Here is a 232500-nt window from a genome sequence, read left to right on the forward strand (position 1 = left end):
ATCAATATAGCGTAGAAACTATTCTAAAACACTACTTACAAAGGGAATCTAGAATGTTGCCACCCCATTGAAAAAGTCAGATTCATCAAACAATTCTACGAAAACCATAAGTACACCTGTAGGAGATCACCATTGATGAGTATCAATTGTTTTCGACGTACATCCATGCCTGAGGACGTCGGGAGATGACGTGGAAACTGGCCACTTGGGGTAACAGGGAGCGATGTCACGTTCCAGTAGGTGTTGGTTTTGCCAGGGCGTTGTGGACAGGGTTAATGGATGTGCGTAAGCATCTGCGTCTGATTCCAAACGTTGAATCCAGTGATAGAAAGTTGTTTTAGAGATTTTTGTTTTAAGCATATCACAAACCTTAAACCCTTACCTTAACCAATCAGAGTTCATGCCTAACCTTAACCCTTACCTTAACCAATCAGAGTTCATGCCTAACCTTAACCCTTACCTTAACCAATCCGAGTTCATGCCTAACCTTAACCCTTACCTTAACCAATCAGAGTTCATGCCTAACCTTAACCCTAACCTTAACCATTCGGAGTTAATGCCTAACCTTAACCCTTCTGAGTTAATGCCTAACCTTAACCCTTACCTTAACCAATCAAACTTAATGCCTAACCTTAACCCTTCTGAGTTAATGCCTAACCTTAACCCTAACCTTAAAAAGTTTAAATTTCAAAATTGTACCTTAGCAAAAACTGGATGTGGTCAAATGACAGTGTATGATCTAGCCTGTCGAGATATGCTGCAATAATTCACCATGGAAATACAAGTATTAAAGTATTTAAAAAAATATTAAATTATTACTCTCACAATTTCACACATTTTAAGGATATATTTTCTCCATGGGGAGGCAGGTAGCCTAGTGGTTAGAGCGTTGGACTAGTAACCGAACATCCCTCGTTCTGTCGTTCTGCCCCTGAACAAGGCAGTTAACCCCACTGTTCCTAGGCCATCATTGTACATTTTAAATTGTTCTTAACTGACTTGCCTAGTTATATATAAAACAACATCTATGTGTGGCAAGCAGTTCTCTTATTCCACCGCTTGAAACTGTGCCACGCCAGGCCATGGCCATGCGCAAATTTGCACACACTCTCAAGCAAGCATTCATATGGCTAAATCTCACACTTTGCATGGAAAAGATCCCACGCAGGGTTTAAACACGGATTTGTGCCTACACATGATGGTAAATGAGACCGCAGTTTTTTTTTCACCCAGTTTGTTAAGAAGTTTGTTAAGAACTTGTAGAACACTTCAGCCAACCTACCACCCGCACGCACGCACATACGCACACACACAAGCACACACACAAGCACACACCTCATCTCAAGGGTGTCCAGAAGAGCACACAGACTTGTAACCACTAACAACACAACTCAATCTATAGAGGCCCCCCAACCCCACACACACATCTATTCTAATAAAGACAAATCACAGCTTTCTTTGTCTCCTGCGCTTGGTAAGACCCCAGACACGCCAACACACAAACAAACAAACAGACAGACAAACTACGCAGCCTTCCCATGGCGCGACCCCTCTCTCTGCACCCAAACTTTATCACAACTCCTTTTTTAATGGAAAAGCCAATGACAAGCTCAAGGACTGCAGAGAATACGGCCCCATTGAAGAAGAACAGAACATTTTACGATCTCAAAGTACAAAAGAGAGAAGAAGTGAGAAGGGGGGAAAGGGAAGGAAATCAATTAAGAGGGAAGAGGAGAGAAAGGGAAGGAAATAAAAGAAAAGAGAAGGGGAAGGAAATAAAAGGAGAGAAGAAGAGAGAAGGGTAAGGAATTAAAAGAAGAGAGAAGAAGAGAGAAGGGGAAGGAAATAAAAGGAGCGAAGAAGAGAGAAGGGTAAGGAATTAAAAGAAGAGCGAAGAAGAGAGAAGGGGAAGGAAATAAAAGGAGAGAAGAAGAGAGAAGGGTAAGGAATTAAAAGAAGAGAGAAGAAGAGAGAAGGGGAAGGAAATAAAATAAGAGAGAAGAAGAGAGAAGGGGAAGGAAATAAAATAAGAGAGAAGAAGAGAGAAGGGTAAGGAATTAAAAGAAGAGCGAAGAAGAGAGAAGGGGAAGGAAATAAAATAAGAGAGAAGAAGAGAGAAGGGTAAGGAATTAAAAGAAGAGAGAAGAAGAGAGAAGGGGAAGGAAATAAAATAAGAGAGAAGAAGAGAGAAGGAAATAAAAGAAGAGAGAAGGAAATAAAAGAAGAGAAGAAGAGAGAAGGGGAGGAAATATATGGAGAGAAGAAGAGAGAATGGGAGGGAAAAAATGGAGAGAAGAAGAGAGAAGAGGAAGGAAATAAAAGAAGAGATAAGAAAAGAGAAGAGGAAGGAAATAAAACAAAGAAAGAGAAAGAGTTGTTAAAGTGTTGGCAGGGCCTGACATCATTGTAAATGGTTAGTGATAGTTGTATTTCTGTCAGGCTGGACCAAGGTAACCGTGGGTGAAGTGGAGGGAGGGAGAGCTAAATTACACTAGGGTGGGTGAACGTCCTAAATTCCCTATGGGCCCAGGTCAAAAGCAGTGCACTATAGAGGGGAACAGGTTGCCATTTGGGCTGTACTCTGGGATGAGGAGGAGGGACAGGCAACAAGGAACAAGAATTCAGCCTCACTTTCTTTCTAGTTCTTCTCTGTTCAACACTACATACAGTACGGCTGAGTACAGCATGAACGTATGCTCTCTCCCTCGCGCTCTCTCACACACACACACACACACACGTACTTGCGCACCCACGCACGCACAAACACACACACACCTCATCTCAAGGGTGTCCAGAAGAGGGGAGTGAGAACACCAGTTAGCCTGCAGGGCTGTGACCTCCTGCCAAGTTGACCTCCCGCCAAAATGACCTCCTGCCAAAATGACCTCCTGCCAAATTGACCTCCTGCCAAAGGGACCTCCTGCCAAAGGGACCTCCAGCCAAAGTTGCTCCTGTTTGCTGTTTCTTTCCGCCTCTGTTTTCATCCCCCTCTCCTGCCCTTCACTCTGGCCTCTCCCTCAAAATCTCTCTGGTGGTCGATTGGAGTTTGTGTTTCATCGCTTCACCTGTCAAAGAGGAGGGATAGGAGCCAAATTACACACACACACACACATACACACACACACACACACACACACACACACACACACACACACACACACACACACACACACACAGCTTTAATATTATATTAATATAGCTCCCTCTTCATCAGAAAAGAAAACAGTAATTCTCATCACCCTCCATCAGCAGGCATCCTCATTTGTCACATTTCACGAGTCAAAAACTTCAACTGGATTTAAACAAATAGCACCCCCCCCACCAATCCTTATTCTCATCAGTCCCCGATCCTGATCAATCACAACCCTCTTATTAATTTATATTTCAGCGATGCCTTCATTTTTATACACACCAATGTTTATGAATGACTACGGTTAACACATCCATACATCACATCCATACATCACATCACATCACATCCATACATCACATCACATCACATCCATACATCACATCACATCACATCCATACATCACATCCATACATCACATCCATACATCACATCCATACATCACATCACATCACATCCATACATCACATCACATCACATCCATACATCACATCCATACATCACATCCATACATCACATCACATCACATCACATCCATACATCACATCACATCCATACATCACATCCATACATCACATCACATCCATACATCACATCCATACATCACATCACATCCATACATCACATCACATCACATCCATACATCACATCCATACATCACATCACATCCATACATCACATCACATCCATACATCACATCACATCACATCCATACATCACATCACATCCATACATCACATCCATACATCACATCCATCACATCACATCCATACATCACATCCATACATCACATCCATACATCACATCACATCCATACATCACATCCATACATCACATCACATCACATCCATACATCACACCCATACATCACATCACATCACATCCATACATCACATCCATACATCACATCACATCCATACATCACATCACATCCATACATCACACCCATACATCACATCACATCACATCCATACATCACATCCATACATCACATCACATCCGTACATCACATCCATACATCACATCACATCCATACATCACATCCATACATCACATCACATCACATCCATACATCACACCCATACATCACATCACATCACATCCATACATCACATCCATACATCACATCACATCCGTACATCACATCCATACATCACATCACATCCATACATCACATCACATCACATCCATACATCACATCACATCCATACATCACATCACATCACATCACATCCATACATCACATCACATCCGTACATCACATCACATCCATACATCACATCCGTACATCACATCACATCACATCACATCCATACATCACATCCATACATCACATCACATCACATCCGTACATCACATCCGTACATCACATCACATCCGTACATCACATCCGTACATCACATCCGTACATCACATCCGTACATCACATCACATCCGTACATCACATCACATCCGTACATCACATCCGTACATCACATCCGTACATCACATCCGTACATCACATCCGTACATCACATCACATCACATCACATCCGTACATCACATCACATCCGTACATCACATCCGTACATCACATCCGTACATCACATCCGTACATCACATCACATCCGTACATCACATCCGTACATCACATCCATACATCACATCCATACATCACATCACATCACATCCATACATCACATCACATCCATACATCACATCACATCCATACATCACATCACATCACATCACATCTATACATCACATCACATCCATACATCACATCACATCCGTACATCACATCACATCACATCCGTACATCACATCACATCACATCACATCCATACATCACATCACATCACATCACATCTATACATCACATCACATCCATACATCACATCACATCCATACATCACACCCATACATCACATCACATCACATCCATACATCACATCCATACATCACATCACATCCGTACATCACATCCATACATCACATCACATCCATACATCACATCACATCACATCCATACATCACATCACATCCATACATCACATCACATCACATCCATACATCACATCACATCACATCCGTACATCACATCACATCCATACATCACATCCGTACATCACATCACATCCATACATCACATCACATCCATACATCACATCCATACATCACATCACATCACATCCGTACATCACATCACATCCGTACATCACATCCGTACATCACATCCGTACATCACATCCGTACATCACATCACATCCGTACATCACATCACATCCGTACATCACATCCGTACATCACATCCGTACATCACATCCGTACATCACATCCGTACATCACATCACATCACATCCGTACATCACATCACATCCGTACATCACATCCGTACATCACATCCGTACATCACATCCGTACATCACATCACATCCGTACATCACATCCGTACATCACATCCATACATCACATCCATACATCACATCCATACATCACATCACATCACATCCATACATCACATCACATCCATACATCACATCACATCCATACATCACATCACATCACATCACATCTATACATCACATCACATCCATACATCACATCACATCCGTACATCACATCACATCACATCCGTACATCACATCACATCACATCCATACATCACATCACATCACATCACATCTATACATCACATCACATCCATACATCACATCACATCCGTACATCACATCACATCATATCACATCCGTACATCACATCCGTACATCACATCACATCCATCCGTACATCACATCCATACATCACATCCATACATCACATCCGTGAAACTGCTTGTCAGTCAAATGATGAAAAATGTGTTGAGTTCCTGGTTGAATTCTTTCTGTTCCTGTAGCCTGAGGTATAGATCAAATGTGTTCAGCATGACACATGGGGTGAGGTTGCTATGATTAATTATGGGATGGATGACTCCGCCAAGGTCAGAACATCATATATGGAACCATGACCAAGAACATAAATGTTTACACACACACACGCACGCACGCACGCACGCACGCATACACGCACACACACACACACACACACACACACACACACACACACACACACACACACACACACACACACACACACACACAAGCCCTATAATACGAATCAGGTTGGAGGAGTTAGCGAGGTAACTGAGGTCAACTCTTGAGTGAAACTCGGGATAACCAGCACCACGACAGTGGCTCACCTTTTAGCCAAGTAGGTTCCTATAGCAACAAATCCTTCAGAACTAACCTGCTCCAAGGCAGGCTAACTCCATTAATCCTAAATGAAGTGTCTGAGGCACGAGTTGAGGACCAATAAAGTCAGATTCCCCCCCACCCCTCTTACAAAGAATGTCTCGTCATCCCCTTCATTTGAGGAAAGACTGAAGACGACCAATTAAATGTTTTATTAATCAAATGTTTTTTTTGTGTGTTAAAAAATAGTCATGTTATGTTGATAATTATGGCGATAGGAGTGGTGAAAAAAAGGTTATTGTGGGTTGTTAACCAAAGCACACCAAAGCACACCAAAGCACACCAAAGCACACCAAAGACAGCATTAACAATTAGTAACAAAATAAAGATGGATTTTCTAAAAGCCCATTTCACACCACAGACTGCTGAATTTTGAAAGATAACTTTTCTTTCATTTTTAATTTTGGCACAAATGGAAACGTGACACTGACTCGTCCATGGATTGATGTTTCAGCATTGTCTCAATAAAGATTTCAGCGTTCGACTAGCCATGTGCGACATGCACACGCAGATACAAGTCTGCTAGAGTTAGCGGCAGGCGGAGGAGCAATATCCACCGTCGTAGTACGGATGAAGCCTGAGCTGGAATGTGAAGCTAACTGAAGCTGGCTAGCTTTAGAGAAGCCCGAGTAGATCTGTCTTGCTTCGTAGGATACCACTCTGGAATGTGAAACTGGCTAGCATTAGAAAACCATGAGCATTTATAGCTTGCTTCGTAGGATACCACTCTGGAATGTGAAACTGGCTAGCATTAGAAAACCATGAGCATTTATAGCTTGCTTCGTAGGATACCACTCTGGAATGTGAAACTGGCTAGCATTAGAAAACCATGAGCATTTATAACTTGCTTTGTAGGATACCACTCTAGGATGACTCTCCCTGGGTTTGTGCCAATCGGTAGGGTTCTGTTCTGTCCTTCAGTCTGCGTTTCAGTCTGCGTTTAAGTCTGTCCTTCAGTCTGTCCTTCAGCCCTTCTATAGGTCTACCATTAAAGTAATGGTACTTGCCTAAGGAGCAGCAAGAGGTACTGCCGCTCCCTACCTTCAGGCTATGCTCAAACCTTACCAAGATGGCATAGCAGTCAGACGTCCTTTGTCCTCGTCTTGTCGTGTCCCGTGTATATATATATATTTACATCTTTCTTCGCTTATCTTTTCTATATTTTCTTTTCCAAAAACTCAGCTTCAAAACACACTCCTGCAACCCGCCTCACCAATATATTATTATTATTATTATTTACCTAAAATCTGAAATCCACAATAGAAGCTAGCCAGAAACTAGCCAGAAGCTAACCAGAAGCTAGCCAGAAGCTAACCAGAAGCTAACCAGAAGCTCCCCGGATTTCAACCACAAGCTCTGGACATTTACACCTGGATCTCGCAGCTAGCTAGCTGCTATCCGTGTTACTATTGGCTTACGTCGATCCCGGAGCAAGCCCATTAATGCTTTTTAGGTTAGCAGTAAAAACTTGAAATCAGCAATGCCTTGGCCAGCAGGCCAGTGTAGGGAGGCTAGCACTGGAGTAATATGATCAAATTTTTGGGTTCTAGTCAGGATTCTAGCAGCCGTATTTAGCACTAACTGAAGTATATTTAGTGCTCTATCCGGGTAGCCGGAAAGTAGAGTATTGCAGTAGCCTAACCTAAAAGTAACAAAAGCATGGATTAATTTTTCTGCATCATTTTTGGACAGAAAGTTTCTGATTTTTGCAATGTGACGTAGATGAAAAAAAAATCTGTCCTTGAAACAGTCTTGATATGTTCATCAAAAGAGAGATCAGGTTCCAGAGTAACTCTCTGTTCCGGATGTTCTAGACGACCAATTCGCATAGCCTTTAGCGGTAACCTGATCCTACTCCTCCTCTTTTGATGTAGAGGTGAATCGAGGCCCTGCAGTGCCTAGCTCCACTCCTATTCCCCAGGCGCTCTCTTTTGATGACTTCTGCAACCTTAATAGCCTTGGTTTCATGCATGTTAACATTAGAAGCCTCCTCCCTAAGTTTGTTTTATTCACTGCTTTAGCACACTCCGCCAAGCCGGATGTTCTAGCCGTGCCTGAATCCTGTCTTAGGAAGACCACCAAAAATTCTGAAATCTTCATCCCTAACTACAACATTTTCAGACAAGATAGAACTGCCAAAGGGGGCGGTGTTGCAATCTACTGCAAAGATAACCTGCTGATTTTTGTCCTATTATCCAGGTCTGTACCCAAACAATTTGAACTTCTACTTTTAAAAATCAACCTTTCTAAAAACAAGTCTCTCACCGTTGCCGCCTGCTATAGACCACCAGCTATGCTCTGGACACCGTATGTGAACTGATTGCCCCCCATCTATCTTCAGAGCTCGTGCTGCTAGGCGACCTAAACTGGAACATGCTTAACACCACAGCCATCCTACAATCTAAGCCTAATGCCCTCAATGTCACACAAATTATCAATGAACCTTCCAGGTACCACCCCAAAGCCGCAAACACAGGCACCCTCATAGATATCATCCTAACCAACTTGCCCTCTAAACACACCTCTGCTGTTTTCAACCAAGATCTCAGCAATCACTGCCTCATTGCCTGTATCCGTAAAGGGTCAGCGGTCAAACGACCACCCCTCATCACTGTCAAACGCTTCCTGAAACACTTCAGCGAGCAGGCCTTTCTAATCGACCTGAACGGGGTATCCTGGAAGGATATTGAACTCATCCCATCAGTAGAGGATGCCTGGTTATTTTTTTTAAATGCCTTCCCCACCATTTTTTATTTACCTTTATTTAACTAGGCAAGTCAGTTAAGAAAAAATTAAATGACGGCCTAGGAACAGTGGGTTAACTGCCTGTTCAGGGGCAGAATGACAGATTTGTACCTTGACAGCTCAGCAACACTCTAACCACTAGGCTACCCTGCCGCACCATCTTAAATAAGCATGCCCCATTCAAGAAATTTAGAACCAGGAACAGATATAGCCCTTGGTTCTCTCCAGACCTGACTGCCCTTAACCAACACAAAAACATTCTATGGCGTTCTGCATTAGCATCGAACAGCCCCTGTGATGTGCAACTTTTCAGGGAAGCTAGAAATCAATATACACAGGCAGTTGAAAAAGCTAGCATTGGCTTTCCTAAGCAGAAATTTGCTTCCTGCAACACAAACTCAAAAAAGTTCTGGGACACTGTGAAGTCCATGGTGAGTAAGAACACCTCCTCCCAGCTGCCCATTGCACTGAGGATAGGAAACACTTTCACCACCAATAAATCCACTATAAATGAGAATTTCAATAAGCATTTTTCTACGGCTGGCCATGCTTTCCACCTGGCTACCCCTACCCCAGTCAACAGCACTGCACCCCCCACAGGAACTCAACCAAGCCTTCCCCATTTCTCCTTCTCCCAAATCCAGTCTGCTGATGTTCTGAAAGAGCTGCAAAATCTGGACCCCTACAAATCAGCCGGGCTAGACAATCTGGACCCTTTCTTTCTAAAATGATCTGCCGAAATTGTTGCAACCCCTATTATTAGCCTGTTCAACCTCTCCTTCGTGTCGTCTGAGATTCCCAAAGATTGGAAAGCAGCTGCGGTCATCCCCCTCTTCAAAGGGGGACACACTCTTGACCCAAACTGCTACAGACCTATATCTATCCTACCCTGCCTTTCTAAGGTCTTCGAAAGCCAAGTCAACAAACAGATTACTGACCATTTCGAATCCCACCGTACCTTCCCCGCTACGCAATCTGGTTTCAGAGATGGTCATGGGTGCACCTCAGCAACGCTCAAGGTCCTAAACGATATCTTAACCGCCATCGATAATAAACAATACTGTGCAGCCGTATTCATTGACCTGGCCAAGGCTTTCAACTCTGTCAATCACCACATCCTCATCGGCAGACTCGATAGCCTTGGTTTCTCAAATGATTGCCTGGTTCACCAACTGCTTCTCTGATAGAGTTCAGTGTGTGAAATCGGAGGGTCTGTTGTCCGGGCCTCTGGCAGTCTTTATGGGGGTGCCACAGGGTTCAATTCTTGGACCGAGGGTTCTGGTCTGTCCTTCAGTCTTTCTACCATTAGAGGACTGAAGGGTATAGCTCTTTAAGCAACCAAATATGATAAAGTAAAGTGGTGAGATTTAGCATTGGTTTAATTAGTTCTGCTAAATCTACACTCCACTCCGCCTGTGAAGACACTCACAGCACACACACACACACACACACACACACACACACACACACACACACACACACAGACCTTCAGATCCTGGTGGAAAACGCAGCCAACCGATGAGCCAACGCTGAAGCAGCGCTTTCTAAAACCCTACATGACAGGTCTGTGCCTGAGGCTACAAGCTAGCCTTCTCCACTCCTCCCCTATACACTCCACTTCTCCTCCCTCCCTCCATCCATCCACCCCTTCATCAAAGCCCTCCTCTCACACTGACCCTGAGAGGGGGTGGCCATATATAATTGGCCCCCTGGAAGAAGAGGAGAATGGAGGGAGAACGGGGAAGGGGTGAGAGGAGGAGGGGGAAAAGTTAGAGGGTGGAGGAAGAGGGGGAAGGGGGAGAATGAAGGAGGAGGGTGAAGGAGGGAGAGGATGGAGGGGGGAGAGGATGGAGTGGGGAGAGTAGCGGGAAGGGGGGAGAGGGGTAGGGGGATGGGGGAGAGGATGGAGGGTGGAGGGTAGAGGGGTAGGGGAGAGGATGGAGGGGGGAGAGTAGCGGGAAGGGGGGAGAGGGAAGAGGGGTAGGGGGATGGGAGAGAGTATGGAGGGGGGAGAGTAGCGGGAAGGTGGTGAGAGGGTGGAGGGTGGAGCAGGGAGGGTGATGGGGATGAGAGAGGAGAGAAGCGTGTGAAATCTCACTGTCTGCTTTAATATTCCTGCAGAGTGAGAAACAGACGGAAAATCGATCACGTCATTTTTACTCCAATATGAAAAACTTCAGGGGAAAGAAGGGTGAAACCCCCCCCCCCCCCCCCCCCCCCCCCCCCCCCTTTTCGGTCAATCATGTTTAGTCTTTCTTGCTTTCGGTAAAACTACAAAATAAAAAAATGTGATTACGTGAATCAAAACTATAGCTCATGCCATGTCTATTGAACGAGATCCAAGAGGTAAGGAAGCTCTCTGCCTCCGCTCCAATTCCCACGCCAACAGAACCAGTCAAAAATATTAGGCAATGTATTAGACATGCATTCTGGGTATATATTCTAAATCTACCACCCAAATGGCACCCTATTCCCTATATAGTACACTACTGTTGACCAGCGTAGTACACTATATAGGGAATAGGGTGCTATTTAGGAAGCATCCACGGTATTGGGTTTTTCTAAGGGAGTGAGACCCTAGAAAAGTGAGTGAGACCCTTGCAAAGTGAGTGAGACTCTAGAAAAGTGAGTGAGACCCTAGAAAAGTGAGTGAGACCCGAGAAAAGTAGGCAGCTCCAACTGGGTTGAAGGTCTGATGTTTTTGTCTTTGAGACCTTGACAATGAGCCAGACAGAGACAGATATCTGACATCAGGGTCAGCTAACAGAATAGTCTGACAGCCTGTCTGTCTGTCTCTTATCACCTATCAGGTTTAATGGTGCCACACTGCCCCAGTGGACTAGAGCAACCTGCACAGGCTCTAAATCAACCCTTACACACAGACACAACCACACACACAACCACACACACACACACACACACACACACACACACACACACACACACACAACTACACACACAGACACAACCACACACACAACCACACACACAGATACAACCACACACACAGACACACACACAGATACAACCACACACACAGACACAACCACACAGACACACCCATACACACACACAGACACAACCATACACACAGACACAACCATGCACAGACACAACTACACACAGACACAACCACACACAGAAACAACTGCACACACACAGACACAACTACACACACACACACACACACACAACTACACACACACAGACACAACCACACACAGACACACACAACTACACACACACACACACACACAACTACACACAGACACAACCACACACACACAACTACACACACAAAGAGAGAGAGAGAGAGAAAGACAGACAGACATACAGAGAGAGAGACAGACAGACAGACAGAGAGACAGACAGAGACAGAGAGAGACAGACAGAGAGACAGACAGAGAGACACAGAGAGACAGACAGAGAGAGAGAGGGAGGGAGACAGAGAGACAGACAGAGAGAGAGAGAGAGAGAGAGAGAGACAGAGAGACAGAGAGAGAGAGAGAGGGAGGGAGACAGAGAGACAGACAGAGAGAGAGAGAGAGAGAGAGAGACAGAGAGACAGAGAGAGAGAGAGAGAGAGAGAGAGAGAGAGAGAGACAGAGAGACAGAGAGAGAGAGAGAGAGAGAGAGAGAGAGAGAGAGAGAGAGACAGAGAGAGAGAGAGAGAGACAGAGAGACAGAGAGAGAGAGAGAAAAAAAGGTGGTTTATTTCACTTTTGTTTATTATCGATTTCACTTGCTTTGGCAATGTTAACATATCTTTCCCATGCCAATAAAGCCCTTTGAATGTAATTGAATTGAGAGAGAGCGTGAGTTAGGGGAACACAGTTGTGGTCTTTCCCAGGTGCTGCTGGGAAATGGTGTTCAGGTTTTTTTTTGTCTCTGCTTTGTTGATCAACAATGTCATGGCCTACAATTCATCAATGTCAACTATACTCATCTGACCAGATAATTTATGTTATTATTGTATTACATCACAGGCACGGGTAGGTGGTGTTTGACCCCCTCCCCCCCAACACACACACACACACTCACACAATGCCCCCCCAAGACACACACACACACACACACACACAATGCCCCCCAAGACACACACACACACACTCACACAATGCCCCCCCAAGACACACACACACACACACACACACACACACACACACACACACACACACACACACACACACACACTGCCCCCCAAGACACACACAAGCACGCACGCACACACTCAGACAATGACCCCCAAGACACACACAAGCACACACGCATGCACACAGACACACACACTGCCCCCCAAAACGCATACAAACACACACAAGACCACACACACCCCTCCCTTTGTGAGATTGTGCTTATAAATGAAAAGAGACTTAACCATGAGTTGGCCCCTCAATCTGTGCTCTGCTCTGCTGCTCACTCTTGATTCATGGAGAGCAACCTTTACTGACATCAAGCATGACTGATAGCCAATACACACACACACACACACACACACACTTGAATAAACATGCACAGTACTTAAACAAACACACACACACACACACACACACACACACACACACACACACACACACACACACACACACACACACACACACACACACACACACACACACACACACACACTTGAATAAACATGCACAGTACTTAAACAAACACACACACACACACACACATACCTAAACACATACATTCTCATTTACATGTACCCCTCTCCACCCCGCTCTGCCTAGGGCCCTTTCATGTAAAGACTAAAGAGGACTGTTTTGTGTGTGTGTGTGTGTTTGCGTGTCCTATCTCTGCTCTGACATTCTTATCTCCCCAGACTCCTGAGAGAGAAGAGGTTAGAAAAAGGAGAAGAGGGGTGAGGTAATGGTCACTGTACAGTGATTACACATACTCCTCCTCCATCACAGTCTTACCATGAGGAAACCCCTGCTGATTACCACTCACCTTCTGTCCTTACTGACAGAGAGAAGAACAGAAGGTGGGAGAGAGAAGGAGATAGACAAAAAAGAGAGAGAGAGAGAGATGGAAGGAGGTAGAGCGAGAGCAGGAAGAGAGTGAAGGACGGCGGAAGGATGGAAAGAGAGAGAGATGGGAGAGGAAATGAGAGATGAGGACAGAAAGAGGGACAGCAACAGAGAGAGTAAGATACGGAAAGAGAAAGAGATGGAGGGAGGAAGAGTGAGAGCGACTGAGAGAAAGGCTGCGTATCTGTCCTGTGTGTGTAAAACAGGGTTATAGGTTGTCAATCTATCAGAGATCAGTATAGGCCCCTGGCCCAGCCCAGCCAGTAGGTCTGGAGAACAAGTCACCTGCCGCCATCTCTACCCCTCTGATCACATCCCTCACTGAGACACAGAGACAGGAGGGAGGGAGCCCTGAGACATGACCCTCTACTCTGTCTTCCTCTCTCATACCTTCAGCCTCTTTTGTCTCTTTTGTCTCTTTCTCTCTTTTCATTCCCTCAGGTATTCCCCTGTAATGTCCTAGGACCATAGGACAGCTCCTCACAGTAAAACAAATACAGGGCTTCCATGATGACATCACCCCTGACGCCTGACCTCTGACCCACTCTTCAGATCTAATGTTATGTGTCACGTGCTTTGTAAACAAGAGGTGTAAACTAAGAGTTAAATGCTTGCTTGCCAACAATGCATGAGAGAAAAAAATGGAAATAACAGAAAAATAATAACTCAAGGAATAAATACACAATGAGTAACAATAACTTGGCTATATACACGGGGTACGAGGTAATTGAGGTAGATATGTACATATACAGGATAGATAAAGTGACTAGGCAACAGGATAGATAAACTGTAACAGCAGGATAGATAATAAACTGTAACATGATAGATAATAAACTGTAACAGGATAGATAATAAACTGTAACAGCAGGATAGATAATAAACTGTAACAGCAGGATAGATAATAAACTGTAACAGCAGGATAGATAATAAACTGTAACAGCAGGATAGATAATAAACTGTAACAGCAGGATAGATAATAAACTGTAACAGCAGGATAGATAATAAACTGTAACAGCAGGATAGATAATAAACTGTAACAGGATAGATAATAAACTGTAACAGCAGGATAGATAATAAACTGTAACAGCAGGATAGATAATAAACTGTAACAGCAGGATAGATAATAAACTGTAACAGGATAGATAATAAACTGTAACAGCAGGATAGATAATAAACTGTAACAGCAGGATAGATAATAAACTGTAACAGCAGGATAGATAATAAACTGTAACAGCAGGATAGATAATAAACTGTAACAGCAGGATAGATAATAAACTGTAACAGCAGGATATATAATAAACTGTAACAGCAGGATAGATAATAAACTGTAACAGCAGGATAGATAATAAACTGTAACAGCAGGATAGATAATAAACTGTAACAGGATAGATAATAAACTGTAACAGCAGGATAGATAATAAACTGTAACAGGATGGATAATAAACTGTAACAGCAGGATAGATAATAAACTGTAACAGCAGGATAGATAATAAACTGTAACAGCAGGATAGATAATAAACTGTAACAGCAGGATAGATAATAAACTGTAACAGCAGGATAGATGTCACGAATATTACCGAAGGTGACTCCCCTTCTTGTTCGGGCGGCGCTCGGCGGTCGTCGTCGCCGCCGGTCTACTAGCTGCCACCGATCCTTTGTTCTGTGTTCGTTTGGTTTTGTCTATTTGGTTTCACCTGTTCCTTGTTTGGTTGTTAGGGTGGGGTTATTTAAGTTCGTTCAGCCCGCTTCTGTTTGTGTGGGCATTCTGTATGTGTTAGAGTGGTTAGTGTTTTCATTTGGGTTTCTCGCTGTCCTTGCATTTTCACGACAGGGTACTTTTAGGGTACTGTAGTTATACCTGGTTTGGTATACTATTTTTGTTCCTGTGATTATTTTTGGACATTAAAGCGTGTTTTTTCCCACATCCTTTGCTCTCTGCGCCTGACTCCACACCTATTCACTCATTGAGCGTTACAATAGATAATAAACTGTAACAGCAGTGTACTGTAGGTAGAGGTAAAGGATAGATAATAAACTGTAACAGCAGTGTACTGTAGGTAGGGGTAAAGGATAGATAATAAACTGTAACAGCAGTGTACTGTAGGTAGGGGTAAAGGATAGATAATAGACAGTAACAGCAGGATAGATAATAAACTGTAACAGCAGGATAGATAATAAACTGTAACAGCAGTGTACTGTAGGTAGGGGTAAAGGATAGATAATAAACTGTAACAGGATAGATAATAAACTGTAACAGCAGTGTACTGTAGGTAGGGGTAAAGGATAGATAATAAACTGTAACAGCAGTGTACTGTAGGTAGGGGTAAAGGATAGATAATAGACAGTAACAGCAGGATAGATAATAAACTGTAACAGCAGTGTACTGTAGGTAGGGGTAAAGGATAGATAATAAACTGTAACAGCAGTATACTGTAGGTAGGGGTAAAGGATAGATAATAAACTGTAACAGGATAGATAAACTGTAACAGGATAGATAATAAACTGTAACAGCAGTGTACTGTAGGTAGGGGTAAAGGATAGATAATAAACTGTAACAGGATAGATAAACTGTAACAGGATAGATAATAAACTGTAACAGCAGTATACTGTAGGTAGGGGTAAAGGATAGATAATAAACTGTAACAGCAGTGTACTGTAGGTAGGGGTAAAGGATAGATAATAAACTGTAACAGCAGTGTACTGTAGGTAGGGGTAAAGGATAGATAATAGACAGTAACAGCAGGATAGATAATAAACTGTAACAGCAGTGTACTGTAGGTAGGGGTAAAGGATAGATAATAAACTGTAGCAGCAGTGTATTTTGTGAGTCAAAAGAGTTGGTACAAAAAGGGTCAATGCAGATAATCAATATCTACCTGGATTAACAGTTTTACGGCTTGGGAGTAGAAGCTGTTCGGGGTCCTGTTGGTTCCAGACCTGGTCCATCTGTACCGCCTGCCGTGTGGTAGCAGAGAGAACAGTCTATGACTTGGGTGGCTGGAGTCCTTCCTCTGACCCCGTCTGGTATAGAGGTCCTGGATGGCAGGGAGATCGGCCCCGGTGATGTACTGGGCCGTACACAGTATTCTCTGTAGCGCTTTGTGTTCGGATGCAGTTGCCATACCAAGTGTTGATGTCGTGCAAGGCCGTGCAGTAGTAGGTGAACAGGGAGTGATGGGGGGGGGGGGGGGGGGGGGGGGGGGGGGGACTAAGCATGAGGGGCCACCGTGTTAAGGGTCAGCGTGGCGGATGTGTTGTTGCCTACCCTCACCACCTGGGGGCGACCCGCTAGGAAATCTAAGATCCAGTTGGTAGAGGGAGGTGTTTAATCCCAAAGCCCTTAGTGATGATGTTAATCTAAAGAATTAATCAAATGGCCATCGAACTATTTACATTGACCCCTCCCCCCCATTTGTTTTGTAGACTCCTGCTACTCACTGTTTATTATCTATGCATCGTCACTTCACCCCCACCTACATGTACAAATTACCTCAACTAACCTGTACCCCCCGCACACTGACTCGGTACTGGTACTGTAAATCTTTGTTATTGTTGTGTTACTGTTACTTGTTATAATTTTGGGGTATTTTTTTACTTTAGTTTATTTGGTAAATATTTTCTTCTTGAACTGCACTGTTGGTTAAGGGCTTGTAAAGAAAGCATTTCAAAGTAAGGTCCACACTTGTATTCGGCCCATGTGAAAAATCAAATTTGATTTGATCTTGGAGGTGCTTCTTCTGTCCAGGTGGGAAACTGCACTGTGGAGTGCAATATAGATTGTGTCATCTGTGGATCTGTTGGGGAAGTATGCAAATTGGAGTGTGTCCAGGGTGTCTGGGATGATGGTGTTGATGTGAGCCATGACCAGCCTTTCAAAGCATTTCATGGCTACAGATGTGAGTGCTACGGTGCGGTAGTCATTTCGACAGGTTACCTTGGCGTTTTTGGGCACAGGGACTGTAGCGGTCTGCTTGAAACATGTAGGTATTACAGACTGGGTCAGAAAGAGGTTGAAAATGTCAGTGAAGACACTCCTGGTAATCCATCTGGCCCTGCATCCTTGTGAATGTTAAACCGTTTAAAGGACTTACTCACATCAGCTACGGAGAGCGTGATCACACAGCGGGAGATCTCATGTGTGGTTCAGTGTTGCTAGTCTCGAAGGGAGCATAAAAAGGTATTTAGCTCGTCTGGTAGGCTTGCGTCACTGGGCAGCTCATGGCTGTTTTTCCCTTTGTAATCCGTGATAGTTTGCAAGCCCTACACCACATCCGACGAGCGTCAGAGCCGGTGTAATATTATTCAATCTTGGTCCTGTATTGATGCTTTGCCTTTTTTTGATGGTTCGTCAGAGAGCAAAATGCTTTGAAAGGCTGGTCATTTCTTATAATCGTGCTGATTAGTGTCCCACTCCTTGAAAGCAGCAGCTTTAGCCTTCAGCTCAGTGCAGATGTTGTCTGTAATCCATGGCGTCTTGTTGACATGCTGGTAGAAATTAGGTCAAATGTTTACCTCTGTGTGAAAATGTTCTTGTTTGCTTATAGGCCCTATACAAACGGTCTTAGTGCCAGCATTGGTTGTGGTGATAAATAGACAGCTATTAAAAATATAGATGAAAGCTCTCTTGGTAAATAGTGTGGTCTACAGCTCATCTCAGGCGACCAAAACCTGAAGACTTATTTTATATTAGAGATCACACACACACACACACCCGAGTTTCCCGAACGCCATCGTTCTGTCCAGCTGATTTTAAAGATTTATATTTATCAGGTTCAGCCACGACTCGGAGAAACATAGGATATTACAGTTATTCAGATCACAGTGATAGGATAGTCTCGGACGGAGCTCATCCAGTTTACTCTCCAGTGGTCTCACGTTCACCAATAGAACGGAGGGTATTTGCGATTTATCCGACGCAGTCTCATCAGGAGCTTATCCTTATGGTGGTTAGTCAAAATAAACTATACTGTGTGGTATGGTTGGAATACGGTGTGTGTGGGTGTAAGAGTGTGTGTGAAGAGGGGGGGGGGGACATAGTGCTAGAATGTGTGTGTGTGTTGTACAGTTCTCTTTTATTCTCTTGAAAATGTATTGAACTTTTTATTTGATTTATTAAATATTTAGGAACAGTAGCATAATGATTTGCTGAAACAAGATGGTCAAACAATAGCCTAAATTGACATCATATTTTAGTAAAAAAAAAAAAAGAGAATAAATCACACATTTCACGTGCTTTACCCTTTAATTTACTAAAAAAATGACGTTTTTCTTGAGCATTTAGACCTGTTCATTTGAAAAGGCTTATTGAACAGTACTTGTAAAGAAACAAAATGTGAAACGGTAAATGGACATGGTGTAGGCCGACTGCGAGTGTGGGCTACCACCCTACAATTCTACCGGCATATGAATTCATTACAAAATTAAATGAAATACAAAACAGGCTTAGAAAATAAATAGGCTATAACACAGCACAGTTTTGGAAGCAAAGATCCCACTGTCCATTTATGAGACTTTAATTAACATACTTTGTCTTCATTTCTTTTATAACACTGTTAAGTAACAGAACAGAATGTGCCAGGTTTCAGTCGGCGCAGAGTTAGTACTGCGTAGAGTTAGTACTGCGTAGAGTTAGTACTACGGTGTAGTTAGTACTGCGTAGAGTTAGTACTACGGTGTAGTTAGTACTGCGTAGAGTTAGTACTGCGTAGAGTTAGTATGGTGTAGTTAGTACTGCGTAGTTAGTATGGCGTAGTTAGTACTGCGTAGAGTTAGTACTGCGTAGAGTCAGTACTGCATAGAGTCAGTACTGCGTAGAGTTAGTACTACGTAGAGTTAGTACTGCGTAGAGTTAGTACTGTGTAGAGTTAGTACTGTGTAGAGTTAGTACTACGTGTAGTTAGTACTGTGTAGGGTTAGTACTGTGTAGAGTTAGTACTGTGTAGTTAGTACTGTGTAGAGTTAGTACTGTGTAGTTAGTACTACGTAGAGTTAGTACTGTGTAGAGTTAGTACTGTGTAGAGTTAGTACTACGTAGAGTTAGTACTGTGTAGGGTTAGTACTGTGTAGAGTTAGTACTGTGTAGAGTTAGTACTGTGTAGAGTTAGTACTGTGTAGAGTTAGTACTGTGTAGTTAGTGCTACGTAGAGTTAGTACTGTGTAGTTAGTGCTACGTAGAGTTAGTACTGCGTAGAGTTAGGCCCTAAAGCTAATACGTAAGCACTAATGCAACATAAAAATAATGACAGAATGTACCCTATAGATATGAACTGCACAGGAATTCTACACCTATGTATTTTTTATGCCCGCCACCCACCCGCCCTTCATCCTCACATTTTTCATGACCTTAAACCCACCCGCCCCACACATATAACCATGGGGGCTGCAGGTTGAGTCAACCTAGTGTGAGTGTGTGTGGGGTATCATGTAGTGTGTGTGTGTGTGTGTATCATGTCATGTGTGTGTGTGGCGTATCATGTAGTGTGTGTGTGTGTCTCATGTGTGTGTGGTGTATCATGTAGTGTGTGTGTGTGTGTGTGTGTACTGTGTATGTGTGTGTGTGTGTGTGTGTGTGGTATCATGTAGTGTGTGTGTGTGGTGTACCATGTAGTGTGTGTGGTGTACCATATATTGTGTGTGTGTGTGGTGTACCATATTGTGTGTGTGTGTGTGTGTATCATGTAGTGTGTGTGTGTGTGTGTGTGTGTGTGTGGTGTATCATGTAGTGTGTGTGTGTGGTGTACCATGTGTGTGTCTGGTGTATCATATAGTGTGTGTGTGTGGTGTATCATGTAGTGTGAGTGTGTGGTGTATCATGTAGTGTGAGTGTGTGTTAGATGTAGATGAGGTTTCTCTGCTGTAGGGGGAATGGGCTGCGGTTGGCTGGGCTGCCAGAAGACGGCTCCATGGAAAAGAACGACTTTTTAAATGACCCATACATCACTGTCAGACACTGCTGCACAGCAGAGCTACAGAGTCCACGTGAACACACACATGTATACACACACACACACACACACATATGCAGAGACATATAAATACAAAAGAATGTGGACCCCCTGCTCGTCGAACATCTCATTCCAAAATCATGGACATTAATATGGAGTCGGTCTCCCCCCTTTGCTGCTAGAACAGCCTCCACTCTTCTGGGAAGGCTTTCTACTGGATGTTGGAACATTTCTGTGGGGACTTGCTTCCATTCAGCCACAAGAGCATTAGTGGGGTCCGGCACTGATGTTGGGCGATTAGACCTGGCTCACAGTCGGCATTCCAATTCATCCCAAAGGTGTTCGGTGTGGTTGAGTGCAGGGCTCTGTGCAGGCCAGTTAAGTTCTTCTACGTAGATCTCGACAAACTACCTCCTCCACCAAACTGTACAGTTGGCACTATGCATTGGGGCAGGTAGTGTTCTCCTGGCATCCGCTAAACCCAGAATCATCCGTTGGACTGTCAGATGGTGAAGCATGATTTCCTCCTCATGCAAATCATTCCTCAAGAAGCTGGTTGAGAGAATACCATGAGTGTGCAAAGCTGTCATCAAGGCAAAGGGTGGCTACTTTGCAGAATATCAAATATAACATGTGAGGATATTTGTATGAACATAACAAGATTCAACAACTGAGACATAAACTGAACAAGTTCCACAGACATGTGACTAACAGAAATGGAGTAATATGTCCCTGAACAAAGGGGGGGGGGGGGTCAAAATCAAAAGTAACAGTCAGTATCTGGTGTGGCCACCAGCTGCATTAAGTACTGCAGTGCATCTCCTCCTCATGGACTGCACCAGATTTGCCAGTTCTTGCTGTGAGATGTTACCCCACTCTTCCACCAAGGCACCTGCAAATTCCCAGACATTTCTGTGGAGAATGACCCTAGCCCTCACCCTCCGATCCAGCAGGTCCCAAACGTGCTCAATGGGATTGAGATCCAGGCTCTTCGCTGGCCATGGCAATACACTGACATTCATGTCTTGCAGGAAATCACACACAGAACGAGCAGTATGGCTGGTGGCACTGTCATGCTGGAGGGTCATGTCAGGATGAGCCTGCAGGAAGGGTACCACATGAGGGAGGAGGATGTCTTCCCTGTAATGCACAGGGTTGAGATGGCCTGCAATGACAACAAGTTCAGTCCGATGATGCTGTGACCATGACAGACCCTCCACCTCCAAATCGATCCCGCTCCAGAGTACAGGCCTCGATGTAACGTTCATTCCTTCGACGATAAACGCGAATCAGACCATCACCCCTGGTGAGACAAAACCGCAACTCGTCAGTGAAGAGCACTTTTTGCCAGTCATGTCTGGTTCAGCGACGGAGGGTTTGTGCCCATAAGCGACATTGTTGACGGTGATGTCTGGTGAGGACCTGCCTAGTCAGCCTATTGCGGACACTCTGAGCACGGATGGAGGGATTGTGCATTCCTGGTGTAACTCGTGCAGTTGGTGTTGCCATCCTGTACCTGTCCTGCAGGTGTGATGTTCGGATGTACCGATCCTGTGTAGGTGTTGTTACACGTGGTCTGCCACTGCGTGAACAATCAGCTGTCCGTCCTGTCTCCCTGTAGTGCTGTCTTAGGCGTCTCACAGTACGGACATTGCAATTTATTGCCCTGGCTACATCTGCAGTCCTCATGCCTCCTTGCAGCATGCCTAAGGCACATTCACGCAGATGAGCAGGGACACAGGGCATCTTTCTTTTGGTGTTTTTCAGAGTCAGTAGAAAGACCTCTTTAGTGTCCTACGTTTTCATAACTGTGACTTTAAGACACTAACAGCTTACAGACGGTAGGCAATTATCGACCGTTCCACAGGTGCATGTTCATTAATTGTTTATGGTTCATTGAAAGTGTTTAAACCTTTTACAATGAAGATCTGTGAAGTTATTTGGATTTTTACAAATTATCTTTGAAAGACTGAAAAAGGAACGTTTCTTTTTTTTGCTGAGTTTACAAAAATATACAAAACACACAAATCCACTACACAAAAGACTTACAAACTTCACCACACTTAGACACAACAATGGATATACAAGAACACATATACACATCTCATACTACACCCCAAGCATGCCACTACACACACACACCAATTGCTCATAGATTTACATAAACAACGTATACACACACACCTCAGCCATAACGCTCAGCGAAATTTCCCACCGTGTTTACTATAACATAACCTGGGCCAGCCGTTTGAGTGTTGCTGCCTGTCTTCCTGCCTATAGCTTTCTCTATGACCGGCATCCCAAATGGCACCCTATACCCTAAGAGCAGGGCACTGGTCAAAAGTAACGCGCTACATCAGGGATATGGTGTCATTTGGCATGCAGTTTCTCTCTCTAATGACCTGACTGTTAATTGCAGGTTCGTAAAGTGCTTGTGTCTTTTAGTGAGCCAGAGAAGAAGTATTGTAATATTTGTATTATCATTAGCCAAGGCAGCAGCTACTCTTCCTGGAGGTCCAAACACATTAATGCACAAAATAATTACTACTAAAACAGCACATCAAATAACATTACTACATCACTGTTCCATAATGTGTAGATTTAAATCAGATTTCTCTGCTTTTATAACTTACTTGATGTGGAATACACTTTTGGAATACACTTCCATGTAGTGATGTGTAGTACTGTGTATTTCTATAAGTCTGTTCTGGACTTGGGGACTGTGAAGAGACCCCTGGTGGCATGTCTTGTGGGTAACGCATGGGTGTCTGTGCTGTGTGCTCGTTGTTTGAACAAACAAGCTTGGTGGTGTCAACATGTCAATAACTGTCACAAAGATCAGTAGTAGTGATGCAGTCACTCTCCTCTCTTTTTTTGAGCCAGGAGAGATTTACATGAATGTCATTGATGTTAGCTCTCTGTGTACATTTAAGGGCCAGCTGTGTTTCTCTGTTCAGGGCCACTGTAATTTGTCCTTCTTTGTGGCACTTGACCATTTGACTGGGCAGTAGTCCAGGTGTAACAAAACTAGAGCCTGTAGGACTTGTTTTGTTGATGGCAAGAGAGCAGAACAGTGCTTTATTATGGACAGACCTCTACCTCTCTTAGCTACCGATGCATAAATATGTTTAAACCATGACAGTTTACAATACAGGGTTACACCAAGCAGTTTAGCCTCTTCATCTCGCTCTATTTCCACAATTATTATAATATTTAGTTGAGGTTTAGGGTTTAGTTAATGGTTTGTCTCAAATACAATGCTTTTAGTTTATGTTTTTTGTACTAGCTTAATACTTGCCACCCATTCTAAAACAGACTGCAGCTCTATGTGAAGTGTTGCAGTGATTTCACTTGCTGTGGTAGCTGACGTGTATAATTTTGAGTCATCGACACACAGGCTTTAAATCAGTGCCAGTTGCAAGTCATTAGTAAAGATTGAAAGAAAAAATAAAAGGGGCCTAAACAACTGCCCTGGGGAATGCCAGACTCTACCTGGATTATTTTGGAGATGATTCCTTTAAAGAAAACCCTCTGTGTTCTGTTAGACAGGCAACTCTTGATCCACGATATAGCAGTGGACGTAAAGCCATAAAAACATACGTTTTTCCAGCAGTAGATTTTGATTGACAATGTCAAACGCTGCACTGAAGTCTAACAAAACAGCTCCCACAAGCTTCTTAATATAAATTTATTTCAGCCAATCATTAGACGTTTGTGTAAGTGCCATACATTTTGAGTGACCTTCCATATAAGAATGCTGAAAGTCAATTAATTGGTTAACTGTGAAATTGTCACGTTCTTCAAAATGAACGGACTAAGGCGCAGCGTGCATTGAGTTCCACATCTTTTTAATACAAAGTGAAACTAGAAACAAAACATATAAAGAACGTGACGACGTAGTGCCCAAACACACTAACAATATCCCACAAAGCAGGTGGGAGATTGGGGATCATATTTAGGATATTTCATATTTCCCCCCTGTTAGAGGCAACGATTACCAGCTACCTCTAATTGGGAACCATACAAAACCACCAACATAGAAATACACATTCTAGAACACCCCCCCCCCCCCCCTAGTCACACCCTGCCCTAAACCACTATATTACTGATTGGTCGGCTGCTTGAGACAGAAAAGGGTGCTTTGCTATTCTTGGGTATCGGAATGACTTTCGCTTCCCTAAAGGCCTGTTTAGTCACATGATTTCTACAGTACGTTTGACTATCAGCTGTGCAGCCAGACGTCTTTGCCATTCTTTTTGACTTGTTTCTCTCAACCGTAAATGCTTTTAATTTCTCATCAATCCATTGGGGATTTAACAGTTTAACATGGGTGCATGCTTATTAGTAATTGGAATAAGCAATTTCATAAATATGTAAAGTGTAGCGTCTGGTTGCTAACACACCACAGACCAGAAGATATTCTTTACATCGTCAACATAGGAGTCACTACAAAACCTCTTGTATGACCTCTTATACACTATACTTGTAATGAACACGATGGAGACATAGAGCTGGTTTCAAGAGCAGGGCGCAACAGGTGTCTAATGTAAAGGACCACAGGAGGAGGCAGGCAGCTGGGTCCAGGGGCAGGCAGAAGGTTATACACAGGAGGAGGCAGGCAGCTGGGTCCAGGGGCAGGCAGAAGGTTATACACAGGAGGAGGCAGGCAGCTGGGTCCAGGGGCAGGCAGCAGGTTATACACAGGAGGAGGCAGGTAGCTGGGTCCAGGGGCAGGCAGAAGGTTATACACAGGAGGAGGCAGGTAGCTGGGTCCAGGGGCAGGCAGAAGGTTATACACAGGAGGAGGCAGGTAGCTGGGTCCAGGGGCAGGCAGCAGGTGTTTAATGTGAAGGACCACAGGAGGAGGCAGGTATCTGGGTCCAGGGGCAGGCAGAAGGTTATACACAGGAGGAGGCAGGTAGCTGGGTCCAGGGGCAGGCAGCAGGTGTTTAATGTAAAGCACCACAGGAGGAGGCAGGCAGCTGGGTCCAGGGGCAGGCAGAAGGTTATACACAGGAGGAGGCAGGGAGCTGGGTCCAGGGGCAGGCAGCAGATGTTTAATGTAAAGGACCACAGGAGGAGGCAGGCAGCTGGGTCCAGGGGCAGGCAGAAGGTTATACACAGGAGGCAGGCAGGCAGCTGGGTCCAGGGGCAGGCAGAAGGTTATACACAGGAGGAGGCAGGTAGCTGGGTCCAGGGGCAGGCAGAAAGTTATACACAGGAGGAGGCAGGTAGCTGGGTCCAGGGGCAGGCAGAAGGTTATACACAGGAGGAGGCAGGCAGCAGGTTTCACACAGGAGGAGGTAGGCAGCAGGGTCCAGGGGCAGGCAGCAGGTTATACACAGGAGGAGGCAGGTAGCTGGGTCCAGGGGCAGGCAGCAGATGTTTAATGTAAAGGACCACAGGAGGAGGCAGTTAGCTGGGTCCTTTGGCAGGCAGAAGGTTATACACAGGAGGAGGCAGGTAGCTGGGTCCAGGGGCAGGCAGAAAGTTATACACAGGAGGAGGCAGGTAGCTGGGTCCAGGGGCAGGCAGAAGGTTATACACAGGAGGAGGCAGGTAGCTGGGTCCAGGGGCAGGCAGAAAGTTATACACAGGAGGAGGCAGGTAGCTGGGTCCAGGGGCAGGCAGAAAGTTATACACAGGAGGAGGCAGGTAGCTGGGTCCAGGGGCAGGCAGAAAGTTATACACAGGAGGAGGCAGGTAGCTGGGTCCAGGGGCAAGCAGAAAGTTATACACAGGAGGAGGCAGGCAGCTGTTCATACAGAGGGTCCAAAAGGCAACAGTACAGGCAAAGAAAAGGCTGGTAACGTCGTCCGGGAGATCAGGCAATAGGTGAACAACAGGGAATCCGATAGGCTAAAGTACAGGCAGGGAATAGGCAAAAGGCGTTAGTTTTTGCCTGCCTCACTAACTATTATACTCAGGAGGAGTAAATGACAGGGAAACCCAGAGCTCCGAAGGGAAGTGTGTCACAAACAAACAATACCTCACGAAGATGGGGTGCAAAGAACTGAACTAAATAGTGTGTGATAATGACATACAGGTGTGTGAACAGGTGATCAGAATTCAGGTGATTGGGATCTGGAGAATGAGCTGGGGGCCCCCCAGATAGCTTATGAAAGCAAAATATGTAGAATTGCAGGACATTTGATTTAAAAAAAATGCAATACTCACTCAGCATCATGGCATGGGGCAGCAGGTAGCTTAGTGGTTAGAGTGTTGGGCCAGTAACCGAAAGGTTGCTAGAACAAATCCCCGAGCTGACAAGGTACAAATCTGACATTCTGGCCCTGAACAAGGCAGTTAACCCACTGTAGGCTGTCATTGTAAATAAGAATTTGTTCTTAACTGACTTGCCTAGTTAAATAAAGGTTAGTTTTTTTTTTTTTTTTTTGTAAAAACAGCAGGAAATTTACTATAAAAGAGAAACAGTTTATGTTAGCCTCATGGCAAAATGTGTAGAATAGCATTTTAAAACAGCACACGTTTCTCTCTGCAACATGGCAAAAGGTGTTGAAATGCAGTAAGTTAGTTGATTTCATTAAAATGTGGTAGTCCAGCCCTGCACACACACACACACTTCATCCAATTAGTTGTGTAAATAAAGAGACACCATCATCTCAGTGTAGACTAGATACACGCATATAGTTAGACGTGACTGTGTTGCTGTTACAGCACATAAACAGCAGAGGGCGGTTCAGGACTCTTGTCTCAGTCAGTTTTACAGCTCAACTACAGTTCCTGTCCTGGCCAGTCTAGTGAGATACTGTAGATCCAGCTAATGTATTGATTACTCTCTCACTCTGTTCAGTCAGGTGTGGGTGTACCTGCATGTGAAAAGATCTCAGGCCTCAGCCTATTTTCAGTCCCCCTCTTTCCTTTCCTCACTTTTATCCATAGCGACTTGCGTGCGTGCATACATTTTACGTATAGCTAGGATTCAAACACAGTATCGTGGCGTTGTAAGCACCATTCTCTACCAACTGAGCTACAGAGGACCATGTATCTGCTCCTAGATAGATAGAGGCAGAGAACAAATCAAGGTGCCTGCAGTCAGGCATGGTTGATGGACAGTTAACAGAAGCATCATAAATAATACAGCTGTATCTCAATACTCTTACCTGGCTTCATTATACTACGGTCAAATCTCAATACTCTTACCTGGCTTCATTATACTACGGCCGTATCTCAATACTCTTACCTGGCTTCGTTATACTACGGCCGTGTCTCAATACTCTTACCTGGCTTCATTATACTACGGCTGTATCTCAATACTCTTACCTGGCTTCGTTATACTACGGCCGTATCTCAATACTCTTACCTGGCTTCGTTATACTACGGCCGTATCTCAATACTCTTACCTGGCTTCGTTATACTACGGCCGTATCTCAATACTCTTACCTGGCTTCGTTATACTACGGCCGTATCTCAATACTCTTACCTGGCTTCGTTATACTACGGCCGTATCTCAATACTCTTACCTGGCTTCGTTATACTACGGCTGTATCTCAATACTCTTACCTGGTTTCGTTATACTACGGCCGTATCTCAATACTCTTACCTGGCTTCGTTATACTACGGCCGTATCTCAATACTCTTACCTGGCTTCGTTATACTACGGCCGTATCTCAATACTCTTACCTGGCTTCGTTATACTACGGCCGTATCTCAATACTCTTACCTGTCTTCATTATACTACGGCCGTATCTCAATACTCTTACCTGGCTTCATTATACTACGGCTGTATCTCAATACTCTTACCTGGCTTCGTTATACTACGGCCGTATCTCAATACTCTTACCTGGCTTCGTTATACTACGGCCGTATCTCAATACTCTTACCTGTCTTCATTATACTACGGCCGTATCTCAATACTCTTACCTGGCTTCGTGATACTACGGCCGTATCTCAATACTCTTACCTGGCTTCGTTATACTACGGCTGTATCTCAATACTCTTACCTGGCTACATTATACTACGGCTGTATCTCAAAATTACTATGGTTGCAAATCTTACCTGGTATCCTTCCCTCATCTCCTCTCCTTCATTTGTTTCCTTTCCTTCACAGAGCTGAAAACACAGAATAGGAGTAAATGTTTTTCAAGCCCAACTGTAAGCAACCAGGTTACAGTTGGTGGTGAATATAAAACTTTTAAAAGGACAGCAAGGAATCTTCGGGAACGTAAAAGTGAACAACCAAAATGTACTGTAGGAAAATAACTTGCATCAACATTCTCGATTACTAGATCAACTGGGAGAGACTATTCAGACTACCAGCTACTAAACCAGGAGGGTTTGGCCAATCCCTTATTAACCTGTATATGACACACACACACACACACACTAGAAATACACGTTAGTACACAGAAGTTGACACAGCAAATCCATAAATACCGAACAACTTAACTTTTAAATCCTGAAATGAACTTTAGCTCACACTGGTTTCCACTTATAAGCCGGCTATGGCAGATTAAAATAATACAAATTATAATTTAAATCATATTTTATTTATTATTTCTCTCTCCATGGGTACAGACATGTTATTCCATTACATATACATTAAGTTTCAGTACATAAATAATAAATAATAAATAAATATATGAAAATATATTTGCCAAATCAAGCATGACCAGAAAGAGGGAATGAGAAGTAAAGGCCGTGATTTTGGAGTCCCATAGGGCGGCGCACAATTGGCCCAACGTCGTTCGGGATAGAGTTTGGCAGGGGTAGGCCGACATTATAAATAAGAATTTGTTCTTAACTGACTTGCCTAGTTAAATAAAGTTTTTTTTAAATATACATATATAACTAAAATTATGAGTTCAGAGATGAAGGAAAAGAGGCGGAATGAGTTGGGAATGACCTGATGAGATGTTCAACAGCAGTTCCACACTTCCCACGTCTCTTCAATGAAGTACTGTCACCACCTGGTGGGCAATAGAGGTGATTAGCAAAGTAATTTACTTTTGGTAAAATGAAGACTTATTCATACATAAAAGACTATAATGACTAAACATTACACAGAAACAGAAACACGACAGTACAAAAACACACAACTCTTTCCTCAGAGGAATTCAGCTGAACCTCATACAGTACCAGTGAAAGATTTGGACAGGCCTACTCATGCCGTTGTTTTTCTTTATTTTGACAATTTTCCACATTGTATAATAATAGTGAAGACATCAAAACTATGAAATAACACATATGGAATCATGTAGTAACCAAAAAAAAGTGTAAAACAAATCAAAATATATTTTATATTTGAGATTCTTCAAGTAGCCACCCTTTGCCTTGATGATAGCTTTGTTGATGAGAAGATAAAATAGGTCCTGTTCTACTGCCTCCTATCTGCCTGTGTAATAAACCTTAAGAGGTGGATATAAGCTCTGATACAGACAAGGTGACAGATACGCAGTGTTTTATCTTATCTCTCTTAGCATGCGGAGTGTGTGTGTTCACTCTTTATCGCGACAGTTAGGAAGTGTATCAGAGAGTATGTAGTGTGCCCTGTCTAGTGTTCAGCGATAAGTGACAGGAGAGAGTATCTGGAGGTCTAGATTGTACACAGTCAGTTAAAGGGCAGGAAGCTGGAGGTTAGAGTCGGTCAGTCGTGCAGATAGACACTGAGACACAGGTACCCAGGGTCAGGGTTGGGTAGGTTACTACCCACTTCTAAATGTAATCCAGTACAGTTACTAGTTACCTGTAAAAAAAAATATATATATATATAATGTATCAGTAATGTAACTTTTGGATTAATGTGATTACATTCAGTTACATTTAGATTACTTTCCCCTTAAAAGACATTAGAAGACAAAAATGTAAGTTACCAATTGAACGACATCTATCACAGGATCAATCAATGTTAAAGTTTAGATAGCTGGCCATACATGGATGTTAAATTTTTACTTTATGGATTATGTAGGCTTCTTCTAGCTACATTTAATACGATAAAATAATTAATTTATAAATCCAAAAATGGATGTAGCAACTACAGATTGCCGCTTTAAGTCTATCAAAATTGTGTGAGTTTGAGAATGTGTTCATTAGGCCTATGGATGTGGTTGTTTTTTTTATCAGTATAAGGGCACAAGGCGAGACCCAGATACAGACACGAGGCAGATGGTTAGAGTCCAAGATGTTTATTAACAATCCAAAAGGGGTAGGCAAGAGGTCAAAACCAGTTCAGAGGTACAGAATGGCAGGCAGGCTCGAGGTCAGGTCAGGCAGGAATGGAGTCCAGAAAAACAGGCTAAGGTCAAAACCGGGAGGACTAATAATAGAGAATAGAAACGCAGGCGCACCAAAAACAAACAAGCTGGTTGACTTGAACATATAAGACAAAACAGCACAGAGAGACAGGAAACACAGGGTTAAATAGACCAAGGAAAATAAGTGACACCAGGAGGGGGTGGAGACAATCACAAGGACAGGTGAAACAGATCAGGGTGTGACAATGAGTTAGATTGAGCAATAAAAGTCCCACTTTTATTCCATAGGCTGGGATCTGCACTATGCAGCTGTTGTTCCATAGGCTGGGATCTGCACTATGCAGTTGTTGTTCCATAGGCTGGGATCTGCACTATGCAGTTGTTGTTCCATAGGCTGGGATCTGCACTATGCAGCTGTTTCCAAGAGTGGTCCTCCACCTTTCAATTACTGTTAACTGGTTTCAAAAACAATGATTGATAGGCAGCTTAAACTTCTTGAATTCAAACATTATTGGGTTCAAAGATTTTTAAACAGCCATCCACAAACTGTAAGGCACAAATAGCTAAATGAGAGAGCAGCAGTGTGAATCACATCAAAGAGCTATGTAGATATCAATAATAAGTGATGTCCATATCGCCGTAGACAACACCACTGCTGTCATCCTCACCTCCAAGCGTTTATTCAAGTTGGATAATGTCTGGATGCCGACAGCAGTCGCCCCATTGGAAGACATATCTTGGACTGTAGCCTACAAAAGCCCATTCCTGCTCTTTCCCCGCGATCCATCAAACACATTTGTTTTGTCATCACAGTGGTCTCTGACATCACAGTGGTCTCTGACATCACAGTGGTCTCTGACATCACAGTGGTCTCTGACTTGTGGTCAGACTCGCTGAAGTGGAACTTGTGCCTTTTTCAATGCTGATTTGAATGTCATTGAGAAAACAGAGAAGTGTCAAAGATTTTTTCCACAAACATACTTTCTGAATTTCAAAGTAATCCTTGAAGTAATTATCTAGTTTTTCAAAAGGATCTGTAATCTGATTAGAATATTTTTTGCTTGTAAACGGATTAGTTACTGGTTTTGTACTCCGTTACTCCACAACTCTGCCCAGGGTAGTGAGCTAGAGGTTAGAGTCAGACGATTTAGGAGTTTTGGTTGGGCTCTGGTGTGACTCCCAAGTGTTTTGGACATATCGGGGGTTATTGTGGGACCTGCGATCTGAAGCATCAGTCATGATGCTAAGACTGGATCTGCCTACTGGCCCTGTCTCCTTCTCTGGCTGCCCCACACCGAGGCTCCCTCCCTGGGGTGAATTCTCCCCACAGTTGGCCCCACTCCAGGAGTTCCAGGAACAAGCTGCTACTAATCTTGTTCGATGGGGTCCGTTGGGACTATGACAGGGAAACCCCTCACCAGGACAAGATGGGCCCAGGACCAGGTCAAGGCAGCCTAGGTCCCCCCCACCATCACCAGCCCCACACACACGTCATTCCTCCTGCTCACTGGTAAGCTACTGCTACACACACACACACACACACCGGTAGGATACACACTGTTACACACAGCTAACTACATAATCGACTTCACCCTAATCACAGAACGACACATACACATCCCGTCTCCTACTGCTTCTAAAGAATGTAGCGTACTGCCAGGGCATGCACTAAAATACATGCACTAAAACTATCTTACTACAATTCCCTTTGCTCGGGTCCTTATCCAGCATACCCGGAAGCTACAGAGATAGAGAGGAACAGAACAAACAAAACGCTCATCCACAACATAGATAAGTATAATACATATTGCTTGTATTAAATATGAACACTGACATAAGTGTGAAATGTATGTACTAAGACAGAGAAGTTAACTTGTGGGTCGACACACATTGTTACCTTATCTTATAACGGAGCAGGGAGTCGACCCACATTGTTAACTTATCTGATAATGGAGCAGGGAGTCGACCCACATTGTTAACTTATCTGATAACGGAGCAGGGAGTCGACCCACATTGTTAACTTATCTGATAACGGAGCAGGGAGTCGACCCACATTGTTACCTTATCTGATAACGGAGCAGGGCGTCGACCCACATTGTTACCTTATCTGATAACGGAACAGGGAGTCGACCCACATTGTTAGCTTATCTGATAACGGAGCAGGGAGTCGACCCACATTGTTAACTTATCTGATAATGGAGCAGGGAGTCGACCCACATTGTTACCTTATCTGATAACGGAGCAGGGAGTCGACCCACATTGTTAACTTATCTGATAACGGAGCAGGGAGTCGACCCACATTGTTACCTTATCTGATAACGGAGCAGGGAGTCGACCCACATTGTTAACTTATCTGATAATGGAGCAGGGAGTCGACCCACATTGTTACCTTATCTGATAACGGAGCAGGGAGTCGACCCACATTGTTAACTTATCTGATAATGGAGCAGGGAGTCGACCCACATTGTTAACTTATCTGATAACGGAGCAGGGAGTCGACCCACATTGTTAGCTTATCTGATAACGGAGCAGGGAGTCGACCCACATTGTTAACTTATCTGATAACGGAGCAGGGAGTCGACCCACATTGTTACCTTATCTGATAACGGAGCAGGGAGTCGACCCACATTGTTAACTTATCTGATAACGGAGCAGGGAGTCGACCCACATTGTTACCTTATCTGATAACGGAGCAGGGAGTCGACCCACATTGTTAACTTATCTGATAACGGAGCAGGGAGTCGACCCACATTGTTAACTTATCTGATAACGGAACAGGGAGGAGTGATGAATGCGTGCGTGTGTTAAAGAACCAAATGCTGCCCGCGGCCAGTTGCTGGACTTCTACGTCACAGGTTTACAGTATTATACTGTAAAACTAGCAATAAAGTACCATATTAATTACTTACGGTACATTTCCGTAAAATGGCAACACACTGATTTTAGGCATAAAGTCAATTATACTTTAAATTCCAAAGATACCCTGATGTAACAGTACATTACTGTAACCGCACAGCATTGTGGGATTGGCAACTGACAACTTTTGAACAATTTTGTAAATGATGGTGCATTGTGGGAAACTGTTGTGGACAGGGAAATAATTGCTGCATATCAAGTGGTACTCTAATTCCACCCCACAGAATACAGTACCTGTCACGTTCATCATAATGATGATTGGACCAAGGCGCAGCGTGCCAAATATTTTACTTAACAGAAACTCACCAAACGAACCACTACAGGTGTACACACAGGCAACTATCTGTAGACAAGATCCCATAAAGTACAATGCGGAAATGGCTGCCTAAATATGATCCCCAATCAGAGACAACGATAAACAGCTGTCTCTGATTGGGAACCATACCAAGCCAACATAAACCATTAATCACCTAGATGACCCACCCTAGTCACGATCACGCCCCAACCAACAGAGAATAAACAGTTCTCTATGGTCAGGGCGTGATACCGTACCATATTATTGAAGCGCCAAAAACCTTTTGACCAATGGTGGTTGCGTGGTATTGTTGTTTTTGGTTCATTAACATATTTTGAGGCCTGCCTTGTAAGAGGCTACGTTGTGCAACCCGTTAGAGTGATGTACCAAATTATTATTATTTGTATTCTATTTTAAGACGTAGATCAGCTTTAATATTGCAGATAGATTGTGGCTTCTATCAATTGAATTATCAGCATAATTTCCAATCCCCTTCATATATTTTTGGGAAATATATAAATACTTTTTAAAATCTATTTTCCTTCTTCCTGATTATTTTCCCCTAACCCTACCAACCCTACCATCCTTCCCCTAATTGGAGTATACTAATGTACAATAATACTTTGGCTTCTACTGCCAGCCCATACTGTACATACTATATACATTTTAAAGACACAGTATAATTTACATTAGTTTTTGTTTTTTTATTGGTTTTTAGTCCCATCCTTCAGCTCCCCTCAACCCCTCCCATCTTTCTCTGAACACCATCCAGTCCCATCCTTCAGCTCCCCTCAACCCCTCCCATCTTTCTTTGAACACCATCCAGTCCCACCCTTCAGCTCCCCTCAACCCCTTCCATCTATCGCTGAACACCATCCAGGCACACTCTTCAGCTCCCCTCAACCCCTCCCATCTTTCTCTGAACACCATCCAGTCCCACCCTTTAGCTCCCCTCAACCCCTCCCATCTTTCTCTGAACACCATCCAGTCCCACCCTTCAGCTCCCCTCAACCCCTCCCATCTATCTCTGAACACCATCCAGTCCCACCCTTCAGCTCCCCTCAACCCCTCCCATCTATCTCTGAACACCATCCAGTCCCACCCTTCAGCTCCCCTCAACCCCTCCCATCTTTCTCTGAAGACCATCCAGTTTTGATTTCTATTTGCCATGTATTTTTTAACTGTGCTGTGATGTTTGACAAAAGTTCTGAACCTTTCTATTCTCATAGTTTCTACAGATTGTGCATTTTCTAAGAGTGTTATTATATTATTGATCGATTGACTATGACTTTTCAAACCCAGCAGTGATATTTGCAGTTAGGTCCAGGTACATGTTGCAATTCTTCAACCATTCCTGAACCTGCGACCAAAAAATAACCTACTGTACGTATGGGCCATACCAAAACAAGTGATCTAATGAATCTGTCTCTTCGCCAGTTTGGAAGCCTTTAAGGCCTCTGGAGAGAAAGTGATATTAAACATGTACAATTGGTATTTTATATCACTTGCGCTAGAAGCCCTAGCAAAGGCTTCCAAACTGGCATTCATTGATATGTTGTAATATGTAAATATTACCTAGCAACCAACCTGCTTACACCAATCCCATACAATTACAGTTAAATACTGTAAAATATAAACCCCATTTCCCCTCAATGAATTGAATTCATTCATTACAATTACTGGACTAATAATACAGTCATGCACTGTACTTTAACTTACAGGCAGCCAGTTACAGTAAAAACAACAGCAAAAAAGGTAAGTCCTGGGTACTGTAAAATCCCTTACAGTAACATACTGTACTTTATTTATGGTAACGTACAGGCAACTAGCAGCCTGTATATTGTAAAAACAACAGGAAATGTTTTACGGTGTGTCATTCAATTAGATAGAATTTGCCACCTACCCCACTTTTTCAAACCACGTTACAGGAAGTTGCCCAGATTTGTACTAACACACACCAAAACTCTGACCCTGACCACTCAATATGTTCCTCCCAACGTAAATGCTGCAACTGAAAGTTATCCAAATAGATAGACCACCCAGGTTAATTAAATTCTCTGCTATAAGAGAGTTCACTATTAACAAGTGTAGGAAGCCCAGCCTTGAGACCATTTAGTTGATAATCATAATGTTCCTCTCTACGGAAATCTTTAGTAAAAGGTCAAAGATGAATTACATGTTGACATTTATAATCAAATGAGGTACAAACTTCAAAGTAATAAACAATTCAAACAAGAAATAATCAATCCAACTTAAGTTAATAAAACACAATAATAAAATTTTAAAAAACGAATGCATTCGATCAAATGACATGTAACCATCATCAGTCTGTCAATTTGTTAGTCAGTCAGTCATGGTTGGTCTGTTGGACTGGTTGATGGTGTATTTGTGTTGGGGAGGGGATGGGATGGGATGGGAAGGGGCGGGTTTTGAGCTGGGAGTTACTGAATGAAGGTGGCAGTTGTGGGTTGGTCAGTGCTGTGTCTAAGGTTGGTGCTGGGGCTGGAACTGGGACAACCAAGGTGAAAGGTGTATGCGATCTGAAGAGGAACCAGAGTGTACTACCAATGGAAGAAAACGGTTCCCTTCCGGGTCTCTGCTATTCACAGTCGCGGCTAAAGGAAAATCAAAACAATACCACTGATACAACACAAACACACATTACAGTACCACTGATACAACACAAACACACATTACAGTCCACTGATACAACACAAACACACATTACAGTACCACTGATACAACACAAACACACATTACAGTACCACTGATACAACACAAACACACATTACAGTACCACTGATACAACACAAACACACATTACAGTACCACTGATACAACACAAACACACATTACAGTACCACTGATACAACACAAACACACATTACAGTACCACTGATACAAATGAAGAGAGACGTTTCAAAACGTTATTTCGTTCATTCTTCACGCGAATGAAATGCACGTATTATACAGATCAATTCCTGTCCCATTCAGTCCTAAAAAGTCTCATCTGCAAAGCCGGTGTAATGTCACCAAAAAGGAGAATGATGTTGGCGTAACAGTTACCATCAAAAGTCTACTACTAAAATTGGAAAAGATGTTCAATTTGTACAATTTGCAGACGGGAGGCAATACAACGAATCTACATGGAGCTTGCGTTGAGACCCTAGCAACTTCTTCACAAGCCAGGCGTGAGAAGGGACGAAGGGTAGCAAAACATTATATTCAAATTGGTAACACGTAACCGCTGGGTTTTATACATGTAACCAATGTATTTAAACAGAAACACACAATTATTTTCTGTGACAATACCTCTCGCTGAATGACTTCTTCTTGGGGTCAAATAGGCCTTGTGACGATGTGCCTGCCTGTGAACTACCTCCTTCTGTTTCTACTCCCAAACACATCGTTTGCTACAAACATTTGCTATTTACAGTTGAAGTAGGACGTTTACATACACCTTAGCCAAATACATTTAAAATCAGTTTTTTCACAATTCCTGACATTTAATCCTGGTAAAAATGTCTGTCTTAGGTCAGTTATGAGCACCACTTTATTTCAAGAATGTGAAATGTCAGAATAATAGTAGGGAGAATGATTTATTTCAGCTTTTATTTATTTCATCACATCCACAGTGGGTCAGAAGTTTACATACACTCAATTAGTATTTGGTAGCATTGCCTTTAAATTGTTTAACTTGGGTCAAACGTTTAGGGTAGCCTTCCAACGCTTCCCACAATAAGTAATTCTGGCCCATTCCTCCTGACAGAGCTGGTGTAACTGAGTCAGGTTTGTAGACCTCCTTGCTCGCACACACATTTTCAGTTCTGCCCACAAATTTTCTATAGGATTGAGGTCAGGGCATTGTGATGGTCACTCCAATACCTTGACTTTGTTGTCCTTAAGCCATTTTGCCACGACTTTGGAAGTATGCTTGGGGTCATTGTCCATTTGGAAGACCCATTTGCGACCAAGCTTTAACTTCCTGACTGATGTCTTGAAATGTTGCTTCAATATATCAACATCTTTTTCCTCCCTCATGAAGCCATCTATTTTGTGTAGTGCACCAGTCCCTCCTCCAGCAAAGCACCCCCACAACATGATGTTGCCACCCCCGTGCTTCATGGTTGGGATGGTGTTGTCTTCGGCTTGCAAGCATTCTCGTTTTTCCTCCAAACATAACGATGGTCATTATGGCCAAACAGTTCTATTTTTGTTTCATCAAACCAGAGGACATTTCTCCAAAAAGTACGATATTTGTCCCCATGTGGAGTTGCAAACAGTAGTCTGGCTTTTTTATGGCGGTTTTGGAGCAGTGGCTTCTTCCTTGCTGAGCGACCTTTCAGGTTATGTTTGTATAGGACTTGTTTTACTGGGATATAGATGCTTTTGTACCTGTTTCCTCCAGCATTTTCACAAGGTCCTTTGCTGTTGTTCTGGAATTGATTTGCACTTTTCACACCAAAGTACGTTCATCTCTCGGAGACAGAACGCATCTCCTTCCTGAGCGGTGTGATGGCTGCGTGGTCCCGTGGTGTTTTTGCTTGCGTACTATTATTTGTACAAATGAACGTGGTACCTTCAGGCATTTGGAAATTGCTCCCAAGGATGGACCAGACTTGTGGAGGTCTACAATTTTTTTGTATGTTGTCTTGGCTAATTTCTTTTGATTTTCCCATGATGTCAAGCAGAGAGGCACTGAGTTTGAAGGTAGGCCTTGAAATACATCCACAAGTACACCTCCAATTGACTCAAATTATGTAAAGTAATCTATCAGAAGCTTCTAAAGCCATGACATCATTCTCTGGAATTTTCCAAGCTGTTTAAAGTCAACTTAGTGTACGTAAACTTCTGACCCACTGGAATTGTGATACAGCGAATTATAAGTGAAATAATCTGTCTGTAAACAATTGTTGGAAAAATGACTTGTGTCATGCACAAAGTAGATGTCCGACTTGCCAAAACTATAGTTTGTTAACAAGAAATTTGTGGAGTGGTTGAAAAACAAGTTTTAATGAGTTTTAATGTAAACTTCCGATTTCAACTGTATAATATCACAAGATAACAAAATCATTTGGAAAACACATTATAACAAACAATAGGTATTTATTTTTCCATGTTTACCTTTCGTAGCCTATTTCGTTGGTTTGGTATCGTCAACCTGCTCTCTACTCTCTCACCACCACTGGTACGGCACCTACAGTTGAAGTCGGACGTTTACATACACTTAGGTTCGAGTCACAAGTCACGCCTCTCATTATTGGTTTTCAAAGTTATCAGAGTCTGTGATAGCACTGTTCATTAAGAATGTACCTGTTTAAAGGAGTGAATGGTTTATTACAAGTTAGGGTATGTCTTTTAAGATGCCTGTTCTCCATGTAGTTGTTTAATAAATTATTATGTTGTTGGTTATTTACTCCCATCCAAACGTAAGCCTTAAGCAATTCATCAAATCATGGACTCTAATTAAGTTATAATGCCCTCGAAGCCGGTGTTTGGAGTATATATTGGCATGGGTGTTGTCCATTGAGGGCCGGTAAACAGTACCAATATATCCTCCAAACACCGTCTTCGAGGGCATTAACAATTTATACAACGGGTTACCAACATATTACAATAATGATTGTCATATTTTCATTAACATTATTTTGATGAATTTCCTCAAACTATTTCATCCTTCCACAAGATATAGTCCTGACACAAATCTAGGGTCGCTACCCAAGCTGGCTGGTCGTTCGTTCTATCGGGTCGGTTGCCAGAGACTCGACCCAGTCGCTCAGTCTTTTTTATTCTGCATCTATAGAAGCTGCCCAGTCGTTAGTTCTAAATGTTCCATTGCCATACTGGCTGGCAACGTTCTTATCCCTTGCTTGCTAGCTATCCAACTACGGGTAATTTACAGTCACGTCAAAAAGTGCAGCCAGAAAAACAACAAAGTAGCGCATTTGTTAAAGCTGTTTTCTAGTGCCATTTATTTGGATTCATCCACAACAATGAGCTAATGAGGTGTGATTTTGCCTGGCATAGAAAACAGGCTCACTAGACAGGACACTTGTCCAGAGGAGCCAGCCAACAACAAGCTAACGCAATAAGCTAACACAATAACTTCAAACTGAAGCTAGAAAAACTGCAAACTAGCTGTACTTTGTTTAGTTTGTCCTTTTTTCAATTGACATAACTTTGAATATATCCAATAAAATGATGCCAGCTTGTCAGGACCCGGTTACTAACTCGGGTCTCCGGTGTGAGAAACAGTCACTTAGTAAACTGAGGCACTAATAGTCGGCAGAACCCAGAAGATGAGGCAGACACAGCAGTACTAGAGACGGTGATTTAATAAAGAAAAAAGGAAAAGATCTTCAGGCAAAAATATAAATCCACAACGTCAAAAGTAATTCCAAGAGAAAAAATGTATATAAGGACGAGAGGGAACTCGGAACAGGAGATCAGATGAAAGTCCATCACTTCCTGGTGTTGGGAAACTGAAAGTCGCAAGGGGGTAGTGACACGAGTGACAAGTCCAGATCCCAGATCCCGAGTGACAAGTCCAGATCCATCCAACATAGTAACCCTCATGGGGTCACTTAGAGGTTCAGAGGGAACGCCATTCTCCTTCGCCCAGACACCATCCATGAAGTTACCTGCGGCTCCAGAGTCTACCAAGGCTTGAAGGGGAAGCTCGTGGTTGTCCCAGGAAAGGATGACTGGAATGAGCAGGCGGGAGTTGGATGGATGGGAGGAGGTCATGTTTCCCGTTACAGTCCTCCTAGGTCTGCACGGGACAGTGCGTTTCCCTGGAGCCTGGGACACGTGGAGCGGAAATGGCCCGGTTTGGGCAGCACGCTTCAGTGCTTCGAAAGTGGAAGAGTAAGTCAACTAGCAAGGCATGTGGTCATTTTATAAGCAGAAATAAGGGAGTACTATCTATCACAGTAGTAGATGTGCGTGTTGTAAAACACATTCTGGAAGCTATATAAATTAATTTATTAATGTCTACATTTGTTTTTACCACATTATTATATTACAGACACCTTAATGTATACTTTTAAATTATATTATGTGAGCTAAACATAACTAAAAAAAAAAATGTTTAAACATATATATAAAATAATAATCCTTAGTCAATTTTTTGGAAGATTACTAATGCTACTGTCACCACTACAACAACTAAATACATGTAATTTTGTTCTTGAAACGTTTAATTGAAATACTGTAGAATTCCATTCATTTCTAAGGAGGACTGCACCTACCGGGGAGTACCAATATGGACGACCGTATCCTCTCAATGGCCAATATATAATGACTGCGAACCAGGGTTTATACACATTATTGGTCGTATCCCATCTATGGTTTATCGTTTTTTTGTCATTGTGACAAGTGAATTGTCCCTATCTGAATGCCGTACTTCCTGTTAGGCGTGTGTTTTGTTGTTGCATTAGCTGGCTAGCTTATTTGAAGTAAACGGTCATCAGTAGTTACCTCAGCCACCAAGTCAGAAACCCCGCCTATTTCTACAATTTATATTCTTAAAATTTGATTTTAAAACCCTACTTTAACCTCACTGCTAACCCTGACCTTAAATTAACACCAAAAAAAAGCACCAACAATATAATAATCATGAATATTTACGATATAGAACAATTTGGACATTGTGGGTGTGGTAACCGAAGTAAACTAGCTAGCATGCAAAGTCATCAGATGTTTAGTTAGTCAACCGATCCACAAACTATTGGAATGTACGCAATGTTCTTCTGAGAAATAGACTTGTTGACAAGTCAATTCAATAGCTGCACAGAGTGGCGGGGATGTTGAATCAAAATGGGAAACATTTTCACCAGAAAGAGACGCACACGAATCACAGAGCAGGACAGGGCAGTTTTGGTAAGTAGCCTAGCTACTGTAGCTAGCTAACGTTAGCCAACTAGCTAACAAGTCAACCTTCTAACATACTATAACTACATTTGATAATGTCTACGTTAGGCCTAATGTTAGTAAGTTAGCTAGGAGGGCGGATTTGGGCAGTCTGACAACCCATAACGTTACTAGCCAGGGCTAACGCACTGTTCTTTACAGGAAAGCTAGACAGCAAACTGAAGCGATTTAGTGTTGAAACAAGTGGTCTTCCAAGAATTGCATTAAAATGTCTGTCATCTCAATTACAGCAACTGAAACAGCAGAGAGATAAGTTAAAGCAGTATCAGAAGAGAATCACCCTGCAGCTGGAGAAGGAGAGGAATCTAGCCAAGCAGCTGCTGAAAGATGGCAAGAAAGAGTAAGGACTGGCTTCTCACCAGAAATGCTATGTGATCCTGATCTGCCTAAAGTGAAGGTTGTCACTTTAAAGCACTTGAGATTGAAAGCTGTCATGTGCATAGACCATATATAATACATATAATTACGAAATTTGGACATTATATTGGCTGTCATTGTATTGAAAATTCTCACATTTCTGTATTTTGTTTTCAAACAGGAAGGCCCTCCTCTTGCTCAAAAAGAAGAGATACCAGGACCAGCTCCTGGACAAGACAGAAAACCAGATAAGCAACCTGGAGCGAATGGTAAATACCTGACATTTGTCAACCATTCACTCACTAGCACCACCAGGAATATAGAAAATGATACTCGTGAGGTGTATAGGCTAATTTCCTGGCCGCGTCATGAAAAGTTGCACGTGCAGTTCCTCATCAGAAGCAGTGTTGTTTACGTATGACGCGTTCACAATAACTGGGATCTCGAAAATCTCCGACTTCAGTGCGTTCAAGACAGGTGGGAACTCGGGAACTCCGACTGGGAGAATTAATTTTGAACGGTCATTCAAATTGGAATTCCAAGTCGGGAATTTGGACATCTTTCTAGAGCGCCATCTTTCCGACTTGAAGATCACTGACGTCATGATTTGACCTCGTCCCCCCCAGAGTTCCCAGTTGTCTTAAAAGCACCACCATACGATCACATGCAACTTCAAATGCAGCTCTTGCAACTTAACCAACACGTAATCAGATGGTTATCGTCTACAAAATGACAGATGTCATCAGAGCACAGGAGGTTGATGGCATCTTAATTGTGGAGGACGGGTTCGGTTCGTGGTAATGGCTGGACTGGAATAAGTGACACGGAATCAAACACGTGTTTGATTCCATTCGCTCCGTTCCTATACCATTTATTATGAACCATCCTCCTGTCCTGCATCAGAGGGTCGATTACCTATGCAGGCCAGCGATGGCAAGGTGAAATGTAACAAATAGAGCTAGTTAAAGCCAGAAGAATAATATGCGTGTTGATCATAGCTATAGCCGTCAGTCTTTTGTGTTTTCATGGTCATCACTCACTAACTGTTTAAAAAAAAAATGTGCGGTCCCAACGCATCACTCAGAAGAGACGTTTGATGATGAACAGAAAATGTCTCTATTCATTAGTCGGACACCGTTTCAGAAATGTTTTCCACCGTAGCCAAATGTTTTGCTTCAAACGGAAAACACTTTGCATCAAACAAGAGTTTCTATTGGACACGTTTAAGTCCCTCCCCGTTTTGTTCCATTTGCTTCCACATGGTTGGGTTGTTTGGTTCCTAGTAAATACACCCCTGTACTGAACTAATGCCTTCTGATCTTATTGTTTTCTTTATAGTGTCAAGACATTGAATTTGCCCAGATTGAGATGAAGGTCGTTGAAGGCCTTAAAGTTGGAAACGACTGCCTGAAGTCATTGCATGAGGTACTCTATGTGAGGGTATCAGAGAGCTATGTTTGACCTCTATGTTTGACCTCTATGCTTGACCTCTATGTTTGACCTCTATGCTTGAAACCTCTATGTTTGACCTCTATGTTTGACCTCTATGCTTGAAACCTCTATGTTTGACCTCTATGTTTGACCTCTATGCAACTTCCCTATGACCTGACAAGTAGCATACTGTATATGTCTGTCTTTTCCATAAGCCAATTAGTAAGATAAATAGGTTGCTACCTTCAGTGCATCTGCAATTCAAATAATATAGCATTCCGCATGGATATGCAGTGAATAAACACTGGCTTTCCTGTACTTACTGTTTGTTATTTAATATCAGGCGATGTCCATCGAGGATGTGGAGAGAATTATGGATGAGACCCAAGAAGGCATTGAATACCAGAGGGTAAGGTCCCCACTTTCTTTTTACAGAAGCATTGAAATCTTATTGAAATTACTGTATTTTGTTAATATTTATTTTTACCTTTTTATCTCTGTACAGGAAATAGATGAGATGCTGGCAGGTTCTCTGACACAGGAGGATGAAGATGCTGTACTGGCTGAACTGGAGGCCATCACTCAGGTCTGTCTGTATTACTCAACAACACTGGATGGCCAGCAACTATCATCATGTAACTCTGTTGACCTGAGACATGGCTGCAGACTCCTAACATATAATTGGTATATACGGTTTCTCCTATGGCGTCTATTCGTTGAACACAAGTAGGGATTTTATCACACAGTGACTGACTAGCCTCAAATCACCCATTGTGTTCAGCTGTTAGACGCCTTATCAGAGTCTACAGACATTTGTCAAGGCAAAGGACTGTGTCAATCTGGATAGTATCACTTCTCTGGTTCCTTACCTGACTTCTCCCCGCCTAACAGCAATAGATGAGAGACAGTCCCTTTTGAGTCTTGTTTTTCCTTTACTTCCCTTTCTGTCTGTCTGTTTTGTGTGTTTAGGGAGAGCTTGACCTACCCGAGGTACCTGATGAGTCCCTGCCAGACGTCCCAGAGGCAGCTGATGAAGAACCAGAGCCAGGTCAAGGTAGGTCTCCTCAGATGTGGCGTCATACTGAATTACAAATATTCATGTTGAGAGAATATGAATTCAGATGTAGGTTAAAGACTCCAGCAGTGGAAATAGACATTACATGAACACTAAGTGTCATTCAGAGTCCGTCTGGTTTTCTTCATTTCAGAGAGGGAGAGGCCAAGGAAGAAGCAGGAACGAGGGATGTTGGCTGTCTAGGGACCTGTCTGTTCGCCAGGTGACTCTGTGGGTCTTGGTACACCGGCCACTATATCCCCCTCATAGGGGTCTCATGCCCCCCTCCACACACACAAAACAACAAAAAGATTATCTTCACCATCTCTTCCAGTCCCTCGCCTCCAATACTGAACTTCCTGGTGCCCTGCTAAGCCTTGGCTTTGTGAGCCCCAATACTGCTTTATAATCCTCTTCTGGATTCAACCACCCCATCACTCCAACCAGGGTCATGGACTTTATTTTTCACATCATTGCCTGTAGGTTCTCCCATGTTTTGTTGTTGTTCATGTTTAGGGCCTATTTAGACACATAACGAAGAAATTAGTGGTTTGATTTTAGATAATATTGTGCCTATTGCCTAAGTCCCGTGACGGGTATGTTTTTTTTTAAATCTTCTGTGAACGAACAAACTATGTGATTAACAGACAAATTAATTCATGTGTCTCTTTTTTTTCTTACTTTTCAACCTTTTGTGGCTCAGGCCTACTATCTGACCACAGAACACGTTCTCTTCGGGAGGAATAGACATGCAGACTGTCTTTCAAAATCATTACTGTTGGGATGGCTTTCAGAATCTTGCCTTGTCTTAGTTAAGAATGTCTTGATTGCTGCCAAACTGTCAATAATGGATATGACTTTGGCTTTGGTTTCATCTTGTTGACTGCGGAGTAAAATCCTTAATAGTACTGACCTATTTGCTAAAGCCTCCATTTCATTTAAATTCTATGTTCTTCCTCGTTGTGCAACAGTTTAACTAATCTAATGCTCCAGTAGCGTTGGCTTGGTAATTAGTTCAGTGTCATTGGGGGGAAAGGAAGGGCTAATTGTATTGTCAGCGGGCTTACTAACTTAACTCTGACCGAGCCTGGTGTCCTAGCTATCCATTGACTGTTATGGTATCATATTGGGTCTGTTTCACTATGAAGTGTGATTTTGGGTTGTTATCTGTCTGGATCTGTAATAAATTACTGGCATATCATATTTATCTGAAATGGAGGGCCTACATATAACAGATAAGCACTAGCCATATTTCATAGAATATGTAAGTGGCTTATGAACCACTTATATATAGTGTAAAGTAAGTCTCTCTGAGACAGTGACACTCTTGATAATGACCGTGGTGACCATTTCCCAGTGGTATCATATTGACAGACCTGTGGCGTGTCTATACGAAATGTACCATGTTGTTATTCTGGAACAATACAAAGTATTTTTTAAAGGTTGCTGTTTGGCCAGCGTGTTGTTAGTAACAACCACTAGCTGGCAGCAAATAGCAGTTTATGATTTTACCTGTTGATAAGCAATACCTTTGCATACATTGGTTAGTAAACGTATTGTGTGGATTCGGGATGCTGTTTCAAATCAAATGTTATTTGTGACATGCGCCCAGGTATTGATTACAGTGAAACACAACAGGTATTGATTACAGTGAAACACTTAAGTGTTTCAAAAAAATGTACAAAAAAATAAATTGTAAATGTTTTGTGCAACTATATGGGACAGTGAAAAGAACTGCTTAGCTATAATGAGGGGAATCATATAAGACTATATGTTATTCATTAGCATTTTAGTCATTTAGCAGACGCTCTACTCCAGAGCGATCTACAATTAATGCATTCGGTCTTAAGTTATCTAGGTGAGACGACCACACATCACAATCGTAGTAGGTACTTTTTTTTTACCACAAAATAAAGTAGTTATCAGAAAAGTTGGTGCCGGTAGGCTGCTTTTGCAAGTCATTGGAATTCTTCCTTTCTTCATGTGATGATTTTATATATGTATTGATAGAGCATCCTTGGACTATACAGAGGTCCTCTAAAATCAGTCCATAGTAGGTCACGGAGTATTATAACACAGCAGCCTGTGACTAAAGATTCCAAGCGATGAGTAAGTGGTAGGCCTTATCTCCTTCATGTCCCTACCATGTCTGTTATCTGTGAAATGCTTGGAACAATTAGTATATTTCTGGGAAAAGTACTGAAAAGTACAATGTAGATGTATTTTTTTTTATCTCAATGCCAAATCATTTTTGGGTTAACTATGAAGTACCTTACCGTGATTGTTTTCAATTCAAATGGTAAATATAACAAAATAGCTTCTTAGCAAAGAGGCATTTCTTATGCAATAATTTAGCTAAGACTGTCTGGGAGTAGTCTGAGTGGGGAGTGGGAAAACTGAAAGCTAGCTGTTATTGCCAGAGAGGTTAGGAACGCTCTTATTGGTCTATTAACTCATTTACTGCATGGTGATGTCATGATGGAAGGCCAAAACTCCATCCCACCTTTTCAAACAGCTCTTACACTAAAAGAGCATAATCATAATCTTCACAGTATTATTCCAACCTCATTGTGTGGAAATATATATAAAGAACACAGGAAAATCAAGTTTTGACTGCACAGTGAACTCCGATGTGCCGTTGAATGAATCTGCTGCAATACAGTGTGTCGCTGATTGTCCCCTTCAAGCCAATGACAGCGTGGGAGACAGAGTGGGTGGGAAAAGGGAACATGAATGACAGTGCGAATCGCTGTGCTCTATGATTCATAAAATATATCTGAACCTGGGGGACAATTACAGGCAGGGAAAATGGAGTGAGTGGGAGGCTGTTTTCAAGTGCTCCTGAAAAAACAGCCTGGTCTCAGACTTGACGTAACATAGTAAAAGAAAATTCGGTGATGGGACATCCACAAGTACAAGCCATACGAAACGTAACATATCATACTAAATGGAGTGTCTTGAAAAATGAAGAAACCCGCACACTGCTATTGATAGTTTCACTGCTTTTTATAAAGCTTTACGTATCGTCCTTCGTCGGAGCTTATTAAAGAGCAGTGATACTATCAAGAGCAGTGTGCAGGTTTTTCTTTTCATTTTATTCAACTGTTACCATGCACCTGCAAAAAAAAAAAGATAGCTCAGATGTGCAAGTGCATTTTGAATTTTGAACATACAGAATAATACGAAATGCTCTGAGACTAGGTTGGAGAAAGAGCCAGCTCTACAAAGGAAGGCCAGGTAATGATGACCTGGGGGATGTGGGTGGGAGGGTGTGTGTCTGTCTGTCCCCTCATTGCCAAGGACACACACACACCGGTTGCTGGTCCAGGTGACTACAGAGTGTCCTGGCTCTGCTACTAAATAATGGGGCTCCCCTCTCTGTCTCTGTTCAAGCCTCCTCATAGGCCTAACCAGAGCTGAGGGGAATACTTAATTGCTTGCTCTAATGCCTTTCCCTGTGACGCAGAACAGCAGTGCTAAAACCAGCATGTATCACGCCCCCTGGCCTATATTAGTGCCTTATTGCTTAAATATTTTGTACTAGTGTATTATTGCTTTAATGACTAGCCTCAACCACCCCGGCAGTGTTCAGGTGGCCGTTGTTACCTCCAGTTCCTGCTACGCTACATGTCACTAGGGACAGATATTGATTGATTCACTAGCTGTCTCAAATGAATTAGGAAGCAGTATCATTGTTGAATTTTTTAATTATGGAAACCACCTGTGTGAGGGCCAACTAGATTGTTCATCACACAAGCAAATCAATGGCAATGTTGAGAAATGCCCTTTAAAACACAACTTAATTCAGCTTTTCAGATAGATTTTTACTGTTGTGTTTATGAAGTTGAATTATAAGCTCATTTTAATGAAGGAGGGTTGTCAAAAGAGCAAGTTAAACCCAGTTTTAACTCTGTGGAGTGGTCAAGCAGGGGGTTAAGTGACCTGTGTCTCTCAACACTATAAGGTGCTGTACTTTTCCTCCTGAGTTATTATAATGCTAATACGTTTCTGGAAAATTGGAGACATCAGCAGCATAGAAATCACTTATTGTCCACATCCAATGAAGAATAAAGCCTTGACACTTTAGAGATTTTCCAACAGGCTCTTGTGGTGCAGATCGTGACTTGCTGAATGAGTTGTGGAGGATTCCCCTGTTCCCACATATTGTAGCATACTGTACGAGCAAGGTGACGCCGTCCTACACCGCTACATTCCAGACACTAAGTCTGGATAGCAATGCACAGCTGTAACAGGTAGCTGCTAGCTGCTATTCAATCATAATGGTTGGTACAATGTTCGATAAATACACTCTGTTCTACGTCATTATTTATACCATACGTTATCGGTTTACGTTATTTGTTTTGCCTAAAATGTGTTTGCTTCAAAATGTGTTCATTTACTTAGATCACAATCTGTTGAAATCGTATTGTTGGGTATAGAGATGTGTGTGTGTGTGCATAGCTGTACTCTAGTCATTCAGGCATGCGGGTATTATGAATGATTTTTACGCAGAGGCAGAGCAGAGGCAGTGGTGTGGGCAGTGATCGAGAGAGGAGGCGGATCCCTTTAAAATGGCAAGCAGCTATGATCAGGCTGCCTGCGTTCTCTGTCAGCGGGTGGTATAGCCTCCAGACTGTGTGGGCGCAGTTGAAAAGTTTCTTATAAAAGCGATGATTCCGGAGTCTCGTATTACGCGCGTCCCCCCCCTCTGTAACAATTGTTTCTTACTACGATTCCTTCCACCTACTCCGTTTCTCCTTCGTAGTATTTCTTCGAAAAGCTCCCGTCACTAAAGGAAATCTGGTCTATGGTTTTGGCTGAAGAAGGTTCCACGATGTCTCGGACTGACGAAGTACACCGTATAACGGAGAATGTCTATAAGGTAAGAGGCAGACAGCGGTCCATTCGCTCCAGCTTCAATAATGAATACATTGATTATTGCTTTGATTTAAATGGCTTGATGAGTGGTGCCTCGTCAGCTGATGAGGTCTGATAACGTGGTTGCTTTTTGGATTCGTTTCGAACTTTGTTTTACGCAGAGGTCAAGATAAGCCTACTCTCTATTCAATTAGAACAAATGCAATATCCTATTTAATGAACATTGATAACGACTTTGGCTTCTATGGTGTACCTGGGGAATTTACAATCGCACCCCGTCAATAGGTCTCATCATTGCTCTAAAAGTAGAGTTTTTTTTTTTTTTTTTTTTTTCTCCCCCTCTGCAGTGAGGGACACTGCGTTCACTAACGGCAACAGCCATAGGCTCACATGGGACAAAACAATGAATACAAAATTCCCCAGACAAAGTTTAAGTTGAATTCGGGGATGTGTATTGAAGTGACAGTTTGCATCGAGGTAGACGGGGGCAGCCTATGACAGTTTGCATCGAGGTAGACGGGGGCAGCCTGTGACAGTTTGCATCGAGGTAGACGGGGGCAGCCTATGACAGTTTGCATCGAGGTAGACGGGGGCAGCCTATGACAGTTTGCATCGAGGTAGACGGGGGCAGCCTATGACAGTTTGCATGGAGGTAGACGGGAAAACAGCCTAATTTGCATGTCATGACATATTGGTTTAAGGAGTTCTGTCAGACCACGGGAGGATTTTCCGCTGAAACCAGTTGAGCTAAATGGCTTTAGAAGTAGTGTACATCTGCCCACTGTCTGGTACCTCACCTGAATTTCGACTGTCCAGTCCTCCTTTATATCAACGTATATTCATTCATATGTTGCAGCCTATAGGCCATGTAGTACTTAAAATGAGATATATTAAAATAAACTAACAGCTAGCACAGTAGGTGGTTCAACCAATGACGCCTAGCTGTTGGGAGACATCTGTTAGTGGTGTTCTAGGAGTCTCCTGTGTTGAGAGAGAGAGAGAGGGATGGCACTCTTTCTGTAATTACCTTGTGAGGGGGTTGTTTGTCTCAGTGGAGAAGCACTTGGCTAACTAAGCAAATATAATAAGGCTAATTTTTTATTTTTTTAAACATTTTTGCAGTTGGGGTTAAATTGACAGATTTTTCACCTAATTGGCTCGATAATTCCAACCAGAGACCTTTTGGTTGGTTACTGGCCCAACGCTCTTCACCGCTAGACTACCTGCCACCCTCTATCTTTAGCAAGGTGGTTTGTTAGCATTGCTTTACTGGGGCAGAAGTTCACCTGAGCTGAGTACCTAACCTCATATTTTCTACTGTTTACGTTCCTGCACCTCTTATAGAATATTAGCTCAAAAGTATTGAGGAGTTCCTGAACCTAAATATAAATGGTACCGCCGCACAATGAGTGTCGACACCTATTTTAGTCCTTTCCGTCTCTCTTTCACCAAGCTAGAGGAGTTGATTGAGGGAATAAGGGACCGTCCTAAACCTGTTGAAACTGCCCTGTAGTCTAAAGCATTTCGGCAGGTCCTTCCCTCCTGCTATTTCCACAACAAAGCCCTGCTTTAGCAGAGCCAAGGGCGGAGGTGCTACTCTTCAGTTTCACTGCACTGTGATATGTTGACTGTGTCCCAAATGGCACCCTAGTCCCTTTTTTATAGTGCACTACTTTGGATATAGTGCACTACTTTGGAATAGGGTTCTGGTAGAAGGTAGTGCACACTTTGGAATAGGGTTCTGGTAGAAGGTAGTGCACTACTTTGGAATAGGGCTCTGGTAGAAGGTAGTGCACTACAGAGGTAATAGGATTCCATTTGGAACTGACTGGTTGTGCCATCCAAACAGGCTAGATTTCAGGAAGGGAAGAGAAATGTGCAGCGGTACACGAGTTTGAATAACCTGTGAAAGCTGGTCCATATGGTAACCATAGCCTAGTGACTGTTATGATCTGAGTGGTCTATACTTGACCCTATCATAGCCAGCCACTCATGCGTATTCTCCCTCTGAGCTTCATGTCTAACACCTAGACCCTACCCTAAACATACCCCTCTAGGTCGACTTTCAAGGTTCAGTGGTGGTAGAGCAGCCTGATGCTGAGGCCTGTGGAAGATGTTGGGGTCCTTAATGACCTGTGGAAGATTTGGGGGTTCTTAATGACCCGTGGAAGATGGTGGGGGTCCTTAATGACCGACCAGGGAGAGGAGGAACAGGTGCTCGTCTAATTAGAGCCAGAGAGCATTGCTGATGGGAAGGCCACTGGAGGTGTCGCTGACATGAAAGGCAAACACCCTACGCATTGCTCCAATGGAGTTCACTCATTTGGTGGGATTTGTAGGGTTCATATTGTGAGGATCGCTACAATATGAATATGTAGAATGACAGTCAGTCAGTCAGTGTGGAGATATTTTCCTGACCAGCAGGTTGCATCATTACAGAGCCCAGCAGAGGGAGAGGAGAGAGGGAGTGGTGGAGCGATGCAGAGGGAGAGAGATGGAGAGTAGCAGCCGACCTGGTAATCTGACCCACGGCTGGGGGCCTATTGTGGGGCGACTGATGCTGACTGGCGGGGGCTCTGTGTTTGTGTGCATGCGGCTCTTAGGCATGTAGAGTGGTGTTTGCCTCAGTGAGTCTCTGAGTATGTTCACATGCACACAAATAATTCTACACTGCTCCAAAAAATAAAGGGAACACTAAAATAACACATCCTAGATCTGAATGATATATTCTTATTAAATACATTTTTCTTTACATAGTTGAATGTGCTGACAACAAAATCACACAAATTATCAATGGAAATCAAATTTATCAACCCATGGAGGTCTGGATTTGGAGTCACACTCAAAATTAAAGTGGAAAACCACACTACAGGCTGATCCAACTTTGATGTAATGTCCTTAAAACAAGTCAAAATGAGGCTCAGTAGTGTGTGTGTGGCCTCCATGTGCCTGTATGACCTCCCTACAACGCCTGGGCACGCTCCTGATGAGGTGGCGGATGGTCCCCTGAGGGATCTCCTCCCAGACCTGACCTAAAGCGTCCGCCAACTCCTGGACAGTCTGTGGTGCAACGTGGCGTTGGTGGATGGAGCGAGACATGATGTCCCAGATGTGCTCAATTGGATTCAGGTCTGGGGAACGGGCGGTCCATAGCATCAATGCCTTCCTCTTGCAGGAACTGTTGACACACTCCAGCCACATGAGGTCTAGCATTGTCTTGCATTAGGAGGAACCCAGGGCCAACCGCACCAGCATATGGTCTCACAAGGGGTCTGAGGATCTCATCTCGGTACCTAATGGCAGTCAGGCTACTTCTGGCGAGCACATGGAGGGCTGTGCGGCCCCCCCCAAAGAAATGCCACCCCACACCATGACTGACCCATCTCCAAACCGGTCATGCTGGAGGATGTTGCAGGCAGCAGAACGTTCTCCACGGCGTCTCCAGACTCAGTGTGAACCTGCTTTCATCTGTGAAGAGCACAGGGCGCCAGTGGCGAATTTGCCAATCTTGCACGGTGTTGGGTTGTAAGCACAACCCCCACCTGTGGACGTCGGGCCCTCATACCACCCTCATGGAGTCTGTTTCTGTTTGAGCAGACACTTGCACATTTGTGGCCTGCTGGAGGTCATTTTGCAGGGCTCTGGCAGTGCTCCTCCTGCTCCTCCTTGTACAAAGGCGGAGGTAGCGGTCCTGCTGCTGGGTTGTTGCCCTCCTACGGCCTCCTCCACATCTCCTGATGTACTGGCCTATTTCCTGGTAGCGCCTCCATGCTCTGGACACTACGCATTGATGTGCCATCCTGGATGAGCTGCACTACCTGAACCACTTGTGTGGGTTGTAGACTCCGTCTCATGCTACCACTAGAGTGAAAGCACCGCCAGCATTCAAAAGTGACCAAAACATCAGCCAGGAAGCATAGGAACTGAGAAGTGGTCTGTGGTCACCACCTGCAGAACCACTCCTTTATTGGGGGTGTCTTGCTAATTGCCTATAATTTCCACCTGTTGTCTATTCCATTTGCACAACAGCATGTGAAATGTATTGTCAATCAGTGTTGCTTCCTAAGTGGACAGTTTGATTTCAGTGTGATTGACTTGGAGTTACATTGTGGTGTTTAAGTGTTTATTTTTTTGAGCAGTGTATATTAAACTGATTATGGCAGTATGGAAATGGTCATGTCAACTCTTATCTTAATTGGCCTAAAGGTCAAAATCAAAGTAAGCATATGTCAATTAAAACACCTTGTTTTCTGAGCAACATTTTCAAAGACCTGACCAGACGAGGCCCTGAGGTGCCAGCTTCCATCTGATACCATACAACCATAGACTGGCATGTTACTGAGGAGGTGGATAGCTGTATGCAATCAGATGGTACAGTATTAACAAAATTATTTCATCAAGGCAAGGTGTGAACATCACTCTGTTTGTGAGCTTTGGGGACTGATGTTTAAGAGGTAGACATGGGAGTTGATTGTCTCCGTTATCTCCTGAGAAAGGGTGTACTTGCAGGCAGTGTGGTGCGGTGCAGTCTCTCTGAAGACGTTGCTATTGCTTGGCAGCTCCTTGCTGACTGCGGAATCTTCAAGCTCGCTCAGGTTCCAAGAATACAAGACACCGTCTGCAACATTGTGCAATGACTCACACGTGTGTGTGTGTGTGCCTCAGCCTATATACTTGGCTTTGCCCTGAAAGGAGGACATCCTCACCTCCAGACAATCTGCTGTGACCAACCATCACAACCTCTGCTGTGTCTCACACACACACACACACTTCAACATTTTGTGGGTATGTCAAAGCTTAATCATCCTGTCTAGTTTGTTCAATTGGTAATCCACGAGAGAGTTAATCCATTAAATTAGATTTCTCCATTTGCCGCAGATGATCTGTTAAATGCATTTTGGCCTTGTGTTGAGATAATTGCTATCATTTCAATAGCGCTATTGGCTGCTCCATCTCAGTGAGGTATGCTGAAATGCATCACCAAATATGATGAAAGCAGACATCTGAATATGAAAGATAATCACAATCATTCACAGGTGTGCATATATATATATATATATTTTTTTTTTTTTACAGTGCATTCAGAAAGTATGCAGCCTTATTCTAAAATGGATTCATCTACACACAACACCCCATAATGACAATGCCAGAACAGGTTTTTTGAAATGTTTGCAAAAAAAGATACCTAATACACATAAGTATTCAGACCCTTTGCTTTGAGACTCAATTGAGCTCAGGTGCATCCTATTTCCATTGATCATCCTTGAGATGTTTCTACAAATTGATTGGAGTCCACCTGTGGGAAATTCAATTGATTGGACATGATTTGGAAAGGCACACACCTGTCTGTATAAGGTCCCAAAAACCAAGCCATGAGGTCGAAGGAATTGTCCATAGCATAGGAATTGTCCATAGTAGGTCGACCGATTTATGATTTTTCAACACCAATACCGATTATTGGAGGACCAAAAAAAGCCGATACCAATTAATCGGACAATTTCTTTTTTTTACATTTATTTGTAATAATGACCATTACAACAATACTGAATGAACACTTATTTTAACTTAATATAAATCATAAATGAAATCCATTTAGCCTCAAATAAATAATGAAACATGTTCAATTTGGTTTAAATAATGCAATAACAAAGTGTTGGAGAAGAAAGTAAAAGTGCAGTATGGCCATGTAAGAAAGCTAACATTTTAAGTTCCTTGCTCAGAACATGAGAACATATATGAAAGCTGGTGGTTCCTTTTAACATGAGTCTTCAATATTCCCAGTTAAGAAGTTGTAGTTATTATAGGAATTATAGGACTATTTCTCTCTATACCATTTGTATTTTATTAACCTTTGACTATTGGATGTTCTTATTGGCACTTTAGTATTGCCAGTGTAACAGTATAGCTTCCGTCCCTCTCCTCGCCCCTACCTGGGCTCGAACCAGGAACACATCGACAACAGCCACCCTTGACGCAGCGTTACCCATGCAGAGCAAGGGGAATAACTAGTCTCAGAGCGAGTGACGTTTGTAACGCTATTAGCGCGCACCCTGCTAATTAGCTAGCCATTTCACATCGGTTACACCAGCCTAATCTTGGGAGTTGATGGGCTTGAAGTCATAAACGGCGCAATGCTTGAAGCACAGCAAAGAGCTGCAGGCAAAACTCACGAAAGTGCTGTTTGAATGAATGCTTACGAGTCTGATGGTGCCTACCATCGCTCAGTCAGACTGCTCTATCAAATCATAGACTTAATTATAACATAATAACACACAGAAATATGAGCCTTTGGTCATTAATATGGTAAAATCCAGAACCTATCATCTCAAAAAAAACATTTATTCTTTCAGTGAAATACGGAACCTTTACATATTTTATCTAAGGGGTGGCATCCATTAGTTTAAATATTCCTGTTACATTGCACAACCTTCAATGGAATGTCATAATTACGTAAAATTCTAGCAAATTAGTTTGCAACGAGCCAGGCAGCTCAAACTGTTTAATATATACCCTGACTCAACGTGCAAGGAACGCAAGAGAAGTGACACAATTTCGCCTAAGTTAATATTGCCTGCTAACCTGGATTTCTATTAACTAAATATGCAGGTTTAAAAATATGTACTTCTGTGTATTGATTTTAAGAAAGACATTGATGTTTATGGTTAGGTTCACGTTGGAGCAATGACAGTCCTTTTTCGCGAATGCGCACCGCATTGATTATATGCAACGCAGGACACGCTAGATAAACTAAACATGGTTGATGATATTACTAGTTTAACTAGTGAATATGATTGTTTTTTTTATAAGATAAGTTTAATGCTAGCTAGCAACTTACCTTGGCTTACTGCATTTGCGTAACAGGCAGGCTCCTCGAGGAGTGCAATGTAATCAGGTGGTTCGAGCGTTGGACTAGTTAACTGTAAGGTAGCAAGATTGTCAACTCGGGGATTCAATGTAAAAATCTGTCGTTCTGTCCCTGAACAAGGCAGTTAACCCACCGTTCCTAGGCCGTCATTGAAAATATGAATGTGTTCTTAACTGACTTGCCTTGTTAAATAAAGGTGTAAAAAAAAAAAAAAAAAACGGCCAAATCGGTCTTCCGATTGTTATGAAAACTTGAAATCGGCCATTCCAATTTAATATGTCGACCTCTAGTCCTTAGAGCTCCGAGACAGGATTGTTTCGAGTCACAGATCTGAGGAAGGGTACCAAAACATTTTCTACAAGAACACACTGGTCTCCATCATTCTTAAATGGTAGAAGTTTGGAACCACCAAGACTCTTCCTAGAGCTGGCCAAACTGAGCAATCAGGGGAGAAGGGCCTTGGTCAGGGAGGTGACCAAGAACCCCAACGGTCACACTGACAGAGGTCTAGAGTTCCTCTGTTGAGATGGGAGAACCTTCCAGAAGAACAACCATCTCTGCAACACCACCAATCAGGCCTTTATGGTAGAGTGGCCAGACGGAATCCACTCCTCAGTAAAAGGCAAATGACAGCCTGCTTGGAGTTTGCCAAAAGGACTCTCAGGCCATGATAAACTCTTTAGCCTGAATGCGAAGCGTTACGTCTGGAGGAAACCTGGCACCATCCCTACAGTGAAGCATTGTGGTGGCGGCATCATGCTGTGGGAATGTTTTCAGGGACTAGGAAACTAGTCCGGCTTGAGGGAAAGATGAACGGAGCAAAGTACAGAGGGATCCTTGACGAAAACCTGCCCCAGAGCGCTCAGGACCTCCGACTGGGGCGACGTTTCACCTTCCAACAGGATGATGACCCTACGCACACAGCCAAGACAAGGTGTAACGGATGTGAAACGGCTAGCTTAGTTAGCGGTGCGCGCTAAATAGCGTTTCAATCGGTGACGTCACTTGCTCTGAGACCTTGAAGTAGTGGTTCCCCTTGCTCTGCAAGGTCCGCGGCTTCGTGGGTGACTGTTGTTGATGTGTGCAGAGGGTCCCTGGTTCATGCCCGGGTATGGGCGAGGGGACGGTCTAAAGTTATACTGTTACAAAGGCAGGAGTGGCATCAGTACAAGCCCCTGAATGTCCTTGAGTGGCCCAGCCAGAGCCTGGACTTGAACCCGATCAAACATCTCTGGAGAGACCTGAAAATGGGGTATTGTGTTATTAGATTGAGGGGGGTGAAACGATTTCATCCATTTTAAAGTAAGGCTGTAACGTAACAATGTGGGGGGGGGGGGGAATCAAGGGGTCTGAATACCTTCAGAATGCACTGTATATTAAACAAATATACTGATTTATTCTATTAGAGTAAGAAACAGTCTCTGGTTGTGTCGCGAATTGAACCCTATTCATTACATAGTGGGGGCGCAGGTAGCCTAGTGGATAGAGCATTGTGCCAGTAACCAAAAGGTTGCTGGATCAAATCCCAGAGCTGACAAGGTAAAAATCTGTCGCTCTGGATGGATTGTCCCGGGCTTGTGGCTGTCTTGATTCCTACTGATCCATCTTCCCTGCGACCTGCCCAGTCTTGTACTGTACAGCGTAGCCTACGTTGCTACCATGGTGAAGACCAAAGCTGGTGGGAGTACCATTGAGGACAGTGGTATCTCTCTATTACAGGTGAAGGATGTTTTTAAAATAAGAAAAAGTGTTCTAAAGCAGTTGGTACAATAAAATAGCTTCAACTAATAAAATAATGGAAGACCTGACCAGCGAGGTCCAAGACCTGAAGAACAGTTTGCAGTTCTACCAGGGTGAGCTCATTGAGTTCAAACAGGAGAACTGCAAGACGACAGTAAATCATTGAGGGCACATCCGTTCTGTATGTGAATCCATGATAATCTGATTTCTCTATCATTGTTATATCAGGGAACAATCAAGGCTGAACAACGTTGTTGTGGAGGGAATTGCAGAATCTCCACATGAGACCTGGATGGAGTCTGAGGATAAGGTGAGGGAATGATCTCTGAGAAACTGAAGATGGACCACAGGAAGATTTGAGGTGGAGCACGCCCACCGGACTGAAAACTCACCACCGGCCCAGGTGACAGGCCCATGCCAATAGTTGAGAGGAACGTACATCTTTCCTCAACGAGGTCTATCCTGTACACCAGTAGAACAAATAAATTATCACAGCCGTGAAAGCTGCCAGAGCGAGTGGGGACATTACTTCCATCCACTGTGACAGGCTCATTGTCCACCCTCCCTCTCAAAAGCCTGGAAGGGATGAGGGAGAGCTGAAGGGAGAGATGAAGGGATGAGGGAGCCTATGAGTTTCGTAGCTTACACACCCGTACTGATTTAACAGACTGGTAAATGTTTTTGTCTCTTGCTTTGTTTGCTCTTTTCCATATTATGTTTATCTCTGATAAGCTACTCAGGAAAGGGCTGAAAATAGCCCATATTAATATATGTAGCCTTCGAAATAAGGTTCATGAAATCAATAACTTGCTAACATCAGATAACATTCATATATTAACCATGTCTGAGACTGACTTCGATAATTCCTTTGATACAGCAGTTGCAATACAAGGATAGAAGAGACAGGAATGCCCATGGGGGAGGTGTTGCTGTATATATTCTGAGCCATGTCCCTGTAATGCTTAGAGAAGATTGTTTGTCAAGCGTTATTGTAGTGTTGTGGTTGCAGGTTCACCTGCCTCACCTAAAGCCTATTCTTTTGCGATGTTGCTATTGGCCACCAAGTTCAAACAGTCAGTTTCTAAATAATATGTGTGAAATGCTTGATGTAAACTGAGAGGACTACTTTCTTGGGGACCTGAATATTGAATAGTGACTGGTTTTCATAAAGCTGTCTGCTTAAAAAGAAGCTTCTCACTGTAATCTGGTTCATGTTATTAATCAGAAATCTATCAAATATTCTGGACCCTCGGTTTCCCATGCTAGCGATCTCCGGACACAGCTGTGGGCTATTTGCGCAAAGGGATGAAATAGGTCTACCTACCTACTACTCTATTACTTATGAGCTTTCCACCGAATCAGAGCATGACATTTATTTTCCCTTTCATGAGGAAATCTTTTTCAAATAGACTACATTGAGGAACTATTGTCACTTTTTTTTTTTATGGATGTAAAAAAAATATACTTTTTTTGTTTACTTGCTGTTTTGAAGTGAGAAAATTACTTTGAGATGCTCCACAGCTCATTAGTGGTGGCGAGTTAAGACGTTCAGAAATACTATCATATTCCCAAATGGGCACATTTTTATAAGCCTACAGTACATTAGCCTAGGCCTGCTATGTGTAGTCGGGTGCGTGTCCTTACTCAACATTGACAGGAGCGCTCCAAACAAAATACAATTAATACATTGACAACTCGTAAATGGAATTACATAAACCATAAGTGTAGCCTAGGTTGTGATGTTGAGGAGACTAAGTTACTTGGTGTTACCTTTGATTTGTAAACTGTCATAGTCAAAACATACAGTACCAGTCAAAAGTTTGGACACACCTACTCATTGGAGGTTTTTCTTTATTTGTACTATTTTCTACATTGTAGAATAATAGTGACGACATCGATACTATGAAATAGCACACATGGAGTCATGTAGTAACCAAAAAAGGGTTCAACAAATCAAAATATATTTGAGATTATTCAAAGTAGACACTCTTTGCCTTTGACAGCTTTGCGCACTCTTGGCATTCTCTCAACCAGCTTCATGAGGTAGTCACCTGGAATGCATTTCAATTAACAAGTGTGCCTTGTTAAATTCATTTGTGGAATTTCTTTCCTTAATGCGTTTGAGACAATCAGTTGTTTGAAACAATCAGGGGTGGTATACAGAAGATGGCCCTATTTTGGTAAAATATCATGTTCGTATTATGGCAAGAACAGCTGAAATAAGCAAAGAGATGGCTCTGATGAAGACCACCACCGGAAAGGAAGACCCAGAGTTACCTCTGCTGCAGAGGATACATTCATTAGAGCTACCAGCCTCAGAAATTGTAGCCCAAATAAATGTTTTCTAGAGTTCAAGTAACAGACGCATCTCAACATCAACTGCGTGAATCAGGCCTTCATGGTCGAATTGCTGCAAAGAAACCACTACTAAAGGAAACCAACAATAAGAATACTTTCTTGGGACAAGAAACACAAGCAATGGACATTAGACCGGTGGCAATCTGTCCAAATTCCAACCTCCGTGTCTGTGTGAGATGCAGAGTAGGTGAACGGCTGATCTCTGCATGTGTGGTTCCCACCGTAAAGCATGAAGCAATTTGGAACTCTGTAGTGAGTGTTGCAACTGAGGACAGACGATTTTTTTTTTACACGCTTCAGCACTCAGCGGTCCGGTTCTGCGAGCTTGTGTGGCCTTCCACTTCGCAGCTGAGCCGTTGTTGCTCCTAAACTTTTCTACTTCACAACATCAGCACTTAGTTGACCGGGGCAGCTCGAACTGACTTGTTGAAAAAGGTAGCAATCCTATGACGGTGCCACGTTGAATGTCACTGAGCTCTTCAGTAAGGCCATTCTACTGCCAATGTTTGCATGGCTCTGTGCTTGAATTATTTGTATATACATTTTGTAAATATATACACCTGTCAGCAATAGGTGTGGCTGAAATGCCGAATCCACTGATTTGAAGGGGTGTCCACATACTTTTGTACATAGTGTGTGCATATGCTGAACAAAAATATATAAACGCATATGTCAGCAATTTACTGAGCTACAGTTCATATAAGGCATTCAGTAAATTTAAATCAATTAATTTTCCGTAATCTATGGATTTCACGTGACTGGACAGGGGTGCAGCCATGGGCCCAGCCAGTCAGAATTAGTTTTTTTTCTCCACAAAATGGCTTTTTTTACAGACAGAAAAAACTCCTCAGTTCCATCTGTTGTCCAGGTGTTTGGTTTTAGGCGATCCCGCAGGTGAAGAAGCCAGATGTGGAGGTCCTGAGCGGGTGTGGTTATATGTGGTCTGAGGTTGTGTGGCCAGTTGGCCGTACTGCCAAAACCTGTAAAACAACATTGTAGGCGGCTTATGGTAGAGAATTTAACATTAAATTACCTGCCAACCGCTCTGGTGTACATTCCTGCAGTCAGCATGTCAGTTGCACGCTCCCTCAACTTGAGACAACTGTGGCATTGTATTGTGTGACACACCTGCACATTTTAGTTGCCTTTTAGTGTTGCCAGCACAAGGTGCACCTGTGTAATGATCATGCGGTTTTAATCAGCTTCTTGACATGCCACACCTGTCAGGTGGATGGATTATCTTGGCCAAGGAGAAATGCTCACTAACAGGGATGTAAACACACGTGTGTGCATAAAATGTGCGAGGAATACGCTTTTTGTTCACGTGGAACATTTTCTGGGATCTTTCATTTCAGCTCATGAAACATGGGACCAACACTTTGGAGTTTTGTTTTCCTATTCAATAGAACTGTGTGTGTGGCTGTAATATTTAACACTCCCCAGAGAACTCTCCTCTGTCTTTTGTAGACCGTACATTCCACTGTAAATATTGTTTGGTAATAAGCAAGGACGAGTTTTACATCTTAAAGACACACAAGGCTTCACCGCACGCAACAGCACTTGTTGATAACAACTCTGGTAGAGATTTTGTTTTCGGAAAAGGATACTGTCATAAATCGGTGGAGCGACTTATACAGACACTCCCTACTGTCACAGCCGTAGGCTACATGCTGGTCTCTCGGTCTCCCCTCTCCCTGTTTTACTGAGATATTCACACTTCAACAAAGCGGTTTAAATACCTATTTCCTGTTGACATGTGCTTGTCCTCAAAAACATATACATTACTCACTACCCGTCATTGATGTCTATATATATATATATATATATATAGATAGACATCAATATATATAGACATCAATGTTTTTCAGAAGTAATTATATATATATATATATATATAATTACTTCTGAAAAACAAGGTGGTAGCTTCCATTGTGAAATGTTGTTCCATATTCTTTGGAGTGTTCACTGTAAACCTTTTTGTTGGTTAAATTGAATTCTAGGGTGCTCAAATGCTCCATTGTGGTTTTTAGACATTGTAGGCAGGTGTGAGTTATTACCTATATGTTACAATGCAGAAGCACAAGGCAATTCTAAACCACTACTCTAAATGATGGCTGGTCTGTTAACATGCTCCTGGCTGTGTGTCTCAGCCCAGACGTCGGTTGAAACAGCTGGTGTGTCAGTCCTCTACGGGTGACACACAGGACAGCTGGGGTGTCAGTCCTCTACGGGTGACACACAGGACAGCTGGTGCCCCAGTCCTCTACGGGTGACACACAGGACAGCTGGTGCCCCAGTCCTCTACGGGTGACACACAGGACAGCTGGTGCCCCAGTCCTCTACGGGTGACACACAGGACAGTCGTTAGGGTGTGGATGCAGAGGATATAGGGATGAAAGGAGGATAGAATGCCTGATCCCTCTCTCTCTTGTCAATCTCTGCAGATTAATGTCCTGTCCCGTGAAAGTAACACCGTTCAATCAGATTTAACCCAGACATAATTACTTAAACACAAACTCTCTACAGTCCGCGCCCTAGGATGACATATCATATTTCTACCACAGCAGCAATCAGTACATCAGCCTGTGCTATTTGTCCCAAGTGGCACCCTATTCCCTGTGTAGTGCACTACTTTAGACCTATTGGGCCCTGGTCAAAAGTAGTTAACTGTTTTGGGAATAGGCTTCCATTTGGGACATGGACAGTGACTCAGCAGCAGAGGTGCCACAGCGGCCATATGAATTGTTCTTAGGTCATTCTGGGTGAATTCTCTGATCCAATGTGGATGGAAGACAACAGTATTTAACAGACCACCCACCAGAGTGCACCAGTCAGGTTAGGATAGAGGATTGGCTCCATGCAGTGGGATCGTTTCAAATAGAGGTCGACCGATTTATGATTTTTCAACGCCAATACCGATTTAATGGAGGACCAAAAAAAAGCCGATACCGATTAATCGGACTTATTTTTTTAATGTAATAATGACAATTACAACAATACTGAATTAACACTTATTTTAACTTAATATAATACATCAATAAAATCAATTTAGTCTCAAATAAATAATGAAACATGTTCAATTTGGTTTAAATAATGCAAAAACAAAGTGTTGGAGAAGAAAGTAAAAGTGCAGTATGTGCCATGTAAGAAAGCTAACGTTTCAGTTCCTTGCTCAGAACATGAGAACATATGAAAGCTGGTGGTTCCTTTTAACATGAGTCTTCAACATTACCAGGTAATAAGTTTTAGGTTGTAGTTATTATAGGACTATTTCTCTCTATACCATTTGTATTTCATTAACCTTTGACTATTGAATGTTCTAATAGGTACTTTAGTATTGCCAGCCTAATCTCGGGAGTTGATAGGCTTGAAGTCATAAACAGCGCAATGCTTGATGCACAGCGAAGAGCTGCTGGCAAATGCAGGAAAGTGCTAGATGAACAAGTAATACCATCAACCATGTGTAGTTAATCAATCAAAACATAATCACTAGTTTTCATAAGTTTAATGCTAGCTAGCACCTTAACTTGGCTCCTTGTTGCACTTGCATTACAGGTAATCGGCCTGCCACGCAGTCTCCTCGTGGAGTGCAATGTAATCGGCCATGATCTCCTCGTGGAGTGCAATGTAATCGGCCATGATCGGTGTGCAAAAGTGCTGATTACCGAAACTTGAAATCGGCCCTAATTAATCGGTCAATCTCTCGTTTCAAACCAGTGATTTTCTTTTCAAATTAGTCAGTGCTGCACGTCTTTTGTATCCTTCTGCAGCTGTAGTTGAGACAGAGGGCTACAGAGCTTTGGCTGAACCACTGTGGTAGCTAGCTACAGAGCTTTGTCTGAACCAGAGTAGTAGTAGTAGTAGCTAGCTACAGAACTGTCTGTGCACTCTTACAAATAAGGTGCTAAGCATAACCATACAGGGTTCTTCGGTATGTCCCCATAGGGAACCATTTTTGGTACTAGGTTGAACACTTTACAGAGGGTTCTCCCTAGAACCCTCTATGTAGTGTTCTTCATAGAACACCCTGTATATGTTTCTACCTAGAAACCTCTATGAAGGGTTCTACCAATAGAACATTTTAGATGATAAAATGGCTTTCTAGAACCCTATGAACAGTTATATCAGCCTTTAAAATTATTATTTACAGTGCCATGATAAATCATTTTTCCTCTTTCAGATTTATTTTAATACAGAATGTTATCAGATCTTCAACCAAAACCTAATATTAGATAAGGGGAACCTGAGTTTATTAATTTCTGCAACACCCAATTCCTCTGAAGAAAGTAATTTCCCCCTTACCACCCCCTACCACTGTCAGTTATTGAGTGTAAGGGTAGGTAACAACACATCCACAGCGCTGATCCGCAACATGGGGGCCCTTCAGGGGTGCGTGCTCAGTACTCCCTGTTCACTCATGACTGCATGGCCAGGCATGACTCCAACACCATCATTACGTTTGCTGATGACACAACAGTGGTAGGCCTGATCACTGACAACGATGAGACAGCCTATAGGGAGGAGGTCAGAGACCTGGCAGTGTGGTGCCAGGACAACAACCTCTTCCTTAATGTGATCAAGTCAAAGGAGATGATTGTGGACTACAGGAAAAGGACCGAGCACGTCCCCATTCTCATCGACGGGGCTGTAGTGGAGCAGTTTGAGAGCTTCAAGTTCCTTGGAGTCCACATCACCAAAACAATCGTGTAGAGTGCACGACAACCTATTCCCCCTCAGGAGACTAGAAATATTTGGCATGGGTCCTCAGATCCTCAAAAGGTAGGACAGCTGCACCATCGAGAGCATCCTAATGGGTTGAATCACTGCCTGGTATGGCAACTGCTCAGCCTCCAACGCAAGGCACTACAGAGGGTGGTGCGTACGGCCCAGTACATCACTGGGGCCAAGCTTCCTGCCATCCAGGACCTCCATACCAGGCGGTGTCAGAGGAAGGCCCTAAAAAATGTCAAAGACCCCAGCCACCCCAGTCATAGACTGTTCTCTCTGCTACCTCACGGCAAGCTGTACTGGACTGCCAAGTCTAGGTCTAAGAAGCTTCTGTCGTGTCTTTGGGTATGCCGGATTAAGTGATATGACATGCTATTCTATAAAATAATTTCTCCGTAATTAATATTACCTGATTGAGCTAATCATGTAATTAACTAGAGTCGGGCACCACTAAATAATATTTATAGAGCTGTTATCTCCAGAATAAACTCTTAAAGACCTAGTAATATTTTACATCAATAGCAGTCAATATTAATCGTCATCTTAATTCCGTCTCAACCAAGAATTTACAACTTTCAGATATCTGCACGAACCCTGGCTCACAAGTTCAATCAGCAATACAAAATTGGGTTAAATTATTTATTTACTAAAAACCTAACTAATTAAACATAATTACATAACTTGATTACAAATTACGTCATAAAGGAAAACATCCCTAGCGGGCGGAACAGATATGACAGCTTGTTACACAAGAAAAGGGGTGGGGTTTGAGTGAAAGGGCGGGAAGACTGAGGAACAAAGGGAAGAAGCTGTACTATCGTAAATACAGTATCTTATGCATTCTAAATTACCAACCATTTGGAAAAGGAAAATGCAATACATATTTACTCTGAGCTGCACTTCGGTAGGTTAGTGGTAGATGGAAGGCCGTGTTGCCCAACCGAGTCCTTTTGTAGAATGTCTCTGGTTGTTAATTGGATACGTTGTTGTAACGTTGTTGGGTGATAGAGGGATACTCTCTGTTCCTTCCTAACCCTCATTTGCATCTGCTGTTGCTAACTCAACGGCTAGGAGGTATCACATCTGTAGTGAATAAGAGTTCAAAGTTCATACCATTCGCAACCAAAGCTCACACTGATGTTGGCTTCGTTCTGTAGTTATCTGAACCATTCTTACATAGGACCGTCGTCCTCGGAACAGGAGGTTATATTGTCCTCAAGGGCTTATATAAGAAGGGAGAGGAGGGCGTGTTTGAAAGGTTTTATAGCTCATGTCCCTTCACAGGGGCGGGCCACTGATTTGAGCAGTGCCCTACCTTATGAAAACCCAAATCTCACATTTTAGAAGCTAAAATCACATTTCATCCCATCACGAATAATTTTATATTCAAACATTTTAAATTGAACAACAATTCCATGTGAATCCGATAACTCTGTGTAGACTTTCCACTGTAGAGTTTGTCATCTTATCATTGATGAGAATGTCTCATGACAACCAAACTGACATATTCATTAAGTACCACCGCATATGTTCAATTGGTCGGATTACCAGAATATAGTTAATTTCCCCCCCACCTTCTGATGTTCCCAGAATCTCTATGTTAACAACCAAGGGTTTTCCAACTGTAACCTCAGTAGGGTAGCGAGAGGAGGAGAAAGTGGGGAAGAGTTATTTGACTGTCATAAACTTACCCCCCCAGGCCAACGTCATGACACTTCTAAACAGCTTCTAACCCCCCAAGCCAAAAGACTCCTGAATATCTAATCAAATGGCTACCCAGACTCTTTGCATCCCCCCCCCCCCCCCCCCCCCCCCCCCCTACGCTGATGCTACTCTGTTATCTATGCATAGTCACTTTAATAACGCTACCTACATGTACATATTACCTCAACACCGGTGCCCCCACACATTGACTCTGTACCGTTGGTTAAGGGCTTGTAAAGGAAGCATTTCACCTGTTGTATTCGGCGCATGTGACAAACACGATTTGATCATTTGATTTGAACTGATTGTGCCACATCTTTAGCTGCAATTTACTGCAACCAAATGCTTCCTGTAGTTGTTGATCAGCCTCTCGCGTCGGCCCATTCTTGTATGCAAAACTGCTTTAACTCGGCGACATTTGTGGGATTTCAAGCATGAACTGCTCGTTTCAAGTCCTGCCACAACATCTCAACTGGGATTAGGTCTGGACTTTGACTAGGCCGTTCCAAAACTTCAAATGTGTTGCTTTTTTAACCATTTTTCATGTAGTCTTGTGTGCTTTGGATTGTCTGTGTTTTCATGACTCAGCTGTGCTTCAGCTCACAGACGGCCTGACATTCTCCTGGAGAATTCTCTGATACAGAGCAGAATTCGTGTTCTATGGACAGCCGAGTCAAAAGTATACCTTTTTAGGACGACATGGGTCCCATTTAGGGGTCAAAATTCCACAGTGAAGTGTGAGACTGTTCAACAACTACAGGAAGCCTTTTGTTATGTCATTGTTGTTATTCACTCAGGTTCCTTTTATCTAATATTAGGTTTTGGTTGAAGATATGATAACATTCAGTAGAGAATTTGAAAGTGGGCAAATAATTGTTCACACCACTGTGTATCATACGGCTTTTGAGGGCCTGGTTATACCCTAACACTGTGGTGTTGGGAAACTCCTAGTTTACAGGCTACATCATGGCCTGAAATTCACATTATACTGGCTTGCAGGGTGATATTTAATTCCTATTGGAATCCAGCCGGAGATGGGATATCCAACAAGTGGACATTTTTTTTATCACCCGCAACCTGCATTCAGAATGACTGCCAGTGTAGGGAAAATTAAATACTGAGACTACCTCAATCATCTAAACTGGAACAAGTCCAACTGCTAACAGATTGGTTTAGTTTAGGAAAATGTGCTGTATGCTATTTCTTTGTAACATAACATTTATCAATCAATGTACATGCAAAAACAGACATTAAAATAAACAATTCTGAAAATCACCCTGCAATAGAGCATGCTGGGAAATATGACATGGTTCTATGTAGAACCCTTATTGCCTTCCAAAGAGTCATCAAAGAACACTCTCTTCCAAAAACGATATTAAAAGTTATACGTATAACTATAGGTATAACCCTTTAGCCAGAGTTGACTAGGGGAGAAGGTTGGAGAGGTGGTGGTTTATCGGGGGGGATGTACCAGAAGAGACATATTTTCTATCCCTCCGTCCTGAAATTGCTGTGTGGGTTCTGGTTGTAATTAGATGATGAGAGAAACAGAACTGTGGAATAATGTGTGTGTGTGTGGAACTGCCTCCCTCCCGCAGGTAGCTTTTAGACTGACATTTAATCTCCGATTTGAGAGAGAAGAGATGAGGAGGGAGAAGGGGAGAGCGACTGAGAGGAGGGGGTTATTTCTGTGTGCAGGAACGGCCTGAACTTTCTCTCTCACATGATGAGTTAATGGTGATTCCACCCCATTTCAGCTTCCTAATGAGACATTGACCTTGGGCGTAGCTTCAGGTCTCTAGTGGTACGAGCCACACTGTGTGGAATAGAGATGAGGTGCCAGGTTGCAGGGGGATTTCCCACATTTCCAAATATGGCTACGGAAGTGCCTCCTCTCCCTGGCTCCAGTGGGTTGCACCACTGTGTGAGTCTGCACACAGATAACAGCTCATCTGAAAGGCAAATGGGCCACACACACGCACTGAATTGCCCTCCCTTGAGGACACTCGGGCATGGCAGTTTTGACCCAATAATTGACAGAGGCTTAGCGGAGGCATGTAATGCAGTGCCATACCGCAGTTTCACAGGGCCCCCCCTACCATATATGTAAGCAAGCCACCCCCCCCAAAAAAAAAAATATATATTATTATTATTATTATTATTTATTATTATTATTATTTATTATTTATTATTATTTATTTATTATTATTATATATTATTATTTTTTGGTGGTGGGGGGGGGGGGGGGGTGTGTCAATGGCTTGCTTCCTACAATTACCCACATTTTACCATGGGGCAAAGATGACAAAAATGTGTAGTTTTTATAGGTAATTTCATGCCATTCTAAACATTTTACAATGAGGTTGAGGTTTTTGTATTTTTAAGTCAAATTTCCTTCAGTTCTACACTGCCATAGAACGGAGAGGGGAATTAGCAGCTGATCTCGTGCTTATTTTGCAATGAGGCTGAGGAGAATTTATCATTTTGAAAGCACATTTCCAGCTTTTCTACACATTTTTCCAGGAGGCTGCTTGACCATGTTTGTTTACAGCAAATGTTGTCATTCTAAAATGTTTTTTTGCCATAGCATATGAACATATGTAATGTCCACTTAGAAGAGATGGAAGGGGGGAATAACATCAGAGATGCACCATGGGAATGGAAGAATAGCTGGACTTCTGCATGAGTGGATTTCTAATGCAGTCTTTAGCATTTGGCAATCATGGTCAACATCCGTGCTCATTCAAATTCTTCAGAGCTGCCGTTGTAACGTGTGTGTGTGTGTGTTTTTTCAGCTGGAGGCTTCCTTGCAGTCTGATGGAACAAGACCCGTGGGTACTGGGTCGTAAATTGCTTTTGTATGTGTGAGAAATGTGTTTGTGGTAGCTGACTTATTTTCTTGTCTACGGTGCATTCAGAAAGTATTCAGACCCCTTGGCGTTGTCCACATGTTATGTTACAGCCTTATTCTAAAATTGATTTTAAAATATTTTATGAAATTTTATGAAAACAAATACCTTACTTACATAAGTATTCAGACCCTTTGTGATACGACTCGGTGGAAGGAATTGTCCGTAGAGCTCTAGGACAGGATTGTGTCGAGGCACAGATCTGGGGGTAGGGTACCAAAACATTTCTGCAGCATTGGCGGTACCCAAGAACGCAGTGGCCTCCATCATTCTTAAATGGAAGAAGTTTAGAACCACCAAGACTCTTCCTAGAGCTTGCCGCCCGGCCAAACTGAGCAATCGGAGGAGAAGGGCCTTAGGTGATCAAGAGCCCGATGGTCACTCTGAAAGGGCTTCCTTTTGTGGAGATGGGACAACCTTCCAGAAGGACAACCAACTCTACCAATCAGGCCTTTATGGTAGAGTGGCCAGACGAAAGCCACTCTTCAGTAAAAGCCCGCTTGGAGTTTGCCAAAAGGCTCCTCAAGGACTCTCAGACCATGAGAAACAAGATTCTCTGGTCTGATGAAACCAAGATAGAACTCTTTACCCTGAATGCCAAGCGTCACGTCTGGAGGATACCTGGCATCATCCCTATGCTAAAGCATGGTAGTGGCAGCATTGTGGGGATGTTTTTCAGCGGCAGGGACTGGGATACTAGTCTGTTGAGGGAACGATGAACGGAGCAAAGTACAGAGATCCTTGATGAAAACCTGCTCCAGGGCCCTCAGGATCTCAGCCTGGGGCGACAGTTCACCTTCCAACAGGACAACGACCCTAAGCACACAGCCAAGACAACACAGGAGTGGCTTCGGGAGAAGTCTCAATGTCCTTGAGTGGCCCAGCCACAGAGCCCGGATTTGAACCCGATCAAACATCTCTGGAGAGACCTGAAAATTGCTGTGCAGCGACGCTGTCAGGTTGGATGGGGAGCGCTTGAGAGGATTTGCAGAGAAGAATGGTAGAAACTCTCCAAATACAGGTGTGCCAAGCTTGTAGCGTCATACCCAAGAAGACTCGAGGCTGTAATCTCTGACAAAGGTGTTTCAACAAAGTACTGAGTGAAGGGCCTGAATACTTATGTAAAAGTGATATTTATTTTTTTTATACATTTGCAAACATTTATATATAAAAAACGTCATTATGGGGTATTTAGTGCAGATTTGATGAGGGGGAAAACAATTGAATCAATTTTAGAATAAGACTGTAATGTAACAAATTTGAAGAAGTCAAGGGGACTGAATACTTTCAGTATGCACTGTATATTCTACTACTGGACTGCTATATACAGGGATGGTGTTGGTGGAGGCATATAGGATGTTGGGTGACTGATATTAAGTATGATACAAAAAGAGGACATTGAGAACCATGGGACAGACTGGGTCACCTTGATAGCTGGCAGCAGGGTAGTACAATCCATACTCCATCCGAGTTAGACCCTCTTAGTTGGCATGGAGACCAGATGACCACAGACGTCCTGCCATTCCATATCCCTCCACACCTGAATACTGTAATCAGGTGTAACCTTGACATTTTCAGGTGTGTGTACATACACAAATACTTATCTTTTCCAAATAGCAGCCCAGCACAAAGAGAACATTAGAGGACGTATGAAGTTGACCCAATAATTCAACTTCTAATTCAACCTGTGAATGTCATGGTTTCTGCTCTCATGTGTGATCACTCACCCACAACTGAACTAAAGGGTCATGCTCTCTGTTTCTCTCTGTTTCTCTGTGTCTCTCTCTCTCTCTGTCTCTCTCTCTGTGTCTCTGTCTCTCTGTCTCTCTCTCTCTCTGTGTCTCTGTCTCTCTCTCTCTCTGTGTCTCTCTCTCTCTCTGTGTCTCTCTCTCTCTCTGTGTCTCTCTCTCTCTCTCTGTGTCTCTCTCTCTCTCTGTGTCTCTCTCTCTCTGTGTCTCTCTCTCTCTGTGTCTCTCTCTCTCTCTGTGTCTCTGTCTCTCTCTCTCTCTCTCTCTGTGTCTCTCTCTCTCTCTCTGTGTCTCTCTCTCTCTCTCTCTCTGTGTCTCTCTCTCTCTCTGTGTCTTTCTCTCTCTCTCTCTCTCTGTGTCTCTCTCTCTCTCTGTGTCTCTCTCTCTCTCTGTGTCTCTCTCTCTCTCTGTGTCTCTCTCTCTCTCTCTCTGTGTGTCTCTCTTTCTCTCTGTGTGTCTCTCTTTCTCTCTGTGTGTCTCTCTCTCTATGTGTGTCTCTCTCTCTATGTGTGTCTCTCTCTCTATGTGTGTCTCTCTCTCTCTCTGTGTCTCTCTCTCTGTGTCTCTCTCTCTCTCTGTGTCTCTCTCTCTCTCTGTGTCTCTCTCTCTCTCTGTGTCTCTCTCTCTCTCTGTGTCTCTCTCTGTGTCTCTCTCTCTCTCTGTGTGTCTCTCTCTCTCTCTGTGTGTCTCTCTCTCTCTCTGTGTGTCTCTCTCTCTCTCTGTGTGTCTCTCTCTCTCTCTGTGTGTCTCTCTCTCTCTCTGTGTGTCTCTCTCTCTCTCTGTGTGTCTCTCTCTCTCTCTGTGTGTCTCTCTCTCTCTCTGTGTGTCTCTCTCTCTCTCTCTCTCTGTGTGTCTCTCTCTCTGTGTGTCTCTCTCTCTGTGTGTCTCTCTGTGTCTCTGTTTCTCTGTGTCTCTGTTTCTCTGTGTCTCTGTTTCTCTGTGTCTCTCTCTCTCTGTGTCTCTCTCTCTCTGTGTCTCTCTCTCTCTGTGTCTCTCTCTCTCTGTCTCTCTCTCTCTGTGTCTCTCTGTGTCTCTGTCTCTGTTTCTCTCTGTGTCTCTCTCTGTGTGTCTCTGTCTCTCTCTGTGTGTCTCTGTCTCTCTCTGTGTGTCTCTGTCTCTCTGTGTCTCTCTCTTTTATATTTATATATGCTGCCAGTCTCTCTAGCTAGCTACTGTAGTTTGTTTGGCAGGGTATGACACAGCAGGGCTAAATGAGCCACATGGCCACGTTGACTTTTTAATTTGCACCCCCTCCACGAGATGACACTGGTGGTGTTAATGTAGGCACGACCGATGGCGAGTCACGGCACACTCACCGATGCGCACACTTACACCCCTCATCCCTCATGTCTTTTAAAAGGACAGGTCACAGTGTTCCCAGAAAGGATATTGTTATTAGCATTATTTCAACCAGAGCTGGATCCCTCAGGTATGTGTCTGCGTGGCCCCTGAGGTGTATATGTGACTTGATATTGACCTTTTCAATTACACTTGTCATACTGTAATTGCTCCAGTCGGATAAAACAATGTTGTTTTTCTCCCCCTCCTCTCTATCCCTGCTACGGTAGCATTCCCTTATTATCCCCCTTCACAATATTTGACCAGGGGTTAGATTTTTGGAAAAATCCACTGAGATCACTGGGAATTCAGCCCCAGACAACAGTTTCCAGTCAGCCCCTTATTTAATAAAAGACACAGCAATAACACACACACACACCTTGAACTTAATTTCACATTTGCTCGTCCCCTCACTTTCCCAGAACGTTGCCTTGGGGTCAGTCAGGCTAGGGAGATGTTCCAACTCCACACATTTTGTAGATAAATATTTCACATACTGGCATTGCTGCACCAACAAGCATGTCTATGTGACCGAAACGAACATCGTACTGGATGTTCCAGCGTACTATCGGTGTATCCCAAATGGCACCCTGTGGGCCCTGGACAAAAGTAGAGCACTATATAGAGAATGGGGTTCCATGTGGGACACAGCCCATGTTTGAGTGTTCATGGGTCTCCATCCTGTTCCCAGCTGAAATGCTGTTGCAGGGAAACCGGCTTTGCTCATCTCCTTGGAGCAGCTTTGAAGCACTGATGCTTCGCCAAGCAGACTGGAACGTGTGCGTGTGTGTGTGTGTGTGTGAGAATCTCTGAAATGTAAGATGTGACTGAGGCATTTGTTGAAAACCATGTTGTGCACTCTTTGAATTGCAATTTAATTAAACCTATTTAAATGAGCATGGATTCATGTCTTATCAATGAAAGCAATATAACAGTAGAAATATGAACCTCATGGGCAGTAATGTTTACCCTGTCCAGAGTGTCCCGGGCAGTAATGTTTACCCCATAATCGCATTAGTCTGCTGCACTACTTTATATTCTCTCTCTCTCTCACACACACACACACACACACACACACACACACACACACATGCGTACTCATGCATGCAGACCCACACAGTGACATGGGGTGTTTTATCTCTGGTCCTGTGTGAAGCCTCTGGGTATCTCCTTCCCTCTTAACCCCTCTCTTGATTTAAGCTGGAACAGAATCTCTCTTCCATTTCCTTTGATGAAAATGGGAACATTTCCTACTGAACAATTTCGAGTATTATGAGGGACAAGATGAGTATATGTTGGTAATCATTTTAAGAATCCATTTCCGTTTTTCATTAGGCTCGATGGATCTATGTTCGCTCTGTATTTGAATTAGCTTGATTGATTTTAAAGACGAGGCCACATTAAGTACATGGTTACAGCAGACGAGTCCAAGGAGCCACCTGCGAACATCCTCTCCCTAAAAAGCTTTGTGTCACTGTGTACATTCATCTCTTCCTTTTCCCAATTCACCTGTCAAATATTGACTTGCTGAATGGGAGTGTGTGTGTGTGTGTAGTTACATCTGTTTGAGTCCTGCTAAATGAACGACTTGTGTTGCTGATTTTGAGACGACTTGTGTTGCTGATTTTGAGACGACTTGTGTTGCTGATTTTGAGACGACTTGTGTTGCTGATTTTGAGACTTGTGTTGCTGATTTTGAGACTTGTGTTGCTGATTTTGAGACTTGTGTTGCTGATTTTGAGACTTGTGTTGCTGATTTTGAGACTTGTGTTGCTGATTTTGAGACGACTTGTGTTGCTGATTTTGAGACTTGTGTTGCTGATTTTGAGGAGACTTGTGTTGCTGATTTTGAGACTTGTGTTGCTGATTTTGTGTATGAATTAAGATCAGACAATGTGACATGTTAATCATTTACCTAGTCCTTAACCCTGTGTGTGTGTGTCACCGGTGATCGGGAAACTCCTTCCTCCATTAGCAAGGTCCCTTATTACCATATTCGAGGGCCACTGATGATGATTAGCGGTTGCCGAGGCGGAAGCCTGCAATTTTTATTGGTGTGGGACTGGAGATAATCAGGTGAGGCTGGCTCTCTGGGCTAATGATGTGATTTTTGAGTGTGTGTGTGAAGACTCTGCAGTAGAGAGGTGGGTAGAGGAGTGGTTAATGAACGTTCCTACTTCTGGAGATCTTTTACACAAGGTTTATTTTTTAATTTTTTTTATACATAGATGAATCAACAAACCATTTAACCGTTTAACTAGGCAGACTTTGGTGCCAGTTGATTGCAGCCTGTGTAAGCGCGTACGGAGTGTTTTGTCCATGTTTGCATGTCTACATAAGGGAATTTGTGTGTGTGTCACCCTACTACTTTAGAAACCTGCTGGCTCCGGCAGCAGCATCTTCTCAATGAGACTAGACCTGTCTGATGGTAGTTGCATATCTCACACACACATCGTAGTGATCGTCATCTGACGGCTGTTTTATTCAGCGTGTATAAATACATGGGTCTCTCTCATTTATGTATCTGTCTCCCTGGTGTATTCAGGATGATTACAATGGCTGGATAGGTTCCAGTGAATGAGTTTGTTTTGTAGTTTATGCTGCCTTATATAACGACACATACACAGAGGGGTAGGCGGAAGCTAGGGGGAGGGGAGTGGGGGAGAGACAGACAGACAGGGCTATAAATAGGTTGGTCCCAAGGAAACCCTAAAAGCAAACTCGAGCCCATTTCTCTCTTTTGTGTGTGTGTACATGTGTGGATTTCTTCTCTGACTAAGGGTGTAGAGACAAAGAATCAGTGCATCTGCGACAGAAAAACGCTCATAAAATATGTATTTTCTGTGCTTATTTGTTTCTATAAACAACTTATGCTTACTTGTCCTCATCATATTAAATCAAATCTAGCATTTTTTTTATACATTTAAATTAAACATAAGTGATGCACATCAATGCATTTCACAACTTCCTCTCTTTAAACATTGATATATCCTGTATATACATCCTCCCTCCTCTCTTTAAACATTTCTCTCACAGCAGATATATCCTGTATTTACTCCCTCCCTCCCTGTCCTTCCTGCAGATGGTATATCCTGTATTTACGTCCTCCCTCCCTTCCTGCAGATGGTATATCCTGTATTTACGTCCTCCCTCCCTCCCTGTCCTTCCTGCAGATGGTATATCCTGTATTTACGTCCTCCCTCCTTCCCTGTCCTTCCTGCAGATGGTATATCCTGGATTTACGTCCTCCCTCCTTCCCTGTCCTTCCTGCAGATGGTATATCCTGTATTTACGTCCTCCCTCCTTCCCTGTCCTTCCTGCAGATGGTATATCCTGGATTTACGTCCTCCCTCCTTCCCTGTCCTTCCTGCAGATGGTATATCCTGTATTTACGTCCTCCCTCCCTCCCTGTCCTTCCTGCAGATGGTATATCCTGTATTTACGTCCTCCCTCCTTCCCTGTCCTTCCTGCAGATGGTATATCCTGGATTTACGTCTGTCAAGTTGTCTAGGTGTTATAATTATTTCAGCTCTGCCCAAACTTGAAAACGGCTTGCTCAACACGTGAAGGATGCAAAGGGACAAATCAATTCCTTTTTAGTGTTTTATTATGGTTTTGATGCCATTTGTTGAATATGTTGAAACAGTTGATTTGTTGAATAGACTAGTTGAATGACAGGTTCTTGAACCCAAGGAGGTCACATGAACCTCGGTGTTGGGGCAGGTTCGATTTCAGGTTTTTCCTTCTTCAACAGGAAGTAAAACAATGATGCGTCTGACATCCCTATGAAGAACTGTAGCAGGTATTTTAGTTGAGAGTTTCTTTGACTTCTCTTGAGGAGGCTTCACAGTTGGGACTGGGTAGCTGGGAAAAGTTCTGACATGCACATCTCTGACGATGCCCTTCTTGTCAATGTTGACACTGATGACTCTGGCTAGTTTGTAGTGACCCCTCCAGATATTTTGGTCAGCCAGCCAGACAACCTAGCCAGACATTCCTATGTGTTGTGTGCCATTTACTCCTCACGAATAGATTGGGCCCAGCTAACTGACTCCACTTCCTCCAGAACCGGTCAACTTCTGTTTGGATAGCTCTCAATCTTTTGTATGGGTAGCTTTCAAAATCAAAGCGTCCAAGCAGAAGGGAATTTGGGCTGACGTATTCTATGCAGTCCTCCCGGCTTTGCGTTCTTGCATCTATGGGCCTCTCATTGGCAAGGTGTTAGCAGCTGTGTAGAGAAATGTTTGAAACTCACTCCATGTGAAGAGTCCTTCTCCTCCCAGGTTGTGCAAAGCCCGCTTCACAGTACGAACAGCTGCTTCTGCAGCTCCATTCCTGTGAGGGGAGTCTGCTGGGTGGATTTTCCAGCTCCATTCTGTCCCATGCTTGGAAGCTTCATTTTCAAGCTCAGATTTACTTAGTTGATCCAAGAAGAGGTAGAGTTCTTTGAGGGCAGGTCTGGCGCCCACAAAGTTCTTTCCATGATCTGACCGCAATTTCTTTGGGTGCCCTCTGTGCCGTGAATCTTTGGTAAGCCAGTAGGAAGCCTTCAGTCGAATGGTCACTGACATCTGTGTGTATAGCTCTGGATACCATGCAACAGAAGACAATACCACACACCTTGAGCTTGGTTTTCTTTTTCACCTCGTCCTTGACTTCATACTAGTCTGGCTGGTGTTATCCGCTCGGATGGAAGGTCACTCATGATCTGTTGGCACTTTCTGGCCCTGGCCTTTCTGCACACCACACAGTTGTCAACTCTCTTGTTAGCCAGCTTCTGGTCTTTAATCACCCAGGCTTTGTTCCTCATCCGTGGGAGTGTGCCTGCTATTTCTTCATGGTTTGCACCATTGGCCTCTTGAGCTAGGAGAGTGGATATCCATGCCTCATATGGTAGAATTGGTACGGCAGTTTCGTCCTCATCAAAGATCTGGAACCTTCCTCCACAAACTAAGAGCCCAGTCTCTTTATCTCTGTAAACAGTGAGTCTGTTGAGAGTGGTGTCTTGAAAGGTTATACCTTCTTGAGCTGCAAGGAACAAGTATCTTAGTGCATCTTCACACTCCCCGACAGTGAGTACAGCTTGTTTGGCTCTGGACCTCCAGTTTGTTGAAAGAGCGTCCTCCCACTTTGGTTTATCTGAGGCTGAATTCTTGGTCAACATTTATTTCCATCTCGTTGCGGCTCTCCAAACCCAGGCAATGACTCGGATCAGCCTGGTCAGACTGCTGAATTTCCTGATGTCAATCAGTTTGGTTACCGCAGAGCCGGCTGGTGATCTTCGGATCCGAGTCTTGGGTTCATCTGGGTTATTTTGCTGTGCATCACTCTGGTTTCTCTTGACCTGCGCTCTGGTCAGTGCTGCCGAGAAAGCTTTCCTTCGAAGTTTGTTTATGCCTTCCTTGGCATACGCAGCGATTTCTTTGGCTGACTTATGTGGCCACTCTTCCACAGGTTGCCTCAGGAATGCTGGTCCATCCTGCCACATGGAATCTTCCTGGAGGTCTTCTGGGGCTGCCCCTCTTGTTATGTCAGCACTGTTCAGGCCTCCTGGGATCCACCACCAGTCTTCTACGGATGTGGGTTTCTGGATCTCTCCAACTCTATTCGCAAAGAAAGTTTGATATCCATAGCTGTCTCTCTGGATTGCTCCCAACACAGTTTGACTGTCCAGTAGATGGAGCCATCATTCAATTTCTATTTGACTGTGCTTTTCAACGTACTTTCGAAGTTGTGCTGCATAGACAGAACTGCAGATTTCAGCTTTTACTGGTTCTCCCTTTTGGTCCAATGGTGTTTTGCTTTGGATTCAACCAGTCTGACTTTGATGCCTTGCTGGGTCTCCCATCTTAAGTACACTACGGCTCCATAGCTCTTGTCACTTCCATCAGAGAATGTTATTCCCCAAGGTTTTCCAATCCAAGAACTCTGCAAGAAACTGTGCCTTTTGGTTTCAGATGTGAACAGCTTAGCTGTTTCTTGATACTTGACAGTGGTTGCTCTCATAGATCGAGCAAAGTGTGTTTCAGACCTGTGCGCGGCTATATCCACTTCTTCAAACAGATCTGGATGTTTGTGGAGCACAGTCTTTCCTAGCGGGCCTTCCCACAAGACAAGGTCTCCAATCACCCTCACTCTTTGCGGAGCAAGTCTTCCTTCGCGGTGGCTTATCAGTAGCTCAATACTCTGATCTCCTAGATTGACTTCCGGTGAAGAACTTCTTGAGTTGCTCAGGTTTGATGACTTTGTGGATGTTGGCAATTTCATTCAAACCATAGCAGATAAGCTCATGAGCTCTTTCTGTGCCTATGGGTGTTTTGACCCTCACTCTGAGGAGATATCTTCTGGTTCTAACCTTCATGGCCATTCCTCCAACTCCACGAACGACTAAAGTGATGTTTTCACTTCGAAATTGTAATCTTCTGGCAGCTCTGTGAGTGATGTAGTTTGTCCGATGCCAAGTCGATCAGGGTTCCAATTTTTTGTCCTGCATTGGCAGTTACCTTGAGCAGCATTAGAATAACTGGCAATTCTTCTACTGCACTTGACTCAGTCACTCCCAGCTGATTCTTTGACACAGTTTGTTTTCGCAGTGATGTTGGTGAATGCTTTCTTGAATTTCTCTGCCATCTCTGGGGCGAGCTTAGATACAAATTCCTCCTGCTCCTCTGTGAGCGTATACCTTCTCACATTGGATTGTCTGTCTGAGTCACTCCTCTTAATTTCTTTCTTTGTCTGAAGGGAGATTATGGTCTTTCTTAGTCTCTTTTCCTGCACAGGTGTCTTTGCATTCATCTTCTCAATGACAGACCAAGCACCTCTTGCAGGCCCCCAGCTTTTCTACAGCATCCAACTTTTCCACAGGCTTCAGTTCTTTGAAATGCTTACAAAAGATATTTTCTCTATGCTTTTCATCTCCACAGACAACACAGCCGCCTTTCCTTGTGGAACGTGTGGACGCTTATTTTCTCTCCACACAAGCATATTTATTTGCTGGCTTTTCACTCACTCCCAGATGCTATAATTTTTTGAGAATTTCCTCCTGTGTTTTCAGGAATTTTAAGAAGGTTCTCAGTGATTGTCTGGCGTGACATTATTCCTCGGGTTAACCGTGAAGACAAGCCAATCTCGCTTGATGTTGTCAGGTAACTTGCTTTCTATGGATTTGATCACTAGAGGGTTGTTGATGGTTCCTGTGCCTCAAAGCTCTGTGAGATCACCCAGTGCCTTCTCTATAGTTTTGGATTATGTCTAACTTTCCTTGGCTGATTTGCTCTTAAAGCAGGAATTTTCTCCAGATCCTCAATTATCTCCAAGGCAATTGTAGACTTGTTTCCATACCTGTTCTCAAGCACCCTGAACATGTCCTCAGCAGTATTGTAAGTAGACAAACGGAGGTCTCTGCAAATTCTCTCATCTACACTGTCAAGGAGTTGGATCTTCTTTACTTCGACTGAGCCTGCTGGTTCCCTCTGCTTCTGTAGACTCTGCCAGTCTCTCCTCCATCGATGGAAATTCCTTTTATACCCACAACCTGGGTAAACAGGTTGGTTTTATTCTCAGTGTCGGCTGTGGAGCTGGCATGGGCATCTGCGGCACTCTCCCTCTGTCTTTATCCTCTTCTGCAATTCTTTGCGCTGTGAGAAATCCTGCCCTCCTTGCTTCAAGGTTGTTTCTGAATGCTTTGAGATCCTTTACTCTGGCTTCCAGCCATTCTTTTTCTGCTACTGGAATCCACATCTCCCACTCTGCTAGGCTTGTGATTGCATCTTGGACTTGTGCCTTCGCACCATCCCACCGTAGCTCGAAGCCATCTCTAGTTACAGCAATAACAGGTATTTGAGCAACTCCATCACAGGCGGTCTCAGCTTCTTTGATTGCAGACTTCACCTCGTCCTCCCCGTATCTAGGCCATAGGTTGGACTGGATCATCCCCCTGACCTCATCCAATCGTACTTCGCATTCTTGGAATGTCTTCTCAGGTTCAGTCTGCTGCTGCTTGCTCAGGTCAGCTTCTTCACCCTCATCGGTTTCAGCTTCAATGTCTGCCAGAAGTCCATAATTTGTCTCACTGACCTTCCTTGCCTCTGACGTGAGCTTCTTGAACTCCTCGCGCAGTTCGCTCTTAGTCATGTGTTTTGCACCTCTGCTAAGGAAGTTTGCTTGCTTGGTAAAAGCACTCTTAGCCAAAGTTCTTTCTTGCTTCAGCTCCTTCACTGTTTTCCCAAGAGTTTCCTCTGCTATTTTGAGATGTAAGCCAATCCTCCTCTCTGCGACGACAGCTTTCCTGACTTCAGTCCGTTAATCCTTTTGTCTTCACTGCCACGCTGGTTATCAACTGTCAAGTTGTCTAGGTGTTATAATTATTTCAGCTCTGCCCAAACTTGAAAACGGCTTGCACAACACGTGAAGGATGCAAAGGGACAAATCAATTCCTGTTTTAGTGTTTTTTTTATTATGGTTTTGATGCCATTTGTTGAATATGTTGAAACAGCTGATTTGTTGAATAGAGTAGTTGAATGACAGAGGAATAGGAAATAGGTTGATAACCTTAAACAGAGAATAAAAATGCATTATTTTACACAATAAACAATGCATGACACAGCAACAAAGCATGGCTTTGAATAAAGTAAACGTTTAAACAATTTAATCTAGCACTTGAAACAATTACTTCTGCAGTCAGAAAATATCCACAAAAAAGAAGTCACCACTCGTACCAAAGTTAAACATGTAAATTGTGCTAAGCACTGGATGCAACATAATAAATCATTACATACCAGTTGCGTCTTTAGGGTTGAACAATGAGCTGTTTGTATGTTGAGGAGCCAAGCAAAGCTAAGCCCAAACATTTTATACCCATGCTTATCAACCAGGTGCTCATGTAAAAGTAGTCCCTCCTGAAATTCTGGCTCAATTTTTTTTAGTTCCACCCGTGTTTTTGGGTTATCTGCCCTCGAGGCCTGGAGTTCTTTAAAGGAAGAGCTGTGTGCTCATGTTGAGTGTTCTGTTTTTTGACGCAACAACGTCCTCCCTCCCTGTCCTTCCTGTAGATGGTATATCCTGGATTTACGTCCTCCCTCCCTCCCTGCCCTTCCTGCAGATGGTATATCCTGGATTTACATCCTCCCTCGTCCCTGTCCTTCCTGCAGATTGTATATCCTGGATTTACATCCTCCCTCCGTCCCTGTCCTTCCTGCAGATTGTATATCCTGGATTTACATCCTCCCTCCCTCCCTCCCTCCCTGTCCTTCCCCTGCCTTGTTGCACTTCTGTTTTGAAGTAATCTTAAAGTTAAAAGCGTCAAGGTGACCTAGCGCCAGCCAGTTGGTACAGACATTAGTAGGCATCCCTCATGCCATGTCTCTCAACATCATAAAGCACACCATTACCAAGAGACTAGAGATGACCTCCATCACTTCAGTGTCTGACAGCTCTGTCAGGAAAAGGTTAGAAGGACAAAGTAGAAGAGAGGAACTATGTGTGTGGGAGGAGTGAGAGTTCCAGGATATAGAGGTTGGCTGGACACCTGGTTGGAATTGGAGGGTGGTTTTATGACCTGGGGCAGAGTGATTTTGGTTACCGTATCGACCCTGTTCTCTCACTCTCTATCTGCACCTGGGCAGTACACAGATGAGCACCTGGGCAGTACACAGATGAGCACCTGGGCAGTACACAGATGAGCACCTGGGCAGTACACAGATGTACATGCTTGTGCACTTGTCAATTATTCCCTGGCTTGCACATTTCACCCCCTCCTTCACTCTGCCCCTCCTTCACTCTGTCCCTCCTTCGCTCTGCCCTACTTCATTCTCCCCATCCATGCTTTAATTTTGTATATTTATTTATATACACAGTACCAGTCAAAAGTTTGGACACACTTACTAAATCATGGGCTACAATCATTCTACATTGTAGAATAATATTGAAGACATCAAAACTAGGAAATAATACATGGAATCATGTAGTAACCAAAAGTGTTATACAAATCCAAATATTTGAGATTCTTCAAAGTAGTCACCCTTTGCCTTGACAGCTTTGCACACACTTGACATTCTCTAAACCAGCTTCATGAGGTTTATGCATTTCAATTAAAACAGGCGTGCCTTGTTAATTTGTGGAATTTCTTTCCTTCTTAATACGTTTTGGCCAAACAGTTGTGTTGTGACAAGGTTGGGTTGGTATACACAAGATAGCCGTATTTGGTAAAAGGGTTAGTCCATAATATGGCAAGAACTGCTCAAATAAGAAAAGAGAAATGACAGTGCATCATTATTTTAAGACATTAAATTATCTGGATTGACCGACATTCAAGTACTTTGAAAGTTTCAAGTGCAGTCGCAAAAAACATCAAGCGTAATGATGACACTGGCTGTCATGAAGACTGCCACACAAAAGGAAGACCCAAAGTTAACAGACAATTCTTAACATCAACTGTTCAGAGGAGACTGCGTGAATCAGGCCTTCATGGTGGAATTGTTGCAAAGAAACCACTACTAAAGGACACCAATGGTTACAACTTCTGTGTCTTTGTGAGATGCAGAGTAGGTGAATGGATGATCTCTGCATTTGTTGTTCCCACTGTGAAGCATGGAGGAGGTGGGATGGTGTTTGGGTGCTTTGCTGGTGACACTGTGATTTATTTAGAATTCAAGGTCACACTTAACCAGCATGTCTACCACAGCATTCTGCAGCGATACGTCATCCTATCTGATTTGTGCTTAGTCCCACTATCATTTGTTTATATACACCTCCAGGCTGTGTAAGGGCTATTTGACCAAGAAGGAGAGTGATGGAGTGCTGCATCAGATGACCTGGCCTCCACAATCACCTGACCTCAACACAATAATTTTACAATCGTTTATGTATGCCTCAGGGTTTCCGTTGGGAAAATATGGCGCTGTTCAACATGACCGGTAGAGAGTAGTCCTAGGCTACTAAGTGAAGAGTTAAATAATCCTAACATTTCCACAACCTAATTTGTAGGTAAACCAATACCCCAAAAATACAAACCTGATTTAATTTATCAAGATCAGTCCCCATGCTTGTCTCAGAGAAGTGTGAAACGGTGCTGAAATAGTAGACCACACGCGGGTAGTCTATTGCTTCAAATCCTATTATAACAATTGGATGTGTTTCAGTAAGCAACCATTTGTTGCTTTCGTTAGCCTACTTTATTCCAATATTTCTGTCATTTAGTGATGTGTTTTCCCATAGTAATTCATTATGGATCCATCCAGATGTGGTTGGAAAAGAGTGCATTTTGGTGGGCTATGCAATAGAAATGGGAGAAGTGACACGCCTCGCAAACAACTATTAATACGTTTTAAAGTCCCTAAACTCGGCAAGTGTCCTGCTGATGGCCCATCAAGGGTGGATGGCTTCTTTAGTATTCTTAACAACTCCAGCACACAGAAGAGAAAGGAACCTTGAATAATTCAACAATGTGTGTTTATTTTTATTTGACCTTTTTTTATTTAACTAGGCAAATCAGTTAAGAACACATTTTTATTTACAATGACGACCTAGGAACAGTGGGGTTAACTGCCTTGTTCAGGGGCAGAACGACAGATTTTGACCTTGTCAGCTCGGGGATTCGATCTAGCAACCTTTCGGTTACTGACCCAACCACTAGGCTGCCTGCCGCCCAATAAATAAATAAATAAATTGCAACGTGTTCGGCTAAAGCGATTTGAATGCATTTTGACTGTTTTTAATATTGTCCATCAACCTAAGACCGCATCTACCGTGTTAGAAATGTTATTGAATTCGATAACAATGCATATGTTTATTAGGCTACTGTGTGTAGTGTCTTTAAATTACAACCCTCCTTGAGCTCCTTCTCGGCATTAGTCTATTGTCCGGCTAATTGCTCATGTGCGAATTTCTTCTTTTGTATTCCAATCTATTGGAATTACTGTATTAATTACAGTAATTTACCGTTCTCGGAGTGGAAACGTTGCTTGCAGAGTTCACAACCTGCTACACTTGTGAAAAGTGTAGCATCTACAGTGGTACAAAATATATTATTGAATAAGATTTTTTTTAAACTTTTTATTTTTTTATTAGGCTACTGTGCAGTTTGACAAAAACCAACAGGACAATGAGATGTTTACTGTAGCCTACATAGTAAAGTGTAACATCCTTATTTAAGGGAGAGCCATGTCCAGATTTTCTCAATGACATCAAGCACTCATTAACTCTGGACATAAACTTTTGAGCCTGAGTATTAATGATGTACACTTGGAGGTTCACAGGTGAAGTGCAACTAAGATGTAGTTGAAATAAACAAGCGTATTAATTAACGAAAGCATAAAGATGTTGTGGAACAAATATTGTATATGCGTGTTACAGCGTCTTCTGACAAAGTATGAAGAAAAGTGAGTGTGAAATTGCTTTGACATTTTGCGGTTGCGTGAGGTTTGGCGATCACAGAATCCGTAGGATATTAAACACTCAAATAGGCAACAGAAGCAGGAACAGCATAGGGGGTGAGTGACTCACTCATTCCTGGCTTATGTTAAAAATAAGTTATATTAATTAAAACGGAGTCTGGTGCTCTCTAATGTGTGGGTAGGTCACTAGGAGTAAACGGATACTGGACTGCAGTCTGGAGTTTAATGATGAAGCAGAGTATACATGTGGTCTGAGTATACAGGGAAACCTTGTCTCTGAGTTTCACAAAATTGTACCAAACGGACCAGTTCGTTGCTGGCTACTTCACCGACCTTTTTTTACATTCTCCAGAACATGAATATTGTTCAGTTCTCAAGTTCTGTGAGGTGGAAGAAATTCCTTGTTCTCTCAATGAAAACTCACTATCTCTCTATACTGTCTGGCCATGAGAAAGAATCTCCTCCAGGTATTAATGACCTACCTAACAGCAACCTGGGTGTAAGAGGGAGAGAGAGAGAGGTGGGGGGTGCTCGCTGTACCAAAAGAGGGCAACATCATGACAACTGCCAGCTAATTGTTTTATTGCTTGATGCAGGACTCTAGTGGCAGAGAGGAGAGACTGTCGGACTGAAACGCTCACACCTCCATTAATTAACGGAAATATAGTCATACCCCATAATGACAAAGCAAAAATAGGTTTTTAGAAATGTTTGCTAATTTATCAAACATTTTTAAACAAATTCCTTGTTTACATAAGTATTCAGACCCTTTGCTATGAGACTTAAAATTGAGCTGAGGTGCATCCTGATTCCATTGATCATCCTTGAAGTTTCTACAACTTGATTGGAGTCCACCTGTGGTAAAGTCAATTGATTGGACAGGATTTGGAAAGGCCCACACTTGTCTATATACTGTCCCACAGTTGACAGTGCATGTCAAAGCAAAAACTAAGCCATGAGGTCAAAGGCATTGTCCTTAGAGCTCCGAGACAGGATTGTTTTGTGGCACAGATCTTGGGAAGGGTACCAAAACATTTCTGCAGTGGCCTCCATTCTTAAATGGAAGAAGTTTGGAACCACTAAGACTCTTCCTAGAGCTGGCCGCCTGGCCAAACTGAGCAATCGGGAGAAGGGCCTTGGTCAGGGAGGTGAGATGGGAGAACCTTCCAGAAAGACTACCATCTCTATAGTGCTCCACCAATCAGGCCTTTTTGTGGTAGAGTGGCCAGATGGAAGCCACTCCTCAAAAGACACAAGATAGCCTGCTTTGGGTTTGCCTAAAGGAACTAGATTGATCTGATGAAACCAAGATTGAACTCTTTGGCCTGAATTCCAAGTGTCACGTCTGGATGAAACCTGACACCATCCCTACAGTGAAGCATGGTGGTGGCAGCATCATGCTGTGGGGATGTTTTTCAGCGGCAGGTACTGGGAGACTAGTCAGGGTTGAGGGAAAGATGAATGGAGCAAATGATGAAAACCTGCAACGGTTCACCTTCCAACAGGACAATGACCCTAAGCACACAGCCAAGACCATGCAGGAGTGGCTTCAGGACAAGTCTCTGAATGTCCTTGAGTGGCCCAGCCAGAGCCCGATCGAACATCTCTGGGGATGCCTGAAAATGGCTGTGCATCAACACTCCCAATCCGACCTAACAGAGCTTGAGAGGATCTGCAGAGAAGAATGGTAGAAACTCCCGAACTACAGGTGTGCCAAGCTTGTAGCATCATACCCAAGAAGACTCGAGGCTAATCGCTGCCAAAGGTGCTTCATCTAAGTACTGAGTAAAATACCTATGAAAACTTACTGAGTACTTATGTAAATGTGATATTCCTTTAAAAAAAAAAATTGTAATACATTTGCAAAACGAACTGTTTTTGCTTTGTCATTATGGGTTATTGTTTGGCGAGGGGGGGGGGGAACTGTTGAATACAGTTTAGAATAAGGCTGTAACGCAACAAAATGTCGAGGGGTCTGAATACTTTCTGTGTGTGTGTGTGTGTGTGTGTGGATGGATAGCAGAAACTTCTAGAAGCAATATTGGCTCAGCCGCTAAGTGGACAGACCTGGTCCGCCGAGTGCTGAAGCATGTAGTGTGTAAATATCGTCTGTCCTCGGTTGCCACACTAACTACCGAGTTCCAATCTGCGTCTGGAAGCAACGTCAGCACGAGAACTGTTAGTCAGCAGCTTCATGAAATGGGTTTCCATGGCAGCACACAAGCCTACGATCACCATGTGAAATGCCCAAGCATCCGCTTGAGTGGTGTAAAGCCGCAATTGCATTCTGGTGCAGTGGAAATGCGTTCTCTGGAGTGATGAATCACACTTCACCATCTGTCAGTCTGACAGACGAATCTGAGTTTGACGGATGCCAGGAGAACGCTACCTGCCCGATTGCATAGTGCCAACTGTATTGTTGGTTGGAGGAGGAATAATGGTCTGGGACTGTTTTTCATGGTTCAGGCTAGGCCCCTTAGTTCCAGTGAAAGGAAATCTTAACACTACAGAATACAATGACATTCTAGATGATTCTGTGCTTCCAACTTTGTGGCAACAGTTTGGGGAAGGCCCTTTCCTGTTTCAGCATGACAATGCTCCTGTGCACAAAGTGAGGTCCATACAGAATTTTTTTTCCAAAATCGGTGTGGAAGAACTTGACTGGCCTGCACAGAGCCCTGACCTCAACCCAATCGAACACCTTTGGGATGAATTGGACTGGCGACTGCGAGCCAGGCCTAATCGCCCAACACCAGTGCCTGACATCGCTAATGCTCTTGTGGCTGAATGGAAGCAAGTCCCCCCCCCCCCTCCCAAGCATGTGGATGAGATGTTCAACGAGCAGGTGTCACGTACATACTTTTGTAAATATATGTATAATCCTATTTTCTCACGATTGTCTCATCATACTTCAGTTCTAGTAATGATGATATTGTAATGTAGTACTATTTTTCAGTGAGCGTATATGCAGAAGATAATGCTGGATCCCACCCAACCAAGCCACCTGAATCCCCTCCAGCAGACATTATACCCACAGTTAGATGCATTATATTAATTATCAACCCCCTGCTGTGGCCAGGTAGCACCACGCTCAAGCCAACTAAGCTAGCTGAATCTCCTCTCCTCTTCTTTCCTGTTTTCGTGTCATCCTATTTTATTCCCCGTCCTTGTTCCCTCATGTCTCTGCATAACCGAAAAAGTAATTAGCACAAACAACATGACCTGAGAGAGACCGAGAGTGAGTGAGTGAGAGAGACTGCCTCTTGAGCTGGGCTGCCCGGGCATCAACACCCACATACCTCTCGCTCCTTCTCTCCTTCGCCTGGGTGTGACTGATTCCCATCTACACTCTTGTACCTGATTGGCTAAGCCAAACTAGTCGTGTGAGTGAGCTGGTAGGAGTCGCGTACTTGCAGTGTGTGAGCGCCGGTGTGTGTGTGTGTGTGAATGCACACCCCGATTACAGAGTAGACCTCTGCCTCTGCTATGGTTATAGCTGCTCAGTCCGACTAAACTGTTTTTATTTCTCTTTTCAGTCCATTATGGAGCAATTCAACCCGTGCTTGCGGAACTTCGTGGCCATGGGGAAGAGTTACGAGAAGGCCCTATCCAGTGAGTACATCCTCTTCTTCATCTCATCCCCCCCTCTCCCTTCTTGTCCAGAGGACCAGGCACTGGCCTGACACTGTCTTGCTGTTGCTTTTTAGACTCCTGATTTACCTGAACAAGAGATGAGCTCAGATGCTGGTGAAGTAGTCTGTTTCCTCTTGCAGCCCTTCTGATCTCTTGTAGGACTTCGCTATGAAAGATTCTGCTGGGTGTCCCTACAGAAAAACCACATGATGTTTCACGTGATCACGTGAAGTGTTCCCAAAAACACGTGATTTTTTTTTTTTTTGCCCCCACATGTGAAATCGTGTGCTTTTTTTCTGTAAGAGATGCTTTCAGTTACATGGACTGATTTTGATATTTTGTTGCGAGGCTCAGGCTGCCTTCCTCACCTTAGTCTGTTCCATGTCCACATCGTGGCCTCCACTTCACCTGCATCCCTCCATGCCGTCTACTTCTTTTAATGTTTTTTATTTGGTTGTTCACAAGTCGGTGTGTGTGTGTGTGTGTGTGTGTGTGTGTGTGTGTGATACGGTTGAAGGGTGCAGGAGAACAACAATTTTGAGAGGGGGGGGTCAGGTGGAGCTAAGAGAATAAAAATGGCCCCATTTTAAAAGAACAAGCGAACTGGTATTGAGGACGGAGATGGAGAGAAAAAGACATTGGAGATACAGACTCTTGTTTCTTCTACCAATGGTAAAGGAGCAGCAGTGTAAACCTATTCTTTTCATCAGTGTCACATGGTCTTACATGAGGTTCAGACGGAACCCGGAATGCTTCTAAGCAGAATGCACGGAATATTGTAATAGATCGGTCTTACATGAGGTTCAGACGGAACCCGGAATGCTTCTAAGCAGAATGCACGGAATATTGTAATAGATCGGTCTTACATGAGGTTCAGACGGAACCCGGAATGCTTCTAAGCAGAATGCACGGAATATTGTAATAGATCGGTCTTACATGAGGTTCAGACGGAACCCGGAATGCTTCTAAGCAGAATGCAGGGAATATTGTAATAGATCGGTCTTACATGAGGTTCAGACGGAACCCGGAATGCTTCTAAGCAGAATGCACGGAATATTGTAATAGATCGGTCTTACATGAGGTTCAGACGGAACCCGGAATGCTTCTAAGCAGAATGCAGGGAATATTGTAATAGATCGGTCTTACATGAGGTTCAGACGGAACCCGGAATGCTTCTAAGCAGAATGCACGGAATATTGTAATAGATCGGTCTTACATGAGGTTCAGACGGAACCCGGAATGCTTCTATTACAATATTCAGTGCATTCTGCTTAGATCGGACATTTCAATTGACTTTTTTTCCTTACCACCGTTTTGCTTTATGAACCATGTTCTCTGAGACTGACTCCCTGTCATATGTGGTATGCATACCACCCTGCATACCACCCTGCATACCACTGCTGTCTTGCTTCTGAAGCTAAGCAGCGTTGGTCCGGGTGAGTCCCTGGATGGGAGACCAGATGCTGCTGGAAGTGGTGTTGGAGGGCCAGTAGGAGGCACTCTTTCCTCTGGTCTAAAAAATATCCTAATGCCCCAGAGCAGTGATAGGGGACACTGCCCTGTGCAGGGTGCCGTCTTTCGGCTGGGCCGTTAAACGGGTGTCCTGACTCTCCGAGGTCATTAAAGATCCCATGGCACTTATCGTAAGAGTAGGGGTGTTAACCCCGGTGTCCTGGCTAAATTCCCAATCTGGCCCTCAAACCATCACGGTCACCTAATAATCCCCAGTTTACAATTGTCTCTTTCATCCCCCTGCTCTCCCCTGTAACTATTCCCCAGGTCGTTGCTGTAAATGAGAACGTGTTCTCAGTCAACTTACCTGGTAAAATAACGGATAAATAAATAAATGTGTTGACCTAATAAATATCCAGCACTGTGAATATTGTCCAGCACTGTGAAGGTATAGGAGAACGCGTATACTACTGTATGTGGCAGTCCATCGGGGTGTTTGGCCAGAAACCGAAAGGTTGCTAGTTCGAATCCGAGCCAATTCGTTTTTTTTTTTTTAAATGGTCGAGCTGCCATTGAGCAAGGCACTTAACCCTAATTGCTCCCAGGTCACCGTCAATAATGGCGGATCCCTGGTCGTGACCCCACTCTCCGACGGATCCCTGGTCGTGACCCCACTCTCCGACGGTGTCTCGTGGGGAGTGGGATATGCAAAACTGACATTTTCATTTCACACCACACAGATGTAAAAACAAAAAATGTTTAACTGCCCCCCCAACCCATGTTTTCTGAGCAAATTGTTGAAGACTGTAAAAAAAAAAAAAACAGCAAATCAGAGCCAAGTGATTACACATTTTAGAAATAAGCCCAAGTATTGCCATGCCTAATATTGAGTTGGACCTCCTTTTGCCCTACGAACAGCCTCAGTTCGTCGGGGCATGAACTACAGGGTGTCAAAAGCATTCCACAGGGATTTCGGTCCATGTTATCTCCAACTTCGCACAGTTGTGTCAAGTTGCCTGAATGTCCTTTGGGGGGTGGACAATTTTTTTTTTTGGTACACACGGGGAAACTGTTGAGCTTGAAAAACCTAGCAGCTTTGTAGTTCTTGACACAAACCGGTGTGCCTGGCATCTACTACCATAAAATGTTCAAAGGCTCTTAAATCTATTGTCTTGTCCATTCAACCGCTGAATAACAGACATACACAATCGATGTCTCAAGGCTAAAAAAATATATTTTTAACCTGTCTCTTCCCCTTCATCTACACTGATTGAAGTGGATTTAACATGTGACATCAATCAAGGGATCCATAGTTTTCACCTGGATTCACTTGGTCAGTCTGTCATGGAAAGAGCAGGTGCTCCTATTGTTTCGTATAGGCAGCGTATGCGATTGTATACAAATGTAAGCAAGGTTTGAAATTATTGTTTTTGGTCAAATATTGTATCCGTTTAGGCTTCTTGCAGTCAATTATGTTCCAGGTCCCTGACCATCGGTTCGAGAGAGAAAAATCACCCCGAGGCTGAACCTAGTTGATGCTCCATGCTGTACAGGGTTCACACTTGTACATCTGTGAAATAGGACACTTGTGAGCACCCCCTATTTGATCTTTTTATGAACATCCATTTTTTAATAAGGATTTCTTGTTGAAATACAGTTTTCAGTTGAATAGAATGGTGGGGAATTGGACATGCTGCACTATGAATCTATGGTAGGCTGTAGACTGGGAAAGCAAGTCCTACACAGATAGTGTCTCCTCAGCCATGCCTCTAGTGTAGTCTCCAGCTGTAGGTTACTGGTCTCTAATGTAGTGTTGTCTCCAGCTGTAGGTTACTAGTCTCTAATGTAGGAGCAGGCAAAGAGGGTGAGAGAGAGAAAGGACTGGAGAGGGAGAGAGATAGATGCAGGAAATATGAAGCTCTAAGGACCAATAAAGGAGGACTCAGTGTTGTCTGATAAGAATAAAAATAGCTACACAGCTCCAGGATGGAAAATTAAACTTCTTCATTGCAGATAAGGCGTAGAACTGAGGTTCTGGCTTAGGCTGCGGTTGCAAAGGCAAAGGGCACAGCCAGCATTCAAATCACCACAGGGTGCCTCGTGGGCCTCCATACAATAACTGGAATTGTAAATATGCCAGTTCTGCCTCTGCTCTTAGGAGAAGAAAGGGAGCCCATAAATCGCAACAGGGAACAAGGAGTGGTGCTTGGCTGGACTTGAGGTCCCTGGAGCTTGGTTGACTAACATCATGATTCGGTCTAGGGAGAGAGCTGCCTGCTTCTACAGTACCAGTCAAAAGTTTGGACACTAATCATTTCAAGGGGTTTTCTTTGTTTTTACTATTTTCTACATTTGTAGAATCATAGTGAAGACATCAAAACTATGAAATAACACTTATGGAATCATGTAGTAACCCAAAAAGGGTTAAACAAATCAAAATGTATTTTATATTTGAGATTCTTCAAAGTAGCCACCCTTTGCCTTGATGACAGCTTTGCACGCTCTTGGCATTCTCTCAACCAGTTTCACGAGGAATGCTTTTCCTTGGAGATGCTGTTTGTTCGATTTTGGAGGATAGGAGAGTGTGTAGTGGATGCAATGCTTAGACTGGTATTTAGCCAGCTGTTCTGTTTAGTTTTGGGACTGGAGAAGGTGGGGCAATTTCACACAGCACACAACCGCACTGGCATCATGTTGAATGTAGGGCAATTTCACACAACCCACAAGGGTATCATGTTGAAGGTGGGGCGGAGAGACATTTCTCAACAGGGACAAGTTGTGTTGTAGAGATGGAGGAGATTCGGAAGGGTGAGGGCTGAATGGATTTTGTAGAGGGGAAGGAGGGAGAGGAAGAGAAATGGGGTGAATTTGGAAGAGGAGTTGAAGATGGATGGAGTACTAAACGCATCAAGCGGCGCAGCTGATCTGGTTTACATGGGTTTTACTCCTCAAGAGTGTTTAATGTACTTTGGAATAGGTGGGAAGAATGGATGTCTTGTCACCACCTCCTTTCTGTAGACCTATCTGCTTCATATCGGAGGTGTAATCCTCTTTACTGAACACACACACACACACACACACACAATCCCCCCCGACAGCAGAGCTCTAACGTCTTGTCCCAGTTAATACAGCTTTACCTGACCTGCCACACTTCACCGCCCCTCGCTCTATCCCCCTTGGCTGGGATTTCTGTGGACATCGCTAAATAGCCCATCCATCCACGCACGGGTTTACCACACCGCACTCTACAATCCACCTGTACCCTCTCACCCACACTCTCCTATCGCACCTAGACTCAACCAAAGCTGGGCTCAGGAAGATCCGAGTGAGGGTCTCTCTTCCGGGAAGTAATCAGTCTGGGTCAGATTGAACCCCAGCTACAGGGCAGTAGGCTTTAGGTCCTTTGTTCTGGAGGCAAGGGCTGTTTTCAGTTCAGTGACCTCAAGACAAAGATTCTGATAAAGGTAGAGAAAGGAAATAATTGATAAAGGAAGGATTACGGGAGGAATTTGGTGCAGACTGAGGCTTGAGAAACAATCCTCAGAGGAGAGGTGGATAGATGGACAGAGACAGGTTCCTCAGAGGAGAGGTGGATAGATGGAAGGACAGAGATGGGATCCTCAGAGGAGAGGTGGAATCAATTTTGTCTCTTAACTTTGAAGTGGGAAGGAATATTGCCCATTATTTTTTTACCTTTATTTTACTAGGCAAGTCAGTTAAGAACAAATTCTTATTTTCAATGACGGCCTAGGAACAGTAGGTGAACTGTCTGTTCAGGGGCAGAACAACATATTTTGTACCTTGTCAGCTCGGGGATTTGAACTTGCAACCTTTCGGGTTACTAGTCCAATGCTCTAACCCTGCCGCCCCAGGGTAGCCTAGTGGTTAATGATACAGCAGTAGCTGTTGGGTAGTATTCCCATATGACACTAGCACTCTATATCACAGGAGGCTGCTGAGAGGAGGATGTCTCATAATAATGACTGGAATGGAATCAATGGAATGGTATCAAACACATGGAAAACAGGTTTGATACCGTTCCGTTGATTCCATTCCAGCCGTTACTATGAGCACGTCCTCTCCAATTAAGGTGCATGGGGACGCCAGTGCTCCATAAAGACTGGTAACCTTTTTAGAACATATTTAAATGGTTTACCATGCAGTGAATCCATATTCAGGATGCATTTTGGGTAACACTTTATTTAACAGCCCGGTTTACCTAATATTTTAATGTTACGAACTAAGAAACTGTGCAGTAACCGTCCATGTTTAGTATGACTCTGCTTGGTCACATGGTTTAGTAAAGCTGTGACGCTCCTTATCAATATGGATAAGCTCAAGGTCATACTCGGTCAGCTTCTCGGCCTTCCTCTCTCTTTCCTCTCGTTGTGACCACCACTCCCTAAACGACTTACCCTTGACCTGGTCTTATTCACCATGACTTCCCATTCACTGCTTCTAGCTGCCTGCGGCAGGACTGTGTGGGTGAGCCATGCTTGCTGTGTGTGTAAATTCCCTGGACGGAGACCTGAGTCGCAGAGGTCGTAGGCAGAACGGTCTATTTTGCCTTCCCTGGTCTTCCCTTGCTTTCCTTTCTCTGGCCTCTGTTTCATGTAGTTCTTCTTTTCATTCAGCATCTGCTCTGTCCACCAGTAGTTACTGCACTTTCCTCTCGAGCCACCATTGTTGTTATTTGTAGCATTAGCTCTTTTCATTGTAGCTGCTTGTAGCATTAGCTCTTTTCATTGTAGCTGCTTGTAGCATTAGCGCTTTTCATTGTAGCATTAGCGCTTTTCATTGTAGCATTAGCGCTTTTCATTGTAGCATTAGCGCTTTTCATTGTCGCCAGTGGTAGCTTGTAGCCTTTTCCATTGTAACTTGAAGTAGCCTTTTACGTAGTAGCCTGTTGTAGCCTTGCTATAGAACTTTGCTTTGTACTTTGTACTAGCCTAGCTCTTTCCATTGTAGCAATTACTATTTTCATTGCAGCCTTTAGCCCTTTCCCTAATTGACTGGGACTATAGCTATAGGGGAGGGATGCTGGGGTGAAGATTACGTTAATGTCCAATATTTCCACTCCGCCCCTGATCTGACGCCCAATGCTTCCATGTTTCCAGGTGTCACATTTGCTGCAAAGGGCTACTTCGAGGCACTGGTGAGGATGGGAGAGATGGCCAGCGAAAGTCAAGGCTCTAAGGATCTTGGTGAGTCCTAGTTGTGGCAATAGGGGGTTGCAGCACCCCTAGTGGGGTAGAGGGGGGGTTGCATGGAGACATGCCAGACAGGGCTGGATGGTTGTGGGTGTGAATGGGAATTGATGGTTTGAAAGGGAAAAGGACAAGCAGCCGATGCACCGCCTGAAACCGGATCTACACACAGACACACGCGTGCACAGCACGTTGACACACGCGTGCACAGCACGTTGAAACGCACTCAAGCAAATCCTGTTTGTAGTCGTTTTTTAGTTTTGTAGTCAGTTATTTTAATACCATGCAATTGGGAAGGAGAGCTTACAGTGTTCTTGCATTCACCACTGAGGCAATCACGTCCCCTTACAGTTCATCTCTGATGTTTGATATGGAAATGTTGTTTTTGTTGGGTTCTAGCTTGATATATATGTATTCCTGTTACCAGCTCGTTCATAGGCTTCCTCTCTCACCCTTATGGAAACATTCTGTCTCTGAGACGGGCCCCTTTTGTACTTTGCCTCCGGTCACACACATACATTTGAACGTTGATCAACCCACGATACGTTAATCACTACGGCTAGGCCACTTGCATAGTTATAAATGTACTAAAACCTGTTCCAGTCAATCAGTCAGTTTCCAACAGTTTACCTCTTGTTTTGCCTCAACTTTCTCTGAATTATGCTGTGTAGCGTTTTTGATTTTGTATTGTAGCCCAGAGTAAGTAAATATTCAATTGATTTTCAAAACATTATCATGCTGCTGATTTTCTTTTCGTTCATAACATTCAATAGGGATTATTGGTAATGTTTCTTAATTGGACTGTAAAGACACTGTTTTGGGGCTGTTGACTTCTCTCTTGTCCTTTTACTGTCAGTCAGAACAGTTTTCACACTGGAACAGCTACAACCTGTGAATGGACCAGTTTGGGTTGTAATGGTCTGTTAGGCTGACGCACACTTAGAGGTGGAGAAAGACGAAGGATGGTGCTGTGGCTGGGGATAGGGTGTGGACTGTGGTGATGGTGGGAGGGCAAGGGTCAGATTGGAGGCAAGATAGGGAGGGGAAACTGGTAGGATGGTGATGGCAGCAAGTGGTCTCTTCCAATGACATCTGTAAGAAATTACTACATTAAGACTCCAGCATGCTCCACTGCAGTTATTTCTTCAACAGCTTTATGTTTTTATCGATACCTATTGGTTTTTATGGTTGCAGTCATATACATCGGTAAGAAAAAGTATGTGAACCCTTTGGAATTACCTGGATTTCTGCATAAATTTGTCATAAAATGTGATCTTATCTTCATTGAAGTCACAACAATAGAGAAACACAGTCTGCTCAAACTAATAAAACACAAACAATTCTGTTTTCATGTCTTTATTGAACACACCGTGTAAACATTCACAGTGCAGGGTGGGAAAAGTATTTTAACCCTTGGATTTATTTAACATTTTGTATTTTACCTTTATTTAACTAGGCAAGTCAGTTAAGAACAAATTCTAATTTTCAATGACGGCATAGGAACAGCGGGGCAGAACGACAGATTTGTACCTTGTCAGCTCGGGGGTTTGAACTTGCAACCTTTTGGTTACTAGTCTAACATTCTAACCACTAGGCTACCCTAACTGGTTGACCGTCATTTGGCAGCAATAATCTCAACCAAACGTTTTCTGTAGTTGCGGATCAGACCTGCACAACGGTCAGGAGGAATTTTGGACCATTCATCTTTACAAAACTGTTTCAGTTCAGCAATATTCTTGATATGTCTGGCGTGAACCGCTCTCGAGGTCATGCCACAGCATCTCAATCTCTAACCAACATCTCCAATCTCGTCTCATTGATTGGACTCCAGGTTAGCTGACTCCTGACTCCAATTAGCTTTTGGAGAAGTTATTAGTCTAGGGGGTCACATACTTTTTACAACCTACACTGTGAATGTTTAAATTATGTATTCAATATAGACAAGAAAAATACAATAATTTGTGTGTTATTTTTTGTGTGTTTGATGACCAATTTATGCAGAAATCCAGGTAATTCCAAAGGGTTCACATACTTTCCTTGCCTATATAGATTCAGCTTCATGTTTTCAGTCAGACCGAGTCACATGTTCGAAGAATGGGACTGTCTCGCCTCCTGAATCTGAGCACTGTGTAGTTAAGACTCACTCACTCACTCACTCCGAGGGGAATTTGGATAGCAGACAGCTGTGGCTTGGAGGGAAGAGGTGAGAGGTCATAGGTGAGATAGGAAAATAGAAAAGAAAAGCTCTCAGCATTCATTATTCAGACTTTGTCTTTTTTTTAATTTTTTTTGGCCTTTCACATTTTGTCTGATGGTTTCATCTCTTCATTCCTCCACTTAGTCTCTCTCTCTCTCTCTCTCTCTCTCTCTCTCTCTCTCTCTCTCTCTCTCTCTCTCTCTCTCTCTCTCTCTCTCTCTCTCTCTCTCTCTCTCTCTCTCTCTCTCTCTCTCTCTCTCTCTCTCTCTCTCTCTACTGATTGAACTGCGTTTGATTTCCTACTTCAATCTGAACCTTTTTACCTTTTTATAGTCTGTATTCAGTGACAGTATCTGTGCCGTGATCGGATTCCAACACAGCACTCGGTATTAGTAGCGAAGCCATTCGTTCAGAGGAGGATTTCTTGTTACAGAAAATAGTATGCTAGAGCAGAAGAACCCATTAATGAGGCTGCTGGTTTAATTAATGCTACATCCCAGTGACCTCATCTTAAACTGTCCACAAACACGTGTTCATCCATCTCCATATTGGTTCTGTCCTCTCTATTGTCCCTCATCTACTGTGTGTGTGTGTTATATGAGGTCCTTTGGTTGTTTTTGCATCCCTAGCTATGACTCAGCACAATTAACCCTCCTCCCTCTAATCCCTCTGCAGTCAGTGACAGGCAGGGCTGAAGCGAGGCGACTGATGCTGTCTCTGGACATCAGTGTGCCTAAAGGGGTGTGTGTGTGTGTGTCTTCTGACAGTACTTGCAAGTATGATGTTCAAAACATCACAAGATGATGTTTTTACGTGTTTGTTCCTTGTAGTTTAATGGCAACTCAGGCTAGCCTGCAGTGATTTGCATGATCAGCCATTCCCTCTTCACACGGTAATGACAGAGGTGAACATTCCGTGTACATTCCAGTTAACTACAGTCTGTTTGTATTCGACAGCTGACTGTTTGTAAGACGAGAGGGACGCAGAAAGGCATTACTATAGCCTGCGGGATAAACATTGAATAGGCTACAACATGACAGCCATTATTCACACAATGTTCCTAACGCCAGCCCATTACATTGTTGGTCAGCCCCAGTGTAGTCTGGTCAGCCCCAGTGTAGTCTGGTCAGCCCCAGTGTAGTCTGGTCAGCCCCAGTGTAGTCTGGTCAGCCCCAGTGTAGTCTGGTCAGCCCCAGTGTAGTCTGGTCAGCCCCAGTGTAGTCTGGTCAGCCCCAGTGTAGTCTGGTCAGCCCCAGTGTAGTCTGGTCAGCCCCAGTGTAGTCTGGTCAGCCCCAGTGTAGTCTGGTCAGCCCCAGTGTAGTCTGGTCAGCCCCAGTGTAGTCTGGTCAGCCCCAGTGTAGTCTGGTCAGCCCCAGTGTAGTCTGGTCAGCCCCAGTGTAGTCTGGTCAGCCCCAGTGTAGTCTGGTCAGCCCCAGTGTAGTCTGGTCAGCCCCAGTGTAGTCTGGTCAGCCCCAGTGTAGTCTGGTCAGCCCCAGTGTAGTCTGGTCAGCCCCAGTGTAGTCTGGTCAGCCCCAGTGTAGTCTGGTCAGCCCCAGTGTAGTCTGGTCAGCCCCAGTGTAGTCTGGTCAGCCCCAGTGTAGTCTGGTCAGCCCCAGTGTAGTCTGGTCAGCCCCAGTGTAGTCTGGTCAGCCCCAGTGTAGTCTAGTCTGGTCAGCCCCAGTGTAGTCTAGTCTGGTCAGCCCCAGTGTAGTCTAGTCTGGTCAGCCCCAGTGTAGTCTAGTCTGGTCAGCCCCAGTGTAGTCTAGTCTGGTCAGCCCCAGTGTAGTCTAGTCTGGTCAGCCCCAGTGTAGTCTAGTGTGGTCAGCCCCAGTGTAGTCTAGTGTGGTCAGCCCCAGTGTAGTCTAGTGTGGTCAGCCCCAGTGTAGTCTAGTGTGGTCAGCCCCAGTGTAGTCTAGTGTGGTCAGCCCCAGTGTAGTCTAGTGTGGTCAGCCCCAGTGTAGTGTAGTCTGGTCAGCCCCAGTGTAGTGTAGTGTAGTCTGGTCAGCCCCAGTGTAGTGTAGTGTAGTCTGGCCAGCCCCAGTGTAGTGTAGTGTAGTCTGGCCAGCCCCAGTGTAGTGTAGTGTAGTGTAGTCTGGTCAGCCCCAGTGTAGTGTAGTGTAGTGTAGTCTGGTCAGCCCCAGTGTAGTCTAGTCTGGTCAGCCCCTGTGTAGTGTAGTGTAGTGTAGTGTAGTCTGGTCAGCCCCAGGGAGGAATGGATGGGCAGAGGAGTGTTGGGATGGAGGGATAGGAGGGACGTCAGCGCTCTGCTGCGGCATGAAGCAGAAACGCTTTTCCAGCCTGTTCACTTTCATTATCCACAGGCCCCATGATTCTATCTCTCTGTCTCCTTGTGTCAGTTGGCTTTTCATAGCCAAGCATTGAGGTCGAGAGACGAAACCTAAGATCACACAGGACACTAGATAAGACAGGAGAATTAGACCAGATATGACAGACTGACCCTGTCTTTGGGGGTTCCAGTCAAGATTCTAGCATTCGTATTTATCGCTAGCTGTGATAAAGTTTTAGTGTCTTATCCGGAGAGTAGAGCGTTGCAGTAGTCTAATCTTGAAGTGACAAAAACATGGATTTAGTTATTCTGCATCATTTTTTGATAAACATTTTCAGATTTTGGTAATGTTACAAGGATCGAAAAAGGCTGCTCTTGAAATATTTTATGTCCGTCGAGAGATCAGGGTCCAGAGTTCAGTTTAATTTGAGACGGCTGTACATCAATCGAGATACATTGTCCGATCCAAGAACAGAGATCTTTGTTTTTTGGGACCTAGAACTAGCATCTCTTTGTCCTAGTTTAAAAGTAAAACATTTGCCGCCTTCCACTTCCTTATGTCTGAAACACAGGCTTCCAGGGTAGGCTATTTTCGGGCTTCACCATGTTTTCATTGAAATGTACAGCTGTCAGTGGTCTGCATAGCAGTGAAAGTTGACATTGTTTTTCTGAATGATGTCACCAAGAGGTAGCATATATAGTGAAAACAGTGGTGGTCCTAGAACAGAATCTTGAGGAACACCAAACCTTACCATTGAATTGTCAGAGGACAAACCATCCACGGAGACTGATATCTTTCTGACAGATAAGATCTAAACCAGGCAAGAACTTGTCCGCGTAGACCAATTAGGGTTTTTAATCTTTCCAAAAGAATGGTGATTGATGGGGTCGAAAGTGGCACTAAGGTCTAGGATCACAAGGACAGGAGCAGAGCCTTGGTCTGACACCAATTACAGCTGTGGTCTATGATAGGGTCTAAAACCAGACTGGAGTATTTCCTATACATGGGCAACTGCTTTAAAAGAAATGTTGAGACAAATGGGAGATTTGGAATAGGCCAATGTATTTATATTATTTTTTTGTTTCAAGGTTTGGCTTTTTCAGGAGAGGCTTTATAACTGCCACTTTTAGTGAGTTTGGCACACATCCAGTGGATAGGGAGCCATTTCTTATGTTGAACATAGGAGAGCCAAGCACTGACAGTAGTGCTTTCAGTAGTTTAGTTGGAATAGGGTCCAGTAGACAGTTGGAAGAGCTCAGTGACTTTCAACGTGGCATCGAATGCCACCTTTCCAACAAGTCAGTTCAACAAATATCTGCCCTGCTAGAGCTGCCCTGGTAAACTATAAGTGCTGTTATTGTGAAGTGGAAACGTCTAGGAGCAACAACGGCTCAGCCGCTAGGTGGGTAGGCCACACAAGCTCACAAAACTTGGACCGCCAAGTGCTGAAGCGTGTAGCGCGTAACAATCGTCTGTGCTCGGGTGCAACATTCATTACCGAGTTCCAAACTGCCTCTGGAAGCAACGTCGGCACAATAACTGTTCGCCGGGAGCTTCATGAAATGTGTTTCCATGGCCGAGCAGCCGCACACAAGCCTAAGATCACTATGCACAATGCCAAGTGTCGGCTGGAGTGACGTAAAGCTCGCCGCCATTTGACTCTGGAGCAGTGGGAACACGTTCTCTGGAGTGATGAATCACACTTCACCTTCTGGAAGTCCGACGGATGTATCTGGGTTTGGCGGATGCCAGACGAATGCGTAGTGGCAGCTGTAAAGTTTGGGGGAGGAGGAATAACTGTCTGGGACTGGTTTTCATGGTTCGGGCTAGGTCCCTTAGTTCCAGTGAAGGGAAAGCTTAACACTACAGCAAACAATGACATTCTAGATGATTCTGTGCTTCCAAAATTGTGGCAACAGTTTGGGGAAGGCCTTTTCCTGTTTCTGCATGACAATGCTCCTGTGCACAAAGTGAGGTCCATACAGAAATGGTTTGTTGAGATCGGTGTGGAAGAACTTGACTGGCCTGCACAGATCCCTGACCCCAACCCCATTGAACACCTTTTGAGATTAATTTGAACTCTGACTGCGAGCCCGACCTCACTAATGCTCTTGTGGCTGAATGAAAGCAAGTCCCTGCAGAAATGTTCCAACATCTAGTGGAAATCCTTCCCAGAAGAGTGTAGGCTGTTATAGCAGCAAGGGGGGGGGTGGCACTCCACATTAATGCCCATGATTTTGGAATGAGATGTTCGACAAGCAGGTGTCAAGTAGTGTGTATATACTTGATCATTACAATAAATGATTATTAAATGACGAGTGATTGAAGAGCGTGAAAAGCAATTTATGCAGTTGCAATTGATGTCCTTAGTCAGCTACCTAAATGGACCAGTCCAGATGATTCCTCCATAACTTTTGCCTGTGAGACATTTACATAATTTAAGTCAAACCAGAAGTGATAATCCAACAAGTCAGTAGCTACATCAATTCAATCTACCCAGGGGAAAAACACTCCCTGTTCTCCAAATCACATTTTCTAAGCCATTTGGCTTTTCTCTCAAACTGAACTCCTAGGAGACATCCCCAAATGTCACCCTATACCCGATGGACCCTGGTCAGAAGTAGTGCATTGTGTGTATAAATAGGGAATAGGATTTGATTTGGGATGCTTCCCTGTTCTAGGTTATATAAAGGGAGGGTATTTTTTTTAAGGTGAGGGGCTCCGCTAGAGATCACGTGGGGATAAATAATGTAGATGTCTCTAACGTGCGGCAGTGTCAGAGGAATGGAACTGCACTGCACACACAGGACTGAATAATGATACAACTTTACCCCTGAGGTGTATATGCAGTAGCTACAATACTGCAGTGATGCATCATTTTTTTTTCTCCTCCCTTTTTGGGGCGCCCTTCGTTATATCATAAATCAGTGTGATTACCTACAAAAGACAGAGCCCAAGTGCACACTAATAAGGAACACTTCCTCATAGAACATGACATGTTGAACATGAGGTACTTGTAGCCTTTTGGCTTGTGAATACAGAGACCGCTTCTTCCTGCCATGTTATAGGCTGTGGGCAGTTGTTATAAGATTTGTCATATTTTGTTTTCCTGTACTGAAGAGAAACTAACACGAGTGTCATGCATGTGAGGTTTTAAACATGCGTGACCTGTCATACACATCTGGAGTACATGTGTGGTGTTATGTTGCAGCTGTTTTCCAGTCGGCTATTTACGATGCTGTGTGCTTCCAGAGACGAGCGCCACAGGGTCTCAGCTTAATAATGGTACAGTCAAGCTGTTCTCCTCCCACACCAGAAATCAGACTGGTGGCCTACACACACACACACACTAGTACACTCACTCATCTACGTACACACACACTATAATGTACACACACACACCTGGGTTTCACTTAGCCTCTCACATTTAACTGTTTCAGCCCTGTTGTTATTCCTAAAGCATTATTCCATTATTATTAGCCCCTATTCCACCACTAGACCGATTCCATTAATGACCCCCTATTCCACTACTAGCCCCTATTCCAATACTAGCCCCACTGCTAGCCCCTATTCCGCTGCTAGCCCCTATTCCAATGCTAGCCCCACTACTAACACCCGTTCCATTAATAGCCCCCGTTCCATTAATAGCCCCCGTTCCATTAATAGCCCCTGTTCCATTAATAGCCCCCGTTCCATTAATAGCCCCTGTTCCGCCGCTAGCCCCAATACGCAATTACTGACTCATAAAATATCCATTCACACAAGCGAGGACACCTTTCTATTCTGTGTGGCATGGTCTGTCTCTCTCACACAGCATCGTACTAAGAACACAAATTAAATAGGCAGTCACTTTAGTCAGAGTTGATTCACAAGTTATTCTGAGCACAAGTGGAGGCTTTTTAAAAATTCAACAACTTTTCATCCGTCTCTTTGAGAAGGAAAGGATGGATGCTCAGTGATTTTGTTACACTGCAGCAGAGGTCAGAGTCAGACTACCCCCACCAGCGCTCTCCATCCCTCCCTCTCTCAATCTGGACGCCCACGCAATGATGTAGGAGCCTACGCAGGCAGGCAGGAAGCCCTAGGAAAACTCACTGCCACCTCACACCGAAAGTAACAAATAGATGAAATGCATTCCGGGAGCGATTCAGAAAAAGCAAGAGGAGAGGGGAGACCAACGCACAGACTGCCCAAAAATGGCTTGTTGGTGATGTCACACTGCTGAAGTTGGCATAGTCTGGCTTCCATTGTCGTAGAGGAAGGATTCTCTGGCATTACCGGTTGTCCTGTTATGGGCAGGGAGGATATCAGGAAGGATTCTCTGGTATTACCCAACTATCCTCTCTACCCATAACAGGACATTGTTCATCGTACTTGTCGTTCTGATAGACAATTAAATTCTACATTTCTGCTTCTATTTAATGAATTCCTCTCCTGCTGTCAGCGGTGGCAGTGTTCTCTGTATCCGCCCGTAGAGGATGCGGGCACATTTGGAGCGGTGGTCGCCCTCATTAAAACGCTTTAAAGTTAAACGGCCGAATCTGAGGTTCAGGAAATAATTATCCTTTCGCTAATGAATTGAGATGACGCGGTTTGAACCATGCTGGGCTGTGTGTGTGTGTGTGTGTGCCTGCGGTGGTGCGTGCCAGTAGAGGCTGGTGACTTGGAAAAATTGAGCAGGATGGGAGACCTCCGATATAGGCGCGGAACACACGGGGACAACGGCGTGTTTCAAAAAATTGTCAGACTAATTATTTGACCCTTTTAAATAAAGACACTTTTATAATACAATATTATGTGTTGGAAAGGGATCACAGCACTGATTTTGAATGAGTGTATGAGGGATACGTTGAGGTGTTCAGAGGCTTGAAAAGTACAGGACAGGATTTGACTGGGAAGACTAACTATAAAGCAACACACTAACACAGTTAGATAAGAGCTAAGAATGAGTTAGTCCAAGCAACGAGTAAAATCATTGATGTGTAATAATGTGTTTGTGATTGACTCTACATACAGAAATGAGAGAACATTGATGGGGAACTTACAGTGTTTGGAGGGGAAACATTCAATGTGCCAGTGGATGAGTGGGAACATGAGACATGGCTTCAGTTCATGTCAGGAGAAAGTTGACAATAGGAGTGTTTATTTTTTTTAAATTTAACTCGGCAAGTCGGTTAAGAACAAATTCTTATTTACACTGACGGCCTACCAGGGAACAGTGGGTTAACTTGTTTGTGTCGCACTGCTTTGCTTTATCTTGGCCAGGTCGCAGTTGTAAATGAGAACTTGTTCTCAACTGGCCTACCTGGTTAATTTTACGCAATTATTTTGTGACATATGAATATATTTAGTCTAGTTTCATATAAAAAGGACTTTGTTTAACTATTTTTATGAAATTTCACTGAGGAGGATGGTCCTCCTCTTCCTCCTCTGAGGAGCCTCCACTGGTGCGCGCGTGTCCATATTCCTCTAGAGAGAGAGAGAGAGAGAGGACACATTGCAGCTAGCACGGCTCCACTAGATAGAGAGAGGACACCTTGCAGCACGGCTCCACTAGATAGAGAGAGAGGACACCTTGCAGCTAGCACGGCTCCAATAGATAGAGAGAGAGGACACCTTGCAGCACGGCTCCACTAGATAGAGAGAGAGGACACCTTGCAGCTAGCACGGCTCCAATAGATAGAGAGAGAGGACACCTTGCAGCACGGCTCCACTAGATAGAGAGAGAGGACACCTTGCAGCTAGCACGGCTCCACTAGATAGAGAGAGAGGACACCTTGCAGCACGGCTCCACTAGATAGAGAGAGAGGACACCTTGCAGCACGGCTCCAGTAGATAGAGAGAGAGAGGACACCTTGCAGCTAGCACGGCTCCACTAGATAGAGAGAGAGAGACCACCTTGCAGCTAGCACGGCTCCACTAGATAGAGAGAGAGAGGACACCTTGCAGCTAGCACGGCTCCACTAGATAGAAGAACATGGAAAAAAGGCTTCTTCGTTAGATACAGAGAAAGGTTTTGTGTGGCGCTGAACCTTTTGTATTGACAGTTACGAAATCAGTGGGGGAGATAGATGGGGATAGACAGCAATATATAGATAGAAAATGACAATACCAGAGAGAATGTAATTCTGATCAGGAAATGACAATACCAGCGAATGTAATTCTGATCAGGTCGAAAGGGAAACACAGGGAGGGAGTTTATTCATCAGTGGATGTTACATATTACAATGCATTCAGAAGTGGATTAAATTCTAACATTTTTCCATCAGTCTACACTCAATACCCCATAATGACAAAGCAAAAACAGGTTTTTAGACATTTTTGCAAATGTCATAAAGAACAACAGCATTAAACTTACATTGTGTAGGTATATTCAGACCCTTTACTCAGTACTTTGTTGATGCACCTTTTGGCAGTGATTGATTACAGCCTCAAGTCTTGGGTATGACGCTAGAAGCTTAGCACACCTATATTCGGGGTGTTTCTCCCATTTTTCTTTGTAGATCTTCTCACGCGCTGTCAAGTTTGCTAAGGAGCGTCGCTACACAGCTATTTTCAGGTCTCTCCAGAGATGTTCGACCGGGTTCAACTCCGGGCTCTGGCTGGGCCACTCAAGGACATTCAGAGACTTGTCCTGAAGCCACTCCTGCGTTGTCTTGGCGGTGTGCTTAGGCTCGTTGTCCTGTTGGAAGGTGAACCTTCGCCCCAGTCTGAGGTCCTGAGCGCTCTAGAGCAGGTTTTCATCAAGGATCTCTCTCTGTACTTTGCTCCGTTCATCTTTCCCTTGATCCTGACTAGTCTCCCAGTCCCTGCCTCTGAAAAACAACCTCCAAATGGGCTGTATTGTGCCTTTTACTGAGGAGTGGCTTCCGTCTGGCCACTCTACCATAAAGGCCTGATTGGTGGAGTTAGGTAGTGATGGTTGTCCTTCTGGAAGGTTCTCCCATCTCCACAGAGGAACTCTTGATCTCTGTCCGAGTGACCATTTGGGTTCTTGGTCACCTCCCTGACAATTCCTTCGACCTCATGACTTGGTTTTTGCTCTGACATGCACTGTCAACTGTGAGACCTTATATATCTCACAGGTGTGTGTGGCTTTCCAAATAAAATCCAATCAATTGAATTTACCACAGGTGGACACCAATGAAGTTGTAGAAACATCTCAAGGTCGATCAGTGGAAACAGGAAGCACCTGAGCTCAATTTCGAGTCTCATAGCAAAGGGTCTGAATGCTTTCTAAAAACCTGTTTTCGCTTCATAAACCTTTGTCGTTTATGAGGTATTGTGTGTAGATTGGTGAGGAAAACCTTTGTCGTTTATGAGGTATTGTGTGTAGATTGGTGAGGATAACCTAATTTAATCTATTTTAGAGTAAGGCTGTGAAGTAATAAAAAGTATATGGGTCCGAATACTGTATATGTACAGTACCAGTCAAAAGTTTGGACACCTACTCATTTCAAGGGTTTTTCTTTTATTTTTTAGTATTTTCTACATCGTAGAGTAATAGTGAAGACTTCACAACTATGAAATAAAACATATGGGATCATGTAGTAACCCAATTTATTTTTAAACCAATTCAAAATATGTTTTATATTTTAGGTTCTTCAAAGGTGCAACCCTTTGCCTTAACAGCTTTGTACACTCTTGGCATTCTCTCAACCAGCTTCATGAGGTAGTCACCAGGAATGCATTTAAATTAACAAGTGTGAGCACTGTGATGAAACTGGCTCCCTTAAAAGGAAGACCCAGAAAAGGAAGGAAAGGAAGACCCAGATTTACCTCTGCTACAGAGGATAAGTTCATTAGGAGTTACCAGCCTCAGAAATTGCAGCCCAAATAAATGCTTCAGTGTTCAAATTACAGACACATCTCAACATCAACTCTTCAGAGGAGACCGCATGAGTCAGGCCTTCATGGTCAAATTGCTACAAAGAAATCACTACTTTTTTATTTTATTTAAATGTTTATTTATCCAGGCAAGTCAGATAATAACAAATTGTTATTTACAAAGACTGCCTACCCCGGCCAAACCCCGACGACGCTGGGCCAATTGTTCACCACCTAATGGGACTCTCAATCACGTCCGGATGTGATACAGCCTGGAATCGAACCAGGGTCTGTAGTGAAGCCTCTTGCACTGAGATACAGTGCCTTAGACCACTGTACCACTCGGGAGCCCAAACTACTAAAGGACACCAATAAGAAGAGACTTGCTTGGGCCAAGAAACAGTGAGTGGTGCGAGTGTGCCTGTGCCCTCTAAAACCTGGCCTTGTTATGAGGACAATGAAGGCTAATAAAATAACTCCCGTCTGCTCCTCCATGGAAACGCCAGCCTGGCAACACACACACACACACACACACACAGGGTACATCCCAAATGACATGTGTGTCCCTATGTAGTGCACTACCTTTTGACCAGGCCTCGTAAGGTTTTGGTCATAAGTAGCGCCCTACATAGGGTACTGTATGGGAAGCAGACATTGTCTACTGGAGGCTTTTATTAGAGAGCTGTGAGGAGCATGAAGGGAGACAATCTGATGGCCTGTCGCATGTGTGCCGCATCAAATACAGTAAGCCCACTTGTTCACTGCTGGGCCAGCACACACACACACACACACACACACACACACACACACACACAGCTCTACATTTTGGGGACCTCTCTGGCTTTATCTGGCAATATTTCCTACCGTTTTCCTGCCTTCATCTGGAGATGCTCAGTGTGTGCACTCTATCTCTGAGAAGTAAGGGAGAAACAGTTGACCCCTAGGTGACCCGGTTTCTGAGTTTCATCTGGAGACGCTCAGTGTGTATGAGGAAACTGCAGCGCCAGCGAGAGTCTCTTCCCCTTCCAAACATCATCACAAACACCTGGTCTCTTGCTCTCAGTAGATAACTAATTATTCTGCCTGTGATGACATCATGTTCTTGTATTTCTGATAGCATAATGGATTTCAGCTCTATGCCCTTGGCTCTGTTGCTTTAAGGCTGCCTAACAAATGACCTTTAACCTCTACGTTGCACTACTTCTGACTAAGGCCCATAGGGAATCGGGTTCCATTTGGGACGAATCACACTGGAGAGAGAGGGGTGGAGGTAGAGGGGTGGAGGTAGAGGGGTGGAGGTAGAGGGGTGGAGGTAGAGGGGGAGAGGTAGAGGGGGAGAGGTAGAGGGGGAGAGGTAGAGGGGGAGAGGTAGAGGGGGAGAGGTAGAGGGGGAGAGGTAGAGGGGGAGGGGTAGAGGGGGAGGGGTAGAGGTAGAGGGGTAGAGGTAGAGGGGTAGAGGTAGAGGGGTAGAGGTAGAGGGGTAGAGGTAGAGGGGTAGAGGTAGAGGGGTAGAGGTAGAGGGGTAGAGGTAGAGGGGTAGAGGTAGAGGGGTAGAGGTAGAGGGGTAGAGGTAGAGGGGTAGAGGTAGAGGGGTAGAGGTAGAGGGGTAGAGGTAGAGGGGTAGAGGTAGAGGGGTAGAGGTAGAGGGGTAGAGGTAGAGGGGTAGAGGTAGAGGGGTAGAGGTAGAGGGGTAGAGGTAGAGGGGTAGAGGTAGAGGGGTAGAGGTAGAGGGGTAGAGGTAGAGGGGTAGAGGTAGAGGGGTAGAGGTAGAGGGGTAGAGGTAGAGGGGTAGAGGTAGAGGGGTAGAGGTAGAGGGGTAGAGGTAGAGAGGTAGAGGGGTAGAGGTAGAGGGGTAGAGGTAGAGGGGTAGAGGTAGAGGGGTAGAGGTAGAGGGGTAGAGGTAGAGGGGTAGAGGTAGAGGGGTAGAGGTAGAGGGGTAGAGGTAGAGGGGTAGAGGTAGAGGGGTAGAGGTAGAGGGGTAGAGGTAGAGGGAGGTAGAGGTAGAGAGAGGTAGAGAGAGGTAGAGAGAGGTAGAGAGAGGTAGAGAGAGGTAGAGAGAGGTAGAGAGAGGTAGAGAGAGGTAGAGAGAGGTAGAGAGAGGTAGAGAGAGGTAGAGGTAGAGAGAGGGAGAGGTAGAGGTAGAGAGAGGTAGAGAGAGGTAGAGAGAGGTAGAGAGAGGTAGAGAGAGGTAGAGAGAGGTAGAGAGAGGTAGAGAGAGGTAGAGAGAGGTAGAGAGAGGTAGAGAGAGGTAGAGAGAGGTAGAGGTAGAGAGAGGGAGAGGTAGAGGTAGAGGTAGAGGTAGAGGTAGAGGTAGAGGTAGAGGTAGAGGTAGAGGTAGAGGTAGAGGGAGAGGTAGAGAGAGGTAGAGAGAGGGAGAGGTAGAGGTAGAGGTAGAGAGAGGTAGAGAGAGGGAGAGGTAGAGGTAGAGGGAGAGGTAGAGGTAGAGGTAGAGAGAGGTAGAGGTAGAGAGAGGGAGAGGTAGAGGTAGAGAGAGGTAGAGGTAGAGGTAGAGGTAGAGGTAGAGGTAGAGGTAGAGAGAGGGAGAGGTAGAGGTAGAGAGAGGGAGAGGTAGAGGTAGAGGTAGAGGTAGAGGTAGAGGTAGAGGGAGAGGTAGAGGTAGAGGTAGAGAGAGGTAGAGAGAGGGAGAGGGAGAGGTAGAGGTAGAGAGAGGTAGAGGTAGAGGTAGAGGTAGAGGTAGAGGTAGAGGTAGAGGTAGAGGTAGAGGTAGAGGTAGAGGTAGAGGTAGAGGTAGAGGTAGAGGTAGAGGTAGAGAGAGGGAGAGGTAGAGGTAGAGGTAGAGAGAGGTAGAGAGAGGGAGAGGGAGAGGTAGAGGTAGAGGTAGAGGTAGAGGTAGAGGTAGAGGTAGAGGTAGAGGTAGAGGGAGAGGTAGAGGTAGAGGTAGAGAGAGGTAGAGAGAGGTAGAGAGAGGGAGAGGTAGAGGTAGAGGTAGAGAGAGGTAGAGGTAGAGAGAGGGAGAGGTAGAGAGAGGGAGAGGTAGAGAGAGGGAGAGGTAGAGGTAGAGGTAGAGAGAGGTAGAGGTAGAGGTAGAGGTAGAGGTAGAGAGAGGTAGAGAGAGGGAGAGGGAGAGGTAGAGGTAGAGAGAGGTAGAGGTAGAGGTAGAGGTAGAGGTAGAGGTAGAGGTAGAGGTAGAGGTAGAGGTAGAGGTAGAGGTAGAGGTAGAGGTAGAGGTAGAGGTAGAGGTAGAGGTAGAGAGAGGTAGAGAGAGGTAGAGAGAGGGAGAGGTAGAGGTAGAGGTAGAGAGAGGTAGAGAGAGGTAGAGAGAGGTAGAGGTAGAGGTAGAGAGAGGTAGAGGTAGAGAGAGGTAGAGGTAGAGAGAGGGAGAGGTAGAGAGAGGGAGAGGTAGAGAGAGGGAGAGGTAGAGGTAGAGAGAGGGAGAGGTAGAGGTAGAGAGAGGTAGAGGTAGAGGTAGAGGTAGAGGTAGAGAGAGGGAGAGGTAGAGGTAGAGGTAGAGAGAGGGAGAGGTAGAGGTAGAGGTAGAGGTAGAGAGAGGGAGAGGTAGAGGTAGAGAGAGGGAGAGGTAGAGGTAGAGGTAGAGGTAGAGAGAGGGAGAGGGAGAGGTAGAGGTAGAGGTAGAGGTAGAGGTAGAGGTAGAGAGAGGGAGAGGTAGAGGTAGAGGTAGAGAGAGGGAGAGGTAGAGGTAGAGGTAGAGAGAGGGAGAGGTAGAGGTAGAGAGAGGGAGAGGTAGAGGTAGAGGTAGAGGTAGAGAGAGGGAGAGGGAGAGGTAGAGGTAGAGAGAGGGAGAGGTAGAGGTAGAGAGAGGTAGAGGTAGAGGTAGAGGTAGAGGTAGAGAGAGGGAGAGGTAGAGGTAGAGGTAGAGAGAGGGAGAGGTAGAGGTAGAGGTAGAGAGAGGTAGAGAGAGGTAGAGAGAGGGAGAGGTAGAGGTAGAGGTAGAGAGAGGTAGAGAGAGGTAGAGAGAGGGAGAGGTAGAGGTAGAGGTAGAGAGAGGTAGAGGTAGAGAGAGGTAGAGGTAGAGAGAGGGAGAGGTAGAGAGAGGGAGAGGTAGAGAGAGGGAGAGGTAGAGGTAGAGAGAGGGAGAGGTAGAGGTAGAGAGAGGTAGAGGTAGAGGTAGAGAGAGGGAGAGGTAGAGGTAGAGGTAGAGAGAGGGAGAGGTAGAGGTAGAGAGAGGGAGAGGTAGAGGTAGAGGTAGAGGTAGAGAGAGGGAGAGGGAGAGGTAGAGGTAGAGGTAGAGGTAGAGGTAGAGGTAGAGGTAGAGGTAGAGGGAGAGGTAGAGAGAGGGAGAGGTAGAGAGAGGGAGAGGTAGAGAGAGGGAGAGGTAGAGAGCACCTCAGACCTGGGCTCTCTGATCACAGCTCTCTGAGGGTACTCGGCTGTCTTTAGTTTTTTAATCAAAGACACAGCACTAACACACACCTGTTTCTCTGGTAGCGTTCTCTCAACCCTTCTCTGCCGTCAGTCTGTGAAACTCATATACTCATGTTTGTACGCTGAACATTTTTCAGTCATTTTTTTTGTTTTGTAAGACTGGGAGGGAGGGAGAGAATTCACAGCTTGTCTGTGCTTCATAGCTGGTATGTGTGAAATCCACAAGCTTTGCCGATTTTTGTTCTGTAATTTTTTTTCTTCCACTGCAGCAGTAAGTGATGCTGTGTCAATATGCTTTCAACAGCCTGCTGGACTTTGTCAAATATGTCCTTGAGCTGGTATGCCACCTGTCCTTAGTACTGGTGCTACTCTGCCAGATAGTGACTTAATGAACCTGTTAATGGTGACTACTGGGCTCTGTGGTACTATACCACTGGTATGTATGTATGTGTGTGTGTATTTTACACACACACACACACACACACCCCTCCATGCCAACCAGTGAAGAGGAAAGGACGCAATGACCGACCTCTGTTCTGAATCACATAAAAACCAATTACGAGCTATTTAAGAGCACCATGTACCCACTCCTGCACCAACCTTACTTTACACTGCTTTTCCCTCATTCTGAGTAGACCCTGAGTTTTCTCTGAGAGTTCAGTTATCTGTGACCCTGAGTTTTCTCTGGGAGGTCGGTTATTTGTGTGACGCTGAGTCTTTCACATCAGCCTGTCCTCTCTGAGATTTACTCTCATTCTCACCCAGCTCTTGGTGTGACTCTAACTGTTACCTCACTGTCACAGACATTTCTGACTCTTTTCTCTCGGTCTCATCTCAGACACTCATTCTCAGTTTCCCCAATTTGACAATTAGCTAACGTTTTACATTGTAGTCATTTAGCAGATGCTCTTATCCAGAGCAGTTTACAGTTAGTGCATTCATCTTAAGATAGCTAGGTGAGACAACCACATCTCAGGTATGGTATAAGTACTTGTTTTTCTCAATAGAGTAGCTATCAGCAAAGCCAGTGTTTTTGGGGAGAACTCCAGTGTGAGTGGTAGTTCACAAAAGTGACGGGCAATGATCTGGTGTCCTAGTGCCAGGGGGAAGCGCTTTCCACCATGTGAGGTTCCAGGACAGAGAAGAGCTTGGACTGGGCTGAGCCACAAACATAATCCTTAACAACAATAGTCCGTGACCAAGAGGGGAGGGTAACACACAACTTACTAATGTCTCTGGGTTTCGCTCTGTGGGACTAGAACCAGCGTCTGGAACTCTGTGTGTGTGTGTGTGTGTGTTTCATGCCTGGCAATGATATGCTAGGCCTACTGTGTGTTCAGTCACTACTGCTAGGAACAACACTAGACTCTACTTTTAGGTTATTTGTCCTGTCTAGGAAACACACTAGGCCCTAGTATTAGGTTATACATCCTGTCTAGGGAAGAACACTAGGCTCTGGTATTATGTTATACATCCTGTCTAGGTGAAGAACACACTAGGCTCTAGTATTAGGTTATACATCCTGTCTAGGGAAGAACACTAGGCTCTGGTATTAGGTTATACATCCTGTCTAGGGAAAAACACTAGGCTCTGGTATTAGGTTATACATCCTGTCTTCTCTCCCCGGGCTAGTAACCTTTTCCTGTTTTTGATGCAGAGGTAAAAGTTTATAGAGCGTTAAACGACAACAAAATATTCGAGTTATTCTAATAGTCTAGTTTTTCAAGACACCGACTCCTGAGCCCTGAACTGCGTCCATCCTTTTCTCCAGAGATGGTATTTTGTCGTTCGCGCATTTATAAACAGTTATTTGTGTGTATTCTTCTAAATACACAAACACTTTTTTTCTTTCTCTAATTATATTTTTCACTCGACAAACCGCTCCACGACCCCCTAGAAGCCAATTTGCATCTTGTTTGAAGGGGAAAATAGAAGAAAACAACAAATATGATTTTTGTGATTTACTAGGCTCTTGAGGGGACATCTTAAGAATCTAATCGATCGCAGTGGACAAGACAAATGACCTAATCCCTGTACAGTGCACCTACTTTTTACCAGATGCCTATGTTTGAGCCTTTATTTAACTAGGCAAGTCAGTTAAGAACAAATTCTTATTTACAATGACAGCCTACACCGGCCAAACCCGTACGATGCTGGGTCAATTGTGCGCCGCCCTATGGGACTCCCAATCACAGCCTGATGTGATACAGCCTGGATTCGAACCAGGGATTGTAGTGACGCCTCTTGCACTCTGATGCAGTGCCTTAGACCGCTGCGCCACTCGGGGAGCCCAGTGCACAAGTACAGTGAAATGCCTTTCTTGCAAGCGTTAAACCCAACAACGCAGATATCAATGTAGAACTAAAAATAGCATGAGGTAGAACAAAGTTCAACACCATACTATATACTGGGTCAGTTCAATACCATACTATATACTGGGTCAGTTCAATACCATACTATATACTGGGTCAGTTCAACACCATACTATATACTGGGTCAGTTCAATACCATACTATATACTGGGTCAGTTCAATACCATACTGGGTCAGTTCAATACCATACTATATACTGGGTCAGTTCAACACCATTACTATATACAGGGTCAGTTCAATACCATACTATATACTGGGTCAGTTCAATACCATACTGGGTCAGTTCAATACCATACTGGGTCAGTTCAATACCATACTATATACAGGGTCAGTTCAACACCATACCATATACTGGATCAGTTCAACACCATATACTGGGTCAGTTCAATACCATACTATATACAGGGTCAGTTAAATACCATATCCTGGGTCAGTTCAACACCATACTATATCCTGGGTCAGTTCAACATCATACTATATACTGGGTCAGTTCAATACCATACTATATACTGGGTCAGTTCAATACCATACTATATACTGGGTCAGTTCAACACCATACTATATACAGGGTCAGTTCAATACCATACTATATACTGGGTCAGTTCAATACCATATACTGGGTCAGTTCAATACCATACTATATACAGGGTCAGTTCAATACCATACTATATACTGGGTCAGTTCAATACCATACTATATACTGGGTCAGTTCAACACCATTACTATATACAGGGTCAGTTCAATACCATACTATATACTGGGTCAGTTCAATACCATACTGGGTCAGTTCAATACCATACTGGGTCAGTTCAATACCATACTATATACAGGGTCAGTTCAACACCATACCATATACTGGATCAGTTCAACACCATATACTGGGTCAGTTCAATACCATACTATATACAGGGTCAGTTAAATACCATATCCTGGGTCAGTTCAACACCATACTATATCCTGGGTCAGTTCAACATCATACTATATACTGGGTCAGTTCAATACCATACTATATACTGGGTCAGTTCAATACCATACTATATACTGGGTCAGTTCAATACCATACTATATACTGGGTCAGTTCAACACCATACTATATACAGGGTCAGTTCAATACCATACTATATACTGGGTCAGTTCAATACCATATACTGGGTCAGTTCAATACCATACTATATACAGGGTCAGTTCAATACCATACTATATACTGGGTCAGTTCAATACCATACTGGGTCAGTTCAATACCATACTATATACAGGGTCAGTTCAATACCATACTATATACTGGGTCAGTTCAATACCATACTGGGTCAGTTCAATACCATACTGGGTCAGTTCAACACCATACTATATACAGGGTCAGTTCAATACCATACTATATACTGGGTCAGTTCAATACCATACTATATACAGGATCAGTTCAATACCATATCCTGGGTCAGTTCAACACCATACTATATCCTGGGTCAGTTCAATACCATACTATATACTGGGTCAGTTCAATACCATACTATATACAGGATCAGTTCAATACCATATCCTGGGTCAGTTCAACACCATACTATATCCTGGGTCAGTTCAATACCATACTATATACTGGGTCAGTTCAATACCATACTATATCCTGGGTCAGTTCAATACCATACTATATACTGGGTCAGTTCAATACCATATACTGTGTCAGTTCAATACCATACTATATACTGGGTCAGTTCAATACCATACTATATACTGGGTCAGTTCAATACCATATACTGTGTCAGTTCAATACCATACTGGGTCAGTTCAATACCATACTGGGTCAGTTCAATACCATACTATATACAGGGTCAGTTAAATACCATATCCTGGGTCAGTTCAATACCATACTGGGTCAGTTCAACACCATACTATATACAGGGACAATTTCAATACCTTATCTACAATGTGCAGGGATACTGGTGTGATGGGGGAATATGTATCGGGGTAAGGTGACTAGGCATCAGGTATATGTGTGTTTGTGTGTGTTGGGCCTTGTGAGTGTGCATAGAGACGGTGGAAAAATGTAAATACAAGGGTCAACTCAGATGGGTAACAAAATGGCTACAAGGACCATTTAAACGGAACAAAAATATAAACAGAACATGCAACAATTTGAAATATTTTACTAAGTTACAGTTCATATAAGGGAACCAGTCAATTGAAATTAAATCCCTAATCTATGGATTTCACATGACTGGGCAGGGGTGCAGCCATGCGTGGGCCTGGGAGGGCATAGGTCCACCCACTTGGGAGCCAAGCTCACCCACTGGATAGCCAGACCCAGCCAATCAGAATACAGACAGAAATACTCCTCAGTTTCATCAGCTGTCTGGGTGGCTGGTCTCAGACGATCCCGCAGGTGAAGAAGCTGGATATGGAGGTCCTGGGCTGGCTTGGTTACACTTCGTCTGCTGTTGTGTGGCCAGTTGGACCTACTGCCAAATTCTCTAAAATGACGTTGGAGGTGGCTTATGACAAATTTAATATTAAATTAGCTGGCAACAGCTCTACTACGACGGAGATATGAGTAGTTCTGTTCTATACATTTCATTTGCTGATTAAAAAAGCATGAAACATTGGCTGATGGATGATCGTTGTTGTTGTTTTGTTTCTCTCTTTCTCGTGCCAATTGCAAGCTCCCTCAACTTGAGACATCTGAATTGTGTTCTGTGACACAACTGCACATTTTAGTGGCCTTTTTATTGTACCCCGCACAAGGTGCACCTGTGTAATTATCATGCTGTTTAATCAGCTTCTTGATATGCCATACCTGTCAGTCAGGAGGAGAAATCCTCACTAACAGGGATGTAAACAAATTTGTGCACAGCATTTGAGAGAAATAAGCTTTTTTTTGTGCCAATGGGACATTTCTTGGATCTTTTATTTCAGTTCATGAAGCATGGGACCAACACTTTACATGTTGGGTTTATATTTTTGTTCAGTCTAGTTAGCTATTTAGCAGTCATATGGTTTTGGGGATAGAAGCGTTTCAGGAGCCTGTTGGTGTCAGACTTGATGCACCGGTACCGCCTGCTGTATGGAAGCAGAGAGAACATCTGTCTTTGGTGGCTGGAGTCTTTTATAATTTCCCTTCCTTTGACACCACCTGGTATACACGGAGTCTACAAAACATTAAGAACACCTGCTCTTTCCATGACATAGACTGACCGGGTCATTCCAGGTGAATTATTTTTTTTTAAGTGGTAAATCCACTTCTATCAGTGTAGATGAAGGGGAGGAGACGGGTTAAATAGACAATTGAGAAATGGATTGTGTTCGTGTTCCATTCAGAAGGTAAATGGTCAAGACAAAAGATTGAAGTGCGTTTGAACGGGGTATGGTAGTAGATGCCAGGCGCACCGGTTTGTGTCAAGAACTGCAACGCTGCTGGGATTTTCAAGCTCAACAGTTTCCTGTGTGTATCAAGAATGTTCCACCACCCAAAAGACATCCAGCCAACTTGACACAACTGTGGGAAGTATTGGAGTCGACATGGGCCAGAATCCCTGTGGAACTGAGGCTGTTCTGAGGGTAAAAGGAGAGGGGAGGGGGTACAACGCGATATTAGGAAGGTGTTCTTAATGTTTTGTATACTCAGTGTAGAGGTCTTGGATGGCCCTGGTCAAAAGTTTTGCATTATATAGGAAATAAGATGCCATTTGGGACCACAAGCCCTGAGCGGCCAAGACAAAGCAGCTGGGGGCATTAATCGTGTTAATTAATTGTCTATTTTTTTTTTTTAAGATGGGGCTCCACTAAGACCACATAACAATACGCTTTAGTCTCTCTAAGCTTCAGATGTTGTTATCTGGGCTGATTATGGTTAAGAAGCTTAGGCTCCCTGCTGGGACAGGAGAGAGAAACAGGCAGACCAATATTTCAGATGTCAGGATGGAGTAGCATGAGATTAGACATTCACAAACAGGTACATAGCTGCGGGAAGTAGTTTTTGGGGTGCTGTGATTGTATTTATTGTTTGCTGAGGGGGTGCAGAGAAAGAAATGCCCGCGCTGAAGACGTCTATATCGGTCTGTTAAACCAGGACTAGAAAAGGCCCGGTGCACTGCTTTTATGAAGAAACATTATTTTTATTTGAGTGTTGACCAGCATTTTGTAACTTCAGTCTGTTAATTATCTCTACAAAATAAGTTAATCTGATAATACATGTGGAATATAAAACATATTTGCTTGATAAGTTTTCCCGTTGTCTTGAAATATTTTTCAAATGCAACTTTATTTCTGTGACAAATTGAAATGGTCTATTCATTCCTTTTCCATTTTAGTAGACGCTCTCGTCCAGAGCGACTTACAGTAGTGAGTGAGTACATGTTTCATACTGGTCTTCCTGTGGGAATCAAACCCACAACCCTGGCATTGCAAGCATCATACTCTACCAAATGAGCCACATCATCACAAACCGCTTGATGGCTGAATGTATTCAATTACTGGATTGGTCATTGCTTTCTTCAGGGTGATGAAGGTCTACAGGTACAAACCAAGATGACTGACCTATGTACAGTACATTTTCCATGAAGTGGTTTGTAAGGATGGTCATATTTTCTGTTATTTGATCAAGAAAAATATTTAATTTGATGTGGATGTTTTGTATTTTTTGTCCATTAATTGTTTTGCCAAATTGGAGATGCTGAAAATGTTTTTGCACATACTGCAGACATCTATAATCGGTCTGATAATACTTGTAAAAGCCCAGGGCACTACTTTTGTGAAATAAAAATAATAATTAATTAATAAACATTATTCAGATTTTTCAGGGTGTGCAGCAGCACCACTACTTCGCACAGCATCTGCTTGAACACACACACACACACACACACACAGACACAGACACAGACACAGACACAGACACACACACACACACACACACACACACACACACACACACACACACACACACAGTCATCTTCATGTGATGTAGTCACATTGTTCAAAGCTTGGTGCTGTTATATCCTACCTCCCCTTCATTTTGTTCCCGCCCACTAATCTAGTTAATCGTGTCGCTCTATTTTATCCCTAGATGGACAGTGGTATTAGCATGGTAGGAGGAGGAGGACGGTGGTTGATGGATGGACAGTGGTATTAGCATGGTGGGTGGAGGAGGAAGGTGGTTGATGGATGGACAGTGGTATTAGCGTGGTAGGAGGAGGAAGGTGGTTGATGGATGGACAGTGGTATTAGCATGGTAGGAGGAGGAGGACGGTGGTTGATGGATGGACAGTGGTATTAGCATGGTGGGTGGAGGAGGAAGGTGGTTGATGGATGGACAGTGGTATTAGCGTGGTGGGAGGAGGAGGACGGTGGTTGATGGATGGACAGTGGTATTAGCATGGTAGGAGGAGGAGGACGGTGGTTGATGGATGGACAGTGGTATTAGCATGGTAGGAGGAGGAGGACGGTGTTTGATGGATGGACAGTGGTATTAGCGTGGTGGGAGGAGGAGGAGGAAGGTGGTTGATGGATGGACAGTGGTATTAGCATGGTAGGAGGAGGAGGACGGTGGTTGATGGATGGACAGTGGTATTAGCATGGTAGGAGGAGGAGGACGGTGGTTGATGGATGGACAGTGGTATTAGCATGGTGGGTGGAGGAGGAAGGTGGTTGATGGATGGACAGTGGTATTAGCGTGGTGGGAGGAGGAGGACGGTGGTTGATGGATGGACAGTGGTATTAGCGTGGTGGGAGGAGGACGGTGGTTGATGGATGGTCAGTGGTATTAGCATGGTGGGAGGAAGAGGAGGAAGGTGGTTTATGGATGGACAGTGGTATTAGCATGGTGGGAGGAAGAGGAGGAGGAGGAGGAGGAAGGTGGTTGATGGATGAACAGTGGTATTAGCATGGTAGGAGGAGGAGGACGGTGGTTGATGGATGGACAGTGGTATTAGCATGGTGGGTGGAGGAGGAAGGTGGTTGATGGATGGACAGTGGTATTAGCATGGTGGGTGGAGGAGGAAGGTGGTTGATGGATGGACAGTGGTATTAGCATGGTGGGAGGAGGAGGAAGGTGGTTGATGGATGGACAGTGGTATTAGCGTGGTGGGAGGAGGAGGAGGACGGTGGTTGATGGATGGACAGTGGTATTAGCATGGTGGGAGGAAGAGGAGGAAGGTGGTTGATGGATTGACAGTGGTATTAGCATGGTGGGAGGAGGAAGGTGGTTGATGGATGGACAGTGGTATTAGCATGGTGGGAGGAGGAGGAGGAAGGTGGTTGATGGATGGACAGTGGTATTAGCATGGTGGGAGGAAGAGGAGGAAGGTGGTTGATGGATGAACAGTGGTATTAGCATGGTGGGAGGAGGAAGGTGGTTTATGGATGGACAGTGGTATTAGCATGGTGGGAGGAGGAGGAGGAGGAGGAGGAAGGTGGTTGATGGATGGACGGACAGTGGTATTAGCATGGTGGGAGGAGGAGGAAGGTGGTTGATGGATGGACAGTGGTATTAGCGTGGTGGGAGGAGGAGGAAGGTGGTTGATGGATGGACAGTGGTATTAGCGTGGTAGGAGGAGGAGGAAGGTGGTTGGATGGACAGTGATATTAGCATGGTGGGTGGAGGAGGAAGAGGAGGAGGAGGAAGGTGGTTGATGGATGGACAGTGGTATTAGCATGGTGGGAGGAGGAGGAAGAGGAGGAAGGTGGTTGATGGATTGACAGTGGTATTAGCGTGGTGGGAGGAGGAGGAAGGTGGTTGGATGGACAGTGGTATTAGCATGGTGGGTGGAGGAGGAAGAGGAGGAGGAGGAAGGTGGTTGATGGATGGACAGTGGTATTAGCATGGTGGGAGGAGGAGGAAGAGGAGGAAGGTGGTTGATGGATGGACAGTGGTATTAGCGTGGTGGGAGGAGGAGGAAGGTGGTTGATGGATGGACAGTGGTATTAGCGTGGTAGGAGGAGGAGGAGGAAGGTGGTTGATGGATGGACAGTGGTATTAGCATGGTGGGTGGAGGAGGAAGGTGGTTGATGGATGGACAGTGGTATTAGCGTGGTAGGAGGAGGAGGAGGAAGGTGTTTGATGGATGGACAGTGGTATTAGCATGGTGGGTGGAGGAAGGAGGGTGGTGGAGGGTGGTGGAGGAAGGAGGGTGGTGGAGGAAGGAGGGTGGTGGAGGAAGGAGGGTGGTGGAGGAAGGAGGAGGGTGGTGGGTGGAGGAAGGTAGGTGGTGGGTGGAGGAGGAAGGTGGGTGGAGGAGGAAGGTGGGTGGAGGGAGGAGGAAGGTGGGTGGAGGAAGGAGGGTGGTGGGTGGAGGAAGGAGGGTGGTGGAGGAAGGAGGGTGGTGGAGGAAGGAGGGTGGTGGGTGGAGGTGGGTGGAGGAGGAAGGTGGGTGGAGGAAGGTGGGTGGTGGGTGGAGGAAGGAGGGTGGTGGGTGGACAGTGTGATCTTCTGGTGGTCTCAGTGTGATGAATCAGCACTGTCCTCCTTGGCATGGAACCCGACCTATAAATGGTGCTGATTTACAGGGTGTTGTGTGTGTGTGTGTGTGTGTGTGCACTTTGTGTATTTGTGCGTGTCCAATATGGAAAAATGTTGTGCTATGTTGCTCACTGATTGAGTTCAGTAAATGTGTCGATTCAGTGGAGACATATTGAGATACATTGTCATATTCCCCTCGACAGCGAGGCCAGGGGTTCTTCATCGATTTGATGAGATGGAGAGTGCTTTGGAAGCCAGCCAAAACCAGACTGAGGTTGGAAGCTGACGCTGACATATTTATCTACCTCACTGTGTCCAGCCTCAGGCAGTGGAATAACCACTGCTATGTACCTACCCTGGCTTTCATAGGCATTCTGTATGGATTGAGGGGAGGGAGGCAGGCCTCTGTAGGACTTTCACTGTCCTTTTGTTAGGGGGATTGTACTGTACTGGCTATGCCTCTGTGTGTCCCCATCTGTGTGTGTGTGTGTGTGTGTACGTCTGTGTGTGGCTGGTTGGTTAAAGATTAAGTGTGTGTACTGTGCAGCTAACAATGTAATCGCTTCCCAAATAATCTCCTACCATTTTTGTGTACTTTTACCAGTTTTGCATGCTGTTTCTGTGGATTTTATCACCTGAATCCGGTCCAGGCCTTGTTGGAAGGTTCCCATCCTTCCCTTCTCCCACATCCCCTTTTCACTTAGTCAGCTTGATTACCTTAGCACTTCCTGATAAGCCTCTTTATGCTGTGATGTCATTAAAGAAAGACCCTTCTAGAATGTTCCCCTTAGTTCTATAGGAAGTATCAACCTATCCCCTTGGTTCTACCCTCACCTCCTCTCCTTCCCCACCTGTTTCATAACCCCAGTTACTGACCTGTGAAAGACTCTTGAGTGACCACAGACATCATAAAATGGTTCAGGGCAGCGTACTACACACAGCGAGCAGGATGAGGTTAGATATTACTCCTTTTTAATTGACAAGTGGATAGTCAATTAATTCCAATAAGTCATTGTGTGTGTGTGTGGTGTGTAACCCATCGTGTGTTTCATTCCTATATCTGGGGAACCTATTTGGAAACAGGTCTCTTCTCTGGGGTAGTTTGATCTGTCTGTCTCTCCAGGTCTCTTCTCTGAGGTAGTTTGATCTGTCTGTCTCTCCAGGTCTCTTCTCTGGGGTAGTTTGATCTGTCTGTCTCTCTGGGGTAGTTTGATCTGTCTGTCTCTCCAGGTCTCTTCTATCCGTCTGTCGCTCAAACTATATATTTTTGTTCCTTTTTTTTTTTACAATGCATTGCATATTCAGAAGAGGCAGCATGTAGGTATCTTAAAACGAACGCATTTAATCTCCCTGGCTGCATGAATCACCTTTTTTATTCTCTCTTATCTTTTTGTTTTTAGGCTTTTCTCTTGGTTCTGCTTTTTGTTTGGAGTATTTCTGTGTTTTATTTAGTGCAGAGCACTCTCTTTCTCTCTTAGTATAAAATATTGACTAATTCCTGTGTGGAACTAATTTTTATTTATATCTCATATGGAGTATTTGTATATTCTCAATACTATTAATATAAAGCTAATATTATCATTGATACTTTGATTTACATGCTCTGTTTCTGTTGTCTTCTTGTTCTACTCTTTTTCAGTGTTTTTTTCAGTTCTGTTTTGCTCGTGACTTGACTGACGTTCCATCCTGTTCATTATTCCTCCTCCTCCTCCTCCTCCTCCTCCTCCCTCGTCTCCCTCCCTCCACCAGTCTTCTGTGTTTTTTGTTTGGCTGCATGGTCTTGTTTGCACGTTGATGTAGCTTTCAGTGACACCTTGGAAGAGTTAATAGAATTCTCTTTCTTTCCCTCCCGGTCTTCTCTTTAGGGGATGTGCTGTTTCAGATGGCTGAGGTCCACAGGCAGATCCAGATACAGCTTGAAGATATGGTGAGGAGAACTGGATGACTTGGCATTAGGATATTGAATTAGAATTTTATATTTATATAATTTGTAATGCACAAATGTAATCATTGAATTCATAAATTGAACTTGTTTCATTTATTATTAGTATTATTATAATTATTATTATTTTTATTGCATTTAAAATTCTATTTCAGTTTGATTGAATATTCAAATGAAACATGTATATATTTAATTTCAATATGGTAGCTATTGCATTCATTGTCTGTGTATCAAGTTTAAAAACTGTCATTTGAAGTTTATCAAAGTTTCTCATATTCAACTTTTCAGATGCATTCAATTTCAGTTTTCAAATGTAGTGCTTTAAATTCAGACTCAAAACCAGAGACATCATCCTGGTACTTTGCCAGCCAGGAGAGGTAAACCCAAGCTACTGGCAGTTTCTGAAGTGTCATGTTGAATTTATTTTCTCCCTAATGAATTTGGCTCTATCGTTTGAACTGTTTTAGCTATAAGCTATTATAACCCCATTCCTGAAAGCTGAGACTGTCTGGAACATGAATGTGCCTTCTGATCCCTTATATGATGATCACAGGCTGCGCAGGTCCAGTTACATGCTGACCACACTGCCCGTGTTACAGGACCAGCTACATGCTGACCACACTGCCCGTGTTACAGGACCAGCTACATGCTGACCACACTGCCCGTGTTACAGGACCAGCTACATGCTGACCACACTGCCCGTGTTACAGGACCAGTTACATGCTGACCACACTGCCCGTGTTACAGGACCAGCTACATGCTGACCACACTGCCCGTGTTACAGGACCAGCTACATGCTGACCACACTGCCCGTGTTACAGGACCAGTTACATGCTGACCACACTGCCCGTGTTACAGGACCAGTTACATGCTGACCACACTGCCCGTGTTACAGGACCAGTTACATGCTGACCACACTGCCCGTGTTACAGGACCAGTTACATGCTGACCACACTGCCCGTGTTACAGGACCAGTTACATGCTGACCACACTGCCCGTGTTACAGGACCAGTTACATGCTGACCACACTGCCCGTGTTACAGGACCAATTACATGCTGACCACACTGCCCGTGTTACAGGACCAGTTACATGCTGACCACACTGCCCGTATGGCAGGACCAGTTACATGCTGACCACACTGCCCGTGTTACAGGACCAGTTACATGCTGACCACACTGCCCGTGTTACAGGACCAGTTACATGTTGACCACACTGCCCGTGTTACAGGACCAGCTACATGCTGACCACACTGCCCGTGTGGCAGGACCAGTTACATGCTGACCACACTGCCCGTGTGGCAGGACCAGTTACATGCTGACCACACTGCCCGTGTGGCAGGACCAGTTACATGCTGACCACACTGCCCGTATGGCAGGACCAGTTACATGCTGACCACACTGCCCGTGTTACAGGACCAGTTACATGCTGACCACACTGCCCGTGTTACAGGACCAGTTACATGTTGACCACACTGCCCGTGTTACAGGACCAGCTACATGCTGACCACACTGCCCGTGTGGCAGGACCAGTTACATGCTGACCACACTGCCCGTGTGGCAGGACCAGTTACATGCTGACCACACTGCCCGTGTGGCAGGACCAGTTACATGCTGACCACACTGCCCGTGTGGCAGGACCAGTTACATGCTGACCACACTGCCCGTGTTATAGGACCAGCTACATGCTGACCACACTGCCCGTGTTACAGGACCAGTTACATGCTGACCACACTGCCCGTGTTACAGGACCAGCTACATGCTGACCACACTGCCCGGGTGGCAGGACCAGTTACATGCTGACCACACTGCCCGTAGACACATTAGAAGGGAATGTCACCAAAAAAAACTGTTTGTCCCCCATAAGAATCTATTTGAATAGCCCCACATCAATAAGTCTGAATGCAATATAAAGTCTATGTCGTTTCAAACTATGAAATACAAATTAATTTCATGAATTTAATTACTAAATTCAAATTCAATATCCTAATACAAATAAACATTTATGGAAGTAAAATCAAATTTCTGTTGGTACTGAAATCGCTCCATAGAGAAGGATGATGAAGCTGCTCCAGCATCTCACCCAATTGACGCCGGAAAAATGTAGAGACTGTGAAAAAGCTTGTAATTCCGTGTCATTTGAGCTACTGTCACTGACTACCCACAACCACCTCCGAAGCACCTGTCTCACACACGACCGCCTCTGAGCGTTCCGTCCAGAGGAACTAAAGGACGGGTCCTCACTCACAGGGGCGGCAGGGTAGCCTAGTGGTTAGAGCGTTGGACTAGTAACCGGAAGGTTGCGAGTTCAAACCCCCGAGCTGACAAGGTACAAATCTGTCGTTCTGCCCCTGAACAGGCAGTTAACCCACTGTTCCCAGGCCGTCATTGAAAATAAGAATTTGTTCTTAACTGACTTGCCTGGTTAAATAAAGGTAAAATAAAATAAATAAAAACTCAGAAAGATGTCAAATGAAGCTTTGTTATTCATTGTTAATTTCAGAGGAACGGGAGAGGACATCCAGAGCTTCTGTCAGACCAACATAGAACAGAGCGCTACTGTACACACACACACACACACACACACACACACACACACACACACAAACAATCAACTACTGGCCTTTTAACTATTGTTTGAATATATTCTCACATCTCGCCTGTTCCTGCTCTTTCAGCACACAGCCAACCGATAGAAGTTAAGAAAATATTACTGCTCTAGACTTGGCGCTACTAACTAGGACGATAAGGGAAGAAAACAAACCTAGCGACTTTGATACCGTTTTAGTCCCAGATGGCACCCTATTCCCTATGAAGTCTACTACTACCAGAGCCCATATGCTCTGGTCAAATGTAGTGCACTCCAAGGCAGACTGTAGGGGCCTGCCTTGTTTTTTATTTTTTATTCATCAGAGCCAGTGTGTGAGGACTCCCTCAGTGATCTGAAGCTATCGTCTTAGCGTGTGTTCATTTGGGATGTTTTACCTTTGATTTGGTTGTTTGTTTTGTGACATTTCAGTACTGCCTGGTGTGGGACTGCTCTTTGTCTCCATACATGCTAAAGTCAATTGTGAACATGTACTTCCTTACAACACACACAATCTCAATACTGGCATGAAGTTAGACATAATTCACATACTGGTACTATACAACTTTCCCTAGTCCTTTGGGCCTGGTCCGATATCAAGACAATCTTGGCTCATCAAGTCATGTTGACACCACAACACCGACAGCATCCAAAATAGTAGGGTGTGTTTTTGTTTAAGCAAACAAGTCTGGTTTGGCAGTTTTTGAGAAAGTACATCCTGAGGCAAGTTGTACTCCTTCCCGCCTGTTGTTATGACGTGTGAGTATATCTTATGTGATCATTAACTCTTTGTGGTCCTCTCTTTCCTCCTAGCTGAAGTCGTTCCACAATGAGCTTCTAACCGAGCTGGAGAAGAAGGTGGAGCTGGATGCACGCTACCTGAATGTTAGTGTCCTTAGACCAGTGGTTTCGCAACCGCAGTCCTCCAGTGTACCCCCCCAATAGCACACCGTTTTGTTGTTGTCCGAGACAAACCTCATTTTAGGGCCAGATCAAATTCGCATAGAAATCTGAGTTATAGATTTGTCAGTCTAATTGAACGCTAGTCTAAGAACCAGTAGATTTGTTCTATCTGTGCGATTTCTATGCTTCCCGCACTTAAGTTTAATTTTTCCGTCTTTTACTGTTGATTTTGTACACAAAGCTAGATTTTTGGTTAATTATATTATATTATAACACCTGTTTAGTACCTGTTTAACACCTGTTTAGTACCTGTTTAACACCTGTTCAGTACCTGTTTAGTACCTGTTTAGTACCTGTTTAGTACCTGTTTAGTACCTGTTTAGTACCTGTTTAATACCTGTTTAATACCTGTTTAGTACCTGTTTAGTACCTGTTTAGTACCTGTTTAGTACCTGTTTAGTACCTGTTTAGTACCTGTTTAGTACCTGTTTAGTACCTGTTTAGTACCTGTTTAGTACCTGTTTAGTACCTGTTTAGTACCTGTTTAGTACCTGTTTAACACCTGTTTAGTACCTGTTTAGTACCTGTTTAACACCTGTTTAGTACCTGTTTAGTACCTGTTTAGTACCTGTTTAACACCTGTTTAGTACCTGTTTAACACCTGTTCAGTACCTGTTTAGTACCTGTTTAGTACCTGTTTAGTACCTGTTTAGTACCTGTTTAATACCTGTTTAATACCTGTTTAGTACCTGTTTAGTACCTGTTTAGTACCTGTTTAGTACCTGTTTAGTACCTGTTTAGTACCTGTTTAGTACCTGTTTAACACCTGTTTAACACCTGTTTAGTACCTGTTTAACACATGTTTAGTACCTGTTTAGTACCTGTTTAACACCTGTTTAACACCTGTTTAGTACCTGTTTAGTACCTGTTTAACACCTGTTTAGTACCTGTTTAACACCTGTTTAACACCTGTTTAGTACCTGTTTAGTACCTGTTTAACACCTGTTTAGTACCTGTTTAACACCTGTTTAGTACCTGTTTAGTACCTGTTTATCACCTGTTTATCACCTGTTTAGTACCTGTTTATCGCCTTCAGAATACACCTTTTATGTCTTCTCACCTTCACTTTGAACTAGAACACAGAGGTGTTTAAGTGAGCTTCCCTTTACAAATACTTATATCTTTTTTTATTACCTATAATTATCTTTATATTAGCAGTTTTCTTATGACGTTACCGCAGAGTCAATCAAAAAATTTTTTAGTTCAGTTTTATATAATGCCTTTTATATAATTCTGTGTCAGTGGTTGTGTATTCTGATGGGAGGGCCGCGTTTAGAAAGCGTTGATACAGACAGGTGCTCTAATTATATTCCACGGTGGCTAGCTAGGCCTCCCTACGGATCCACATTTATCATCAAATCATCCGCTAGAGACAGACTCCACGGCTCTCTGAGCACTTCTTTTAATTTCCCACTGGTTTTCATCATAACCACTCAGCAATAAAGTTACAAATTACTTTCTTCTCTTACTTTCCGAATCATGAATTATGACATATTTGAAGAAAATAAGAAGAAGTAGTAGTTCAAGCTTTATTTAAGGGATAAACCCATTTCTAGAGATTTATTGAAGAGAATTTTGTAGTGGAATTGGGGAAGCTTAAATAAAGGCTCAGTACTGGATATTCATAAACAAAGTCAGTAATAAAATAATGCTGTCCTCTGTTTGAAATTCATATTGACCTCGTCAGTTCATTTGAGGCCGTACTTTGGCAGTCTGGCAGCCGATCAGAAAACCATATGTTCCCCTGTTCCCTCTCCCCCTTTTGTGTCCTTTCTCTCTCTGCTTGGCTCTGTTATTTCAGCATCGACTAAAGTAATTAGCCATGCTCAGCTAGGTTTTTCCATCAAACAGAAATAAAATATTGGAAACATTGTTTTGTGAAGGGCTGGCCGACCGGCAGACAGGCCAGGCCACAGGATTGCGTTAACTCTTGGCAGAGGTGAATGAGTGAAACACAAAGGCAGTGGTTTGGAACACAATAAGTCCTATAGCCACTGGGGACAGACTGTGTGTGGGTGGGTGGGGGAAGAGAGATCAGCCAAGTCCCTATGATGCCAGACTAACTCATTCCCCTGCATTATGCCACATTGCATCAATCAGCGAATAGAAGGTGGTCAGGTGGTTTGAAATGGGACTCAACACCTAACCATTGTGGTAGAACACTAGTCTAGGGAAGCCAATGACTGTATAGCTATGTTAAAACCGACTCTATACTCCCACCTACAGGCGGCTCTGAAGAAGTACCAGATGGAGCACAAGAGTAAAGGAGAGAGTCTGGAGAAGTGTCAGGCAGAACTGAAGAAGCTCCGCAGGAAGAGCCAGGGCAGCAAGAACCCTTCCAAGTACGGAGACAAGGAGATGCAGGTGAGAGTTCGGAGGGGGGATAAGGGGTGTGTGTGTGTGCTTCCAAAGAGCCTCAGGTTTCGTTTAGCGTGCTACTGTGAACGAAACAGACAGACTGAGTCCCCAGTCAGCCTATGGACAATGCCAGCTGGTGGGTCAAACGTTCACCGTAGGGGAAGGTGGCTGGTGATACTCCAGAGCCAGATAAATACTGTATCATCCCATTGGCCACAGCCCAGCAGGTGTCGAAGATGGATAGATAATCTAATCCAAGAGGAGATTTAGGCTGAGCAAGTCTCTCTTATGGCCCCTTTTACTGAAGCAGAAGAAGTTGACTAAAACTTACTACAAGAACTCCGTAACCTTCAACCTGTAACCTTGCCGACGTTAGCCAAGTCATCTATATATACACTACCAGTCTCAACTTTGGACATGCCTACTCATTCAAGGGTTTTTCTTAATTTTTACTATTTTATACATTGTAGAATAATCGTGAAGAAATCAAAACTATGAAATAACATGAAATCATGTAGTAACTTTTTTTTTAAAGTGTTAAACAAATCAAAATATATTTGAGATTTGAGATTCTTCAAAGTGGTCACCCTTTGCCTTGATGACAGCTTTGTACACTCTTGGCATTCTCTCAACCAACTTCATGGGGTATTCACCTGGAATGCATTTCAATTAACAGGTGTGTCTGTCCATCATTACTTTAAGACATGAAGGTCTGTCAATGCAGAAAACCCTAGAATGAGTAGATGTGTCCAAACGTTTGACTGGTACTGTAACAGCATCATCAAGGGAATAAGGGACCCATCCCATCTCTCACTAGCTCCCAGATACGAGGTTCTGAGAGGTGGGTCATTCTTAGCTCTAGTACTGGTGGTGATGTGCTGCTGCTGGCTGGAGGGGTGGGCCCGGGTACTGTGGGCCTTGCCTCGGACAACCAAGCTCGGAGGGAGGGAGACAGATACAGCGATGGGGAGAAATAAACTGAACGTCACCTTGAATTACTGCTTCAGAGATTCAAGCCTCTCACTCAAGGAGATGTTGTAAGATTGTTGGGACAGCCATGGGTAGATCCTATAAAAGTCCGGTCCACTGAAATAAGGGAGTCGTTCATCTTGCTTTTTCTCCACTGCATTTTTCAAGCTTGTCAAAATGCTTTGAATCACCATGGTTACTCTCTTTATTCTGATCTTTGACCACTTCCTCAACTACATTGCATAACATTTGTTTATTTGATGTGAAGTGTTATGTAGGCCAGCTAATTGTGTCCTGCAGAGGCATACGCGCCTCCCCCATGGTAGCTGTTACAGAGAAGGTGTGTAATGTGCCCTTGCAGGTTGCCGTGCCCCTCTGCCTCTCAGTGGGTAGCACCATGACACGTGGTGGGTGTACTGAGTCGATGGTTACACAACGCAGTACACTGGAGGTGCAGGTGTGTGGAGGCTGATGTGTTGTGACGTTGTATTATGGTTCTGAAGCTTCAATATGAGATGGGAGCACTGCCTGCCACTACTCAGTCCTCTTAGTTAGAGTGTGTGTGTGTGTGGACTGCAATTTCCTGGCAGAATGCAAAAGCCATCAGAGCGACCTACAGAACCTCTGTTGCCCAAAGGATTCTATTTAAACCAATAGAAAATAAACAATTTCAGCAGGCCAGTCTACAAGGGAAACACTGAGGCATTGAGGGCGGCAGGGTGGCCTAGTGGTTAGAGCGTTGGACTAGTAACCGAAAGGTTGCAAGTTCAAATCCCTGAGCTGACGAGGCAGTCCTCCTATTCATAAAGCAGCCGGAGGGAAGGTAATTACCATTTAATTGTTGCCGACCTAGAAGAGGAGTCATTGTGGAAATGGATACGTGGTGCTTTAAGCCACAGCGTCTCTACAGCGTCACCCTAAAAAAACCATTGGACTCCCATGGGCCGCTTGGTGGGCAGGCAAGCCTGTGGTGTGACCTTTTTTTTTTTTTTTACATTACATTTGACATGTGAGTCATTTAGCAGACACTCTCTTATCCAGAGCCCTTTACAGTGAGTACATTTGTCTTAAACCTCGGTGGGACAACCACATATCACAGGCATTGACAGTACACTTTTTCCTTAAAGGGCAGAGTCAGAGGTGGTAAAGGGGGGAAAGAGGTGCTGACCTGGCTTCTGGGGGGGGTGCTGACCTGGCTTCTGGGGGGGGGGTGTTGACCTGGCTTCTGGGGGGGGGTGTTGACCTGGCTTCTGGGGGGGGGGGGGTGCTGACCTGGCTTCTGGGGGGGGTGCTGACCTGGCTTCTGGGGGGAAAGAGGTGCTGACCTGGCTTCTGGGGGGGGGGTGTTGACCTGGCTTCTGGGGGGGGTGCTGACCTGGCTTCTGGGGGGGGGGGTGCTGACCTGGCTTCTGGGGGGGGTGTTTACCTGGCTTCTGGGGGGGTGCTGACCTGGCTTCTGGGGGGGGGTGCTGACCTGGCTTCTGGGGGGGGTGCTGACCTGGCTTCTGGGGGGGGTGCTGACCTGGCTTCTGGGGGGGTGCTGACCTGGCTTCTGGGGGGGGGTGCTGACCTGGCTTCTGGGGGGGGTGCTGACCTGGCTTCTGGGGGGGGGTGCTGACCTGGCTTCTGGGGTGGGTGCTGACCTGGCTTCTGGGGGGGAGCTGACCTGGCTTCTGGGGGGGGTGCTGACCTTGCTTCTGGGGGGGGGGTGCTGACCTGGCTTCTGGGGGGGATGCTGACCTGGCTTCTGGGGGGGGTGCTGACCTGGCTTCTGGGGTGGGTGCTGACTTGGCTTCTGGGGGGGGAGCTGACCTGGCTTCTGGGGGGGGAGCAGACCTGGCTTCTGGGGGGGGAGCTGACCTGGCTTCTGGGGGGGGAGCTGACCTGGCTTCTGGGGGGGGAGCTGACCTGGCTTCTGGGAGGGGAGCTGACCTGGCTTCTGGGGGGGAAGCTGACCTGGCTTCTGGGGGGGAAGCTGACCTGGCTTCTGGGGGGGGTGGGCTGACCTGGCTTCTGAGAGGAAGCTGGTTCCACCATTGGGGTGACAGGAAAGCAAGAGCTTGGACTGGGCTTAGCAGGAGCAGCCAAGAGACCAGTGGTGGCCGACGGAGTGCCTGGGTTGGGGTGTAGGGTTTGAGCATAGCCTGAAGGTAGGGAGGGGCACTTAGTACTCCATAGCAAAGCACCATGGTCTTGTAGTGGATGCAAGCTTCGACTGGAAGCCAATGAAGTGTGCAGAGGAGCAGGGTGACATGGGAGAACTTGGGAAGGGCTACTGGTCTGGATACGTTGCAGGGGTTTGATGGCACGAACAGGAAGCCCAGCTAACAGCGAGTTGCAGACGGGAGATCTGATGGTCCACTCCCAGCAGAGACACAAACACACGCAGGCAGACACGCACAAAAAGTCATTTCCGGGCCATAGTCACACTCCTTTGAGCCTGCTCTCTTCGGCACTTACTGATTAATGGACGCTTCTGTCTGTGTGTGTGTGTGTGTGTGCTCCCAGCCTCTTAACGGTTCTTGAGTGTGATTACAGAGAGTGAGTGTTGCGTGGCTGGGTAGCTGCGTAGCCTATCTCGGTCCCTGCTGTGCCTCATGTGCACTTCTGGGAACAAGCGGTTGGCAGGGACACTTGAGACTGGTGGCCTCTTCTCTTTGCCAGGGAGGAAGGGGGGTCGACGACAGAGTTTAGCGGATTACCTGCTAGTGAAGCTCGTTATAATGATTCTCTGAAAGATTGTTCATTAGATCGACTTAATTATCCCACCTGAAGAAATGATTTGTGTGTCTGTGCGTTTAAACCCAGCCTCGGTATTGTGTAGGCTCTGAAAAAGCTAGTCCATCTCAGCCGCCGCCTTGTTCCTTCCACCCATCATCGTTTCATTAAGTCGGGTAACAGCTCACTGATTTCCTCGGGAAGGAAAGGAAACAAAAAGTAATCTCCCTTTTCCCCGCTCTGCTCCAGATGGATGGTAATATTAAACCCTTACCTCTAGCCGATGATGAAAATGCACTCATTTACTACGGTGTCCCTAGGGGAACACAAAGCACGGACGCAGTGCCTGAAAATGACATGGTAAATCTCTCTCACGTTCATTATTAAACACTTAACAGGGAGTGTTTCAGGGGGAGAGGCAGACTGATTTGAATATAATGGGAATGTCGCTGGCGTTCTGCTGCCGACCCAGAAAAATAGGAAATCGCTAATAGCTTCTGTTACATAATATCTCAATTGGGTGTTAGATGAGTATTAGCACTGGTACATACGCAGTTGAACACCACAGCCTTTTCGTATTCCCATTTATTTCCCATTTATATTTGTATTATCATATTGCATTCAGTGTGCTTGCATGAGTTGAGGTAGATTAGCATTGGATTTACATTGCACAGTCTTCGTTGCACTGATTTCCAATGTATTCGGTTGTCGGGTAAAAAGCATTTAGCCATTGAGTGGGAGATAAATGTATTGTACATTTATTCTGTAGCTAAGGGCAGTAAGGTTTCCCTTTGTTGAGACAGACCCTGGGGATCTCTCTCTCTGTCTCTCTGTCTGTCTGCCTGTGTCTGTCTGTGTGTCACCTGTCTGTCTGTTTCTCTGCTCTGCTCTGCTCTCCTCTGCTCTCCTCTCCTCTCCTCTCCTCTCCTCTCCTCTCCTCTCCTCTCCTCTCCTCTCCTCTCCTCTCCTCTCCTCTCCTCTCCTCTCCTCTCCTCTCCTCTCCTCTCCTCTCCTCTCCTCTCCTCTCCTCTCCTCTCCTCTCCTCTCTGTCCGTCTCAGGCTACTATGAGGAGAAATGGTCAAATGAGGTGTGTTTTCTGAACGGTCGAATGTGCCACATTTCCCCAACTGATAGTCATGTTTCATTGCTATGCCTTTGGGGCATTTATGGTAACTAGTAACAACAGCAACTAATTATCACGTTCTAATGACAACTCTGTGAGGGTGACATGCTACATGCTACATGCTACTGCCGTGTGACAACGGGAGTTTCAAGTGACACGCAACATGTTAGCATGTCACATAAACGCACACGCTAAGACACATCTTGAGGCTACATCAACACCACAGTTCAGTTCCCTCTGCGTTAGCTGGATGGCGTCAGAGCAGATGGGATGTGGAGAGTAAAAGAGGCCGAGCAAGAGAGAGGAGGAGGAGGGGGGGGTCTGGGTTTGTTCTGTTCTGCTGCAGTTCTGTTCTTTCCTTCAATTCTTCAACCCAGTTATTTTCTGTCTCTCTCTCATTCCACCTTTTCACTATCCCTTCCTTTTCCACTCTATCTCTTTTCTGAAGGACCCATGTCGTGTCCTCCTCCCCTATTGATAATGCTGTAATAGGTCACTGTGATGTAATTGTTCTAGGAGGGAGGGGGAGGGGCTCCACGACATCAGAGGAAGCTTGTGCACTGACAGGCAAAAGATCAATCTTAGACCTCGGCTTGACATAATTAAACGATGATTCTAGGAATGAAGTTCCATCAAAGTTTAGGTTCATTGAATCTGCCATTTTGTGTTGACGTACTTACATTGGTATCTCGTATTCCATTTTTAGTGGAGGTTTGAAATGTCCTTTATATGCATCTTCTGTCTCGCTCACCCAAGGCCTCTATCATTGAGTATAATATAACAATATCTAGTGAGCCTGTAAGAGTGGGGAAGGGGTTATGTCGGATCCTCCATATGGTTCTTTGTCCCACCGTTCAATCCTTTCTTTCTTACTGCTGAGACGGCTTCCTGTCACCACCAGGGGTCCCCTGCTCCCCCCGACCTCTAAGGCTTCTGGCTACAGTAAGACTCTAGGACACTGGTTCTCAATCCTGGTCCTGGGTAACCAAAGGGGTGCACGTTTTAGTTTTTGACCTAGCGTTACACACCTGATTCAAATCATCAACTCATCAAAAGGCTTTGGTGATTTTGAATCAGGTGTGTAGTGCTAGGTCAAAAACTAAAATGTGCACCCCTAGTCTACGGCCTGTACCTTTCGGCGTCTAGGCTACGGCGTCTAGGCTACGGCGTCTAGGCTACGGCGTCTAGGCTACGGCGTCTAGGCTACGGCCTGTACCGTTTGACGTGTCTCTTTCATCAACAGTGTGTTCACAGCAGGAATAGTTTACCTGGTAACAATATGAGATGAAAATGCTGTCAAAGAAGCAACATGTAGTGTCTGTATGTTAGATGTTGTCAAGTAGTAATATAGTATTCTATGATTGTGTTTTGTATGTCTTATTTTCATGTCGTGTTGACGTGTATGTTTTTGTAAATGGCAGGGCTCATCTGCAAAAGTTAATACTGTATCGCATGAATACAGTAGTAAATATGTATTGCCATATATCAGGCTGCCATTGGCTTTCAAGCGTGTGTGAATGTGACTGAGTGAGACAGACGCTAGAGTGGTATACTACGAAGCACGCTAGATCTACTCCGGCTTCTCTAAAGCTAGCCAGCTTCAGTTAGCTTCACCTTCCAGCTCAAGCTTCATCCGCACTACGACGGTGGCTATTGCTCGTCCGCCTGCCGCGAACTCTAGCAGGCTTGTAACTGCGCTTGCATGTCACACGTGGCTAGTTGAACTGACGTCCTATGGATTATATGTCTGTGGTTGGTTGCCACTGTCAGTTTGCCTTTTTGCACATTTCTAAATACATTCGTGTGGAGAAACTTAGTTTGGAAAGCAAATGCTGTCGTTACTAAATGTGTAATGTGATTGACATTTAGTTTTTTTTACACCCCCCAAAAAAACATCGGATTTTATAAAACATTTTAATCAGTCTTCTTCAAATGAAGGGGATGATGACACAATCTTTGTGAGAAGGAATTTGATTTCATTGGTCCTCAACTTGTGCCTCAGACACTTCATTCAGGATAAATGGAGTTAGTCTGCTTTGGAGCAGGTTAGTTCTGAAGGATTCATTGCCATAGAAACCTACCTGGCTAAAAGATGAGCCACTGCCACTGATGAGCCAACTCAAGAGTTGACCTCAGTTACCTCGCAAACTCCTCAAACCTGATTCCAAGTATAGGGCTCTGGGCTCTAGAGGCAAGCAGACTGGTTTGGCAGCTCTATACTGATTTCCATACTACTGCTTTCTAGTTATTCTGTATCTGGCTGACTGACAGGCTGGCTGGCTGGTTGACTCACCTACTGATTGACTGACTGGCTGACTGGCTGACTCACCTACTGTCTGGCTGGCTGGCCTTTTGTTTACATGTTGTCCAAGTTCAAGGTAAGGGTGTGTCTGGGAAGATCTAGAATTACCAGGAATAATGACCCTTGTTTGGTCCCGCCCGTAAACGCACACCTTGGTGCATGACAAGTAAACAAAACATGGCACTACTACTACTACTACTACTACTACTACTACTACTACACTAATACTACACTAATACTACTACTACACTAATACTACTACTACTACACTAATACTACTACACTAATACTACTACACTAATACTACTACACTAATACTACTACTACACTAATACTACTACTACTACTACTACTACACTAATACTACTACTACTACTACTACTACACTAATACTACTAATACCACTACTACACTAATACTACTACTACTACACTACTACTACTACTACTAATACTACTACACTACTACTACTACTACTACTACTACTACTACTACTACTACTACACTAATACTACTACACTACTACTACTACTACTACACTAATACTACTACTACTACACTAATACTACTACACTACTACTACTACTACTACACTAATACTACTACTACCACTAATACTACTACTACCACTACTACGACTACTACGACTACTACACTAATACTACGACTACTACAATAATACGACTACACTACTACTACTACTACACTACTACTACTACTACTGCTGCTACTACTACTACTACTACTACACTAATACTACTAATACTACTACTACACTAATACCACTACTACTACTACTACTACTACTACTACTACTACACTACTACTACTACTACTACTACACTAATACTACTACACTACTACTACTACTACTACTACTACTACTACTACTACACTAATACTACTACACTACTACTACTACTACTACACTAATACTACTACTACTACTACCACTACCACTACTACTACACTAATACTACTACTACCACTAATACTACTACTACCACTACTACTACGACTACTACACTAATACTACGACTACTACAATAATACTACTACACTACTACTACTACACTACTACTACTACTGCTGCTGCTACTACTACTACTACTACTACTACTACTACTACTACACTAATACTACGACTACTACACTAAAACTACTACACTACTACTACACTACTACTACTACTACTACACTAATACTACTACACTAATACTACTACTAATACCACTAATACTACTACACTAATACTACTACACTAATACTACTACACTAATACTACTACTACTACTACTACACTCATACTACTACACTAATACTACTACACTAATACTACTACTACAGAATATATATTTTTTGTTGTATATTTATTTCTATACTGAACAAAAAGGCAACTTGTAAAATGTTGTTCCCATGTTTCATGAGCTGAAATAAAAGATCCCACTCATTTTTCATAGACCACATGCATGGCGTCGTGTGGGTGAGCGGTTTGCTGACGTCAGCGTTGTGAACAGAGTGCCCCATGATGGCAGTGGGGGTTGGGCTGGAATAAGATAAGGACAATGAACATAATTGCATTTTATCGATGGCAATTTGAATGCACAGAGATGCCATGACGAGATCCTGAGGCCCATTGTCATGCCCTTCCTCCTCCGCCATCACCTCATGTTTCAGCATGATAATGCATCGCCCCAAGTCGCAAGGATCTGTATACAATTTCTGGAAGCTGAAAATGTCCCAGGTCTTCCAAGACCTGCATACTCACCAGACCTATCATCCACTGAACAGGCTTGGGATGCTCTGGATCGACTTGTACGACAGCGTGTTCCAGTTCCCGCCAATATCCAGCAACTTCGCACAGTCATTGAAGAGGAGTGGGACAACATTCCACAGGACACAATCCACAGTCTGATCAACTCAATGTGAAGGAGGTGTCATGCTGCATGAGGCAAATGGTGGTCACACCAGATACTGACTGGTTTTCTGGTCCACGTCCCTCATTTTATTTTATTTTTACGGTATATGTGACCAACAGATGCATATCTGTATTCCCAGTCATGTGAAATCCATAGATTAGAGCCTCATTAACTTGTTTCAATTGACTGATTTCCTTATATGAACTGTAACTCAGTAAAATATTTAGATTGTTGATTGGCTGAAAGCTGTGGTGTATCAGACCGTATACCATGGGTATGACCAAAACATTTATTTTGACTGCTCTAATTACTTTGGGTAACCAGTTTTTATAATAGCAATAAGGCACCTCAGGGGTTTGTGGTATACCACGGCTAAGGGCTGCTGTTTTTACACTACACTACTGCCACTCGCTGTTTATCATCTATGCATAGTCAGTTTACCCCCCCCTACTTACATGTACAAATGACCTCGACTAACCTGTACCCGCGCACATTGACTCGGTACCGGTAACAACTGTATATCAAATGTATTTATGTAGCCCTTCTTACATCAGCTGATATATCACAGTGCTGTACAGAAACCCAGCCTAAACCCAGCCTCAGTCAATGTGTTGTAGCTGAGAGTAGGCTGTAATCACAGGCTTTTACTTTGAAAACAACACTAGTCATTTGAATCCTCCTTGAAGTTCCATCATTGATAACTAATAAAGCTCCTCAAGTGTTTGTTTCATCTTCTTCCTGTTCCTTTCTGTAATCAGTCTACACACAGAGGAAAGAGAACAGATCAATGGGATCTGTCCTCTTCATCATGGTGGTGGGGGTGGTGGTGTGGTGGTGGTGGTGGGGTGGGGGGGGGGGGGGGTTGTGTAACAATCTCAGAGAAGAAACAGTTTGTTAGGTTTTTAATTCTGAGTAAAATACTCCACAGACACTATGGAAGCTTAACCAAGTGTAATTCTGAGTAAAATACTCCAGACACTATGGAAGCTTAACCAAGTGTAATTCTGAGTAAAATACTCCAGACACTATGGAAGCCTAACCAAGTGTAATTCTGAGTAAAATACTCCACAGACACAATGGAAGCTTAATCAAGTTTAATTCTGAGTAAAATACTCCACAGACACTATGGAAGCTTAACCCAGTTTAATTCTGAGTAAAATAAGTATATACACAAGTGTGTGTGTGTGTGTATATACAGTGGGGCAAAAAAGTATTTAGTCAGACACCAATTGTGCAAGTTCTCCCACTTAAAAATATGAGAGAGGCCTGTAATTTTCATCATAGGTACACTTCAACTATGACAGACAAAATGAGGGGAAAAAAAAATCCAGAAAATCACATTGTAGGATTTTTAATGAATTTATTTGCAAATTATGGTGGAAAATGCAACTCGTAAATATTTTATGGTTGGACAGGAAGAAGAAATGATAAATCAGTATATTTCATATACTGTCATTTCAATCTCAGAACCCAACAGCATCTCTGACTGTCCTTTATCATTCTGAGGCAGGGAAAGAGGGAAATGAAAGCGCCAGGGTAGCAGTGTGTGGAGTGGTAAATGGGAAGCCAAGTATTTGCAGTAAACATCTGTTTGCATTGCTTTAATGGGTTCTGTAATGGGGCTGACATTTCCGTGTTTGTGTGTCTCCCTGATGTGAGCTTAGAGGGTCAAGCCTCACACGTCTGTTTTTTTGTGGGATATTTTTGTAAAGTATTCAGTAAGGATTTGTGTGCATGCCTTTGTCTAGATGTTGACGACTGTTGTGTGGATGACAGTTTTCATGACTCGTCTGGTTGTATCTCTATGGTAACAAAGGATGAACTCAATTGTCCTCGTCTTAGGCTGATCTCTGTATGTGTCATCGACATCATAAGCGATTAATCCTACTTTAACTCTGCTTATATCGGCCATTTTGTTTTATAAGGCAGGGAATTAGTGCTCCGTTGTTTACTACTCAATGTATGCTGTGAGTCAGAATGTAGAGAGTGTTTATACGTTATTCTATGTACAGATTTTCTACACTGATTTAGCTGCCGTCACCTTATTCTAGTGGTACTCAAGATGACACACTACATTTAGGACCCCCGCAGCACTCCCACAGCACTCCCACAGCACTCCCACAGCACTTCCACAGCACTCCGACAGCACTTCCACAGCACTCCCACAGCACCCCTGCAGCTAAATGCACATTTTCAGGTTGTTGTCGGCTTTACTTCATGCACCTAACTACAAATGCTAACCTTAACCATTGGCTCTCTCTCTCTCTCCGTTTCCAGCTACAATAATCATTTACAACATTAACAATGTCTACACTGTATTTCTGATCAATTTGATGTTGTTCTTATGGCCATAAATGTGCTTTTCTTTAAAAAAACAAGGCTATTTCTAGTGAACCCAAACCTTTGAATGGTAGTGTGTATACTTATCTAACTGCTTAGATTTGTTTCTAGTGTCTAGGGGACAAATACATCCTACTGTACCTTATGTCTTATGTCCTCGCCCCGTCCCCCTCCTCCCTCTCCTCGCCCCGTCCCCCTCCTCCCTCTCCTCGCCCTGCCCCCTCTCCTCGCCCCGTCCCCCTCCTCCCTCTCCTCGCCCCGTCCCCCTCCACCCTCTCCTCGCCCTGCCCCCCTCCACCCTCTCCTCGCCCCGTCCCCCTCCACCCTCTCCTCGCCCCGTCCCCCTCCACCCTCTCCTCGCCCTGCCCCCTCTCCTCGCCCCGTCCCCCTCCTCCCTCTCCTCGCCCCGTCCCCCTCCACCCTCTCCTCGCCCTGCCCCCCTCCACCCTCTCCTCGCCCCGTCCCCCTCCACCCTCTCCTCGCCCCGTCCCCCTCCACCCTCTCCTCGCCCCGTCCCCCTCCACCCTCTCCTCGCCTGCCCCCCTCCACCCTCTCCTCGCCCCGCCCCCCTCGCCTCGCCCCGCCCCCCTCGCCCCGTCCCCGCACCCCTCTCCTCGCCCTGCCCCCTCTCCTCGCCCCGCCCCCTCTTCTCGCCCCGCCCCCCTCCACCCTCTCCTCGCCCCGCCCCCCCCTCTCCTCGCCCTGTCTCCCTCCTCCCTCTCCCCGTCCCCCTACGCCTCCCTCGTCTCCTCGCCCCCCCTCGTCTCCTCGCCCCCCCTCGTCTCCTCCCTCTCCCCACCCCGTCCCCCTGCTCCCTCTCCTCGCCCCGTCCCCCTCCTCTCCTCGCTCTCCTCGCCCCCCCTCCTCTCCTCGCTCTCCTCGCCCCATCCCCCTCCTCCCTCTCCTCGCCCCGTCCCCCTCCTCCCTCTCGTCGCCCCCCCCTCCTCTCCTCGCCCCGTCCTCCTCCTTGCCCCCCCTCCTCTCCTCCCTCTCCTTGCCCCGTCCTCCTCCTCGCCCGTCCCCCTCCTCCCTCTTCTCGCCCCCCCCTCCTCTCCTCGCCCCCCCCTCCTCTCCTCCCTCTCCTCGCCCCGTCCTCCTCCTCGCCCCGTCCCCCTCCTCCCTCTCCTCGCCCCGTCCTCCTCCTCGCCCCGTCCCCCTCCTCCCTCTCCTCGCCCTCCCTCTCCTCGCCCCGTTCTCCTCCTCGCCCCGTCCCCCTCCTCCCTCTCCTCGCCCCGTCCTCATCCTCGCCCCGCCCTCCTCGCCCCGTCCCCCTCCTCCCTCTCCTCGCCCTGTCCTCCTCCTCGCCCTGTCCTCCTCCTCGCCCCGTCCTCCTCCTCGCACCGTCCCCCTCCTCCCTCTCCTCGCCCTGTCCCCCTCCTCCCTCTCCTCGCCCCGTCCCCCTCCTCGACCCGTCCCCCTCTCCTCGACCCGTCCCCCTCTCCTCGACCCGTCCCCCTCATCCTCCCTCTCCTCGACCCGTCCCCCTCATCCTCCCTGTCCTCGACCCGTCCCCCTCACCCTCCCTCTCCTCAGTATGTTGAGACCATTGGCAGCAAGCAGAGTGACCTGGACCAGTACACAGCAGAGGGCTACAAGAGTGCGCTGTCAGAGGAGAGGAGGAGGTACTGTTTCCTGGTGGACAGACAGTGTGCCGTGGCCAAGAACAGCAGTTCCTTCCATAGCAAGGTGAGATGTCGGACTCACATTTTCATCTACAGGTTTCGGTTACATTTTTGTTCTCTCTTTGCAGTTCACCCACTGCTTTAGCTATTGAGGGTTAAAACCAACTAGCTCTCACAGTCTGACATCAAAATTAGACGTTCATCCTTGTTTCTCAAACGTTACATTTCGAAGTTGTTCCAAACATTACATCAAGTCCAATCTAACTTTATTGGTCACATACACGTGTTTAGCAGAAGTTAATGCAGGTGTAGCGAAATGCTTGTTGTTTCTAGCTCCAACACTGCAGTAGTATCTAACAGTTTCACAACAATCCACACAAATCTAAAGTAAAGGAATTGAATTAAGAATATATAAATATTTGGGTGAAAAATGTCAGTGGCATAGACTAAGATACAGTTGAATAGGATAGAGTAAAGTATATACATACACTTAGGTTGGAGTTATTAACTCGTTTTTCAACCACTCCACAAATTTCTTGTTCACAAACAATAGGTTTGGCAAGTCGGTTAGAACATCTGCTTTGTGCATGACATAAGTAATTTTTCCAACAATTGTTTACAACAATTGTTTAGAGACTCAGTGTCTCTTTGCTCAACATCCTGGGAAAATCAAAAGATATCAGCCAAGAACTTAGAAAAAAAACTGTAGACCTCCACAAGTCTGATTCATCCTTGGGAGCAATTTCCAAACGCCTGAAGGTACCACGTTCATCTGTACAAACAATAGTACTACGCAAGTATAAACACCATGGAACCATGCAGCCGTCACTCAGGAAGGAGACGCGGTCTGTCTCCTAGAGATGAACGTACTTTGGTATGAAAAGTGCAAATCAATCCCAGAACAACAGCAAAGGACCTTGTGAAGATGCTGGAGGAAACAGGAGCAAAGTATTTATATCCACAGTAATAAAGGGTCCTATATCGACATAACCTGAAAGGCCTCTCAGAAAGGAAGAAGCCACTGCTCCAAAACCGCCATCAAAAAGCCAGACTACGGTTTGCAACTGCACATGGGGACAAAGATTGTACTTTTTGGAGAAATGTATTCTGGTCTGATGAAACAAAAATAAAACTCTTTGGCCATAATGACCATCGTTATTTTTGGATGAAAAAGGGGGAGCTTACTACCCGAAGAACACCATCCCAGCCGTGAAGCACGGGGGTGGCAGCGTCATGTTGTGGGGGTGCTTTGCTGCAGGAGGGAGTGGTGCGCTTCACAAAATAGATGGCTTCATGAGGCAGGAAAATTATGTGAATATATTGAAGCAACATCTCAAGACATCAGTCAGGAAGTTAAAGTTTGGTCGCAAATGAGTCTTCCAAATGGACAATGACCCCAAGCCATACTTCCAAAGTTCTGGCAAAATGGCTTAAGGACAGCAAATTCAAGGTATTGGAGTGGCCATCACAAAGCACTGACTTCAATCCAATTGAAAATGTGTGGACAGATGTGAAAAAGCATGTGCGAGCAAGGAGGCCTACAAACCTGACTCAGTTACACCAGCTCTGTCAGGAGGAATGGACCAAATTCTCCCAACTTATTGTGGGAAGCTTGTGGAAGGCTACCCGAAACATTTGTCCCAAGTTAAACAATTTAAAGGCAATGCTACCAAATACTAATTGAGTGTATGTAAACTTCTGACCCACTGGGAATGTGATGAAAGAAATTAAAGCTGAAATAAATAATTCTCTCTACTATTATTCTGACATTTCACATTCTTAAAACAAAGTGGTGATCCTAACTGACCTAAGATGGAATTTTTACTAGGAATAAATGTCAGTAATTGTGAAAAACTGAGTTTAACTGTATTTGGCTAAGGTGTATGTGAACTTACGACTTCAACTGGATCAGGTGAGTAATGCAAACATATAAAAATTGTTACTGGCTAGTGTTCCCTTATTGAAGTGGCTAGTGTTCCCTTATTGAAGTGGCTAGTGTTCCCTTATTGAAGTGGCTAGTGTTCCCTTATTGAAGTGGCTAGTTTTTGAAAAAAAGCAACAAAAAAAATTGTCCATCTTAAAATAACATCACATTGATCAGAAATAAAGTGTAGATATTGTTAATGTTGTAAATTACAATTGTAGCTGTAAGATTTTTTTTTATATGGAATATCTACATAGGTGTACAGAGGCTCGTTATCAGCAACCATCACTCCTGTGTTCCAATGGCACGTTGTGTTTAGCTACAGCTTTGATACACCTGTAATGACTTTACCTTCTGGATGATAGCGGGGTGAACAGGCCATGTCTCTGGTTGTTGAGGTCTTTTTGTCCTTCCTGTGACATCGGGTGCTGTAGGTGTCCTGGAGGGCAGGTCCGCGTTGGGCGGACCGCAACACCCTCTGGGAAGCCCTGCAGTTGCCGTACCAGGCGGTGATACAGCCCGACAGGATGCTTTCAATTGTGCATCTGTAAAAGGTTTCAGGTGCCAAGCCAAATTTCTTCAGCCTCCTGAGGTTGAAGAGGCGTTGTTGCGCCTTCTTCACCACACTGTCTGTGTGGGTGGACCATTTCAGTTTGTCAGTGATGTTTAAGCCGAGGAACTTAATGTCCACCTTCTCCACTGCTGTACCTTCAATGTGGATAGTGGGGTGCTCCCCCTGCTGTTTCCTGAAGTCCACGATCAGCTCCTTTTCGTTTGTTGACGTTGGATGAAAGGTTATTTTCCTGGCACCACACTCCCAGGGCCCTCACCTCCTCCATGTAGGCTGTCTCGTCATTGTTGTTAATCAGGCCTACTACTGTTGTGTCGTCTGCAAACGTGATGATTGAGTTGGAGGCGTGAGTGGCCACGCAGTCATGGGTGAACAGGGGGTACAGGAGAGGGCTGAGCACACACCCTTGTGGGGCCCCAGTTTGAGTTCCAGGATCAACACAGTGGAGGTGATGTTTCCTACCTTCACCACCTGGGGGGGGGCGGCCCTTCAAAGTCTGCAAACTTTCCTATGTGCTCGACGCACAGCAGCCCTCTCCGTCGGGGCCATTTTTCGAAGTGTTTAAGGTTTAGGCATTAATTAACCTCTTGGAACTCCATCTCCCGGTTCCGGAAGAAATGTCATCAAAAATGAAAATAGTGCCCCTTAGATTCAAGAGGTTAACTCCAAAATCTTAAGGTTATGCATTAATATTCACTGCTTTATCTTTTGATGGTTAAAACAGCAAGGTAATACAGGCACTTCCACTCACACCAACAGGTCCAGGGTTGCAATATTCTGGTCACTTTCTTGAAAATTCCAAATGAAGAATTCTAGGTTGGGAGGTTTCCCTCACAGCTTATTTCCTTTTAATTGCAGGAATCATCCCAACTGGGATTTATGGGGGGAAATTGGGAACGTTCTAGAATTTTACTGTTACCACAAACTGTTTACTTCTCCTTTCGGGATGGTTCATATAGTTGTTTAGTTTGGCTTTAGCCATTGTGTCCAGTGGCTTTGCTTTCAAGACTGCCGATCATGCCACGGTTGCTCTCACAAATCAATGCAGCCACCTAGTGTCTTTATTCAGGAGCTTCCAAGTCCTGGTTAAGTGGGCGTTCACTTTCTGCTCTTTCTGATTTGTTTAACTCAGGCCTTGGAGCTGAGAGACTGTGCAGTGGGAGGAAAGGAGGTGGAGAGGACAAAAGGATAGGAAGGGAAGAGGGTGAACAGTGTCCCACTTCCACAAGTTAGTGGATGTGAATCCCAGAGGGAGAATGTGTGGGCTGACTGTCTATAGACAATACTGATGTGCTGACACAGAGAGAAGGAGAGAAAGGAGGGGGAGAGTTTGTGTTTTGAAGTCATTTCGAAAGAAGCAGTGAATATTCTGTGTGAGGGGAAAATATGGAGGCCAAGAGATTGTAGGGGGACAGAAAGAATGAGTGAGTGCATATTGTGTGTCGTGTAGGAAGAGATGGGCAAGAGAGGCCCCACTCTTCAGGTTCTCACCCCAGTGCTTGCTCACACACACACACACACACACACACACACACACACACACACACACACACACACACACACACACACACACACACACACACACACACACACACACACACACACACACACACACACACAGTGTACATGGTACCCTCCATGTATGTGACATACATACTTAAGGTAGCAGCAACTGTCCTGTGGTGATGGAGTAGAGGAATAAAGTGAAATGAATAAGCAGGCCGTTGGTGTTGATCATCTCTCTGGCATGGAGCTTTAGAAACCACACTACCACCCACACTACATTACCTAGCAGATACCACCACCTGGGAGCTGAGTCACCTACTGGCACCGCTACCCAGCGCACCAATGGCGAGAGACCAGGGAGGAACACTGACTGGTACACAGAAAGCAGTAAGGTAGAAAACATGGAGAGAAACAGAGACCGATTTAAAGTAGGCTATATACAGAGACCAAGAGTAACATACCGTAGATAGAGGGATTTGTCACACTCAAGGTGCTATCTAAAACCTAACCCTTTTGAAGATCCTTTTTTCTGGTAGAATCATTTTAGTTCAAAGTAGAACCCTTTTGAGTTCCATGTAGAACCCTTTCCACAGAGTTTATGAACCCTTTTGGAACCCTTTTGAGTTCCATGTAGAACCCTTTTGAATTCCATGTAGAACCCTTTTGAGTTCCATGTAGAACCCTTTCCACAGAGTTGATGAACCCTTTTGAGTTCCATGTAGAACCCTTTTGAGTTCCATGTAGAACCCTTTTAAGTTCCATGTAGAACCCTTTTGAGTTCCATGTAGAACCCTTTCCACAGAGTTGATGAACCCTTTTGAGTTCCATGTAGAACCCTTTTGAGTTCCATGTAGAATCCTTTCCACAGAGTTGATGAACCCTTTTGAGTTCCATGTAGAACCCTTTTGAGTTCCATGTAGAATCCTTTCCACAGAGTTGATGAACCCTTTTGAGTTCCATGTAGAACCCTTTTGAGTTCCATGTAGAATCCTTTCCACAGAGTTGATGAACCCTTTTGGAACCCCTTTTTTTTGTAAGTGTTTTGTTTCTAAGGGAGTACAGTTTATGAAGAACCCTGGCAACCCTGCTGAATATTACTTCCTGTCTTACACCCAGACTGCTTTAATGGGTGGAGGTGGGGGTAAAACTGATCAGAGGTAAGCTAGAGCAGGAAACCCATAGCTGGGGAGAGAGCTGGTGGAGAGGCCTGGAGGCTACAGATGGTGTCGCGGGCCTTGAGTACAATAATCCTAGGAGGGAGGCTGCTGATGTATAGCTTTGAGATGAAACGGCCTGCTAGACTGGTAATGAGGCTGCTTCAGTTGTGAAACGAAACAGCCTGCTAGACTGGTAATGAGGCTGCTTCAGCTGTGAGACGGCAGGGTAGCCTAGTGGTTAGAGCGTTGGACTAGTAACTGGAAGGTTGCAAGTTCAAACCCCCGAGCTGACAAGGTACAAACAAATCTGTCGTTCTGCCCCTGAACAGGCAGTTAACCCACTGTTCCTAGACCGTCATTGAAAATAAGAATTTGTTCTTAACTGACTTGCCTAGTTAAATAAAGGTAAAATAAAAAATAAATAAAAAGATGAAACGGCTGCTAGACTGGTAATGAGGCTGCTTCAGCTTTGAGATGAAACGGCAGCTAGACTGGAAATGAGGCTGCTTCAGCTCCCCAGGCCAACACAGAGAAGAGCTGTCAGAGCTGAGAGAGAAGGATGTCTTAGTTTGATGCTATTGCAGATAGGTGAAGCTCTCGCTTTCATTTCAATAGGCTTTTTTTGGCTTGGGAAACATATGTTTACATTGCCAGAGCAAGTGAAATAGATAATGAACAATATAAAATGAACCGTAAACATTACATTCACAAATGTTCTATAGGAATAGAGACATTTTAGATGTCAAATTATGTTTATATACAGCATTGTAACAATGTGCAAATAAAGTATAAATGGAAAAATAAATATGGGTTGTATTTACAATGGTGTTTGTTTTTCACTGGTTGCCCTTTTCTTGTGGCAACAGGTCACAAATCTTGCTGTTGTGATGGCACACTGTGGTATTTCACCCAATAGATATGGGAGTTTATCAAGGTTGGATTTGTTTTGGAATTCTTTGTGGATCTGCGTAATCTGAGGGAAATATGTGTCTCTAATATGGCCATACATTTGGCAGGAGGTTAGGAAGTGCAGCTCAGTTTCCACCTCATTTTGTGGGTAGTGTGCACATAGTCTGTGTTCTCTTGAGAGCCAGGTCTGCCTACGGTGACCTCTCTCAATAGCAAGGCTATGCTCACTGAGTCTGTACATAGTCACAGCTTTCCTTAATTTTGGGTCAGTCACAGAGGTCAGCTATTCTCGCTCTCGCTCTCTCTCTGATTTGATACTTGAGCTGGAGATCCCACACACTGACACTTGCTTTCCAGGAGCCCACGCTCTCCCACCTAGGCTGACTCAACTACCTCAGCTAATGTTGTTATTTTCTCAAGCAGTGAACCTTTTCACAGTATAAAGATTTGTTCAAGAGTTTCTCCTGAACGTTATAACCTTATACTCTCCTAGAATATCTCCTTATATATAAATACACTTAATGTTTGACCAGGTTCAAAGGAACACCTTCTCCCTTTGTGTTTATTTACCTGTCTTCTCCAGGGTAAGGACCTGCTAGCCCAGAAGATCCCAGCATGGCAGCAGGCGTGTGCTGACCCTACCAAGCTGCCTGACCGTGCCATGCTCCTGGCTCAGCAGATGACCTCTACAGGGGGTTCCCTGGGATCCGTCTCCCACACCCACCATGGTTCAAAGGGCAACCTGCTCATCTCTGACCCCATTCCCGGGGCCAAACCCCTGCCTGTACCCCCCGAGCTGGCTGCCCTCATGGGCCAACAGGTGGGTTACCGGTACTGGTGGTATTACTATATATTGCTGTGATATTGCTGTGTTAGCGCTATGCTAGCGCTGTGTTAGCGCTGTGTGTGCTAGCGCTGTGTTAGCACTGTGTGTGCTAGTGCTGTGCTAGCGCTGTGCTAACCCAGTATAATGCTACCAGAGTAAAATATACTTATGTATCAAAATAAATGGAATTGCTCAAATAAAAGTATAAATAATTTAAAATTCCATATATTAAGGAAACCAGATAGCACAATTTTAATTAAAATGTTATTTTATTTACAGGTAGCCAGGGCTTCAACAGTCCACCAGATCAGAGACAGTAGTGTGACCAGGGATTTTCTCTTCATAAATGCTTGAATTGGAGCATTGTCCTGTCAAAATGTAATGAGGACTTTTGAGTGCCAGGGAAAATGTATGGAGTAAATGTACATGATTTTGTTTTGGAATGTAGTGAAGTTAAAGTTGTCAAAAAATATAAATAGTAAAGTACAAAGTATTTTTACATAAGTATTTTACACCACTGGTTAGCACTGTGTTAGCACTATGATAGTACACATATATTACTACAATATGACCCAATAGTTAGCTATAGAGCTGCTATGGTTTGTCAGCCCTAATGGAGAAACATTCAGTTAATTGTGTGCTGCAGGCATCAATCGTTGTTGATCCTCACTAATTGTGTTTTTGATTATGGAGCTTTGAAGCGCTGTGTGTGAGTGCCGGCGTTTCTCAGTATGAGCCTCTGTATCGGTGTGTTGCCTCGGTGTTTGAGGGAGTGCTGTTGAGTGTTGAGGCCCGCAGCAGGTTTGTGGGCTGCTGCTCTAACAACGTTCCTTAATTAACACCACCAGCTAGTCTGTTGCCTAGCAATGCCCCAGGGTTGCCTAGCGATGCCCCAGGATGTTGGGATTCCATTATGGAATCTCTTGGAGCCTCTCCTTTAGAACACAGAACCCCTCAGAACTCTCCCTGATGCCACACACAAACACACACACACACACACACACTTGTTGATGCAAATTAAGTCATTAGTGCTGCATGGTAATTAGAAATGCCTTTAGGAAGGAACAGAGGTCTGTTGGGCTGTTGATTGTTTCACACCCTGCTTCCACTCTGTTGTGTTGTTGTTCATGGTGTGTGCGTGTGCCTGCGTTCGTGTGTGTGTGCCTGCGTTCGTGTGTGTGTGTGCCTGCGTTCGTGTGTGTGTGTGCCTGCGTTCGTGTGTGTGTGTGCCTGCCGTTCGTGTGTGTGTGTGCCTGCCGTTCGTGTGTGTGTGTGCCTTTATTCGTGTGTGTGTGTGCCTGTGTTCGTGTGTGTGTGTGCCTGTGTTCGTGTGTGTGTGTGCCTGTGTTCGTGTGTGTGTGTGTGTGTACCTGCCGTTCGTGTGTGTGTGTACCTGCCGTTCGTGTGTGTGTGTACCTGCCGTTCGTGTTTGTGTGTGTGCCTGCCGTTCGTGTGTGTGTGTGTGCCTGCCGTTCGTGTGTGTGTGTGCCTGCCGTTCGTGTGTGTGTGTGCCTGCCGTTCGTGTGTGTGAATTGAAGTAACATCTTTGAGGAAGCCTCTAAGGCTGTGTTTACACAGGCAGACAGATTCTGATATTTTTCTTTCACTAATTGGTATTTTGACCAATATCGGATCTTTTCACATCAGATTTTTTTCAGAGCTGATCTGATTGGTCAAAAGACCAATTAGTGAAAAAAAAGAAGGCTGCCTTAAAGGGAGGAAGGAAGAGCAGATTATTCTTATTGTGTTTCATTCTCAGAGAAGAAACACATTGAAGTGGATGGGACCTTCACACAGATCCCACAGAAACACATTGAAGTTGATGGGACCTTCACACAGATCCCACAGAAACACATTGAAGTGGATGGGACCTTCACACAGATCCCACAGAAACACATTGAAGTTGATGGGATCTTCACACAGATCCCACAGAAACACATTGAAGTGGATGGGATCTTCACAGAAACACATTGAAATGGATGGGACCTTCACACAGATCCCACAGAAACACATCGAAAGTGGACGGGATTTTTCCACAGATCCCACAGAAACACATTGAAGTGGATGGGATTTTTCCACAGATCCCACAGAAACACATTGAAGTGGACGGGATTTTCCCCACAGATCCCACAGCATCTCTGACTGTCCTTTATCATTCTGTTTTGTGATGATGTGTATTGAAAAGTGTCTTGCAACAACAAACACCTTGGGTCCGTCCACATTCAAGACTGGCGGTTGGGATGTTCTGTGGCTGCGGTGCTGCTTAGTTGTCCCGTTTATAGGGGATGTTCTGTGGCTGCGGTGCTGCTTAGTTGTTCCGTTTATAGGGGATGTTCTGTGGCTGCGGTGCTGCTTAGTTGTTCCGTTTATAGGGGATGTTCTGTGGCTGCGGTGCTGCTTAGTTGTTCCGTTATAGGGGATGTTCTGTGGCTGCGGTGCTGCTTAGTTGTTCCGTTTATAGGGGACGTTCTGTGGCTGCGGTGCTGCTTAGTTGTTCCGTTTATAGGGGATGTTCTGTGGCTGCGGTGCTGCTTAGTTGTTCCGTTTATAGGGGATGTTCTGTGGCTGCGGTGCTGCTTAGTTGTTCCGTTTATAGGGGATGTTCTGTGGCTGCGGTGCTGCTTAGTTGTTCCGTTTATAGGGGATGTTCTGTGGCTGCGGTGCTGCTTAGTTGTTCCGTTATAGGGGATGTTCTGTGGCTGCGGTACTGCTTAGTTGTTCCGTTATAGGGGATGTTCTGTGGCTGCGGTGCTGCTTAGTTGTTCCGTTATAGGGGATGTTCTGTGGCTGCGGTGCTGCTTAGTTGTCCCGTTTATAGGGGATGTTCTGTGGCTGCGGTACTGCTTAGTTGTTCCGTTTATAGGGGATGTTCTGTGGCTGCGGTGCTGCTTAGTTGTTCCGTTATAGGGGATGTTCTGTGGCTGCGGTGCTGCTTAGTTGTCCCGTTTATAGGGGATGTTCTGTGGCTGCGGTGCTGCTTAGTTGTTCCGTTATAGGGGATGTTCTGTGGCTGCGGTGCTGCTTAGTTGTTCCGTTTATAGGGGATGTTCTGTGGCTGCGGTGCTGCTTAGTTGTTCCGTTATAGGGGATGTTCTGTGGCTGCGGTGCTGCTTAGTTGTCCCGTTTATAGGGGATGTTCTGTGGCTGCGGTGCTGCTTAGTTGTTCCGTTATAGGGGATGTTCTGTGGCTGCGGTGCTGCTTAGTTGTTCCGTTATAGGGGATGTTCTGTGGCTGCGGTGCTGCTTAGTTGTTCCGTTTATAGGGGATGTTCTGTGGCTGCGGTGCTGCTTAGTTGTTCCGTTATAGGGGATGTTCTGTGGCTGCGGTGCTGCTTAGTTGTTCCGTTTATAGGGGATGTTCTATGGCTGCGGTGCTGCTTAGTTGTTCCGTTATAGGGGATGTTCTGTGGCTGCGGTGCTGCTTAGTTGTTCCGTTATAGGGGATGTTCTGTGGCTGCGGTACTGCTTAGTTGTTCCGTTATAGGGGATGTTCTGTGGCTGCGGTGCTGCTTAGTTGTTCCGTTATAGGGGATGTTCTGTGGCTGCGGTGCTGCTTAGTTGTTCCGTTTATAGGGGATGTTCTGTGGCTGCGGTGCTGCTTAGTTGTTCCGTTTATAGGGGACGTTCTGTGGCTGCGGTGCTGCTTAGTTGTTCCGTTATAGGGGATGTTCTGTGGCTGCGGTGCTGCTTAGTTGTTCCGTTTATAGGGGATGTTCTGTGGCTGCGGTGCTGCTTAGTTGTTCCGTTTATAGGGGACGTTCTGTGGCTGCGGTGCTGCTTAGTTGTTCCGTTTATAGGGGATGTTCTGTGGCTGCGGAGCTGCTTAGTTGTTCCGTTTATAGGGGATGTTCTGTGGCTGCGGTGCTGCTTAGTTGTTCCGTTTATAGGGGATGTTCTGTGGCTGCGGTGCTGCTTAGTTGTTCCGTTTATAGGGGATGTTCTGTGGCTGCGGTGCTGCTTAGTTGTTCCGTTTATAGGGGATGTTCTGTGGCTGCGGAGCTGCTTAGTTGTTCCGTTATAGGGGATGTTCTGTGGCTGCGGTGCTGCTTAGTTGTTCCGTTATAGGGGATGTTCTGTGGCTGCGGTGCTGCTTAGTTGTTCCGTTATAGGGGATGTTCTGTGGCTGCGGTGCTGCTTAGTTGTTCCGTTTATAGGGGACGTTCTGTGGCTGCGGTGCTGCTTAGTTGTTCCGTTATAGGGGATGTTCTGTGGCTGCGGAGCTGCTTAGTTGTTCCGTTTATAGGGGACGTTCTGTGGCTGCGGTGCTGCTTAGTTGTTCCGTTTATAGGGGACGTTCTGTGGCTGCGGTGCTGCTTAGTTGTTCCGTTTATAGGGGACGTTCTGTGGCTGCGGTGCTGCTTAGTTGTTCCGTTATAGTTGATTGATCTCTCATAGGAAGCTAAATGATGTTGTCACGGGCAACACAACAAATATTGCACATTTTACGAGATGCACAACTTGCTCTCACACAGTCACACAGTATGTGCATGGGTTCCGCTTTGCACTTTTACAATGTGGTAGCCACGGACCCAAAACAGCAGAGTGGTTGAGCGTCGCTCTTTAATGCTCTTAGTTGTTGCAGAAATTGACCCACATTGCTGATTTCCTTTCCACATCGTATCGCTGAGTCTACCTTTAATCAACACAACCTGGCCCATTTCCAACAGCCTAATCTCCCTCTCGTTAGTAGTGATGAGATTCACATTATGTAATGCTTTTCTGTGATGGAAGAATGGTGCCTAATGAGTATGTTAACTAACACATCAGCACATGCTTTCCTTCCTTCCTTCCTTCCTTCCTTCCTTCCTTCCTTCCTTCCTTCCTTCCTTCCTTCCTTCCTACCTACAGCGTATAATGGGACCAGGAGGAGTGGATGGAGGGATGCCCATGATGAATGGAACGACAGGGGCCCACGGAGGAGCAGGAGGGGGAGGAGGGGAGGACTACCAACACTGGATGGAAGGGAAGATGGCTCAGGCCCAGGCCCAGGCTCAGGCTCAGGCCCAAGCTCAGGCCCAAGCTCAGGCCCAAGCTCAGGCCCAAGCTCAGGCCCAGCAGGCTCAGGCCTCCTCCCAGGCCCAGCACCTTTCCCAGCCCCACAGACAGGGCAGTGAGGTCTACTCCAACACCCTGCCTGTCCGTAAGAACGCCCCAGCCAAGAGCAACACCACCATGGGTAAGGAGGACCAGGATAGTGGCGGGCATCTTGAGGCCCTCAAAAGTTGGGCAACATAATCATATGTACAGTAGCAACACTGTAACACATTGATGAACATTTACAGTACAAAAAAAATTGGCAATGGAGCACTACTGTGAAGACCAATGCATTATGGGGGCTCAATGGTATTCCGCTATATAGGCAGTCAAGTAAGAATATTACAGAATACATCACTAGTGTGCTTAATGAATGCTACCTCCGTCACAGAGACCTTGTCTCTTAGAGTGACCAGGATTGGACTGACGAACAGTAGTTTGTGAATGGCTTGGTTGTGACCTTTTTTTTTTTAAGAACGTGCCATTGACTCCGTGCTGTGAAGGAGCTGAATGCTGTGCAGTGGGTGTTGTTCTTGTTCCCTCTATCGGCTCTTTTCTTCATATCTGCTATTAAATATCTCTCTCTTCTATCACAGTGTATAACCTGGCACTTAGAGAGCTGTGGTCTCGGTGAAAGCAGAGCAGAGCACGTGGGAATAAGAGGGAGGGAGAGGACGGTGATTTTAAAAGGAGAAACAAAGACTCAAATTGGGTGAAGGACCGAGGCTTTAAGAATAATGGAAGCATTTAAAGTCACTTAGGAGAGTTGGATTATACTAATGCATTAGATACTCAGAGCAGGTACTATATACAGTAGGCCCTGTGTGACCTGGTTTGGCTTAGTTATCTGCTTAAAGACCTAGGACTACATTGCCGAAGTTCTGTGGTCCAGCAATATTGAAGTGTGAAGGCAACCCCTAGATTTGGTCATAAGTCCATTAGATCTAGTCAAGCTCATGTCCAGTAGTAAGGTACAGTACAACTGTAGAGAAACATGTAGAAACGTCCAGCTATTAACTCCCTGTTTGTTTAAAAAAAAAAATTTTTTAAAGTAAAGTAAAATGTCCTCAGTTCCAGAGACCCGGACCCTGCCCCGGTCCAGCTCCATGGCTGTAGGGCTGGAGAAGAACGGACGCACCCGTGTCCAGGCCGTTTTCTCCCATGCAGCGGGGGACAACAGCACCTTGCTCAGCTTCTCTGAAGGAGATGTCATCACCCTGTTGGTGCCGGAGGCCCGCGACGGATGGCACTATGGAGAGAACGAAAAGAACAACATGTAAGTATCCTAACTCCATCCCCATTCCCTTTTGGCTATAGCACTATGAGTTACGCTCTGTAGCTACGTTGGTAGAGCTCTTGAAATATACCATACGTGAAAGTGTATGCATTCACAACGTTAAGTTGCTTTGGATAAAAGCGTGTGCTAAATGGTATATATTATTATAATTAGTGTGAATCATAAGCATCCCGACTCTAGGTGCTGCTGTCAATGTTGAATCACTGTTTGCTGATTCATCTGTTGAACCACTGTTTGCTGATTCATCTGTTGAATCACCGTTTGCTGATTCATCTGTTGAATCACTGTTTGCTGATTCATCTGTTGAATCACCGTTTGCTGATTCATCTGTTGAACCACTGTTTGCTGATTCATCTGTTGAATCACCGTTTGCTGATTCATCTGTTGAACCACTGTTTGCTGATTTATCTGTTGAACCACTGTTTGCTGATTCATCTGTTGAATCACTGTTTGCTGATTCATCTGTTGAATCACCGTTTGCTGATTCATCTGTTGAATCACCGTTTGCTGATTCATCTGTTGAATCACTGTTTGCTGATTCATCTGTTGAATCACCGTTTGCTGATTCATCTGTTGAACCACCGTTTGCTGATTCATCTGTTGAATCACTGTTTGCTGATTCATCTGTTGAATCACTGTTTGCTGATTCATCTGTTGAACCACTGTTTGCTGATTTATCTGTTGAACCACTGTTTGCTGATTCATCTGTTGAATCACCGTTTGCTGATTCATCTGTTGAACCACTGTTTGCTGATTCATCTGTTGAACCACTGTTTGCTGATTTATCTGTTGAACCACTGTTTGCTGATTCATCTGTTGAATCACCGTTTGCTGATTCATCTGTTGAACCACCGTTTGCTGATTCATCTGTTGAATCACTGTTTGCTCATTAGGCGTGGCTGGTTCCCTTTCTCCTACACACGTGTCATCCCCGAGACTGACAGCAACAAACTACGAGTCAACAAGTACGTTTTACATATTTTTTGTCACTACTGTGTGATGTATTTGTAAGGAAACAGGTCTTTATCTGTTATTCAATAGACAGATAATTACTCCTTTCTCTCTCTGAAGATAATTTGTTCATTTTCAAAGTTTGAGATCAGTTATGTTCAATTCTGGATTTTTTTTAAATTTTGTTATATTTTCTTTAATGTGTGACTGGGTTGACTATGGGCTAGATCCAATCCATATCGCGGAAGGTCCCAGTTATAGAGCATTTGAAATGCAACGGTAGTTTCAGATAGAGCCGACGTTTGCAGCGTTTATCATGAATGCAGTGTGTAAATGTGGAAACATTGCCTTTTTTTAAATTCCAGTCGTGCTGCAGCACGGATCTTCCGCGATACCTATTGAATCTAGGCCTACGTCATGGCTCCAGTTTACACTGTCCGACTATGCAGCTAATCACAGTTTTCATTTCAGTCCCTGTGTTAACTAACTGACTGTGTCTGTCACCAGTCTCCACCATGGTAAGAGCAGCAGCACGGGGAACCTGTTGGAGAGAGAGGACATGGCAGGTGTCCCTCCCCCAGACTACGGCATGTCATCTCGCCTGCTGGCACAGAGCATGCAGAGCGCAGCCATGGCACACAGCAGCAGACGGCAACAACGGCCATATAGCGTGGCAGGGCCGGGCTTCTCACAGGTCAACAACAACAACAACAACTACTACACACACAAACAAACACACGTAGATACCAGGATTGTGCTCAACTCAGAATTGTAGAATTGACTCCCATTCAACTCATGAATTGAAATTCAAATTGAATAGGTCACATTCCACAGGATGGAGAATTTGATGTAGAGTTTGAGTGACAGGAAGTAGAATCTAATTAAGTGGAATTCAAGTAAATTCCACTCAGTCAAAGAACATGAGAGTTTCATTGAATCTGACAGGTCACCCTTCCAGAACCAAAGAATATATCACTTTTCTCTGGAAACATTGTTCATATAGTTACTTGCTTAACCTTAGTGCTTAGAATAGCTAATTATATTTCCACCAATCATTTCATTTCTATGGTTTCTTTTTGAAGGTCTCAGGGTCAACTTGAAGGATAAACAAATGCATTCTGGGAAATTTAGCATTTTCTCCATATTGAATAACATTTCAGATATTAAATAATAACTTAGAATATTTCCATACAGTTTTTTGTTTTCCTTTATCATTTTTGTCCTGAAAATATTGAATGTACATAATGACATATTTTATGTACAATATTTATATTTGACTTCACCTATTATAGAATAGAACGGGCAGTAGAATTTCAATACATTTCAATTAATTAAATTCTATTTCCTTTCATTGAAATTTCGAATTGCGAGTCTGTATCCTGTTTACTACTTCAATTCAAAAATTAAATTTTAATTTGAGGCATTCTCAATTCACACACACACACACACACACACACACACACACACACACACACACACATGTTCACACAGGAGGTTTATATGCACAAACCATGAAAGGCATTTTCTTTTCAATACTTTACTAACTGCACCTAAAAGGATCACATACACACTGTATGTACAGCAGTCAAGAGCATTTAGCTATGCCCTCATATACAGTGGGGCAAAAAAGTATTTAGTCAGCAATCAATTGTGCAAGTTCTCCCACTTAAAAAGATGAGAGGCCTGTAATTTTCATCATTGGTACACTTCAACTATGACAGACAAAATGAGAAAAAAAATCCAGAAAATCACATTGTACGATTTTTTATTAATTAATTTGCAAATTATGGTGGAAAGTAAGTATTTGGTCAATAACAAAAGTTTATCTCAATACTTTGTTATATACCCTTTGTTGGCAATGACAGAGGTCAAACGTTTTCTCTAAGTCTTCACAAGGTTTTCACACACTGTTGCTGGTATTTTGGCCCATTCCTCCATGCAGATCTCCTCTAAAGCAGTGGTGTTTTGGGGCTGTTGCTGGGCAACACAGACTTTCAACTCCCTCCAAAGATGTTCTATGGGGTTGAGATCTGGAGACTGGCTAGGCCACTCCAGGACCTTGAAATGCTTCTTACGAAGCCACTCCGTCGTTGCCCGGGCGGTGTGTTTGGGATCGTTGTCATGCTGAAAGACCCAGCCACGTTTCATCTTCAATGCCCTTGCTGATGGAAGGAGGTTTTCACTCAAAATCTCACGATACATGGCCCCATTCATTCTTTCCTTTACACGGATCAGTTGTCCTGGTCCCTTTGCAGAAAAACAGCCCCAAAGCATAATGTTTCCACCCTCATGCTTCACAGTAGGTATGGTGTTCTTTGGATGCAACTCAGCATTCTTTGTCCTCCAAACATGAGGAGTTGAGTTTTTACCAAAAAAGTTATATTTTGGTTTCATCTGACCATGTGACATTCTCCCAATCTTCTTCTGGATCATCCAAATGCTCTCTAGCAAACTTCAGACGGGCCTGGACATGTACTGGCTTAAGCAGGGGGACACGTCTGGCACTGCAGGATTTGAGTCCCTGGCGGCGTAGTGTGTTACTGATGATAGGCTTTGTTACTTTGGTCCCAGCTCTCTGCAGGTCATTCACTAGGTCCCCCCGTGTGGTTCTGGGATTTTTCCTCACCGTTCTTGTGATCATTTTGACCCCACGTGGTGAGATCTTGCGTGGAGCCCCAGATTGAGGGAGATTATCAGTGGTCTTGTATGTCTTCCATTTCCTAATAATTGCTCCCACAGTTGATTTCTTCAAACCAAGCTGCTTACCTATTGCAGATTCGGTCTTCCCAGCCTAGTGCAGGTCTACAATTTTGTTTCTGGTGTCCTTTGACAGCTCTTTGGTCTTGGCCATAGTGGAGTTTGGAGTGTGACTGTTTGAGGTTGTGGACAGGTGTCTTTTATACTGATAACAAGTTCAAACAGGTGCCATTAATACAGGTAACGAGTGGAGGACAGAGGAGCCTCTTAAAGAAGAAGTTACAGGTATGTGAGAGCCAGAAATCTTGCTTGTTTGTAGGTGACCAAATACTTATTTTCCACCATAATTTGCAAATAAATTCATAAAAAATCCTACAATGTGATTTTCTGGATTTTTTTTCTCTCATTTTGTCTGTCATAGTTGAAGTGTACCTATGATGAAAATTACAGGCCTCTCTCATATTTTTAAGTGGGAGAACTTGCACAATTGGTGACTAAATACTTTCTTGCCCCACTGTATATAGGAGGAATCAATCAACACATGTGACTTAAGTCCCTTGTGCAGTAAACCATCAGTGTGACAGGCTGTGTGTTTAGGTACCCGTTGGCACGCAACACAGCTTTCCCACAACGTTCTGGCCCATTAACTTACATAAACAGGGGATCAGTTCCCCTCTGCCTCACCCACTAAGTATGTGTGTGTTTGTCTGAGTGTGTGTGTGTGTGTGTGTAGTGTTTTTCTGAGTGTGTGTGTCTGTGTTTTGTGACGGGCCACGCAGAGACGACAGAGCCCAGATTAGAGAAGGCTGCTTGCCGCTCTGCTGCTTCTAGTACTGAGGAAAGTGATTGTGACTGGAGACTGCTGATAACAGGAGTAGCCCTGCTGATAACAGGAGTAGCCCTGCTGATAACAGGAGTAGCCCTGCTGATAACAGGAGTAGCCCTGCTGATAACAGGAGTAGCCCTGCTGATAACAGGAGTAGCCCTGCTGATAACAGGAGTAGCCCTGCTGATAACAGGAGTAGCCCTGCTGATAACAGGAGTAGCCCAGCTGATAACAGGAGTAGCCCAGCTGATAACAGGAGTAGCCCAGCTGATAACAGGAGTAGCCCAGCTGACTTGAGACTGCTGATAACAGGACTAGCCCAGCTGATAACGGGAGTAGCCCAGCTGATAACGGGAGTAGCCCAGCTGATAACGGAGTAGCCCAGCTGATAACGGGAGTAGTCCAACTGATAACGGGACTAGCCCAGCTGATAACGGGACTAGCCCAGCTGATAACGGGACTAGCCCAGCTGATAACGGGACTAGCCCAGCTGATAACGGGACTAGCCCAGCTGATAACGGGACTAGCCCAGCTGACTGGAGACCTGCACACACATACATTGTCGCTGAGGCGAGAGCGGGGGCTGTGCTGCATTATGTAACACCAAAACCCTTTTAACACAGCCCTTTGCAGGGCTTGGGAAGGAGGAGGCGGGAGGTGGAGAGGTACTGTATGTGGGCATGATAATAGTCTCTAATTACTCAGATTGTCACATAACTTCTTGGTCTTGTTTTCCCCTTCAGATTATTCCAGGGATAGAAAAAAGTAGAGTTAGAACAGACCGTTTGTTAGTTTTATACAGCTGTGTCACTCAATGGTTGTACTGCTGTGTTCAGCTGGCGCCCTCTACTGGCTCATATTTGTTTGGCAACTGTCCACACTTCAATGACTGATCATATACTAATTATATAAGCAATTTAGCAGTGGTGTAAAGTACTTAAGTAAAAATACTTTAAAGTACTACTTAAATGTTTTTTTGCGGGGGGGTATCTGTACATTACTATACTATTTATATTTTTGAGAACTTGTACTTTTACTAAACTACATTCCTGCTTTTTAGTCCGTACATTTTCCCTGAAGTAGTCGTTACATTGGCTATTTTCCTGTCCTGTTAAGCATTCACAAACTCAAGCACTTATCAAGAGAACGCGTGGTCGTCCCTTCTGCGTCTGACCTGGTGGACTCCCTAAACACCCATGCATCTTTTGTAAATAATGTGTGACTGTTGGAGTGTGACCCTGGCTATCAGTACATTTCAAAACAGGAACATGTTGTCGTCTGGTTTGCTTAATATAAGGAATTTTTAAATATTTACTTTTGATACTTAAGTATATTTAAAACCAAATACTTTTATACTTTTACTCAAGTAGTATTTTACTGGGGGACTTTCACTTTTACTTCAGTAACTTTCTATTAAGGTATAAATAAAACTGAAATTTAGCAGACACTTTTATCCAAAGCTACTTATTGTCATGTGTGCATACATTTTTCTGAAGTGGCCCCAGCAGGAATCTAACCCATGACTCTTGGCATAAAACTGCATTGTTGGTTAAGTAAGGTAACAACTGTAAGGTTGTATTCGGCGCATGTGACAAAAAAAAAAGTGATTTGATTGAATTTGTAACTTTTGGCATTGGTCATTTAGTCTGACTGCTGCTCCCCCTATGGTCATTTAGTCTGACTGCTGCTCCACCTATGGTCATTTAGTCTGACTGCTGCTCCACCTATGGTCATTTAGTCTGACTGCTGCTCCCCCTATGGTCATTTAGTCTGACTGCTGCTCCACCTATGGTCATTTAGTCTGACTGCTGCTCCCCCTATGGTCATTTAGTCTGACTGCTGCTCCCCCTATGGTCATTTAGTCTGACTGCTGCTCCCCCTATGGTCATTTAGTCTGACTGCTGCTCCCCACTATGGTCATTTAGTCTGACTGCTGCTCCACCTATGGTCATTTAGTCTGACTGCTGCTCCCCCTATGGTCATTTAGTCTGACCGCTGCTCCACCTATGGTCATTTAGTCTGACTGCTGCTCCCCCTATGGTCATTTAGTCTGACCGCTGCTCCCCCTATGGTCCCCCCCCCGTGGTTGATGACTAGTTTTCATCAAGTTATCCACTCAAGAGGAAGCTTCTCACAGCAAGCAGTGCATGTAAACTGGTTCAGGTTATTAATCAACCTACCAGTGTGTTTAGAAAGACTACAAGAACAAGATCATCCACATGTATTGATCTCCTGTTAACTAATACTGTAGAACTTAGTTCTAAAGTTATTTCCGTACCCATTGGATGCAGTGATCACAATATAATGGCTCTCTACCGTTTGGCTGTTTGATGTTGTCTGTGCCCAATAATGTTTGTACCCTGTTTTGCTACCATGTTGTTATCATGTTGTGTTGCTACCATGTTGTTGTCATGTTGTGTTGCTACCATGTTGTTGTCATGTTGTGTTGCTACCATGTTGTTGTCATGTTGTGTTGCTATCATGTTGTTGTCATGTTGTGTTGCTACCATGTTGTTGTCATGTTGTGTTGCTATCATGTTGTTGTCATGTTGTGTTGCTACCATGTTGTTGTTGTCATGTTGTGTTGCTACCATGTTGTTGTCATGTTGTGTTGCTACCATGTTGTTGTCGTGATGTGTTGCTACCATGTTGTCATGTTGTGTTGCTACCATGTTGTCATGTTGTGTTGCTACGATGTTGTTGTCATGTTGTGTTGCTACCATGTTGTCATGTTGTGTTGCTACCATGTTGTTGTCATGTTGTGTTGCTACCATGTTGTTGTCATGTTGTGTTGCTACCATGTTGTTGTCATGTTGTGCTGCTACCATGTTGTTGTCATGTTGTGTTTGTACCATGTTGTTGTCATGTTGTGATGCCACCATGTTGTCATGTTGTGTTTGTACCATGTTGTCATGATGTGTTGCTACCATGTTGTTGTCATGCTGTGCTGTCACCATGCTGTGCTGTCATGTTGTGTTGCTACCATGCTGTGCTGTCATGTGTTGCTTGCAATGCTGTGTTGTCATCTTAGGTCTATTTTTATGTAGTGTTGTGTTGCTACCATGCTGTGCTGTCATGTGTTGCTTGCAATGCTGTGTTGTCATCTTAGGTCTATTTTTATGTAGTGTTGTGTTGTGTCTCTTGTCGAGATGTGTGTTGTGTCCTATATTTTTATGTAATAATTTGTTTATTTATAATCACAGACCCTGTCCCCACTGGAGGCCTTTTGCCTTTTTGTAGGCCCTCCTTGTAATTAAGAATTTGTTCTTAACTGACTTGCCTAGTTAAATAAAGGTTACATGAAAGGAAAAATAAATAAAATATATACATATATATATATATATATATATATATATCCAGGAAAGCCAAAGTTCCAAAAACTGGGCGTAAAATAGTTTGTAAGAGAGCGTACAAAATATTTTGCTGTGATTTATGTGGATGATGTTAAAACAATCTGTTGGTCTGATGTGATTTAGGAGCATCCAGATGTTGCACTTCATGAATTTATGAATTTGCTTCTTCCAATTATAGATAAACATGCAACTGTAAAGAAACGGACTGCTAGAACTGTTAAGGCTCCATGGATTGATGAGGAATTGAAAAACTGTATGGCTGAGAGAGATGGAGCCAAAGGAATGGCTGATAAGTCTGGCTGCACATCTGGCTGGCTGACTTACTGCAAATTGAGAAATTATGTGACAAAACTCAACAAAAAGAAGAAACTGTATTATGAAAACAAGATCAATGATACAAAGGACTTTTGGAGTACTTTAAATGAAATTCTAGGCAGAAAGACAAAATTAAACTCCCTCTTTCATTGACTCAGACGGCTTATTCAAAACATTTTGATGTTGCAACACATTTGTATGATTATTTCATTGGTAAAGTGGGCATACTTTGGAAGGAAATGCCAACAGCGAGCCATCTTGACTAAGAGTTCAGGAGAGACTGACTGCATCACTTTTTCTCTTATATAAGAAACGTGTTGAAAATTAGACGACAACCATCTAAATTGTTTGCATAGTCAATTTACACACAGCTCTGACACATACACACACTTACCCTGCCAGAACATGCCACCAGGGATATTTTTCCAGTCCAGTATTATAGGGGCGGCAGGGTAGCCTAGTGGTTAGAGCGTTGGACTAGTAACCGGAAGGTTGCTAGTTCAAACCCCCGAGCTGGCAGTTAACCCACTGTTCCTACCCCGTCATTGTAAATAAGAATTTGTTCTTAACTGACTTGCCTAGTTAAATAAAGGTAAAATAAAATTATCATTATTGTACGAAATTCCCTTCCATCTCATGTTACTCAAATGAACAGCAAACCTGGTTTCAAAAAACAGATAAAACAACGTCTCACGGTACATCGCCTCGCCTTGACCTAGATATTATGTGTGTGTATATATTTGTGTGGCTGTGTGCCATTTTTAGATTTGATGTAGTTCGGTCCCTGAGTTGTTCTTGTCTTATTAGTTCTGTATTGTTTCCTGTTTCCTGTGGACCACAGAAAGAGTAGCTGCTACTTTTGCAACAGCTAATGGGGATCCTAATAAAATACCAACCATCCCAATGGACATTTTACATTTTACAGTATTTAATTTTCACTACTACAGTTATGTGTATATATAGTGCTATTTATATATATTTTTTAACATTTTCCTTGTTTTATTTCACTGGTCCTGCATGTTTGGAGCTCGGCGCCTAAGATTTTCACTGTACCCTGCAGTCACACCTGCAACCCTGTACATGTGACCATTGAACACTGTACCCTGCAGTCACACCTGCAACCCTGTACATGTGACTATTAAACACTGTACCCTGCAGTCACACCTGCAACCCTGTACATGTGACTATTAAAACACTGTACCCTGCAGTCACACCTGCAACCCTGTACATGTGACTATTAAACACTGTACCCTGCAGTCACACCTGCAACCCTGTACATGTGACCATTAAACACTGTACCCTGCAGTCACACCTGCAACCCTGTACATGTGACTATTAAACACTGTACCCTGCAGTCACACCTGCAACCCTGTACATGTGACTATTAAACACTGTACCCTGCAGTCACACCTGCAACCCTGTACATGTGACTATTAAACACTGTACCCTGCAGTCACACCTGCAACCCTGTACATGTGACTATTAAAACACTGTACCCTGCAGTCACACCTGCAACCCTGTACATGTGACTATTAAAACACTGTACCCTGCAATCACACCTGCAACCCTGTACATGTGACCATTAAACACTGTACCCTGCAGTCACACCTGCAACCCTGTACATGTGACTATAAAACACTGTACCCTGCAGTCACACCTGCAACCCTGTACATGTGACTATTAAAACACTGTACCCTGCAGTCACACCTGCAACCCTGTACATGTGACCATTAAACACTGTACCCTGCAGTCACACCTGCAACCCTGTACATGTGACCATTGAACACTCTGAAGCCAGACACGACCACAAACTACTACTGACAATATCTCCAGCAATTCAATTGATACAGTTTTGGATTGCCAATCAAGCAGTACTATTTATCATGTATTCTCAACTTTCTAGTGTGACACAAAAGTGCCAATGACTTGATGACTGAAAAGTGTTTGTTTTTTCTTTGTCTCCACAGCAAGGACTTGAACAGTATGAGCAATGTTTTCCTAAGAGGTAAGGCACACTTCTTTTTTCTCTATAGATAAAAAAAAATACTCAGTTGTGATACTGAATTGATAAGGTTTGGCCGGGTGGCACCATGCTAGATAGATTGGATATGATTTCATGGACTTGCAAACACTACAAGTAATTAGTGTCCTTAAGTATTCCCCTGATAGGAGTTCCAACAAACTATCGAACTACAAACCAGGACATATCAGGTTTTTGTTGTGTTAATTGCCATATCATTTTAATGGTTTATTTTTCTGTGTTTCAGTTTTTTTCCCCCTGATTTTTATGTATTTATTTATTTGATGACGGGACGTAGCTATGATTTTATCATGATTATGTGACATCATGTGGGACAGAAAGGTTGGTTTGCCCAAAAACCCAATGTTGGTCCACCTCAACCCATGTTGGACCAATGGGAATCACCTTATACCGTTCCTAGGTGGTCAAATAAATATTTTTCCTCAGTGTTTTATCCTATTACTTTGTTGCTTTTTGCTTTTTATTGTTACGTGTCATTTAGGCTAGTATACATTTGATTTTGGGGAAAAGCCTCAGGCTTGAACACTCCCCTCCTAGCTACTTATTGTTACTATCCCTTCTGCGCTGCTGCCCACACCATGCTCTGTGTCCATGTATATAGGCTACAGTACACTAGACCTGGGTCCATATAGCAGGTGTTTTCTATGCTATTTGAACTCAGGTCTGCAGTAAACGTTGAATGTGAAAAGGCCGTCAGTTCATTTGTTGTAGCATATCAGAGAAATTAGATTGAAGACATGAAATTAGCATTTTACGGTCTTCTCCTTTTTATATATCTGGGGAAAGGGTTATCTTAACTGTATGAAATACTATGATATTCAAATACTCATCATGAATGGATGAAAGGATTGTTCAGACGGAGGCAGCAACATGGGACCCTGCGCCAAAATTGGCCAAACTAAATGCCTGTTGATTGGCCGAGTGTTTTTTGGCTGTGGTTGTGTTGCGCCACTTGTTTCTCTGAGTGCCTATATACTGTAGATACCTGGAAGCTTCTCCTTCTCTTTGTTCCACAGTTCTGAAGGGGGAACAGTTACGAAATTGATTTCGACAGTGTGAGAAGGCACAGACAGACAGACAGACACAGACTCGGCTTGCTGCTGCTGCAATAAGACTTACTGACTGCCAGGCACCTCTGCAATCCCTCATCATCCGCCCTCCTCACCAGTCCCTCTAACCCTCACCCCTCCTCTCTCTAACCCACCACAACATTCCCCTCTCCTCCGGCGCTTACCAGTCTACCCCCCCCCCCAATTCCACCAGGGGAAAGCCTTGTCTACCCCCCCCCAATTCCACCAAGGAATTGTCTATCCTCTATCTTCCGTTCCTTCCTGCCTCTCTCACCTGGTACTTTCACACTACTGGGAAGTTCCCAGTACCCACCGCTATTGGACCGACACCATCATGGCACCATCCAAATCATTGGAATGATGGACTGAGGATGAAAATAAGGAAAATCTTTTGCTTGTCTTTCATGCATGTCTTCTCTATTCAATGGGGATTTATTTCTCTGTAAACATATATAATAAAATAGTAAAAAATAATTGAAAATAAAAATCTTTAACATTCTACACCAGATTGAAGGTTGAAGTATTTATAATATCATTGTAAATCAAAATGGTAATCCCAAAGGGGATTGTTTTAGTCATGTACAGATGATGATGAATTATCAAAACAAATGTCAAGTCAAAACTATACTGGGTCTTCTTCTTATCCGTAAGAGAATAACGTTACTTTATAGACTGTGAGGTTCTTCTGATAACGTCTTAACGTTCCTCTTCAAATGACAGGGGTATGTATGTATGTATCACACGTAGTGAAATAACTTAAATAAATGTAAATGTTTTTGGTTTTTTTCTCATTATTATAACTTATTGGGGGGCATCCGCCCAATGAATGGATGACCATGAATGTGTACTGTACATTAATGTACCATAAAGTAAAATATATGATTTAGTATATCTCTATTGATTATCAGCGGATCAAAACGCACCTTAAAGACCCAATACTCTGTATGATTTGTGACGTTCTCTGTAAACATGTTGTTGTTGTTGTTGTTATTATTAGCCACAGAGTCATGTTTTATGATGTCAGAGGTCACCTGACAGGCTGTGTGAAGGACTTTTACTCTGATAATCAAATGCTTGTGGATTTCTGAATATCTTTTTTATTTGTTTGTTTGTCTTTTTAATATAAATATACACAAGGCTGAACGGAGAAAACAACCGTCCCTGAAAGAAAGAGTTGCGAGGCTCTGAGTAGGATTACTGTTCAGGCATTCATGCATGAAAGAAGAAACGACTGATAGCCTGTGCACCTCGGCCATCCCACAACAAAGGTGCTACATTTCATGGTGTGGAAACCATGTTGCCAAAGCAACAGCCTCTGTTCTCATCCCCTCCAATCAGTGCTGCCCGGATGCCATAATTGTGACTACACCGTGCCTCTCTTGCTGTGCACACAATAGGAAGATGAGTTGTGACTAACATTTAATAAATGTTTGCTAGCTATAAACCATTCAATCTAACCGTTGCGTAATTACCATATATCACAGAAATAATTGGTCATTCTGATCTGCACACATATAGTGTATGCAGAAATGTTGGAGTGACTGAACGGATGCCAACAGCACAACTGCAAATTATGGCAATAATTGGATCAATAGCCATTTAGAGCGTTGTAATAAATAGCATTTTGTCACATGTCACTGTAACTCTTGCTATTGTGACATATATTTGCAGCACATATGAAATGAACAACTGTGCGACCTCGGGGGGGAAAAAAAAAAAAGGACAGGAGTTGATTTGTTATTGTGACTTCATTCAGCCTTCTTGTACTTTTGGTCTTTGTATTAAAATAAAGGGAATGGGGGAAAAAGCATGATATGTGAGGCAGGATAAAACATGTCTGTTTATTTCCATGTGCTGAATAAAGAAAGACGCTAGTCTGTCTGCTTGTCTACATGTTCGTCAAGACCTGGTCCTGTCTAAATCAGAAATTCCATCTTTGAATCTCCCTTTTAAATCCTATTAGATTCACCCAATTATTACCACTTTCCAAAGAGAAGAATAAGTGACATTTACAGCCCAAAACTCATTCAAACAAAATGGTGTCTTCTTTTGCTGTCTCTTTCCCGCACCGTCTCTCTGTTTGTGTGTGTGACCAAACTCCTCTCTTCCCCTAGCTTTGCCAACCCCCTTCTCTGTCTGTGTTAAATGTAGAGACAAAAGCGCTCTCAAACGAGTTACTACGACCAGAAGCTTGCCAATGCTTCTTTCTCCTCTAGAAAAAGGCCACGGTTGGAGTATTCAGACTGACACATCTGAAGAGCGAGAGCATGACCACTCTGTGGGGGGGGGCATTTGTTTGATATACATTACCGTTCAAAGGTTTGGGGTCGATTAGAAATGTCCTTATTTTTGAAAGAAAAACAAAACATTTTTGTCAATTTTTAAAATTGTATCAAATTGATCAGAAAAACAGTGTAGACATTGTTAATGTTGTAAATGACTATTGTAGCTTGAAACGGCTGATATTTTATATAGTTTTTTTTAAAAAGGAATATCTACATAGGCGTACAGAGGCCCATTATCAGCAAGCATCACTCCTGAAGCGTTTCAGTAGAAAGTTCTTTGTTTCTGGCCATTTTGAGCCTGTAATCGAACCCAAAAATGCTGATGCTCCAGATACTCAACTCAGATAGTCTAAAGAAGGCCAGTTTTATTGCTTCTTTAATCCGGACAACATTTTTCAGCTGCGCTAACATAATTGCAAAAGGGTTTTCTAAAGATCAATTAGCCTTTTAAAATGATAAACCTGGATTAGCTAACACAACGTGCCATTGGAACACAGGAGTGATGGTTGCTGATAATGGGCCTCTGTACGCCTATGTAGATATTCCATTAAAAATCAGCCGTTTCCAGCTACAATAGTCATTTACAACATGAACAATGTCTACACTGTATTTCTGATCAATTGCTGATGTCATTTTAATGGACAAAAAAAAATGTTTTTCTTTCAAAAACAGGGAAATCTAAGTGACCCCAAACTTTTGAAAGGGTGTGTGTGTGTATATACACACACACATACATACAGTGGCTTGCTTAAGTATTCACCCCCTTGGCATTTTTCCTATTTTGTTGCCTTACAACCTGGGGGGGTTGTATCATTTGATTTACGACACATGCCTACCACTTTGAAGATGCTAAATATTTTTATTGTGAAACAAACAAGAAATAAGACAAAACAAAATTTGAGTGTGCATAACTTTTCCCCCCCTCAAAGTCAATACTTTCTAGAGCCACCTTTTGCAGCAATTACAGCTGCAAGTTTCTTGGGGTATGTCTCTATAAGCTTGGCACATCTAGACACTGGGATGTTTTTGTCCAATCTTCAAGGAAAAACTGCTCCTTCAAGTTGGATGGGTTCTGCTGGTGTAAAGCAATATTTAAGTCAGACCAAAAATTCTCAATTGGATTGAAGTCTGGTCTTTGGCCATTCCAAGATATTTAAATGTTTTCCCTTAAACCACTCGAGTGTTGCTTTAGCAGTATGCTTAGGGTCATTGTCCTGCTGTAAGGTGAACCTCCATCCCAGTTTCAAATCTCTGGAAGACTGAAACAGGTTTCCCCTCAAGAATTTCCCTGCATTTAGCGCCATCCATCATTCCTTCAATTCTAACCAGTTTCCCAGTCCTTGCCGATGAAAAACATCCCCACAACATGATGTGGGGATGATATTCTCGGGGTGAAGCGAAGTGTTGGGTTTGCGCCAGACATAGCGTTTTCCTTGATTGCGAAAAAGCTCAATTTTAGTCTCATCTGACCAGAGTACCTTCTTCCATATGTTTGGGGAGAATCCCACATGCCTTTTGGCGAACACCAAGTATGTTTGCTTATTGTTTTCTTTAAGCAATGGCTTTTTTTCCTGGCCACTCTTCCGTGAAGCCCAGCTCTTTGGATTGTATGGCTTAAAGAGGTCCTATGGACATTCTCCGATCTCCGCTGTGGAGCTTTGCAGCTCCTTCAGGGTTATCTTTGGTCTCTTTGTTGCCTCTCTGATTAATGCCCTCCTTGCCTGATCTGTGAGTTTTGGTGGGTGGCCCTCTCTTGGCAGGTTTATTGTGATGCCATATTTTTTAAGAATGGATTTAATGGTGCTCCATGGGATGTTCAAAATGTCTGAGATGTTTTTATAACCCAACCCTGATCTGTACTTCTCCACAACTTTGTCCCTGACCTGTTTGGAGAGCTCCTTGGTCTTCATAGTGCCGCTTGCTTGGTTGTGCCGCTTGCTTAGTGGTGTTGCAGACTCTGGGGCCATTCAGAACACGTGTGTATATATATACTGGGATTATGTGACTGATCATGTGACACTTAGATTGCACACAGGTGGACTTTATTTAACTAATTATGTGACTTCTGAAGGTAATTGGTTGCACCAGATCTTATTTAGGGGCTTTATAGCATTTATTTATTTATTATTTACATCTTTTCCGATTTTTTTTTTTTCCCGATTTTAAATTTTTATTTTTTTATTTAAAAAAATACTTCACCAATTTGGACTATTTTGTGTTATGTCCATTACATGAAATTCAAATAGAAGTCCATTTAAATGACACATTGTAAAACCAAAGGGGATGAATACTTTTGCAAGGCACTGTACATACATACCTGCATGCATACATACAGTGCCTTCGGAGAGTATTTAGATCCATTGACATTTCCACATTTTGTGACGTTACAAAATCAGGTTTTTATAGTAAAAATTAATGTAAAAAAATAAATATTAAATTTGGTAAGTATCTTGGCCCTTTACTCTGTACTTTGTTGATGCACCTTTGGCAGTGAGTACAGCATCGAGTCTTCTTGGCGCCACAAGGCACACCTGTATTTAGGGACTTTCTCCCATTCTTCTCTGCAGGTCCTCTCAACCTCTGTCAGGTTGAATGGGGAGCGTCGATACACAGCTATTTTCAGGTCTTTCCAAAGATGTTCGATCAGATTCAAATCCGGGCTCAGGCTGGGTCACTAAAGGACGTTTAGAGACATGTCCCGAAGCCACTCTTGCATTGTCTTGGCGGTGTGCTTAGGGTCGTTGTCCTGTTGGAAGGTGAACCTTCGCCCCAGTCTGAGGTCCTGAGCGCTCTAGAGCAGGTTTTCATCAAAGATCTCTCTGTACTTTGCTCCGTTCATCTTTCCTTCAATACTGACTAGTCTTCCAGTCCCTAAAAACATCCCCACAGTATGTTGCTGCCACCACCATGCTTCACCGTAGGGATGGTGCTAGGTTTCCTCCAGACATGACGCTTGGCATTTAGGCCAAAGAGTTCAATCTTGGTTTCATCAGACAAGAGAATCTTGTTTCTCATAGTCAGAGTCCTTTAAGTGCCCTTTGGCAAACTCCAAGCGGGCTGTCATACCTTTTCCTGAGGTGTGGCTTCTAAAAATCGGGTTTCGCTTTGTCATCATGGGGTATTGTGATGTCATTATGGGGTATTGTGATGTCATTATGGGGTATTGTGATGTCATTATGGGGTATTGTGTGTAGATTTTTTTAGGAAAAAACATGAATTAAATTAATTGTAGAACAAGGCTGTAACGTAACAAAATGTGGAAAAAGTCAATGGGTATGAATACTTTCAGAATGCACTGTATAATATATATATATATATATATATATATATATATATATATATATATATATATATATATATATATATATATATATATATATATATATATATATATATATACTGTATATGATTCTTCTATTTGTAATTTTGTTTTTGCAACAATGCAAATGTTTTGTTGTAAAGATCAATCTGAGTGATGTACAGAGAATTATTGCTGTGCATGATTTGGGGGGGGGGGGGGGGATACCAAAACAGTTGTAATGTTGAAAAATGACCTCAAATGTACGTTGACTTTCTACTATAGAAGAAAAGCAGAATAATTATTTCTTCAGTTCAGAGCTCTGTTGTATTTGTAATGATATGTTGTGTGGTCCTCTCACGAATCGGGAAGGCAGTTTATCAGGCTACAGATGAAATAAGTTGTGATTTAATGGGTTGGTGAAAGGGCACGGTGATGAGCTTCATGCTACTTTCCAATAAATAGCGAGGGTCCTATTCTGGTGAAATGATGATCGATGCTTGGCTGCCATTTTGAATAATTAAAATAATCTCTCATCCATAATAATCTCATAATGTAGGCTAGCCAGCACTGTGTCAGTATGTCATCACACACAGACTAGTCGGTTTGATAGAAATGCATTGGTGATGGGAAAATGTTCATGTTTTTATGAGGAGTTTAAAAATATTCACGTGAAAAGCTGTCGCCAATTGGATAGAAACCTAGCTACAGGCTCATTAAATTACTCTATTGCACTAAAGTAGTTATAGATACTTGGGCATCACAGAAGTGTTGGTGGATGAAACAACTAATTATAAATCACTTAAATGCTCAAAAAAAATCTTATCCACTATTGTCTTTCAGCGGCAGGGACTGGGAAACTAGTCCGGGTCGAGGCAAAGATGAATAGAGCAAAGTACAGCGATCCTTATTGAAAACGTGCACCAGAGCACTCAGGACCTCAGACTGGGGTGAAGGTTCACCTTCCAATAGGACAACGACCCTAAGCACACAGCCAAGACAGTGCAAGAGTGGCTTCAAAGAAGAATGGGAGAAACTCCCCAAATATAGGTGTGCCAAGCTTGTAACGTCATATCCAAGAAGACTCGAGGCTGTAATCGCTGCCAAAGGTGCTTCAACAAAGTACTGACTAAAGGGTCTGAATACTTATGTAAATGTGATATTGACATTTTTTTATTTTAATAAATTACCAAAAATGTCTTATCCTGTTTTTCTCATCATTATGGAGTATTGTGTGAAGATTGGTGTGGGAAAAAAAACAATATAATACATTTTAGAGTAAGGCTGTAACCTAACAAAATGTGGAAAAAGTCTAAGGATATTAATATTTTCTGAGAGCACTGTAGGTACAGAAGGGGTAAAGTCAAGCTGTTTAGGGTCCTATTGGTTCAAGACCTGATTCACCACTGCTGCTTGCTGTACAGAAGCAGAGAGAACTGTCAATATGACTTGGGTGGTTGGAGTCTTTGACCATTTTTAGGGCCCTTCCTCTGACACCACCTGGTATAGAGGTCCTGGATGGCAGGACGCTTGGCCCCGGTGATGTACTGGGCCATACGCAATACCCTCTGACACCACCTGGTATAGAGGTCCTGGATGGCAGGAAGCTTGGCCCCGGTGATGTACTGGGCCGTACGCACTACTCTCTGTAGCGCATTGCGGTCGGGAGCCTTGCAGTTGCCGTACCAAGCAATGCAGCCAGTCAGTGGGCAGGCTGTCGACCTTTTGGAGGATCTGAGAACACATGCCAAACCTTTTCAGACTCCCGTGGGGGAAGAGGCGCCGTAGTGCCCTCTTCACAACTATGTGGGTGTGTGTGGAACATGTTAATTTCTTAGTGATGTGGATGACGAGGAACTTACAAGCTCTCAACCTGCTCCATGTGAATGGGAGCGTGCTCAGTCCTCCATTTCCTGTAGTTTATGATCAGCTCCTTTTTTCTTGCCAGTGTTGAAGCAGAGGTTATTGCACCACACTGCCAGGTCTCCTATAGGCTGTCTCATCGTCATTGTCAGTGATCTGTCCTATCACCGGCGTGTCATTGGCAAACTTAATGATGGTGTTGGCGTCATGCATCTCTGTTGATTTGTAGCGGCTTGTGAGAGTTAGGGTACAGTATAATGTTATACGGCTTCTCTCCTGATCCACCGCTGTAGGCTACAGTACAGTAGTTATCCTGATCCACCACCATACCGCTGTAGGCTACAGTACAGTAGTTATACTGATCCACCGCTGTAGGCTACAGTACAGTAGTTATCCTGATCCACCACCATACCGCTGTAGGCTACAGTACAGTAGTTGTACTGATCCACCACCATACCGCTGTAGGCTACAGTACAGTAGTTATCCTGATCCACCACCATACCGCTGTAGGCTACAGTACAGTAGTTATACTGATCCACCGCTGTAGGCTACAGTACAGTAGTTATCCTGATCCACCACCATATCGCTGTAGGCTACAGTACAGTAGTTGTACTGATCCACCACCATACCGCTGTAGGCTACAGTACAGTAGTTATACTGATCCACTGCTGTAGGCTACAGTATAATGTTATACGGCTTCTCTCCTGATCCACCACCAATCCCCAGCCAGCCAGCTAGTTCTTCTTACTGCTCACAAACAGGTACTTCTCCCAACTGCATGTAAACCTGACCTGTGAGCCCTGACCTGCAACGGGTATTGTAGTGCCTTTTAGCTGGTGTCTGTCTGTACAGTACTCTGTGTTTTGGTGTGATTTGTGTAATGTTTGTTTGAATGTGTCATATGCCTGTTTGTGTGTTTGTGTAATGTTTGTTTGAATGTGTCATATGCCTGTTTGTGTGTTTGTGTAATGTTTGTTTGAATGTGTCATATGCCTGTTTGTGTGTTTGTGTAATGTTTGTGTGTTTGTGTAATGTTTGTGTGTTTGTGTAATGTTTGTGTGTAATGTGTGTTTGTGTGTGTGTGTAATGTTTGTGTGTAATGTGTAATGAGTAATGTGTAATGTGTGTAATGTGTAATGTGTGTTTGTGTGTAATGTGTAATGTTTGTTTGTGTGTAATGTTTGTGTTTGTGTAATGTTTGTGTGTTTGTGTGTAATGTGTAATGTGTGTTTGTGTGTAATGTGTAATGTGTAATGTTTGTTTGTGTGTAATGTTTGTGTGTCTGTAATGTGTGTGTGTGTGTAATGTTTGTGTGTGTGTAATGTTTGTGTGTGTGTGTAATGTGTGTGTGTGTGTGTAATGTGTGTGTGTGTGTAATGTTTGTTTGTGTGTGTAATGCCTGTGTGTAATGTGTGTGTGTGTGTGTGTGTGTGTAATGTTTGTTTGTGTGTGTAATGTTTGTTTGTGTGTGTGTGTAATGTTTGTTTGTGTGTGTGTGTAATGTTTGTGTTTGTGTTTGTGTGTTTGTGTGTGTAATGCCTGTGTGTTTGTGTGTGTGTGTGTGTGTGTGTAATGTGTGTGTGTGTGTGTGTGTAATGTGTGTGTGTGTGTGTAATGTTTGTTTGTGTGTGTAATGTTTGTTTGTGTGTGTGTAATGTGTGTGTGTGTGTGTAATGTTTGTGTGTAATGTGTGTGTGTGTGTGTGTTTAATGTGTGTGTGTGTGTGTAATGTTTGTTTGTGTGTGTAATGTTGGTTTGTGTGTGTGTGTAATGTGTGTGTGTGTGTAATGTTTGTGTTTGTGTGTTTGTGTGTGTAATGCCTGTGTGTTTGTGTGTAATGTGTGTGTGTGTGTGTGTGTGTGTGTAATGTGTGTGTGTGTGTGTACTGTTTGTTTGTGTGTGTAATGTTTGTTTGTGTGTGTGTGTAATGTGTGTGTGTGTGTAATGTTTGTGTTTGTGTTTGTGTGTAATGTGTGTAATGTGTGTGTGTGTGTGTGTAATGTGTGTGTGTGTGTGTAATGTTTGTTTGTGTGTGTAATGTTTGTTTGTGTGTGTGTGTGTAATGTGTGTGTGTGTGTGTGTGTAATGTTTGTGTGTTTGTGTGTAATGTGTGTGTGTGTGTGTGTGTGTGTGTGTAATGTGTGTGTGTGTGTGTAATGTTTGTTTGTCTGTGTAATGTTTGTTTGTGTGTGTGTGTAATGTGTGTGTGTGTGTGTGTGTAATGTTTGTGTTTGTGTAATGTTTGTTTGTGTGTGTAATGTTTGTTTGTGTGTGTGTGTAATGTGTGTGTGTGTGTGTGTAATGTTTGTTTGTGTGTGTAATGTGTGTGTGTGTGTAATGTTTGTGTTTGTGTAATGTTTGTTTGTGTGTGTAATGTTTGTTTGTGTGTGTGTGTAATGTGTGTGTGTGTGTGTGTAATGTGTGTGTGTGTGTGTGTAATGTTTGTGTGTGTGTGTAATGTGTGTGTGTGTGTAATGTTTGTGTTTGTGTAATGTTTGTTTGTGTGTGTAATGTTTGTTTGTGTGTGTGTGTAATGTGTGTGTGTGTGTGTGTAATGTTTGTTTGTGTGTGTAATGTGTGTGTGTGTGTAATGTTTGTGTTTGTGTGTGTGTGTGTAATGTGTGTGTGTGTGTGTAATGTTTGTGTTTGTGTGTAATGTGTGTGTGTGTGTAATGTTTGTGTTTGTGTAATGTTTGTTTGTGTGTGTAATGTTTGTTTGTGTGTGTGTGTAATGTGTGTGTGTGTGTGTGTGTAATGTTTGTTTGTGTGTGTAATGTGTGTGTGTGTAATGTTTGTGTTTGTGTGTGTGTGTAATGTGTGTGTGTGTGTGTAATGTGTGTGTGTGTGTGTGTAATGTTTGTTTGTGTGTGTAATGTGTGTGTGTGTGTAATGTTTGTGTTTGTGTGTGTGTGTAATGTGTGTGTGTGTGTAATGTTTGTGTGTGTGTGTAATGTTTGTGTTTGTGTGTAATGTTTGTGTTTGTGTGTAATGTGTGTGTGTGTGTGTAATGTGTGTGTGTGTGTGTGTAATGTGTGTGTGTGTGTAATGTTTGTGTTTGTGTGTAATGTGTGTGTGTGTGTGTGTAATGTGTGTGTGTGTGTGTAATGTGTGTGTGTGTGTGTAATGTGTGTGTGTGTGTGTGTAATGTGTGTGTGTGTGTGTAATGTGTGTGTGTGTGTAATGTTTGTGTTTGTGTGTAATGTGTGTGTGTGTGTGTAATGTGTGTGTGTTTGTGTAATGTGTGTGTGTGTGTGTAATGTGTGTGTGTGTGTGTAATGTGTGTGTGTGTGTGTGTAATGTGTGTGTGTGTGTAATGTTTGTGTTTGTGTGTAATGTGTGTGTGTGTGTGTAATGTGTGTGTGTGTGTGTAATGTGTGTGTGTGTGTGTAATGTGTGTGTGTGTGTGTGTAATGTGTGTGTGTGTGTGTAATGTGTGTGTGTGTGTAATGTTTGTGTTTGTGTGTAATGTGTGTGTGTGTGTAATGTGTGTGTGTTTGTATAATGTGTGTGTGTGTGTGTAATGTGTGTGTGTGTGTGTAATGTGTGTGTGTGTGTGTGTAATGTGTGTGTGTGTGTAATGTTTGTGTTTGTGTGTAATGTGTGTGTGTGTGTGTAATGTGTGTGTGTAGTGTGTGTGTGTGTGTAATGTGTGTGTGTGTGTAACGTTTGTGTTTGTGTGTAATGTGTGTGTGTGTGTGTAATGTGTGTGTGTGTGTGTGCCTTGCATTACTTGCCTCTGACTTTTTTTTTATGTTGGTTCTTTTGTTTTGTTGTACTGAACAAATTGCATTCTGGGGAGTAACAGATAATGACCTAAGATTAACTTTAGTATTACTAACATTGGTTGTAGTTTTTTTGAAAAATACTTAAAACTAACCATATATTCGACAATATTGTTTTGAATATGCTTTACTGTCTATAGCAGATTCATTGGTTATATGTAAAGAATGGGTTTAATCAAATGTAAATGTGTAGTGTGATAAATATTTCTGTTTGAGTACTGTGGCGATGGTTAGTTTACTAAGGAATGACACATTACAATGATAAGTAAGTGACATTATTTATCTATTCTTTGAGATGGACGTGAATGTTCACAACACAGGACTCTGTTTTCCTTTCAGTGTGAGGCTTTTGAGTGAACAGTTTGCCCGCTTTTGAGACGGCAGGACCCCCCTCGTAAGTGACAAGATGAGGCACCTGTTGCCATTCAGCCAACCAACCCTATCACGCATTCATTCACTGGCTTCCCCTCACGTCTACTTGGTCTTTCTTACTTTCATTATCTAACTTAATTCGACATCAACTGTCATTGGCTAGTCTGGTTTCACGAGAGTCCATAGCCTGGGTCTGAAATGGTACCCTGTAAATACCTGTATGAACGTTCTGAACAGATGAACCCAATCTTCATTCTCTGTCGATTTTATGTTGTAGCACTGCTTGCCTTGTTCACACATCAGTCTCATTTCACTCTTAACCCATCTTCAATCAGAGGCAGCTCCAAACTTACTCTCTTGCTGCAGTAAAAGTGATGATTCTCTACTCTGTAATAATGGGTGTTAATAACTGTTTGTCCCCCACTTCCTGTCTTTCATCTCTCCTGTCCCTACAGTGTCCCCCCCGCCAGCCCAGTCCACTGAGGACCAACCCAGGCCTCTCATCTCTGACCATGACCAATATCCTCCTCCAATCCTCTATTAGCTCCATGCTCTACTTCCTGTTATCCTTGGTTCTGATTGGTTGCTGTGAGGCACGGATATATTTAGCCAGCCAATTGGAAGAGAAGAACCCTGATTCTGCTGTAAAAATCCAAGCACACACAGCATTGATCTTATCCTCTTCAGTCTACCTCCTCCTTTTTCGAACATTCTGTTAAAAATCGCGCAACATTTCGGCGTCCAGCTACTCATGCCAGGAATATAGTATATGCATATGATTAGTATGTGTGGATAGAAAACACTCTGAAGTTTCTAAAACTGGTTAAATCACGGCTGTGACTATAACAGAGCGTGTGTTTCATCGAAAAGCGCAAGAAAAACTGGTCACTGAAAACGGAAAAAAATATCCATGCGCCACTTGCATGTATTGTTTAAGGGACACCAAATTAAATAGGGCCGAGATTGCAATTCCTACAGCTTCCACACGATGTAGCCAAAAACCTCATTTTCATTGACAAACATCCTTTGTGTAACGACAAATAGATCCTTCATTCCGTCCAGCATACAGCAATCGATTTTGGAAGAGAGAAAAAGGGACATTGTTTTCTTGAGTAGCTGCTATTGAATACAGATCGCCCAGTGATCAATTTGATCGCTTATTAACGTTTACAAATACCTAAAGTTGGGTTACAAAAGTAGGTTGAAGTGTTTTGTCAAAGAATATAGGCAACTTATATAATTTAAAAAAATGACGTTGCGTGTTGGAAGAGAGCATTTTTCCTGAACCAGACAGGCTATACAAATGGATATTTTGGGCATACATGAGAGGATTTAATCGGGAAAAATACCCAATTGTGATGTTTATGGAACATATAGGAGTGCCAACAAAGAATATCATCAAAGGTAATGAATTTTTTATATTTTATTTCTGCGTTTTGTGTAGCGCCGGCTACGCTAATTCTTTTGTTTACGTCCCCTTCAGGTATATTGGGGTGTTGCATGCTATCAGATAATAGCTTCTCATGCTTTCGCCGAAAAGCATTTTAAAAATCTGACTTGTTGGCTAGATTCACAACGAGTGTAGCTTTAATTCAATACCCTGCATGTGTGTTTTAATGAACGTTTGAGTTTTAACGAGTACATTTAGCATTTAGCGTAGCGCATTTGCATTTCCAGGTGCCTAGTTGAGACGTCTGCGTCTCAAGTAGGATCAAGAGGATTTATTAAGTACTGTAGACGATGTATTGCCTGTGCCATTTAGTTTTAGCAGGACCTATGATTACTCAACATACCTGTCATACCTGTCTAACTGAACTATCCATAGCATTCAAGCCCAACTAGCCTTGGACTGTATCTTCAATACAATTAAAGCATTTGAAAACTGTTATATACTGTATGCAGGAAATTGTAGCTTAATCTGTTATTTGTTACGAATAATGATTTATGCATACATTAAGTTTAATGTCGTTGTTTGATCTATATTAATTTGGGGGTCTAGTTCTATGATCTGGTCATACAGTATGTGACTTATTGCCATTTTGGATTTGTAAGATTTGTTGGGAATATCTTTAGTTTGTCTGAGTAATACATTTGTCACAAAGTAAAGTATTTTCTAAATTTCAAAGGGCCTATATTACGGAGAATAAACAGAACACTGGACAGGCTGGCTGTGTTGTAAAAACGTTCTACTGGAGTCTGGGCTCTACTGGGACTCCAACCTTCTACTGGAGTCTGGGTTCTACTGGAGTCTGGGCTCTACTGGGACTCCAACCTTCTACTGGAGTCTGGGTTCTACTGGAGTCTGGGTTCTACTGGAGTCTGGGCTCTACTGGAGTCTGGGCTCTACTGGGACTCCAACCTTCTACTGGAGTCTGGGTTATACTGGACTCCAACCTTCTACTGGAGTCTGGGTTCTACTGGGACTCCAACCTTCTACTGGAGTCTGGGTTCTACTGGAGACTGGGTTCTACTGGACTCCAACCTTCTACTGGAGTCTGGGCTCTACTGGGACTCCATCCTTCTACTGGAGTCTGGATTCTACTGGAGTCTGGGTTCTACTGGACTCCAACCTTCTACTGGAGTCTGGGTTCTACTGGGACTCCAACCTTCTACTGGAGTCTGGGTTCTACTGGGACTCCAACCTTCTACTGGAGTCTGGATTCTACTGGAGTCTGGGTTCTACTGGGACCCCAACCTTCTACTGGAGTCTGGGTTCTACTGGAGTCTGGGTCTTAGAACAGAGAGAGAAATAATACTATACACATTACACAAAGTTATAGCATTCTATATAGATTATTTTCTGTGTTATTTCCATGTAGTAAAATGACAGCAGAACAATATCATTAAGAATTCATGCATACGAACACTGTATTAACTAACATGAATCCTATTGTTCTTCTATCATGCCATTACTACATGAAACAAAGGATTTGTACCTTTAAAATAGATATTCCTGTTGTATTTTGTACCCGTTTCTATATGTATGTAGTTCTCATCCAGTTTCATTTGTCTGTAAATCAATCTACAATGGACAGAAAGACACACTGAATTTACTGTATGCAATACAGGGACGATAACACATTGCAGAGTGTATTCCGTAGAATACCAGTGTGTTGATACTGTGAAGAAATCATAATAATCTCATTTCTTTTGGTGCGTTTGTGTGTGCGCGCACCAAGAAATACTTGAGACACACGTTGATTTGTAGAACACTTTATTTATATTTCATAACGTACAGAAAGTAGAGTGGGGTGGGGCACATCTTACTGACAGCATCCCTAAACTAGTCCTGTTTAGTTTAAATCACGACCAGGGCACATCTTACTGACAGCATCCCTAAACTAGTCCTGTTTGTTTAAATCACGACCAGGGCACATCTTACTGACAGCATCCCCATACTAGTCCTGTTTGTTTAAATAATGACCAGGGCACATCTTACTGACAGCATCCCTAAACTAGTCCTGTTTGTTTAAATCACGACCAGGGCACATCTTACTGACAGCATCCCCATACTAGTCCTGTTTGTTTAAATAATGACCAGGGCACATCTTACTGACAGCATCCCTAAACTAGTCCTGTTTGTTTAAATAATGACCAGGGCACATCTTACTGACAGCATCCCTAAACTAGTCCTGTTTGTTTAAATCACGACCAGGACACATCTTACTGACAGCATCCCTAAACTAGTCCTGTTTGTTTAAATCACGACCAGGACACATCTTACTGACAGCATCCCTAAACTAGTCCTGTTTGTTTAAATCACGACCAGGGCACATCTTACTGACAGCATCCCTAAACTAGTCATGTTTGTTTAAATCACGACCAGGGCACATCTTACTGACAGCATCCCTAAACTAGTCCTGTTTGTTTAAATCACGACCAGGGCACATCTTACTGACAGCACCCCTAAACTAGTCCTGCTCGTTTAAATCACGACCAGGGCACATCTTACTGACAGCACCCCTAAACTAGTCCTGCTCGTTTAAATCACGACCAGGGCACATCTTACTGACAGCATCCCTAAACTAGTCCTGTTCGTTTAAATCACGACCAGGGCACATCTTACTGACAGCATCCCTAAACTAGTCATGTTCGTTTAAATCACGACCAGGGCAAGGCCAAACATTTCTCATCAACACATCCCTTTCATCTCACTAGCCTGGGCACCAGGAGTGGCATGATGGCACAAACAGACTGGTACCCAGGCTGTAGTCTCACCACTAGTGGGTTAAAACAATCTAGATCAAATATCCTATGTTCCTATTTGCCCCCCAGACTTCACTGAATACTTCTCTTTGGCAACAATAAAACATAAATACATGTACTTTTAACTCACTTCCAGGTAAATTCCAGGTAATTTCTTGATATTCTTAAACGTAATTTTTCTTTTTTTGAGATACAAAAATAGTCCATACAGACAGCGCTCTAGATGGATCTATGGATGCTAAACTATTACAGAATAGTAAATCCCTAGAAAGGCTAACAAACACTAAGCAGAACACACTTACTGCATGGAGACCAGAGTCGATCTTTAAAACATAGACATAGAATCTATGTAATTCCATATCTATGTTTTGAACTAAATTGACAACCTGGTTCTTTGAGGCTAAAGACCAGAGTGATTTTAGCCTGGTCCCAGATCAGTTTGTACCGTCTTGCCTACCTACAGTATGGTCATTGGAGTAGGCCAGAGGGTACAAACGGACCTGAGACCATGCTACAGTGATTGGCTTATCAGGCTGGTATAGCAGGCTGATTGGACTGTATGGGTTCTTTGTTACAACCACATCCATCCCTTTTTCATTTCTATAGCAAACACATTGTCACATACACAGCAGAGTCAAAAAAGTCCATGAATTCAAAATGTATTTTCCATTGTTAAAATGGTGAAAAGACAATACACTGACTAATCCATGTGACATCACCAACCCCACAGCTGATCACAGTACGTTTAGACCAAACCAGTTCTGTAGTCTTCCAACAGTTATTGGATGTCATCTTCAACATGATACCGAAGCCACTTGAAAATCACTTGTTTGTTCTTCCATTCTTTAAGTTACATTTTAAAGTTTCATATTTCTTAAAAGTGAATATTTCATCAAAAGTTTCCTATATATATATATATATATATATATATATATATAAGGATTTGCTACTGTATCTATGGTATTAGTAAGCTTATTGTACTTGTACTGCAGTTCCATTTTCAGAATCAGAATCAAAAATGTACAAGTTCTTTGATCGTATCACAAAGGATGTTCACCTCAAGAGTAGTAGACATATTACACAGTATGTGGTGCAGTGAAGCTCAACTCTTGAGGGTAAGGACAGGCAGCTACCCTCATCAGGGGAGAAGACCGAAACCAACATAAGCTGTGTTTATCCACCACTATCTGCATGCATAGCACATGAATTTCAAGTCCTAAAAAAAGGCAGTACAGCATTTATTCAAAGTCATCAATGATATTCCCTCAAAACTGACATGGTGGATTCACACAATAGTTTAGGTCCAGGGATGTCTGTAAAAGAAAGGAAACGGAGAAGGACATAGCTGAATATGTCCGATATTAACTCTCGTTGGCGTTGCAAAGCGTTCTGCAACTGTTTGTTAGTGTGCACTAATGATAACGCCCCAGGCCTTCAGTGGGAGGGGAATAATGACCCATACTGACAGATGGAGGGGAATAATGACCCATAATGACAGATGGAGGGGAATAATGACCCATACTGACAGATGGAGTGGAATAATGACCCATAATGACAGATGGAGGGGCACAGTGACCCATACTGACAGATGGAGGGGAATAGTAACCCATACTGACAGATGGAGGGGAACAGTGACCCATACTGACAGATGGAGGGGAATAGTAACCCATACTGACAGATGGAGGGGAACAGTGACCCATACTGACAGATGGAGGGGAACAGTGACCCATACTGACAGATGGAGGGGAACAGTGACCCATACTGACAGATGGAGGGGAACAGTGACCCATACTGACAGATGGAGGGGAATAGTGACTCATACTGACAGGTGGAGGGGAATAGTGACTCATACTGACAGGTGGAGGGGAACAGTGACTCATACTGACAGATGGAGGGGAACAGTGACCCATACTGACAGATGGAGGGGAATAGTGACTCATACTGACAGATGGAGGGGAATAGTGACTCATACTGACAGATGGAGGGGAATAGTGACCCATACTGACAGATGGAGGTGAACAGTGACCCATACTGACAGATGGAGGGGAATAGTGACTCATACTGACAGATGGAGGGGAATAGTGACTCATACTGACAGATGGAGGGGAATAGTGACTCATACTGACAGATGGAGGGGAACAGTGACCCGTACTGAAAGATGGAGGGGAACAGTGACTCGTACTGACAGATGGAGGGGAATAGTGACTCATACTGACAGGTGGAGGGGAATAGTGACTCATACTGACAGGTGGAGGGGAACAGTGACTCATACTGACAGATGGAGGGGAACAGTGACCCATACTGACAGATGGAGGGGAATAGTGACTCATACTGACAGATGGAGGGGAATAGTGACTCATACTGACAGATGGAGGGGAATAGTGACCCATACTGACAGATGGAGGTGAACAGTGACCCATACTGACAGATGGAGGGGAATAGTGACTCATACTGACAGATGGAGGGGAATAGTGACTCATACTGACAGATGGAGGGGAATAGTGACTCATACTGACAGATGGAGGGGAACATTCACCCATACCGACAGATAGAGGGGAATAATGATCCATACTGACAGATGGAGGGGAACAGTGACCCATATTGACAGATGGAGGGGAACAGTGACCCATACTGACAGATGGAGGGGAATAATGACCCATACCGACAGAAGCAGGGGAACATTCACCCATACTGACAGAATGAGGGGAACAGTGACCCATATTGACAGATGGAGGGGAATAATGACCCATACTGACAGATGGAGGGGAACAGTGACCCACATTGACAGATGGAGGGGAATAGTGACCCATACTGACAGAAGGATGGGAACAGTGACCCATACTGACAGATGGAGGGGAATAGTGACCCATACTGACCAATGGAGGGGAATACTGACTCATACTGACAGATGGAGGGAAATACTGACTCATACTGACAGATGGAGGGGAATAGTGACTCATACTGACAGGTGGAGGGGAATAGTGACCCATACTGACAGATTGAGGGGAACAGTGACCCATACTGACAGATTGAGGGGAACAGTGACCCATACTGACAGGTGGAGGGGAATAGTGACTCATACTGACAAGTGGAGGGGAATAGTGACTCATACTGACAGATGGAGGGGAATAGTGACTCATACTGACAGATGGAGGGGAATAGTGACTCATACTGACAGATGGAGGGGAACAGTGACCTATACTGACAGATGGAGGGGAATAGTGACTCATACTGACAGATGGAGGGGAACAGTGACCCATACTGACAGATGGAGGGGAATAGTGACCCATACTGACAGGTTTAGGGGAATAGTGACCCATACTGACAGATGCAGGGGAATAATGACCCATACTGACAGATGGAGGGGAATAGTGACCCCATACTGACAGATGGAAGGGGAATAGTGACCCATACTGACAGATGGAGGGGAATAGTGACCCATCCCGACAGATGAAGGGTGACCCATACTGACAGATGAAGGGTGACCCATATTGACAGATGGAGGGGAATAGTGACCCATACTGACAGATGGAGGGGAATAGTGACCCATCCCGACAGGTGGAGGGGAATAGTGACCCATACTGACAGATGAAGGGTGACCCATACTGACAGATGGAGGGGAATAGTGCCCCATACTGACAGATGGAGGGGAATAGTGCCCCATACTGACAGATGGAGGGGAATAGTGACCCATACTGACAGATGGAGGGGAACAGTGACCCATACTGACCGATGGAGGGGAACAGTGACTCTGGCACCCGTACAGGTGGAAATCATAAGGCCCACATACAGTGGTGGTCCGTCTCCTTTGAGAAAACACTAGAATTACAAAATTCTCCTTCAATCATTATTTGTGATATTTTATGAAGACGAGTTAACTCATGTCTCAAAGACATGTTCTTGGTACAGTCACATTCAAACACTGATCATTTGATGGAAAAAAAAAACATTGTGTCCTTTCCTTAATTGCTTTTCACTCCCTCCGTCTCTGAGAGGGGGGTTTTCTGTAAATTGTGTCTTCTGTTTTGATATCTATGTTAAACAGTTGATCAATAAAATGATTGTCTTGTCTTCCACGTAACAAGCGGTAATGTTGTGTGGTTCTCCATAACATGCTGATAATGAGTGTCTATGGTGGCAAACGAGCAACACGTTTGTCCTTTAGTTTCTCTCTTCGTTCCCAAAAATACGTTGAATGCAACGTATGTCTTTACCATCATTCAAGTTCTTTTGAAAAACAGATATTCTTCTGTGTATGTGTACATTATCATCCTTTAGTATTTTATATATTCTCATCGGTGTTGATTCTCTGCTTTCACATCCATTGTACAGACTCCGTTCAAAAAGTGTTCATAAACAATCAGGCACTGTCTTTTCAGAAAGCTGATGTCCAAAAAAAGCACCAAACAAAAGTCATGTTTAGAGGCTCAGACATGTTTATACGGTGCAGTTCCTGCAGTTTCTGGGTGGCTGTGTGGTTCTATAATACTCTGTCTCCATCCTCACTGCTCCCTGCACAGACAGACAGACAGACAGACAGAACGCGTCATTATCCACTATGCAAAATCCATACAATTACTTATCCTCAAGAAGTGTTTGTGTCTGTCACCAGGACCCACCTGGACCAGAGTCCACATCAGAGTCAGAGACGTGTGTGATGGAGAAGCGAGACACGTGGCTTGGGGAGACTGTGAAGCGGGAGTACCGCACTGCTGGTTTGGGCTCCGGGGCCTTAGAGGTGAAGGACAGCCTGGGTACGGAGGGGGATGAGCCTGAGGAGGAGGCAGCCATCTTGGATGAGGAAGTTGGAATGGGCAAAAGGGGGAAGTCATCCTCCCACTCATACCCTGCACCTGGAGAGAGAGAGAGAGAGGTAGGTAGGTAGGTAGGTAGGTAGGTAGGTAGGTAGGTAGGTAGGTGAAGGAAGAGAGAGAGAGGAAGGGAGAAAGGGATAGAGATGGAGGTAGGTAGGTTGGTAGGGACAAAGGAAGAGCGAGAGAGGGAGGAACAGAGAGAGGAAGGGAGAAGGGAAGACCGAGAGAGAGAGAGAGGAAGGGAGAAGGGAAGAGAGAGAGAGAGGAAGGGAGAAGGGAAGAGAGAGAGAGAGAGAGGGGAAGGGAGAAGGGAGGAGAAAGAGAGAGGGAGACGGGAAGAGAGAGTGGAAGAGCAAGAGAGAGAGGAAGGAAGAAAGGAAGAGAAAGAGGGAGAGGGAGAAGGGAAGAGAGAGAGACAGCGAGCGAGAGAGAGGAAGGGAGAAAGGAAAAGAGAGCAGTTTTGACATATCTGCCAAATTATATTTTACACATCTAAACTCATAGATTTGAGATTGATTGTGAAATTAAATTCCGATTGACTTAAATCAATGTTTCAATGTAAGTAGTGGACTCTGGACGAGTGCACTTACTCTCTTCTGAGATATTTCCATCTGAGGAGTCATCAGAGGTTGGTTGTTTGACCAGTGAACCCTGTCCGCTGGTCTCAGCCCCTGGAGAGAACCCATGCTCAGCCAGCTCTTTAGTGGGACTCTGCTGGAAATGGACAGTACAGGGTACAGCTATGGCTAGTGTGCATTTCAAATTAATATACAGTATATACAAAACTATGTGGTCACCCCATCAAATTACTGGATTCGGCAATTTGAACAACACTCGTTGTGGACAGGTGTACAAAATCAAGCACACAGCCATGCAATCTCCATAGACACATATTGGCAGTAGAAGGGGCCTTACTGAAGAGCTCAGTCACTTTCAACGTGACACCGTCATCGGATGCCACCTTTCCAACAAGTCAGTTCATCAGGTTTCTGCCATGCTCGAGCTGCCCCGGTCAACTGTAAGTGCTGTTATTGTGAAGTGGAAACTTCTAGGAGCAACAACGGCTCAGCCGCGAAGTGGTAGGTCACACAAGTTCACAGAACAGGACCGCCGAGTGTTGAAGCGTGTAAGAAAAACCTTCGCCAAATACATTTAAACTCAGTTTTTCACAATACCTGACATTTATTGCTAGTTAAAATGTATTGTCTTAGGTCAGTTAGGATCACCACTTTATTTTAAGAATGTGACATGTCAGAATAATAGTAGAGAGAATGATATATTTCAGCTGTTATTTCATTCACCACATTCCCAGTAGGTCAGAAGTTTACATCCACTCAATTAGTATTTGGTAGCATTGCCTTTCAATTATTTAACTTGGGTCAAATGTTTCAGGTAGCCTTCTACAAGCTTCCCACAATAAATTGGGTGAATTCTGGCCCATTCCTCCTGACAGAGCTGGTGTAACTGAGTCAGGTTTGTAGGTCTCCTTGCTCGCACATGCTTCTTCAGTTCTGCCCACAAATGTTGAATGGGATTGATGTCAGGGCTTTGTGATGGCCACTCAAATACCTAGACTTTGTTTTCCTTAAGCCATTTTGCCACAACTTTGGAAGTATGCTTGGGGTCATTGTCCATTTGGAAGACCCATTTGCGACCAAGCTTTAACTTCCTGACTGATGTCTTCAGATGTTGCTTCAATATATCCACATAATTTTCCTACCTCATGATGCCATCTATTTTGTGAAGTGCAGCAGTCCCTCCTACAGCAAAGCACCCCCACAACATGATGCTGCCACCCCCGTACTTCACGGTTGGGATGGAGTTCTCCGGCTTGCAAGCCTCCTCTTTTTTCCTCCAAACATAGCAATGGTTATTATGGACATTTTTCCCAAAAAGTACGATCGTTGTCCTCATATGCAGTTGCAAACTGTTGTCTAGCTTTTTTATGGCGGTTTTGGAGCAGTGGCTTCTTCCTTGCTGAGGGGCCTTTCAGGTTATGTTGATATAGGACTAATTTTACTGTGGCTATAGATAATTTTGTACCTGTTTCCTCCAGCATCTGCACAAGGTCCTTTGCTCTTGTTCTGGGATTGATATTTACTTTTCGCACCAAAGTCCGTTCATCTCTAGGAGACAGAACACGTCTCCTTCCTGAGCGGTATGACGGCTGCGTGGTCGCATGGTGAAATACATCCACAGGAACACCTCCAATTGACTCAAACTATGTCAATTAGCCCATGAGAAGCTTCTAAAGGCACAGTCAACCTAGTGTATGTTAACTTCTGGAATTGTGATACAGTGAGATATAAGTGAAATAATCTGTCTGTAAACTATTGTTGGAAAATGACTTGTGTCATGCACAAAGTAGATGTCCTAACTGATTGCCAAAACTATAGTTTGTTAACAAGAAATTTGTGGAGTAGTTTAAAAACGGGTTTTAATGACTCCAACCTAAGTGTATGTAAACCGCCGACTTCAACTGTATATATACAGTTCAGTAGTATGTCTAGTTTAATTCAAGTTACCTAGGAACAATATCATGTCTGTGAATTAGATTTAATGAGAAAAGCAGAAAAACGAACTTAGGGAATGTAGCAACTACCCTTTAACTTGTTTCACTTCATCTGTGAGTGACACCTACTACCACTAACAAAACCACCACCACCACCACCACTACCACTACCACTAACAAAACCACCACCACCACCACCACTACCACTAACAAAACCACCACCACCACCACCAAAACCATTACCACCACCACTACCACTACCACTAACAAAACCACCACCACTACCACTACCACTACCACTAACAAAACCACCACCACTACCACTACCACTAACAAAACCACCACCACCACTACCACTACCACTACCACTAACAAAACCACCACCACCACCACCAAAACCATTACCACCACCACTACCACTACCACTAACAAAACCACCACCACCACTACCACCACCACTACCACTAACAAAACCACCACCACCACCACCAAAACCATTACCACCACCACTACCACTACCACTAACAAAACCACCACCACCACTACCACCACCACTACCACTAACAAAACCACCACCACCACCACCAAAACCATTACCACCACCACTACCACTACCACTAACAAAACCACCACCACCACCACCAAAACCATTACCACCACCACTACCACTACCACTAACAAAACCACCACCACCACTACCACCACCACTACCACTAACAAAACCACCACCACCACCACCAAAACCATTACCACCACCACTACCACTACCACTAACAAAACCACCACCACCACCACCAAAACCATTACCACCACCACTACCACTACCACTAACAAAACCACCACCACCACTACCACCACCACTACCACTAACAAAACCACTACCACCACCACCAAAACCATTACCACCACCACTACCACTACCACTAACAAAACCACCACCACCACTACCACCACCACTACCACTAACAAAACCACCACCACCACCACCAAAACCATTACCACCACCACTACCACTACCACTACCAAAACCACCACCACCACCACCAAAACCATTACCACCACCACTACCACTACCACTAACAAAACCACCACCACCACTACCACCACCACTACCACTAACAAAACCACCACCACCACCACCAAAACCATTACCACCACCACTACCACTACCACTAACAAAACCACCACCACCACCACCAAAACCATTACCACCACCACCACCACTACCACTAACAAAACCACCACCACCACTACCACCACCACTACCACTAACAAAACCACCACCACCACCAAAACCATTACCACCACCACTACCACTACCACTAACAAAACCACCACCACCACTACCACCACCACTACCACTAACAAAACCACCACCACCACCACCAAAACCATTACCACCACCACTACCACTACTACTACCACTAACAAAACCACCACCACCACCACCACCACCACTACCACTAACAAAACCACCACCACCACCACCAAAACCATTACCACCACCACTACCACTACTACTACCACTAACAAAACCACCACCACCACCACCACCACCACTACCACCACTACCACTACCACTACCACTAACAAAACCACCACCACCACCACCACTACCACTACCACTACCACTAACAAAACCACCACCACCACCACCACTACCACTACCACTACCACTAACAAAACCACCACCACCACCACCAAAACCATTACCACCACCACTACCACTACCACTACCACTAACAAAACCACCACCACCACCACCACCACTACCAAAACCATTACCACCACAACTATCACTACCACTACCAAAACCACCACCACCACCAAAACCATTACCACCACAACTACCACTACCAAAACCATTACCACCACAACTACCACTACCACTACCACTAACAAAACCACCACCACCACCACTACCACTACCAAAACCATTACCACCACAACTACCACTACCACTACCAAAACCACCACCACCACCACCAAAACCATTACCACCACCACTACCACTACCAAAACCATTACCACCACAACCACCACTACCACTACCAAAACCACCACCACCACCAAAACCATTACCACCACAACCACCACCACCACCACCACTACCACTACCACTACCAAAACCATTACCACCACCACCAAAACCACCACCACCAAAACTATCACCACCACCACCACCAAAACCATTACCACCACCACCAAAACTATCACCACCACCACCACCACCACCAAAACCACCACCACCACCAAAACCACCACCAAAACCATCACCACCACTACCACTACCAAAACCACCACCACCACCACCAAAACCATCACCACCACTACCACCACCAAAACCATTACCACAACTACCACTACCACCAAAACCATTACCACCACCATCACCACTACCAATACTACTATTACCACTACCAATACCACCATCACCACTACCAATACTACCATCACCGCTACCACTACTACCACTACCACCACCACCACCACCAAAACCAATACCACCACTACAAATACTAAAACCACAACTACAACCACCAATACCACTACTACTAACACTACCACTACTAAAACCATCACTACATCTACCACCACCAATTTTACCACCACCAACACTACCACTACAACTAACACCACTACCACCACCACCGCTACTTCCACTATAGCCACCACCAAAACTACTAACACCACTATCACCACCACTACGCTGCTACCACCACTATCCCCACTATCACCATGACCACCACCACCACTACTACTACCACCACTGCCACCAATATCACTACGACCACTACCACCACTAATATCACCACCACTACCACCATCACCACTACCACCACTACTACAACCACTACCACCACCACTACTATCACAAACACTACCATGACCACTACCCCCACCACTAGTACTACAACAACCACCACTACAACCACAACCCCCACCATCACCACTACCACTATTACCACTACCAATACTACCATTACCACTACCAATACCACTATTACCACTACCAATACTACTATTACCACTACCAATACTACCATTGCCACTACCAATACTACTATTACCACTACCAATACTACCATTACCACTACCACTATTACCACTACCAATACTACTACCAATACTACTATTACCACTACCAATACTACTATTACCACTACCACTACTACTATTACCACTACCAATACTACTATTACCACTACCAATACCACTATTACCACTACCAATACCACTATTACCACTACCAATACTACTATTACCACTACCAATACTACTATTACCACTATTACCACTACCAATACCACCATCACCACTACCAATACTAATATTACCACCACCACCACCAATATCACTACCCACACTACCACCACTACTACTACTATCACAAACACTACCATGACCACCACCACTATCACAAACACTACCATGACCACTATCACAAACACTACCATGACCACCACAACTACCACCCCTCCCACCAGCACCACCACCACCACCACTACCACCACCACTACCACCACTACCACCACCACCGCTACTTCCACTATAGCCACCACCAAAACTACTAACACCACTATCACCACCACTACGCTGCTACCACCACTATCCCCACTATCACCATGACCACCACCACCACTACTACTACCACCACTGCCACCAATATCACTACGACCACTACCACCACTAATATCACCACCACTACCACCATCACCACTACCACCACTACTACAACCACTACCACCACCACTACTATCACAAACACTACCATGACCACTACCCCCACCACTAGTACTACAACAACCACCACTACAACCACAACCCCCACCATCACCACTACCACTATTACCACTACCAATACTACCATTACCACTACCAATACCACTATTACCACTACCAATACTACTATTACCACTACCAATACTACCATTGCCACTACCAATACTACTATTACCACTACCAATACTACCATTACCACTACCACTATTACCACTACCAATACTACTACCAATACTACTATTACCACTACCAATACTACTATTACCACTACCACTACTACTATTACCACTACCAATACTACTATTACCACTACCAATACCACTATTACCACTACCAATACCACTATTACCACTACCAATACTACTATTACCACTACCAATACTACTATTACCACTATTACCACTACCAATACCACCATCACCACTACCAATACTACTATTACCACCACCACCACCAATATCACTACCCACACTACCACCACTACTACTACTATCACAAACACTACCATGACCACCACCACTATCACAAACACTACCATGACCACTATCACAAACACTACCATGACCACCACAACTACCACCCCTCCCACCAGCACCACCACCACCACCACTACCACCACCACTACCACCAGTACCACCACCACTACTATCACAAACACTACCAAGACCACCACCACTACCACAACTACCACCCCTCCCACCAGCACCAGCACCACTACCACCACAACCACCACCACAACAATTACCACTCCTACCACTACCATCACCACTACCACTACCACCACTACCACTCCTACCACTACCCCTACTCACCTGGTCAAACAGGTAAATGGTGACGTCATCAAAAAAGGACACCACTTTCTTCTTGCGTTCCACCAGGTCATCGGCGAGCAACTCGGTGGTGAGCGGGGTGGGCATCTTCAGTAGACTACGTAGGTTATGAGCATCGCTACAGTCGCTCAACACAACGGGTACAGCATGGTTCTCCTCCCCGCTCTCCTCCCCTCCACTCTGCTCCTCCTGAACACTGTAACTGCTCAGCTCCTCGTCTGACTCACTGTCATCGGAGTCACCATCTACGTCCTCCTTGTCCGCCTCCACCCCGTCCATGGGCAACTCCCAGCCCAGAGGGGGAGTCATCGTGGGGAGAGGAGGAGAAGGGGTGGAGGGAGGGAGAGGAGAGGAGAGAGGAGGGGTGGAGGGAGGGGGAGGAGAGGAGAGAGGAGGGGTGGAGGGAGGGGGAGGAGAGAAGAGAGGAGGGGTGGAGGGAGGGAGAGGAGAGGAGAGAGGAGGGGTGGAGGGAGGGGGAGGAGAGAAGGAGAAGCGTCGACGCCGTGCGGGAGGACTGTTCTCTTCGTCATTATCGTCCTTCTCGAGGGTCTCTGGCATTTTGGTAAATGCTTCTTCTAGGACGTTTACTGTCTCTAAGGCTTCAGATGAGTCCTCCATGTCCCTTTGTTCTCCTTCATCCTCTTCCTCCTTCTCCTTGGTACCAGAGTTTGTTTCAGTACTGCTGCTCCTCTGGAGTTCACCCAGGGCTTCCTCCATAGCCCCCACCACCTCTGCAGCCCAGTCTCCCAGAGAAGAGGGTTTCTCCTGGGCAGGCCATCCTTCTGACCCTGCCTCTACTTCTCCAGAGAGAATGGAGGCCAGCTCTAGCTCTAGCCCCAGCTCTAGCCCTTCATCCTGGGTGCACTCTTCTGTCAGGCATGCTTCCATCTCTGGGTCTTCACTCTCCTCCAGAAGAAGAGCTGAGGTCTCCACTTCCTCCTCTATCTGAAGAGGGCTGAGTTCCCTCTTCTCTGTCAGCCTCTCTTCCACTTCTCCCTCCTCCACTCCTCCACTTTCATCACCCCCTACTTTGTCACCCCCCTCATCCCTATAAAGACGTTCGTTCTCATTGTCAGAGAAGTAGGCAGAGTCCCTGTAAGGGTTCTTCTCACTGAGTGGGGTCAGACCCTTCTCTTTGTCTGTGGTCTGTGAGGCTGCTAGAAGCACATCTTCATCCAGGGTTGGTTCATCCTCATCATCCAATGGGGCCACTTCGGCCTCCTTCCCCCCCTCCTCCCCCTCCTCATCCAGGCTGGTGTCCAGGACAGACTCCCCCAGTGGCTGGGTGAATGTCTCTGGGCCCCGAGGCTCATTGTGGGGCTCCTTGGGGACGAACTCTGGGCTCTCATTGTTCTCTGTGTCGTACCCACTGTCCATTGCCTTGGGGGAGGAGCTAGATGGGTGGGAGGAGCTGGAGGAGGGGCTGAAAGCTTCGCAGGTGGAGCCGACTGCTGAAGGCATCAGGTCCATGGAGGCCATGGAATTGGGGGTTCCCATCTGCTTCTGCAGGGACTTGAGGGGACGGGTCAGGGGAGGGGAAGCGTTGGGGTCCCCAACCGACGTTTCGTCGGCGAAGATCTCTGAGGTCGAGTCTGTGATGTCATCATCTTCATCGTCGTCGGTGCAGCAGTCAGAGATGTCCACTAGACTAATGCTGGAGCAGTGGTCTCTGTCTAAGCAGCTGTCTAACGTATGGCTCAGCTCTGACTCTTGCTCGACCATGGGGACTAGGTCAGGAACATTCACTGAGGAGAGGGTCAGAATCTTAGTCAGAGTCACACCCTCTGGTTTAGGGTCTGTGAGAACACCTTTGTCTTCCGTACTAACCTCTTCCTTATGGTCTATGGAAAGGGTATCGTCCATAGTGATGTCAACATATTGCTCAGAGTGGTTTAGAGGGGTTGTGCTGGTCTTAGTGTTGTGCGTTAGGATTGGTTTAGGACCTCCCGGTGCTGGCGACAGATTCACACTCTCTTCCTTGTTGTTGGGTATGTCTACAATCTTATCGCTGTAGTCGTCCCGGGTGTAGTTCCGCACCACTAAGCCTGTGAGGGGGTCGACGAAATGAGAGTGGCAGCACTCGATGGGTGGCGGCTCTACGTCCCTCCCCCCTTCCCCCTCGTGGCACAAATAGATGTAAGCATTACAGGTGTCCCCTGAAGTGACCAGGGCATGATGGTTCCCCAGGACTAAACAGCCACTATCATTAGCCGAAGGCGCTGTAGCCTCCAGATAGTCTATGGGTTTAACTGCAGCAGAGACAGAGGAGTGGAAGGTCAGGCAGTGCTCTTCAGGCCACGAGTCCTCTATGTCGGTAGTGGGCATAGTGTAGTGGAAGTCTTCATAGGGATCCTGTAGTTGTCTACAGCCAGCCTGTCCATTACGGCCAAGGCTTAGACCCAGGCCTAGACTGTTGTTGTTAGCGGAGGGGTTGGAGAGGTTACTACTGCTGCTCCTCAGCCTCTCTGAGAATATATCCTCTTCTTCATCCAAGTCGTTGTCCCGGTGACAGATGAAGAGGGCCTCTTCCGACGCCATAGTGATGCTGACTGAGTGGGCGTGGTCTGGCATGGTCGGCATGGGTTTCCTCAGAGAACCCATCATGTCATAGTAGCCGCCAGTGACGCTACTCCCCCCAATGACGGAGCCTGGGCCCTGGGTTGTCTCCAAGTAGGGGTCGCCTACCCCAAAAGGAGGACCGCCATCCTGGAGATGGGTGCTGATGGAGGGAGATATCCCCAGAGGGTTGTCCAGTTCTCCCAGGGCCTGTCGCAGGTTACGGGACCCCCAGCTCTCCAGATGGGGCTTGGGGGCAGAGTGTTCCCGCCCCATCAGGTAATGCTGGTCCATCCCCAGACCCATGTGGTGGCCTATGCCCATGGGAGGTGAGTGTTCGTAGTAGTACCCCCCGTCCTGGTCCTTGTAGGAGACGTAGTGACCAGCCTCCCATGGTCTCATGGGGCTGGAGTCAGAGACATGGGGCTCCATTGTCAGGGAGATGTCCGAGTTATACGCTCCAACACCCCCATCTTTACAGACGTCTGCTGACCAGTAGGAGTCTACAGGCTTGGAGTGGGCCTGGGGGGGACCCATCCCCATCATACACTCCCCTGAGTCTGCACTGCCACTGCTGGTCAGGAAGCTCCCGTGGCTGCCCTGGTAGTCTGGGCTGTAGGAGTACATGGTGTAGTCCACGCCAGGCTCCTCCATGCGGATGTAGTACTCAGAGCTCACTGAAGGACTACGGGCTCTGAGCACCGGCACCACCCCGACCCCGACCCCAGAAACATGCAGCGTCTTGTGCTCATAGTAGGAAGGGGACACTCCCAGAGTGAGACCCTCCATCTCCACCCCACCACTGCCCCCCACCATTCCACCTGGGTAGTATAGGTCCTGACAGTGGTGGTTGACGACCCCCAGGGTACCGCTGGAGGATGAGGCAGCGTGGTGGTAAGGCTGCTCCGCCCCGATCCCCGCCTGGGTCTGCTCCCACTTGTACTGGAAGTTCAGACCGTGGCTGGTCTCTGTCACGGTCAGTATATCATCTCCTGATTCGCTGTGGTAACCGTCACATCCAGAGAACTGCTCCAACAGAGGGAAGGAGGAGGGAAGGTCTGCAGACAGACACACAGACACACAGACAGACAGACAGACAGACAGACAGACAGACAGACAGACAGACAGACAGACAGACAGACAGACAGACAGACAGATACACAGACAGATACACAGACAGATACACAGACAGACAGACAGATACACAGACAGACAGAACAGACAGAACAGACAGACAGACAGACAGAACAGACAGAACAGACAGACAGACAGACACTTTGTTAATTCCCAAGGGGACATTTTACATCAAACAACAGCAGAGCTTAATGGAACATTTTAGCGCTGCTCTTTCTCTGTCATATCCATTAATATGCTATTAACATACTGTATAATGTGCCATAAAAATCTAGAATATCCTCAGTACAAATATCAGCATTTCTACATCTCACCAGTAGAAACGGGCCATCAACTCTTCCTGGTTGTAAGCAAACCACACTATCCAAGAATTCATAGCACCTTAGTAGGGCTCCCGTCAGGCTGTAGTCTTTACAAAGCCAGGGATAGTACTAAACCTAGACATCCTGTTATGTCCTTGTATAGAGGAACATTGTTGAGACAAGTTCAATGGCTCTCTTGAACAAGGACAACCATATCTGCTCATCCTAGCGTGATCGTACAATTGGCAAAACACAACGGCCACAATAGTTGCTACAAAGCATGACTCCATACATTTTTTATATCAGGCAGCAGGCTCAATCAACTGATGACGTCATCGGTTGAACACTCAAAAATAAAACAAATACTGCTATAGTGCATAATTACATCTGAAACACCCACTCATCAATCAAAATGATGTAGGGAGACTGGAATCACACCCTTAACAGTGACCAGCGGTGAAGTTTCCCTTTAATAAACTAAAGTGATACTGAAAAGAGACGTTTCTGTTTTCTTCTGAGACGCACAACGTGTGCGAGACATTAAAAAAAAAACCCACGGAATACAAAGTAGTCATGAGCCATAAAAAGTGGCCTGAACATGACGTACCAGTGGCCAGGGCTCCGGCCCCGTGATGAAGACTGCTGCTTCGTTGGTCGGCGTTGGGGTTGGGACGCAGGGAGTTCCAGCGTCTCTCAAAGTCCTCCTCGGCCTCACTGGCCCCCTTGGCACACAGGTAGCTGAGTAACAGGTGGACCTCCTCTGTATTGGGCCTCTGGTCTGGTTGGAGCCAGCAGAACTGCATCACCTCATACCTGGTGGCAAGAGGGAACACACACCACAATAACCATTACAACAATCATGGGATACATGTAGGAAGATATAATGAACCACAAATTCATCTATTAGCTGTGGGCAAAAGTTGTGCATTTGGGAATATGGTTCCATTTAGCAACAGGGTTCCATTTAGCAACAGGGTTCCATTTAGCAACAGGGTTCCATTCTACACCTGCATTGCTTGCTGTTTTGGGTTTTAGGCTGGGTTTCTGTACAGCACTTTGAGATATCAGCTGATGTACGAAGGGCTATATAAATACATTTGATTTGATTTGGGATGCAAATGAAATGTGAAGAAAATGAAAATCACCACACAGCATCTGCATTTTTATTGGAATCCATTGATGAGATGAGGAATCAAGCATATTCTTACCCTATGAGAGATGGGGTTTATATTACCTCCCCCATCTCCAGAGATAACGAGATCGCATCCATTTTATTTTACGCATCATCACATCAGTCATATTTATGTATGCGCACCCTATTCTCTATTTAGTGTGCTACTTTTGAACAGAGCCATGTGCTCTGGATAGGGAACACAGCGCCGTTTGGGACACAGCATATGATGTCTGTCTCACCGAGCCACTAGAATGAGAAGATATTGACGGGACATAGAGCGAGAGCCCCAGATGACTTATTAAGGTTTAGAACGAGAAAAGGTAAGATTGTTTGTGCTGTGTGTGTGTGTGTGTGCCCCTGTGTTGCTCCCTTGTGTGCGTACGTGCGTGACTTACCAGCGCTCTGCCAAGGGTATTTTGAGCAGGGGCTTGGGCAGTCTGAGCTGCTGTTCCCTCACGGCGTAGGTTAACACCTGTCTGTCTGAGTACTGTCTGTACGGCTGGTTCCCCAACTCAAATAACTCCCAGATAGTCACTCCCAGAGACCTGAGAGAGAACAGAAAGACCACAGAAACCCACTCCACATCACACTATAGAATCACGGAGAAGAACAACACGTGAAGCATAACCACCAATATTTATTGGGAAAAACATTTGGCAAATATATCTACGGGGTTCACAGAAGGACAGAAAGGACAGAGTGGATTTACAGAGTGGTTTAAATAGACACGTAAAATCAGATTTATGATTTGTCAATAACTCATCCTTATTTTGACCAATCCCTTAGCCCCCCCCCCCCTAAAAAAAAAAAAACCTTTGTCAATGATTTTGTTTTAATTAAGAATAACAATAGGTTTTGCTGTGAACCCCCAATTACGTTCACATATTTTATGGTGTCGGTTTCCAGATAGGGCCATTTTTCCGGACAGATACAGATTCAGCCAAGTCCTAGACTAAAATGCATTGAGGTTGTTCATAGTCCAGGATTTGGCTGAATGTGAGTCAGGGAAACTGGCCCATAGGGTGGAACGTGTAACACTACATCATTGGGTTCTGAATGCTATCTCTACCATGATCTCCGGAATCAAACACACTATCGAAGCGTTGTAAGGTCCGTGCTCTACCAACTGAGCTCTCTCCACCAGAAGGTTGCCATGGACTACCCATACTGACTGATTGGTTAATTAAATCATTCATTACCAGACGTTGCTCTGTTTGCTCTGGTCTACCACCAGAAGGTTGCCATGGACTACCCATACTGACTGATTGGTTAATTAAATCATTCATTACCAGACGTTGCTCTGTTTGCTCTGGTCTACCACCAGAAGGTTGCCATGGACTTCATCTATGAGTTCTGGAGCGATCCAACGCAGGGGCACGTACATCTGGTCTGACGTCACAAAGTAGTCGTCTTTGTACTTGTTGTGTGACAGGCCGTAGTCTCCGATCTTCACTGTGACGTCAGCGGTCAGCAGGCAGTTTCTCAGGGCCAGGTCACTGCGGGGGGGGGGGGGGGGGGGGGGAACGACAGAGAACACATTTGTACATTAGAAGATAACTGATTGATGGCTATGCATAACAGTCAAGTTGTCACGGTGACACCACCCACGGGTAGCCTGACATGTTCAACACTGTACTAAAAGTATTGTAGAAATTCAGTCAATAAATGTCGTACATGGTTACTTATCAATTCAAACCGTTCCTAATAATGATACATGTCATTGAGCAGACACAACTTACCCGTGCATACATTTTACGTATCGGCAGCCCTCTGCTGGTATAGCAACCACCATCACAATTCTGACATAGCAACCACCATCACAATTCTGACATAGCAACCACCATCACAATCCTGGCATAGCAACCACCATGCCCTACCGATTGAACCATACAAGACCTCATTCCTCATTAAGTGGATGTTGTAGACAGTGAAAGGAAGAGCAGGGGTCACTCTGGAGAGAAGGGGTCCCCCCCCTGCAACAAAATCACTGATGCTGGAGTCTATGAAGAGGCACTCAGGCAGCACCAGGATATTGTTACAGGAAGAAACCAACAGGAACCAGGAAGAAGAGCCAACCAATCACAGCTGCGGGATTCTGGTAAACTAGCCTCAACCCAGCCATTCTAGGTTTCTCCAGAAGGAGAATACGGTGACTACTGGGTAACAGTCGTCAGGGTGATATCAGTATCATACAACGGCTTTGAGTGGTTTGTAGTATAACAAGTACGGTGTCTGTATCTATGTAACTGTATATATATACACAGCACCTTCATAATGTATTTACACCCATTGACTTTTTCCACATTTTGTTACATTACAAAATGTAATAAATAGTTTTTCCCCATCATCAATCTACACACAATACCCCATAATTACAAAGCAAAAAACTGAACTATCACATTTACGTTACGTACTCAGACCCTTTATTCAGTACATTGTTGAAGCACCTTTGGCAGCGATTACAGCGTCTAGAGTTTTTTGTTGGGGGTATGACGCTACAAGCTTCGCACACCTGTATTTGGGGAGTTTCTCCCATTCTTCTCAGCAGATACTCTCAAGCTCTGTCAGGTTGGATGGGGAGCGTCGCTGCACAGCTATTTTCAGATCTCTCCAGAGATGTTCGATCGGGTTCGAGTCCGGGCTCTGGCTGGGCCACTCAAGGACATTCAGAGACTTGTCCCGAAGCCACTCTTGCATTGTCTTGGCTGTGTGCTTAGGGTCATTGTCCTGTTGGAAGGTGAACCTTTGCCCCAGTTTAAGGTCCTGAGCACTCTGGAGCAGGTTTTCATCAAGGATCTCGCTGTTCTTTGCAGCAATCATCTTTGCCTCGATCCTGACTAGTCCCCCAGTTCCTGCCTCTGATAAACATCTCCACAGCATGATGCTGCCAACACCATGCTTCACCATAGGGATGGTGCCAGGTTTCCTCCAGACATGATGCTTGGTATTCAAGTAGTTCAGTCTTTGTTTCATCAGACCAGAGAATCTTGTTTCTCATGGTCTGAGAGTCTTTAGGTGCCTTTTTGGCAAACTCCAATGGGGGCTACTCCAATGGGGGCCACTCTACCATGAAGGCAAGATTGGTGGAGTGCTACAGATATGGTTGTTTTTCTGGAAGATTCTCCCATTTCTGCAACTTTTAATGTTGCAGAAATGTGTTGGTACCCTTCCCCAGATCTGTGCCTTGACCTCATGGCTTGGTTTTTGCACTGAGATGCACTGTCAACTGTGGTACCTTATATAGACAGGTGAGAGCCTTTCCAAATCATGTCCAATCAATTGAATTTACTACAGATGGACTCCAATGAAGTTGTAGAAACATCTCAAGGCTAATCAATGGAAACAGGATGCACCTGAGCTCAATTTCGAGTCTCATAGCGAATGGTCAGAATACTTATGAAATTAAGTATTTCTCTTTTATTTTTAATACATTTGCTAAAATTTCTAAAAAACTTTTTTCACTTTGTCATTATGGGGTATTGTGTGTAGATTGCTGAGGATTAAAAATTTTTTTTAAATCTATTTTAGAATAAGGCTGTAACATTAAAAACATGGAAAAGTCAAGGAGTCTGAATACTTTCAAAAGTCACTGTATATGTACCAAGGATAGGGGTCAGAACTAAAATAAGTCTCTGACTTCCTGGTCACGTTTTCTGTATGTACTGTGTGTGTATGTATATTGTTGTTTTACTGATGAATGAAAATCAATCAATCAGTCAATCAATCGACAGTTCGTGGCAGAGACAGATAAACGGAGCGACACACACCTGTGTATGAAGTTGTGTTTGTGCAGGTGCAGGAGTCCTGAGGCGATCTCACAGGCCATCCTCTGCAGGATCAGGGGTTCAGGGGTCATTGTGTCTGAAGCCCGACAGCTACGCAGGTACCCTTTCACATCACCCTGGTGACATGAGGACATGTGGTGGAGATCAGAGTTGGAGTCAATCCCATAATAATTCCAGCCAATTCAGAAAGTAAACAAAATTCTAATCTCCACAAGTTTACTCATGAAAAAGATCTGAAGAGAAATGGAATGTCAGTGTACTTCCTGAATTGACTAGAATTTAAAGGGGATTGACCCCCACCCTGGTGGATATATAGCAGAGATACAATAGATATTGACACAGTTATAGTATATAAAGGGTGATGCTTACACAAATAGTTACACTACAATTAGGTCTCGAGGTACTATAGGCTGAAGGACTTTTCGGAAGTGAAAAGAGTGTAGGTAGGTAGTCAATGAGTGCAGTTACAGTTGAAATCGGAAGTTTACATACACCTTAGCCAAATACATTTAAACTCAGTTTTTCACCGTTCCTGACATTTATTCCTAGTAAAAATGCCCTGTTTTAGGTCAGTTAGGATCACTACTTTATTTTAAGAATTTGAAATGTCAGAATAATAGTAGAGACAATTATTTATTTCAGCTTTTATTTCTTTCATCACATTCCCAGTGGGTCAGAAGTTTACATACACTCAATTAGTATTTGGTAGCATTGCCTTTAAATTGTTTAGCTTGGGTCGTAGCCTTCCACAAGCTTTTTGGACCATTCCTGTTACTGAGTCAGGTTTGTAGGCCTCCTTGCTCACATACCTTCTTCAGTTCTGCCCACAAATTTTCTATAGGATTGAGGTCAGGGCTTTGTGATGGCCACTCCAATACCATGATTTTGTTGTCCTTAAGCCATTTTGCCACAACTTTGGATGTATGCTTGGTCATTGTCCATTTGGAAGACCCATTAGTGACCAAGCTTTAACTTCCTGACTGATGTCTTGAGATGTTGCTTTTTCATTCCTCATGACGCCATCTATTTTGTGAAGTGCACCAGTCGCTCCTGCAGCAAAGCACCGCCACAACATGATGCTGCCACCCCTGTGATTCACGGTTGGGATGGAGTTCTTCAGCTTGCAAGCCTCCCCCTTTTTCCTCCAAACATAACGATGGTTATTATGGCCAAACAGTTCTATTTTTGTTTCAACAGACCAGAGGACATTCCTCCTTTGTCCCCATGCGCAGTTGCAAACCGTAGTCTGGCTTTTAATGGCGGTTTTAGAGCAGTGGCTTCTTCCTTGCTGAGAGGCCTTTCAGGTTATGTCGATATAGGATTCGTTTTACTGTGGCTATAGATACTTTTGTACCTGTGTACTATTGTTTGTACGGATGAACGTGGTACCTTCAGGTGTTTGGAAATTGCTCCCAAGGATGAACCAGACTTGTGGAGGTCTACAATTTTTTTTCTGAGGTCTTGGAAGATTTATTTTAATTTTCCCATGATGTCAAGCAAAGAGGCACTGAGTTTGAAGGTAGGCCTTGAAATACATCCACAGGTACACCTACGATTGACTCAAATTATGTCAAGTAGCCTATCAGAAGCTTCTAAAACCAAGACATAATTTTCTGGAATCCAAGCTGTTTAAAGGCACAGTCAACTTAGTGTATGTAAACTTCTGACCCACTGAAATTGTGATACAGTGAATTAATTATAAGTGAAATAATCTGTCTGTATACAATTGTTGGAAAAATGACTTATGCCATGCACAAAGTAGATGTCCTAACAGACTTGCCAAAACTATAGTTTGTTAACAAGAAATGTGTGGAGTGGTTGAAAAACGAGTTTTAATGACTCCAACCTAAGTGGAAAAAAAATAGAGGTCTTCCCTCAGAATGGACAGGACACCACATGATCATTTGATTGCCCACTAAACAAGTAATACAATATCTGGCCACTGGGGGGCAGTTGAATGCATCCAAATATAATCTATCGTCACACTCAAGTGTTTTAGAGCAGCGTTTCCCAAACTCGGTCCTGGCTGTACGTTTGCTTTTTCACCCTATCACTACACAGCTGATTCAAATGACCAACTCATCATCACGCCTTGATTAATGAATCAGCTGTATAGTGCTAGGGCAAAAACCAAAACATGCACCCAGGGGGAGGGGGGGGGGGCGGGTTCAGGACCAAGTTTAGGAAACCCTGTCTTAAACTGACTACAATGTCTGGAGAAAGAGAGACACAGTGGTGAAGTGAGGGTCCAGTCTAGTCCAGTACATGATGGTTGTTATACATACTGTACACTGGTCACTCACTGGTCATAGAGAGTTACTGTAGCAATAGAACTCCAGCCAGTCCAGCAGGCTACTGACTGCAATGGCCACAGACAGATAGTTCTATATACAGTGATGCAATGACAGTCCAATCCAGTCCAGTACTCACCAGAGGGCAGAATTCCATGACCAGCAGGTAGGGGGTGACTTCAGTGCACTGCGCCAGGCAATGTAGGAGCGCTGGGTGCTGGAGGGCACTGGAGGCGGACGGGCACAATGGCAGAGAGTTAGTGGAGGCACAAAACACTGGCAGAATGGCAGAGTTAGAGGAGGCACAAAACACTGGTAGAATGGCAGAGAGTTGGGTACAGGCCACGCAGCAGGCTGTTAGCCAGCCTGTCAGCTTAGTGGAGTCTGCCACTAGCACAGTCAGCTCAGCTATCCCCATTGAGACTGTGTCTGTGCCTCGATCTAGGTTGGGCAAAACAAAACATGGCGGTGTTCGCCTTAGCCATCTCACCGGAATAAAGACCTCCTCCATTCCTGCCATTATTGAAAGAGATCGTAATATCTCACATCTCAAAATAGGGCTACTTAATGTTAGATTCCTCACTTTCAAGGCAGTTATAGTCAATGAACTAACTAATCACTGATCATAATATTGATATGATTGGCCTGACTGAAACATGACTTAAGCCTGATGAACAGATAGAGACAGAGAAAGTCTATTCACCGGTATGGCTGGGACTCCTCCAGGAAGTGCATCTGGTCCTGAACGCTGGCACTGGCCTTGAGCTCCTTAACCACCACCTGGGTGGAGCTGAGGCCCGCATTCACCTCCCCCAGGAGAACCTGGTATGGGAGCCACACAGACACACACAGGGCACACACATGGGAGACGCACACACACACAGACACACACACACACACACAGGGTACACACATGAGAGACACACACACACAGACACACACACAGGGTACACACAGACAGACATGAGGAGAGATTGGAATGGAAGATATACACACAAAGTCAAACAGAGAGACACAAATAGAGACAGACAGACAGACAGACAGACAGAGAAACAGACAGAGAAACAGACAGAGAGACACACGGAGACAGAAAGACAGACAGAGAGACACATAAAGACAGAAACACAGAGAGACACACAGAAACAAAACAATAATTCCCAAACAGTACACACACATGGAGGTGATGATTGTTGAGGACAAACATGGTTGAGGAGGACCCACACATTCAGGTGAAAGGTGGACAGTCACACAAATGCAAGGAAATAGAGAGACACACAGAGACAGAGAGGAATACACAGGAAAAAGAGACACACAGAGACAGAGAGGAATACACAGAAAATAGAGAGACACACAGAGACAGAGGCATACACAGGAAATAGAGAGATACACCAGGAGACAGAGAGGCATACACAGGAAAAAGAGAGACACACAGAGACAGAGGCATACACAGGAAATAGAGAGATGCACAGACAGAGAGGCATACACAGGAAATAGAGAGATACACCAGGAGACAGAGAGGCATACACAGGAAATAGAGAGATACACCAGGAGACAGAGAGGCATACACAGGAAATAGAGAGATGCACAGAGACAGAGAGGAATACACAGGAAATAGAGAGATACACCAGGAGACAGAGAGGCATACACAGGAAATAGAGAGATGCACAGAGACAGAGAGGCATACACATGAAATAGAGAGATGTACAGAGACAGAGAGGCATACACAGGAAATAGAGAGATGTACAGAGACAGAGAGGCATACACAGGAAATAGAGAGATGCACAGAGACAGAGAGGCATACACATGAAATAGAGAGATGTACAGAGACAGAGAGGCATACACAGGAAATAGAGAGATGCACAGAGACAGAGAGGCATACACAGGAAATAGAGAGATGTACAGAGACAGAGAGGCATACACAGGAAATAGAGAGATACACCAGGAGACATACACAGGAAATAGAGAGATGCACAGAGAAGCACACACAGTACATGCAGATTCATAAAGAGACCAACAAGAGACAGACCAGGAGATACAGAGACACACAGAGAGGTATGCATGCAGTCACAGAGACACACAGAGAGGTATGCATGCAGTCACAGAGACACACAGAGAGGTATGCATATGCAGTCACAGAGACACACAGAGAGGTATGCATGCAGTCACAGAGACACACAGAGAGGTATGCATGCAGTCACAGAGACACACAGAGAAGTATGCATGCAGTCACAGAGACACACAGAGAGGTATGCATGCAGTCCCAGAGACACACAGAGAGGTATGCATGCAGTCACAGAGACACACAGAGAAGTATGCATGCAGTCACAGAGACACACAGAGAGGTATGCATGCAGTCACAGAGACACACAGAGAAGTATGCATGCAGTCACAGAGACACACAGAGAGGTATGCATGCAGTCACAGAGACACACACACGAATGGACATACCCAGTCAAGGTACACAAGTGTGGGGAAAGTATGTGTGTATGAGTGTGAGAAGGAACAGAACACAGAAACAGAAAGAGGGAGGGAACGAGAGAATGACAAGAATCAGTTATCTAGTGTTACAGTAGCTAATTCCCATCACTCAGAGTAAGATGGTTATCTAGTGTTACAGTAGCTAATTCCCATCACTCAGAGTAAGATGGTTATCTAGTGTTACAGTAGCTAATTCCCATCACTCAGAGTAAGATGGTTATCTAGTGTTACAGTAGCTAATTCCCATCACTCAGAGTAAGATGGTTATCTAGTGTTACAGTAGCTAATTCCCATCACTCAGAGTAAGATGGTTATCTAGTGGTACAGTAGCTAATTCCCATCACTCAGAGTAAGATGGTTATCTAGTGTTACAGTAGCTAATTCCCATCACTCAGAGTAAGATGGTTATCTAGTGTTACAGTAGCTAATTCCCATCACGCAGAGTAAGATGGTTATCTAGAGTTACAGTAGCTAATTCCCATCACTCAGTGTATAATGGTTATCTAGTGTTACAGTAGCTAATTCCCATAATTCCGAGTAAGATGGTTATCTAGTGTTACAGTAGCTAATTCCCATCACTCAGAGTAAGATGGTTATCTAGTGGTACAGTAGCTAATTCCCATCACTCAGAGTAAGATGGTTATCTAGTTTTACAGTAGCTAATTCCCATCACTCAGTGTAAGATGGTTATCTAGTGTTACAGTAGCTAATTCACATCACTCAGAGTAAGATGGTTATCTGACAATAAAAACAGAGTGAAATGCTAACTAAAAACTGCTGCATTGCGAGGGCAGGCTACACGGTTCTCTCCCAGTCTTTCCACGGCGTTCTATACCTCTCTGTACAGCGTCAGTCAGGCAGGCAGTCAGTCAGGCAGGCAGTCAGTCAGTCAGGCAGTCAGGCAGGCAGACATCAAAGGCTTGTGGATCAGCCCATCATTAACGATACAGACACACATTCCAGGTAATGTAGCGTGTCGGCCATTTAAACAGGCTGACTCAAACACACCTAGGATCACAGCTCAGCGCATAACAACCGTGAGCCTGCCGAAGTTGACAGAACATTTAATCTAGCTACCTCTCATAAACCCATATCGTAGCTTCCAGCACAGTGAAAATAACCCAAATGAATTGACAAGAAAAAGAGAGTGAGTGGTCTTACCTTTCCGAACCAGCCATCGCCGATCTCTTTCAGGTACAGAAGACTCTGGCGGCCGACTTCTGTGGATTTCAGGAGTTGGACTTGGGAGACAGATAAAAAAAAAAAAAAACAGAGATTTTAGAGAATGACCTTACGACACAACTATTATTCAGCATTGGTTTTATTTCTGACAATGACTCTCTAATTCCAAGCCTCAGAAAAATGTAATCTGGCCAAATACACACCATCGTCCTGCGATTATGAGTCATCCATCTTGCAATAGGTCAACTATCCTCTAAGACACAATCTTCGCCAGGTTGACTTGTTTTGTGAGCAAAACACATGGTCCAAAAAAAAAGTTTTTTGGGGGGAGGGGTTAAAAATATATATACAGTAAAATCACCAGGAATTCAGCTAAAAATGAGTTGAAATACTCCCACAAATAAAAAAATAAATATGTGATTGTGTCTCAATGTAATCAAGGTTTGAAGTTATTTTTCTATTAAAATACAATCTGTTTTGGGGGTTTGGTACAAGTTGTGGTCAATTTGCAGTGTACAAATTATTATAAACATGTTTCCGACACACCGACCATGCACTCTAACAAAAAATTGCCCCGCAGCTGAATGTAGTTGCCTACCCCTGCTCTCCCTCTTTCAGTCAGTAGCAGAGCATCCTGTCCCCTTGCTGCATCCTGACCTATATGTCAGTAGCACAGTGATGACCTGTGTCCTGCATCTATCCTTTCCTCTCCACTGCACACACCAGCCTGCGCTCTCTCACCTCAGCCGGTGCTCTCTCACCTCAGCCGGTGCTCTCTTTCACTCTCAGCCTGAGCTCTCTCACTCTCAGCCTGCGCTCTCTCACTCTCAGCCAGCTCTCTCTCTCACTCTCAGCCGGTGCTCTCTTTCACTCTCAGCCTGAGCTCTCTCACTCTCAGCCTGCGCTCTCTCTCACTCTCAGCCGGCGCTCTCTCATTCTCAGCCTGCACTCTCTCTCACTCTCAGCCGGCGCTCTCTTTCACTCTCAGCCTCGGTCATCCTACTCTCAGCCTGTACTCTCTCCCTCTCAGCCTTGGTCATCCTACTCTCAGCCTGCGCTCTCACACTCTCAGCCTGCTCTCTCTCATTCTCAGCCAGCGCTCTCTCTCACTCTCAGCCTGCGCTCTCTCACTCTCAGTCTGCACTCTCTCATTCTCAGCCTGCGCTCTCTCACTCTCAGCCTGCGCTCTCTCATTCTCAGCCTGCGCTCTCTCACTCTCAGCCTGCGCTCTCTCATTCTCAGCCAGCGCTCTCTCTCACTCTCAGCCGGTGCTCTCTTTCACTCTCAGCCTGAGCTCTCTCACTCTCAGCCTGCGCTCTCTCTCAGTCTCAGCCTGCGCTCTCTCACTCTCAGCCTGCGCTCTCTCATTCTCAGCCTGCGCTCTCTCTCACTCTCAGCCTGAGCTCTCTTTCACTCTCAGCCTCTCTCACTCTCAGCCTGCTCTCTCTCTCACTCTCAGCCTCGGTCATCCTACTCTCAGCCTGCACTCTCTCTCTCTCAGCCTTGGTCATCCTACTCTCAGCCTGCACTCTCTCCCTCTCAGCCTTGGTCATCCTACTCTCAGCCTGCGCTCTCACACTCTCAGCCTGCGCTCTCTCACTCTCAGCCTGCGCTCTCTCAGTCTCAGCCTGCGCTCTCTCTCAGTCTCAGCCTGCGCTCTCTCACTCTCAGCCTGCGCTTTCTCACTCTCAGCCTGCGCTCTCTCACTCTCAGCCTGCGCTCTCTCTCAGTCTCAGCCTGCGCTCTCTCTCAGTCTCAGCCTGCGCTCTCTCTCAGTCTCAGCCTGCGCTCTCTCACTCTCAGCCTGCGCTCTCTCACTCCCAGCCTGCGCTCTCTCACTCCCAGCCTGCGCTCTCTCTCAGTCTCAGCCTGCGCTCTCTCACTCTCAGTCTGCGCTTTCTCACTCTCAGCCTGCGCTTTCTCACTCTCAGCCTGCGCTGTCTCACTCTCAGCCTCGGTCCCAAAAACATCCAAATGAGAATGGACTGACGGCAACATTAATCCTCTGTCCTTTCCCCTCTCTCATTCCCTCCATCTCGCCATCCCTCTCTCCCCCAACAACGACTGATGACTCTCACAGAGGAGGACAGACAGATCTTTTGTGGCAGTGTCACCCCCTTGCCCACCCCCCAGACTGGCCACACAGACCCCTCCCTGTGTGAGGGCCATATCTGACGCCCATTCCCTGTAATGTTCCAGAGGCCAGTCATTCCCTGGGATGTGGGCGCTCGCTCATCCAGAATCTGTTGTGAAGAGAATCCCAGCCATTGTCTGGGTACTAACTCTGGGACTGTATGGTACCAGCAAGAACCAACCACACAGACACACAGACACTAGGCCTATTATCTAGCAGCTCTGTGACACAGTGGTGAACAGTGTTGGGGGTTAATGCATTTCAAAAATAACCTGTTACATCATCAGATTACGCATTACTTTTTAAAAATGTGGTAATATTATTCCAGTTATTTTGTCAAACAACAGCACATGCATTCTCTTTCCGGTGTGCTTCCATGATCTCCACTCGTTTCCTCATTTAGTTCTGGAGCATGAACACAAAGGTGAAGAAATGTCATGGCACGAGTCTGTCCATAGAAATGTACTGAGGGCACACACACACCTCTGAAGAAAGAAAGAAAGATAGAAAGAAAGAAAGATAGTATATCTGTCGATCATCCGACAGCAGCCACATGGTCTTGTGGTGAGATCATAGGGAGTGGTCAGAGCGGATGGAGGTTCTGACTTCAGCCCCCTAACTGCCTAAGCCCCCCGCCCTTAACCATCCCCGTGTGGCCTCCTAATCACTACAGAAACACCATACAGCTATACAGAAAACAACCGCATAGGCCTACAGTACCACAACTTGTTCCACTACTCTTCTGTGATGGTCCACAATCTTATTTCAACATTATGAGTTAAGCACCTTGGGGACAAGATTACTCTCATGTCTCCCCCTCCACTGAAGTGCTGGGTCTCAGAGTAGGAGTGTTAATCTAGGATCAGGTCCATATAATAATATTCATTATGATCTAAAAGACAGAACTGATCCTAGATCAGAACTCCTACTCTGAGAAGCTTTATGTATATGAGCCCAGGCTTTGAGGAACAGTATATTGGAATGGCTGGTCAAGCAGCAGACTGACCTACGAACTGACCCACACCCAACTGTGTCGTACGAGTCATTATTTCGGCTCGACAATCCGATGTCATGAATGTATCTGAATGCATCAGCCCCATATCTTACACGTCAACAGACAAGCAGGGCTATTGTTACGGATAGATAAGGAAAGACTGGGAGAGAAAGACTGGGAGAGAAAGAGAGGGATAGAGAACGTGGGTTTGGCTCTCGCATGCTTGGCATACCAAGGAGCACTTGTGTAGGCTAGCTGGGCCAGGGTGATTACACTACAGGCAGATGTTTGTTTGTGTGTGTGTGTTTATGGGTGTGTGTGTGTGCGCGTGTGTGTGTGTGCGTGTACGCGCGTGTGTGTGCGTGTGCGCGCGTGTGTGCGCGCGTGTGTGTGTGTGTGGGTGTGTGTGTGCGCGCGTGTGTGTGTGTGTGTGTGTGTGTGCGCGTGTGTGTGTGTGAGATGGAGTTATAGAAGCCAGCGTGCGGGACACCTGACAAGACTATGTCGGAAAGTGGATTAAACCGTCTATATCCGTTCTATTGTCTAACCTGAAATCACTGGAGAATAAACTGGACGAGCTCTGTCCGAGACTATCCTATCGACGTGATCTGAATAACTGTAATATCCTATGTTTCTCTGAGTATATACATCTAGCTGTTTTAATATATCATCAGGACAGAACGTCAGCGTCGGGTAATCTCAAGGCCCTTTGTGTCTCTTCGTTAACAACAGCTGTCACTTTCAAGGAGCAGGACACTAATCTGTACGCTTATAAGAAATCGCTCTCTATATACACAGCAGTGGTCCAGGGCATTGGGGATAGGCCCAGCAGTGGTCCAGGGCATTGGGGATAGGGGATGGGGAAAGGCCCAGCAGTGGTCCAGGGCATTGGGGATAAGGGATGGGGATAGGCCCAGTAGGGGTCCAGGGCATTGGGGATAAGGGATGGGGATAGGCCCAGTAGGGGTCCAGGGCATTGGGGATAGAGGATGGGGATAGGCCCAGCAGTGGTCCAGGGCAGTAGGGATGGGGATAGGCCCAGCAGTGGTCCAGGGCAGTAGGGATGGGGATAGGCCCAGTAGTGGTCGAGGGCAGTAGGGATAGGGGATGGGGATAGGCCCAGCAGTGGTCCAGGGCATTGGGGATAGGGGATGGGGATAGGCCCAGCAGTGGTCCAGGGCATTGGGGATAGTGGATGGGGATAGGCTCAGTAGTGGTCCAGGGCAGTAGGGATAGGGGATGGGGATAGGCCCAGCAGTGGTCCAGGACATTGGGGATAGAGGATGGGGTTAGGCCCAGTAGTGGTCAAGGGCATTGGGGATAGGGGATGGGGATAGGCCCAGCAGTGGTCCAGGGCAGTAGGGATGGGGATAGGCCCAGCAGTGGTCCAGGGCATTGGGGATAGGGGATGGGGATAGGCCCAGCAGTGGTCCAGGGCATTGGGGATAGGGGATGGGGATAGGCCCAGTAGTGGTCCAGGGCATTGGGGATGGGGGATGGGGATAGGCCCAGTAGTGGTCCAGGGCATTGGGGATAGGCCCAGCAGTGGACCAGGGCATTGGGGATAGGGGATGGGGATATGCCCAGTAGTGGTCCAGGGCATTGGGGATAGGGGATGGGGATAGGCCCAGTAGTGGTCAAGGGCATTGGGGATAGGGGATGGATATAGGCCCAGCAGTGGTCCAGGGCAGTAGGGATGGGGATAGGCCCAGCAGTGGTCCAGGGCATTGGGGATAGGGGATGGGGATAGGCCCAGCAGTGGACCAGGGCATTGGGGATAGGGGATGGGGATAGGCCCAGTAGTGGTCCAGGGCATTGGGGATGGGGGATAGGGATAGGCCCAGTAGTGGTCCAGGGCATTGGGGATAGGCCCAGCAGTGGACCAGGGCATTGGGGATAGGGGATGGGGATAGGCCCAGCAGTGGTCCAGGGCATTGGGGATAGGGGATGGGGATAGGCCCAGTAGTGGTCCAGGGCATTGGGGATAGGGGATGGGGATAGGCCCAGCAGTGGTCCAGGGCATTAGGGATAGGGGATGGGGATAGGCCCAGTAGTGGTCCAGGGCATTGGGGATAGGGGATGAGGATAGGCCCAGCAGTGGTCAAGGGCAGTAGGGATGGGGATAGGCCCAGCAGTGGTCCGGGGCATTGGGGATAGGGGATGGGGATAGGCCCAGTAGTGGTCCAGGGCATTGGGGCTAGGGGATGGGGATAGGCCCAGTAGTGGTCCAGGGCATTGGGGATAGGGGATGGGGATAGGCTCAGCAGTGGACCAGGGCATTGGGGATAGGGGATGGGGATAGGGGATGGGGATAGGCCCAGCAGTGGTCCAGGGCATTGGGGATAGGGGATGGGGATAGGCCCAGCAGTGGTCCAGGGCAGTAGGGATGGGGATAGGCCCAGCAGTGCTCCAGGACATTGGGGATAGGGGATGGGGATAGGCCCAGCAGTGGTCCAGGGCAGTAGGGATGGGGATAGGCCCAGCAGTGCTCCAGGACATTGGGGATAGGGGATGGGGATAGGCCCAGCAGTGGTCCAGGGCAGTAGGGATGGGGATAGGCCCAGCAGTGCTCCAGGACATTGGGGATAGGGGATGGGGATAGGCCCAGTAGTGGTCCAGGGAAGAGCCAGCATATACAGCACAGTATGCCCTGACATTCTTGAAGACTCCTCACTGGAAACACTCCAGTCTACTGCAAGGTTTCCATCACTTCGTCAAGGACAGAATAAAGGCACTTTTCCCTTTATTGTCTCACCTTTATTTTACCTTATATGTTGTATTCCCTTTGAGAAAACCTGTGAAAGTGACTATATGAATTTGATATGGTTCTCTCTGAAAGTCATTCCCTGAACATCCCTCCTCACAGAGCTGACTTCAAATACATAAAGCCTCTTGTGTGAACTGAACCAAACTGAACTGAGAGAGAGAGAGAGAGAGAGAGAGAGAGAGAGAGAGAGAGAGAGAGATGGGAGAGAGAGAGAGAGAGAGAGAGAGAGAGAGAGAGATGGGAGAGAGAGAGAGAGAGAGAGAGAGAGAGAGAGAGAGATGGGAGAGAGAGAGAGAGAGAGAGAGAGAGAGAGAGAGAGAGAGAGAGAGAGAGAGAGATGGGAGAGAGAGAGAGAGAGAGAGAGAGAGATGGGAGAGAGAGAGAGAGAGAGACAGAGTGAGAGATGGGAGAGAGAGAGAGCAATGGGATTAGAGAGAGAGAGATCTCAGTAAGACCAAAATATTAGTGTTCCAAAAAAGGTCCAGTCGCCAGGACCACAAATGCAAATTCCATCTAGACACTGTTGCCCTAGAGCACACAAAACAACTATACATACCTTGGCCTAAACATCAGCGCCACAGGTAACTTCCACAAAGCTGGAAACAATCTGAGAGACAAGGCAAGAAGGGCATTCTATGCCATCAAAAGGAACATAAATTTCAACATACCAATTAGGATTTGGCTAAAAATACTTGAATCAGTCATAGAACCCATTGCCCTTTATGGTTGTGAGGTCTGGGGTCCGCTCACAACCAAGACTTCACAAAATGGGACAAACTCCAAATTGAGACTCTGCATGCAGAATTCTGCAAAAATATCCTCTGTGTACAACGTAGAACACCAAATAATGCATGCAGAGCAGAATTAGGCCGATACCCACTAACTATCAAAATCCAGAAAAGAGCTGATAAATTCTAAAACCACATAAAAGGAAGCGATTCCCAAACCTTCCATAACAAAGCCATCACCTACAGAGAGATGATCCTGGAGGAGACTCCCCTAAGCAAGCTGCTCCTGGGGCTCTGTTCACAAACACAAACAGACCCCACAAAGCCCCAGGACAGCAGCACAATTAGACCCAATCAAATAATGAGAAAACAAAAAGATAATTACTTGACACTCTGGAAAGAATTAAGAAAAAAAACGTGCAAACTAGAATGCTATTTGGCCCTAAACAGAGAGTACACAGTGGCAGAATATCTGACCACTGTGACTGACCCAAACTTAAGGAATGCTTTGACTATGTACAGACTCAGTGAGAATAGCCTTGCCATTGAGAAAGGCCGCTGTAGACAGACATGGCTCTCAAGAGAAGACAGGCTATGTGCTCACTGCCCACAAAATGAGGTGGAAACTGAGCTGCACTTCCTAACCTCCTGTCCAATGTATGACCATATTAGAGACACATATTTCCCTCAGATTACACAGATCCACAAAGAATTCGAAAACAAACCCAATTTTTATAAACTCCCATATCTACTGGGTGAAATTCCACAGTGTGCCATCACAGCAGCAAGATTTGTGACCTGTTGCCACGAGAAAAGGGCAACCAGTGAAGAACAAACACCATTGTAAATACAACCCATATTTATGCTTATTTATTTTCCCTTGTGTACTTTAACCATTTGTACATCGTTGCAACACTGTATATATACTTAATATGACATTTGTAATGTCTTTATTGTTTTGAAACTTCTGTATGTGTAATGTTGACTGTTAATTTTTATTGTTTATTTCACTTTTGTATATTATCTACCTCACTTGCTTTGGCAATGTTAACACATGTTTCCCATGCAAATAAAGTCCTTTGAATTGAATTGAATTGAGAGAGAGAGAGAAAGAGAGAGAGAGAGGAGAAGGAAGGAAGGAAGGAAGGAAGGAAGGAAGGAAGGAAGGAAGGAAGGAAGGAAGGAAGGAAGGAAGGAAGGAAGGAAGGAAGGAAGGAAGAAGGAAGGAAAAGTGAGAAAAGTGTAATTTTATCAGACTCAGACAGGTAGGTCCTACCTGATCGTCCTGGTTGTTTGGCCAGGGGGAGGGACACCTCCGTGAGGGGTAGGATGTAGACATCAGGTCCGCTCTGGGATGCAGGGGACGCCAGGGTGGACAGGTCCGCCTGGTACTCCTCCCCATCGGCATTCTCAAACTCCTACAGGATAGAAGGGCAGAGAGGTCAGAGGTCAGACAGGCCATCAAGATCAGAAGTTCAGTGTGTTTGAGATGAGTTTGAGCAAGGTGAGGTAAAGAATCCTTTAGTGAGAGAGAGAGAGAGAGAGAGAGGGAGAGAGAGAGAGAGAGAGAGAATGCAAAGTTCTTGGAAAAACAAGATGATTTATATAGCAGTGATTCTGTGCAGTCCGACTGCGATGTAGTCGATCAAACAGAAAATATTACCGTTAACAAAAATTCCCTGCAGTATACGAGAACGTAATCCAACTCTGGGAATCCATTTGTCCCCATAGCAGAGAGCAATAGGTTGAAGCAACATTGAGAGGGGAAAGGAGGACTTTGTCTCTCTCTCTGTGTCTCTCTCTCTGTGTCTCTCTCTCTGTGTCTCTCTCTCTCTCTCTCTCTCTCTCTCTCTCTCTCTCTCTCTGTCTCTGTCTCTGTCTCTGTCTCTGTCTCTGTCTCTGTCTCTGTCTCTCTCTGTCTCTGTCTCTGTCAGGGGAAGCTGATGTCAGGCAGATAGGAGGGAATTCCGACCAGAGTTAAGCGTGCCTAAATGGAATGGAATGACATTTTTATGTACTTTTCTCTCTATGTGTATTCTGACCTTGAATTTAGGCATGAGAATAGCAGGCTATTAATCTGTTACTTGTTAAGGGTGGAGATCAACGAAATGAAAGTGCACTGTAAATAAATATAAAAAATGTTTAAAAAAAAGCTTTTTTTCGGGTCAAAATGTTACCTGACCGTAAAATGTTTACTTGGTCAAAACTTATCTCCAACATGATAAAAGGCAGGCAAAGATTCCGTCAAATTAAAATTATGTGTTTGCTCGATTTGACTCGTGTTAATTCAACTAGAAATGATTATTTTGGCAATTTAACAAACAAAAAGCCAGTAGAACTAATAAAACCCACATACATCTATAACTGCCATTCCATTCCGTTGATCTTTCCTTCCTCTGTCAGGTCTGTGTAGTATTTTTTATTCATCAATGTATTTTGTGTGTAAAGGCTCTCCAAACTTGTTTTTTTTTTGTGTGACTCATACATAGTGAATGTGCCTAAATAATCTACAAAATCAGAGTATTTTTTAAATCTACCAGTTGGTGCTGAAACAGAGATGAAGGGGTTTGAACTATATTTAGATGGATTTCTTTAATTGATCTCTATATTCTGAACCTGTTCTCTCACTGTATTTATATTACCTTTATTTAACTAGGCAAGTCAGTTAAGAACAAATTCTTATTTTCAATGAAGGCCTAGTGGGTTAACTGCCTTGTTCGGGGGCAGAATGACAGATTTGTACCTTGTCAGCTCGGGGGTTTGAACTTGCAACCTTCCGGTTACTAGTCCAAAGTTCTAACCACTAGGCTACGCTGCCGCCCCTATTCTAGTGAGTCTGTTGGCAAATTATAATTAAAGGTACACCATATTTAAAGGGATGGCTTAAGATAAATGCACTGAAAACCTTATTGAATGAAACTTCCATGAGAGAATCTGTTGGCCACCAAAGTGGGAGGATTTTCAGCAGTTGAATTACATGGATTCAGTTCGCACAAGCTAGCCACACCCGTAGAGCGCATTGCATGAAACACAAGGTAAGTCTGAATAGCAACTACTGAGAAGTGGGTAGGAAAGGTGTACATTTCCTGAGTCTGAATCGAGTCCTTAATTAAAGCTGGAGTCACTGTGTGGAGATGTTCCACTAGATCTTCTGGTGATGAATCAGACGAATCAATGAATCAGATCAGATGAATCAATGAATCAGATCAGATCCTCTACAGATCCTCTGGAAACACTCAAAACACCATGTAATGAAACCATAAGAAGTTAGTGCATCCAACTTGAGATCTGGTGTTTGAAGGTAAACTCAAAGTACTTGTTAAAACAGAACAGAAGTACTCTGAAAAACCCAGGCTATTTGTGTTTGTGTTTTTAAAGAGAGTTCACTGGGTTTACAGTGTAAAGAGCAGCATCAAAACACACAAAACAGATTTTTTTTCAGACTGTCTCTCATACAATCGAACGGTTAAGTAATACACTTCTTCTGAAATAGACTAGATTTTATTTATATCATGCTTTTTTAGACCTGTCTAAAATAATTCATGAATTTATTGTGATGGTGTAGGCCATATTACATGAATTTATTGTGATGGTGTAGGCTATATTACATGTATTTATTGTGATGGTGTAGACTATATTACATGGATTTATTATGATGGTGTAGGCTATATTACATGGATTTATTGTGATGGTGTAGGCTATATTACATGTATTTATTGTGATGGTGTAGACTATATTACATGGATTTATTGTGATGGTGTAGACTATATTACATGGATTTATTATGATGGTGTAGACTATATTACATGGATTTATTGTGATGGTGTAGACTATATTACATGGATTTATTATGATGGTGTAGGCTATATTACATGGATTTATTGTGATGGTGTAGGCTATATTACATGTATTTATTGTGATGGTGTAGGTAGGCTATATTACATGTATTTATTGTGATGGTCTAGGCTATATTACATGGATTTATTGTGATGGTGTAGACTATATTACATGGATTTATTGTGATGGTGTAGACTATATTACATGTATTTATTGTGATGGTGTAGGCTATATTACATGGATTTATTGTGATGGTGTAGGTAGGCTATATTACATGTATTTATTGTGATGGTCTAGGCTATATTACATGGATTTATTGTGATGGTGTAGACTATATTACATGGATTTATTGTGATGGTGTAGGTAGACTATATTACATGGATTTATTGTGATGGTGTAGGCTATATTACATGGATTTATTGTGATGGTGTAGACTATATTACATGTATTTATTGTGATGGTGTAGACTATATTACATGTATTTATTGTGATGGTGTAGACTATATTACATGTATTTATTGTGATGGTGTAGACTATATTACATGTATTTATTGTGATGGTGTAGACTATATTACATGGATTTATTGTGATGGTGTAGGTAGACTATATTACATGGATTTATTGTGATGGTGTAGGCTATATTACATGTATTTATTGTGATGGTGTAGACTATATTACATGTATTTATTGTGATGGTGTAGACTATATTACATGGATTTATTGTGATGGTGTAGGTAGACTATATTACATGGATTTATTGTGATGGTGTAGGCTATATTACATGGATTTATTGTGATGGTGTAGACTATATTACATGGATTTATTGTGATGGTCTAGGCTATATTACATGTATTTATTGTGATGGTGTAGGCTATATTACATGGATTTATTGTGATGGTGTAGGTAGGCTATATTACATGTATTTATTGTGATGGTGTAGGCTATATTACATGTATTTATTGTGATGGTGTAGACTATATTACATGGATTTATTGTGATGGTGTAGGTAGGCTATTTTACATGAATTTATTGTGATGGTCTAGGCTATATTACATGGATTTATTGTGATGGTGTAGACTATATTACATGGATTTATTGTGATGGTGTAGGTAGGCTATATTACATGTATTTATTGTGATGGTGTAGGCTATATTACATGGATTTATTGTGATGGTGTAGACTATATTACATGGATTTATTGTGATGGTGTAGGCTATATTACATGGATTTATTGTGATGGTGTAGACTATATTACATGGATTTATTGTGATGGTGTAGGCTATATTACATGTATTTATTGTGATGGTGTAGGCTATATTACATGGATTTATTGTGATGGTGTAGACTATATTACATGGATTTATTGTGATGGTGTAGGCTATATTACATGGATTTATTGTGATGGTGTAGGTAGGCTATTTTACATGAATTTATTGTGATGGTGTAGACTATATTACATGGATTTATTGTGATGGTGTAGGCTATATTACATGGATTTATTGTGATGGTGTAGACTATATTACATGGATTTATTGTGATGGTGTAGGCTATATTACATGGATTTATTGTGATGGTGTAGACTATATTACATGGATTTATTGTGATGGTGTAGACTATATTACATGGATTTATTGTGATGGTGTAGGCTATATTACATGGATTTATTGTGATGGTGTAGACTATATTACATGGATTTATTGTGATGGTGTAGGCTATATTACATGTATTTATTGTGATGGTGTAGACTATATTACATGGATTTATTGTGATGGTGTAGGCTATATTACATGGATTTATTGTGATGGTGTAGACTATATTACATGGATTTATTGTGATGGTGTAGACTATATTACATGGATTTATTGTGATGGTGTAGGCTATATTACATGTATTTATTGTGATGGTGTAGACTATATTACATGAATTCATTGTGATGGTGTAGGCTATATTACATGGATTTATTGTGATGGTGTAGACTATATTACATTAATTCATTGTGATGGTGTAGACTATATTACATGGATTTATTGTGATGGTGTAGACTATATTACATGGATTTATTGTGATGGTGTAGGCTATATTACATGGATTTATTGTGATGGTGTAGACTATATTACATGGATTTATTGTGATGGTGTAGGCTATATTACATGTATTTATTGTGATGGTGTAGACTATATTACATGTATTTATTGTGATGGTGTAGGCTATATTACATGGATTTATTGTGATGGTGTAGACTATATTACATGGATTTATTGTGATGGTGTAGACTATATTACATGGATTTATTGTGATGGTGTAGGCTATATTACATGTATTTATTGTGATGGTGTAGACTATATTACATGAATTCATTGTGATGGTGTAGGCTATATTACATGGATTTATTGTGATGGTGTAGACTATATTACATGAATTCATTGTGATGGTGTAGACTATATTACATGTATTTATTGTGATGGTGTAGACTATATTACATGAATTCATTGTGATGGTGTAGACTATATTACATGGATTTATTGTGATGGTGTAGACTATATTACATTAATTCATTGTGATGGTGTAGACTATATTACATGGATTTATTGTGATGGTGTAGACTATATTACATGAATTCATTGTGATGGTGTAGACTATATTACATGGATTTATTAGACTTTTTAAAATGTAGATGTTCCAAAGGTCTGCATCAGTGGCTTGTAGGAAACCAGGAGATGCTCAATGTGTTTATGTTCATTAACGGTCAATTACTGTGAGACCGGCAGTTATTTACTTCACAATCACCGTCTGACACAATGTCATGATTATTCTAAACTATTTTATACAATGTTATGTGCATGTTTGAAGAAAGAAAATGATCGTTCTATAGTAGGACGAAGCAGCGTGTTGTTCCATGAGGTGTAACGGACGAACGGATATTTTTAGAACCGTCAGGCAAAATGAAGTTCAACGACGAGACGACCCATTGCCACGTTTGCAACTTTTGATGGTACAGCAGAAGCAAAATTCAGCATCCTGCGATGCTTGTTGTAAAACCTCTAGTTAACGCTGGTGGATTGAACACTGTGCTCAACAATGCCTACCAAAATGGGTTCAATTGGCAAATGATCAGATACATAAGTCAATGAAGTCAATACTATAGACGAGGTGGTATAATTATGCACTTAACAGAACTTGAAACACCAAATGAGTGTTCTCAAATATTCCCGGTAGTTCTCCCAGTCCCTGGCAAGGTGTTGCACAACTCTTGATTAAGTCATGTTAATCAATCAACACATCGTGTAATGTTTCAAAATATCTCAGAATGATGTTTCAATACTCCAGCAAAGTGAAGGTTTTGTCTCCTTAACGTCGGTGGAAGCTCGGTTTCCAAAAGCAATTTATTTTAACAGTGTACTGTAAGACATCAGATCCATTCTGGAACCGACCACACTAATACATACTGGATATTAAAGAAGAAATCCCTTGGAGAGATCGCCATGGCTTTCAGAGGGAGAGAGGGAGAGAGGGAGAGAGAGAGCAAGAGAGAGCGAGAGAGAGAGAGAGACAGAGACAGAGACAGAGACAGAGACAGAGACAGAGACAGAGACAGAGACAGAGAGAGAGAGAGAGAGAGAGCGAGAGAGACAGAGACAGAGACAGAGACAGAGACAGAGAGAGAGAGACAGAGAGAGAGAGAGAGAGAGAGAGAGAGAGAGAGAGAGAGAAGGAGAGCGAGAGAGACAGAGACAGAGAGAGAGAGAGAGCGAGAGAGAGCGAGAGAGAGCGAGAGAGAGCGAGAGAGAGCGAGAGAGACAGAGACAGAGACAGAGAGAGAGAGAGAGAGAGACAGAGAGAGAGAGAGAGAGAGAGAGAGAAGGAGAGAGAGAGAGAGAGAGAGAGAGAGAGAGAGAAGGAGAGCGAGGGAATTGGAGGATTTGGAGAGTGGATCAGTGTAAAAGCCCCTCAGTTGTAAGGAGTTTAGTGGAAATATGGAAAACTGGGACCTTTTGTAAACTCGTCCTGCACCCACTTCCCTGACTCCCCCCATCCTCCTCACCCCTCCTTCCATCCCTCCTTCCATCCCTCGCTCCCTCAATCCTATCCCGCGAGAGAACACACACACATATGCACATACGCAGTCTCACTCTAGACAGACAGACACGCATACACACACACACACTCCCTCTGGTCTCCAAGTCCACAGCTTCACACGGCCCCTCAGCTTCACACGGCCCCTCGCGACCCACCAAACATCTGTTTCAGGATCAGAGTTCCAGTGACACAGCCCTCTAACACGTACCATTACAGAGATCACACACGCAGTTCCCGTAAAATGCACAGCTACAGAGTTCACACAAAGACACAAATATCCACTCACATCTCTCGCCCACACATACAGCTACATAGATCTAACCTAAACACCCAGCCCTCTTTCAGTCCTCTCCCAGCCCTTTCCCAGTCCTCTCCCAGCCCTCTCCTAGTCCTCTCCCAGCCCTCTCCCAGCCCTCTCCCGGCCCTCTCCCGGCCCTGTCCCGGCCCTCTCCCGGTCCTCTCCCGGCCCTCTCCCAGCCCTCTCCCAGTCCTCTCCCAGTCCTCTCCCAGTCCTCTCCCAGTCCTCTCCCAGCCCTCTCATAGTCCTCTCCTAGTCCTCTCCTAGTCCTCTCCCAGTCCTCTCCCAGCCCTGTCCCAGCCCTCTCCCAATCATCTCCCAGCCCTCTCACACATAAATAATACAAACAATGCATTACATTTTTATATCGTTCTTCAAGGACCCAATTTCACTTTACAATTGTAGAGACAAATACACTAGATACAATACATGTACTAGTATTGTGCTAACTGGTTTCATTTAATGGCATCAAAGAACTCTCTGCTAAAAACAATACAAACAAAATCATTTTTATTACAACCAGCATTAGGACTCAATCACAGCTAGAGTTCAGGCTACATCAGGCTCTCCACATAACATCAATCTGTTCTTACCTGAGCTCAAGTTCCATTGGGGAAAGCCGGCATGTTGGTCACTCACACGACACAAGTTCACTTGTACCCTGTACACGACTGTCTCAGCAGAACAACAAGCTGAAAGCACCTGAAAACTCCACCCCCACCGCCCCCGCCACCACCAAACCACCACCCCCACCAAACCACTCCTCCAACCAAACCACCCCTCCCACCTACACACATGCACTCAGGGGCCCCATGGCCCAGCTGGCTTGAAGGGCATGTGGGTGGCGGTGCCAAACGCAGAGCCGACAGTAAGACCATGGTCCTGCAGCTGAGAGTGCCTTCTATCTAGCACCAGAATGGTCAACGTCATGGATGGAGAGAAAGAGAGGAAAAGAAGGATGGAGAGAAAAGGAAGGGAGGAGAAGTGTTTCCCAGTCCAACAAGCAGTTACTGTGCTCCTCCCGAGAGGAGGGAGGGAGAGAGACAGGAAAGAAAGAAAGTGGGGGGGGGGGGGGGGGGGGGCAAGTGAGAAAAAACGAGAGAAATGGAGCCCCCACAAAAATGTGAGGCAGAAAAAAAAGGAGTGGGAGGGAAGGCTTTACACATTCTATCCTCATGACATCATTCTCTCCCCTCTTCTCTAGTTCTTTCTCTTCTATCACTCCCTCTCTTCTCCTGCCGGGGAACATGTGCAGAGCAGGCCTCTTCCACACAAGGTTGAGCGAGCACACACACACACACACACACACACAATAAATATTCCTATCATCTCCTCTTCCTGCTCTGGGAGAGGCTGTTTCTAATTCCAGATGAAGGCCCTGGGGCGTGTGGGGCCGGATGTACTGTGGGCTCTGGGGTATGCCCTTCCTCAAGCCCTCTCACCCCTTTTCCCCCTCCCGGCTCTCTCTCCCTCACCTCTCCCTCTCCTCTGCCCTTTCCTTTTACCCTGCTTGACTCTTTCTCCTCTCCTCTCTTTCTCCTTCTCCGCTCCCTCTCCTCTCTCTCTCTCTCCCTCTCCTCTCTCTCTCTCCCTCTCCTTTCACTCTCCTCTCCTCTACCCCTCCTGTCCTCTCTTTCTCCCTCTCCTCTCCCTCTCTCTCCTCTTCTCTCTCTCTCCCTCTCCTCTCACTCTCCTCTCCTCTCCCCCTCCTCTACCTCTCCTGTCCTCTTTTTCTCCCTCTCCGCTCACTCTCCTCTCTCTCTCCCTCTCCTCTCTCTCCCTCTCCTTTCACTCCTCTCCTCTACCCCTCCTCTACCTCTCCTGTCCTCTCTTTCTCCCTCTCCTCTCCCTCTCTCTCCCTCTCCTCTTCTCTCTCTCTCCCTCTCCTCTCCCTCTCCCCTCTCCTCTCTTTCTCCCTCTCCTCTCCCTCTCCTCTCCTCTCCTCTCTCTCCTTCTCTCTCACATCTCCTCCACCTCCCCTCTTTCTTAGTCTCTCTCTCCCTGAGTATTCTCCTAGACCGCACAAAAAATACACATATATATACACATATATATAAATGTCGTGCTATACTGTAGAGGCCTACACATACAGGATGTTTCAGACACACACACACACACACACACACACACACACAGTTGCTATGAAGTCCCATCTTTCTTTACAGTAGAAGCTATGAATTCATATTCCTTTACCATTTAGCTGACAGTAAATTATAACCCAATGATTCCAACTTGATGTGTTTGTCATTTCTCTAAAAGAAAGAGTCAGAAAGACACGGTGACATATGGCCTGTCTCCACAAGTTCTACTAGGAGAGAGCGCTCATGTTAATTACTTCTGCCCTGTCTGTCTCTCAAACAGAGCAAGTGACAGAGAGAAGAGCGAGAGAGAGAGACGGGGGGAGATAGAGAGAGAGAGAGAGAGATGGGGAGAGAGCAAGAGAGAGAGAGAGAGCTGGAGAGAGACAGGGAGAGAGAGAGCAGGGGCGAGAGAGAGCGAGAGAGAGACAGGTAGAGAGAGATCAGGGGAGAGAGAGAGAGACGGGTAGAGAGAGGGAGACGGGTAGAGAGAGAGAGACGGGTAGAGAGAGAGAGACGGGTAGAGAGAGAGAGACGGGTAGAGAGAGATCAGGGGAGAGAGAGAGAGAGGAATAACAGAGGAATTTGCGTTAACAGCAACTTGGGGAAAATTCTCTGCGGTATTATAAATAGCAGACTACACAATTTCCTTGATGAACACAAGTCCTGAGCAGAAGCCAGATTGGATTTCTAAAAAATGATCGTACAACAGATCACATTTACACCCTCCACACTCTAATTGATAAACATGTAAACCAAAACAAAGGCACAATCTACTCGTGTTTTGTAGATTTCATGAAAGCATTTGATTCAATTTGGCACGAAGGTCTTTTTTATAAATTAATAGAAAGTGGTATTGGAGGGAAAACATATGATACTATTAAATCAATGTACACTAAAAACAAATGTGGTTAAAATTGGCAACAAGCAAACAGACTCTCTCAGGGACGGGGAGTGAAACAGGGCTGCCCAATAAGTCCAACACTATTTAACATCTACATTAATGAATTGGCAAAAACATTAGAAGAATCGGCAGCACCTGGTATCACCCTACACAACACTGAAATCGTGTGTCTGCTGTACGCAGATGACCTGGTGCTGCTGTCTCCCACTAAGGAGGGTCTGCTGTAGACAGATGGCCTGGTGCTGCTGTCTCCCACTAAGGAGGGTCTGCTGTACGCAGATGACCTGGTGCTGCTGTCTCCCACTAAGGAGGGTCTGCTGTACGCAGATGACCTGGTGCTGCTGTCTCCCACTAAGGAGGGTCTGCTGTAGACAGATGGCCTGGTGCTGCTGTCTCCCACTAAGGAGGGTCTGCTGTAGACAGATGACCTGGTGCTGCTGTCTCCCACTAAGGAGGGGTTACAGCAGCACATAGATCGTCTTCACAGGTTCTGTTAGACCTGGGCTCTGACCGTTAACCACAGGTTCTGTCAGACCTGGGCTCTGACCGTTAACCACAGGTTCTGTTAGACCTGGGCTCTGACCGTTAACCACAGGTTCTGTCAGACCTGGGCTCTGATCGTTAACCACAGGTTCTGTCAGACCTGGGCTCTGACCGTTAACCACAGGTTCTGTCAGACCTGGGCTCTGATCGTTAACCACAGGTTCTGTCAGACCTGGGCTCTGACCGTTAACCACAGGTTCTGTCAGACCTGGGCTCTGACCGTTAACCACAGGTTCTGTCAGACCTGGGCTCTGACCGTTAACCACAGGTTCTGTCAGACCTGGGCTCTGATCGTTAACCACAGGTTCTGTCAGACCTGGGCCCCGGCCGGTAACCACAGGTTCTGTCAGACCTGGGCTCTGACCGTTAACCACAGGTTCTGTCAGACCTGGGCTCTGACCGTTAACCACAGGTTCTGTCAGACCTGGGCTCTGATCGTTAACCACAGGTTCTGTCAGACCTGGGCTCTGACCGTTAACCACAGGTTCTGTCAGACCTGGGCTCTGACCGTTAACCACAGGTTCTGTTAGACCTGGGCTCTGACCGTTAACCACAGGTTCTGTCAGACCTGGGCTCTGACCGTTAATCACAGGTTCTGTCAGACCTGGACTCTAATCGTTAACCACAGGTTCTGTCAGACCTGGGCTCTGACCGTTAACCACAGGTTCTGTCAGACCTGGACTCTGACCGTTAACCACAGGTTCTGTCAGACCTGGGCTCTGACCGTTAACCACAGGTTCTGTCAGACCTGGGCTCTAATCGTTAACCACAGGTTCTGTCAGACCTGGGCTCTGACCGTTAACCACAGGTTCTGTCAGACCTGGACTCTGACCGTTAACCACAGGTTCTGTCAGACCTGGACTCTGACCGTTAACCTAAAAAAACAAATATAATGATATTCCAAAAACGGTCCGGAAATAAGGATGACAAATATAAATTCTATTTGGACACAGTTCTATTAGAACACACCAAAAACTACACATATCTAGGACTAAATGTCAGCAACACAGGTAGCTTTCACATGGCTGTGAAGGAGCTGAGAGACAAAGCAAGAAGAGCATTCTATGCCATTAAAAGGAACATCAAAATAGAAATTCCAATTAGAATCTGGCTCAAAATGTTTCAATCAGTTCTAGAACCAATTGCTCTATATGGCAGTGAGGTATGTGGTCCAATCTCTAATAATGAATTCACCAAATGGGACAAACATCCAATCGAAATACTGCATGCAGAGTTTTGCAAGACTGTATTGCAAGTGCAAAGAAAAACTCAAAATAAGGCATGTAGAGCAGAATTGGGCCAATACCCCCTCCTCATTCGAAAAGAAAAAAGAACCATCACCTTTTACAACCATCTAAAAACAAGTGACCCCAAAACATTCCATCACACAGCTCTACAATGCCAAGAGATGAAAAAAGAAAAGAGTCCCCTCAGCCAGCTGGTTCTGAGGCTCAGTTCACCAACTCAAACCAACCCCATAGATTCTCAGGACAACACTCAGGACAACACTGGCCCAACCAAATCAACACAAAACAAAAAGAATTGGAAAGACACCACAAAATATCAAAGTAAACTTCAATGCTATTTGTCTCTAAACAGACAGTACATGGTGGCAGACTACAGTGCCTTGCGAAAGTATTCCGCCCCCTTGAACTTTGCGACCTTTTGCCACATTTCAGGCTTCAAACATAAAGATATAAAACTGTATTTTTTTGTGAAGAATCAACAACAAGTGGGACACAATCATGACGTGGAACGACATTTATTGGATATTTCAAACTTTTTTAACAAATCAAAAACTGAAAAATTGGGCGTGCAAAATTATTCAGCCCCCTTAAGTTAATACTTTGTAGCGCCACCTTTTGCTGCGATTACAGCTGTAAGTCACTTGGGGTATGCACAGTGCTCCTTGGGATGTTTAAAGCTTTGGAAATCTTTTTGCATCCAAATCCGGCTTTCAACTTCTTCACAACAGTATCTCGGACCTGCCTGGTGTGTTCCTTGTTCTTCATGATGCTCTCTGCGCTTTTGACGGACCTCTGAGACTATCACAGTGCAGGTGCATTTATACGGAGACTTGATTACACACAGGTGGATTGTATTTATCATCATTAGTCATTTAGGTCAACATTGGATCATTCAGAGATCCTCACTGAACTTCTGGAGAGAGTTTGCTGCACTGAAAGTAAAGGGGCTGAATAATTTTGAACGCCCAATTTTTCAGTTTTTGATTTGTTAAAAAAGTTTGAAATATCCAATAAATGTCGTTCCACGTCATGATTGTGTCCCACTTGTTGTTGATTCTTCACAAAAAAATACAGTTTTATATCTTTATGTTTGAAGCCTGAAATGGGGCAAAAGGTTGCAAAGTTCAAGGGGGCCGAATACTTTCGCAATGCACTGTATCTGACCACTGTGAATTATAGAAAACTGAGGAAAACATTGACTAGGTACAGACTCAGTGAGCACAGTCTGGCTATAGAGACCGGTCGTCACAGACAAACCTGGCACCCCAGCGAGGACAGTCTGGCTATAGAAACCGGTCGTCACAGACAAACCTGGCTGCCCCGAGAGGACAAGCTGTGCTCACTCTGCTCCAGGGGAGAGGTAGAGACAGAGCTGCATTTCCTATTACACTGTGACAAATACTCAGACCTAAGAGAATATTTATTTCCCCAAATTATAATTCACAACAAAGATTTGAAACTATAAAAGAAAAAAATCAAATATTTATTGGGTGAAAAGCCAAAATGTGCAGTTTTGGAAGCCAAATATGTCTCCTGCCACAACCTGAGGGACAGCCAGTGAAAAGTGCAAAGTAATGTCGATAATATTTACCGTTTTGTTTTGTCTTTCATACCATGTCCTGTATCTTCTCAGTCATGTTGACACAATGTAAGTAATAATGAACTTGCCATGTCAATAAAGTCAATTGAATTGAATTGAGAGAGGGATGGGTAGAGAGAGAGAGAGACGGGTAGAGAGAGAGGAGATACAGGTAGAGAGAGAGAGAGAGACTGAAAGAGAGAGAGAGAGAGACGGAGAGACGGAAAGAGAGAGACAGAGAGACGGAAAGAGAGAGAGACGGAAAGAGAGAGAGAGAGAGACGGGAAGAGAGAGAGAGAGAGACGGGAAGAGAGAGAGAGAGAGACGGGAAGAGAGAGAGAGAGACGGGAAGAGAGAGAGAGAGACGGAAAGAGAGAGAGAGAGACGGAAAGAGAGAGAGAGAGACGGAAAGAGAGAGAGAGAGACGGAAAGAGAGAGAGAGACGGAAAGAGAGAGAGAGACGGAAAGAGAGAGAGAGACGGAAAGAGAGAGAGAGACGGGAAGAGAGAGAGAGACGGGTAGAGAGAGAGAGACGGGTAGAGAGAGAGACGGGTAGAGAGAGAGAGACGGGTAGAGAGAGAGAGACGGGTAGAGAGAGAGAC

General features: G+C 44.3%; 3 protein-coding genes across 9 annotated transcripts in view; 2 read left to right on the plus strand and 1 right to left on the minus strand.

Moving 5' to 3' along the window:
- Positions 1-41958: 41958 nt before the first annotated feature.
- On the plus strand, positions 41959-47256 carry LOC110499446 (charged multivesicular body protein 6). The gene is made up of 8 exons (XM_021576585.2): positions 41959-42430; positions 42712-42821; positions 43020-43107; positions 44177-44263; positions 44613-44678; positions 44775-44855; positions 45239-45323; positions 45478-47256. The coding sequence occupies exons 1-8, from the start codon at positions 42368-42370 to the stop codon at positions 45525-45527; spliced, it is 630 nt and encodes a 209-aa protein (XP_021432260.2). The 5' UTR covers positions 41959-42367; the 3' UTR covers positions 45528-47256.
- Positions 47257-49880: 2624 nt separating this feature from the next.
- On the plus strand, positions 49881-169956 carry LOC110499447 (brain-specific angiogenesis inhibitor 1-associated protein 2-like). 4 transcript variants are annotated; one of them, XM_036956302.1, is made up of 15 exons: positions 49881-50205; positions 89520-89595; positions 96186-96272; positions 124053-124064; positions 124613-124674; positions 128087-128158; positions 130463-130600; positions 143500-143652; positions 150239-150475; positions 155330-155657; positions 156587-156791; positions 157706-157777; positions 158271-158457; positions 166922-166959; positions 168012-169956. In XM_036956302.1, the coding sequence occupies exons 1-15, from the start codon at positions 50131-50133 to the stop codon at positions 168052-168054; spliced, it is 1785 nt and encodes a 594-aa protein (XP_036812197.1). In that variant the 5' UTR covers positions 49881-50130; the 3' UTR covers positions 168055-169956. The 4 variants fall into 4 exon arrangements, with proteins under 4 accessions (XP_036812197.1, XP_036812199.1, XP_036812198.1 ...); XM_036956304.1 differs by lacking the exon at positions 96186-96272; XM_036956303.1 differs by lacking the exon at positions 124053-124064 and having other exon boundaries at positions 49882-50205.
- Positions 169957-182862: 12906 nt separating this feature from the next.
- The window catches only part of LOC110499449 (serine/threonine-protein kinase LMTK1), a 103238-nt gene continuing 53600 nt past the window's right edge, over positions 182863-232500 (minus strand). Inside the window, exons 1-13 of one of the 4 annotated variants that reach the window (XM_036956308.1) lie at positions 226141-226260; positions 218612-218753; positions 210692-210771; positions 207756-207874; positions 207192-207279; positions 204744-204877; positions 202266-202472; positions 201372-201521; positions 200410-200615; positions 195793-199424; positions 189276-189399; positions 188491-188724; positions 182863-188383 (exon numbers count right to left, since the gene is read on the minus strand). In XM_036956308.1, the coding sequence (XP_036812203.1) occupies positions 188352-188383; positions 188491-188724; positions 189276-189399; positions 195793-199424; positions 200410-200615; positions 201372-201521; positions 202266-202472; positions 204744-204877; positions 207192-207279; positions 207756-207787 (4839 nt within the window). In that variant the 5' untranslated portion in view covers positions 207788-207874; positions 210692-210771; positions 218612-218753; positions 226141-226260 and the 3' untranslated portion in view covers positions 182863-188351. Of the gene's footprint in view, positions 188384-188490; positions 188725-189275; positions 189400-195792; positions 199425-200409; positions 200616-201371; positions 201522-202265; positions 202473-204743; positions 204878-207191; positions 207280-207755; positions 207875-210691; positions 210772-210915; positions 211549-218611; positions 218754-226140; positions 226261-232500 lie in introns of those variants that run through there. The other 3 variants (XM_036956307.1, XM_036956306.1, XM_036956309.1) reach the window with 3 other exon arrangements.

The sequence above is a fragment of the Oncorhynchus mykiss genome, chromosome 20, assembly GCF_013265735.2.
Source record: "Oncorhynchus mykiss isolate Arlee chromosome 20, USDA_OmykA_1.1, whole genome shotgun sequence".
NCBI lineage: Eukaryota > Metazoa > Chordata > Actinopteri > Salmoniformes > Salmonidae > Oncorhynchus > Oncorhynchus mykiss.

Coding starts and splice junctions, on each gene's coding strand:
- LOC110499446 (XM_021576585.2), top strand. CDS start 42,368: ATGGGAAACATTTTCACCAGAAAGAGACGCACACGAATCACAGAGCAG. Junction 42,822..43,019: donor CTGAAAGATGGCAAGAAAGA/GTAAGGACTGGC, acceptor GTTTTCAAACAG/GAAGGCCCTCCTCTTGCTCA. Junction 44,264..44,612: donor GCCTGAAGTCATTGCATGAG/GTACTCTATGTG, acceptor ATTTAATATCAG/GCGATGTCCATCGAGGATGT.
- LOC110499447 (XM_036956302.1), top strand. CDS start 50,131: ATGGTTTTGGCTGAAGAAGGTTCCACGATGTCTCGGACTGACGAAGTA. Junction 130,601..143,499: donor ACGGAGACAAGGAGATGCAG/GTGAGAGTTCGG, acceptor CCCTCTCCTCAG/TATGTTGAGACCATTGGCAG. Junction 158,458..166,921: donor CAGGGCCGGGCTTCTCACAG/GTCAACAACAAC, acceptor TTGTCTCCACAG/CAAGGACTTGAACAGTATGA.